General features: G+C 44.5%; 1 protein-coding gene across 4 annotated transcripts; it reads left to right on the top strand.

Moving 5' to 3' along the window:
- The first annotated feature begins 63908 nt into the window (after positions 1–63908).
- Positions 63909–251462, top strand: PLPP4 (phospholipid phosphatase 4). 4 transcript variants are annotated; one of them, XM_060033530.1, is made up of 7 exons: positions 63909–63945; positions 178749–178857; positions 187768–187858; positions 192664–192727; positions 195057–195181; positions 240281–240451; positions 250924–251462. In XM_060033530.1, exons 2-7 carry the CDS (start codon positions 178852–178854, stop codon positions 251121–251123), a joined length of 657 nt encoding a protein of 218 aa, XP_059889513.1. In that variant the 5' UTR covers positions 63909–63945; positions 178749–178851; the 3' UTR covers positions 251124–251462. The 4 variants fall into 4 exon arrangements, with proteins under 4 accessions (XP_059889513.1, XP_059889512.1, XP_059889516.1 ...); XM_060033529.1 differs by lacking the exon at positions 63909–63945 and adding an exon at positions 133643–133718; XM_060033531.1 differs by lacking the exons at positions 63909–63945; positions 178749–178857 and having other exon boundaries at positions 187799–187858; positions 195092–195181.
- Positions 251463–288358: the final 36896 nt, after the last annotated feature.

Genomic DNA, 288358 nt, shown 5'->3' with positions numbered 1-288358 from the left:
ATGTTTCCTGGCATTGCCACATATCCCTTGGGGGTGGTAATGGGGTAAAATTACCCCTGGTTGAGACCCACCACCCTAGATAATGAATGAGACTTATATTCATTGTATCAGCCCTACCGTCTTCTCTGTGTTGGTCAAGGTATTAGTATTACTTATAACTTGTTCATGCCACAGCACAAAGAACACTAGATTGAGTTAAGAGACCTGTGTTCAAGACTGAGAGCTTGGGCAAATTACATACCTGTTGCTGAGTGCTTTGGTTGCAAGTGGCAGAAACTAACTGTGATTAAGTTAAGGACGGAAAGGATTTGTTAGGAGGAGATGGGGAGGGTAAAGGAAGAAAGGGAGATTTGAGCAACTGGGTCGGTCACTCCAGGGATCTTGGCAGCGGACATTGTGGGCTGTCCCTTGATTCCAACACCCTTCTGCCTGGAAGTTCTCTGCTTGATTCAGATTTCCAGAAGACAGGGCGTCTCATTGACTTTTCTTAGTCATGACTCTTGTAGCTTAGGGAGGTAGTAGTGATACAGGCAGCTGTTAGCAGTGTGCTTTGATCAAAGCTTCATCAAAACCAAATGTGATGTGGGAAGAGATGTTTCCTAAGGGGAAGGGAGATGGCAATATCAGAAGAGGAGGAGGAGGGGGGACTGGGCAAGCAGAAGGAGCAGATGTCTGTTGCAGGGCCCTACTTTCTGTATCTCTAAGATGGGGATGATAAAACCTGCCCTGCTTACTTCACAGAATGTTAAGGGTCCAATGAGATGACTGTGAAAGCAGTAAATATCAGAGAGGAACCTTGAGATGTCAGGAATGAACATGACTCAGGGACTAGAGTTAACAGGATGCAACAGGATGCCCCCTGATGCATACATGATAAGGCAGGACTCTGGGACATGCTAGAACTTTCTCATTTCAGCGGTTGGTTATAGCCAGAAGCTTTGGTTTTGGGGTGGAGTTTTATGGGATTTGGGGCTCCTTAGGACATCTCTGGGAGAAATGAGGAACATGAGAAAATTTCGTCTGCTCTTTCTCTTCTCTGTGCCCCAACTTCAGACCAGAGAACCAGGCTGTGGGGAGGTCAGAACATGCAGAGCAATGCTTTGCCTCTTCTGTTTGGGAAACCTTTATCCTACCCTGTTCTGCTTCTCGCTCCTGTGGAGCAATGCATACAAATGGTGTTAGAGCAAAATGAGAGATTGCTAGAAACTCACAATCTAATCCCTTGGGCTAAAGAAAGGAAAAAATAAACACAAATGCCAACAGGAGGAAGTTAATTTAAACCCAACCCCAAATCCTGAAAGCTATCGGAATGAGATGAACTCATGAGAACCAGGAGAAGGGGCTTGGGAGGTTGGAGGATTGGAAGACCATGGCCTCTGCAGAGTCTGATTTTGGGTCAGTGCAGAACAGAGAATGTTTACCTGAAATCTATTTGGCCTAAGACTTACCGTCTTATTATTTCTTGACAATGATAAAGTTAGATGAATGAGAGACCCATTGTTGTCTTCAAGGGAAGGGAGGCATAAATGAAGCCAGTATCAGCTTTTCCCAAATGCTAAATGCATTTACACTCATTTGGAATGACCACTTTTTTTTTTTTTTTTTTTTTTTGCGGTACGCGGGCCTCTCACCGCTGTGGCCTCTCCCGTTGCCGAGCATAGGCTCCGGACGCACAGGCTCAGCGGCCATGGCTCACGGGCCCAGCCACTCCGCGTCATCTGGGAACCTCCCGGACCGGGGCACGAACCCATGTCCCCTTCATCGGCAGGCGGACTCTCAACCACTCTGCCACCAGGGAAGCCTCCTGGAATGACCACTTTGATTCAGTTGTGCACTGTCACTCATCAGTAATCCCATCAGCCCAATTTCATGTACATAAATCTGGAGCTCCAGGGAGGATGTGCTCTGTAAATCTGTTTAGCCGCAGAGGCAAACAGGAGACCGTCGCAGTAAGGCTACATCAGTGGAACAGTGCCAGACATCAAAACTACGGGTATTTGATCAATTTAATGTGGAGTCAAAGAATAATTGTTAAAAGAAATCATGACCAAAATACATTAGGGACTGTGTCTCTCTGAGAACTAGGACTGGCAGATGCCCCCTCAGCCCTTTGATCCCTCAGACCCACGCAGGATGCTTCCTGGGAAAGAGAGAGAAAAATGTCCGGTGAAGGATGAGAAAGCTAATATTGTTATTTTCTAGTCCGTATCATCCACGTTGCACTTGGATTAGCAGGCTTATTCAGTCACTTACTGAGTGAATGCCTACTGAGGGCCAACTATAAGCAACAAGCCAGGGATGCAAAAGTGAGCAGAGTAACTGCCCTCAAGGGATTTACAGTCTAGTGTAGTAGATCAACACTAATAAAAAACCATACAGTGAGTACAATGCTGTAATTGTGACCAGGGTTACGGAAGGGTAGGCATGTAACACTCTTGGAAATTATAATGGAGGAATGGCTCATTGGGCAGGTCAGGGGTTACTTTCTTGAGGAAGAAAAGATTTAACTGAAATCCAAAGGAAGAGTAGGAATTAACAAGGAGAAGAGATTTGGAGGTGGGGACGGAGAGAGAGGTCTGTATGTCTGGGTTCCATAGGGTCAATGAGTATGCTGTGAGATGTACCCCAAGTACAGGGTTTTAGTCTTTATCCTATTGAAAAGTATTAAACAGGAAATGACACAGTGAGATTTGCATTTTGAAAAGGTCACTCTGTGACATGGTGAGTGCCACATATAGGCTAGTACTGGGGGTATTTGGGGGTCAGGGTCAGACTGTGCAGAACGTCAGGACTCCCAGGTAGGTAAGAGAGAATCCAGGAACAACAAGGCAGTCTCAGCCTAGGTGGCAGGTGAGCAGTAGAGAAAAGGTTGGAGGTGACCTCCTTCTGAAACAGTGGCTAGTCCAGCCATGGACTTCTTAGGTACACCTGCCCAGGAAGTAACTGGAGGTGAGACTAGGGAAGTAGCCTCACCTGGTGGGAAAGGGGATTAAAAAAGGAGTGCTGGGTTTGCCAGTCTCCATATTTTAATTCTTGACTCAGAGAAGCCATGGCCTGCCCCTCCTCTGTTCTTCTTCTGATGGACCCTGGGTTCCTATTATAGATCCAGCTCTCTTGTTTTACCATAGAAAATGCAGAAAAATCTTGGCTATTATTACTGAATACTTCAGGAGTTCAGAAAATAAATTGTGTTGTACCTATGGGGAGCAGAGAACTCTTGTTGGATGAAATTGAGATGGCTTTTGAGCTGGGAATTGAGAGATGCCCAGATGGAGAGGGCAGGAAGAGCCAGTGTCTGCCCACCAGGAAAAGACAGGAAGAGCACATGTTTAAGAGGGCACAGTCTAAGCAGGGACACTAAGGGAGAGGAGCAGGAGCTCTGAAATGGCCAGTGGCCAGAAGAAATGGGGTTGAGAGGCAGGAGAGTAGTACCTAAGAGCACAGACTGTGGACCCAGACTGCCTCAGCGCAAAGTTCCGCTCTAACATGTCTTAGCTTTGTGACCTCAAGTAGATTCCGTTACTGCGCTTTGGTTTAGTTTCTTCACCTATGAAATAGGAATAAAAGCACCTACATTATAGGGTCATTATGGACACTAAATCTGGCACATGGTAAGCACTATATAAGTTTCAGTTATGATTACAGCAGTAGGAGGCACTATTATAAACACAAGTTGAGTCTGTATAATGAAGGGGTCCAAAACCAGGCTGCAGAGTTTGCAGAAGGGAGGGTTTTCCACATATTCTGCTATAGATTTCTAATTTAATTCCAGTATGGTTAGAGAATATACTCTGAATGACTTGAATCCTTTTAAATTATTGAGGCTTTTTTCATGGCTAAGGATATTAGGAAGTGTTCTATGTGCATTTGAGAAGAATATGTATTCTATGATGGTTGGATGGAATGTTCTATAAATGTGGATCAGATCAAGTTGGTTGATAGTGTTGTTCAGATCTCCTATATCCTTACCAATTTTCTCTCTACTTGTTCAATCAACTGTTGAGAGAGGGGTATTGAAATCTCCAACTATAATTGTGAGTGTTTCTATTTCTTCTTGCAGTTCTATCAGTTTTAGCTTCACGTATTTTAAATCTCTGTTATTAGGGGCATATATATTTAAGACTGTTACATCCTCTTGATAAATTGATCCCTTTATCATTATAAAATGACTTTCTTTGTTCCTGGGAATATTCTTTGCTCTAAAATTTGATGTTAAATATGCCACTCCAGCTTTCTTTTGATTGGTGTTAGCATGATATATGTTTTTCATCTTTTTACTTTTAACCTTTTGGTGTCTGAATATTTAAAATGTGTTTCTTGTACACAGTATACAGTTGGGCCTTGCTTTTTTTTTAATCCAATGTGATAATCTGTACCTTTTGATAAAGTACTGAGACCACTTACATTTAATGTGATTGTTCATATGATTGGGTTTAAATCTATCATTTTGCTGTCTTTTTCTATTCCCAGTATTCACTGTTCTCTTTTTCCTTTTTTCCTGCCTTCCTTTCGATTCATTGAATTTTTAAAATTACTATTTTATCTTCTCTGTTGGCTTATTAACTATAATTCTTTGTTTTGTTTTCTTAGTGGTAACTTTAAGGTTTATGGTATACATTTTAACTTATCATAGTCTATCTATATTAAAGTGATATTATGCCATGTAAGAACTTGACAATAGTTTGCTTTCATTTCTCCTACCTCGATCCTTTTGCTATTTTGTCATACGTTTTAGTTTTACATATGTTATAAGCCCCGCACTGCACTATTATTTTTCTTTAAACAGTCAGTTATCTTTTAAATAAATTTAAACAATAAGAAGAAATTGTACAATTTACCCAGGAAGTTCCATTTCTGGTGCTCTTCATTCTTATGCATAGATTCATATTTCCAACTGATGTAATTTTACTTCTGCCTGAAGGACTTCCTGTAACATTTCCTGTAGTGTGATTTTGCTGTTTGTATATTCTTTCTACTTTTGTATGTCTTAAAAAGTAATTTTTTCATTTGCTTTTGAAAGATATTTTTCGCCGGCCAACATTGTTTACTTTCGGTTCTTTACAGATGTGCTGTGCTGTCTACTTGCTTGCACTGTTTCCTATAAGAAATCTGCTGTAATTTTAAAGGATCTTTGATCCTGTATATTTAACATGTCTTTTTTCTTCTGGATGCTCTTAAGATTTTATCTTTATCATTGGCTTTGAGCAATTTGATTATGATGTACCTTGGTGAAGTTTTCTCCTCCTCCTCCTCCTTTTCCTCCTCTTCCTCTAACTTCTCCTTTGTCCGTGTGTGTGTGTGTACACGCTTGACGTTTATTGAGATTCTTGGATCTGTGAGTTATAGTTTTCATTAAATTTGGAAAAATATAGCCATTATTTCTTCCAATACTTTTTCTGTCTCCCCTTTTCTCTCCTCTCTTTGGGGTCTCCAATTACACATATATTAGGCCACTTGAACTTTTCTCACAGTTCACTGAATCTCTTAATTTTTTAAGTTCTCTGCTTTTGCTGTGTCTTATTTTGGATAGTTTTTACTGTGATATTTTTGGGTTCACTAATATTTGTGTCTGCAATGTCTCATCTGCTATTAATCCCATCTGGTGTATTTTTTATCTCAGCTATTGTAGTCTTCATCTCTAGAAGTTTAATTTTGGTATTTTTTGTTTCTTCTATATCTCTGCATAACATTTGAACATATGAATTCCTGTTGTAACAACTGTTTTAATGTCTGTCTGCTAATTTTAACATTTGTGTCAGTTGTGGGACAATTTTGATTAACTGATTTTTATCCTCTTTAGTAGTTACATTTTTTGGCTTCTTTGCGTGCCTGATAATTTTTGAATATATGCTAGTCATGCAATTTATTTTGTTGGGTGTATGATTTTGTTTTTGTATTTCTATAAGTTTTATTGAGTTTTGTTCTGTGACAAATTTAGGTTACTAGGAAACAGTTCAATCCTTTTGGGTATTGCTTTTAAGGATTTTTTTAGGTAGGTCCGGAGCCATACTCAGTCTGTGTTTAATTACTTCTCATTAATAAGGTAAACTCTTCTGTGTTCTCTACCCAAGATCTCATGAATCATGGGGTTTTTGCAGTCTGACTAGGAGAGGCAGACATATTTTCAGTTCTGTTGAGCACTAGGCACTGTTACCACTAATCCTGTCAGGTGGTTCTTTTCCTAGTCCCAGGAAGGTTCTGCACACACGTGTGCTGATCGGGACTCAGCTGACTACGTGAAGGGAAGGAACACTCTACACATCTCCAGACTTCTCCCTCTGTGAAGCTCTTTCCTCTCTGGTACTCCATCCTATGAATGATAGCCACCTTGGTCTCTCTCGGCTCTCAGCTCTGTCTCCTGAGTTCAGAGAGCCTGCCAGATGCTGTTTAGTATCCCCAACCTGTGCAGTGGTAAGGAAACTCTCTCAGAGTAAACTGGAGCACTTGTAGGGCTCATCCTGTTTCTTTCCTGTCTCTCAGAGATCACTGTCCCTCATTGCCTAATATCCAGTGTTTTGGAAACTATTATTTCCTATATTCTATCCATTTTTTGGTTGGTTTGGGTGGGAGGGTAAATCTACCTGTCATTCTGTCTAGTCCATAAGTATAAGTTCTAGGCTGCAAAGTTTGAATGTCATTCTCTAGGCAATGCAGAAGCATCAGAACTGGAGAATGATCATTCCTGGGTGTCCAGAAGGTAACTCTAGTAGTGTTTGTAGGAGGGACTGGAGAAGAAAGTCAGAGACAGGGAGGCTTTGCAAAGCCGTAACAACTGGCAGTGAGGACCCAGAGAAGACATGAATTTAAGAAATTCTAAAATCCTAGTATGGAAAGTATCCTAAAATAAAATGCAGAAGTCCAAGCTTGCATAATGGAAACATCATCTGAAGTAATGTGTTAAGAATTTGCAGCATTTTGTGTGCTCCTGACAACTCAAAGTGAAGCCTGGATTAAGTTAGAAATAGTGTTTTCTGTAATGCCCCCCAAACACTAGGTACCTAACACCCTCAGAACTGGAGATTGTGGGACTCATCAGAAGCATCCCCAAAGGCCCTGCGGAGTCTGATGGCTGGAGATTCTGTAGAATCACATAACCTCCCAGGGCTTCTGGAAGGTTGTTCTTGTTTGGACAACATTTGAGGATATTTCCCATGAGAAATCACCATATTTTATTGACATACATTTGGGAACTTTGTGAATAGCAGAGAATATTTTAGGCTTTTAGGAAGCAGATCTCCAAATGTGCTTATCACAAAGCCTTTGAGTTTTCAAGTCACTTTGGAATGAGAATATTTTTCTTCCAAACCACCAAAGTCTAAATCCAGCGGGGGTTTTTAATAGGAACATTGTCTTACCCCAAGTTACTGGTGTGCTTAATGCTAAAATAATATATTTAGGATAATAAAGTAAAGTGGGGAATAAAAAAGCACAAGGCATAGTCGAATAAAATTAGTCTTGAGAAAATGTGCCCTTCCCACGTTGAGGGAATGAAGTCTCTTTAAACTTGGTATGGGGAACGATTGAGGAGCAAAGATCAGGGAATATTAACAAGTTAGTGTTGGAGAAACGCTGTTAGAAACCTCTGAGCATCCCTGCTCTGGGGGAGCAGTTCTGGTTGTAAAAATGCTCTCTCTGACCAGGAACGAGGACAGCCGAGAAGGCGGGTGTTAGCAGCCTGTGGCCGTGTGCCAGCTTCCTCTCACGGTAGGAGCCTGGGGCCACAGCCGTGCCTTGACCTTGAATTCCTTTAGGTTTCAGAATGACTCACAGACCATCCCCCAAGATTCTTGCTGATAGCCCCATAAGGAGACCTTCAGGAGCTATAAACACCCTTATACACAAACCCTTTACAAAGTGAATGTCAACCAACAACAAAAAGTTACCCTTCCAGAAGGTTAAATTCAGGAAAGATGACCTGTGATTTCTCAAACATTTGAATACAGTATAGCTACTGGAGAATTATTTTTATTATGAAGAGGGAAATGGGTGATCAAGGTGGCAGGAGAAAGAAGAATAATACAGAACCTAGAGAAACCAGTGAACGTAGTAAAAAAGAAAATCCCAATCTGCGTTTAGTGTGGTTGCTGATAACGTTAAGTCTGACTACCCCAAACAGTGAACGTTTTGTCAGCTACTTTACAACATTGCTACAGACTGTTATCCTCTGTGTGGTGCTTTTGAGGCTGGTACGGTGAGCTCCCCTTCCCATCCTTCTGATGCCTTTGGAAACGTGTTTGGAGGCTGGCATGATCGGTCATGGTGGGTAGAGCTTTGGCTGCTTAGAGGGCCTTTCTCATTCCTTGCAGACCCAACCCTACTCCTATAGTCAGGATCCCTTATCCCTGCCATAGGAATGGGTATTTGACCCAGGCCAGCCAATTAGGAATCCTTTATGGAAAGGCTGTTAGGTGAAGGATAGGCACATGACCCAAGTAGGACCATTCAGAGTCTTCTCTGGATGGGTACATAGATGTTGGGAGAGAGAGTAAGTTCCACTTTCCGCAGAAGGTTACTAAGCTTGCAGGTATAAGTTAAGTTGCTGGCTGAATGCAATTGAGCAGAAGGAGGATGCCACCAGGGAAACGTGAACGGTGGAATCAGAACCTGTTCTTGTAATTTTGTTAAGTACCTAAATGAGGCCCGTTTCATGACAGATGGAGGATTTGGGGGATTAATGATTTTTTTTTAACATCTTCATAATTGCAGACACTTATTTTTGATACAAATATGCTTTCTATCAGGTGGATTAAAACTATCATTCAATTCCTTCCCAGTCCTCCTGTCAAGATGACAAATGACCCATATCAGAAAAGTAGCAGCTGGCAGAGACTGTCAGTTCATAATTTCACCAGCACCAGAAAGAGTGGTGGCAGCGGCGGCTGCTGCAGTGTCTTTCTTCCTCCAGGAATTGGATTTCTCTGTGGAAAATCATCCCTTAACTTCCAGTGCACATGGATAATTTGAACAAGAAGCAGTCCTCTTACATAATTGGGGAAGGTTAATGAAAACTGGCTGCCCATCCAGTGGTTGGCTGTTCTTCGTGAATAGTGTTAGCTGGGAAGAAAATAGAAATCTGCAATTCCTGCGCAGCTGGAATTTAAAGCATCCTATAAATGCAGGATTGGCCAAACCTCTTCCTGAGCAAAGCCAGGAGAAAGATGGTTTCCAGTTTGGTTTCATCTTTGAGTTTGTGTAGGGATGCAGTGACTATGGGCTGGGTTTTTGATACTTGAGGAAAAGAGAATCCTGTTAGGTATTATTGGAAAGGCCGTGTGTTATTGGAGGAAAGGCACAGATTCATTCTCTCCTTGGGCCCATCAGAAGCCACTAACTTTGCTCTGTCCTGCAGGAATCTTCCTTTTCTTGGTTGGCTAAGCACGCCCATGGGAAATCTCTCAGAGTACACCCCACCCCATTATCTATAATTGTCACAAGTGCGAAAGGTCTCTTTCTCTCTCATGTAATCACACATGCGTGCACACACACACACACACACACACACATCAGAAGCACTTTCCTGGTGTGTGGCAACCTGGGGAAGAGTCAGAGAATTTGGAAGATGTCATGAAAACCATTTAGTACAGGGGTTGGCTAACTTTTTCCATGAGGAGCCAGACAGTATTTCTTTTAGGGTTTGTAGGGCATACTGTGTTACAGCTACTCAGCTTTGCCATTGCAGCACAAAAACAGCTCCAGACATTATGTAAATAATTGGTGTGACTGTGTTCCAATAAAACTTTATTTACAAAAACAAGTGGCAGCTGGATTTGGCCCTTGGGCCCTGGTTTTCTTACTCCTGGCTAGTCCTACGCCTTAGAGGCTTCTGAAAGTCAAAATGATCTGCTGGCCACATTGCTAGTAAGGAGTCCAGATTTCAGACCCCTGGAGCCCAATCACTTCCACTCACACTGCCTTACACTGCAGCCTTTGCAGGCTTGAATCCAGGCAGGGGAGTTGCCTAAGCCCTCCTTTCTCTGGAGGGCTACACACAGGCACAAGGGATGAATTCTTTGAAACAGGGCTTCTCGATTTAGGTTTGGTGCTGCCACCAGGGTACTCATGGGTCCGTTCCCACATGTGTTGGAGGCTGGGCCGCGTCAGGTCACCGCACAGTCTTCAAGGGAAACCCAAGTGCCAGAAGGGCAACACTCACGTTGCCCCTTCCCGGTGACTGAGAACAAATGCTCTAAAACATGTATCTTGGGGACTTCCCTGGTGGTCCAGTGGTTAAAATTCTGAGCTTCCAATGCAGGGGGGTACGGGTTTGATCCCTGGTCATGGAATTAAGATCCCACATGCCGCAGGGCGCGGCCAAAAAAAAAAGGTTAAAAATCAAATAAAACACGTATCTTGTAGGCTTGCTGGTGCCAGTGTCCTTGTGGTGGGATGAGCTCCCGAGGGTGGCTGAGACCATATCTCTGTCCATGGCTGCCTCTCAAAATCCAGGTGAGAGAGTGTTACACACCACGGGGGGTGATGATGGGCTCACACATCTCCATCAGCCTTGTCTTCGGAGAGAGGCTGAGCACCATGGACAAGATCGGCCTGATGACCATGAAGATTCTCTGTGGTTGGCCTTCCAGGAGGGTGTGTCATCCTGCAAGCCCCATCCCGGGATATTTGGAGTCAAGGGGAGCAGAGGGAAGGAAGACGTAGACCAACAAGCTTCATGGGACTAAGAGGGTTCCAGAACCTCCTCACCCCGAGGAGGGTCACCATTCTTTGACCTGACAAACCAAGGGCTGCCTGTGACTCACTGGCTTGGAGCAGGATCTGCAGGAAAACATCTTCTGACGGTGCTCACCTGGGCTCGGGATGGAGCGCAAAGGACGTAGTATTGAAATAGGATCTGTGAAAAGTCTGCATTAGAGGACGTTTGAAAGGAATTTTATTTTGTTCAATTAGATGCATTAATAAAGATTGATAGCCATAAAGATGGAAAAAAACCCACATCTTATCCCTGCTTATCTAGATCAGCCTCAGAAACCACACAGTTAATTCTGAAGATAATTCTGCAAATTCCTGCAGAGGGATAATTCTACCTTCTAATGGAATAGCAATATTCAGGACATTTTTTTACTGAGCCTTCCTGCCCTCTTCTTACCAAACACACCTCACCACCATCCCCTAAACCTCATCACTCAGTTGCTTGCACCTTTCAGGTAGTCAGACATGCTTAGCTCCGCACCTTTACTCTTTATTTAGCTTGGCTGTAGCATTAATTATTTTAACCTTGTCTCATGAATCACACTCCCCTGATTTTGTATCACTAGGTTAACTTTGCACTGAATATTTTCTGATTCACTTCTATTCTAGAAGGGAATTTGAACTGTAAACAGCTGTAGGAAAATACATAAAAACCCACATCATCTTCTTTCCACATATTGGAGTTTTGTCTTACGGGAGACTTAAAGATGTTTTATTAATTTAAGAATTTGCAGATGAAATTATATCCCAGAACTCAAGTGGCCCATTTGATGTCTCCTTCAGTATAAGCTGGACAGAATTGGAATGTCATTGAATCTAATTCTGCTGCTAATTTGTTTAGTGATTGTTTGGTTGTAAAGAACAGATACACAGCCAGGGTAACTTAAGCAAAATTCAGAATGAAATTTATTGGAAGAAAACTGGGCCCAGACCACAGAAGGCCAGCTGGGTGTCTTCAGGGGCCCAAACCAGGACCTGGCATGTCGGGGCTGAGATCACCTTCTGTGTCTCTGGGGCTCTGCCTCTCATATCTCTGCAGTTTCCGAAGAAACTGGATAGAGCCTGGTCTAGAGCTCAGGCCCTGAGCCCCATCCTCTGAGCTCTTTACCAGCGCTTGTCACACTCAGCAGGGGTGCCACAGGACATCTCCAAATACTCAAGAATTTATCCAAACCAGAAAAGATGTAGACCACGTGGAGAAGCCCCCTCATCCGTTCTCTTGGCTTTATATATCAGGTTCTATGTAAGAGAAACATGTGAAAAAGGGGTTCTGCTCCTGTAGCATCAAGTACTTGGAGTAATTGATCAAAGCAAACAACAAAACAGCAAGAACTATAACTAGTGGGGCAACTTTCTTTGACAATTGTACTTTATTTGGTGGCAAATGAGCTAGTAGCCTTGTTTACCTTCAGAACAGGTTTCCTTTTGGTTTCTCAGAACAAAGAAGCCCGTTAGTTTTCTGGCTATCTAAACGTGGGGCAAAACAGAAAGCAGGGGCTGGAAAACTCAGGCTACGTGCAATAGCGGCCTGTTTTGTCAGTAAAGTTTATTGGAGCACAGCCATACCTTTTCATTTGGCAACAATGGCAAAGTTGAGTTGTGACCAACGCCATCTGGCACACAAAGCCTAAAACATTTACTACCTGGTGCTTTACAGAGAGTTTGCTGATCCCTAGGCTAAAGAGATAAGACAAAAACTATTTTTACTTCAGTATGTCACAGAGAGATGTCTCAGATGGTTCTGCAGCTAAAAGACAAATGGTGCAGGAGTCTACGACGAGGAAACGCCTCGGAGATCCCGCATCTCAAGTTCGTGGTGGAATCTGATCGTGGGATTGTTCCAAAGAGTGTTAGTAAACCAGGGGCCACTCAGGTAATGTGCTCGATCAAATGTTTTCAAGTACAAGCCGCAGTTCAAATAGTTTGACAAGAGATGGACAAGCTACAGTCATGTGTCAGTTATGACTAGGATCTTGGTGTATGTTGTTGTGACACCACAGCTATGGATTAGACAATAGCCTCTCAAGGCTTGCTGGAACTGTTGAGTGGTTCTAAGGCAAACCCTGATGGAAAGTAAAGAGAAAATACACACTTGACAAGAACTGAGAATATAACTTTTAGAGGGCAAACTGATGATTCAGAAGAGAATTTTGACATTTCAAGTTAAGGAGCAAACCTTGCTTGAGGCTGGCAGGGAGAGGCTGTGTTGGTTTCCGTGACAAAGTGTAGCTACTGCTGTCCTCTTCCGGTGCCTGGAGGTGCTGAGGGGAGGGAGCGGAGCATCCAAGGGACACAGTGTTGCCTTGGTCACTCTTCCTTCGGACCCCTGGTTAGCACCCCAGCCTCTTCTTCCTTGACGGGAAGTCCCCCCACCTTATCCAGTTTACGTCTCTGTGCCTTCATTTTAATCTGACAGGCCTCCTGTCTTATGAAACATTTCTCCAAAAGTCTCTTTATCATGTGGTTTACCTTTAAAATTGTGCTCTAGCTTTTCCTTTTCTTTAATATTTGAATAAATTAGCTCTTGTGTCAATAATGTCAATGGTAACGATATAAGTTATAACCTGGTATTCATCATCTATTGCACACCTTTTTATAAGTCAAGCATTTGAAATACTTTTACTCATTTGACTGTCATATCAGTTCTTGGGAAGTGAATATAATTCCTATTTTACAAATGATGAAGCTGAGGCTTAGGGAGATTAAGTACTTAAACAGAATAATTCATTTATTCATTCATTCAACTAATATGTTGGCTGCCACATGTGCTTACTAGAGCGCTGGGTGTACTGCAGTGAGCACATTGTCATGAAGCGTGAAGCTTGTACTGCGTAGAGCAGCCAGAGAACAAACAACAAACACGTGATTCCGAAGTGGGACGTGTGATCAGTGTGAAAGGACAGGACAAAGAACAGTAAGCGGACACCACAGGCACATGGCTGTCTGGCCCCCAAGTTGGTTCAAACTAAAGTCTATCTCTGAGATCTATATTCTTTGATGTTTAAAAAATTTTTTTTAACATCTTTATTGGAGTATAATTGCTTTACAATGCTGTGTTAGTTTCTGCTTTCTAACAAAGTGAATCAGCTATACATATACATATATCCCCATATCTCTTCCCTCTTGCGTCTCCCTCCCACCCTCCCTATCCCACCCCTCTAGGTGGTCACAAAGCACTGAGCGGATCTCCTTGTGCTACGCGGCTGCTTCCCACTAGCTATCGATTTTACATTTGGTAGTGTATATATGTCCATGCCACTCTCTCACTTTGTCCCAGCTTACCCTTCCCCCTCCCCGTGTCCTCAAGTCCATTCTCTAGTAGGTCTGCGTCTTTATTTCCGTCCTGCCCCTAGGTTCTTCATGACCTTTTTTTTTAGATTCCATATATATGTGTTAGCATACGGTATTTGTTTTTCTCTTTCTGACTTACTTCACTCTGTAGGACAGACTCTAGGTCCATCCACCTCACTACAAATAACTCAATTTCGTTTCTTTTTATGGCTGAGTAATATTCCACTGTATATATGTGCCACATCTTCTTTATCCATTCATCTGTTGATGGACCGTAGGTTGCTTCCACGTCCGGGCCATTGTAAATAGAGCTGCAATGAACATTGTGGTACATGACTGTTTTTGAATTATGGTTTTCTCAGGGTATATGCCCAGTACTGGGATTGCTGGGTCATATGGTAGTTCTATTTTTGGTTTTTTAAGGAAGCTCCATACTGTTCTCCACAATGGCTGTATCAATTTACATTCCCATCAACAGCGAAGAGGGTTCCCCTTTCTCCACACCCTCTCCAGCATTTATTGTTTGTAGATTTTTTGATGATGGCCATTTTGATTGGTGTGAGATGATATCTCATTGTAGTTTTGATTTGCATTTCTCTAATGATTAATGGTGTTGAGCATTCTTTCATGTATTTGTTGGCAATCTGTATATCTTTTTTGGAGAAATGCCTATTTAGGTCTTCTGCCCATTTTTGGATTGGGTTGTTTGTTTTTTTGATACTGAGCTACAAGAGCTGCTTATAAATTTTGGAGATTAATCCTTTGTCAGTTGCTTCATTTGCAGATATTTTCTCCCATTCTGAGGGTTGTCTTTTCATCTTGTTTATGGCTTCTTTTGCTGTGCAAAAGCTTATAAGTTTCATTAGATCCCATTTGTTTATTTTTGTTTTTATTTCCATTTCTTTAGGAGATGGGTCAAAAAGGATCTTGCTGTGATTTATGTCATGGAGTGTTCTGCCTATGTTTTCCTCCAAGAGTTTTATAGTGTCTGGCCTTACATTTAGGTCTTTAATCCACTTTGAGTTTAGTTTTGTGTATAATGTTAGGGAGTGTTCTAATTTCATTCTTTTACATGTAGCTGTCCAGTTTTCCCAGCACCACTTATTGAAGAGGCTGTCTTTTCTCCATTTGTATATTCTTGCCTCCTTTATCAAAGATAAGGTGACCATATGTGCATGGGTTTATCTCTGGGCATTCTATCCTGTTCCATTGATCTGTGTTTCTGTTTTTGTTCCAGTCCCATACTGTCTTGATTACTGTAGCTTTGTAGTATAGTCTGAAGTCAGGGAGCCTGATTCTTCCAGATCCGTTTTTCTTTCTCAAGATTGCTTTGGCTATTCAGGATCTTTTGTGTTTCCATACAAATTGTGAAATTTTTTGTTCTAGTTCTGTGAAAAATGCGTTTGGTAGTTTGATACGGATTGCATTGAATCTGTAGATTGCTTTGGGTAGTATAGTTATTTTCACAGTGTTGATTCTTCCAATCCAAGAACATGGTATATCTCTCCATCTGTTTGTATCATCTTTGATTTCTTTCATCAGTGTCTTATAGTTTTCTGCATACAGGTCTTTCATCTCCTTAGGTAGGTTTATTCCTAGGTATTTTATTCTTTTTGTTGCAGTAGTAAATGGGAGTGTGTCCTTAATTTCTCTTTGATTTTTCATCATTAGTGTATAGGAATGCAAGAGTTTTCTGTGCATTAATTTTGTATTCTGCTACTTTACCAAATTCATTGGTGAGCTCTGGTAGTTTTCTGGTAGCATCTTTAGGATTCTCTATGTATAGTAAATATCATGTCATCTGCAAACAATGACAGTTTTACTTCTTCTTTTTCAATTTGGATTCCTTTTATTTCTTTTTCTTCTCTGACTGCTGTGGCTAAAACTTCCAAAACTATGTTGAATAATAGTGGTGAGAGTGGGCAACCTCGTCTTGTTCCTGATCTTAATGGAAATGGTTTCATTTTTTCACCATTGACAGTGATGTTGGCTGTGGGTTTGTCATATATGGCCTTTATTATGTTGAGATAAATTCCCTATATGCCTACTTTCTGGAGGGTTTTTTTTAAATCATAAATGGGTGTTGAATTTTGTCGAAAGCTATTTCTGCATCTATTGAGATGATCATATGGTTTTTCTCCTTCAGTTTGTTAATATCGTTTATCACATTGATTGATTTGCGTATACTGAAGGATCCTTGCATTCCTGGAATACACCCCACTTGATCATGATGTATGATCCTTTTAATGTGCTGTTGGATTCTGTTTGCTAGTATTTTGTTGAGGATTTTTGCATCTGTGTTCATCAGTGATATTGGCCTGTAGTTTTCTTTTTTGTGGCATCTTTGTCTGGTTTTGGTATCAGGGTGATGGTGGCCTCGTAGAATGAGTTTGGGAGTGTTCCTCCCTCTGCTATATTTTGGAAGAGTTTGAGAGTTAGAGGTGTTAGCTCTTCTCTAAATGTTTGATAGAATTTGCCTGTGAAGCCATCTGGTCCTGGGCTTTTGTTTGTTGGAAGATCTTTAATCACAGTCTCAATTTCAGTGCTTGTGATTGGTCTGTTTATATGTTCTATTTCTTCCTGGTTCAGTCTCAGAAGTTGTGCTTTTCTAAGGATTTGTCAATTTCTTCCAACTTGTCCATTTTATTGGCATATAGTTGCTTGTAGTAACCTCTCATGATCCTTTGTATTTCTGCAGGGTCAGTTGTTACTTCTTTTTCATTTCGAATTCTATTGATTTGAGTCTTCTCCCTTTTTTTCTTGATGAGTCTGGCTAATGGTTTATCAATTTTGTTTATCTTCTCAAAGAACCAGCTTTTAGTTTTATTGATATTTGCTATTGTTTCCTTCATTTCTTTTTCATTTATTTCTGATCTGAACTTTATGATTTCTTTGCTTCTGCTAACTTTGGGAGTTTTTTGTTCTTCTTTCTCTAAATGCTTTAGGTGTAAGGTTAGGTTGTTTGTTTAAGATGTTTCTTGTTTCTTGAGGTAGGATTGTGTTACTATAAACTTCCCTCTTAGAACTGCTTTTGCTGTATCCCATAGGTTTTGGGTTGTCGTGTTTTCATTGTCATTGTTTCTAGGTATTTTTTTGATTTCCTCTTTGATTTCTTCAGTGATCTCTTGGTTATTTAGTAGTGTGTTGTTTAGCCTCCATGTGTTTGTATTTTTTATAGTTTTTTCCTGTAACTTATATCTAGTCTCATAGCATTGTGGTCAGAAAAGATACTTGATATGATTTCAATTTTCTTAGATTTACCAAGGCTTGATTTGTGACCCAAGATATGATCTATCCTGGAGAATATTCCATGAGCACTTGAGAAGAAAGTGTCATCTGCTGTTTTTGGATGGAATGTCCTATAAATATCAATTAGTCCATCTTGTTTAATGTATCATTTAAAGCTGTGTTTCCTTATTTATTTTCATTTTGGATGATCTGTCCATTGGTGAAAGTGGGGTGTTAAAGTCCCCTACTATGATTGTGTTAGTGTCGATTTCCCCTTTTATGGCTGTTAGCATTTGCCTTGTGTATTGAGGTGCTCCTATGTTGGATGCATAAGTATTTACAATTGTTATATCTTCTTCTTGGATTGATCTCTTGATCATTAAGTAGTGTCCTTCTTTGTCTCTTGTAATAGTCTTTATTTTAAAAGTCTATTTTGTCTGATATGAGAATTGCTACTCCAGCTTTCTTTTGATTTCCATTTGCATGGAATATCTTTTTCCATCCCCTCACTTTCAGTCTGTATGTGTCCCTAGATCTGAAGTGGGTCTCTTGTAGATAGCATATAGACGGGTCTTGTTTTTGTGTCCATTCAACCAGTCTATGTCTTTTGGTTGGAGCATTTAATCCATTTACATTTAAGGTAATTATCAATATGTATGTTCCTATTACCATTTTCTTAATTGTTTTGGGTTTGTTATTGTAGGTCTTCTCCTTCCATTGTGTTTTCTGCCTAGAGAAGTTCCTTTAGCATTTGTTGCAGAGCTGGTTTGGTGGTGCTGAATTCTCTTAGCTTTTGCTTGTCTGTAAAGGTTTTTTTTGTTTGTTTGTTTTTGCTGTACGTGGGCCTCTCACTGTTGTGGCCTCTCCCGTTGCAGAGCACAGGCTCCAGACGCGCAGGCTCAGCGGCCATGGCTCACGGGCCCAGCCGCTCTGCGGCATGTGAGATCTTCCCGGACCGGGACACGAACCCGTGTCCCCTGCATCGGCAGGTGGACTCTCAACCACTGCACCACCAGGGAAGCCCGTCTGTAAAGGTTTTAATTTCTCGAATCTGAACGAGATCCTTGCTGGGTAGAGTAATCTTGGTTGCAGGTTTTTCCCTTTCATCACTTTAAATATGTCCTGCCACTCCCTTCTGGCTTGCAGAGTTTCTGCTGAAAGATCAGCTGTTAAACTTATGGGGATTCCCTTGTATGTTAATTGTTGCTTTTCCCTTGCTGCTTTTAATATTTTTTCTTTGTATTTATTTTTTGATAATTTGATTAATATGTGTCTTGGCATGTTTCTCCTTGGATTTATACTGTATGGGAATCTCTGTGCTTCCTGGACTTGATTGACTATTCCTTGCCCATATTAGGGAAGTTTTCAACTATAATCTCTCAAATATTTTCTCAGTCCCTTTTTGTTTCTCTTCTTCTTCTGGGACCCCTATAATTCGAATGTTGGTGCATTTAATCTTGTCCCAGAGGTCTCTAATACTCTCCTCAATTCTTTTCATTCTTTTTTCTTTATTCTGCTCTGTGGTAGTTATTTCCACTGTTTTACCTTCCAGGTCAGTTATCCGTTCTGCTTCAGTTATTCTGCTATTGATTCCTTCTAGAGAATTTTTAATTTCATTTAGTGTGTTGTTCATCATTGTTTGTCTGCTCTTTAGTTCTTCTAGGTCCTTGTTAAATTTTTCTTCTGTTTTCTCCATTCTATTTCCAAGATTTTGGATTGTCTTTACTATCATTACTCTGAATTCTTTTTCAGGTAGACTGCGTATTTCCTTTTCATTTGTTTGGTCTGGTGAGCTTTTACCTTGCTCCTTCATCTGCTGTGTATTTCTCTGTCTTCTCATTTTGCTTAACTTACTGTGTTTGGGGTCTCTGTTTCTCAGGCTGCAGGTTCGTAGTTCCCATTGTTTTTGGTGTCTGCTCCCAGTGGGTAAGGTTGGTTCAGTGAGTTGTGTAGGCTTCCTGGTGGAGGGGACTGGTGCCTGTGTTCTGGTGGATGAGGCTGGATCTTGTCTTTCTGGTGGATGGCACCACATCCGGTGGTGTGTTTTGGGGTGTCTATAAACTTACTATGATTTTAGGCAGCCTCTCTGCTAATGGCTGGGGTTGTGTTCCTATCATGCTAGTCGTTTGGCTTAGGGTATCCAGCACTGTAGCTTGCTGGTTGTTGAGTGGAGCTGAGTCTTAGCATTGAGATGGAGATCTCTGGGAGAGCTTTCGCCATTTGATATTACGTGGGGCTGGGACGTCTCTGGTGGACCAATGTTGTGAACTTGGCTGTCCCACCTCAGATGCTCAGGCCTGACACCTGGCCGGAGCACCAAGACCCTGTCAGCCACATGGCTCAGAAGAAAAGGGAGAAAAAGAGAGAAAGAAAGAAAAGGAAGGAAGGAAGGAAGAAAGAAAATAAAGTTATTAAAATAGAAAAAATTATTAAAAATAAAAAAGTAATAAAAAAGAGAAAGAAAGAAGAGAGCAATCAAACGAAAAAAGAAATCCACCAATGATATCAAGCGCTAAAAACTACACTAAAAACAAAACGAAACCCAAAATGGACAGTCAAAACCCTAGGACAAATGGCAAAAACAAAGCTTTTTGGAAATCTGAGGTCTTCTGCCAGTGTCCAGTAGGTGTTCTCTAGGAGCTTTTCCACATGTAGATGTAGTTTTGATGTATTTGTGGGGAGGAAGGTGATCTTCACGTCTTACTCCTCTGCCATCTTGAAGGCGCCCCTTGAGATCTATATTCTTGAACACCTTTTCTTTCTGTCCTTCTTCCCTCAGTGAAACACAGTAGCCTAGCATTGGATGGGGCTTTGAGATCCCCTGGTCCTGCCTAATGTGTCTTACAAGGTGAATTTCTCCACTCTCTGTTTTTGTCTCAGTCTTCTTCAGGTACAGAGTCCCTACAACCTTCCCTAGAAGACTTTTCTATTTTTTGTTTCTCACTACAAACAAAGAGCAAGTCCCTTTCTCTCACCTTCTTCCTTCCCTCCCTCCCTCTCTCTCTCTCTCCCTCCATCTGTTTACATCATTTCATTTCTACCAGGGAGTGTTGTGTATTTAATTCAATTCATAAACTATTTATTAAGGATGCCTGGGGCTTAGCAGAGTGCTCTCCATAAATATTTATTGAATAAAGGTATGTGCTAGGCTAAAAAGAAGACTAATTTAAACCAGACAGGATCCCTGGCCTCAAGGAGTTGCCCACCAGCTAAGGAAACTGACACAAAAACAGTTCCTCACAGTACAAGGCAGGGAGAATCAGGCACTGACGAGGCCGTTCACTTGGGGAGGCTCTCCAAGGATTCTGCCCTGCAGGGTTCCAACAGGTTGGGTTTGTTTCACGATTCCATTAGGAGCTCACTTCAATGGTCAGCTTATCTTAAAGCGCTGATTCGTAGTTTGCCCCAAACTGTGTCTAATGATCTTTTGCCTCAAAAGAAGGAAATTTTTTAAAAACTCATATAAAGCTCTTCAGGCCATTGTTCAGGATGGATTTAATAGCACTGTTTCCAGTGGCATGAAGTTGTTAGGCTGGCTTTGCTGGCAGTAGTGAGCAGAGAGGTGACAAAGCAGGAAAGAGAGTGTGGACGTGTGAGACTCGCTCAGCTGTGTGCGTTTGACTTCGTTACACAGTCAGCGTCCCCTAAGTCAGTGATTTCCACTTGCATCGTTAGCACGTCCAAGAATTGGATGGACATTTGCAGGTGAGTGTGTAATTTCTGACCTCCTCCGTAGAACGCTCATTCCACCAGTCAAATATGTGTGCCCTTTCCTACAGCTCTGCAAGACTCCCTGCCGTCCCGTAACATGCTCTTCTCTCTTACCACCTGGTGTTAGCTTCCCAGGGTTGCCAGAACCAATGACCACAAACCGGGTGGCTTAAAACCACAGAAATTTATTCCCACACTGTTATGGAGGCCAGGGTCTGAAATTAAAGTGTCGACAGGCCTGTGCCCCTCTGCAGGCTCTAGGGGAGAATTCTTCCTGACCTCTTAGCTTCTGGTGGCTCCAGCCATCCTCGGTGTCCCTGTCTTGCAGCTGCATCACCCCAGCTTCCTCTCTTGTGTTCTCTGTATCTTCACATCTTTCTCTTCTTAGGAAGACACCAGGCATTGAATTTAGGGCCCATCCTAATCCAGTATGACCTCATCTTAACTTGAATACATCTGCAATGACGCCATTTCCAAATAAGATCATGTTCACAGGTATTGTGGGTTAACACTTGAGCATATGTTTCTGGAGGGACACAGTACAACCCACGCAAACCTCACCCTCCGAGATGTAGCCGGACTCTGAATACTTCTCAGCATCTCCAGTGTTACCACCGCAGTCCCGACCACCTGGGCGAGGGTAAGCCTCCTGAGGAGCTTCCTGCTTCCTCTCCAGTCTCCACCGTCCATTCCCTAACCTGCAGCCACAGCTGTCTATCGAAAGTACAGGTCACTGTGTTTCTTTCAGGAACTGAAAACCAAACCAGAGCCACCACAAGTAACCCTGCAGTGGCTTCCCACTGGCCTTGGAGTAACACCAAGTCCTTATGAGGCCTCTCCCTTGGTTCACTGCCGCCTGCCACTCCCTCCCACTCCTCAAATGCCCTGAACTTCCTCCTGTCTCTGCTGTTGGCACTTGCGGTGGCCTCTGCCTGGGAATCTCTGCATGCCCTTTGCAAGCCAGGCTCCATCTTTCTTCCACGTCTCATTTCCCGTGTTGTCTTTCCGAGAGAGGCCATCGCTCATCTGATCCACAGTATCCCTCCCGTCCTTCACTGTTTGCCTTTCTGCCCAGCAGGTACAGTCGCCTGCATCATCTTATTCATTTACTTTAGTTAGGTGTTGTCTACCTCTGCTTCCCTTTAAAAGGTAAATCCCGTTAGAGCAGGAGCCTGGTCTCTCTTGGTGCCCTTGTGTCCCCAGTGCCTGGACAGCATCTAGCACAGGTAGGTGCTCAAAATTGTCTGTTGAGAGAATGAATGGAGGAATGGAATGACTACATTTTTTTTGATCACAGCAGAGCTTTTCAAGTAAGTTGATGGCACTGGGTTTTCTGATCTCCCAGACATGGAAGATGAAGAGGAGGCAATTAGAAGAGGAAGGGGGTGCTGTAGGCAGTGAGGAGGGAATCCAGTCAAAAAGCACCACCAGTGTTCAAACACGTAGTGTGATTGGGGGACATTTCACATGGGGGCGGATGGAGCTAGCCCCCCAGCAGCCCAGGAAGGCATGCATGCACACATGAGGCTGTGTGAGCAGCAGGGACTCTGACCCCTGCCCCTGTCCCCTCCCAGCTCCTGCTGTGTCCCTCCTCCCTCGGCCGCCTGGCCCCAAGCCTTTGCGGTTTCCCCCCGAGTCTCTCCCATGAAGTGCAGGGCAGGCAGTACCGCCTGCGGGCCTGACGGTGGTCTCTTGATGCTGCCCAAACCACTGGTCGCAGGGGAGCCACTCTGTGCTGGGTCCCAAGCAGGGCTGGAGGGAAAGGCCCTTGCTCTGGCTCTGGTGAGAACAGCAGACATTCCTTGGTTCATTCTCTGTACCAGACACTTTATATACATAAACTCACCACATTTGACCAAAGATGGTTTCCTCCCATCCCCCACAGTGTAACATTTCTAAAATGGGGATGTGTCTTACAATCCGTGACATGATCGACCCAGTGAAATCCAGCCTTCAGTCCTGCCAGCAGCCCTGTGAGGAGGGCAGTATCATTCTTCCACTTAAGGAAGGGGCACAGGGGCTTACGTCACTGGTGGTATGGGGTCGAGCTGGGATTCGGCTGGAGCCCAGAGCCCAAGCTTTTCACGGCTACACTTCATGCCACACCTTGTTACCTGGACACCAGACCACACCATTATCTGCCCCTTCCTCCTGTCCGTCACTTTTGTGACCAGGAGGTCTATGAGCACACACCTGTGTTAAAAATTAATAAACAGAAACCTCAGTTAAATAGAGTAGGGAGACCAGAATGCAGAGCTCTCATGCCCTGTGAGGAGAGCGGAGCCCAACAGGAAGAGGAAAGGCTCTTCTTCTTTCCTGACAAGAACTCAGCCAATGACAAGCCATAGACTCTTTGTGCACTATATCCTCCGCCTTCATTGTCCTCTCTGTAAAAGCGTTCTCCTTCCCTCCTTCCCTTGCTGTGTGGGGACTTGCAGGTGGCTTACCGTGGTTTTAGACCCCAAGCTGCAATTTTCTGCTGATGCTGAATGAACTCATCTTTGCTGGGGAGAGAGCTGGCAGTCTTTCTGTTCTAGATCACCATCCTCAAACAAACTCTCTCATACTTCTCAGTCCAACAAAAGACCACCCTGAATGGTCTTTTACACACTCAGAAGGGCCACTGGGTCAGCTGCTCCACAAAAAGGTTGTCTCTGGACTCCAATCTGGGCTTTCCTGGAGACCTTGCCTATAAGCTAAGTGCTCTTAGATGCAAGGAAAGGATCCCTGGCCTGCATCGACTTCACAAGAGGACACTCATTTTCTCACTTACCCAGAGATCCAGGGTAGGGGGGAGGTGGGGTCCTGTCCAGGCTTAATTCAGTGGCTTACTAATGCTTCCAAGGACTCAGGTATCTGCCATCCTCAGGGTGTTGTCATGGCTCCCCTCATGGGGGACATAATTGTGTCCCAAAGAGAAGAGAGTCCTTATCTCCTTCTCATCTCTGTTAATTTGGACACAAACCAAACCAAACCAAAATAAAACACGCAAAAGAACAAATGATCAACCGTCCCCACCCCTTCCCTGAAGTCCCCCACGATGTCCCATTGGCCGAGTTTGGGTTACGTGTTCAGGCTGTAGCTGTAAGGCAGTCTGCGAGAGCTAGTACCTGGCCATATCGGGCTGGACAGTATGATGTGATAAATAGCACAGTTTTGTGCAGTCATGGATATTCAGTGATGCCGAACTTGAATCCCCAACAAGGTTTAACTGAGCTCATTATCCTCAGTATAAGCAGCTGGGGAAGTAGGCTGTATATTTTAGAAAGCGTTCTATCCTTCAAGCTTAAAAATAAAGGGTTTTGGGCTTCCCTGGTGGCGCAGTGGTTGAGAGTCCCCCTGCCGATGCAGGGGACACGGGTTCGTGCCCCGATCTGGGAGAATCCCACATGCCGCGGAGCGGCTGGGCCCGTGAGCCATGGCCGCTGAGCCTGCGTGTCCGGAGCCTGTGCTCCGCAACGGGAGAGGCCACGACAGTGAGAGGCCCGCGTACCGCAAAAAAAAAAAAAAAAAAAAGGGTTTCATCTTTATGTGTCACTTGTCTGGGAAATTCATTAAGTAGAACCCCTCATCTTCTGAAAATTCCATATCAATTAGGTATTATTTTAAGTGAATAACTTGATCTTCCAGTTGGCCATTCATGGCAAAGAAATCCTGGTGCATGATTGCAGATTTTTGAGCTCTGACAAATTTGTACAGTCTAGCTGATTCTTTAACAGACTTCACGGATTGCTTTTAAGATGCCTCCATTGTTTTCCTTTTCTCTTGATTTTTTTAGCAGAGTAGAGAAAAATGGACAAAAACTGAAATTTAAGTAATGCCCAGGCGTTTTTGCTCTGGGCAGAGTATTGGTGGAATGAGACGCACGGTTTCAGAAAGTTTTGGGCTTATTCTTGAGCAGTTGAATAAAATATGTCCATTTTCTCTTGTGATTCTTAGATGTCCCTCATCAAATTGATAGAACTGTTATGTTTTACAGTGGAAAGGTACATCAAAAATCCAGAGATAGTTTCATTTCTTAAATGAATAACAGTGTATCAACGTGCTTAATATTCATATAATCATATATATATTTTACTACTGAAGAAACTGAGGCCCAGATGACTTATTTAAAGTCACAGGTAGTTACTGGCAGAAGAGCATAAACCTAACCAAAGCACATTGCCACACCGCCGCCTGGATGGAACATTTAACAAGCATTATAGTTATGATGACTTCTTTGCCTTTTCTCTCATTTTCTTCTCGTGTTGTATCAGGAAATGCATCTGGGAAGTGCAAACACTATAACCCAAATTATATCTAATGATGAATAAGAGTCACAGTAGCCTCCTTGCCAGTGAAACTTGTTTGCTTCTAACCTTTACAAATGCACTGACCAGAATAAATGAAGCTCTGGAAGGGTCTGTACAATCATATTTAGTTACCTTTGTGACCTTATCCCGGAAAACATTATAAAGGCAGGTTTTTCTGTGTACAGGGAATGTGTAGAATATGAGATTTCTGTCAAAAAGCACTTGAATGGTCTTTAAACAATTGATGCTCAAATATGACTGTCTGCTTAGGATCATAAATATTTACAAGGCTGACATTTGATATTTTTTATGAAAGTAGAGGAAACGCTTGAGCTGCCATTTAAGCTTTGGAGAGGAATTTGCTTTTGCTTTTTGGAGATGAATGTGTTTGTGGTAGTCCTTGGTATTGATTGTCTCATTGCTAGCTTTTAGGAGACTTCCACCTTGAGGCAGACACAAATGTCATTAACATCTTGGAAAAATGTGCTGGTATAAGCTCCCCGAAGGTCAGCGGAATATCATACTCATACTCAGAGACCCTGCAGCACTTAGTGCTCTATCTAGTTAGCAAAAATGTTTATTGATTCTCTTTTATGGGCCAGGCCCACACCGTGCTGTGGAGTAAGGGATGAGTGAGACATACCCAAACTTTCAGACTTCACGGGCCCAGTGTGCAGCGTGACGTTGACCATGCCCCATTCAATTCCTTATCAGAGTCAATAAGAGAATGAAAGACATTTTTCCTTTGGTTTGTAACTTCATTAGCAGCATACAGTGTGGATAAGTGAGATGGAGTTTTTATTATCATTACCATCAGATGCATTAGCAGGTGATTATTGTGCACCAAGCGCTTTCTCATTTTACTTATCCACTCAATAACCCGAGGAAGAAGGTACTGTTGGTTACATTCCCATTTTGCAGATCATGTTCAGAGGCATAGAGTGGTTATGTAACAGGGCCAACGTCACAGAGCTAGTAGGGAGGAACTGAGTTTAAACCCAGGTGGTCTGACTTCTGAGTTTATCGTTATTAGCCGCTGAGTAAATCGCCTCTCATTTCATCTGCTGTACTCTCTATTCACCCACTGACTAGCTGCTGTTGTCAATATCTGGCCAAACATATGCATGCCTACTGTGTTCTCTTCTCTCCTTTGTGTTGTGCTTGGATGCTCAGTTGCTGAGGAGGCCAGGAGAAGGTTGGACAGGAGAAGTATGTGAGCAGCAGATCCCCTCAAAGTACAGCTAAGAAGCCTTGATCTAGAGATCTGCCTCTCCATTGAATGGGACCAACAATTTTAAAGGAGCATCATGTTGAAGAGTGAAAAGCCAGGGGTGTGTGGACCACTGCTACTGACTGGTTTTCCAGCTCCGCATCTAGCGACTTCACGTCGTTAGTTTGATATCGGCCTTGGTAGGAGTACTTACGTTGTGGAAATCAGTAAACTCTACAGATCGGGCCCTCCCCCAACCAGAACCAGTAGTTAAATATTTACTAGCACACCTTTGGAAAAGACTGAAAGTCACCGAAAATCACTTTAGCTTTAATTCCTTCCTGAACAGCAGGATGTCCCTGCTCTGGAGTCAGGCTCCCAGATCCCAGCCACAATCACCGCCTGGCACCACTGGTTTATTTTCCTCCTCTTAATCACCTCTCCTCTCTTTCTGAAATTCCATTGTAAAGGTTCCTCCATACTTTCCCATCTCCATCCCAATGCTTCGACCAACTTCTGGGCTCTCCTCTGGACTGTGGTAACAGCTTCCTAGCTTGTGCCTCTGGACCAAGTCTTGCCCTGTCCAGCAACTGTCAACACCCTGGTTAACCAATGGAGTGTGATCTTTCTAAAACACAAGTTCGATCTATTGCTTATCACCTATTTTAAAGGAAGCACCCTCACTCGTTGTTGGCTTTTCAGATCTGTTTCTACCCTTCGTATCCAGCTTCCTCTTGGGCTGCTCCCCGTGCACCACCATATATTTTAGCCTCACTGAGCTCTGCTGCTGGAAGGGGTCACTCTGAGTCCCCACAGGATTTTGTACAGGCTGTGATGATCATACTCACCCCTTATGTTGAAATCTGTGAATTCCTGTGTCTTTCTCTGATCTCTGTGGTCCTTGCGTGCCAGGAAGATGAGTTACTTAATCACTGTTTTAGGTATCCGTTGGTTTGTTTACTCCTTACCAGTCCATCGTTTCTGGGGGGAACCGATCATCTGACCCCAACTCCTACTCTGTTTCTGTGGTTCTATGTGGCAGCACTTTTGAACCCCTGGCCAAGATGATACAGGACCTTGGTTCAAGATGGACCACGCACTATCTTTCCTGATATCTTGGAACTGAAAGACAGCAAGAGCAAGAGAGAGAGAGAGAGAGAGAGAGAGAGAGAGAGAGAGAGCAGGGAAAGGAGAGCAAGCTCTTAATGCCTGGATGGTGGGATGTGAAATTCAGAATATGGCAGCCATATTCTGAAGAGTGGCCCCAGGTTAAAAGGAACCTAGTCTCCAGTGGAAGACACGACCTGCTGATGTATACAGCAAAGCATAGATGAGAGACTTGAAAAGAGGGATTCCTAGCTGTGTTCTGTCCTCGAGGCTGGGCTGCCATTAAAATACTGTGATATCACAGCATCTTTCCAATAAAGAGAACTGCTTGGTTAATCTAGTTTGGGTTGGTATTCTCTAGCAATCTCTATCAGGTAGGCAGAGTAATACCTGCTCTGAGATAACCACATCCTAATCCCTGGAATCTGTGAACATTTTACATTGTATAGCAAAGGGGAATTAAGGGAGCAGATCAAATCAGAGTTGTTAATTAACTGACTTTAAGATAGGGAGATTATCCTGAATTATGTGCATGGACCCAGCATTATCACAAGGGTCCTTAAGTGTGGAAGACGGAGGCAGCAAAGGAGGTCAGGGTCCCCAGGTGTGGGGAGGATTCAGTTTGCTGTTGCTGACTGTGAAGATGCAGGAAGGGGACACAAGGAAAGCAGGTGGCCTCTAGAAGCTGGAAAAGGCAAGGAAATAGATTTTCCCCTGGAGCCTCCAGAAGGAACCCAGCCCTGCATTCCTTGATTTTAGCCCCGTAAGACACATGTTGGACTTGTGATCCACAGAACTGTAAGACAGCACATCTCTGTTGTTTTAAGCCGCAAGGTTTGTCACAGCAAAAATAGAAAGTTAACACTCTAGCAGCCTTACAACCTCAGAGAACATTTCTACTCTCAATATTTCAAGCTTTAAAATTCTTTCTCTGAACACTTCTCTCCATTTTTGCTCTGTGGTCTTAGCAAGTTCCTTAACTATTGTTTATGTTCTTCAGTCTCTGCCTCCATACGCACATATTTCACTTTCCTCCTAACTATGCCAATCTTCTAACAGCATTGCTGGCACATGGAGAGATATCCAGTAGAGTAGCGATAGTAGCGGTGCTTTTTGCTATTATCATAACAGAGGGATTTCTCGTCTCTATAGAACCTAGAGTAATGCTCCTCTTATAAGTAGTTCCTTAAAAAATATTTGTGAAATTGAACTAAGAGTATGTTGATAAAACACACAAAAACAATTTCTTACAATTTCTGGCTAGCTTTAATTAAGGAAAACTTTAAAATGTTAAAACTGGTCAAACTCCCACTCACCACATTTTTAGGGAAAATTATAAAGCGGCATCAGCATATATGTCTTACATCTCCTGTGTATTTCTTTTTGAGAACTCAAATGTTTGATATTTATCCTTCTTTTCTGGCTTTTCATCTTTAAATACAAAATATATTGGTTTCTGTCTTATGATGTTTCAATGACAAACTGAAGCCATCTGTGTTTCTTAAAGATGAAATGAACCTATCAGCACATACAATTTGTTTAATTAAGAACTCCTCCTGGGGCTTCCCTGGTGGCGCAGTGGTTGAGAGTCCGCCTGCCGATGCAGGGGACACGGGTTTGTGCCCCGGTCCGGGAAGATCCCACATGCCGCAGAGCGGCTGGGCCCGTGAGCCATGGCCACTGAGCCTGCGCGTCCGGAGCCTGTGCTCCACAACAGAAGAGGCCGCAACAGTGAGAGGCCCGCGAAAAAAAGAACTCCTAATTTATATTCAGCCGACCAACTTATATGTCTTAAGACCTTCATATTGATTTTACTTTTATTTTTCTTCAATATTTTAAATGAGCAAGATACCCCATAGCTCAAGAGATTTAGTAGCTGTTCCTTCTCTCTAGTTTTATTGCCTCCTGAAGTCTGTCTATACGTGTTTGTCATTAGTGTGGGACTTTAGTTGCTATTTACAACATTTAATTACATTCTGAGTTGTCACAAGTTTGTAAATAGCAGCTAAATTTTTATAGTAAAATAAGCATTTTGTTTAAATTTAATTCAGAGCTCTGCGTGAGCTACTATAGATGGGATTAAGTTAAGTTGCTTGGGTTTTAATTAACACACTACTGAAAGGAAAGGACACATAGTGAAGTTTGTAGCCAGGCTCGGGAGCTGGAGTTCAGATCTCAGTTTGAACTCAGTTTCAGTTTGATGTAAGAAATAAAACATTGCAGATCTATGTAAAATCCCTGTTTCTGCCCCCTCTCCCATCCTACTTCTCTCCTCCTTAAAGAATAACTTGTCATAAAGTTGGTGAGTGTCATTCTTATGCTTTAAATACTAATCTTACATGTTTTTAAACTTTGCATAAACGGTATCCTACCATGCATATATTTTTTTCAGCTTCCTTCTGTTATATAACATTTTGTTTTTGAGGCTTATCCATTTCAATGTAGCTCTTATTCATTCATTTGAAATGCTTTGCCATGATCGTTTATTCTTCCGTTCTCCTATCAGTGGATTTTGAAATTGTGTCCAGTTTTTCGCTTTTAGAAACAATGCTGCAGTGAACATTTTTGTATATGACCTTGAGAGAGAGGTTGTCTAGATTGGAAACACAGGTATGAAAATGCTAGACTTCAGCACGAGTACATCTTAAACCTTCCCTATCTGGTCAGGTTGCCCTCCGAAATGATTGGCACACCAGCTGTGTGTATAAGTCCTGTTTCTCCACATTCTCACTCTTTCAGGGATCCCAAGACCACTTCTTAGTTCATGGATTTCCTAGAAGGACTCACAAAGTTCAGAAGTAGTTTTTACTCATGGCTATGATTTATTACAGTGAATGAATACAAAGCAGGATCAAAAAAGGAAAAGGGCACTTGGGGCCAAGTCTGGGGAGACCAGGTGTGAGCTTCCAGAAGTTCTATCCCATTGGAGTTGTACAGGACATGCTTATTCCTTTGACAGCTAACTGCAGCAACATGTATGAGGTGTTGTGTGTCCAGGGAAGGTTTACTGGAGCCTAAGGGTCTGGAAATTTTAATGAAGGCTGGTCATACGGCACATATTGCCTTTGTGATTAGCCATAGTTACTGAAACTCCAGACCTGCAGAAGGAAAGAAGCTGTTCACATAAATCGCATTGTTTTTGCATAAATTATCTAAACAAGCTGTGCAACAAAGTTAAAGTGTATAAAAAGCCCTTATCAGTTAGTAGCGTAGGGAATAATCCAATATCCAATAGCTCAGTTCACAGGAGCTAGCCAAGGGCTAGTCATACAAGCGGGCCCCCCTGAGAATGTACAAGATTTGAGCCATCAGGCCTGCTGAGTTAAGTTTTCTACACACTTGCCAACACTGATATTTTCATTTTAAACTTTTAGCCAATTTGATGAGTGTGAAATAATCTCATTAGTATTTCAATTTGTATTTTCTTGATTACAGGTGAGACTGAATGAGTTTCCTCTTCCGTGAATTGTCTGTTCATATTTATACCTTTTTTTCCATTAGGATTTTGGTCTTTTCCTTATTGACTTGCAATTCTTTCTGCATTTTGAATATTAATCTTATGTTGGATATGTGTTTCAAATAGTTTTGTTCCATCTGTAAGTTACTTTTTCCTTACATTCCTAGTTTTTAAACGTTATTCTATGAACTAGTGTTGAATGTTAGAAAAAGATTTTTCTTCATTCCTTAATGTATTAGTTTCTTGTGGCAGCTGTGACAAACTGCCACAAAGTGGATCACTCAAAACAATACAAATGTATTCCCTCACGATTCTGGAGGCCAGAAGTCTGAAATTAAGGTGTCAGCAGGGTTGGTTCTTCTGGAGCCTCTAAGGGAGAATCCATTCCACGCCTCTCTCCCAGCTCCTGGTATCTACCGGCAATCCTTGACATTCCTTGGATAGTAGCTGAATTACTCCAGTCCAGTCGCTCTTCACCTCATCTTCTCTGCTCTGTCTTTCCAGTGTGTTTCTTATAAGAACACTTATCATTGATTTTAGGGTCCACCTGGATAATCCAGGATGATTTCCTCGTCTCAGAATCTTTAACTATATATGCAAACACATTTTTTTCTAAGTAAAGTAACATTCAGAGGCTCAGGGGTTAGGACAAGGACATACCTTTTGGGGGGCCACCATGCAGCCTACTAAAATTGAGGTAATCCTGTCATTTTCTCCCTTAATCTGTTAATGTTGTAGACTATATTTATAGATATTCTGACTTCAAAGCATTCTTGCAATCATAGGATAAATCCTAGTTGGCCCTAAGTTTTAATAGAATGTGTGTGTATGTATGTGTGTGAGTCAAATGCAATTTCCTTCTATTTTATTCAGCACTTTTTTTTAGAGGTTTTTATTTTTTGCGGTACGCGGGCCTCTCACTGTTGTGGCCTCTCCCGTTGCGGAGCACAGGCTCCGGATGCTCAGGCTCAGCGACCGTGGCTCACGGGCCCAGCTGCTCCATGGCATGTGGGATCTTCCAGGACCGGGGCACGAACCCGTGTCCCCTGCATCTGCAGGCAGACTCTCAACCACTGTGCCACCAGGGAAGCCCTTATTCAGCATTTTAAATTTGTGTTCATAACTAAGATTAGGCTGTAATTTATTTTCTTTTCCAGTTTTCTTTTCAAGTTCCTATAAAATGATTCAACAGCCTTCCCTCTTCTTCTGTTCCCTGGAATTGTTTGCCTAAGGCAAGGACACTTGCCTTTCAAGCCAGTTTGACCTTACTGGGGCTCAGTTTCCTCATAGGTCAGATGAGGATAATGCTGGTACCAACTTTGAGGATGGTTCACATTTGATGAGATAAGACTTCTGGTGAAGAGCTTGGCACACAGTGAGTGCCCGGCAAGGTTGGCCACTGGTACTGAAGGTGACACCTCTTTTGCAGAACACCTGACTTTGCAGGTGTTGATTCCTCCTGAAACTGTCCTCGCTTGAGAATTCTGTGACGTTAGCCCAAGCTTCAAGTGAGAAGCAGCTGGTTTAGAGGAAAGAATTTTGGACTAGTGGTCAGAAAATCTGGCACAGTGGTTTATTGCTTGGGTAATTTTGATCAAAACATTTATCCCTTTCTTTCCTGTTTTTGAACAGTTTTGTCTCTACTGCTTCCTGTACAGGGTCAGCAAGGGTATGAAAAAAGGTTCCAGGGACTTCCCTGGTGGTGCAGTGGGTAAGACTCCATGCTCCCAATGCAGGGGGCCTGGGTTTGATCCCTGCTCAGGGAACTAGATCCCACATGTATGCCACAATTTAAAGTTCTCATGCCATAACTAAGCAGCCCTCCTGCCGCAACTAAGGCCTGGCGCAACCAAATAAATATTTTTTTAAAAAGTTCCAGAGAGATTTTCTTTTACAAAAACAGCTCTAAGTCCCACAAAATATTCCTAAGAGGTGTTGCTACTCTCTGAACCTTAGCCCATCCTCTTCCTGCCTGAAGAAAGAGCCTCATAGATTGCTTTGTCCCCATCCACTCAAGGAAAGGGATTTACCTTATCCCAAGGTGACAAGGAACTTTGTCCATTAATGGATCAAGCAGATTTAGTTTGTCTTCCGAAAGGATTCAAGTTGATTAAGAACAATATTTAATGAATAAGAAGAGCTAACTGTTGATTAAAATACTGTTCAACCCAAGGAACCCTGCTGAGGTCACTACATGCATCCCACCAGCCCTCTGAGTCAGGTACTTTCTTATCCTCATATTATTGATGGGAACGTCAACACTTGGAAAGATGAAATAATTTGCCAAAGGTCACAGAAATGCAGACATTTATCTAATTCTTAAGTGTATTCCCAAATTTGACCACGACACAGGCTTGCCAAAGAATAGGTGATGGAAATCCCAGAAAGTCTCACTCAAAGAGGAAGAGACTGGGAACCCCAGGCATCCCTGAACAGCCAGTGTGGTGAGCTGGGGTCTGACCAGATGGTGGATGGAACATTAAAGGGCCTGCTGGGTGAGTGACCACTGTTTACTACATGCCATTCCCCACGCAGAGTGCTTATGTACATCTATTCCCTTGATCTGAGCATCGATGCTAAAGAAATACAGATAACTAAGCTCATCCAGGAGGATCCAAAGCACAAGTTCAGACTGTTTGTTCCCAGTAGTCATTGCCCTACTCAGAAAATGGGAGGAGGGACAACAAACCGTGAGCATACCATTAGTAAAACATGAGTGAAGACCCTAACCACACCTCACTTCGTTAGAAATTTGACACATAAAATATGACGATGACTGTGCAGCCTGCTCCAAAGATGAACAGACCCTTCACTGGTGTTCCCCAAAGCTCTGGGGACTGATTAATGGGCTCATTAGCCACTGTAATCGGGTGTTATGAGAGCTGCTGCTTCTGCCGCCATGGGAATAACAGTTGCCGGCGCAAATGTGTGGTTCAGCCCTGCTATTAATGAGGCTCACAAAATTGTAAGGCACTTTTAAAAATTACAACTTATCTCCTATTTGGGTTGGTTAAAAGAGAAATGAAAACAAATTGCACTGTCAGATTGGGTAGCCCCTTACGGCTGGTGTAAAGGATTCAGAGAAAGTCATTATCTCAGTTGCAGAAGGCTTTCCTGTTCAATTTCTTAACAATGGTAATGATGAAAATAAATGTGAAAGGAATGGCTTAGTGATGATATATGTCATCCTGAAGCCGTTTTATCACAGGGTGCCAGGATGTCCCAAAGCCTGACAGTATTGCTTCTGGAAGGCAGTTCTTCAAGGAGCAAGGACATTTTAGTTGCTATTTGTTAAAAATAGCATCTTGCACTTAACTAACCTAATTTCTGGGGCTACCTCTTTGGCCTTTCAGACTGACCCTTGCAGAATTTCTTTGGAATCAGTGCTATAATATATGCTGTCATCAGAGTTGGTCTCATAAGTGTTTGTTGAATGACTCTTAAGATTCTGGACGTGGAAGACCAAGTCTGATTTGGTTCTGTATTCCCACATTGTTGGGGAAGGTTTGATGAATGTATATTAAAGTTCTGGAGTGGAAAATTGGTCTAAGTCGCTTTCTGTATCTGAGACAGGGGTAGGTACTATATGGGATACAAAGATGCAGAAGACATGGTTCCTGCCCTTCAGAAAGCTGACCGTCAGAATTAGGATGAAAGACAGGCTTCATGGCACATGCCACTGCCATTTGGTTGGTCAGTTGGTAGTGGCTGCCTGGAGTGTGTGTTGAGAAAATGTTGAGATCTAGTCTGGGCTCAGTGGTAAAAACACTGTGATCAAATATAACATCTATCATGGGTGAGTGGGGAGGAAGGTGGCAGAGTGCTACATCCATCCCTGCTTCAAAGAGCATAAATAGCATAACGTAAAATAGCATAAATAGCATAATGCAGTATAGCAGGTGTCAAGGAGCGCAAGAACTATATAAATAATACTTGGTGGTAGTTCCACTGAGGGCAGGAATACCTTCCCTCTTGAGGGCCAGTGGTTGTCCTGGCCCACTGTGGACAGACTGCATGCACATCTTGGGGAAGGTGGCAAGTATCACTGTGCAGTTCAGACACATGTGATAGCGGCTGGACTCCAGAGATGGTCCTGAGAGCCAGGTAGAATAGCTTTGTGGTCATCTTGTAACTGACCCTATACCCTCTTCCCAATGCTGACAAGCCCCAGATGTTCCTTGGTCTTTGGAAGCTTCATAGAATTTGTCACACAGAAGAGCTTGCCCTTTAGAATCAGATGAAGGGGTTTTATTTCTTATGCCTAAAATGCAGCTTTGAGAAGCCCTCCAGGTTTGTTGATGGGAACAGATTAGAAACTCTATAGACTGAAAAGCTTACCATGCCATCGGCATATGGAATTCAGAGTAAGACTGACATTAAACCACAAACCATTATTTTTCAAAATGACATGACACTTACATACATGTTGACGTTCGGCTTCTTGCTGGATTTTAAAATTTCTCCTCACTCTCCCTTCTTTGCTGCTGCCTTTGCTCACTGGATAATCCAGTCCTGACTGCAGACCTCCCTCACAGACAGGCAAGGGGGTGGGGTGGGACCAAGAAGAGCACCTTCTGTCACTCTTGGACCATGCCCATATTTACTCCATGCTTCACCTGTTCCAACTCCGGTCTCTGAAATATATACCTTCTATAAACTCTTTTTGATGCTGTTCCCAGTGGCTTTTTCACTCTGCCCTCAGAGATAGTGAAGGGACAAAACAGAACAGGGTCAGAGGACGTGCTTGGCACCCAGAAGGAACTGTAATTCATCCTGACACCTTTGCTTTCAGGAGAGCTGAGGCTGCCAGAGAGGGGCATCTCCTGGCAGTCCGGTGGGCATCTTGGCGCTACTCCCACTCGGCATTAAAGCCTTCTCGAGTCCTCATAAGCCTGCTTGACTGAAACTAGACTTTGGGGAAATTCCTTGGCTCTAAATAATTCCAGTTGTAACACTCTGAAAAGACAGATGCCTCCCCCTAGGTATCAGGAGATATAAAAAGTTAATTCCATCTGCCGCCGCATTCGTGAGCAAAGAGGCCATTAGTATCCAGCACTTCTCACATCCACCCCTGGAAGAAGAGTGTTAGTGGTGCCTGGTGACTTACCTATCCAGAGAGGAGAAGCTGAGGGCTGGATGGAGATTCTCTCCCCACTTCTGCCTAGTTTTCCCAAGTGATGCCAAAAAGCCCATCTCGGTCCATTAATAAAACTCATGGCTGAGACACACTCATTCCAACCATCAGACTCAACACACATTTCTTGCTGTGTGTCCTGCCCTAGGCTGGACATTGGGAATCCAAAGACAGCTTCTGTCCTAACCAAGTCACAGTCCAGTAAGAGAGAAAGACACATAAATGAACATGTATGACCCAGTACGATAAGGGCTGTCATGGGGGAACGTACCCCAGGACCATCCTTTATCATATTTCATAATCTATCCAATAGGAAGTCCTGATAAGATATTCAGAATTCCGATCACATCTGCTCAAAATCCTCTAATGTCTCCCCATTTCTCTTGTCACAAAACCCCAACTCCTCAGAATGGCCAACCAGGCTGCCACAGCCCGGTCCCCATGGCCTCTGTGAGCACTGTCTTGCTCATCACTTTGCCCCGGGCAAACGGGTCTCTTGCCCTAAGCCCTTGTTACTATCTGGCCCTCAGCCTGTAATGTTCCTCCCCAACATGGGTAACTCCCTATCCCCCCTCAGCTTTGTGCTCAGATGTCATCTACTCAGTGAGGTCTACCCTGACCCCCTCTTTTACATTGGAAGGCCCTTCCTCACCCCTCTGCTCTGGACCCATCTTCCCCTGCTCTAAATTTCCCCGTGGCATTCAGCATTGTCCAGTGTACTGTATTTCATTTACAGGTTATGTTTGTTGTTTGTGGTCCCCAGCTGAAGTGTAATCTCCACACGGCAACATTTTTGTCTGTTGGTTCCTGGATGTATCCCAGGGCCGAGGGTGGTGCCTGGCGCATGTGTGGTAGATCCTCAGCGAATATTTGCTGGGTGAGTGAGTGATGGCACATGCACTCGCTGCTGTGGGAACAGGAAGAAACAATCACGAGGGACTGGTGTGGATATCCGAAAGGTTTCCGGCACGAGGATGTGGCTTCTGAACTGGGAGTTTTACAGGCAGCTAGAGCCATGGTGAGGAGAGAGGGGTTGGGCTGCTTCTCAGACAGTGGGAATAGCGATCATAAAGGCACAGGGGCCAGGAAAAGAAAATTAAGAGAGTGCACTTGTTCCAATGACAATTTTATGACATCTAACTCTGCCTATCCGCAGACTCCTTATCTTAAATGATTCATCATGTTCTTTTAAAGTTCTGATATCTTGTAGGTTTAGCTGAATCTGAGTCAAAATTCCTTGGGTTTGCCATACTGCTCTGAAAACCAAATTTCCTAGCAGAAGATTGAAACTTGAAACCTGAAAATATGGGGTATTCTCACCCACTCCAGACAGAATCCTAAGATATTCAAAAGCATGAATCTATACATCTAAAGCTGTGTAGCCAGAAATCCGGAGATTCAGATTTATTGGAATTGACTCTCACAGGGAAAGGGAATGAAAATGTCCATTAAGGCAACTGATTGGTGGTGGAAATCTCTCCACCCTGCCTTTCAGAGAGCAGAAGCTGGTTGAGTTTGACAACGTCCAAGCCACATCTTTGAGGAATGTGACAAGATGCAGCCATATGGAATGCTGGCTTGGATCTCACTCTGGGGGACTCAAACAGCGCAGGTGAAGTGATATTGCCCAAATTTCTTCAGGATTATAAAGAAAATTATATTAAAATTCAGAAATTGCATATGTGAAACTTAAAAACCAACAGCAGAACTCTACAAGGTTGGGGTGTGGCATAGTAGAAAAAGCACTAGATTTTGAGGTCTAAACCCAGTATTAAAGTCCTGGCTCCACCTCCAGGACCTTGACCAAATGACTTCACTTTTCCGAGCCCAGGTTGTCTCAGTAACAAACAGTAGGGTTGTTGTGTGAAAAGGCCCCACCAGGTGCTCAAAAATTATTAGTGAAATTGGAAACTGGAAGTTATAATTCAGGCAGGCATGCATGGATGTTTTGTAAATAAAAAGGAAGCTAAATCTAGAAATTACTTGTCAAAATGATGGAATGCAAAGATTACAGAAAGAGATGACAGTGACTTAGAGAACACCATTTTATATTCCCTAATGTTATTGATGAAGTTGGTATTCATTACTATAACACCGATTCACTTGGGATTGAAATGGGATGCCGGATGCCTTGCTGAGGGAGCAGAGTCATAATTCATTACTGTTAAAATAAAATCATTAGGATGACATATTGCCAACGTAAGGAACACAGTCACAAAGCTCTAGAAAAATAAATAGCTCATGAGCGAGCTTCCATTGGTAGGAATGCTTGAGTGATTATGATACTATAGCTCATTCTTTATCCCAAACTCATCACCAGACATTGGGTGAAGAAAACAAGAAGAGAAAGATTATGTTTAGGGAGAAAAGGCTGGAGCACTGTGTGCTTAACTGACCTGTTTATAATCTGTTTGCTGTGCAACTTGTCCTCTTTGGCTGAACAGTATCCAGACATCTTCTCATGTTTGAGCAACCTCCCACCTTCTGTGGCTTGGGAGGAGGCAGGGTCCACTGGGAGAGGGTGACAAAGTCACATCCTCCCTTTTGATGACCCCAGTGACAGAGAATGATCTCTGGTTTCATATGCTTCCCCCGGGTATGGGATAAAGAAAAGCTCATGACTGAACAGCATTTGGGAAATATTTTGGGGGGTACTTGGGGTGGGCAAGACACCTGTATTTATGTGAACGTGTGAAGCAGCACATGGGATTTAGAGGATGAAAATACATTGCTCTTTGCGTATGACTTGCAAGGGAGTGAGTGACAGGATTTGAGCATTAAAACAGGGTAGATAATGCAAATGAAATTTGCTTTGCAAATTGTAAAGTATTGGAAAAATAATTTTCTACCTTCCAGGACTATTTACAAACTATATGAGACAGTATGTACCTAAAGTTGCTTTGTGGGTAATACCAAGTGCTGGCAAACGTGCAGGAGAATGAATGGGAAACCTCATCCCCTTGCAGGAGCATGGTCAATTGGTGCTGCTGTTGGGAGAGCAACTGAATATGCACATATTCTAAGACCCAGCCATTACACTTCAAGGGAAATTTCTTACCTCACAAAGAGACTTGTACAAGGATGTTTATCACAAGGTTGTTTATAATAACAAAGGGTTGGCAATAAATTAAATAGGCAGCAGTAAGAGGAATTGATAAATGTAGTATGTAAAAAGGAATATCATACAGCTGTTAAAATTACCATCTATGTACCAATCAAGCCCAACAGAAAAAATGACAAAAGCCTCGACCAGTCACTTCACCAAACACTGAATAAACATATAAAAAGATTGTCAAGTTCATTGGTTAGCAATTGAAATTAAAGCCGTATTTTACAACATTGGCACAAGTTTAACTCTGACACTGTTGAGACTTTGAGAAGCTTGGTGCCATTGGAATACTGATTCTCTGCTGGTGGGAATGCCAACTGCTGCAACCACTTTGGACAATAATTTGGTATCTAGTGAAGTGGACGATGTGTGTACTCCTAACCCAGCAACTCCACTTTGTGGCATAGAGACCCTCCTGTACATATGCTTAAGAGTATTCCTACCAGCTTTGTGATAGTAAAAATCTGCAAACAACCCAAACGTCTGAGGATGGGAAATGGATAAATAATGATGTACAGCTATGAAAATGTTATTACAACAGTTACAACCATCTGCAGGAATGAATCTCACATACATAATGTTGATTTTAAAAAGTTGCATAAGAATACATATAATTCTCAATACTCTGTAATAACCTATATGGGAAAAGAATATGAAAAAGAATAGTTATATGTATATGTATAACTAAATCACTTTGCAGTACACCTGAAACTAACACAACATTGTAAATCAACTATACTTCAATATAAAATAAAAATTAAAAAAAGAATACATATAATTCCATTTATGTAAAGTTGAAAATCATGCAAAAGAAGATAACACATTATTTTGGAGTACATAATATATATGGCAAAAACCAGTAAAGAAAGGTAAGGAAATAATAAGCAAAAATTTGGGATTCAGTTACCTATTGTGTGAGGAAGTTTGGTCGGATTGGGGGCACCTTATTTCTATGGTACTGACAATCTAACAGCAGGTGATAGATCACCAGGTATTCATTTTATTGTTAATCTCAATACTCTTTATATATATTAACATCAGTAAATCTCAAACATGTAATACTGAATGAAAAAAGTAAAAAGCCAAATGATATACCCAGCACAATACTGATTGTGGAACAAGAATCATCCACACTAGTCATGTATTGTTAAGAATGCCTCTGGGTGTAGATGAAGCCATATGGGGCAGCTATATGTTACATAAACAAGAGTGTAATAGAGCGGAATGGGAAGAGAATTGGGAGCTGGGTGAAGGAGCCAAAATAAATACGTTTGAAATATTAATGATAAAATGGGGCTCTTTGTGAGCTCTTGATGCTAATATGGCACAAACTGACTTGAGGTGGGCATATTAACCACCACTCTAATTCTGTGATGCATTTGAAATCCCAAAGGAAAAGAAAGATTTCTTTTCAAACTGGAATAATCAAAATAAAGTGGTAATTCTTATAACATATTTTGCTTGTTGGTAGGTTAAGAGTTATACCATGGAGATGGACCTAGAAACTGTCATACAGAGTGAAGTAAGTCAGAAAGAGAAAAACAAATATTGTATATTAACACATATATGTGGAATCTGAAAAAACTGGCATAGACGATCTCACTTGCAAAGCAGAAATAGAGACACAGATGTAGAGAACAAACATATGGATACCAAGGGGAAAAGGGGGAGCGGGTTTAGGATGAACTGGGAGATTGGGATTGACATATATACACTATTGATACTATGTATAAAATAGATAACTCATGAGAACCTACTGTATAGCACAGGGAACTCTACTCAGTGCTCTGTGGTGACCTAAATGGGAGGGAAATCCAAAAAAGAGGGGATATATGCATACGTATACTGCTTCTCTTTGCCATACGGTATAAACTAACACAATATTGCAAAGCAGCTATACTCCAATAAATAAAAAAAAGAGTTAAACCAAGGATACACAGTAGAAAAAAAGCTATTTGCTAGTTGTCTCAAATTCTTAGTTGTAAGTCTGCCGTGAACTGAAATGCATACTTAATTTCCTTCTCACCTCTTTTAAGATAAGTTATAAGGGATACCAGGGTTGATTCAAAATAGAGCTCTTTCATGGTTATTGTCAACGGAACCACCAGCATTAGGAGCCGTGGTCTACATTGATTTTGCCTTCTCTTATCACAATCCAACATTCTTTCATCTAAAATTTCTTTCAGATATGTCCCTTCTCTCTGTTTTCTCACTCCCCAGCAGTCATTACCATGTCACACCTTGAAAGGCTGATGTGGCCTGTATTCTGTTTATTCTGATTATAGCTGCTCTATTCCCAAATCTGTCATTTCCGGGTGGTCAAAAATTCACCACCGGTATCTTCATTGTAAAGAGTATTTGAATAATTTAATAAGAGCCAAAGTGATAAGGCAGGGGGAGAAAAACCATTATAGCAGTTAGAAAGGAAAAAATAAAAGTGTCCTTACTTTCAGAAGATATTATGCATCTAGAAAACCCTGATGAATTTGTGGAAAGCTACTAGAACTAATAAGACACTTCATTCAGTGAGGTGGTCAGATATGAAATAAATATGCAAATATCAGAGGCTTCCCCAGATGTCAGCAATACATTATTTAGGACGCATGATAAGAAAAAATGCCATTCCTGTAGCCACTCTTGCCGGGGATGCTGGGTTCTCTTGTTTGAGCCCAGAGTGCCACAAGGTCTCTCATGAAAATGATCCCATCCACCTTTTGCCCTCAGCCCTTACCACCCCCTTCCAGAGGGCTTGGGGAGGGCAGATGTCACAGGAACTCCTCCACTGTCTTTGGCACATTTTTCCCACAGCACTTAAGAGCTGCAGCCCTGCCTCCAACACAGAGTCCTTCAACATTGTCCCTCCCAGTACGTTTAGCCCCTCAGAGTCACGTTTCCAACCACACTGCCAATTCAGAAGGCTCTCTATTCGCATCACTAAAAGGTCCACTTGGCTGGTTTTCCTAGGAAAATGGAACAGTCTCCTGAGATGGACTGTTGAAATCTCTTTCTCCTGCCAGACAGAAGTGGCTCATTTAGAGCTCTTAAATGACAGATTTCTTTCATTTTTTTAAGGCTCACCATTTCAGAAGCGATAGTCCTGGAAAAAAATTCTCTGTGATGGTAGAAACTCTGGCGTCATGTGTGCTGGGGGAGGGGGTTAAGTGGAAAGGGGCAAGAGAGGGTTTTCTGGGGTGATGGAAGTGTCCTACACCATGTTTTGGGTGGTGGTTTCACAGGGGTACACAACTGTCAAAAATCACTGAAGAGAATACTTGGGATCCATACATTTTATTGTCTGTAAATCATATAAAAATAGCCACAGCTCTCAAAAGTTAGGGTGCCTCACTATTGCCCAAAGGCTTCTTAATGCAGACATTTGGGGGGCTTGGGCCTCTCCCAGTGGAGTTTGGCGCTGTTCTGTGTGGTCTCAGACACGTGGACCTCCCGGGATGCCTTCACTGCATGATAGAGTGCTGAGAGCATGAGATAAACAATTAAACCCTAAATGGCTGTAACGCACAGGCCAGAGATGAACTCTGAAAGACATGTACCAGTAGATGGTCGATCTGAAATTTAAGTGAGGCAGAGAACTAGTTTCTCTTCCAAGCTCCTGAGAAATATTAATGTTATGTTAATGTTAAAATATTAATGTTATGTGAAAATCACAGTGATCAAAAATCTCATTGTTCATCGGCCAGGTACATAACTACCTTTTTTTCCCTGTTGAAAATCTCTCTTATTAAGGAAATACTCTGAATAATGCATGGTCCAGGGTTCTTAATATGAAGTGGTCAAGACAGAATGAGCCCCCTAATTTTAAATATATTAAATATACATCATGGAACTTTTAAAAAAAAAATAATGCAGACATTTAACCCCAGAGATTCAGTCTGTGGACCATGGATGGGGTCGGGGAAGCTGCGCTTTTAACAAGCACTCCCAGGTAGTTCTTCCACCCTTTGGGAAACACAGACTTAGGCTCTGGGTTTTAGTCTAAGCGCCCCAGACACGGGTCTTGTTGTTTACAGGCTCCTGTGCAGTGTGTAAGCATCACGTGGGCCTGCATCCTTTCCCCACGATACCCCTGACCCTGCTGGGCCTGGAAGCTTCTCTGGGCACATTTTAGAAACACAGACCTGGAGTCATTGGCCACCTCTACTCTGGGAAGAACAGAAGCACAGCCTTAGCTAAGTCAGAAGAACTGTCACCTACAGGAAGGGTCAGGTCAGTTTGCTTTAACTGTCCAGAAAATGCTGTTGTCTCAGCAGGTACCCCACCCTTCTTCTGAGGTGGGATTTGAAGTTTGCCCACAAGCTTGCCCTCAATCACAGGCCTTTCTAACTTCTCCTTCACCCTTGAGACATGACTAGAAATTTCTACCACTAGTCACTGGCGTAGGGTGAGATGCAGTTTCTTTCCAGTAGGTCTATGCTAGAATGTAGAAAAGTGGCAAAGGGCAAGAAGAGGCTAAAGAAATTAGATTCAGGAAGAGATGCCAGGGTATCTAAAAGAGAAATAATCAGCACAAGAAAGGAAGAGGTTTGCCACATGATGGACCAGAACCAGTGACGGGGCCTCAGCGCAGAAAGAAAACAGGGGTTAAGTTACCCCCAACCCACCCCTGTCGGGGAATCACACACATCTTGGGGAGAAGAAAAGTTTGCAAAGTAAAACTGAAGTCAGTGGGACCCCGGAAGTCCAAGTCATTCTCCTAGGGGTTTCTGTTAGTTATGTACTGCTATACAACAAATCACCCCAAAACTTGTTGTCCTGAAAACACCCAAACCTTGTTTCGTAGTTTCTGTGGGTTGAGAGTTGTTGAGCAGCTTAGCTCGATGGTATGGCTCAGGGTGTCTCACGAGTGATGTGCTGCAGTCAAGGTGTCAGCCAGGGCCACACTCATCTGAAGGCTTGGCTGGGCCTGGAGGATTCACCTCCAAGGCGGTGCCAGGCTGTGAGCAGAGGGCCCGAGTTCCTTCTACATGAACCTCTCCCCCAGATGCTTTGGTAGTCACAGCCTGGTGGTTGGCTTCCCCCACAGCAAGAGATCCAAGGAGAGCAGCAAGGAGAAAGCCATAGTGTCGTTTATGACCTAGTATTGAAAGTCACACACCATCATTTCCACCACATTCTATCTGTTAGAGGTGAGTCATTAAGTACAGCCCACACTCAATAAGGGCGGAATTCAGCTTCGCTTTTTGAATGGAGGAATATCAGAAAATTTGTTGATATATTTAAAAACCAGCACAGGATCTCACTCCTTCCTCCATCCCCCACAAAGAGAAAGAGGAATAAAAGAGGAAGAAGCTTACCTACAGTTTAGAGAGGTAAACATCTGAATTATCCCTTACGTGTAACACCTGTTATGATACGAGTCAATAAACCTCCTCATTGTTAAAGACATTTGGGGTTAGGTTTTCTGTCCTCACAGCCGAAAACATCCTAATGCTACAGAATGTAGCATGTCAGGGCTCATCATGCAAGTGGGCAGGTCGGATGGAGGTCAGTGAGGCAAGATCCTGTGCTCAGGAGAGCCCATCCTATCCCCAGGCCAAGGGAACGGATCATGATTAGTCTAAAGCCAAGCATGGTAATTCCATTCCCCTTGTCAAATTGGTTGGCTTAGGCCAGTGGTTCGCAAACTGGAGCAAGAGAATCAGCCTCACCCCAGGATTTCGGATTCAGTAGGTCCAGGGTGGGCTGAGAAATGGCATTGCTAAGACGTTCCCAGGTACTGCTGCTGCTGGTCAAAGGACCACACTTTTGAGAACCACTGAATTAGGCCAGTGGAATGGTAAAGGGGGTCGTCTTCTGGGGGCTCCTGGAGAAGACTTCATACATGTTAAAGAGACCAAAAGAGAGGCAGGGTTTTGTTTGTCTGTTGCTCTTGGATGTTGGTGTGTGCAAGTGGGCTGCCAGGAGCCCTTCTGTGACTGTGAGGACCATAAGCCAGCAGACTCATGCTGGCAGAGTGGAAAGACGGTGAGAACGTGGGTCTGTGCTGACGTCCTGGAGTTTCCGAATTGACCAGGCCTGAAGCGCTTTACGACTACGCTTGATTTGTGAGATTATAAATTTCCTCATTGGTCAAGTCATTAGGAATTAGGTTTTCTGTTTTGTCAGCTATAAAAAACCCTCAAACTCATACATATACAAAATTTTAAGTTTATAATGCGTGTTGGCACATTGTCTTCCAAAAAACTGCACCAATTTACACTCCCTTTAACAGAATGTCCGAGTGCTTCCTTCCCTACACCCTTGTCAGCACTGGGTAATAGCATTTTTAAAATCTGTACTAGTTTGACAGGTGAAAAATGACACCTCTTGGTGTTAATTTGCATTTCCGTGATTACTAGTGAGACTGAGAATTTTTTTAATATTCATTCTTCTTGAAGCAGATGCAGTGTAGACAAGAGACTGAGCTAGAAGCATAATGTCTCTGTGATAATCACCATTGATTACTTTTGGTTACTCAGTTGGGACTGAAAATATGTAGCTTAGGCCATGAACTCTGTTGCAAGCTTGGGTCCACTGTCACACTTGGCAGTAGCTCTGTTTGGGCAGAGGCTTCAGATCTGTCCTGATCACCTGCAAAAGGAAGAGTCTCATCTCCGAGTTTTATATTCCCCCCTTTGGATCTTTTTAGCTTGAGTTACGTGCTTCTGTGGCTGCCATTTCTCTCCTCTCCAAAGCGGTCAAGAGTATAAACAGTGCTGACAAAGGCTTCCTTTCTGAAGATGTGTTAAAAATTCATTCTAAAAGCAAGAGGGAAATCCTTAGACACTTTGCTGCTTCATAAAGCAAAATGCAGCAGATGACTAAGGCCAGATACGTGTCAGGTTGAAGATCATTGCTCACAGCAGGCTATTTGTATACAGCTGTACCTCCAGCATCATGTATTGGAGTGATGGAGCTTTAGAAATGATGTTTCTGACAAGGAGGCGTGGAGGCTTGGAAGCTGGTACAGTTTCTGCCAGTTCCTAGAAACAAAGACTTGTCAGGATTCTTGCTCAAAGTCTGCTCCTGATGTATTTTTTCCCCTGTTTGTGTTTGAAGTTGGAGGCAGCTTGGTAAACAAAAGATTGCCTTAAGGAATATGATTCTTCACTGGAGAGGTCAAAAAGTTAGACTGAATAAGCCACAGTGAGGGCATAAATTGTGTTTTCTTTATTAAACACACACACACACACACACACACACACACACACACACACACACACACACACACACACACACACAAACACTGCCTGGCACACACTCAGTGCTCAAGCCTATATGCTGAGTGAAGGAATGAAAGTACACAGACATCTCTGGGCATTGCCGTTCTCTCATTGATCTGTAGTATGATGAAATCTCTGTTACTGGTTTTGAATTGAAGCTCCCTGGCTCATCAAATAACTAAGTTGTTGAGATTATCCATGACGTTCGTGGGAAACTGGGGCTCCAACCTGGCCAAAAGAATGATCTTGGGGTGGCTTGTTGCCCAGGGATGAAGGTTACTGGGTTGGCTGTTTCAACAAGGCTCCCAGGATATCTGCTGCTTTTACCAGGACGGGGCACCTGGGCATCAGCTGTGCGAACTGAAATCCCTGGTGTGGGGAAGCTCCTGGAGTGACTCTGCCTGTCAGGAGTGACTCACACTGACCAAGCACACAGAGCAGAGTCTTTATGAACTGACACCGAGGACTGTTATTGTGAAGAGGTGTCAGGCAACTGAATTGTGTGGCCAGAATGTTCTCTCTCGATGTGAAGGCACAATGGTAAGCCAGTTAGCATCAGGAGAGGTTGTTTGTCAAGTTAGAAAGTTAAAGGACATGTCAGGCAGGGACAGAAGCACCTGGAAAGCACAGAGGTATGAGAGAATGTCTCCTGTTTGTAAAGCCACAGTTATACCAGTATTATCCGTGGGTGAAGGACCAGGGTGGGCAAGCAGGAAAGGAAACTGAGGGAGGTAGGCAGGGGATAGATCACGAGTGATGTGGATCAGGTGCAAAAAGTTGGAGTTTTTTCCCTCTTCCCACTCCCCACAGAGAGAAATCCCTTTATTTATGTCTATTATAAAAGCAATACATGTCTATTACAAAAATATATATATATATAGTTAAGCAAAAAGAACAAAAAAAATCACCAACCATCCCTTCCACCCACAGATGACCAATCTTATGTCTTGTTACTTGTTCTTCTATGTATGAACAATAAAATGCTATTTTCTAATTAGACTTTTCATTTAACAGTATATCCTGAACGTATTTTGTATGTCGGTTTACATATTTCTGCCGTATCTTGTAAAATGATACAAAGTATCTCCTTGCATGTACAGATAAAAGTGAGTGGTGGCCATTTAAGTTATTCCAACTTTTTCCTATTATAAATAATGCTGTGATGAATCACCCTTTGCCTGTATCTTTGGCAAATGACTGCTGATTTCCATAGGATAAATTTCCATAAGTGAGATTGGTGTGTCAAAGGGCATAAATAGAGTTCAGACTTTTTGTCATATCCAAACCCTTTCCAACATTTTCTCAGAAGCAGCCTCACAGCACAGAATAGTAAACACATTCTGCAGGCTGAGTCCATACAGCCAGCCAGGAACAGCGTTATTTTAAAGTCTTCGGTTTTATCCCAAAGTCTTATACAACCTTTTCAAAGTAACTCCATGTTATATATACGTTAAAAGAGAGTTTTCCCTCCCAAGTTTTTAAGTAAAATCATAGCTTCAGGAAGGTGTGCTGTATTTGTTCTTTAGCTTCCTGTAGACCTAAGAGTTGGCACAATGCTTAGTATGCACTGGGGAGGTGTACCCCAGTATTAGAAGCTTGGTGTAGATGCTGAGGATGTCCACTGGACAATGATGTGATCAGATGGTTAGATTGGCAGGTGGAGAGAGGCACCTGGAAGGCGCTGGGGCGGGAAGCTTGAGAAGTGGTTACTGGAAGATTGAAGGGGAGCTGTGCTGAGGCTGAGTTGGAGCGATTGTGGTGGAAGTGGAGAGGAGGGATGGAAAGAGCGAGATAGGGTGGTTACCCTTTGCCTAACTGGTTATGAAGAACGAAGGATACTGAGGAATCTAGGATGATATGTATGTTTCTGTTTTAATCTGACAGATGATCAAGTGAAAATTTTGTTCCTTCCCATCATGTTTTACCTTGACCAACAGAAAAGCTCCTTGGTCACTTAATGGTCAGTAACAGTATTTGTATTACTTGTGGTGGTTGACTTAGCTGGTTTTGATATTCTGTTTCTGGAAAATGTCTCTGATACGTATATGGAACGAGGCAGTGCATAATATGTAGGTAAGTAACAAATAAATACAACCTGGCTCTTAATCTAGGCAAGTCCTTTCCATGGGTGACATGAACCCAGGGGGAAAGAACAGCCAAGCATTTGGATTAAAGCCAGGCATAATGGGGCAGGAGAGGGCGGGAATTGGTTGTGAATTGAATGCAGATTAGACCTCTAATTGGTTGTGAATTGAATGCAGATTAGACCTCTAATCTCAGATACACTGGTCTGATACACTAATACTTTTAAAGTATTTAAATTTTTAAAACTTAATTCAACCAAACAACTCTTTCCTCAGTTCTCCCTGTTTACCATTACCAAATAGCCAGTTTTACTAATTTTTGACACTTCTTTAAAATGTATGAGATAAGCTCATTGGAAATCTGCTTTTAGTCCTAATCTTATTTTATTTTAAATAGAGCTTTGAGTTGGAGTTCTGGAAGCTTTCATTTGATTGGATTTGATTCTTGTGGGGTAGCCCCTCATTTACTTGTGCCTTTTTAATCTTCATTTTTATTTTCTCTCCTCTTCTGTTAACTTCTGGAGACAGAAAACAAGGCTCTAGCTTGATGCTGGGGTACTTGAAGCCTGACACTTGGAGAAGGAGCTTCTTGTCCTGAGGCAGTCATAGGATCTTCATTCTTTATTTCCCTTTATTAAGAAATGTTTTCCCCTTTCTTCTTTTTTTTAATTGTATTTATTTATTTACTTTTGGCTGCACTGGGTCTTCGTTGCTGCGCACGGGCTTTCTCTAGTTGCGGCAAGCGGGAGCTACTCTTCGTCGCGATGCGCGGGCTTCTCATTTCAGTGGCTTCTCTTGTTGCGGATCACAGGCTCTAGGTGCACGGGCTCAGTAGTTGCGGCACGTGGGCTCAGTAGTTGTGGCTCGTGTGCTCTAGAGCACGAGCTCAGTAGTTGTGATGCTCGGGCTTAGTTGCTCCGCAGCCTGTGGGATCTTCCCGGACTAGGGCTTGAACCTGTGTCCCCTGCGTTGGCAGGCGGATTCTTAACCACTGTGCCACCAGCGAAGTCCCTCCCCTTTCTCAGTGTTATCCCGAATTTTATTTTCAAAATGGCAAAAAGTAAATTGGATTTCCTCCAGTGATCATGCAAAAGATGATCCTGTGCCTCTCTGCTCTCTCCCCACCTCCCTTCCTTCTCTCCTTTTTCTCTTTCATGTTTTTGCTCTTTTGTTTTTTCTTAGGGGGAAACTGACTACCCACTTTTTACCAACACTATATGTACCCCCAAAGAAAGGTCAATCCCAGCTACTCAACCTTGTATGAGCTTCCCCATCACCAGCTATGTTTTTTTTTTTGCTGAGATCCTTCAGGAGAAATTGTTGTCATACACAATATTTGTGTTTAGTTGTGCTTATCAGTTCAGCTGTTGAAAATCAGCAGCTAATTCTTTGTAAACAGAATCTCTGTGTCTTGTCCCCAAGAATTACAGAGGAGACTATTCTAGAAAATGTAGATTATTGCTCAGATGGTTCACATACTGATATATTGATAGCTACAAAAGAAGAATTTTTATGCCCCTCTAATGTTTCCAAGAGTGTGGACAACTCATCAGTTACTACAGTGAAATTAAAAAATATATATAGATTTTAAATGTGCGCTCTGACCAACTTGAAAAGGTGTCAGAATTTTGTGAAAAAATATTTGGAAGTTACATTGTCCTTTGAGTGTCTCATCAAACTTAGTTATCTGATATTTTGCTATTATTCATTCAGTGATGCGTCTCTCTGGTATGGAGGGACTAAACATGTAATAAATGTAACATATTTTAATAAATAAGGGAAGCAGTTTGCCCTGGTTAGGATGGTATATACTTATAAAGGTCTCTGGAGCCATTCTGTTTTCAGATTCATCCTCCAGTTATTTAATTCCTTAAAACCATAGACAAACATTGTATAAACTAGTAAATCTTTCTAAATATTGCCTTGTCGCAAAAACTTTCATTAGTTATTTTCCAGATCAAGTGGAAATAATTAAATAAAATAACCCCAAATTATTAAAACAAAACAAAACTTCTAATTATCTGGACCATTCCCTGATGAAGCAAAAAGAGTTCCAAGCTCATCCTTGAGATCTGAGGCAGGCAAACTATTTGGTTTCCTTCAAGGCAACTCACAGGCAAACAGAGTTAGATGGTGTCTGTACTAGCACAGCTTTTATACTGATGAAAAGGACCTAAGTAAATACCAATTCAAAGGAGAGAAACATGTTTTGGGAAAAAACAAGGAAGTATGTTTCTGAGACAATATCAGTGTGTTTGAGTATCAGCTGGACCCAAAGAGGGTGTCGTTCATCACCTGGTGGGAGGTCTAGGGAGAATAATGCATTGGAAACTGAAGATGGAAGAGGCTGGTGATATTTCTTTGATTTTTATGAGGTTCCAGAGGTGAGAGTTATAACCAGGCATTCCGTATTGTAGACATTTGCCAGTTTATGCCCTGATGTTGCAATGAATCTCCAGAGGGACTAATCATGGGCAGGTGTTATTATTAAAGCTAATTAAATCACCCTGAGTTATGGCTTATCCTGGGCATTATCTAGCAGAATGATCATAATAAAGTCTGGAGAAAACAAATAGATGACGCTTGGTTAAGGAAGCAGTTCCACTGGTTTTTCTTTCACTTCAAAAACAAGTCCTCCCCAAATACCAGAAATTATTAAGTCTCACTCACTGTGCTTTGAATTTTAGTAGTAATGCGTAATTGCAGTCTGACCTGTGTTTATCGTGGAGAAGCAGGAACTGATTTTCTTGTCCAGTTTTTTTTTTTTAAATCACATTTGCCAAGGTAATTAAATAAGAGGTTAAATCACAATAAATGTCCTGGGGCACTATAGTCACATCTTAGATGTGAAATAGCAGTGTCCCTCTTTCTACATCTCAATATAGCAAAGTCATTGATGACTGAGGGACAGGCAGGGAGCAGATTAGTTTTCTAGGCTCTAAACAATAACTACATAATGGTTTGAAATGAAAATGCAAGTTAAATATCATCATTATAACAAAAAAAGTGGAGATGTAATGAACTCAAAAGCCTCATCCATAGGAAAGCAATTTAAAATGTTCACTTAAAATACAGCCAGTTTGGGGAGGCCATGAGCAGGGGAAGAGTTTTGGAGCAAATACATTTTTTACTGAGGAATAATTGACACACAACATTATATTAGTTTCAGATGTACAACATAATGATTCGATATTTGTATATAATGTGAAATGATCATCACAAGTCTAGTTAACATCCATCACCATTCATAGTTACAAAAATTGTTTTTCTTGTGATGAGAAATTTTAAGATCTGTTCTCTTAGCAACTTTCAAATATGCAATACAGTGTTATTAACTACATTTGCCATGCTGTATGGAGCAAACACATTTGAAAGTTATGTAGTATCAGATTTTGTGTGTGTGTGTGTGTGTGTAAATGGATGCCTGGGTCATATATATGTATGCGTGTGTGTGTGTATATATATATATATATATATATATATATATATATACACACACACACACGCATATATGTAAAGTTATAAGTATATTGGCAAAAATGAATGAAATAGAGGACATCGTTAATTAAATTAATTTTTATGATCCATATACACGTACCTTGCCAAATAATTCACTTGGCTGGATATGGCATGGGGAAAATGTTTGAAATGAATGCTGGGTTCTGCTAAGCCTGTGGTGATTGTTAATTTTACATGTCAACTTGGCTAGGATATACTACTTAGTCTAAGTGTTGCTGTGGAGGTATTTTTGTAGAAATGGTTTTAACATCCACAGTCAGTTGACTTTAAGTAAAGGAGAGAGTGGGGTGGGCCTTATCCAATCAGATGAAGGTCCTAAGAGCAAAAACGGAGATTTCCTGGAGAAGAAATTCTGCCTCAAGACTGTAGCATCCTGCCTGAGTTTCCAGCCTGCTGGTCCTATGAGTTTCAAACTTGCCAAGCATCACAATCACAAAAACCAATTAAAAAAATAGATCCCTGTATATATTCTGTATACATACATGCATGTATATTTGTACATATCCTACTCTCTGGTTCGGTCTCTCTGGGGAATTCTGGTTTGATACCGTCTCAGCCTTCCATATATCAGACAATTTCAATCCTCCTTATACGTTTCTTGATTTGAATCTGAATTTTCAGTGACCTCATTTGATCATATTTAAATTATTTTACATTGATTTAAACCCAAATATTAAAATATGGATGGAATTCTGAAGAAGGCTTTTATCAGGGAGGAAGGTAACTGCGGTGATACAGTGAAATTCCATACTGTACTTTTTCGTCAGAGATCCAAATTTGGGATTTTTTTTCCTTTGAGGTCTGCGTTCTGATCTAGAAATCCAAAGCATGCATTTCTATGATAGTATGATTTAGAAAGCTTTTAGATTTTCTGTGCATATATTTAAGAGAAATATGGCGTGGTCAGTTTTCTTTCAAATGGAAATAGATAGAAAGCCAGGAGTTTTGACTTCTCCCAGGGGTTTTGAGTTCTGTGGTGTGAAGCATTAAATGAAAACTGTTTCTCTGCTCACAACGCTTCTGACATCAAACGTGTGGGTTTTCTACACCAAGCAGTTTTCCAATTCTCTGAGGACACCAACTGGGTATCCTACAGTTAATTCAACATTAACTGCCTGGCGTTAGAGCAGACCCCATAGGTTGGGAGCTCAGATCCACAAGACTCAGATGCCAATTGCAAATAGTGGGTCGCCAGGTTACCCACACCTTGTGTGACTTGGCTACACATCCGGAGTTCCCAAGACCCCCTCCTCAGGTCCACTGATTTGCTGTAACAGCTCACAGAACTCAGAGAAATCTTTTATTTACTATTACCAGTTTGTTATAAAGGATATTACAAAGGATACAGATGCACAGCCAGATGAAGAGGTGCAGAGGGTAAGGTCCAGAGGAGTACCAATGCAAGAGCTCCTGTCCACACAGTTTGGGGAGGGACATGATTGCATTCTCCACCCTGGAAGCTCCCTGAACCCCTTTATTTCGGGTTTTTATGGAGACTCCATTACGTAGGCACGATTGACTAAGTCACTGACCACTGGTGATTTTTTTTTTTTTTTTTTTTGCGGTACGTGGACCTCTCCCTGTTGTGGCCTCTCCCGTTGAGGAGCACAGGCTCCAGACGTGCAGACTCAGCGGCCATGGCGCACGGGCCCAGCCGCTCCGCGGCATGTGGGATCTTCCCGGACCGGGGCACAAACCCGTGTCCCCTGCATCGGCAGGCGGACTCTCAACCGCTGCGCCACCAGGGAAGCCCGACCACTGGTGATTATTAACTCAACCTCCAGCCCCTCTCCCCTTTCTGGAGGTCAGGGGGTGAAGCTGAAAATTCCGTCCCCCTAATCACATGGCTGGTACCTCTGGCAAATAGACCCCTTCCTGAAGTTATCAAAAGACATTCCTATTACCCCTGTCACTAAGAAAATTCCAAGGGTTTTAGGAACTCTGTGCCAAGAACCAGGGAAGAAGACCAAATATATGTTTATTATGTCACAATATCACAGTGATAGTGTTAAATTTGCTACCCTACAATAAAAAGAAAAAGCTTGCCAGAAGTGATATGACTAAAAACCAGATGATATTTTAGATAAATGCGCTAACCAGTCAGCAAGGGTCTGCCATTTACCCGTTTCCCTTGCTGCAGCCTTCTGGGTGAAGAAGCCAGCCTGCCTGGAGCAATGGTCAGGAGGTCGTGGACCAACCCACCCTCGTGGGCTGCGAGTTGGAGGATGACCACACGCCTCTTGGGATGAGCCTGCTTGCAGGCAGCGTGTGTTCTGTCCACCCTCTGCTTTCTCCTAGGTGGTGAGGGCCCCCATGGTGCTGAGCCCTGTGTGTGCCTGAGCTGTTAGTTTATTTCTAGAGTGAAGGATTCAGAGCCTCGTTGTGGTCGCACTGGAAAGCCATGCCATCCAGCCCAGCCTTTGCAGTAAGAGAATGGAGTAGACGTGACATTTTGATCTCTGTCTGTCGGTTATCTGGGTCTCATTTGTCAATTAGTTCCTAACTCCAGAGGAGAAGAAAAGAAATGTCATTTGTGAACTCCCTAAAGTCCCAACAGTATTAGCTCAACAGTTCTTGAGCGCTGTACCAGATGGGGTCTCCACTAAACGGAAACCTACCCTGCTTAATTTCAGCAGAAAAGGAATGTATGGGAAGGAGATCAGGAAGCAAAATGGGAAGACAGGGCACCTTCATTTGGGTTATGGCCTGGAGCAAGGGCAGTTGGGCACCCAGAACAAATGGTCACCCACAGTTCTAGTCTGGTTAGAGTCCCCGGATGCCCACTGGCCCTGAGACCTAGGACATGGCCTGTTGCCCCTGGACCTGAGATGCAGCCATGGTCACCAACAGAATAGAGTCTACGCTGCCCTCTCTTTTTCTACTTCCCTCACTCCGGAGTCACAGGTTTAGGATGGGGCATCTGAATGGCTGAGCTGAAGTCACGCTTCCACTGCCTCAAGGACAGTGGGAGCAAGTGATTAGCCTTTGATGCTTGACTTCTGTAGCAGGAGGTCCTTATCTGAAAGGAGGGCATTAAAATAAACCAGCGAAGAAAAATCAACGAATATCACTAACCAGGGCTGGGTTCGCACATTAAACTTCATAGTTACTATCATTATGCCCATTTGGCAGATGAAGACATTGAGCTTTAGAAAGGTTATGTGCCTTGCCTGTGGCCACACAGCTAACAAGTGGATTATAAAAAGGTGGAAGGTGGTTTCAAACTCAGATCTGTCCAAGTTCAAAGAGCAAGTACTGAGCTGCACCAACAATTGCCCCTGTGATCTTAATTTTCATTCGGTGTATTTAGAGAAACCCTCTACTATATGATTAACGCCTCCTGGTCTTGGTGGTCTGCAAAACAATCTCAAACCAAAGTGGCTCATCTCCTAAAGGCTTTCCAACTTTTTTTTTTTTTTAAAACTTGGCAAGAACATCTTCTCACCAGATAGTTTGGAAAAATCTCTTAACTTTAACCTGAGGATGTGCGTATATTTTTTGGTTTTGGATTAAAAGTGTTCTCTCTGTTGCTGAGTCATCTCTTCAATGTTTACTTGATGCTAGACCTTGCCATTCAGTGCAGGGAGGTGAAAAGATTCGAAATTGTAAATCAAAGCCTAACCATATCCACCCCAGAAAAATCTCATCATCACGAAAAGCCTCCTCCCAAGCCCTGAAACTGCCTCCTTCTTGCCTTCTCTCCCTGTGCTTTTACTGCATGTCTGATAAATTGCAAGAGTTACTCTTCTGAGCATGTCTGGAAACTTAGCAGATGGAAATAGTTATGTTTAGTTAATTCCCCTGATGTATAAGATAGTGTTAACTAAAAAAAAAACCATTCTGCATTTGCCTCCCATGGGATTTGGCCTCCTCTTTGCTCATCACTGTGTTTTTGGAATTGAGTGCAATGCAGGTGAAGCCCGTATAGGAGGCATCCCACACACAGATCATGGGCTTTACTGTCTGAGGAGGCCATCTCGTTCTGCTTAGCTGGACCCCCACCCAGAAACCTGAGACATCACCCCTCCCGGAAAGGGGTCCCTTCTGTGACTGCACTGACCACAGCATCCAAAGGAGGAAAATCAGTGCAACAGATGCTCTGTCCACAGATGTCAGAGGAATAGGTAGGTAGAAGAGCACAAGTGGCAGGAGTGGGCATAAAAGCTGGTCACGATGGCTCAACATGCTTCTAGCTGTAATCTGGGGACAGAGTCAAGCTTGAAAGCAAAAAGAGAAGTTATAAGATAGTTTAGCTATGAATAATGTAGACTCAAAAAAATGGTGTCATAAGAAAAATGGGGGGTTATTTTTCTCATCTAAAGAGAAATCTATAAGGTGGGAAGTACAAGTATGGAAGGAAGTTATCAGGGACCCAGGATTCCTATACCTTTCTGTTCTGTCAGTGTATGACTTTGAATCTTAAGGTGGCCTCTTGGGCACAAACTGGCTGCTGGATCTTCAGCTGTCACATCTAAGTTCCAGGCAGGAAGGATAAGAAGGGTAAAAGGTGCATATCAGTTGGATTAGCTTCTTCCTGCTTCTCCTTCCACCTTCTAGTAAACTTCCCCAGAATCTCCAACTCCCGTCATCTACTCAATACTCTCTTTCTGCTGTATGTATAGACCAGAACTTGGTTGTTCATAGGCCAAAAATATGGCTACTCCTCTCTGCAGGGGATGCTGAGGGATATAGGTTTTTTTAGCTGGGCATATTGCCTTTTTTAGCTGGACATTTCCCCTGATGTTACGCATCAGGGGAAATCAATATGCTCTGTGGGGTAGCTTGAGGAATTTGCCAAGTTGTCTTCTCTCCTGGTGCTGTCATTTATAAAATTATCAAAACAAACTTTGGCATACAAGTTTGCTATAAGCTGACCTCTCTACTTGTCTCAAATTTTACGCTGTTTTTTCTGTCCCCTGCCCCCCAATAGCTCTCTTTCCAGGTCTCTATGTGGCTGGCTTCGTAAGTGTCACCTTTTCATGGAAGCTGTTCCTGGAATTTAATGTCTCTGCCTGCCCAGTCACTCTCTGATCACACCACTCTGTTTTATTTTCTTCTTGCCACTCTCAGCCTGGGACAGGTTTATTTGTCTGTGGTCCATGTCTCCTCACCAGATTATGATCCGCTGGAGAGCAGGCACTTTGCTTCTCTCGTTCGGCCATTTCAGAATTCCTGTGGAAACATAGTTTGAGATTACGTGACTTTGAGAAGAAATGACATTTCACAAATCACTGCAGTGGCACCTACTTCCTGTGTGGCGATGGATGAAGAACAATAGCTTGAAGAATGCTGGGTCTCTGGGGTCTCTCTTGAGCACATGATCTGCCTCACTGCTCTACATTTGCCCCTAGCTCCTGGTTCAGATTTGGACCTCAGCCAAATTGCAAGTTGGCACCTGACTTTGACCCCCAGGGTCACTCTAGAAGAGAAGGAAACTGGACTACAAAATCCCAGTAAGGTACAGGTGTGCCAGGCACCCGTGCTCTGTGATGGTGGGAATGATGGCTGAGTCTGTGGTCAAGAAGAGATGCGTACATCCCTCTGATGGATGGTGGCTGCCCCCGGAGTGCTGATGGTTCAGGAAACGATTCCAGGCCTGGGCCTGGGGAGGCAGCTGTGGGGAGGTTCAGGCTGGCATCTGGCCTGGTAGGGCTGAGAAGCAGCTGAGATTCAGCTGTGGAAGTCAGCAGGAGTGCTCCATGCAGGCAAGAAGTGGAGCGAGGTCCTCGCCTCCCCAACTTCCCGCAGCCCTTGGATGTGGGAAAGGCCTCCTGAGCCTGCACTTTTCTTAGGCGGTCCCTTCTAGGGACATATTTACATGTTCATTTTCTGCTTTCTGAAGCCTGGAGCCTTCATCATTATACGTTTGGTGTGGGAAAAGGTAAAATGCCTCTATCAGTCAGGGTTCTGCAGAGAAAGAGAAACAGAACCAGTAGGTTCTCCATAAAAAACAGAACCAGTACGGTATATAATAAATATCTATACTTATATCTGTATCTATCTCTATACACATATATGAAATATATAATATACACACATATATGCACGTGTATAAATGCATATATGCAAATAGATGCATGTCCACGTATGTATGTAAATATTAACATACATGTATGTATATATTTACATACCTGTATATGCAGAGAGAGAGAGAGTTATTTCAAGGAATTGACTTATGTGACTGTGGAGGCTGGCAAGTCCAAAATTTGCACGGCAGGTTGGAAATTCTCAGGCAGGAGCTGATGCTGCAGTCTTGAGAAGAGTTTCTTCTTTCTCAGGAAACCTCAGTTTTTGCTAAGTCCCTTCCACTGATTGGATGAAGCCCACCTACATTATCAAGGATCATCTCCTTTATTTAAAGTTAACAGGTTGGAGATGTTTACCCCATCTACAAAATACCCCACAGCAACATCTAGACTAGTGTGTGATTGAATAACGGGGAACTGTCACCTAACCAAGTTGACACGTAGAAGTAACCCTCACAGTGCCCCTGGGAAGAGTCCTGATTCAGCCCTATGCTTCGCTCTCTGCACCGCTGAATGAGGAGGACAGCATCACGGTCACATTTCTGCCTGACCGAATATTCACACACTTCAACCAGGAGGTGAGTGACACCCCTCCCCGCGTCTCCTGCTTAGTTTGAAGCCCTGGGTGCAGCAAGAGCCATGCCACAGAGCTGTGGGTGTTCCAGGGAGTGTTGCCCTGCAGCTGTGCTTCTCAAAGCTGATTTCCCTAGCCACCTGCATCAGAATCACCAAGTGTTGTTAAAGTGCAGATTTCCGGGCCTGTCGGTACAGCTGAATCGGAACTCTTGCACTTTGCACAAGCTTCCAAGGTGTTTCAGAATCATTTCCATTCATGAGCCAGTGAAGATCTTGTGGTTTCACCATCCAGCAAATTTCTCTCAGGCTGGGCTGAAATGTATTATTTTAGGGTAATTTTCCTGGCATATTAATGCTTAATGATTTCCTTTAAACTTCTTCCCCCTTTGAATCCAATTTCGCAGAACCAATTGAATAATTCAAGTTCACGTAATTATCTAGAGATCAGCCTCCCGTTCTTTCCTTGGAGATGGATGTAGGCGAGAAATAGTTAAGTGGAAAACTCACTTCTCTCCTTCTCCAAGCAGCTCTTTGCAGGCATGAGCGTTCTGCAGAAAACTCAGTGCCTTTGAGATGGAGAGTGTGCACTTATTTTATTCCCACTGTGTACCGGGCATGGGTCTGATTTCTGTGTGGGAGCTTCTTCCTCTGCTTGCCTGGGGCTGCCTAGTTTGAGCCTCCTCAGCACCCCAAAGCCCAGAGCCTGCAGTTTGTGCATAATTCCAGTATTCATTTGAGATTCAGTTTATTTCCATGTAATATGCATGTACCTACTATGTGTAAGCACCATGCTAGGCTCTGGGGGAAGAGGAGGAAACAGATACAAACGTAAGGAAAAGGAGGTCCCTGCTGTCTGGGAGCTGTGGACCAATTGAGAGAGACATTATTAGAGTGCAAGAAAATATCAAGTCAGTCTAAGACGAGGAGCAGACTGCTTCCTTCACAGAGTGGGGGGCAGGCTGTATGGAGGCAGTGTCGTCGCTGCAGGGTGAGAGGGAGCAAGTCGTCCAGAAGTCAAATGGGACCGCAGGGACGAGAGCAGGAGGGTTGACAACCATGGCAAGCCCTCTGTGCATAAAAGATGTCAGGCTGTATTTTTGTAACCGGTTTTAGCTTGTACGTCTGGACTGTGGAGATGAATGGGCTTTGAGAAGCTCAGTACCTGGAACAGAGGCTGTTAAATGAGCACTGTTCAGTATGCGGCCAGCTGTGCTGACCAAACCCTGGGCAGGCTGCTCTCAGGTCTTCTCTCTCATCGTCACTGCAGCCGGCATGCTGCCCTCAAGCTCCCGGGACTGACAAATGGAGCAGGAAAAGCAACCTCCCAAATCCAGTTTTCTCAGAAAAGAAAGGTTCTCCCAAAGAAGGAGTATTGGATAGACATCCTGTGACCTCTGAAATGTCTGGGTTCTGTCTTCCCAAGTAACAGGCACTCCCGACATTTGAGGTGGTGGGCATGTGAGCACTTTGCCTGAGGTGGGGGATGGGAATTCTTTCAGTTCCACTGCCCTCCTTTTCAGAGTGACTTCAGACCTCAAGAGCTGCACACCTGCCTTAGAGAGAAGAGAGGTTTCTATCCCAGGTCCCTGCACTGGCTTTGAAATCCGGTGTGGCTCTAAACAGGGCAGGACAGATGCTCTCCTGATGGTCCAGTTGATTTTTCAGCTTCAATCCTGTTAACCTAATGCTACCCCTTGGGTTGCTGAGTAATCCCCACCAGGGTCTTCGGTACCTACCTAACTTCTGTTTGAGAGATTTACATGTGAATTTGGGCACGTTGTTACCATGTGCAGGCACTCAGCAGTGTTTGCGAATTAAGACTGATGACATGGTTAGCCACCTACACAGATTGCTTAAAAGTCATTAATTCATGACATTAACGTGTTTGACGGATTTCTTCAGATACGAATCAGCTCATTTCTGGGAGGGTGGGGACATGTTGCCTCTAGCGTTTCCACATGACAGATCACCAAGTGACGGGTTTTCCCGAGAGTGGTCCCTCTACCACCTGCTCCTCAGGAACCCAAGGAACTGGTTCAAACTGCAGATTCCAGAGACGCACCCAGATAAACGGAATCAGGCTCTCTGGGAATGGGACCAGGAACCTGTATATTTATCAAGCTCCCCAGGTGACGTTTGAGGGCCCTGCCCTGGAGGTTCCCTATGCTGAACTTTGGCTCTTTCAAGGATGGCAACATACAAGAGGAGGCTTTCTGGTCACTTGAGAGATGTGTGGCTTGCTAAGAAGTTGCTTTGCTGGGTGCACAGTCAGGCAATTCAGAATCAAGGAATGAGGACGGACAGAGAAGAAAGAACAGAAAGACACAGGAGGACCCAGCCCACGCTGCTCACTAATTTTGTAGACGTGATGGGCCCAAAAGTTTGAACTTTGCTGTATCTTGGGATCCTCCAATCAGGTCAAGGGGGAGGAGCCAGCAAGCCTGGAATTCCTTAAAATAGTGCCCCTCAGACTTGAGACTGCAGAGTAAATCAGAATCACTTGGAGGGCTTGTTGAACCGCAGTTTCTTGGGCTCCACTCCCAAAGATTCAGGTTCAGTAAGTCTGGGGAGGGACCAGGACAAACAGCGGGGCCCAGGTGTAGGGTGCGGATGCAACTTCTTATGAAGGGAACAGAGCTCTTGATCCTGAATAGGATGCCTGTTTTGGGGGGTGTAGAGGAGAAAAAAAAAATCCTTTTCTCTCCAACTTCCTAGATTCTCTGGCTAGGGCCCTGGAAATTAACCTGACTGATTAACAAGAGAGAAAACCAGAGCTTATAGCACGTGCAGTATGCATACACACAGAAGAAACTCAGTGCTGAGTAACTCAGAGGGTTGGTTAGAACTTAGGCTTATATAGTTAACATTTGAGCAAAGAACAATAAACGTGTAGAGAAGTGACAAGGAACAGGAAAAGGGCTTTAGGCTTCCAAGGGTAGCAAAGAGCGGGAAGGCAAATATGTGGGGAGAACTAAGAGAAAATAGGGGTTGTTCCGGTAAGGTTTGTTATGTAGATTCCTCTGGGTGCCATCTCTGGGCTGGTAAGTTCTCTCCAGTGATTTAAAGTCTGAGGCTGCTTTTAGGCAAATGTGGGGCAGGCAGAGAGCGATTTTTCGGCATATTAGCTTTTTCTCAGTAGTCTCCAACTCAAAAACTCCTTACACCAAAGTGGTGTATTTTGGGGTTGCATAGTCTGATCCCCTAGAAGGGCTGTGCTCACTCTTGGCCCCATCTCTGGATTTCCTCTTTCAGAACTCCTTGTGGCCAGAGTCAACCTGGTGTCTTCTAAGACGAGTGTCCCTCCCCTCATTCTGTGCTCCGTAAGGCAGGAGTCCCCAACCCCCTGGCCGCGGACGTGCAGTGGGCCACGGCCTGTTAGGAACCGAGCCGCACGGCAGGAGGTGAGCGACGGGGCGAGCGAGTGAAGCTTCATCGGCCGCTCCCTGTCGCTGCCCATCGCTCGCATTACCGCCTGAGCCACATCCCCCCCTTCCCCAGCACCCAGGTCCGTGGAAAGATTGTCTTCCACGAAACCTGTCCCTGGTGCCAAAAAGGTTAGGGACCACTGCCATAAATTATATGGAATATAATATTTTTTCATATAGCCTGGAAATTTCCTAAATGTTATAAAAAATTATAAAGGACTGAGTACTAAATAAACATTGTTAAGTCAAAACATTGGCAACCTGTTAAATTCTAAAAATAATGAGTAGATTCTGCACTATCTGTAATTTAGGGTTGTAACTAGTGATTCATTTATTTCACTAAAAAGAGGGGAACAAGATAGCTTAATTTGCAAATACTCAAGTACCTGGCATTTGCAAATATAGAGCATGTATCACCTTGTTGAACCCTCATCTCCCACATCATTTTGATGTGCTGTCAGCCCCCAACGTGTACACTTGCTACTATTCCTGCTGAATTTACAGTTCTCACATGGGGAAGCTGCATTCCTTATGACCATTAACCAAAAGCTTTGCAGGGTCATGTCCAAAGTGGAGAACTGGCTAAGTCCAGCATAGAAAGCAGAGGTCGGTAGAGAGACCTCTCACTCCTAATGCCGGCCGAGGAATTAGGAATTCCTTCCAGCTCTCACACTGAATGCAGCTTTGTCTACTTTCCATCATTCTTAGACATCAGGAAGAAGAATTGAGAAACCCAGTGGAGGTGATTCCCACTGGAGGTGGCAGGAGGTTGTACTTGAGAATCCTGCCACATACCTCACATCAGCTCCTCACCTAACCTCACCGTTCTTCATTCTCATTTCATCCTTAACCCCACTCTTCTCTCTCTCTGTGGTTGTTACTTCTTTGCCAAGCCCTCAAGGTGGATAAATTTGTAACTTTAATAATGTGGTAAAGAACCTGCAGTTATTTTGCTCGGAAAAGGTGTATAAAGAAGGCTGCATAATTTTTGTTTCGTGTTTCCCCATAAGCAGCCCATCTGCTTACTCATCATGGCTTTTGGAATTTTAGCCTTTGCATTGGAAAAGTGTTCGGATTACTTTAAGCTTCAGGTATAATTAAGTCTATAAAATGCATGTTTGTTGCTTTTTTGGTTGAAAGTAGTAAAAAGGGAGAAAACTGGAAAATGGGATGAAAATGTTCTAGAAAATTAACTCATAGTAGATCTGTTAAAAATTCTGTAGCGGTATTAAGATACAGTTTCCCAAGGCTGCTTCTGAATAAGAAAAAATAGAATGCATTATAGTAATTTGAAAAAAGAATCTTCTTGTTGAAGAAAACATAATTTCTGACCTTTCATTTATTCTTAGCTTTCCAATATAATACCCTACGTATAATACATACACGTGTGCACACACACACACACACACACACACACAGACATACTCACATACTCTGAGAGACCAACTGGGAAAAATTTTGCTGGCTAAGGAAGTCAAGATCTTACAGATAGTCTATTAAGATTTCAAATTCACATACAGGAGCTTTGTATTAATAAGTGGAAGTGGATTCTTTACTTGAGCTTGAATAAATTGGAAACAATTTAGAATTAAGATTCGAAAACCATGCTTTTTCTTCTCTTTTGATCGGATTCAGACTTGCTTTGAATTGAGCACTGAATAGTCCCATAATGTTTGTATTAGTTTATGCCTTACAAACTGCTTTCCCATTCATTATAGCTTTGGATCTTCCTGCAATTCTAAGTCACATAGTGTGGTGATCATGATTATTTTTTTCTCTCCATGTTACAGATGAGGAAACAGTGCTCCAGAGAAATTGATGACTGTTCAGCATGAAGCAGCAAGTAGTGGTAAGGCTGGACATTGAATCCAAGTTATCGTCACATTTTGTCTGTTATTGTCTAGTATCCAGTGTTTGCTCTGGGTTGGGTGCCAGACTGGGCACAGGGGCCAAAGGCAATAGAACTAGTCTGACCACAAGGACTCTGAACAGTAGAAGTGCAGAGTATACAAACTATGTGAAACTGTTGGATTGGGGAGGATTTACTGATTGATTCTGTCCAAGGGGAGCTGAAGGCCCTATAATGCTCCCCAGAGTGATAGGCCCCCTGGGGGTTGAGGATGAGTGGGGTCGTTGGGTGGGGAGTTGGAGGACAGAGGGCAAAGAAAGGGAGACACAAATGTCCAGCGGCTGGGAAGACACCAATAGTCCAGTGGGACTCAACCCACAGTTTTGTGCCTTTTGAGCACTTCTATTCACTAAAAGATGAAATTACTATTGGAATCTGTTCTTATTTTCTTGCCACTCCAAACTATACAATGGAACTGGGAATCCCTGAGAACTGGAATTTCTTATTGACTTCAGAAACACTAATTCTCATGAGGCCAAGCTGTATGGTTAGACTCCTGGCTCTTACTGATGCTGTCAAAGAAGAAAACTTGTCTCTTTGCGAAGTTTCAGTTCAGTTTTTCCATTATTTTCTTTGACATAAAAAGGTAAAGTCAATCCAAGAAGAATATTGGCAAACTCAAACCTGTCCGATTCATTAGTACATCGGTTTGAATAATACATATTTACTGATTGTTTTGTGACAGGACCACAAAAAAAGTTATATATGATATTCTTAAATTGTATTGAAATCGCTGTCAGGTCTTTAGGGTTCAATATTCCTTGAGCAGCAGGTGATAAAGTTCAAAATATCAGTGCATGCAATTTTCTGGGCTCTGCTGGAATGATTAATGGTTTGGCCTCGATTTGAATTGGGAAAGAGGTATAAGGCAAGATCAGTTATAGGTGAACTTGGACTTCATTACCATGGAGCAATTGGTAATTCAGCGCTGTTCTCTGAACGTATCTGGAGCTAGCGGGAAGGGGACAGTGAGTGAGGAATGCATGGTCTGGGCCATTGGGCTCCAACTGGGCTCAGATGGGGCTTGCTGGCACGTAGTCTTCTAATTGAACTGATACTACAGCATAAACTCCTGGCCTTATTAGCTGCTTCATCTGTTATTTTCTGCTTACAGAAGTATATATCCTCACTGCTAAACATTTGCATATTATGAAATATCTTGTTGCTAAGTGAGAATTCACCACCCCTCTCGCTATCTCAGAGAAAACCACCATTATGAATTGGGTATTCTTGCAATTATTTTTTTTTAATTTTATTGAAGTATAGTTGATTTACAATGTTGTGTGAGTTTCTGTGGTACAGCAAAATGACTCAGTTGTATATATATATATTCTTTTTCATATTCTTTTCCATTATGGTTTATCACAGGATATTGAGTATATTTCCCTGTGCTTTAGAGTAGAGAACCTTGTTGTTTATGCATCCTATATATACTAGTTTGCATCAGCTAATCCCAAGCTCCCAATCCCCGACCCCCCTCACCCTTGGCAACCACAAGTCTGTTCTCTGTGTCTGTGAGTCTGTTTCTGTTTTGTAGATATGTTCATTTGTGTCATATTTTACATTCCACATATAAGTTGTATCATACGGTCTTGCAATTATTTTTGTGCTCATACTGCCACTCATTTATTTATTAACATAGGAAAGATCAAGTAATATATTTTGAGCTTGATTTGTAACTTAATATCTCTCTGCATTAAAAATAAATAAATAAACAGTCTCCATGGGTCTGGGCCTGGTTCGCCTCAGGCTGTCTCTGGTCAGCAGCTGCCTGGCCCCCCGTCCTCACTGTCCTCCGGTCAGGCCTCTTTCAGCTGCCAAAATAGCATTGTTCCAGGATTAATGTTTTCCTCAACTGGAGTCACTTAAGCGCACTGGGCGTGGGACAAGAGGTTGGCTCAGGCACTGGCTTATTCTTGCTGTGTGTGCCTGGTGCCCTGGGACCTTGCCTGGGTTTTTGTTTCTTTCTTGGCGGGTCTTCCTGCTCAAGGAGACTAAATAGTGGAATGGATCAGAATTTGCATTCTGGAGTTGGTGGCATCCAGGTTTCTTAATCTCAGTAAGCCTCAGTTTCCTTGTCTGTAAGTGGCAGTAGTAATGGTACCTACATTACAAATTTGTGCCTGTGAGGATTAATTGAAATCCTTTATGTAAAGCACTTAGCCCAGTGCCTGTGACATTGTAAGCTCCCAGTAAATGACAGTTTATATCCTCTGACTAGGTGTGCAGGCTCAGGAGGACAAGGACTGGCTGTCTTTTCCCTGCTGCATCCCCAGTGCTCGGCTCATGGAAGATTCTAGATAAATATTTGTTGAAGGGATGAATTCCCACTGGTTGCCTGCACTGATCAGGGGTCCTTTAAGACCCCTTTAAGATCAGGCCAGTCCTTCAAGCTGGAAGGAGAATCTAGAAAGGAGAGTTGGAAGGTCAGAGAAAAGTCATTAACCAGCCCTCCAGAAGTACTAACCTGGGTGGAAAAGTCGGAGCTTGCGGGTGAAACTGAGAAACTGCCGCTTAGGTCCCGCTGCTGGCGCGGGGCTACCCAGAGTCGAGGCCAGGGCAGAAGTCTCTTGTCTCTGTCTGAGGTGGGCCTGGACGTGCTGTTGGTCAGCAGGGTGGCATTTGGGAAGAAGAGCTGGATGCACTTTGAGGGGAGAGCAAGGGGAACTGAAACCCAGCTGCACTTCAGCCTCTCTTTTCCCCTTGCGTAGCCATGATGACCTTCCCGAAGCAATGGTGCTGCTTCCCTTCCCCATTGCAGATTGTAGCCAAATTTCTACCCTTGCCAGCTCTCCTCCAGATCCATAAATATGCCCCCAGCTCAGCCAAGTTGATTCAACCAATGAACCACTCTTTGAACCTGATGCCTGTGCTGGAGTAAAACACAACACTTCGGTCATCAAGCTGCTGATGAATCCCATGGCTTTTTGCCAGGGTGATCGGAATGGCTTCCAACAGCCGGCTCTACCACGCTAGATCTCCTTACTCATGTGAATGGAAGGTCCAGGGCCCAGGATGGGTACGCACAGATGTCCACTGTGTGGGTCTGTCTCCGAGTATAATGATGCTGAAGCTTATGAGCTGTGGTAGCAGCGAGGTCTTCTGGGATTTCGCTCGTCTGTAATTGGCTTTTACTGTTGTGGGTTTTGTGAGTGTCAGAAATAATGAGATGACATTAGGTTCTGACATGGCATCATTAGAGGACTGGTAATGTAGATTATGAACATGCATTCATATAAAGGAGGGTAATAAATCAAGTGGACAAATGCTCCAGAAGTAATGAAGGTCGTGTCCAAATATATACTCTTCTGAGGTACATTAACACCAGCAATGAATAATTCATGGCCCTATCCTCCGGAGGTTTGTAGGTGCCCAGCTAAAATAACAGTTCTCTGGCCATCAGAAAAACCCATGGTGAGCGTCTTTGTTAAGAAGTCTGAAGATCGTTTGTGCCACGGATAGGGTTGGGTGGGATGCTGATTAGTTCATCAGGAGTGGGAGGCAGGGCTCGTGACGACACAGCTTTCCAAAATGGAATTCTCCCGAGCACAGTCTTACGTGCCTCTACACGATTCCAGCAGTATTATGGTTCTTGAAAAAAAATTGTTTAGCAATTTATGACAGTCATTAAATTGCTCAGACTCATGAATGAGCATCATTTTCCCTTCCAAGAAACACTGCAAGCTATGTATTTTACCGCACTCGAGAATGAACCAGTGCAAATGTTTGTCTCTGGATATAGAAGCCCTTTTCTCATGTGCTGGGTATTTATGAGAATTTGCACTGCTCTGCTCGTTATAAAATTCAGAACTTTTAGCACCATTGTTCAGAGGAAAGGGAAGGCTGGGAGCTACATTTGTGGGTTGCCAGTTATGTGGCAACCTTTTCCTACAAGTAGACTGTCAATCCAGATAAAGTGTTTTCAAAGGTCATGTCTTTTGCCCCCAAGCCAATATATCTAGTACTATCCCAATGATAGCCAAGTAGCACAAGCTTTTGGGGAGGGTGGAATGTCCATCAGTGCTGGTCCCTGCCTGTCCCTGTCTACCTCCATCTGTCCCAGTGTATCTCTTTCTGTCTCCATCCTTGTCTCTGTTCACTCTGTCGGAAACCCTCTCCTTACCTTATATTTTTTTTTATGCTGAAGGATGATACACATACAGAAGAGCGCCCAAATCACGAGAACTCAGCTCAGGGCATTCTCATAAACTCTAATCAGCATCCTAGAAGTCCCCTTCTAGGCCCTGCCTCTCTGCAAGGGCAGCCACACCCTTGCCTTCTAACAGCATAGACACATTTGCCTGTTTCTACACTTTACATGAGTGGAATCACGTGGCTTTTTTTCAACGGACATTTTGCTCATGCGGCTCGTCCACATTGTGCGTAGCTGCAAGCTGCTGGTTCCCATTGCGGGCACTGTGGCCCTGAGTGCGCACACCACAGTTTATTGATCCATTCTGCCATCAGTAGGCCTTGGGAAGTTTCTGATTCGGGGCTGTTAAGGAGAGTGTCCCTAGGAACATTCTAGAACGTGTCCTCTGTTCAGCGTATGCCCACGTTCCTGCCATGTACGTATTCAGAAGAAGAAACGTTGGCTTCCTGTTCTTTTTATTGCAGTGTTTACCTATCCTTCAGCCACCTCAGTCCTCATCGAAATGAAGAGGGAGACAGTGCTGCTTAGGCCATAAACTCAGGTGTGCAAGAAATATCACTTTATGTTTTTGCTCAAATCTAAACTCTTAAGTTCTCACACTACCAGGCTGTGGGAATCCCATCCTAGTCATTTAGGGATTCCCTTTATTCCCAGGATTGTGACTGGAGCCAGGAAGGGGAAGGGGTCTCTAGCCGCCGTCAGTCCCTCTGCCGACCAGGTCACCGTTCAGGCCAAAGACTTGTTCTGCGCTGTGCTGGGGGTGTGCAGCTGCGGGGAGGCTGGGACCCTCGCCACCTCTGACCATCTCCTTCAGGGCCCCCCACCCTGGGTCTGACTGCCTCCCTGGGGGGCGCCAGATCCCTGCCGCTCTCCTCCTCACCTCAGGAAACCTCTTCTTCAGCGGGAAGACCCTCACTGCATCATCCTGCTTCTCTGGAACCCCTCTGCCACTTCCTCACGTTTTGCCCAACTTGATGGGCCCAGGATTTGGGAAAACAAAAGCCAAGATGTTTCAGGCTCGTTGCGTTCTGCTCTGGCCCATTCCTGCCACCTGCTTCAATAGGGAAAGGTGACAATTCAGGAGAAAAATAGAAATCATCTCCAGGTGTCAGTCTTTGCTTGGCTAACAGGTCGGGAGGGTGGTGGCTGGAGGCACATGTGACGTGGGTGGTGCCACTTGATAAGAGCTGCTGTCTGTGGCCTCAGGCCCTGCCCAGGTATGGCGGTCTCTCTTTTATGGGACTCTTGTGATCCCTGTTTGTCCTGTCCCAGGAAGTGGGGAAAGGGTCTCAGGTGGAGAGAAGGAAGGCATGAGAGACTGCGAGTGAAGAAAGAGAAAGATGGAAGCTGTTGGGGGAACATAGGCACGGAGAGATTGTCAGCGAGAAGACACAAGTGTCAAAATACAGCAGTTACCAACCTGGGACATGTGCTAAAGTGGCTGAAATGTTGACAGTCTGACAGCCTCATGTCCTGAGAGATGCCTGCAAGCTCCCGTGGTGAGAGAATGCTCACCCCTGTTTTCATTTTCTAGGACTTCCAGGACAAAGTACCACAAACCAGGTGGCTCAAAACAACAGACATTTATTCTCTCACGTTCTGATGTCTAGAAGTTCAGATTCAAGGTGTTGACAGGGCCATGCTTCCTCAGCAGGCTCTGGGGAAGAATCCTTCGTTGTCTCATCCTAGCTTCTGGTGGTTGCCAGCAATCTTGGCCTTCCTTGGCTGGCAGCTGTGACACTCCAGTTTCTGCCTGCATCTTCACATGGCCATCTCTGCATGTGTTTTCTTCTAAGAATGCCAGTCATTAGCTTAGGGCCCACCCTAATCCAGTGTGACCTCGCCTTAACTCATTATATCTGCAAAGACCCAATCTCCAAATAAGGTCTCATTATTATAAGGTATTGTCTCATGTGATTATGGAGGCTAAGTTCCACAATCTGCCCTTCAAACTGGAGACCCAGGAAGGCTAGTGATGTAGTTTCAAGGCCTGAGAGCTCTAGGGCCAGGGGCGTAGATTCCAGTCCAGGTCTGAAGGCCTGAGAATGAGGAGCAGGGAGGACAGGAGAAGATTGATGTCCCAGCTCAGGAGTCAGGCAGAGGGAGGGCAAAGCCAGCCTTTCTCTGTCTTTTTGTTCTCCTCAAGCCCTCAGTGGATTGAATTGATGCCCATCTACATTGGGGAGGTCAATCTGCTTTACTCAGTCCACCAATTCAAATGCTAATCTCTTCTGGAAACACTGTCACAGACATGCAGAGATAATGTTTAATCAGATATCTGGGCATCCGATGGCCCAGTCAAGCTGACACATAAAATTAAGCAACACAGAGGCTGTTATAAAGCTGCGAGCAGGGTTAAGAGAGAAAACTGATGCATAGTGCAGGACCCTGGTGTGTTTCTATCACCCCTTGGCTAGAGAGGGCAGTCGCTAGAGCCCAGAGGAGGAGCTGAAGCTGGAGGAGAGGGCCTCCCAACAGGAGCCGTGGCCTTTGGTCGAGGGACCTGGCGAAACTGCAGAGACCAAGAATGGGCCGGGGGCATGGATGCCCCAGCCTCACTTTCCTCCCTCCCTCCATTTCCTGGCAGTGCCTCTCATGGTGGAACCGAGTGCCAGTCCCGTGGGCACTGTCCCTGAGGAGCTTCCAGGACACAGTGCGGAGTAGAGGAAGGTGGAGGGTGGAATTAGTGGGGGTTAGTGTAAACCATCCAGACTTGAAGCTGAGGTTCTTCTGCTGGTGTGAGCATGGGGTGAAGAGGAACAAGCCCAGAGAGTGGACGGAAATCCATGCCACTGAAAACACCCATTTGCAACTAATGAGCTGCAATTCATTACAGGCAATATCTGCAGGACAATTTCTAGTTTTCAACCGGCAGAATCAGTTCCTTTCTTTCCATGAAAGAAAAAGCAATCTAGACCTTTTTGGATAGAGAGTTAAGAAAACACCAAAATCTTACGGCCACAAATGGTTTTGCCAAGAGTCGGAGCACTCCTAGAACAGAGAATGACAAAGATACTCAAAGGACAGCTGATGCGATTATATTATATAAGTAATTCAAACCATTGCACCTTAGATTGAGTCTAATAATCTAAACATTTCAAATGGATACTAATTTATCTGGATAATTAACTCAGATTTTCTCCTTGGAGCATGGTCTCCCTTTTTTGTATAGAATATCTGATTTATGAGAAGTAAAATTAAATCAATAGATTTTTCAGTAATATGGCACGTCTTTCTTTTTTTCCTTTTCTCCTTTTGACAAATGAACTCAAAGGTGACATACATAGATTTTGTTTCCACCTGAAGGCATTTAAAACACATTTTTCATGTGTAAGTCAAATGAAACATTACATGTTAATCTGTACGGTGAGATTTATTGAGGTTTCTGGAGCTGTTAGGAGTTTTCAAATATGTGCTTAAAAACTTCTGGGTCATTTCTGTGATTTATTGTGAGGTAATACATAAATACACGTTTAGGTGCCCATTAAGAATAGATTTGAGTCCCATAATCTGGAAATTACTCAGTTCTTTGTACTCCGTAATACATCACATTAGCTGGTGGTATAGAACCATTATGATATTAATGGTAATAGAAATATACTTACAGGAAGGTTAAAAGACAAGATCCACTTCTAACAGCTCTTTGAGCCACTTGGAGCAAGGTAATGCTTTGTTGGCATATTTGTAAAAATTTGAATAATGAGATTGTAAGATTTAAAAAATATTGCTGAGTGCTATTTTAAAATACCATATCTTGTAAAGTATTTTAAAATACAAGCTTTCGAAATAGCCAGATGGGGCTATTTTTTTCCTTTTCCGTTGTGAAGATGTCCAGGAGCCTGTGAAATGTATGTGTGAAGGGAATCCCGAATGAAGCATGCCAAGGGAGCTGTCTTCTGCCCTTCTGGGGATGGATGGATGCTATGTGGAAACTGGCAACTGCATCTACAGAAGCTGTGGGAACAATGGCGTGGGGTGTAGTATGAAGACCAATGGGTCACTTGCTAAAATATGAACAGTGGGGGGTGGGGGGGGGTGGGGAAGGATTTTGCCCTGAGGGTACATTAAAGCTCTAATAGTCCGCAGGTTCTCAATTTAGTTTGGTCTTGATCATGTTGGTTCTGTTAGTGCTTCCCCCCCCCTCCCCCCGCTGAACTCTGTTGAGATGAGTAAGCTTTTTCAGTTTTTTCATTGTGGATGAAGCAATGCGGAAGCAATGCAGAAGCAATGCAGAAACTGAGACAAACACCCTAGGAGAATTGCAGATTCTTCACTCTAGGTACCTGGTTCAAAAACATCTGAATATTGGAGGTACTGGGACCCAAATTCTTCTGGGTCTTGAGCTCACATTTAATAGTTTAATATGATGGCTAGCTGGTTTGAAAACAATCCTTGGTATTCGTGATCTTCTTTTCTTTTCTAGAAGGCTTAAGGTGATAAAATATGCTGACTTCCTCCTGGCGGTAGGGAGCACGGAGGCATTGCTTCTTGGCTGTAGATGCGTATTCACATCATTTAAGGACGTTCTGATGAATAAGTATCAGTGCTTAGCCACCTCCCCAAACCTATCGAATGAGATTCGAACGGCAAAGGCGAGGTGGGGTGTAGACCACTCCTTTCCCTCGAGTTTAGGCCCTGGAGGTGTTTTGTTGAGTGGGGGGGTTTTGTACAGAGAATAAAAGATTAGGCTGGGATGAGTCTCTGACATTGATGGGACTGATCTGACCCATGGACTGTCTGAGTCATAGAGAGAAAGGCTATGGGGAAAGAATGAAGTGATGAGACATCATGGCATAGCTTTGGGTGGGAGCCATGACAACATATGAGGAAGAGAGGATGTCCCCCCTCCCAACACCTATGCATGGGGCACTGCATGGCTTCAGAGCAGGAAAAGCAGCTTGTTCTGGCCCACGAAGGCTGGTGGCATTGGGAAGATGGAGTGACTTCCCCCTTTACTGCAGAATTAGCATCAACACTGTGGACACTGGCCTGCGGTGGAAGGACAGAAGAGAGGGCATGGACTGTTGTGAGCCTATCTGAAGACTCCCTGGTGACTCTTCAAAGTAGGGACGTGTGTGTGTGTGTGTGTGTGTGTGTGTGTGTGTGTGTGTGTATAGACATACACGTGCATTTCTTAAGGAGTTTGAGGGCCTGCATTATGCACACGGGGAAAGAGCTAGGGACACCTGATCTGATGCCCCTACTGTGACCCTCACTTGCAGCCACAGGCTGGGAATGCCAGGGTCGTATGTTGATCTAGTCTTGGTCTTGGTTCCTACGTCAACTCGTGGGTGGACATGACCCACAGCGACTAAGGGGAAAAGCAGAGGAACCATTGACATTTGTACCTGTCTTTAGTCTCCAACAAGTCCATGCTCCGTGAGGTGCATACAGATCCCAGGGTCAATGCTACATTCTGCCTAAGCTCCGACTCCTGCCTCCGCCAGTAGCGATATGAAATTCTCTTCGTTAAAGACCGGATCAGAGGTTGCTTTCTCCAGGCAGTCTTCTTCAAGCTCCAGCAGCTACAAACCGCTCTCCATCTTCTGGTTTACTGGGACATAGCATTTGTGCTTCTCTTACTGGGGTCTACCATTTTCTTATTTCGGTAACTGTCAGTCACATACACATGTGGGACACATAGTGGGGCTCATCATTTGTACTCTTGCACTTTGCTACCAGATGGACACTCCTTGAAAAGGCAGAGCCCAATTGTCTACTCTATGGTACTTGTACTTTCAGTATCTGTGAACTGAGAATGGATATAATGACAAAATACTAGGGATAACTTGAGGGATACTTTCAAAGTAGGTTTTTAAAAAGAATTTCTATTTAGTCTTAACAGTGTCTATAGGCTTATACAAATCTGGTGTCATTTTATTTTTTGTGGGCGTTAAAGAAGGATAAAAATGGTGATGTCTGTTGCCACATGTGTTCACGAACTCTTTAAAACTACTCCTCCCCCCGCCCCTCCCCCACCCCCTCAGACCTGTGGCTAAGGATTACCAGTCATTGGGCTAAACTATCCTTTTGATTAAATCACATGGTCAAGATATAGCACTTTGGGGAGTTCCCTGGTGGTCTAGTGGTTAGGACTCGGAGCTTTCGCTGCCGAGGCCCGGGTTCAGACCCTGGTCGGGGAACTGAGATCCTGCACGCCCCACAGCGTGGCCAAAAACAGACAAACAAAAAATACAGCACTGTTGAGGATTTGACCAATAGCAGAACCCACCAACCTCCTGGCTTTGTGCAATTGCTTTGCTTTCCCACTGCATGTATTTTACTTTCCGTATGTATGCACGGGTTAGAACCAGCTTGTCTGCAAAAAGGAAAAGGTGATGTGACTGTATCTGTTTGAAGATAAATCCCGCCAACTGTGTAATGCTACCTGAGACCAAACTAGAAACAGTGCCTTGCTGCCACCTCTATTGTAGCTGGGAGTTTCTTATCTGCTCTGGTCCTCACTCCTTAGCTCTCCCACCTGGGCAATCTCTTGACTGGCCAACAAGCCACTGAACTTGTAAGAATAGAAACCTGATATTTATTCCTCAAAATTAGAATGAGGGGAAGAATATAGATAGTCTTCTATGACTATAGCATTGGAAAGGAATCCTCCCAAATCCCATTTGTTTACTAAGTTTGATGGTGGTTGTACAGGTCAATGTTAGATAAACCAGTGCATATGCTGAGGAGCTCATGGGGTACCACATGGGCATCAATCTTTATTTCCAGGTGGACTTGACAAGTTGGAAAAGGGAAAGTGTGTCATAAACATAACAAGATTGAAGCATCCAAGTGTTTTGTGGCCATTTGTTTCTAAAAGGGAAATATTGCTTCCTTATCAACTCACTTTATGGACTGACCACGCATAGCAGTTTCTGTGGGATAAATGATTAACATGAGTCAAAGCATAAAAAACCTTCTGTCTTCAGCTATTAGCACTTTTGTGGGATTTCTCCATTCTTGTCTGGTATTAATTTGCCTCTGTGTGTTCAGGCAGGACAATGCCATTGCATAGTTTCAGCTTTCTTTTTTAATAAATTCACACAAATTTGCTTCAGTAGTTCAAACATATGCAATCTTTTTCCTTTATCCTCAGCTGTTTTTGAATTTAGAATCTTGAGAGTGATGGGTGTTTCCTAATATAAATTTTCCTAAATTATTTTATAAAATTGAGGACCAAATGTAATTTCTGAACTTCACACAATCAATACATTCTTGCTGTTGCTGTAGCAAGATTGAAGAAGGTTTCAATTACTTGAAGAAAATGTTCTAATTTTAATGAAATACATTGTCTCATGCAAAGTTCTAGCCTCCACAGTTTTCTCTTATCACATTTCTGACAGGTTTTATAATGCTTATTTCAACTCTGACAGTGTTCTAAGGATATATTCAATTATTCATTAATAATATATAAATTACCTTTTTTTCAAGGGAGTAACTGGGGTCGGAACCCAGGTTCCAGGCTGCTGGACAGTTGATTTGGTGCTGTTCATCAGGGTCTAGTAGACACCTGTAAGGAGAGGTGGGGGAGGGGAGGAGGCTGTCCCTTCCTCTCAGAAATCTCCCTTGTAGCAGTTTACCCTAGCAGCTTGGTTTCTGCCCCTTGGTTCTCTAGTTTATTAAACTAAGAGTGAATTCTAGACCCAAGCTGGCCCAATTAGATTTGTTCTCTTGAGAAAACAAATGCAGAACCAGAAGCAGGTCATGGAGAGATGTTGTGTGATAGAGAATTTGGCCTCTGTCCCTAGTTACTGGGAGGGAGCTTCTAAGCTCCTAGAGTATCCTGAGTGGCAGGAATGTCTTTGTTATTCATGGTGGCCAACTGGACCACACCTCAGTTTATGCTAAAATGACTCCAGATGGGGCTGGTCACACCTGAAAGCTCAACCGTGTAATTAGAGGGTTGGGCATTGGGCCAGGTGATATCATCCCAGCCTCTGGAGAGGTGGGCTGGAGATCAGGTTCTGTCATGTGGCTGATGATTCAACCAATCACGTCTGCCAACTGTAACCCCAACACAAAGTCTGGTCACCCAGGCTTGGATGGGCTTTCTGGTTGGTGAGCATGGATGTGCTTGGAGGATGATGTGCCCTGATCTCATGGGGGAGGACCTAAGAGCTCTGCATTTGAGACCCTCCCTGATCTTGCCCTGTATGTCTGCTCATTTGGTTAGTCCTTTAAAATGAAACTGCAGTTGTGAGCATAGTGCTTTCCAGGGTTCTGTGAATTATTCTAGTGAATTATTCAACCTGAATGGTTCGTAAGAAACTTCTGAATTTGTAGCCAGTTGTTCAGCAGTGCAGGTGGCCTGGGGACCCCAGAGCTCATGGCCGGTGTCTGAAGTGAGAGCAGTCTTGCTGGGGACTGAGCCCTTGCCCTGTGGAGGCTGTGCTAGGTCCTGAGGGTTGACATCAGTACCGAGTTGGCAGTACAGCAGTAACCAAGCTGTATTAATGTAGAAATTTAGAGAGAAGACTTCAGGCTCCTTAGCTATACCACAGCTCATGAGACACTGCAGTATCCTTCCAAGAACGCCATTTTATCCTTCCCCCACACTTCCTTCTAGCTGGAGTGGGACTACCATTTGCAAATCAAAGAAACTTTGGTAGTTCAGGCAGGAAAGGAGGCCATCAGAAGCCTGTGGTGCCCTCTCCCAGCTGGGATCTTGTTAAGTCCTACCTGTTCTGGTGCCTTAGGATCTGGCCAGGTGTAAGACCACAGTTCCTGCATGACGCCATCCCATCTTGCATCCTCTGCCCCAAGTCTGGTTTAGGGCTGCAACCTGACTCTGCTTTTCCTTCCTGGACAACTCTGCTGTTAGCCTGTACTGTAGTAGATGCTTGTGGGGAATATGGACAGGAGGACCTTGGGATACTTCCTCCAACTGTGACCTCTAGAGGCTGCCCTGGGCTGCGTTTATGTTAAGTTCTTCCATGTGCCATCAACACCATTTTCTGTTTGGCTACTGTTTGGCCTGTGTGCTCACATTTTTGGTGTTTTAGTTTTATTTAATGACAGAAAATAAGAATTTTATTGTCTCCCTTTTTTCTGTAATTTCTAAATATTAAAGGCCGATTTATGGGTTACTAAGGGATATCCAATGATCTGTATTTCCAATATGCACTAATGGACAGTACAATTAATATTTAAAATATTTTCTAAAATATTTAAACTAAATTTTAGGCATAAAATGGTACGTACCGTTTTTTTTTTTTCCTTTGTGGCCTCCCCTTATTTCCTGCTCTTTTCAGATTTCTTATGTTATTACTGGCATGCAGTTAATTGGACTGTCAGTACTCTTTTAGCTTTCTACTGAATTTAGAAAATCTTCCAGTGATTTCACTAATCTAAATTACATGTGAAAAAATTTTAAATGTACATGAAAAATTTTATGTGACCATATATCAGTGTTAGGAGTCTTTAGGAATGGAGACATCTGCAAGTTTCTAGAGCATTTCCGATAAGTACCAAAGTTGGAAAGACTGCTTAATGGTTTTGTAATTCTTCTAAGTGTATATTTTTATAATGCCCCTATGTGTTCCTCATAGTTAGCAATAGACTTCTTCAAATAAACAAAAAGGGGGATTGTAGTGCTTATTTAAATAGTCAGGAAGTAACCAGCTTGTATTTTATACCAGGGCCAATCTTGGAACAGGTAGAAGAACCCAGAAGACTGATTTGGAGGAGGTCACTGAAGAGGAAAGAGCAGAGCAGTGTGAACCCTGGGGGCAGGGGGAAGGAAGCCCTTAGGAGGATTTAGAGGAGTTATGACAGAGAAAAGAAGGGAAAGGAGGTGTAAGCTACCCTACAGTCACCTGTTACTGCCCTTGGTGTCCTTCCTAACCCTGGCTACAGTTTGCTGCCCAGGGCCTCCCAAGTGAATAAGCATTTATTACGGGAAACCCCTCCCTGGTGGATAGATTGTGTTCACAATGGAACTGTTGGTTAGGGTCACTCATCCCAGAGCTTCATCTCAAAATTCCAGTGACAGGTAACCTACGTGATTTTTTCCAGTTACTTCAGGTGGATAAATTGATTTCTGATGCTTCACGCAAAGTGATTGGCCAGGGCTCAGCCTTGAGTTTATTAAACCTCCATCCCTGCCCATGCATCACCCTTGTCCTGTGGCCAACAGTCAAGCCTGGCTGACATTCAAACCTGGAACCCCAGGAGAACCAGAGAGAAAGACCAGTGTCAAGGAATGCTGCAGTTTCAGAGAACTGGAAACTTGGAAACTTGCACAGCTGAGATCTCACTTGATAAGTCAACAGGCAACAGATTTCATTTTTTGTATTGTTGATATGCTTTTTAATTACAAACTTAATACACATTGATTGCTAAAAATTCACACCCAACAGAAGAGTATAAATAGTGGAAAACTTTTATTCGGTCAACCCTCTTTTCTGTCCAATTCCCCAGGCATAGCATTGTTAGCAGTTTGGTGTGTACTCTTCTGGGCCCTTAGCCGTGCCCATGAACAGAAGCACACAGATACACACACTTCCAGGGCTTTTGTCCTTTTCATTTTGGCACGTGTTTTAGAGTCGACCTTTGTACCACCGTCTTGCTCTGCCTTAATGTATTTCGTCATTCCCTATTGGTGGATATTTGGGTTGTCGCCACTTATTTGGTCATTCAGTAAATATTTATTGAGCATTTATTAAATGCCAGCCTCCAGTGGAGGCCAAGATTCCTGCCCTCATGGAGTTTCCTGCAATGGACACATGCACCGCCTTCTTGATCACAAGGCACATTTTGGGGTACAGTGTGTCAGACAGTATGAGGATTTCACATGTTGAGGGTCCTGCCCAAATACCACATACCTAACTCTGGATTGTGTCTTTTAAAACTCTGTAGCTTTTATTTCTATGCAGAAGAGTAGTTTCTTTTCCAGAATCCTGTCTCCTGTGGACCTATGTGAAAATGATTATATTTTAATCAGAAATGCTGAAAGAATAATTGAAGTCATAATGGAAGAGATGGCAGAGTGAATCAGGAAAAAAAGGGGTCGTTTTCTAAGTCGTGGACATCATTTCTCTGTCGTCAACCAGGTGCCTGGAGAGGCGGCCAAGTCTATTCGGCAGTTTCCTCAGAAGAGACACTCCCTGTGCTGAAACGGAAATCATGATTCTTGGAAGACATTCCCCCAGTGTTCCAATGAATGAATCAGTGCAAATAACCTCACTAAACAGTTTCATCTAAGTTGCTTGGGAAGCATTTTCAACCAGTGCCAACTGGGACGGCAGGCCCATGTGGTTTGTTCACTCACGTCCTTGTAGCTGCAGTGGTTGCCCTACTGAGATTACTTTATGACAGTTTGGGTGATCAGTAACACGTTCCTTTATACATTGACTAAGACAAATGGTCTCCCCTGCTCTTTGGTGCAGGATGTTGGAATTTCAATCAAGTAGGCACCAGGGCAAGTACAATGGCATGAGTTCAGTCATTCATTTATAATAGTCATTCATCCATTCAACAAACATTTACTGTGCCCCTGTGGCACTGATCTAAGTCATGAGGAAGAAACTCATTGCCTGCCCTATGGAGCCTACAGTGTAGTGAGAACCATGTATCAGATAATCAAACAATGAAACCCTAAAACAGAAACTGTTTATCATATGTGCTAAAAATAAGAGGCACATGGTGATGGAGAGGCTGTAGAGGGAAATCTGACCTATTCATGAGGGATAAGGATGTCCTGAGAAAGTGATCCTTGAATGGAGATCTGATAAAGATGGGCTTTGAAGCAGGTTCAAGGTGAGAGAAAAGCATTCCAGAAGGATGAAGCAGCAAGTACAAAGAGTCTGAGGTATGAGGGAGCATGCGCGTTCCAGGAATTGCGACGAGGCCAGTGTGGCATTGACCGAAGGTGAACAAGTCAGGATGGGTCTGAAGAGGAGGCGCTTAAATCGGTTATGCAGAGCCTGGTAGACACTGCTGGGAATTCCTGCTTTTTTATCCTAATACCAACGGGAAGCTGTTAAAAGGTTTCCAGAACAGTGTCCGTGTGTGTGCAATACACATGATTTAATTTCCATCTGGAAGGCTCTCAGCTGTGGTGTGGGGAGGGGGCGGGGACAGAGGTGGAGGAGCAGTTCAGCAACCAGTGAGAGATGATGGGAAGTTGGACTGAGAGAGTAGCAGCAATACCGGCCTTTGAATGCAGTTCAGGAGATAGACGTGACAAGATGCAGTTTTGGATTTAGAAGTGGAGGTGATGCAGAGGTTCAGGGTGAAGGGTGGCATTTAAGTTCCTGACTTGTATACCAGATGGACAGTAGAGTCATTCACTGAGATGGAAAACACTGGAACAGAACCAGGTAGACAAGGGAGTTGTCATAACTCTTGTAAAACAATGAGTTCTTCCTTTCGGTGCTCTCTGGGGCTTGCTTGTACGTGCCCTGCAGCTCCTCTCCACACAAGGAAGAAGCTACCCCTGAATTTTATGCCACCAGCACCTCTGGGAATAAGCTCTCAGATTTCTCTTCCATTAACATCACCAAATTGCTATATTTTTCATACTCCTCAGGGAACTCAATTTAACCTCTGGGACTTGAGGGATGATCAAGAGTTCCTGAGGTAGAGAGGATGAGGGAAGGACATTTTGGGCACAGAAATAAGTCAAAGTGCAGGGTATGTTTGGGGAAGGGCAGATGGCTGGGAGCTCCTGGAATGCAAGAGCACATGGACAGGGAAGTGGTGAGAGAAGAGGCAGAAATTTGAAAGGACCAGACAGTAGAGGCCCTCCTGTGCTAAGGAGGTTGGATTTGAACCTGCAGATGGCCGGAGCTGCGACAGATTTCTGAGAAAGGGAGTGGAAGGGGACCGTCTTATCGTTTAGAAAAAAATGACTCAAGGGACAAATTGAAGAATGCATTGGAAAGGTGAGATTTTAGAGACAAGTTTCTAGATTTAGGCAGTTGTTATGGGTTGGATCATGTCTCCCCAAAAACATATGTTGAAGCCCTAACCCCCTGTACCTATGAATGGGCTCTTATTTGGAAATGGGGTCTTTGCAGATGTTATCAAGTTAAGATGAGGGCCTTAGAGAGGATATTAATCCAATATGACTGGTATCCTTATAAGAAGAGGGAAATTTTCACAGAGACACACACAGGTAGACACACACAGGGAGGATGCCATGTGACAGTGATGGAGATGGAGATTGGAGTGATGCAGCTGCAAGGAATACTGAGATTGTCAGTGACATGAGAAACTAAGGGAAAGGCATGGAACAGATTATCCCCTAAAGCCTTTGAGAGAGCATGTTCCTGCCAACACCTTGATTTCAGGCTTCTGACCTTCAGAACTGTGAGAGAATACATTTCCGTGGTTTTAAGCCACCCAGGTTGTGGTAATTTTTTAGAGCAGCTACAGGAAACTAATATAGCAGCCTTCAATATTTCCCAAAAACCAGCTAGCCTGGGACTCATACTGAGAATCTTCACAGAGATGGATGTCCAACCACAGGGAGAATTCAAAACTCAAACTTTATTGGTCAAAGGAGGTCCTTACAACATTCAGTCGTGCAGGCAAGTCCTCATGAGCCATGCTGCTACCGGCAGTGGAACCATGATCACCTTCTGCCTCAGTGGACTCGATGAAGCCACCCTCAGGGGAGAGGGAGCAGTCACACTGAGACAGCCACGTGCTCCACTGAAACCCCAGCTCACGCCTGGAGTGCTAAGAGCTATAATGGAAATGCAAGAGTTATGACATACTCCGGATGCTTCTGAGGCTTCATAGCCTGAGGGTTGGTCTCTCTGACAACTAAAGTTGAGTCAGACTTGCCACTTGCCTCGCCTGGTGAGGTTGCTGGTGGGGTGAGAAGGAAGCTTCTCGTCCTACCTTCGGGTTTAAGCTGCTGCCTCCCCCATCACTGACTGTAGTGACGGGGTAAAAATGAAAGTGAGAACCTCACTCCATAATTAAAGAATGCAAACCAGAGCAACTAAGGGAAGCCATTGTTCACCCATCAAATTGGAAAATAGTGAAAGGAAGTGCCTTTGGGGACAGGGGAAAGAGGCTGTGTGGCTGTCAGTCTCAGAATGCTGGCGGGAGTGGAAATGTTTGCAGCCTCTTAGGAGGATAATCTGGTAATGTCTGCCAAAATGTTTAATGCAGGTACACTTCCCTGTACATTGCAGGTAAGTTCCTACATGAGTATGAATTCACCCTATGGTTATGCTTGCAAAAATTTGCTAATTCATATGTGCAAGGATGCTCATTGTAGCACTGCTTATAATGGACAAAAATAACTAGAAACAACTTGTGGTAGTTAGTTTTACGTATCAACTTGACTAGACTAAGGGATGCCCAGATAGCTGGTAAAATCATTATTTCTGGGTGTGTCTTTGGGAGGGTTTCTGGAAAAATATTAGCATTTGAATTGGTAGACTAAGTAAAGAAGATCTCCCTCACCAATGCACCTGGGCATCGTCTATAACTAAAACAACCCAATTCAAAAATGGGCCAAGGATTTGAATAGACATTTCTCCAAAGAAGAGATACAAATGTCCAATACACACATGAACAGATACTCAATGTCACAATCATTAGAGAAATGCAAATCAAAACCACAGTGAGATACCACTTCACACCCACAGATATTATCAAAAAATGGAGGGGCTTCCCTGGTGGTGCAGTGGTTGAGAGTCCGCCTGCCGATGCAGGGGACGCGGGTTCGTGCCCCCGGTCCGGGAAGATCCCACATGCCGCGGAGCAGCTGGGCCCATGAGCCATGGCCGCTGAGCCTGCGCGTCCGGAGCCTGTGCTCCACAACGGGAGAGGCCACAACAGTGAGAGGCCCGCGTACTGCAAAGAAAAAAAAAAAAAGAAAAAGAAAAAAAAAAGGAAAATAGCAATTGTTGGTGAGGATGTGGAGAAAATGGAACTCTTGTACATTTCTTTTTTTTACTTTATTTTATTGAAGTCTAGTTGACTTACAATGTAATCTCTGCTGTACCGCAGAGTGCTTCAGTTATACGTATGTATATTCTTCTTCATATTCTTTTCCGTTATAGTTTATCGCAGGGATATTGAATAAAGTTCCCTGTGCTATACACTAGGACCTGTTGTTTATCCATTCTATATATAATAGTTTGCATCTACTAATCCCAAACTCCAAATCCCTCCCTCCCCCACACCCCGTCCCCCTTGGCAACCACAAGTCTGTTCTCTATGTCTGTGAGTCTGTTTCTGTTTTGTAGATAAGTTCATTTGTGTGGTATTTTAGATTCACACATAAGTGATATCATATAGTATGTGTCTTTCTCTTTCTGACTTAGTTCACTTGGTATGATAACCTCTAGGTCCATTCATGTTGCTGCAAATGGCATTATTTCACTCTTTTTTATGGCTGAGTAGTATTCCATTGTATATATATACCACATTTTCTTTATCCATTCATCTGTTGATGGACATTTAGGTTGTTTCCATGTCTTGCCTACTGTTAATAGTGCTGCTATGAATATAGGGGTGCGTGTATCTTTTTGAATTATAGTTTTCTCCAGATATATGCCCAGGAGTGGGATTGCTGGATCATATGGTAACTCTGTTTTTAGTTTTTTGAGGAACCTCTATTTTTAGTTTATTTTTGTTTTCCATAGTGGCTGCACCAATTTACATTCCCACCAACAATGTAGGATGGTGGAACCCTTGTACATTTCTGATGGAAATGTAAAATTGTGCAGCTGCTGTAGAAAATGGTTTGGTAGTTCCTCAGAAAGTTAGACGTAGACTTAACCGTGTGATCCAGCACTTCCTCTTCTAGCTATATGCCCCAAAGAATTAAAAGCAGGGATTCAACAGCACAGAGCCAAAAGGTGGAAGCAATCCCAGTGCCCGTCACAGGTGAGTGGATAAACAAAATATCGTCTATCCATACAATGGAGTGTTACTCAGCCATTAAGATGAATGACATTCTGACACATGCTACAGCGTGGGTGAACCTCAGGCATATTATGCTAAGGGACATAAGCCAGACACAAAAGGACAAAAATTGTATGGTTCCGTTTGCATAAGGTATCTAAAATAGACAAATTCACAAAGACGGGTTACCAGGGCCTTAGGGGAGGGAAGAAGGAGAAGTTACTGTTTGTGGGTATGGAGTTTCAGTTTGGGATGATGAAAAGTTTTGGAAATGGATAATGGTGATGGTTGCAAATGGTTACACATTCAACGTTGTGACTGAATTGTACTCTTAAAATGCTAATTTTTATGTTATGCGTATTTTACCACAGTAAAAAAGTAAAATAAAACATAAATTAAAAAAAATAGAGATGTATGTGATATGAAATCATTTCCACACATATATTAAGGGAAAAGTCAAGAACAGCATATATATATTTCTATATAAATATTTATATATATATTTCTATATAAAATAACCTTAATTGAATATTTTTAAAGCATATGCAAATATACACAGTTACATGCTTTAATATTTTACTGGAAGAATGTGCAAGAAATGTTGATAGTGGTTGTCTTTGCAGAGGACTGGAAGTAGGAGGGGAGAGCAAATGGTCCTTTTTTATTTTAAACATTTCTCTGTATAGTTTGAGGTCTTCTTTCCCCTTTTTGTGCATGATTATCTTATTAAAATAATGATAATGTAAGGTAGGAGCAGGGAAGCTGGTGGAAGTTCCCTTGGACTCACTTTCTCACAGTCACAGGCCAGTCCTCTGTGGAACAGTCCTGAGCCTGGGGGCGGTAACGAGCCCAGCAGAGCCACTGGCCTCCCTGGGCCTGGGGTCCTTAGTCCTCTCCAGGACCACATGACATGGGGCAGGCTGACTACTGAAGTTACATCCTGGAATGAAGTAAACCCATTAGCCTGGGGCTCCAGTTTATGGAAGACCAGTCCATTTCACTTGATAGGCCAAATTACAGAAGTATAGTCGTTTCAGTAATAGATAAAAGGGCACCATACATTTACTGAGGTACCTTGCCTCAGTAAGAGAGTGAGAGAGAACTAGTTATGTCTTTGAACAATCATCTGTTGTATGTTTAATGCCTGCAAATCAGTGATGTTAGCAGAGTCAAGTTTCCTGGAAGAAACATCCCATGCTCCTAGATGTGTATGGACTTCGCAGAGATTCAGTGGAACTGTTTACGTTAGCATCAGTGTGAGGTGTAGTCATCATTCCATCTAACCTGTGACAATTGTGACAATGGAGTGGGGCCCTGATGTCTCCTAACTGCCTTCTTGCGGGAAAACAAATTCCTTGGGCCTGAGCTATTTGGTTCAAGGAGTTGTTTGCTAAAGTATATCACAGCCTAACAGGAAAGCAGTCCCACGTTTTCCTAGAAATTCAGAGAACCTGGTTGTCACTTGTGTAGGCCAGCTGTTACACTGAGCTTTTTGAGCTGGAGCTTTTCACACTGTCAAATGGCCCCAAGAGACACAAACAGACACCACTCCAAAACCACAAGGATGGGATTTTATTGAAATACCTGATTAATAAGAAGTTTCTAATTGATTCAAAAGTTTAATTTCCCTTTGGAGGAGGATTGATAATTTTAGAAATTAAAGTGCTACTGAGTGGGAAAAGAATCAAGTTTTTCAACAGTAGGTTTCGAAGCTGGAAGAAAAATATTTTATTTTGCTTAAACAGAAACTCTTCATTGTACTCAGTCAGGGGTGTTTCAAAGCACACAGTGTATCTCTGGGGTACATGTTGTAGCTTCCTTGAGCAATCTCACCATAAAGTTAGTTCTAGTCAGGTCCTCCTGGAGGCTCCAGCCTTAGTTCCATGAGATATTTCAGTTAGGATGGTTAATAACAGAGCTGGCATCGCCAAAAATCCACATTGCAGCTAATGCTTAGATGTGGGAGCCTTTTCTGTTAGGAAGGAGGTGCTCATGCATTTCATTTGAAGAGGCATAAACTCCAAGTAATGATCACTTCTCCAGTTCCACTTGACAAGGAGGGTGTCTAATCATCACTAATTCTTTTGGTGTCTGCACTGTGGCACCAGCTGTGTGATGAGCATGTTTGGAATTAATCTGGATGTAATGTGGCATCCTTGTCATTAGCACTGGTTAATCTCCTCAGAACTAGAAGCTCCTGGGTACACTTTCTATGCAAATGCCTAAGACAGAGGGAACAGACTTGGCATCGGCATTTGTGGGGAGACAGGAAGGTGACACAAACCTCATTTCTGTGATGCTTGGTGACTCAGATGAAGTCCTCAGTGCAGCCTCAGAACGGCATCATCCCATCCCTAGGAATGCAGTCAGGATGAGATGGGAAGAAGGCACTGGATAACAGGGACTGAGGAGAGGGCCGGCAGATGATCCTGTGAATCAGGTCTCGCTGCTTTCTGTGTCAGAGCTGTGCTCGAGGAAGTTGGTCTCATCTGAGACGAGAAGAACACAGTGGGCCTATTAGCTAGTATAAATTAGACTAATGTAATAATGACTGCCTGCCAGTCCTTTTAGGAGTTATACCAAGAGAGACATAGTATAGCCTTTTTTTAGTAGAATATTCTGGAGACAAATCATGATTCACTGTCATGTGCACTTTCATCAACTGTGAGGTTCCCCCCCTCGTGCATCTGAAGCCATAATTTGCATCATTTCCTTGTTTTTATTAACTTTGTTTTATTTTAGGCTCAGCGGTTATTTAGTTTTTGTTGTTGTTGTTGTTTGTTTTGTGGTACGCGGGCCTCTCACTGTTGTGGCCTCTCCCGTTGCGGAGCACAGGCTCTGGACGCGCAGGCTCAGCGGCCATGGCTCACGGGCCCAGCCGCTCCATGGCATGTGGGATCCTCCCAGACCGGGGCACGAACCTGTGTCCCCTGCATCAGCAGGCGGACTGTCAACCACTGCGCCACCAGGGAAGCCCAGACTCAGCAGTTTTGTTTGCTCACTGACTCAACCTTTTCCTAAAGAAGATAAAAGGAGGAGCAGGTCCTTCCAAGGTTTAGATCCACAGGTGTTAAGAGGGGGGCCAGGTCCCTCATTCCCCATCAGGCAGTTTCCTGGGATCATCGTTCTTGATGTTACCCTGTGTCTTTGCATGTGCTGATGTCCTGAACAGCCCCGTCCTCACCGTGCACACCTGGGAACCTGCTCTTCTTTCCAGTGTCTCCCCTGTGGAGCCTTCGCTGCCTCCCCCCAGATACCTGTTCATTCAGAAAACATTTGAAATGATGTAACAGGCCCTTGCTGGAGCACTGGAATAGCGCAGTGGTTACAGCAGACCCAGCATCTGCCCTCCTAGAACTGAGAGGTTGGTGAGGGTTTTAGACAAAAAAATAAGTAAATAAATAATCATAAATGGTTTAAACAGTGGCAGTTCATAAAAAGATAACTGGACGCTAGGACGGAGAATGATAAAGGAACTCAGAGGTAAGGAGGTGAGAGGAGGCCTCTTCGAGGAGGAGACTTGTAATCTGTCCCTCGGAGAATAAGGAGACTGCTGCCCCTAGAGCAGGGGAAGGGAAGCAGAAGGAAGGAGCTCGAGGAGTCTGAGGGACTGGAGGAAGCCAGCGGGACGGGCGAGAGCGTGGATTAGGGGCTCCTTGTCTGGGTCTGCAAACCTTTTGCGCATGTTCCCATACAGAGCGTGTTACAGTTCCCTGGGTTTGGTGTCTGCAAATCTGTCACCTGTCTCTGTGATCCAGTCATCTGGCGTCATCAGCTCTTGGTCGCCTACTGGGCGCGTGGTAGGTACACAGCAGGTTTTTGAACGGAGGAGTCAACTCAGTGTCCTGTCTGTGCTGGGGACTGATTGTGTGTCTCCTTCAAAGCTGCTGCCTGTAAAGGCAGGTAGCAGGTCCTCTGGGCATCAACGGGCTGTGGTGCCACAGGTTCCATGGCTGGGATCATCTCTGGTATCCTCAGTAGACACAGAACTGCCCAGACTGTGTTTCGTGGTTGGTGCATTGATATTTCTACCTGCAGTCCTTTCTCTGGCTGACTCTGGTTGCTTGGATAACTTTGCAGCAACTTTGGCTTAATGCTGTAAATGAATTCCAGCGATGTAGTAATATAGATATTCCAGGATTTGGGGCTGGAACAGCCGCGGGAGATCATCAGCTCAGCTTTCTCATTTAATGAAAACCAGAGGGTGAAGTGACTCATCCAAGGTCACATGATGAGGTATTGGCAGGAAGGAGACTTGCGCCTGGAGCCCTTGACCCCCAGGCATTGCTATTTCCACTATATACCTGGTCTCCAATTAGGCCTCAACTCTCCGTGTAGGAGAGTGGCGTGAAAGCATGGGCTTTGGAATCAGGCTTCCTAGCTGCCTCTGCTTCACTGCCTATGCTTGGCTATGACATTGAGCAATGCCTCAGTTTCCCTATCTGAAAAATGGGGTAACAGCTAAATTTATCCTTTAGTGCAGTGACAATTAAATAAAATAATGCATACAAAGAACCTGGTCCTTAGTAAGAGCTTCTTAAATGCCAGCTATTATTATCTTTTCTCCAGGCACTATGCTGGAGTCAGTCAGCACATATTTTCAACAATCCTTTCCTCTATTTATGCATTTTTTTTCTAGCTACTGAACTGGATTTTATTTATCCATCTCTCCCTGGGGAAATGTCTGTACTGTTGGAATACTTATAAATCCCAAGCTATTGTTTCCTTATTAAATTTTAGGAAACGACACAGTGCTTATGATGTATTCTTGCCTAATGCTGACAGTGTTGGAAGGAGGCTTATTATGATTAGGGAAGTTAGTCATGCACGAGCAATGCAAATCGCGTGGAGGAGAAGGAGGTCTCTGTGGGGAGAAAAATGGCTTGAACTGTGTTCTTGAAAATGAAATTATAAATGAGACAAGGGATTTACATGCATAAAATCCATCATGATAAAGAGAAATGGAGAAAATGCAATTGGAAATGAAAAAGTATGAAAAGGCTTCGGTTGTCTAAATGAAACACTAAGCCTCACGTCTTCCATTTATCAGGTGCTTGATAAGGGTGTAAAGGGATGGGTAGATAGGTTGGGAGTCGGCAGATGGGTGGACAGCTGGATGCATAGGTGGGTGGATGGATTTGCGGATGAGTAGATGGATGAGTGGACAGATGGGTGGGGGACGGATGGATGGGGAGGTGGATTAAAACCGAAGGGTCACCTGATTTTTGACAGTAAGACACCTGGGGCTCCACACCTCTGGCTGTAACACTGTCCAATATACATTGTAAATTTCCAGAATGACCTGCAGAGGAGGCTGTGATGACTGCGGGGTCCCACCTGCCCCCAGGAGAGCCTCAGGCCTCTTCACTCCTTCATGCCTTATGCTCTGATAGGCCTCAGTCACCACCGGAGCTTCCCAGGGGAGCATAGCCGCTGTGACGGTTCTCCGCGCAGCACTTTGTCCTTTGACCCAGCTCTCCACCTCACCTGCCTCCCCAGCTTTTCCCCAGGACCATCTGGGACACTGGCATTACCGTCAGCAAAATTCCATACAACATCAGCCTCTTCTCTGAATGTTTCTTCCACCTTCTATCAGCAGAAGTTAAGCTGTTCCTTGAGTATCTGGCTTCTCCTACAACCCTCTCAAGAGTGGGCTATTGTTTTCGTACCGCATTTTCTCAGAGCCCAGAGAAGGGTTAGGTGCCTTGCTCGCTCCCGTTGCGGGCTCTGCCCGCCTCCCTTCAAAATCCCAGCTTCTCTCCAGCACGCCCCTCAGGCTGGCTCCCTGCTGTTACTCAGTGCTGCAGCCGTCATCTGCTCGTGGTCCCCCGCCTTTTCCACCCCCTCCTTCACTGCAGGTTTTGGCACATAGTAATCACAGCTAACATTTGAATAGTGTTTCCTATGTGCCAGGCACTGTTCTAAGTGCTTGCTATATTAACTTATCTTCACAACAACCCTCTAAGGTAAGTATTATGATTATCGCCATTTTAACGGTGAGGAAACTGAGGCACAGACAGGCTAAGTAATGTGTCCACGGTGATGCACTGCTAGTCCTTGATGGAGCCAGGATTTGAACGCAGGCAGCCTGGTTCATTTTTCTATACCCCAACGCTTTGGTCATAATTCTTACTGATTTCAGCATCTTCTAGAGTAGCGCTATCCAATAGAATGTTCTATCACGGGAATGTTCTACATCTGCACCTTCCAATGTAGTAGTGTGGACCCTTAAAATGAATTTTTAATTTGAGTTATTTTAAATGTGAGTAGCCAGATGTGGCTAGTGGCTGCCACACGGGACAGTGCGGCTCTGGAATCCATGCAGTGTCCAGCTTTTTAGTTCCTTGTCTTGTTAGTGCCCAGCAATCGTTGCTTCCATCCTGTGTAAGCCCCAGGATTCCCATGGTCATACTCTAGTTCTTGTTTCTGTTGAAATGTCACTAAATCCAAGACCTTGGATTCAGGCCTCTCACCCTGAGACCTACCTCACCTGTATTTCCAGCACATTGTCTCCAGTGCCATCACATCAACAGTTTTCAACATGATCCACACCTTCTAACATTTACCCTGCCGTGTTTTTACTGCCCAATACCCCTAACATCCAGACTTCTCATCTAGCTTAGAGATAAGACGACCCATTATTACAGTTACGCCTTAAAGACATGTTTGACTGCGTAGCTAGTGACATCCAGGTCCTGGGGTCCTCATTTGCAGGGGATCCTTCCAGGACCCTGGGAGAGGCCCTAGAAAGGTCAAAAGGTCACACGTTATTGCAAAATTTGCAAAGTGAGATATTAAACCACAATCAGTTAAAAATCACTGTCTTTTTCTATTCACACTTCCCCTCTGTTGCAAATGCCTTTTTGTTGGGTAGGGTTGAATTGGCCACAGGCAGTTTTCAGATGTGGCTAAGGGGAAGTTGAGTTGGCGATGCATTTATTTTGGGTAAGTGGGATAACATCTGTGTATAGTTATGATATTACTAGCTGTCCTCATGTAGACGTGGCTTCTGGAATATTCCTACTGCCTTCTATGCTGACCCATCCATCATCACAACACAAGGGGTCAGAGCCTGAGGTCATATGGTGATATGAGCGTGCCTTACAGTGCCCAGTACAGGAAATGTCTGGGTAGTGGGGGAGAACCAAGCTTCAAAATGTGTGGACCCAGAAAGCAGTCTGTGGAAATTTCTCATAGATGCCTTGGAGGAAAGAATATCCTCAATGACACAACATTTATAAAAAATAGTGGATTTATAAGGGTGAATTCATGGGGAAAGATGCTGTGTGTGGGCAAAGGAGAAACTCCTGGGAGTTGTGAATGCTTAATTTGGGGGAAAGATTCTGTCAAGTTCTAGAGAAGACTATATAATTCTTCCCCCAAATTTGGCCTCTTCCCAAAGCAAATTCATGCAAGAAGCTAAAAGCCTCAGTTAGTTAGTTTGTTCCATGGAATCAGCTTTGTTTCGATGCTCGAGACATCGAGGAAACCTGCAGAGGACTTTCTCCGATAAGTGAAAGCGCATTTTAAATTTAGACTTTTTTTTAAAACAGAGGCAGGAGCTAATGTTTTTATTATGTCTTTATGAGTATAGGTTGGTGTAACTTCTTAGCATTGCCGCATGTTTTAAAATAAATTTATTTTCCATGTGTATCTACATATATACACACAGGCACACATCTGAGGGATTTGTTCATAGTCATAATTGAAGAGGATTTCTTAAAAATAAATAAAACTTTAAAGCAAAAAAAACCAAAAACACTTATAAATCCACTATTTTTTTGATGGGCATGATATATATAATAGAATCTATCACTTTTTCTGTGTTTGTAGCATAAAACCTATAGCAGTATTACACACAGTAAGTATATCTGTGTGAAGTCACATGTTTTATTTCTGCAACCCTCGTAAGAAAACAGATATCAATCAACCTTGTTAGAGGAAAGACTGACTTATCTTTCTGTTCTCTAAGATTATTGTCACATGAATAGGCAAAAGAGGGCAGGAAAGAAAGTAATACAAAGTTGTAATACAAAGTAATACAAGCTTTTATTAGACAGCTAATAAAAAATCATGTTATTTTTCTGGATTTTTGTGATGTCTGTAGTAAGTATTGAGTTTTAAACTTTTTTCTCATTCTAAAAAATTTCACTTTTGTATTTAATTTTATATTTGTGATTTCGTAAACTTTCTCTTAAAGAGGGCACCCAAAACGTCTACATTTCAGGCCCCCCAAACCTGGATTCCTCCTAATGCCAAAGCCTAACCCTTAACTCTCTGGTCCCGCCCCCCCAACCCCGCTTCACACACATCTGACAGTGTTCCAGCCCTGATTAAACCAGACTTCTTGTTTACTGCCACCTGAGTGTCGCTGGAAGAAGACACATGACTGGGATGGCAGTTTCTGACCTCAAAATGGCTCTCGGCACCATCCTGACCCACGTTGTTTCTTGGTAGATGCACCTCCCTACTCTGTTTGATGACCATTTCACACCTGTGCTTTGTCAAGCCTCCAACACCTTTCCCTGTCCACTCCCTTAGCTGTTCTCATGTCACTGAGAATACAGACGAGAACCTCCCGTCTTCCCCTGTCTGCCAGCCTGACTCCTCTGTGTTGTCCCTCCCGTCGTCGGTGACAGTGGAAGAGCTCCTGTTACCGTCTAAGGCAGCTACTCCACCAGGGCGGTAGCCCAGCTCTTCTGGCAAGTGCAAGACCTGTGAGCGTAACAGGGGCTGTGGGTGTCCCGCCCGTTCCCCTCAGCCCACCCTGGGCTGGAAGCCACAGGGAACAGCGCTGTAACCTACCAACAGTCCCCAAGGCTGTTCTTTGGCCATGAGTGTGGGGACGATGTGGAAGGGCCGAGTAGCCCTTGGTCAGTAGGGGGCAGGAGTGAGAGGATAAATGCTCCAGCCCCTCACCCTCCGTGAAGCGGTTCTGATTCGAGGAGTCCCTGGCTGGACTGAGCCCCACGTCCACAGCCGTCAACACAGCCTCTGTTGACCTCCATCCCTTCCATGTCTTACTTTCCCAGGCTCTCACTGTGCTTCCTAAGACCAGCCTCCCGAGTTAACTACTTACACCTGAATCTTTGCTCAGGGCCTTCTGTCTTCAAACGGTGTCCCAAACCCACTTGGTTCTTACCACCTTCACGGTCACCGCCCCAGCCTAAGCCACCTTCATCTCGAGCCTGTAACACTGTGATGGGCTCTCAACTCCTCTCTGCTGTTTGTGCCCCATGTGGTCTATTCTGCGCAGAGCAGCCAGATGGTCTTGATCTTTAAAATGCATAAATCAAATCATGTGACTTTCTTGCTGAATATCCTTGGATAGTTGCCTGTCAAATCCAAGCATCTCACCACGGTCCCCTCTGCCTCTCTGACCCTGTCCCATGCCCTCTCCCTGTCACCCAAGCTCCAGTAACACGTGTCTTTGCTCTTGAACATGCCAGTCTGCTTCTGCCTCAGACCCTCTGCTTCAAATCCTCCACCTCCGTGCCTTCCTGTGGCTGAGTCCTTTGCATAAATTAAATCTCTGCCTGAGTGTTACCTCCTCAGAAAGGTGACCACTCTGTGATAGAAGGAATAATGGTGCATTAAAGACGGCATATCCTAATCCGCAGAACCTGTGAATATTTATCTTACCTGGCAGAAAGAGACTTTTGTAATTCAATTAATGATCTTGACATGGAGATATTATCCTGAAATGGATGGCCAGTGTAATCACTATGTAACCCTTTTAAGGCAGGAGGATCAGAGCGAGAAAAGGCAATATAACAAGAGAGAGATAGAGCGTGGTGGGGAGAGAGAGGGGGAGAGAGAGAGAGAGAGAGGTGCTCTGCTGCTGGCTTTGGAGGTGGAGAATGGGGTCAGGAGCCAAGGAGTGCAGTCAGCCTGTAGAAGCTGGAAATGCAAAGAAATGGGTTCTTCCCTAGAGCCTCTGGAAGGAATACAGCTTTGCCAACATCTTGAATTTAGGGCTTTTGCCCCTCAGAAATGTAAGAGAATAAATCTGTGTTCATCTAAGGCACTAAGTGTGTAGCAGTTTGTTACAACAGCACTAGGAAAGAAATACACCCGCCATGAACCTTTATCCTGTGTTATCTTCTCCACAGCACTGATCACAATCTGATCAGTAACATTTATGATTTATTTGTTTGTTTACTTGTTTGTTCCCTGTGACCCCCATTAGAATGTAAGCTCCACGAGGGCAGGGACTCTGCACTGTCACTGCTCTGCTCCCAGCCGCATGTGGACGTGGGGCTGTGTCTCTGCACGGTGTGTGTGGTCATACATGTGGCCCTGGCAATCCCATGCCTGACGCTGCTTGTTGAACGCGTGATGAAGACCGTTCTCCAGGATGACCATTGAAATATGCTCTCCTTTACCTACAGAGACAGGCTACCCTCCCTCCCTTAGCTGAACCTTCCTTTGAGTGTTTTTCTTCCCAGTATTGGTAGGTGTGCCCTGAGCCAGCTGTGCCTACCACCTGATCTCCTCATGGGACCATGACATGGGCTTGGATCTTTCACTTTCCAGGACCATTCAGGTTACGCCCAATAATGTGCATGATTATAAGTATACTTCCCAATTAGAAAGATAAATCAGAGGTAGAGCTGGGCCTCCTAGGGGGACCAGGAAGCCATTTGGATTCCAGTGTCATTCTCAAGGTCACATTCTTAATCCCCCCACTCAAGGTGGCCATTCACTGTTCCCTTTTCTGGAGTTCAACCCTCATGGTAATGATACTTTCTGCCTATTTTTACTACTACTGTGAATGTCTTTCTATCCTCATAGCTTCTGTGCACATGGACTTTCTACTATCTCACATCACCCATGATGGCTACACTCTGCCTTTCAGAGTGGAGTAAATGCCTGATTTACATGCACCAAGGGGGTTCTTTGTTGTCACCAACAGTGAAGGAAATCCAGGTTTTGTAGGTTTGCCATGTAAACTGCTCTTGATCAAATTAGCACATAGATTAGCAAGGCTGCGAACTGAGCCCTGAACAGTTTGCATTGGGAGTCAGAAATTTACCAACTCATCTCCTCATTAAAGGAGAAATCACCTTGAACAGCCACCACAGGCTTGGTGAAATTAGCATTTTAAAACAATTGAATGCATTTTTTCATCTTTTAGGTCGTTATAGGCTTTAATGGAGTAAATAGAGAAGGAAAAGTTAGTAAAATTCGAAAGGGAGAAATTAGGCTGGCTGCTAATCCTTAGCAGAATTAAACACAGACGCCTCAAAGGTATTTCTAGGCTGCTTTACAGAAAATAGCTAAATAATTCACTTGATGAATCCTCTTGTGGCAGCAAATGCCATGTCTTTAAAATGTTGTAACATTTCTTTCCGAGTTTCTCTGGAAAGTTACACAAGGAAGGGTTTTTAGGTGGCAATGTTCAGAATCTCTAAGACGTTTTAGCCCCGTCATTTAGGGGAAGTGGAAATTGTCCTGGTGGACGGTGCAGCTACCCTTGGCCCTGGGGGGTGTGCTAGGTGGAGGAAGAGGAAGCAGATCGCTACCACTCTGATTTTCTGGGAGAAACATCTTCCAGTGACAGAATGGTAAAGATATGTTGCGTCTGTGAAACTGTATACTTGGTTCTGGGATTGTGGGTCTTTAAACGGCGGAATCATCAAAGGCAACCCTGGGGAGTGGATGGGGCTTGTTACCCTGAATCTTTTCCTCAGGGCAATGCATTCGTTCATCAACAAATGTTTCTGAGCACCTGCCTGGCACGGTGCTGGGTGCTGGCGCGATTTGGTGGTCAGCATGCCAGGCCTGGTTCCTGCCCTTTGGAAGCCTGCATTCTAATGGGACCATCACTGAGCACAAAAACACATTTTGAGAAGTGCTGAGGAAACAAACTGTGTCGTGATGGAGATCAGCAGAGGAGGCTTACTTACTACGTTTAAGCTGAAACCTGGAGATGAACTGGGTGGAGATGAGGAGTCATTTCTAGCGGAGGGATGGATTTGTGCAGAAGCCGAGAAGAGCTCCGTGCATTCCAGGAGCTGGGGAAGGCAGGCCTGCCTGAGTTAGAGCAGGCAACCAGGAGGGTGTCAGGGAAGAAAGCCTTTCTTCTACCTTCTTAGGTTCAGTGCCTGGGGCCTGTGAATTTAACTGAAAAGATAGATTAACAGGTTAATATTTTACCTGCACAGAAGTATGCAGAAGTGAAACTCAAAAAAACACCAAGACTCAGGGACTTATATACCATTTTAACAAAGGAAAAGGGGGTTTGCATTTCAAGGGATGATAAACTGTGAAGAAGTGACTAGGAAATGTATGGGAGGAGCTAACAGAAGGTAAGGGTTATTTTAGTAAGGCGCGGTTATGGAGGTTCGTCTTCGTGCTGACTCTCCATCTCCGGTAATAAAGTATAGGAGGGGAGGGCACCTTCACAAAAGGAAATTTATGATCCGCTTTTATGAAGAAAAGTGAGGTAAGAGAACTCTTCCTGCATCTGTTGATTCTCAAATCCTTCAGTTCAAAGTCATCTTTGTGCCAAAGTGCATATTTTGGCCTGGTTTAACCCAATCCCCTTCAAGAGGCACAGATGATGGGGGGCAGAGGACAGAGGCTATACAGTGGAGGGCTTGTGGGCCGTGGTAAGGCTTTTGGATTTTATTCAATATGTGACAGGAGGTACAATTGAAGCAGTTTAAGCAAGGGAGTGACATAATCTGATTTACATGTTAAAAATGTGCTCTGGGGGCTTCCCTGGTGGCGCAGTGGTTGAGAGTCCACCTGCCAATGCAGGGGACACGGGTTCGTGCCCCGGTCTGGGAAGATCTCACATGCTGCGGAGCGGCTGGGCCTGTGAGCCATGGCCGCTGAGGCCACAGCAGTGAGAGGCCCGCATACCGCAAAAGAAAAAAAAAAATTTGCTCTGGTGTCTTTGGGGAGAATAATCATCTCACTCCACTTGTCTCCATTGGGGAAGTAAGCTCAGGAGACAGGGTGTGGAAGCTAATGTGAGGTCAGCCAGTCAGCAGAGAGCAATGGGTGTACTTGGGGGGACTGCTGGCCCTGGCTAGAGGCAGAAGCTGGGCAGGCTGCCGAGCGCAGTGACTGCTGCTGAAGCCAGGTCCAGAGGACACTCAGAATGAGGGGGCAGAGGCCTGGGGTCACCACGGGGCAGACTCTGCTGTGGTGCTTCAGGCCCCCACTGGGAAGACAGCCATGGTTGGGCGACCTCCATGGGGTCCTGGGGAGCACCCGGGGCTCTAGAAGAGGTGAAGGGAAAACCACTTCCCTCACTTCTCAGCGTTGGGAACCTGGGGAGAAACCCTTGGGGTCAGAATGGTGGAGGCCCATAGAAAGAGGGCAGATGCTGTCTTTCCTACCTGGTGGACGGCGGACCAATGCCATGGCCAAACTCACCATTTTTGCCTAGTTCCCTCCTACACACCCACCCACCCACACCCCCCACCCCCCCCGCCACACACACACACACTCACCCCCAGTCCTGGGAGTGAAGTGGACATGGCTGCTGAGGTAAGGCAGGAGTAGTGTGGAAAGTGGACCCTGACCTAATTATCTCTGTCGGAAGCTGAAGGCTCCATTTGGAATCAGAGAATGTGCCTGAAGTCTGAGGTTCTCCCCCCAGCAATGGGGTTAGTAACTACTTTCGAAAGTGAGCCCAAGGGCAGGACTTTGAATACATGTGCAAAGGAAGAGCAGAGCACTGTAACCTACCACAACTCCCCCTGCCCCAGGGGGAGCTCTCCTTAATTCTTTTCCTTCTCAGTAAATCAAAAATAAGGAAAAGACATAAAGTTTTCAGTCTTCAAACTGAATCTCTAAGGGGAAAACAAGCAGGTCTTGAGAAAGATTCACTTGTACCGTGTTGAAATATAAGATCTTAATCATAATGAGTGAACAACAACAAAAACAACCAACATGAAAACTATGTAATAACGCTAGAGAGAAGAAGGGAATGGAGGGAAGGACAAAACATGCAACAGAAGGAAGAGAAAGAAATGAAAGATACTTCTAACAAATGCTTTGCTATATAGAGGAACTTAAATTCAGAAAAATAAGAGCTTAAAGAAGAGATAAAATATAGTAGTAGATATTGGGTTATATATAGGGGAGATATTGAACTTAAAATAATAATGAACCCGCAAGAAAGAATACAAAATAAAACAAAATAAGAGCTAGAATAAAAAGCTGACTTATCATAATGAATGCAGAGAATAAAAACAAAGATATTGAAACAGAATGATCCAATTCAGAATAATTGGCATCCTTGACAAAGAATCCAATAAATGGAACAGAAATATTATTCAAATATATATTGGGGAAAAAAACCCATTTTCTTCCTAAAGTGAAACCTCTCCTGATAAAAAGGCAGTAATGATCATTGTGTCTTTTTTACTGCCCAAAATAAAAAAATACAGAATGATCAATCCTAAGACATCCCAATAAAGATAATAAAATGCAAAAGGAAAGAAAGAATTCTTCAGGTATCTAAGGGGCAAAGCAGGTCACATCTAAGGTGGAGCTTGGGCAAAAATAGATAAATGGGGACAATGTGGCAAAAGAGCTGGGTGAGCATTGAACTCGTGGCTGCATATAAAAAGAGCAAGTTGCATACCATAATTGTAGAGGGCAAATGTCGTAAACCTTTAAAATGTGCTCAATACTGTGACAGCAACAACGAGAGTAACAAAGAAACAGGTGAAGGAGATTAAGAGGTACTAACTTCCAGTTGCAAAATAAATGAGTCACAGGCATGAAATGCACAGTGTGTGGAATACAGTCAGTAACAGTGAACACCTTTGTACGGTGACAGACCATAACTAGAATTATCATGGTGGTCATTTTGAAATGCATAAAAATATCAAATCACATGTTGTGTTAACAGGAACTAACACAGTATTGTAGGTCAATTATACTTCAAAAACAAACAAACAAACAGAAAAAGAGATCAGATTTGTGGTTACCAGAGGCAGGGCATGAGGGGAGTCAAAAGGTACAAATTTCCGGTTTAAGGTAAATAAGTACTTGGGATATAATGTACAACATGACAAATATAATTAACACTGCTGTATGTTATATATGAAAATTCTTAAGAAGAGTTCTCATCTCAAGGAAAAAACTTTTTTCTATTTATTTAATTTTGTATCTATATGAGCTGATGGGTGTTCACTAAACTTACTGTGATCATCATTTCATGATGTACGTAAGCTGAATCATTATGCTGTACATACATAATACATACAGTATTGTGTTGTCAACTGTATCTCAATAAAACTGGAAGAGAAAAGAACAGTAATATTGTAAATGAAAATTAGGGTTGTATTTGTGTACGAGATGAGAAAAAGGAGAGATAAATGTTTTTATTCATGGGGAGGATTAAATAGATGTATCAGATATTGGTAGGTCAACTAATAGAGACGTTCAAGCTTACTTATAAATGTATAAATATAACCACTTGAAGAACTAAAAGCAGATGAATAAGACTTTAAAAATATCGAAAGAAAAAGCAAATGCTCTAAATAAGACTGAGAAAAGATAACCCATATAGCAAAAAGAAGCCCTGACAACTTAAAAAGAAGCACACACACAAAAGAAGATGATGGAATGAGGCAAAACAGCACCAGTAACTATAAAAGAGCCAAACTCATTCACTAAAGAAGAAAACCTCAGGCTCAGGTTTTTAAGAATTCAATTTTTGAATGAAAGACATTCAAAGTAAGTGATTTAATAATGTTAAAAGCAAAGGGCCCTGCCAACACCTTGATTTTAGCCCAGTGAGTCTTCAGATCTCCAGAACTATAAGATAATACATTTGTGTTGTTTAAGCCACTAAATTAGTAAACTAATACATGTACCAAATAACAAAGCATCAAATTATATAAAGAATAAAGGGCAGAGACTACAGTGAGAAATACACAGAAACGTAAAAGAGATTTTAACTCACTCCTGTTAGGGTACAAAATTGAGTCAGAGATTGCTAACTGCTAGTCAGAATCTGTGTGCTCTTTTTCCCAAGGTCACAACTGGACTACATTTCCCAGATTCCTTTGCAGCTAGATATGGCCATGTGACTAAATTCTAGCCAACGTGATGTAAGACATTTCTGGGTCAAGAGTTTCAAGAAACGCACTGTGCTCTGTCTTGCCTCAAGGCAACGATGAGGCCTTGGGTGATGGAGGAGTCTCAAGGTGGAAGGAGCTGGGGTTTTGAACCACTGACTGGAGGAGTACCACCTTGTGACCAGGACATTTTATGAAAGTGAGAAATAAACTTCTAGTGCATTTGAGTCATTGTATATTTGGGGGTCTTTTTGATACAGTAGTCTAGTTTAAGAATTAGGTAAAATAGAGGAAAATATATTTAAGAATTTTAAAAACCTGGGAATTAAAATTAATCAGATCAGTTTAATACACATTGGCATATCAGCTAATGGAGACTACCCTTATTTTCAAGTGGTCTTTTCATATTTATAAAAAATGACCATATAATAATCATGGAGAAAATCTCAATAAATTCTATTAAGTCAAAAGTGTAAGATTATATTTTCTAACCACTATGCAGTAAAGCAAAAGTAACTGACAAAAACAATAGGTTTCCACTTTTCCTTCCAACCCCAGTACTTTCACAAAAAAGAAGAAAGTATTTCTTAAATTACCCTTTATCTCTCCTTTCATACTTTTCTATAATATTTGAAGTTTCTTACTTGATTCTTATATTATTTCTTAAGAATCGGGGCAAAAATGTAGGGGCAGAAATTGGGTTAGTGATTTCTAGGGACCAGAAATGGGGAAAGGAGATGACCTACATCTCCTTTAGGTAATGAAAATGTTTAGGGGTAATGAAAATGTTCTGTATCTCAGTTGTGGTGATGGTTACATGGCCTTATCCAAACTCACTGAACTGTATACCCAGAAGGGTACATTTTGCTGTATGTAAATTATACCTCAATAAACCTGAATTTAAAAAAATAAAAGTAAATTGAGATAATAAATTTATGGGCAATAAAACAGTGAGGTTTTTTTCTTATTCTTTTTTATATCAAAAAACACACTAGTAATGTAATGTAATGTAATTTAGAATGCCTGTTTGAACCCAGTGCAGTCGCCCCTCCATATCTGCAGGTTCCACATCCTTGATTCAACCAACCATAGATTGAAAATATTTGAAAAAAAAATTCCAAAAAAGCAAAACTTGAATTTGTTGCATGCAGGCAACTATTTACATAGCGTTTACATTGTATTTACAACTATTTACATAGCATTTTACATTGTATTATGTATTATAAGTAATCTAGAGATGATTTAAAGTATATGGGAGGAGGTAGGTTATATGCAAATATTGCTTCTACACCATTTTATATAAGGAACTTGAGCATCCGTGCATTTTGGTGTCTGCTGTGGGTCAGGGAACCAATCCCCTGCAGATACCGAGGGACAGCTGTAGTGCACCGAATCATCTGGGTTTCACATCTGGCTGTGTTGCATTTGGAATTAACCATGGCGAGTTGGTACTGCATCCGTATCCTCTAGCATGGTACAGTGCCAACATCCAGGCTGTATTTCAGAATCCTAATATCAGGGAACATGTGGTTATTCTCTCACTTGAAGAGAGAGACAAATCACCTCTGCATAAACACATTCCAAACCCAAGATTCAGCAGGATGGAGAGAAATCCTTTAGGGCACATCCTGAGACTGGCACCATCGCCAAGCTCTGCATTTACCTCCTTATGACTGTAAGCCATATCAATGCGTGGGAGGCTGACCCTGAAAGTCAGTCATCCTGGTGCTCATTATCTAGAACTTTCTAGAAGTGGACCACTTTATTTTATTTTAGAAAAGAATGTCAACAAGAATTTCAAATATAGTTTTAACCAATATTTTAACACTATGACATCTCCCTCCCCCAACCCATTTGAATACAATATGGACTCAGTGTAAAAGTGCTAAAATCAGAGGATTTTGGAGGGTCACTACTGAAATGCCAGGGCGTGTGTTCTGGTGCAGTGGAAATGGTCTCAGCTGGATTCTAGGCCCTCTGTTGCCTGGGCCCTGCCTTCCTCTCCCGTGCCATCTCCGCCACAGTCACATCAGTCATTGCCAATGTTTGAGCAATGTCAGTCTGTTCGTTTCAAATCTCCAGGTGTCCACTCATGATTTTCCCTCTGCTTCCTCATCTTTCTCTGCCAAGATACTCTTCCTCACCCATCTGTCTACTCCAGGAAGCCTTCCCAGAATTTTCTGTCTAAGCTAAGGACCCCTAATGTTTGTATTCACAGCTCCTTGTGCATACAACTATTTTCATCACCCACCAAATAGTATGTGTTCCTGTGTCAGTCTTCGAAACTGGACTAGAAACTCCAAGAAGGCAAGGTCTCTGAGAAGTAGTCACTACTTTGCCCAAGCAGTCCAGTTCACGAAGACGTTACTTTATTAATGCAACTAAAAATTCAACCAACCAGAAGTGATTTTGCTTCCTTGTATGTTGAGCTAATCTGGAAAGAAAATGGAAACCACATGGACAATTTAGCATTACAGTAGGGAAAGGGGAAATTCCAGTGGAAAACTTAGTCTTAACCTTATCACCAGGTTATGCTATGAATGTGTCCTTATCTCATCTATAGATGTGCTGAGTTTCTTTTCTCTTCAGCTCTGAGACTTTACCTTACTTCCTGGTGAGGGTACAGGAACCTGTGGACAAGGAAAGTGAAACTACATTGACTGGTGCAAATCAGGGCCAGAGTTGTATGGTGGATGCACAGGCAGGCGTTCTAAACTCTGGATGAAGCTCAAATGCTGAGTCAGGAATAAGCCAGCGGTTAGAATGCAAGAACCACTGACCCAAGTGAATGAGGAAGCAAATCAGGACAAGCTGGAAACCCTAGTAAGGTGCTTCAGATCAAGCTGTGTGGCTGGGAGGGTTTTGGCTGGGTGGGACCTCTATCGAACCCCCTGGGGATACTCTCAGGGGAATTTCTATTTATAGTAATAGCTTTTATCTTTTTATTTCAACATGAGATTTTAAAAAAATCACAGCAATATATGCCTACATTTTCATTATAAAAATTCAAACATTTCAGATTGTTTACATTTTTTAAAGCCAGAATCTTTTTTCTCCTTCTGTTTCCTCCCAGGAAATCGCAGATAAGAATTTGCTGAACGTTCTTTCAAACATCCCTAACGTTTGAGACGTTCATTTATATCTGTGTGTGTATGTGTGTGCGGTGTGTGCACACATGCGTAGCTTCGATTTCTTTTTTTTTGTACCATTTTAAATATACGTTCAAATCGTTTGTCCACTTTTTAATTGGATGCTTGTTTTCTTAAGAGTGAAATTGGCAAAAGAAAGAGATCAATAGAGCATAAGAACTTAGAAATACACTTACACGTACATAATCAATAAATTTTTAGCAAAGGTGCAAAGGCAATTAAGTGGAGAAAGGATAGTGTTTTCAGCAAATGGTGTGGAGCAATCAGATATCTAATTTTGATCATACCTCACACCATATATAAAGATTAACTCACAATGGATCGTAGAGCTAAATGTAAAGCCCAAAACTCTAAAATCTCCAAAAGCAAACAAAGGAGAAAGTCTTCTTGGGTGAGGTAACAGTTTCTTGAATGCCACACCAAAAGCACGATACACGAAAGAACAAGTTGATAAATTGAACTTCATCAAAAATTTAAAAACTCCGGCCCATCCAAAGACACTGTTAAAGAGAACGAAAATGCAAACTATCCACTGAGATAATATTTGCAAGTCATATATCTGGATAAAGAACCTGCATCTATCATATGGAAAGAACTCTGAGCAGAGTTTTAAAGGACAAATAAAAATTACCCGGGCAAAGGAAGACATGGTATTCCAAGGCAGATGGACAGGGCTAGTAAAGGCAATAGATCAAGAACACCACAGTACACAGAGGGAAAGGCAGGATGTAAGACTGGGGAAGAAGCTAGGATTCAGATCATTTTTGTAAAATATTACGTTAAAGAGGTTGAACTTTATTCTGGGGGTAGTGGAGTAATTTAGAATATTTTTAGTAGAGTTATGACATGGACTGATTAGAATTCTTAGGTAGCTCACTGTGAAGCCTATGTGTAAGATGTATTTGAAGGAGAAAAGTATGAGCCAGAGCTGTTGCAGCAGCCCAGGTCAGAACTAAAACAGTAATAGTAAGAATGAAGAGGAAGGGGAAAACACAAGATGTTTAGAAGATAAATTCTACAAAATATTTTATTGCTTGGATATGCGAGATAAATTTAGGAGGCAGAAAAATAAATACTGGCTCTCAAATTTCTTTGCTAGTGATACACAGAATACAAAAGGAATAGTTTGACAAGTTACATTCAGTTCAGTTTGGGATACATTGAGTATGAGTCTGAAACTCTAAGAAGAGTCCTAGATATAGAATTAAGTTGATTTTTTTCATACAAAATTATCTAGCACAATATACTGATTAATCAGTATAATGCCAGTTTATAAAAACACCAAGTTCTTATTATATGTGGGTCATTACTTGAGCACTCTGAACTGTTACATTGACATACAGTACTTGCCCACTCCCATGCCAACATTACACTAGTTTTATTTTAAAAATCTTGTTATTGCATAAATAAATCTCCACACCTTATCACTACATCTTCTTCTTCCTCTTCAAAATTGTCTTGGCTGTTTTGGTTCTTTTTTTATATATATATACAGCAGGTTCTTATTAGTCATCCATTTAATACACATCACTGTATATATGTCAATCCCAATCGCCCAATTCAGCCCACCCCCACCCCACAACGGCTTTCCCCCTTTGGTGTCCATACGTTTGTTCTCTACATCTGTGTCTCAATTTCTGCCCTGCAAACCGGTTCCTGTACCATTTTTCTAGGTTCCACATATATGCATTAATATACAATATTTGTTTTTCTCTTTCTGACTTACTTCACTCTGTATGACAGTCTCTAGATCCATCCACGTCTCAACAAATGACCCAATTTCGTTCCGTTTTATGGCTAATATTCCATTGTATGTATGTACCACATCTTTTTTTTTTTTTTTTTTTTTTTTTTTTTGCGGTATGCGGGCCTCTCACTGCTGTGGCGTCTCCCGTTGCGGAGCACAGGCTCCGAACGCACAGGCTCAACGGCCATGGCTCACGGGCCCAGCCGCTCTGCGGCATGTGGGATCCTCCCGGACTGGGGCACGAACCCGCATCCCCTGTATCGGCAGGCAGACTCTCAACCACTGCGCCACCAGGGAAGCCCCCACATCTTCTTGATCCATTCATCTGTCGATGGGCATTTAGGTTGCTTCCATGTCCCGGCTATTGTAAATAATGCTGCAGTGAACATTGGGGTGCATGTGTCTTTTTGAATTATGGTTTTCTCTGGGTATATGCCCAGTAGTGGGATTGCTGGATCATATGGTAATTCTATTTTTAGTTTTCTGAGGAACCTCCCTACTGTTCTCCATAGTGGCTGTATCAATTTACATTCCCACCAACAGTGCAAGAGGGTTCCCTTTTCTCCACACCCTCTCCAGCATTTATTGTTTGTAGATTTTCTGGTGATGCCCATTCTAACTGGTGTGAGGTGATACCTCACTGTAGTTTTGATTTGCATTTCTCTAATGATTAGTGATGTTGAGCATCTTTTCATGTGCTTCTTGGCCATCTGCATGTCTTCTTTGGAGAAATGTCTATTTAGGTCTTCTGCCCATTTTTGGATTGGGTTGTTTGTTCTTTTAATATTGAGCTGTGTGAGTTGTTTGTATATTTTGGAGATTAATCCTTTGTCAGTTGATTCCTTTGCAAATATTTTCTCCCATTTTGAGTGTTGTCTTTTCGTCTTGTTGATGGTTTCCTTTGCTGTGCAAAAGCTTTGAAGTTTCATTAGGTCCCATTTGTTTATTTTTGTTTTTATTTCCGTTACTCTAGGAGGTGGATCAAAAAAGATCTTGCTGTGATTTATGTCAAAGTGTTCTTCCTATGTTTTCCTCTGAGAGTTTTATAGTGTCCGGTCTTACATTTAGGTCTCTAATCCATTTTGAGTTTATTTTTGTGTATGGTGTTGGGGAGTGTTCTAATTTCATTCTTTTACATGTAGCTGTCCAGTTTTCCCAGCACCACTTATTGAAGAGGCTGTCTTTTCTCCATTGTATATCCTTACCTCCTTTGTCATAGATTAGTTGACCATAGGTGCATGGGTTTATCTCTGGGCTTTCTACCTTGTTCCATTGATCTGTGTTTCTGTTTTTGTGCCAGTACCATATTGTCTTGATTACTGTAGCTTTGTAGTATAGTCTGAAGTCAGGGAGTCTGATTCCTCCAGCTCCATTTTTTTCCCTCAAGACTGCCCTGGCTATTTGGGGTCTTTTGTGTCTCCATACAAATTTTAAGATTTTTTTGTTCTAGTTCCGTAAAAAATGCCATTAGTAATTTGATAGGGATTGCATTGAATCTGTAGATTGCTTTGGATAGTATAGTCATTTTCACAATATTGATTCTTCCAATCCAAGAACATGGTATATCACTCCATCTGTTGGTATCATCTTTAATTTCTTTCTTCAGTGTCTTATAGTTTTCTGCATACAGGTCTTTCATCTCCTTAGGTAGGTTTATTCCTAGGTATTTAAAAATATCTATAAATAGGATCCTTCTGTACATAGTGAAGTGTTACTTGACTTTTTCCACTTGGCACTATGTCTTGTAGATGTTAAAGTGCCATTGCATCTTGACAAAAATCATTTAAAAAATTGTTCCGGAATATTCCACACGATATGGTAGTACCAAAAAATATTTACTCTATTTTTCTCTTGATAAATATTTGTTTTTCATTATTCAATTTTGGGCCATTTAAATGGCTACCTTCCTTATACATACACCTCTCTACAGATGGGCAAGTATATTGGTAGCATAGCTAGTTAAAAGTGAAATTGCTGGGTTGAAAAGTGGGTATCATTTAGTCTGCAAACTGTTTATAGATAGCATGGATTCTGCAAATTGCCTTCCAGAAAATTTAACCAATTTTTGCTCCTACTTTGATATACTCCTTGCCTGTTTCTCCACATCATTACAGAGAGATATTATTCTGAACCTGAGGTCTGACACTTGTGTTCAGCTGCCTTCTGTTTCCAGTGTCACCAGCAGATCACCTGATGAATGACCCTCTTCTTCCTCTACCTCCCACTGGTACTTCACACTAAGTGTCACTTCCCTTGTCTGGTCTCCCCTGATGCACTAAACTAGGTTTGATCTCTCTATCAGAAACTCACATTATAGTGTACACTTTTTGTACTTAAGTATATGTCAAATAATTATTTGTTTAATGTTTGTCTTAGATTCATTCATTCATTCTTATATTTATTCATTCAAAACACTGGGTGACAGGGCTTCCCTGGTGGCGCAGTGGTTGAGAGTCCGCCTGCCGATGCAGGGGACACGGATTCGTGCCCCGGTCCGGGAAGATCCCACATGCCGCGGAGCGGCTGGGCCTGTGAGCCATGGCTGCTGAGCCTGCGCGTCCGGAGCCTGTGCTCCGCAACGGGAGAGGCCACAACAGTGAGAGGCCCACGTACCGCAAAAAAAAAACAAAAACAAAAACAAAAACAAAAAAAACACTGGGTGACAGATTCAGTACCTGTCAGGTGTAGGGGTTAGGAGCCCAGCCATTGGACTCAGACTTCCTGGGTTCAAAAACCAACCTCGTTTCTTACTAACTGTATGACCAAGGTACATAACTTCCCTGTGCCTCTATTAGTACCCACTGCATAGGCTTGTAGGGATGATTAATTGGGAGAGTGTATAAAATACTCTAAAGGGCAACTGGTATATAGTGAGTGCTAAATAAATTTTATCTATTACATCTTATTATATGCCAGGCAGTGTGTCAGGTGCTGGGGATCTAGCAGGGAAGAAAACAAAACTGTCAGAAAAAATCAGACTAATTTCACATTGATTATAAAGAAAATAAATGCAGGGTGGTGGGGAAAGGAAATTTCTCTTACATAGTGTGATCAGGGGAGGTGTCTCTGGAAAGGTGACTTGTGAGCTGAGGCTAAATGGTTAGGGGTTAGCATGAGCTCTACAAATAGTTGGGGGAAGAATATTTTAGGCAGAGGAAATAGCAAGTACAAATGTCCTGGAGCAGGAACATGCTATGTAAGAACATAGCCCATGTGATGGGAGAATGGAGAGCAAAGGTGAGAGTTCAGGTCTGGGTCTTGTTCACTATAGGATCCCAGTGCCTACTCTGGGGCATATCACTGTGTAGGTATCTGGCAACTTCATAGAATAAGTGTATTAGTGACAAATGGATTAATGAGTGAAGAAAGGATGATGTGAATGGGTTAGAGGCCTTCTTTTGCTCATAGGTACCATCTACCCATTTTCATTTACTCCAGCCTCTGGAGAGGAAACAGGTGAGCATGGCCAGTTGGAGAGTGGGAGCTGGGGGTAAACATTTCAGTCTGGATAGGATTTGAAGGTCCCTCAGATCATGCAGAGCACCTAGGTATGGTCACCTGTCAAGAAGCTGATATGCATCTGGAGGAAGGAATTTTTGTGGATCATGTGCACAGAAAAGGTGACAATGGACATTTCAACCGGACGAGCCTGGAAGGGTTTTCACAGAAACCTCCTATTTCCAGTTTTGAGTTTGCCCGAAAGCAAACTCAGTGAATGCTCAGCGTTCAATCCCCAGGCATTTGCTTCCTGTGCCAGGATGGCCTGGGGTTTCTGCCCAGTGACTGGTGTCCCGATTCTGTGTCCACTCATGCACAGACGTGCAGCCAAGTGCCCACAAAAGTACCCCCTCTGCAGACTGCACGCTGGTCTAACCCTCTGGTTGGAGGTGATTGCCTAAGGCAGCAGAATAGCAATATTTAATAACCATGTAAAAGAGAAGTAGGGTCCAAATTAGCAGAAACGCAAGAACCCAAGTCTGGTGAGATGGGATTAAACAAAAACTATTAGCATTGGTTTAGCACTGTAGATTTTCCAAGCTGGTTTTAAGCATATGCTATCTTATTTATTATCATGACCACCTCAAATGAGAAAAATACCTCACTGCTAGACTATGATCCTAGGCCAAAATCCCAAGCTTTTCCCATCAGTCAATGTTCATGTTCTAATCATAAATTACAGTGCATCAGAAAATCCAACCTTCAGAGCTACTTTATTTTTCTAGGCAGTTTTAGCATATCTATATTATACCTATATCTATTAATAAGAGAATTCAATTTTAAATTGTCAGTATTAAAAACACTTCTATTTTTATGAATTGAAATATTTTAAGTCAATATTTAATAATATTGCTTTCTTCATTCATACATTCAACATGTAGTTTTTGAACCATCTGCATGCCAGAGCAAAGGTTTTCGATTTTCACAAATCCTTAATAAGTGGGATGAAAAATAAAGCAGTTAGCATTGTTTTCCTGTTCATATTTACCAGCCTTCAGAGTCCTTTTATCTTGCGGCTTGCTTTAGGGGAGAAGTCCTCCAAAGAAAGTGTACCCCTCTGCCCCAAACCTGGGGTTGAGTCAGACTGGTTTTGTTTTGTTTTGTTTTTCATGAAATCTTTTAACACTGGGGTGATCTTGTTCATGAAACTTTCTGAATTTAAAGGGCAGGGTTGCCACGGCAACTAGTGTAAATGGACAACTCCTGTAACCGGATGAGCAGCTGCCTGGAACATTTCTCCCACTGGGGTCTGCCTCTGCCTCCCTGCAGTCATTGCTTTACTGGGGCTTTGCAAGAGCTCAGCTATATATTCCAACCCCGAAACAGGCCATGCCTAAAGTCCCTGCTATCCTGCAGCCTCGGGGCCAACTCTGTGAATACTTAGGTTTTCTAGTATCTTCACCACAGTTTTTATTCATGTCATCATAGGACTTGCCAATAGGATGAGAGACTTGTGTGATGGTAGAATTCATGTTCTATCTGGAGAGATGAAAAAAATCTGTTCTAGGCCTATAGGAGCCACAAGAACCAGAGAAGAATAGGAGAAAAGCTCATATTTTCTTATGCTTTGTTTTTTACAAGACAGATGGCTCTAGAAACACTACAAACTATGCTCTCTAAAAGGGGAAAGAGAATGGACAGTCGTTCACTTAACAAGTATTTACTGAGCACTACTGTGTGCTACACGCTGTTCTAGATGCTGGAGAGTCAAGGTGTAGGAGTCGGGTGGTTTCCAGTTAGCACCTTGCTAGCCATGTGTGAACAAGGGTGCTTTATGACTTCCTCAGTGGAGACAGTGCCCTGGAGTCTATCTTGCGTGGTGTCCTGTATACAGTAGGTGCTTGACAAACGCTGTCAATGACAGTAATGAGGATGGGGAACAGGAAGGTACAATACAACGGATATCAAAGAGGCCTGGTGACCCCGGGCCAGTCACTTCGGCCTCTCTGAGCTGCTTCATTTTAAATGTGGGACTAGTAATATCTCCCTTGCAGAAGTATTGTGAGAATTTACCAAGGTAACGTCCCTGAAAGGGTACAGTGTAGTGGCGGGCAGTAAGGAGCCGCTGGAGGAATGTCTGTGAGGCTGGAGCAGGCTGTTGGGGAGGAGGTTGGGGAAGCAGCAGGAGCTAGATCAAGCAGGCTGCCAAAGGGGGCGTATTTGCCATTTTGGACCATAGGGAGCCCCGGAGGGTTCTAAGTTACAGGACCAGCTTGGTTCTGCCTTGTGGGAAGCATCCTCTGGCTGCAGCCTGGACAGCAGCCTGAAGCTGGGAAGGACAGCCGGCAGGCTTCTGCCCTAATGCGAATGATTCCTGTTGATGACCTGTGCAAGGGAACATGGCCTGTGTTGGAGAGCAGTGGTTGCATCCAGGTGGGCATGCTGGGAGGTAGAATTAGCAGGACTTGGCGTTGGTGAGATGTGGGTGGGAGATGAAGGAGCTGTTCAAACGCAGAGGAGACAAGATGACATCCTGATGTTTTGCTTGTACAGCTGGGTGGAGAGCGGTGCCTCCAACCTGAGACGTGGGGTAAAGGAGGAGGACTGAGTTTGCGCGACAAAGGGCAGAGTTTAACCTTGTACACATGGAACCTGAGGGGTCTGCAGGCTGACCCCCAGTGGGGTGTCCAGGAGCTGGCACCGAGCCAACAAGCTCTGAGGGAGAGTGTGTTTCTCCACTGAGTCTGGAGTCCGCTGGTCTGTGCTTGTCTTTCAGCACATGCCTTACTAATCACATCACTCATGTTTCCTCGGGTACCCCCTGGCACACAGGTGAATGAGACAGATCTGGACCCACCGGGGTTTCCACTCTAGTGTGGGCGGCATATAGCCAACGGGTGACCAGGATGTGGATGGGACAATTTACCCCCATTTGGAAAAATGGAGGCAAAGAGCTTGGAGTGTTTGACAGTAGCTGGTGTGGGTGGTGCTAGGGTGACTTTATTCAGGGCAGTTAGGGAAGACATTTAGTCAGGTGACTATTTAAAATCAGGTCAGGGGACTTCCCTGGTGGCACAGTGGTTAAGAATCTGCCTGCCAGTGCAGGGGACACGGGTTCGAGCCCTGGTCCGGGAAGATCCCACGTGCCACGGAGCAACAAAGCCTGTGCGCCACAACTGCTGAGCCTGCGCTCTAGAGCCTGTGAGCCACAACTACTGAGCCCGCACACCTGGAGCCCGTGCTCTGCAACAAGAGAAGCCACTGCAATGAGAAGCCCGTGTACTGCAACGAAGAGTAGCCCCCGCTCGCTGCAACTGGAGAAAGCCTATGCGCAACAATGAAGACCCAACACAGCCAAAAATAAATGAATTAATAAATTAATTTTAAAAAAATGAGGTCGGAAGAATAAAAGACCTCGGGCAAGTCACATCGTCTTCTGGAGCCTCAGTTTCAGCACCTGCGGGAATGATGGTGCTTTCTTTACAGATCAAATGATACTGTCTATCAATGCAACTCTAGGTTCCATGATCATAAGGTGCTGTTACCAGGTAACAGTGGAGATGTGGGGAGGTTTGGGCCCTCTCCTAATGTCCTTGATGGTACCAGAAAGAAGGAAGGGCATTTGCTTACTGCCCAGCAGTCTCCTTAGAATCAGAGGTCCTGGCCTGGTGAAGGAGTCAGGCCTTAAACTCAACACTCTGGCCCCCAGCTCTCCTCTAGGACCAAGGGCTTGGGGTGGGGATGCAGGCCTTGGCTGCATTGTGCTTTGTGGCCACAAGGGGGCTCACAGCTCCCAAAGTTTTCCTCTAATCTTCCTCGCTCTCTTTGTTTCACTGACTGTTTGAAACGAGCATCAGTCAATTATAAGCACTTCCATAATAGCTAAACATTAATTTTAGCATCTTAATTTTATAAATGTTTAAATGCATTACTCATGCATAGCTGTTCAAATGCAGATGGTTAAATCAAATGATTGCGTTTGTAATCTTCCGGAAGTTTTTCCTTTGAAATTAATGTCCCTATTAAGAGTTTTCTTTTGCTGTCATCCTCAGTCAGCTGTTTGGTTCCATTCTTGGTGGTGATTGTTCTCTCCCCACCATATGCATGTTTGTGCCTTGATTTCCGTTGCCATATCTGTTAGGCATGTGGCGTGTGCATCAGTCCTGCTTAATGATTCGCTGTCTGACCCTGCAGTGTCAAGCTGGAAATCAGCAAAAAGAGGAATCTCCAACAACGGGAGCTCTGGGAGTTTGGAAAGCTCATCACTGTGCAATAGAGTTCATGGTTTTCAGGTTGGCACACGCAGAGGCAGGGGAATTTGGATGCAGTGCCAGCCTTTGCACAGATGGAAAAAAAATTCCACGGTCATGGTGACTCCTTCTGTTGATAGGAGCTCAGCAGATGGCCATGAACTTCCCCCTCTAGAGGTCACTTTCCCGCTGCAGTTCCTCTGAGCATTGGTCACAGAGAAGAGCGGTGGGCCCAAGGCAGTCATCAGGGGGAGACGTTTCCAGCCCACTGCCTCCAGAAGCATTTGATCATCGTCCTTGGCCACTGCACGGCCATCACTTGTGATAAGGACCTTGTCACCTGGAGGGCATTGGAACCTCAAGTCTCAAGCCCTCCTGCGTAGAGGGGGCCTTTTCACAAGGCTGTTGACACTGGCACCAAGGAAGAAGGCTTCAAGGGCAGTCTGAATCATTAAAGCTGAACCATCCCCTGAGGAGGCACATGCTGGTTTGCTTCTGTCTTGGACCCCTCGCCAGCTGTTTTCATTCTGGGCTCGCTGATCTTCACGATCTCTGTCGACCTGGCACGGGGCGGGTCTGTGCAAGTCGACCTCGGCAGCCGTTGTGGACGGCGTGGATTTGGGAGGAAAAGGAAGGGCATCCTGTGTTGTGTGCGTCTTGGTGGCAGAGAAGATTCTGCCAGAGATTCTAGAAGCTGAACGAGGGTTTGTCCCTGGTCCAGACTCAGCCACTCTGATGCCCTACCTGAGAGTATGATACACCGATGGAGGGACACTGGGAAGTGACTCAGAGCCAACAGTGTGCAGCTGAGGGTCCAGGGATAGAGTCCTAATCGATTGTTCTTTGGTGTGTGGGCACCGTGTATTCCTTGCTGCTTGGATCTCATTTGTTCATGCTTATTTTTGTTTTTTGAGTCTGGTTGTCTTTTCTGTCGATGTTATAAAATCCATTCAAAGAATTGCTGCTAAGAACTTTGGTTTCCTCTTCTTTACCGAAACCCTTGATTGATGTAGCTACTGAGAGAGCAGCTCATCTTCTTCACTCTCAATTCTTTTGTTTTCATCTGAGACTGTTTTCTTTTTTCTGCACGTGCTGTGGGCCCAGGTTCCACAGACTTTCTTCATCTCACGCAAATCATTTCGTGAAGCTAAAACCACTTTCCCAGCACTTAGTGAACCTGCCAGCCAGCACCACTCCCGGCTCTCCCTGGATGGCTGCTGCTCCCTCTTCCTGGAAACTCAGTGCTTGGGACGGTGGATTTTCTGGTCAGTCCCTGGGTTCAGCTCCAGCTTCTGCTATTTACTGCTGTGTGACTTCGGCTCCAGTTCTTAATTTCTTGCTGTCTCAAATTCCTCATCTGCAAAATGGGCATAGTAATGGTCTATAGCTTATACAGTTGTAATAAGAATTAAACTCAGGGCTGCCCGGCACAGTGGTTGAGAGTCCGCCTGCCGAGGCAGGGGACACGGGTTCGTGCCCCGGTCCGGGAAGATCCCACATGCCGCGGAGCGGCTGGGCCCGTGAGCCATGGCCGCTGAGCCTGCGCGTCCGGAGCCTGTGCTCCGCGACGGGAGAGGCCACAGCAGTGAGGGCCCGCGTACTGAAAAAAAAAAAAAAAAGAATTAAATTCATGAAGATATGTCAAGTGCCTGGGCCAGTGCTTGGTACATGGTGAGTGCTCAGTCGATCACAATAGCTCTTGTTATTGTTGCCTTTGTCTATTTGTTAGGAGGCTTCACTGACGGGGTGGATGTAACGTGTTCAGCGTAGTTCCTGGCACATCGTAGGTGCTCAGCTGTCGTTATTATTACTGTCCTTCATCTGATGGATTATTTCTCATCCTTCAGCTGTGGGTCAACTCACCTCTGACCTAACTTGCTGACCTTATCTGCTGTTGGTCAGCAAATGTCCTGACCTTCCTTGCTGTTGGTTGAACTTAGCCCAAAAGGAGCAAGTGGGAAGAACGAAGAGATGTAAGTTAGGGTTAGCAATTCAGACACGACAGCAGAAGCCTGCAGACCAACGTGGGCTCCCCTTGGATGGTGGCACTTCCCTTGGGATGGGCCCGTGATTCCAGTTTAATGGGAAGAATCAATCCACAGGTACTTGTGGAGGTGTTGTTGTAGGATCAGACCCCCGTCCTTGGTGAGCACCACTGGTTTTCTGGGGTTTGTATTTGTTTCTCTGATATCTTCATGTTTCTTTTCCTTCCCCACCTCCTTCTCTCTCCTTGGGATTTAGTACAGTTTTGGTTGGAAAATTGCTGCCTGTGTGGGAGGGTCTGAGGGAAAGGTTTGTGTCCAGGGACAGGAGAGTAGCACATTTTAAAGGCAGGCCACGGTGGCTGCAGGAAGACAGAGGTGAGGGGCCTCGGAGGAGTGGGGGAGGGGAAGAACTGGGCTCTGCCCAGGATGGTCCCACCTTCCTCTTCATCCCCATCCCTGTCCACCCTGTTCCTCTCGCAGCCCATGGCCCTCCCCATCCACTGTTTTCAAATACTTCCTTGGTAGAGAAGAGTCTGGCTAGAACTGTCTGTTGACAGGACCATCTCTGCATTCTACGGATCTTCAGAGTCAGGGATGCTGATGCTTTAGGCTGATATCAGGCCAGTGGGAAGAAGAGTTCGGCCAGGCAGGCACATATTTTGAACAAGATGGAATCTGTCTACAGCCTTTGCCTGGATGCTCTCTGAGAATTCTCACCCATAGCACGATCCTTCTCCTTTGAAAATATTCCTTAACAAATGCCATTGCACCCATAAGGATGCTAACAGTAATAATACCAACACAAACATATCTTGAGCATTTGTCATATTCTGTGTGCTGTCAGCATTCTGGTTGCATTTTTTCCCAGGTAACATCCTATATATCGTCTCATTATTCGGATTTGCAGAAAAGGAAACTGAGATTTACAGAGGTTACATGACTTGCCTAAAACCACATAGGCAGTAAAATGTAGAGCCAGTATTTAATATCAGATAAGCTCTTAGAAACCTAACTCGTGGTAAGAAATTGACATGAATTTTTTATTAAAGTATGCATGATATTTGGTAATTATTTTTCTAGACCAGTTTTCTCAAATTGGGAGGACTAGTTAAAACACAGAACATGGGGCTCTATTCCACAGTTTTTGATTCAGTAGGTCTGGGGTGGGCCAGAGAATCTGTACTTCTAACAAGTGCTCAGGTGATGCTGTTCCTGCTGGCTCAGAGACCACATGTTGAGAACCACTGTCCTAGACCAACTGATGGCTGTGCATTGATTGGAAATGTTCAACTATAAAAGCATTGTCAATTTAGACTCAACTTGCAGAGATTCTGATCACGTGACTAGGGCGAAGATGTCAGTTTGCACGAAAAAGATAAGGTCTTGTCAGTGAATCCACAGCATGCATAGTTATGAAGAAGAGGTTTAAACTATAAGAAAAGAAACTGCTCTCTGGCGTTCATAGGTGGGCTAAGTACAAACCAATGATTTATCAGCAGGTTGTTTCCCTAAAAGGTGCCATAAACTGTGCCCTTGGTGGCATTAAATAGCACTGTGACCCACACAATGAGAAAGTTACTTGTTTTACAGTTCTCTCTCTGTTCCAGTGATGTCAGTGAGAGAGCTTTAGTTTTGTGCTTCTTCCTTTAACACCTCTCAAAAATGCTCTTTAATTTCCTCTTTCAACAAAGCCTCAAGACAGGGAACAGTAACCAGAACTTAACACACTGTTTGTTTTTATTGAAGTGCTTTATTTTATTTTTAACTCATGTATACCTTATTTAAACAGCTTGGCACAGATTGTGAAGACAGACTGCCTTGGCTTTAACCGTTTCCACCAGTTACCAACTGTGGGCAAATTTCTGAACCTCTCTGTGCTTCAGTTGCCCCAGTTTTTAACAAGGGTAAATAGTCTCTGCTTCAGTGTTTTTATAAGAATTGAATGAGTTAATATTTATAAAGCACTTAGAAGATTGTCTGGAACATCGAAAATGCTATATAAGTACTTGTAAATAAATACGTGAGTAGATAATTCACAGAGGTATGGAAAATATTGTCTTAAAGCAATTAGAGGGCAGAGAGGGTGTGCTAGGAACCGGATGCTGCCTTGCCCCTCTCAGCCCATGCCAGGCATCGCAAATGCAAGGTAGCCACAGCAATAGTTGAGACTTAATACTTCAGACAAAGATCCTTTTGCTCACCCTGGTCCAGCCACTCCAGCAGGCCCAGAAGGGGGCTCAGGTTGAATGAAGTGTGGCCTGGCAGCAACTCTGGTCAGGGAAATGCCCACAGTGGTGAGACCAGTCAGGGAGGCTGAAGGAGGGCAGTTGAGGCTCCTGCCCAGACTGGCCATTACTTTTTTGTCCTCATTAACTAAGGGTCCTGAGGGAGCAGTGGTCCACTGTCCACTCAAAACCAACCAATGGGAGTGTCTCAGGATACTGAAAGTGGAGGTGTTGGGGCTATGAGACACATGGGATGGGCGCCAAGGTCAGGGGGGTACTATGGAGCCAGACAGGCCCTGGGTCCACATGTCTGCTCCTCATTAGCCAGCCTTTGGACATGCAGCCCTCCTGGCCAAAGCCCAACTGTGTCTTGTCCACCATCTTGCTTTAGGCCAGGCTTCCCTTAGTTACCAGGGACCTTGTTTAATAAAAAGTGGATCCAGAGCCAGTGTTCCCAGAGATTCTCATTCAGTAGGGCATCTGCGTCTTTAATCAGCACATTTGTGATTCTGATACTTCCGGAAATCCTGCTTCTGTCTCTTTTTGTTTTTTTGGCCGCACCCTGTGGCTTTTGGGATCTTAGTTCCCCGACCAGGGATCGAACCCAGGCCCTCGGCAGTGAAAGAACGGAGTCCTAACCACTGGACTGCTAGGGAATTCCCTTCTGTCTCCCCTTAAAGGGGGATGTTCCTTTGTCTTTATTGTTTTAGAATTTTCTGTGTAATTTTTTTGCTGGCACCACGTCCCCTTTGAAAGGAAGAAATTGAAAAAATGCTGCCAGATAGATACGAGTGATGGCATTAAAATGAAGGATGAATTTATAAAGTGCAGAGAGCTTTGAAAACATTAAGTTACTTTCTCCATTTGACCTTTTCATTCCTTGCATATTATGAAAAATTAGATAAATTGCTCTTAGGTTATTAAGCAGAAAGTTCTGGGTGCCTAAAATCTTTAGCCAAAAGAAAAAATCAGAGCTTTTATGCTTTTATTATCCTATATTAAAAAGTTTAACCCAATATGAGTTTCTGTGCCATAGTATTGAAGTAGGAAGCCTGGCGTGTTAGGATATTACAACCCAGGTTTTTGTTTGTTTGTTTACATCCAGTAGAAAGTGTACTCCATGGCGCTTGCAATTTAGAAAAAGTCAGTTGCCAAAAAGGAACACATTGTCAGGCACAGAAAAGAGGAATTGAAAACACAGATGAGAATGGAAATGAGAACAAAATGGTAAACAGTATTAGGTTTCAGAGATGCTGTGAATCATTGCTGTGCATGGTTCTTTCGTTGACGGAAAAACACCAAGATGGGAAATTCTTCCAGCGGGGGATTTTTTTTTTTCACTGTGGTAAAATAGGTATAACATAAAATTTACCATTTAAACCATTTTTAAGTGTACAGTTTTGTGACAGTCAGTGCATTCTCATTGTTATATAACCATCACCAACATCCATCTCCAGAATGTTTTCATCCTCCCAAACCAAAACTCCATACCCATTAAACCCTCATGTTTGATTTCTCTCCCCACCCCGAGACGATGCTACTCTCCTCCCGTGAATTTGACTAGTCCTGGTACCTCGTATTGTAAGTGGAATCATATACTTGTCTTCTTGTTTTGGCTTATTCCGCTTAGCATAATGTCCTCAAGATTCGTCCATGTTGTAGCAAGTGTCAGCCTTTCTTTCTTTCTTAAGGCTGAATAATATTCCATTTTATGTATAATCACACTTGGTTTATCCATTCGTCTGTCTGTGGACACTTGAGGTGTTTCCATCTTTTGGCTGTTGTCAATAATGCTGATATAAACATTGGTGTACAAGTCCTCCAGCAGGGGATTTTAATAATAAAAAGCAGTGACCCTTTTCCACCTCCCCCTGGCAAGTCTGGTCTGATATTCCAGAACTGGCAAGGCTGCAGCTGCTTGAGTGACACTCAGCTTGAGGTACACGGAGTGAATGGCTGAAATCCCGGAATCACTGGCCAAGCTCTTCCTAATTTCTCAGGAGGCTGAGTTTGCTCATGCAGTCTGTCAATTTAGAAGTTCTCACATTTTTCCCCACAAGGAGAATGTGGGGAATGGTCGTCAGACTATTCCTTTTGAAGGCAGTTTTCAAAGTCCTTGACCTCTTGGGAGCAGTGATGGGTGGTCACACGAGAGCACCTGCTTTAAAGATGCCGCTTTCTTGGTTCTGGCCCCTTCAGGGTGCCTCTGCCTCACTCCTCCCTTTAAAACTGGCTGGCAGAAGTGCTCCCCTGCGGCACTTCCCGGGAGGTCAGACTGTTTTCAAATGCAGTTTTTGAAAAGGGCTTTGAGGATAAAAGGGGGTGCCTCCTCTTCATGCTACTCCCCCCTTAATTTAATCTGGTCTTGCAGGCTCTCCCTAAAACAAGCCTTCCGTCCCCACCCCGCCACGATGGTGGGAGCTGTCAGCTAAGATGCTGCTGCACCTGTCCTGGCAGCCCTCCTGGTCCTGGAGTGTGGCCTCGATTACACCCCAGAGGCTGCACAACCTTCCTCTCAAAATGATCCCCGTGGCCCTTCAGCCATTTCTCTCCGTCTTTTCCAAACTCATCTCACTGGCTTAGAACTTTTGCAATGGGGAACCCAGCTCTGCCAGGGCACGGATAATCCAGATCATTGAAATAGCCTCTTTGAAGCACAAACCTGGACAACGCTCATGATTCTTATTGGAAGTCTTTCAGAAACCACATAACATCCTTAGGTCCTGTTTTTTTCTTTTTAACATCTTTATTGGAGTATAATTGCTTTACAATGTTGTGTTAGTTTCTGCTGTATAACAAAGTGAATCAGCTATATGCATGTGTGTATCCCCATAACCCCTTCCTCTTGCGTCTCCCTCCCACTCTCCCTATCCCACCCCTCTAGGTGGTCTCAAAGGAGCTGATTTCCCTGTGCTATGCAGCTGCTTCCCACTAGCTATTTTACATTTGGTAGTGTATATATGTCAGTGCTACTCTCTCACTTCGTCCCAGCTTACCCTCCCTCCCCCATCCTCAAGTCCATGCTCTACATCTGCGTCTTTATTCCTGTCCTGCCCCTAGGTTCATCAGAACCTTTTTCTTTTTTTAGATTCCATATATGTGTGTTAGCATACGGTATTTGTTTTTCTCTTTCTGACTTACTTCACTCTGTAGGACAGACTCTAAGTCCATCCACCTCACTACAAATAACTCAATTTCATTTCTTTTTATGGCTGGGTAATATTCCATTGTATATATGTGCCACATCTTCTTTATCCATTCATCTGTCGATGGACGCTTAGGTTGCTTCCATGTCCTGGCTATTGTAAATAGAGCTGCAATGAACATTGTGGTACATGACTCTTTTTGAATTATGGTTTCCTCAGGGTATAGTCCCAGTAGTGGGATTACTGGGTCCTATGGTAGTTCTATTTTTAGTTTTTTAAGGAACCTCCATACTGTTCTCCATAGTGGCTGTATCAATTTACATTCCCACCAACAGTGCAAGAGGGTTCCCTTTTCTCCACACCCTTTCCAGCATTCATTGTTTGTAGATTTTTTGATGATGGCCATTATGACCGGTGTGAGGTGATATACCTCACTGTAGTTTTGATTTGCATTTCTCTAATGATTAGTGATGTTGAGCATCTTTTCATGTGTTTGCTGGCAATCTGTATATCTTCTTTGGAGAAATGTCTGTTTAGATCTTCTGCCCATTTTTGGATTGGGTTGTTTGTTTTTTTGATATTGCGTTGCATGAGCTGCTTGTGTATTTTGGAGATTAATCCTTTGTCAGTTGCTTTGCTTGCAAATATTTTCTCCCATTCTGAGTGTTGTCTTTTTTCTTATTTATGGTTTCCTTTGCTGTGCAAAATCTTTGAAGTTTCATTAGGTCCCATTTGTTTATTTTTGTTTTTATTTCCATTTCTCTAGGAGGTAGGTCAAAAAGGATCTTGCTGTGATTTGTGTCATGGAGTGTTCTGCCTGTGTTTTCCTCTAAGAGTTTTATAGTGTCTGGCCTTACGTTTAGGTCTTTAATCCATTTTGAGTTTATTTTGTGTATGGTGTTAGGGAGTGTTCTAATTTCATTCTTTTACATGTAGCTGTCCAGTTTTCCCAGCACCACTTATTGAAGAGTCTGTCTTTTCTCCATTGTATATTCTTGCCTCCTTTATCAAAGATAAGGTGACCATATGTGTGTGGGTTTATCTGTAGGCTTTCTATCCTGTTCCATTGATCTATATTTCTGTTTTTGTGCCAGTCCCATACTGTCTTGATTACTGTAGCTTTGTAGTATAGTCTGAAGTCAGGGAGCCTGATTCTTCCAGATCCATTTTTCTTTCTCAAGATTGCTTTGGCTATTCAGGGTCTTTTGTGTTTCCATACAAATTGTGAAATTTTTTGTTCTAGTTCTGTATAAAATGACATCGGTAATTTGATAGGGATTGCATTGAATCTGTAGATTGCTTTGGGTAGTATAGTCATTTTCACAATGTTGATTCTTCCAACCGAAGAACATGGTATATCTCTCCATCTGTTTGTATCATCCTTAATTTCTTTCATCAGTGTCTTATAGTTTTCTGCATACAGGTCGTTCATCTCCTTAGGTAGGTTTATTCCTAGGTATTTTATTCTTTTTGTTGCAGTGGTAAATGGGAGTGTTTCCTTAATTTCTCTTTCAGATTTTTCATCATTAGTGTATAGGAATGCAAGAGATTTCTGTGCATTAATTTTGTGTCCTGCTACTCTACCAAATTCTTTGATTAGCTCTAGTAGTTTTCTGGTAGCATCTTTAGGATTCTCTATGTATTGTATCATGTCATCTGCATACAGTGACAGTTTTACTCCTTCTTTTCTGATTTGGATTCCTTTTATTTCTTTCTCTTCTCTGATTGCTGTGGCTAAAACTTCCAAAACTATGTTGAATAATAGTGGTAAGAGTGGGCAACCTTTTCTTTTTCCTGATTTTAGAGGAAACGCTTTCAGTTTTTCACCATTGAGAATGATGTTGGCTGTGGGTTTGTCATATAAGGCCTTCGTTATGTTGAGGTAGGTTCCCTCTATGTCTAGTTTCTGGAGAGTTTTTATCATAAATGGGTGTTGAATTTTGTTGAAAGCTTTTTCTGCATCTATTGAGATGATCATATGGTTTTTATCCTTCAATTTGTTAATATTGTTAACAGTGATTAAAGGGATATCTGGCTGCCCTGCCTTGTGGGACCACTGAGACGTTGTCGTATTATTAACCTTGTGCTTCAACTCACCAGGACAAAACCAAAGAAACTCTTCTGGGTTGTTGGCATCTCTATTTTGCTTTCTCTCTGTGTAGATTAAGGATGTTGTTGTCGTCTAGATCTACTGATGATGAACTTAAAAGGGAGGGAGGGCTGTTACCTTACTACTTGGACAAAGGTTGGGAAGAGGGGAGATACGGCACCCATTCTCATTAGCACCCTTGGCGTGGAGAAGGGGAAAACATCTTGTGAATATCACTTATTACTCAAGTGTCAGAACATCTTGTGTCCTGGAAAGTTATAAAACAGACCTGTGAACTGAATAAGGAGGTGAGCTTCAGGTAAAGTGGGAAGGGGCCAGCTTTGTCCTGGTGATATCACTCTCCCCTACTGTCCCTTGCTGACAATTCCTGGTCATGCACGTGGATCGCTAGAGGCTAAGGAGAGAGGGAGAATCATTCTGGAATGGAATTTTATTCTACGGCTGATGGATGGACAGAATGGCCACTCTCAACTATCCTTGCTAGTGCTGGTGCCATTGACTGTAACCCTTAGTCATTGGCTTTTTGCTTCATGGGAGTTGATGTTGCTCACTAAACTTCTGCAGCCCCTGTACCTCTTTGTCCCCCACATATCCCTCAACAGTGCTTGGCACATGGTAGATATTTGGCAAACACTCTGTGATTGATATAAGAGATTTTAATGATTCAGTTAGGTCTCGATGACAGAAAAAATCCTAATCACTGTCTTAACCAAAACCAGGAATGCTGTGGCTTAGAGAACTGGAAAGTCCAAGTATTAGTAGCTTTAGGCCTGACTTCCCCCAGGGCCTCCTACATTGTCAATGGGGCCTGATCTCTCTAAATCTTATCCCTTTTCTCCTCCATACTAGCGTAATTCTCAGGATCTTTGTGGTGAAAGGGGCCAGCTCTAGTCCCACCTCCTCCAAGGTCTAAGTTGAAGCAAGAAGAGAAGTGCCTTTCTCAGCAGTGGGAGGAGATGTTGCATTGTATCTCATTGGTTCTAACCAGGTCACGTGTCCATCCCTGACCAATCACTGTGGCCGAAAGAATGTATACTCTGATTGGCCAGGCCTGAGTCAAATGCACATCTTTGAGGCCAGGGTGAGGTCAGCTTTACCGGAAGCACAAGATGTGAGGGTGGAGATGCTGATTGTCTTAATCACCTCCTATTCCCCTCTTTGGTGAGGGAGGGGTTCCTGACCTGGGGTTATAGGGATGGCCAACATAGGACATATGACCCCTGGCACTGGATAGGTGAGGTAGACAGTGGTTTAGTAGTGACATGCACTCATAGTCCCAGGAAGGAGGACACTGCATGGCACACAGGACTACATGAGGGTTGCACCCAGGAATAGCATGAACAATTGGAGTGACCCCCAGTTTCCATGGGAAGATGTGATTGGCCTCTCTGAATAACTTTGCAGGTTGGTAGGGAACTGAAACCTGGCACTTGGGATAAGCAGAAACTGTGCCTGGTTCCTGAGTGACAGGGTGGTCATTGTCTAGGGGCCTTATCCACAAGAGCAGAGCAGAGAGGGAAATTAGCAATTAGGCCTTTTGAAGCCCTCCTGGTTTCACCAGATGTCCAGACAGCACATAATATTGGATCTTAATTTTAGGCTCTTACACCACAGTTGTCCCTAGAAAAAAATGAAGGACTATTAGCGTAAGAAGGACAGATTGATGCTGAGTAGAAAGACGAGAGACATCCACTATCCCTGAGGCAAGAGACTTCCAGAAAGTGGTCATTGGCAGCCGGTCATCAAATGCCAGTTCTTTTGGACTGGTTTTCCTTATCCTGACCCAGTCTTGGGAATCTTGTATAAATGCCTCTAAGGTCTTAATGGAGAAGGTTAGGCAAGAAAGTGTGGATGGCATAGGACAAGGCCCTGAGGACACCTGTCCTGCGAAGGTGGGTCATGCCTTCTGGGAAGAGAGCCCTAGTTATAGAAGTTTCGAAATGTCAGCCTTCAGGGACACCCTGGATGGAATACACAGCTCCACCCCAGGCCACTTCACTCCTCTTTCCTCATGTTCAGGGGCCCTCAACCCATCCAAGTGTAGGTTGGGTACATCAGATGCCCAGGTGGACCTGATTCCAAGTCTGACCATGAGAGAAAATCTTTGTTATCCAATTGGAATCATTAATAAAGAAGCTGTTTAATGCCTCTGGGGCACAGGGCTGGAGTTGCTGCTGATCACAGCTTACCAGGGTCCTAGGTGATTTGATCTGATAATTACTAAAGCAGAGGTTCTTGAATTTTTTTTCCTATGAAGCTTTCCGAGAATCAGATAAAAATTACGGACGCTCTTCTCAGAAAAATAAACACATATTCCAAACTTTACAAACAATATGAGGTCTTCATGTTATCCTTGAAATCCCATACATTATGATTAGAGAACTCCATGGCCTTGGGAGCTGTATTTGGAGAAGTTGGTGAGTAGCAAGTCAGGTAACGCAACCTTTATTCCCAGTTCCATCTCTGCAAAGGCTGTACATCTACAGGGTAATAGCTTTTGGAAATCCAGAAGCCTGTGCTGTTGGTCACTGGAAGTGCTGTTTGGGGCCCCTGTGCCAAGATGTGTGCATATCTGTCCACTGCTGCTCTATACACATTATCCCCTTGCAGTAGGGTCTCCTTAAGCTCTTTGAGGAAGAACGAAGGACACAAAGGGTGGAAAGATTTCTTTAGAAATTGGGCTCCAAGATGCAGTCTTAATACGTATATTAACTTGTGAAACTCATCAATGTCACTTGCACCATGATAGAAAAGACACGTGTTGTCTGCTTTAAGCTCAAGTGGCAAATGGACTTTCAGGCAGATGGACGTCACACAAACAGGCATAGCTGCTGGAGGTGGCTCTGCACCCAGCTCTCTCCTGAAATCCTAGTTTGGGCCAAGGAAGTGATGAGCAAAACCAAACCGTGTGATACCATACTTAGCAGCTTCTCTGAAAGCTTGAGTTTCGCTCATTTATTCATTTGTATGATAAATATCACTATTTACTGAGTACCTACTATGTGCCAAGTATTTTTCTAGGGGACATAGCAGTGAACATGGAAAATATCCTGTCCTATTGGAGATTACCTTCTAGTGAGATCTATGTGGTGGGCATCTTATTGCATGGTGGGTATTTGAAATTTGCCTTCTCCATATCCATTCACCCTTCTTTGGCCATAGTAACTGACTTTAGCTCAAGGTTCTACCCGTTTTCCACTCTTGTTCCTCTTGGTTTAAGGGATGGGTTTATGACCCAGAGTTATCGCAAGCATAGTCCCCAAGCATAGTCCCCCACCATCATGGACCCATGACGCAAGCTGGTCTAATCAGAGCAAATCTCAGGACTTTGGCAAGAACTATTGGAAAACAAATACACACACCCATATTTTTTTTCTTTGCTGAACTTGAACCTAGGAGGCTGTAAGATGGAGCTGCCCAGCAAGGAGAGAACAGATCTGAGTATGAAGACAACAGGGAAGTAATATTGAGTGATGTGCAAAAGACAGCCTGAACCCAGCATTCCCCTCTGGTCATCGTCCAGGTCAATTTGAGTTGGGTTTTCTATCAGTTGCTACTAGAGGAATCATAATTGATTCACCCTGCTGGCCTGGAAGATTTGGTGAAGTAGTTTCAGTTACAGGCATGTTCTGAGTTCCTGGTGTGTTTAAGGTTCTCTGAGGACATACATGCCAAACTACAGAGCAGGTGAAGGTGGGCCTTGTCACCCCTTCCTGCCGATCGTCAACCCCTCTGCTCACTCTCCAGTATCCTGCCCCAGGCAGCCTTCCTGCCTTTGCCAGGCACCGGTCCTGTGTTCCATTTCTGCTCTCCCAGCATCCCATCAATCCCCACTTGGATGGTGAGGGCCAGGGGCCTTGGCATGCTGGAAAGGACACGGAGCCTGTTACTGGAAGACTTGTCCTTTAGTTCGGCTCTACAACTGACCATCTAGGTGGTCTGGGTGAGCCACATAACCACAAGCTTTATCTTCTAAAAAAAGTGGTGGAGATAATAATAATAATAATAAAAACTTTTCTTCCACGTGTGATCTTGTGGTGAGGATCAAAGGAGGTAATGCATGGGAGTGTGTGTTGTAAACAGCAAATTGACATATGAAAAAGCAGACCTTTCCGTTTGGGTCTCTGAAAGACAACCATGGCAGTTGTGCTGAGCGCGTCTGACCCCACTGCAGTCAGAATACTTGGACGAACTGAGGAGTTGGCATTGTTTGCTTGGGGGATCCCACAGAGAATTTTCTCCGCATCCCATGACCTAATTTTTTCCTTTGTTTTCCCTCTTTTTAAAAAAAGTTAGGATATAACTTACACACAATTAAATACATAGATTTACAGTTGGATGAATGCTAACAAATGTATGTACCCATGGAACCAGCATCCTAATTAAGCTAGAATACTTCTAATACCTCAGGAAGCTCCCCTGTGCCACTTGCTTGTCGCCACCCAGAGGAAACCACCGTTTCCCTCTCTATCACCATAGCCCAGTTTGCCTGTTCTAGAGGCTCATATAAATAGAATCATATGGTATGTTCTCTTTTATGTCTGGTTTTTTTTGTGTGTGTGTGGTACGCGGGCCTCCCACCGTTGTGGCTTCTCCCGTTGCGGAGCACAGGCTCCGGACGCGCAGGCTCAGTGGCCATGGCTCACGGGCCTAGCCGCTCCGCAGCACGTGGGATCTTCCCGGACCGGGGCACGAACCTGTGTCCGTTGCATCGGCAGGCGGACTCTCAACCACTGCGCCACCAGGGAAGCCCCTATGTCTGGTTTCTTTTGCTCAGAATATGTTTTTCAGATTTATTCATGTGTTTGCATGTATCAGTAGCTCATTCCTTTTTATCACTTAGTGGTATTTCATTGTATGAATATGCCACCATTTATCCATTTCCTGTTAATAAACATTTGGCCGGTTCCAATATTTGGTTCTCATGCATAAAGCTGTAATGAACATTGGTACAAGTCCCCTGGTGTGGGCTAGCACAGAGCAGGACCCCGAAGAGATGGGTGGATAAAATGAAAAGATTCGAGGGGACCAATACAAATTGTCAGTTTTTGACAAAGATGTCAAGGTAATTCAACCTGAAAAGATAGTATTCTTAACAAGCAATGCTGAGTAACCGGATATCCTTATGAAAAAAAGAACCTCAGCCCCTACTTTATACCACATGCAAAAATTAATTTGAGACATAACATAGACCTAAATGTGAAAGCTAACATTATAGAGCTTCTAGAAGAAAACATAGGGGAAAATCTTCACAGATGTGGAGCAGGCAAATGAACAACCATGAAAGAGGAAATTGATAAGTTGGACTTCATCAAAATTAAAAATGAGTGCCCTTCGAAAGGTACTGTAAAGAAAATGAAAAGTTAAGGCACAGGTAAGAGATATTTGTAATATGTATGTCTAAGAAAGGATTAGGGTTCAGAATATATTAAAAACTCCTTCTGGGCTTCCCTGGTGGCGCACTGGTTGAGAGTCCGCCTGCCGATGCAGGGGACGCAGGTTCGTGCCCCGGTCTGGGAGGATCCCACATGCCGCGGAGCGGCTGGGCCCGTGAGCCATGGCTGCTGAGCCTGCGCGTCCGGAGCCTGTGCTCCGCAACGGGAGAGGCCACAACAGTGAGAGGCCCGCGTACCGCAAAAAAAAAAAAAAAAAACTCCTTCAAATCAATAATAAAAACCAAAATCCAATTAAAAAATAGGCAACAAACACACAGAGATACTTCACAAAAGAAGATGAAAGAATGGCCAAAACTCACATGAAAAGATGCTCAACATCATTAGCCATCAGGGAAACACAAATCAACATAACAATCAGATTTCACCCAAGATGCAGCTAGGTGCCATTAAAGAGCACAGGACTGCAAATGAGGGAACTTGGGTCCTGCCCCTGACTCCCTGAGGCGGGTCTTGGCAAGGCCCTGGACCACCCACAAGCGAAGGAGCAGAACTGGCTGTGCACTAAGAACAAAGACTTCTTAATCTTTAATTTTTTTCCCTTGCACTAATATTCCAAGATTCTAATTTGTGACAGAGCATCTATGGCAATGAGAATCCTATTGATGGCTCCCTTACAAAGATTTCTTTTTGGACAAAGTAAAGGTAGTGTTACTCTGACTTTTCACATGATGAATTTGAAAATAAGAGACAAAATCCTGCTAAAAAAGAAAGTTTCTAACTTAAAGCTTTCTAAGAACTGAAGTAACGTTTTTCCCTGAAGACTTCATTAATGCGTACATTTTCTCCTTTGATGGCCTAACAACTACTCTGAAGATGTTAAAGGGTTAAATCACTTTCAGTGTGCTTTATCCCTTTCCCGGGAGTAGGAACATTGCCTTTTATTATGTGGAATTTGGCTTAATGCACTTCAGTGTTGGGTCTGCAGTGCTATATCCTCAGAGGTCTTATAAATATTACTACCAGAAGGTGAAAGAACTGAGAATATTTAACTTGGAAAAGAGAAGACCTACTCTCTCTCTTCCTCTCCGTCTCTCCCTCCGTTCTTATCTCTATCTCTCTTCCTTTCCAGTTGTAGAATAATTAAAGAGCCATAACATAGAAGAATAGGCATCGAATATATTCTGTGTGGTCCCCAAAGCACAATTTGGAGCCACGGATGTAGGCTACAGTCAAGTCTGTTTCTACTCAAACGTCAATGGCAATAGGTCTCTCCAGAGATGGAATGAGCAGTGAGTGAGTTCCTCATCCCTTGAGGTGTTCAAGCAGACAGATATTTATTGAAACCCTTGTGGAAGATATTTGTGAACCAAGTTGAACTTGATGACCTCTTCTGAAATTCCTCTTTTGATCCCTGGTGTTTTAGGCACATCAACAGGTTCATACCAGGCAACCACAGTGGAAAGCCTGGATGTGTGGGTCTCCATAGGGAAGGATCACCATGCTGGCTGCCTGTTTCCAGGCCACACTCTTAGAGCAGCTAGGTGGGTATCATGGAGATACAAAGTATAACTTTTGGAAATGACATTATAAGAAATGGTTGCAAATTTGTGTTTTCTGAAAGTGGCTTTGGTTTTTAGAAATAGCCAAAAATCTGATCAATATGGGATCATCATACTGGACAATACCATTTGGGAATTTAAAGAAAAAATCCAGCAGCAGAGGCATGACTACGAAGGGATGAGGGTGATTTTCTTGGCATGCCCATCGGCTCAATATGAAATACGAGAGATTTTCCCCAAGTGGCACTTTGAAAATGTGTGCAGCCACAGAGGCACTGAGGGAAGCTGCGCCCATTCGAGTGTCTACGTTCTGAAGTGATTTTGCAAAGATCAATCTCACATTTTACAGTTGTGGTGCTCACTTTATCTCGGTAAGGGATTGGCGTGTTTATTTCTAATGATAGAATGTTTCTGAAACTGCTAGAGCCTCTGACCCATGCTTCCTTCTCTAGAGAACTCATCACGTTCCATGGGAGTCTTCTGAAGACCCAGCAGGGGCTGCCAAGCTGGGCACCTGGCTGGATTGCTTTTTGTAACCTGCTTTTACTTCACTCGCTTGTCCACTCATGCATGTGCTGCTGTAGCACCATGGCACTTTGAGGGTCTCTACTCTCTGGCACATGTTCACAGCTAGACAGCTGCTGGAGCTGGCCACATCACACCCATGGGAGTGGCCTCCCGCTTTGTGGGATTTGGGACACCGAGGATGGCATCTTTAGTCCCTTTCATGGGGACTGCCCTTCAAGAGGGACCTGGCTTAAATAATAAATTCTCTGTGAGAGAGAGAGAGAGATGGACAGACACACCATGGAATATCCTGATGCAGGTTTATGTAATGAACAAGGCTAGAGCTTTCCCTTGACAGCTGGCTTTGGTAAACAAGAAAGGGGATTATTTGAGCAGGTGACAGAGTTGCCAAAAGGCGTGGAGATGGAAGGGACCGGGCAGCTGAAGAGGAGCCTCTGGGTGACATTGAAGCTTTGTTTAAAGGCAGTTCTGTGAGTCTGCATGACAAAGCAGAGGCAGGGCAGCCTTATGGTGGATAACTCCTCTACTGGTTAAAGACTGAGGGGCAGGACAAGAACTCAGGGAAGCACGCTAGTTTTCTGCAGTCTGCACGGTTGTGGCATGGAAGGGGGGTATCCTGGCCTATGTTAGTTTGCTCTACCTCCAACATTTTCCCTTCTCCAAAGCATCAGCCCTGTATTTGTGGGTCCACTTTCTCCCATTCTCAGCTCAGGGGCACTGGGTGAAGGTTCCACTCCCAGCTTAGGGATGAAGCATGTGACCCAGGCCTGAGACAATCAAGCCATCATGATACCCAGACCATGGTGATTGCTTCAGGGCTGGGCAGTGCCAGTGACATTCAGTGACACTTTTGTTGGGACTGCTGGCATCAAGATAGAGGTCTTTCCCGTTAAATTTGATCCTGAGAGCATGGAAAGCTGGATTTCTGGCAATCATCTTGTAACTACCAGGAACCCGAGACTGAAGCCAATACAGTGCAGACAGAGCAGAGGTGGAAAGAATCAAGTCCTGGTGACATTGCTTAGATCCTGAATCCAGCTGTGCCTGAAGCCTGATCTTCCCCTGAACTTTCAAATTCTTCTTCTTCTTTTTTTTTTTTTTTTTTAATGAATTTGGGTTGAGCCAGCTGTTCCTTGGCGCCCCAGAAGTTCTGACGGTGTCAGTTCTGTGCAGCTAGCAGGCAGGGGGCGGGAGCAGGCGGAGCAGGACTAATGCATTGATACAAGTTACAGGACGGCGTTTTGTTGCGATTCCCTTTAAGGAAGAGATTTCAACAGAGCTGTCTGAAGAGGGTACAAGCTCCCTCAAGGGTGAATTCTTTATCAGTGGCAGGATTTCCAGTAAGTACAGGATGACCACGCTGTGGGGAGAGCACAGAATCGGTTCAAGCATCAGATGGGGAGTTGAACTGGGCAGCTCTTTAGATCTGTGTTTCAAAGTCACTTCTTCATGACGGCAGCAGTGAGGTCACATGCCCTTTCAAACTCCTTCTCTAGGCATCTCTAATACAAGCAAGAAATGATCAAGAAAATGTTACACAAAGATTCTAATTCCGTGATCTTTTTTTTTTTAAAGAATCAATTTTATTTATTTACTTTTGGTTGCATTGGGTCTTCGTTGCTGCACACGGGCCTTCTCTAGTTGCGTCGAGCAGGGGCTACTCTTCGCTGCAGTGTGCGGACCTCTCATCGTGGTGGCTTCTCTTGTTGCAGAGCACAGGCTCTAGGTGCACGGGCTTCAGTAGTTGTGGCATGCGGGCTCAGTAGTTGTGGCTCGTGGGCTCTAGAGTGCAGGCTTAGCAGCCGTGGCACACGGGCTTAGTTGCTCCACAGCATGTGGGATCCTCCCAGACCAGGGCTCGAACCCGTGTCCCCTGCATTGGCAGGTGGATTCCCAACCACTGTGCCACCAGGGAAGTCCTTAATTCTGTGATCTTGATAACAGTTCCTGGTGGGCAGGACCAACACAATTAGGTCTCCACCATGAATTTAACCTTCAGCTCTGCCACGAGGTCAATCCACTCTGCCCTCCATACCCCTTCCACCTTCTGCCCGCTTCACCTACTTGTGCTTTTGCCCTCACTTGGAATTTCCTTTGCCTTTTAAGAACCAACTCTCCTTGACAAGGCTTTGTGCTCTGGCCCCCCCAGACCAAAGGAATGACTCCAACCCTGATCTCTGAGTGATCCAGTTTTCTGAAGCACTCCTTTGGGACTGTGATTGGTACTGCTTTGCATAGCTCCTTAATGTTTCTTCATGGTTCCTTGTCTGCCTATCTGCTCAGTTGATGCTTATAGGTAAGTGATGTGTTAATATCGTGGGCTCTTGTTAGTAATCTGGAATCTGGCCACCTGACAGTCTCGGATCTGGGTCATTAGAGTTCACTGAGTTACTATGGGCTCTCCTACACCACAACCCAGCCCAGTTGTGTCCAGGGTAGTTGTAGGGCCCAAGGTACAGAGGAGACAGACCCACACCTCCTTCCTCCAAGTCCTTCCTACTCTATCCACATCTGACACCCCACGTGACTGATTTATATAGTCCATTCATTCATTCATTCACCGAATACTTACCAAGCACAGTGTGCCAGGCATTGTGTATACAGTGACAAGCTAACTAGATACAGTTCCTGCCTCTGGGGCTCCCAGGATGGAGTCCCTTCCACACAGAGCCAGGATTGTTCCTCATCTGTCTGCCTCTCTTTCCTAGATCCTGAGATGTCTTGGATCCATCATATGTCCCTTTGGAGGTAGGGTCTCTTTGCCCTTTGCTGATGCCTAAGGCCTCCTCCTCAGGTCTTCTTTCTTCCTACTCTCCCTCTTGTCCGAGGCCGAGCTATGGGTCCTCGTTCCCAGGAACTACATTCGAATCCATTTTCCCAGCTCACAAAACCCAGAAGAGATCTGGGCTACCCAGAGACAACCTAATGGTTATGGTTAATATGAGTTTTGCATCTTGAATGTCCATTTGGTTTAAATTAATAAAGACAAGTGCAAATTCTGAGAAATATACACAGTCCTGACAGGTGATGGGAAAGCAAAGCCTAACCCTCGCTGGGCTCTGGCTTGAGGTCCCGACCCTCAGGTCACCAGTGAGGATCTGGCCTTTGACTCAGAACCCTGAGGATGAGGCTTCTGGTCCTCCCTGCAGCCCCTGCTGCCTCGGGTGCTGATGACAGTGCTGTGTCAGCGATGAGCGACACTGACGGCTGGGGTAGGACACATTTCACAGCGCGGTCCAAAGCTGCTGGGGGCTGCGCGGGAGGGGTCCCCTGGCCTGGCGCTGGTGGCATGGCGAGGAGTCAGGCTCGCCTTTGCTCAGTCTGTGCCAGGACCCTGGAGTGTGGCTGGCTCTTCCGGAGGGCAAAGCAATGCCTGCGAGTAATCTCGGGGGAACTTCCTAGAAAAAAAGAAATGATTCCAGGTTAGAAAGATGTAGGAAGGGCAGAAAACGGATGGGAGGCAGCGCTGGGGGGCACGAACAGTGAGTACCAGGGCTGTCTGGAGCCGGAGGGAATTCCCAAAGCGCTCTCCTACTACCTGCCCACGTGCGAGCGTGTGCCAGGGAGCGAGAGACCCGAGAGCGAGAGTCAGAGGCCGAGCGAGGAGACGGGCCGCAGGCAGAGCCCAGGGAGCGCGCTGCCCGGGCGCCGAGCCCAGGGGCCGCCCACTGGCGGGGAGCGCGCAGGGGAGGCGGCGGCGGCGGCCGGGCTTCCCCGGGCTTCCCCTCGCCTGGCCGCGAGCGCACGGCGAGGGCTCAGGACGCGGAGGCGGTGCCCGGCGCAGGGAGCGGGAAGTCCCCGAGGCGTCCTCCGCTCGGGCCCGGGAGCGTCGGGAGCGGCCAGCGCGGTGTCCCTGAGCCCCGGAGCCTCAGGCAGGAGGTTTGGGCTTAGCCCTCCCCGCCGCCCGCCCCCCTCCCCCCGCCCCCGCCCGCGGCCTGGAGCGCGCCTCCCTCGCCGCCCGGGGTCTGGAGAGCCGGCGCCGGCCGAGCTGCGGGGGAGCCGCGGATAGCACCAGCCGCAGCCGCCGCGGGAGCTGCTCCGGCCGCACCATGCGAGAACTGGCCATCGAGATCGGGGTCCGAGCCCTGCTTTTCGGGGTCTTCGTGTAAGTAGTGGCGCGCCGCGGGCGGGGGCGCCCGGACTCGGGGATCCACGGACCGAGCGTCTCGGTGCCCCAAGTTTGTTTGCGTCCTGCCGGGGCCAGGATTCGAGAGTCCCTCTCCGCGCTAGGGATGTGTCCTAGGGGACCAAGAGAGACCCTCCCGGTCTCCCTCCTGGGACTCTGGGCGTGAAGGGACCCGCGTGCGCGAGGCTGAGACCTGTTCCCGTCACCCGCGTCGCGCCGGGGAGCGGCTCCGGCTGCCGCTCGGGTCCCCTCGCCTGCGCCTTTCACCGGCTCCGCACCACCTGCCGGGGGATTCTGGCTGCTTCCCAGGACGCAGACGCGACCCTCGTTGGCGTCCTCGGGAAGTTTCTCCTTGTGTGTGATCTTCCGAGCCCGACGTTTGCAGCCTTCGCTCCTAGCCGCATCGCTCATTGCCCGCCGCGTGCGCGTCCCTGGCTTTGGCGCCGCGGGTCCGGGTGAGCGTTTTCCCTGGAGGCGTTTGCGGTAGTTCTCCCGCTGGAAAACTGTTGCTGCGGAGGCTCGGAAGTCCGGGGCCGCAGCCCCGGGGTGCGGGCTTCATACGCCCGGAGGTCTGTGCCGAGTCCGTATCCGCTTAGGGCAGCAGCGGAACGCCCGGTGGGGCCCCGAGCAGTGGGTGCCCGGAAAGAGCGGTCTCGGAGGGGGCGCCGGCGCAGGTTCTCTCAGAGACGTCTGAGCCCCAGTGCGCCACGGGGACCCGCCGCCCGCCTCCCGGCCCCTGTCGCGTCGCTGCCTTTCAGATCCAAGCCCAGAACACCAGCTCAGACCCACTTCACAGCCTCCTGTCATCTCCTGTCACCTAGGCACCCACATCTACACTTGTCCCTCCATTAGGAGGTCAGGTTCTCTGTCCTCCCGTGCCCATGGCTGTTTTCAGACACATTTTGCATATTTAAGTTGCATGAACTTTCTGGATTTGACTTCTTTTTAAAGCCCACTGAGCTATTCCAAACAGGAGGCCCCTCTCTGGATTTCTGCCCCGGATACGGAGTCATTGGTGGCAGGTGGGAGGCTGTGAGATGACTTCTGTTCCGTGCAGCCCAGGGTATACACATACAAAGAAATGCCCTTTCTTGCATGTTCTTTACGAGGGGCGAAATTCATCTAGAGTGTTTATTCACACCGCCAGAACAAGCCGTGAGCTCCCCCAGGTGCAGAAAAGACCCCTCTCCTAGCTTCTGACTAAACACTAGTGTTACTCAGTGGGAAGAAGGAAGGAGAACTTCGGGTGTGTCCTGATGCACTTGGGAAAACAGAAAACACTTTTCCCTCCTCTTAATCTATTTTTCTACCTTTGGAATATACATTAAAACTAGTACTTGCCTTGTGGTCAGTTGGGGACAATTTCCAACTGGCAGATAGGCTAAGCCCCGTTAAATTACTATGTGATAGAAATGATAAAATAGTGTTCAGTGCGCGGTAGAATTTACCATTTGTTGGGGGAATGTTTGTGTGAGTAACACTGAAATAAAGTGCGCAGGCTCTTTTGATTGCCGCTGGGAATTGTCAGATAAAAAAAGGGTCCAATAATACGTAAATATTTGTATTATTTTCAGATATCCCTTCAAACGTCCCCCCAGACATTCTCGAGATGTTTACAAATATACAATGAATGGTCTATGCAGTGGATTTGGGAATTTTTGATAATTGTTATTTTATGTGCTTCTTGCTTCCTCTAAGGATGTTCTGTAAAAACCAGGCAGTTTATATTCTTTTCTCCAAACTTCCCCTTTGTATGAATTACTTACTGGGGGATCTGCTATCACCCAAAGGGATACTCTTGGGCGCTGATGGCATTTTTGGATGATCCCCTGGTTTCATATCAAATTGGAAATATTAACAGTGAGTCCAACTGTGGCTCTTTTACCTGCAAAGACCAGCTTTGGTATCTGTGCAAGACTCCCTGGGAACCTGGGAAGCTCAGATGCTGTTATCATCAGGCAGATAATGACTTCCGGAAGAACCGGTTTGGAGCACACAGATACAGATGACCCTTTGTTTTCTCAGATAAGCTTCTGGCGAGATGACAGAGGCTGACTTTCGGGGGGAGTTTTATTCTTCCTTTTGCCGGCGCTGGTCTGATGGCAAGCTTCAGTGGCTTGAACTCCCCCCTGCTTATGAAGGTGGTGGTCTCAGTAGCAGGGCTTCACTCCAGTAGGCTTAGAAAGTCCCTCTGGGCAAGCCGAATCCAGTTGCTCTGCTGTGGGGTCCAACTTAGTTGATACTATCTGGTTCTGCTTGGTATAGCTACTTTATTTCTCAGGATAAGAGAGTAATCTTTGGGGGGGGATACCTTACGTCTTTGCAAACTTGTGCCTCTGGGGGAACATCATCTGTGGATGCACTTGTTCTCTGATCGGATTTGCTCTGCATAAGAGTAGACTCCCTCCACCCAGTGCCCACGTGCTCCCAGAGATTTGAGGTTAGTGCTAATGCAGTGCGTTTTTGGATCCATAGGTAGTAGGGATATCTGCTTTCCCTTGTTCTCTTAAGGAACTGGTTCTCTGTCTGTAGATGAGGCTTAGTGCTGAGGTTTGATGATTCAGGATTCCAAGAGGAGGCTTTCCATGGGACACTCTCCATAGAGCACCCGAGAAGTACTTGGTCCTGGCTGAGAAGCTCAAACCACTGAGAAGAAAATTAGTAACGAGTAACGAAAATTAGGGCCGGCACATAAAGTTTAACCTAAAAGGAAATAAATTGGTTTGAGGAATCAATGTTTAGGATAAATCAAATTATGAGGTGTAGCTTTGAGGCTGACTTTAGTGCTGGGAGGCTTGTGGGCCTAGAGGTCCAGTGCTGGCTTTAGCAGGTGCAGAAACACTCAGAGAACCCCTGCTGGCGTCCTGGGTGGCAGCAGGACGGAAGGAGCCCGTGGGAGCGCCTTCTCTCTGCCTTGCCCGCAGTCCCTAAGTAAGAGCAAAGGGGCCTCTAGGCAGGACCTGGGGTCTTCAATCTCTCCCTCTGTGCCTCCGTCCCTCCCTCCTTCTCTCTCCCTCCCTGTGGTTCCTGGAGGCTCCCTGTCTGGCATGTCCTTCCAGGGGCTGGGGGTCTGCTTAGGATGCCAGGCTGCTCAGGAAACAGTGTTTGCCTCACCTCAGATCCACCCAGCATCCTTCTTTGAGCTCTTCCTATGCAGGAGGTGTGTGCAGGTGCCAGGGATGGTTGGAGGCTGAAGGTCGAGCGCCTCCAAGGAGCTCGAAGTCTGGCAGAGCAAGCACACCAGGCACCACTGTTTGTTATCCCCCTGCCTCCCCATCCAGTCGGCAGATGCATGTTTGGCCTCTTCTAGGTGCCTGCAGTTGTAGTCATTTTCTTTCTCTATCATTAGTAAACTTCAGTATGTGTAATTCCAAACAGGCACAAGGAAACTTGGCACTTTAGCCGGTTCAGGTGACTTGCTCCAGGGCCTTGGCTGTCAGGAGGATTTTTGGAATATCGGCAGTAGCTAGCAGATCTTTCTTCATTACCCCTAAGAGTCCAGTCTAAGACTCTAGGTGGGGGATGGTTATGGTAGGTGGAGCAGAGTGCTCAGTTTTACTTGGAGGAATTAATTAGTCCTAGGAGGAATGACAAGGAGAGACAGTTGCCAGGGAAGGTTGCTTAGGGCTGACCTCTCTCACCTGAGTCTTGAGCAGTGCATCGTAGGTGCAGAGCGCCTGGGCCCAAAGACATTCCTGCAGATAGAGTGTCCTGGAGCAGAAGCCTGGAGGCACATTTTGGGTGGGATCAGGTCACCACGTGTGGCCTCAGCACAACATGTGGGTGGTAAGAGGGGCAGGAAGTGATCCTGGGACAAGAACGTGGCTGGTCTCAGTGCCCTGTCAGGAAGCGTGGACGTTCCCTTATAGGCACTCACTGGGGAGCCCTGGGAAGTTTGAAACAAAAAAGCACCGTGATCAGATACATGCCCAGTGGGGGGAAACGGCAGTTCCCTTGGGCACCTAGGCCCTGTTTCCTTCTGGGAGTGACCGTGCACAGCTGTGCCGCCGCCGCTGGGCCCCTCTGTGCTCTCCGGGAGCCCACGGTTTATTCCGCCTTCTGTGCAGGTTACACGTCTGGAGTCTGCATGTCTGTCTTCTTTGCTTTCCGTATTCTCCCACCTGGGCCTTGGGTGGTCGGCACCTCGGGAGAGCTCCGCAGAGGGCACTCAGCTTCCGATGATTGTGTTTATAGACCTCTGAGTGTTTTGCATCTATCCAGAGCAAGGCTTCCTGAAGTGCAGTCTGCTGACCACCTGCACCTGGATTACCTGGGGCTCAGTTCAGACTTACCTGGATCAACCTATGGAGTGGAGCCCCGGGAATCTGCATTTTCAACAGGTGAGCCTTCTCTCCACCACGTTGGGGAACTGCTGTGCAGTCTACAGTAGCTTGAGACCCTCTTGTGGTCAAGTGTTGCCTCTATTTCTTTTCTCCTTTCTGGCTACACGGAAGACTAACGTTCCCAAACCCCTGCCTTTAGGTGGGACCGTAGGGAACATGGGAAGAGTGACAGGTGTCACCTCCCGGTTGAGGCAGCATCATTCCCGTTTAGTGGCCTGTCATTGTCCTTCTGTGTTGACGGCGAGCATGGAGCTCTGGGTTGAGATGGCAGAGCTGCCGGATGCCAACAGCAGGACAGCTGCTATTGGAGGTGAGCTCTGTGGAACGGAAGGAAACTTTTTGCATTTGGGGACTGATTAGCTCCAGTAGCAAACGTCTATTCTGTTGTATCTAACTAATACACCTGTAATAATTTTGCTCCCTCTCTAGAGAGAGTTGTTTGAGGCAAAGTGTAAACGTTAGACCTTGGGCTTTGGAGCTGGAAGGTCTGGGTTTGGATTTTGGTTCTGCCACTAACTAGCAAGTTTCCTAAAATCTCTGAACCTCAGTTTTTTTCATGGGGGAAGTGGGAATATTTCCTACTTCATTGGGTTTTATTAAATAAGGTGCTGTGAGTGCCTGCAGTACATATACCAACAATTAGGTGTCTTCTTCCCACTCTTGTGAATTCCTGTTACTTATATGTAGTGTCTAAGGATGGCAGTGTAGTGTAGTGGTCACAGTCATGGCCTCTGGCACTGGGTTACTGGGGCTTTACTCCTGGTTTTGCCACTTAGCTGTGTGAGCCTTTTAGCAAAGTAGTTATCCTGCTTCAGTCTGTGCTTCTCCGTCTGTTCGACGGGAGTATTAACTGCATCCATGGGTGTAAGCCTTGCGAGTATTAAACGAGAGAGTCTCAACAATGGTAATGTGATTATTATTATCCTTTTACTAAGATGAAACCATAATATACACTAAAGAGAAATGCCATAGGTAGCTAATGATACTCTTATTACAAATGATTTACTACGGGATTTCTATAAAATAATAGACTCTTTTAAATACATTTCAGATGATTCCTTTTAGCCCCCCAAAGTAAGGTATGTAACTTCCCATGAGTTCATTCAGTGAGCTGTACCCCCATTTCTCAGCGTGGGCTGCTGTCTGTCTGATGGAAGGTGGCAGCGGGTATCTCAGCCCTGTAGCTTCTCAATGGTGACAAATTGCTGGCCTTTTACAGCAGTGATTCTAGGACATTGAAATCAGAAGTGTTATCAGCCTAACAGCATTTGATAATGTGTAAGGAAAATGCTGTGTTCCCATCATTTACTTCTGAGTCTGTGTTCATGTCATTTACTTCTCAGTCTGTGTTCACCATACAGAGTTCTGCTAGAAGCCTGGTGCAGACAGTTCTTCCATCAGACACCCCCTCTACCCCCAGCTGGTGCATGCTGGACCAAGTATGCCCAGCACTTCTCCCCCGCCCGGGAAGGCGTCTGCTTTGTTATCTGATACATGGAACATCCTTCTGTTTGAAATATTATTTGCCACTGTAAAATGAGTCGGCTGTACCCGGAATTCTGAGAATTGTTGATGTTTTTCCACAGGGAGATAAATGCTTATAACACCATAAAGGGAGATCATTAGTTTCATAGCTTTTGGATAAAGTTATCTCAATTAGTTATAAAGATTATGCCTTTTATGACCCACACAAGGCTTGGAAAAGCTCTGTACCTCTATTTTTCTGTGATTGTGTTTTTAAATATGAAAATCATCTTACTAATATTGCTTCTTTAAAACGTATAATCTTAGTGTTCTGTGAATGAATTAGAAACACTGGTTCACAGTGAGGAAGTGAATTCGTACAGGACTTGGAGATGCCCGGGATGGGTGAGCAGGAAGCCGGGAGGGGCTGGGTCTGTGGAGCCCGGGGACGGCTTCATCACAGTCTTTTAATGTGTGACTGTGAAAAATTGTCCCGCCAAGGTGAGGCACAAATTGTTACTATGTCTTCAGCAAAAACAAAGGAGCAAGAAACAGGGTCAGAAGCTGCAGTAGCATCTAGGTTGGTTTTCAGAGAGGGTGCAGTCTGCTAATCAATGCTAGATATTTCTTTCTCCTTTTCCAGAGGGTTTTTAAAATGTGTTTTTATTGAAATATTAGTTTGAAACATATAAAATTGCTGATATTTGACTGTTTTGACCTACAGAAATGGGAATTTCATTTTAGTCCAACCTAAAAATAATATACACAAAGAAAAGTGTATGATTCATAATTGTACAGCTGCCCAGAATACCTTCCACCCTCTGAGCCCCCTTCTGCCACCCTGAGGGTCTCCATCACTCTGACTTCTAACAGCATTTTTGAACTCCGTGTAGGTGGCATCATGCAGTGTGTACTTTCTTCTGTGGCTTTTTTGGGTTTTGTTCCCGGCTTCTTTGAGACTCATCCATGTCGTGCATAGCTGCAGTTTGTTACTTTTCTTTGCCGTAGAGCATGTCATTGCATGACGGTACCTCTTCGTTTACTCAGTTTATGGATATCATTTATGGATATTTGGCTTATTTGTGGGTTTGGCTATTAAGCATAATGCTGCTTTTGTTTTTAATGAACATATTTGTAATTCCTGTGGCGTATGTCCTGAGGAGTGGAAATGCTAGGTTACTCATCTGAGGCTTTTAAAGAGGATTTGGTCCTTTTTGTCTGTCTCAGATTCTGAAAGAGAGCTGCAGTCTGTATGCTGCTTTAGTCTCCATTCGTTGGTCAGTTACTTTGTGTAAAGTATGTGGTAGCCCTGGTGAATGACATGAGGATGCCTAGAACCGGGTCCCTACTCTGCAGCAGGGTGGGCAGCATGGCACCAAAGTCAGCTCATGGGCTTTGGAGTTAAATCCTGACTGCTGATGATAAAGATGTGCCTCGGCTTCCTCATCCGTAAAGCGGGGACAAGATATCTGCCCAGGAGGCTTAAAGATGAAGGTATGTAACATGTGACACATGGTAGTTGTTTAAGCCAATCTCCTTTGCTTCCTCCGTCTCTCTTCCTTCCTTTGGGGAGGCCAAGATACAGGTCAATAAAAGATATCTAATGTCACAATGTAATAATAATAATGAGTGTAGATTTCAGTGCCACAGCAGCGATGAACCTGGAACTGGGATTTAGGAAGTTTGGGGAAAGTGTTCTGAATAATTGTCCAAGAAGCCATTGAGAAAGAGAAGTGGTTGATATGCGTAGGTATCCTTTAATAGACCTGTTTCTCCATCTTGGTTAAAGGAAACAAGTTTCAACACTAACAGTGTGCCAGCCAGCTTTGTACTAGGCACTTGTCACACCCTAGATGACTTAATCTTTGCAGACCCCACCCCAAGAAGTGATACTGTTGTCCTAATTTCCAGAGTTCAGAGTTAATGCTTCTCAAATACAGAGAACTCTTACCAATCAGTATGAGAAGAAAAGAGCTTTTCCAAAAAAAAATAAATAAGGACAGCGGACAGAACATGGAACTAACAAAAATACAAATAACCAATCTTGTTTAAATCTTCGATTTCCATAGAAGTGCAAAATATGCGTCTAAAAACAATAAAATATATTGCATATAGATTAGCACAAGCTTTTTATGGACTACAATGAACGAATGCAGCCACCGAAAGTAGGTTTGTAGATAATGTAGATAACTATTTGTTAGCTTGGAGGATATCCATAAACTGTTAAGTGATAAAAAGCAGGTTACATAAGTATGCATAAGGCTACTGTAATGTGGTAATTAATAAAATCAATTTGTATTTATGTCTGTAAGAAAATAGCTATAAACAACAGTCTTAATGGTGATTATTTCAGGCTGATGGGATTATATAATATTTGCTTTTTCTTTATGCCATTTGTTGTGTAATTATTTTACAGTAAACATTTATTACTTTCACACAAAATTAGAAAAATTGATTTAGATTCTTCCTGTTATGGGGAAAAAAAAGAAGCTAATGAAATATCCTAGATAGGATACTGGATGATTGTTTTGTGATTGTTTTAGAAATATCTGAAGTGGGAATGTGTCAAAAATTAACCCTCCTATATTTCATATCAACTAAAATATTTAAAGGAAAATCAGAAGGTAAGAATTAACACGCAGGATGTGCAAGGTGAAACGGATATGATCAGATGCTGCAGGTGGAATTGCAAATTTGCAAATTGCAAATTTTGAAGAGCAATATTGCAATGCATAGACAGTCATAAAGTTATTCCTGTCCTTTGACTTAGAACTCTTAAAAAATATGTTGAAACACTGATGTAAAAAGTGCAAAATCCTAAATCCTCATGTATAAAGATGTTCATTACTGTGTTTCATACAAAACAAAGTAAATATATTTGTCAAATAAAAATAAATTAAAACTCAAGTAGTCAGCATTTGAAGAATGGTTTCATAAATTATGGATACAAAGAAATACTATATAGCTATTAAAATCATCATTTTGAAAATCAGGGTAAAATTTTATGAAGTTACAGTTAAAGAAAGCACTATAAAGAATATATCGTATTTCCAGACTATTGGAAATATATCTGATCTGGGCAAATGTTAGAAAGGATTACACAAAAGTAAATGTGATGGGAATGAATGTGTTTCTCCTCACTTGAACATTATTTTAAGATGATGAAATAGTTTTAAAAATTAAAACAGTACAAAAAGTGTAAGTTTTCCTGAACTCCGTCACTTATCTCTGCCAATTCCATTCCCTTCACTTTTAAAAGTTAAACTTTTAAACACATATTTATATATTTTAAAAACTGAGAACACATTTCATCTATAGTAATTTTTTTTTTTTTTTACTTAATGTATCGATATCTTGGAGATATTTTCCATCTCTATAGATCTACTTGTTCTTCTTGCTGGCTGCGTGGTGTTCAACTGATTAACCTATGCAAGGAGTTATTGGGTGTTTTCATCTTTTGTTATGACAAACAGCATGGCAGTTGTGCATATATTGTAATGTACCTGTTCAAGTACTATTGTCATAAACTTGTGCAAATGAAATTTCTGAGTCAAAGGCCACATGTATTTTGAGTTTTGATGGGTACTGCCAAATTGCCACCCAAACTGTTGGTTTACATTCTACCAATAGTTCAAAGGTGTCTACTTTTTGACATTCTTGCCAATGTTGGATATTATTAATGTTTTATATTTATACCATGGGAGAGAATATGACATTTATATCTTTTCACTCATGTATAGGAAATTTGTATTTTTTTTAGGTGAAATATCTTGTATTTCCCTTTATCCATGCTTTTATTGGATCTTCAAATTTATCTTACTGATGTGTAGCAGCGCTTTATTCCTTATAGTTATTGACCTTTTATTTCATAAGTTGCAAACACTTTTCCTCTGTGGTTGACTTTTAAGTTTCTTTGCAATTTCTGTTATTGTGCACATTTTAATGATGTAGTTAAATATATCAGTCTTTTCCTTTATGGTTTCAGAGTTTCTCTTCTATTTAGAAAGTCCGTTCTCATCTAAAACAGAAATATTCTTCTGTTTTGCTTAGTATACTTTTATTCTTTAATTTTAATTCTTTAATGTATGAGAATTTTTTAAAATTTATGGAGTGAGGTAGAGAATTTAACTTTTTTCTTGCATGTGGTTTGTCAATTATGAAATAGACATTGTTTTCTCAGTGACATCTTAATCACGTACAAGCTTCCATATATCCATGGATTGCAAGTGAATTCTATTCTGATTATCTGTTTGCCTGGTTGCTCAATCTAACATTTTAATTATTGTAGTTTTATAGTTTATTGAGATATCTGAGGGGAAATGGCCCCTTCTCCCTGAGAAGGGACATAGGATGGTGGTTTAGACTACAGGATCCAAAGCCAGGATGCCTGAGTTCAAAGCACTGATCTGCTATTTACTAGTTATGTGAACCTGGGCAGGTTGCTTTATCTCTCTGTGCTTCAGTTCCCTAGTCTTAAATATGGGGGTAATTATAGTGCTAAAATGGTTTCATTGAACTGAGATCAGAGGCTGTGGCTTGCGTGATTTCTATGTTTTATAATTTGTTATAACTTTCTGTGTGGCCACATACATAGTCAATTTTTAAACTTACATACAGTGTAAATTTTTGTAAATTTATATAGTTTGAACATAATGAATAGTTTCTGTATGGTGGGTACAAACCTCTAAATATATTAAAGCAAGTTAGCTGTGATATTCAAATCCTTAATCTTTTACATTTGTTCTTTTTAATTTGTTCTTTTTAATGTGAAGATATGTTCCCTCTGTCAAACTGGGGTAATTAAAGCTTTCACATTTTTTGAGATAACTAATATTTCATCGTATTGCTGCCAACTTATTCTCTGTTTTCTTTAAGTGGTGCTTCATTTCTGTGTTTTTTCCCTTTTTGTTTCTTGCTTTAGCTGAATAGCGTAAGTTTTCCTTGTTACCTCCCATTTTTTCCTTTAGTGATTTGGAAGTCAAATTGCTACGTCTACACTTCTATTTAGTGTTCTTAAATTTTCTTTCCTTCTGATGAATTGAACATTTTATTATTATGAAGTTTCTGTCTTTGTGTTAATATTCCTTATCTTAAAGTCTACTTTATCTAATATTAATATATAGCTACATTATCTTTCTTGAGATTAACGTCCGCACAGAATGTATTTTTCAGTCCTTTTACTTTCAACCTATCGGTATTTTTATGTTTAATGTATGACTCTTGTAAACAGCTTTTAGTTGTACCTTTTAGTTTTATCCAGTCTGGCCAGTCTCTGCCATTTAATTGGAGTGGTTAAGTTATTTACAGTTAATGCAGTTGATATGGTGGGGTTTAAGCCTACCACCTTGCTATTTGATTTTTATTTGTTCCATCTGTTCTTGTTCTTCTTTTTCTTTTAGGCTAATCAAACACTTGCTGCTACAGTAAATCCCCCACATACGAACGAGTTTCTTCCAATAGCACGTTCCTACATCCAATTTGTTCGTAAGTCCAACGAAGTTAGCCTAGGTACCCAACTAACACAATTGGCTATATAATACTGTACTGTAATAGGTTTATAATACTTTTCACACAAATAATACATAAAAACAAACACAAAGAATTAAGAAAACATTTTTAATTTTACAGTAGAATACTTTGAAAAGTACAGTAGTACAGTACAACAGCTGGCATATAGGGGCTGGCATCGAGTGAAGAGGCAAGAAGAGTTACTGACTGGAGGAGCGAGGGGAGATGAGAGATGGTAGAGCTGAAGGATGGTCAGCAATAGGAGACAGAGGGCAAGATCGAATGTCACTCACGCCTGATGTTGGTGGAACGCACATTCGCATCTTTGAAAGTTCACAACTTGAAGGTTCATATGTAGAGGACTTACTGTATTCCACTTTATCTCCTTTATTGTATTTTAGTTTTACCTCTCTTAAAAGTTTTTAGTAGGTTCTCTACACATTACAATATGCATTTTTTTTACTTGTCACCATGAAGTCAATATTACACCATTTCACGTACAATGTAAAAATCTTTCAAAAGCATTTTTTCCCCATGTCTTTGGTACATTGTCATAGATTTCACTTTTATGTATAAGTCCCATAAAACATTTAAATTTTGTCTTTAGTAATCAATGTGCTTTAACAGAAATTAAATTTTTAAAATAGATTTACCTACATATCTACCATTTCCAGTACTCTTTATTTCTTCTTTTCATATTTGGTTTTCCCTTTAGGATTATATCCCTTCAGCCTGGATAACTTCCTTTAGCATTTCTTGTAGGTTAGGTTTGCCAGGAATGAATTCTCTTGGCTTTGGTTTTGTCTTTATTTTGCCTTTACTTTTGAAATATTTTTGTTGGTTATAGAATTCTAGATAGACAGTTTTCTTTCAGTACTTCAGAGTTGGCTTTGAATTGTCTTGTAGATTTTATTATTTCTGATGAGAAGTCAGCTGCCCCTGTTTTTGTCACTTTCCTAAATGCCACATGTTTTTCCTGTTAGCTGATTTTAAGACTTTATTTTTGGTTTCCAGTAGTTTGGCTATGATGTGTCTAGGTTGGTCTCATTTGTATTTTTCCTGCTTGGGTTCATGGAGATTCTTGGAGCTATGGTTTGATGTCCTTCATCAATTAATTATTCTCAAAACATAGTTTTTCAAATATTTCTTTTGCCCCACTCTCTCTCTCCTCTCCTTCTGGTTCTTCTATTACACATGTATCAGACAATTTGATATTGTTCCACAGGTCTTGGATAATCTGTTCCATTTTTTAAAAAAAATTTTTCTTCCCTGTGACTTAGTTTAAGATAATATCTATTGACTTTTCTTCAAATTCACGAATTCTTTATTCTGTTGTATCTATTTTTTCTCTCGTAAGCCCATGTCATAAATGTTTTATTTCAAATGTTCATTTTTTTCAGTTATATAGTTTCCCTTAGATTCTTTCTTTAGAGTTTTAGTTTCTTTGTGATGTTATCCGCCTGTCCACCTATTCTTTTCATCTTTCCCTAGAATTAAACATATTTATAGTAGAAAGTCCTTTTCTGCTATTCCCAGCATTAGGATGATCCATGGTTATTTTATTATTTTTTTTGTTGATTATGGGTCACAGTCTCCTGCTTCCTTGCTTGTGTACTAATTTTTAGTTGTATATTGGACACTGAATCACACGTTGTGGAGATGCTTGATTGTTATTGTCCTCTAAAGAGTGTTGAGTTTTATTCTTGCATGCAGTTAATTTACTGTTGGGTCACCTTCATCCTTGGAGCCTTGGTTCTAGGCTGTGTTTGCATAAGTCTGTCTTGGTTTTGCCTTAGATCCTAGGGTGCATCCTTTAGTCCTAGGATGTGTTTCTTACTCCTATGGTTTGGCCCTTCTGGGGAAACTTCATCTCCAAACTCTATCTCCTAGTACTGTCTAGCTGCTGAAGTCTCTCCTTCACTCTTTAGACTGTGACTGTTGCTTTCCATTGGGGTCCTTGTAGTCTCCTGCATGTTGCAATTTCTGAGTTTGCCAATGATTTGAAGGAAATTTGTACATTCAATTTTGTGTACCCCTCTCTGTCTAAACTCCTTAGAGGGTTGTATCTCATTTCTTGTATCATCCATTACTTTCTTCCCATATGCTTTACGCTTTATCTTTTCCTTAATTTTTTTCATATTCTGCTTTGGTAATTGGCACCCCTTGAGGCTCTTCAGCTTAGCTCTGTATTTTATGTTTTTCATTCTTTTTAGGGAGGTTTTGAGAGGGAAGGAAGACAAAATGTATGGGTTCAATTAGCCATCTTGAACTAGATGTCTCTTTAACAGGGCTTCCCTCGTGGCACAGCGGTTGAGAACCTGCCTGCTAATGCAGGGGACATGGGTTCGAGCCCTGGTCTGGGAAGATCCCACATGCTGCGGAGCAACTGGGCCCGTGAGCCACAGCTACTGAGCCTGCGCGTCTGGAGCCTGTGCTCCGCAAATGGAGAGGCCGCGATAGTGAGAGGCCCGCGCATCGCGATGAAGAGTGGCCCCCGCTTGCCACAGCTAGAGAAAGCCCTGGCACAGAAACGAAGACCCAACACAGCCAAAAAATAAATAAATAAATACATTAATTAATTAAAAAAACAAAAACATTTTTCAAAATTTTCTTTGATACGTTTACATTTTTCTATTTAAAATTATATTAAAATCCATTGATTCCTTCACACATGAATATTTTTATGGTTTTCTGAGTCATCATGTAAGTGGCCTCTTCTTTGCCCATCTAAAATCCTATTTTCCAAGACTTGGTTCAGAATTTGCTTTTTTGTGATATCTTGTCTAAATATATTAGCTCTGACTAAATGTATATAATACTGATGATAGAGTTATATAGAAGTCCCACATATATCTTTTTTTTCTTTGATGATGGAAATAGTTGGTTTTCTGGATGTATTGTGTTTTAATTCAGTCTTGTGGACCAGTGAAAATATCTTCAGTCATGTAATGAGAACATATTAAATTAGAGTTAAAAAATATTAATACCTTATTTATGAAAAACCACAAGAAACAAAGATACTTTGGTTTTTTTCCTGATGCAAAATATCCTTTTATTGTTTCCTAAAAATAGCAAACTTGGGGTTGTTTGGCTCCAGGGATGATGATGATGATGATGATGATAATGATGATAGCAGCAACTAATATTTATTGACCACTTAACTGTATGCCAGGCAGTGTGCTAAGGCAGTTTACTCTTTAAATCTTCAAATGATACTATGAGGTAGGAATTGTATAATTCTTCGTATTTTTGGTTGAGAAATCTAAGGCTTAGCGAGGTTAAAGAACTCACCCAGTGTCACGCTGTTAATAAGTGGGATGAGAGTGCTTTCAGTGAAACATTTAAATTGAGTGTTTAATGCAATGGAACAATTTACATCAGATTTGGGTAGAGAGGGGAAGAAAAGGCACTGGTGGTGAGGCTTTCTGGTAATTAAATGACCCCGACAACCTCAGTGAAGTTATGGACATGAAGGGGATTGACGTACACTGAGCAAATGGAACTCTGACATTTTACCAGAAGGCACCACAGAGTGAATTATATTCTACCCGGTGTCTGACCTGGCAGAGTCTGTAGACCTTGTCTCATCTGTCCTTCCCTCCTTTGTTTTTTTTTAAACAGAGGGCGTTAATCAGACCCTCCCTGTTCAGCAGCAGAGGTGAACCTGGAACCACAGTCTCTTGACTCCTGGCCCCAGGGACTGCTCAGCGTGTCACTTCCTCTGTTCCTAAGAAGGCACAGGTCCTGTGCATTTAGGATCGTCTTTTCCCCATCCTGTCGGGATCATTTGAATGCAGCTGTTTCTCGACAGCCTCTGAGGGGCAGCTAGCGGGGGAGCTGCTTTTTTTTTTTTAAATCAAAACACACTGTTGCTCAAAAGGAGCAACATCTTTGTCTGACATCTCCCCTCCCCATCCCCGCTTCCGGTTATGCGATAAATAAATTCTGGGGATCTACTGTACAGCATGGTGGTTACAGTTAATGATACTGTACGATATACTTGAAAGTTGCTCAGAGAGTAGCTCTTTTTTTTTTTTTTAACATCTTTATTGGAGTATAATTGCTTTACAATGGTATGTTAGTTTCAGCTTCACAACAAAATGAATCAGTTATATATATACATATGTTCCCATATCTCTTCCCTCTTGCATCTCCCTCCCTCCCACCCTCCCTATCCCACCCCTCCAGGCGGTCACACAGCACCGAGCTGATCTCCCTGTGCTATGCGGCTGCTTCACACTAGCTATCTACCTTACGTTTGGTAGTGTGTATATGTCCATGCCTCTTTCTCACTTTGTCACCGTTTACCCTTCCCCCTCCCCCAGAGAGTAGCTCTTAAATGTTCTCTTCACAGAGAGGAAGTGGTGGTTATGTGACACGATGGCGGTGTTAACTGGCATTACTGCAGCAAGCATTTTGCAGTATATGCATTATCAAACCAGCACATTGCACACCTTAAACATACACGATGTCAACTATATCTCGATCAAGCTCGGAAAAAAAGTCCTGACAGCTCCCTCCCACGTATTTGTCACGCTTCCACAGGACACGAGAGAGAGAGAGAGAGGTGTCCCCAGGCCGCAAGAACATGAGGTGACGAGCCAGCCATGCCTGAGGGTGGTGTCCGCTCCTCGTGGCCAGCCTGTCCTGAGGCTTCCTGTGGACTTTGTTCTAAGTGTCAGGACAAGGGACGGAACCTAAAGTTCAGGGTTGGGTGTTTCTGGAGGTGTTTTCTCTACAAAGTCCAGCTTTAAAAACTGTGGCGGGGGGGCACCACATGTTACACTCAGAATATCTGTACCTTGGGCAAAGTATCTGTAGATGGTGACACGTAGCTTTCTTTGGTCCAGTTCCCTTGTCCTGGGAGCAGAAGTGGATGACATATAAGGGAGCCGTTGCCCTCATTTAAGGTAGCGTTGAAATCCCCTCCATTCCTTCGCTCCTGTAGCCTCAGAGGTACATGGACTGTGTCCCATTGTGCCAGGCCCTGGACACAGAGATGAAGAAGGCCACATGCCTCACTAGCCCAGGTCATGTCCCAGTGGACAGCAGAGCCCGTGGATATTGGGATACAGCTGGACCAGTCTTTCTGGCCTGGGGACCTGCCAGTGCAAGAGGACTTGCCAGGAGTTCGGGGGTGCAGTTGGGGTTGAGGACTTGGGTGGAAGAATGGCAGTGCTCAGAGGGGGGTGACAAAGTAGAGTGGAAGACATCAGGGAACAGCTCTGCCGGCAGCCAGCCATGCCCTCCTCTCAGCAGACCTTGCCGCTGGCTCTTCAGCCCCAGGGCCTGCCCTTGGAACTGCTTTGCCATGAGAAATAACAGCTTCTTTCTTTTCGAGTGCTTACCCTGTGCCAGGGGACGTTCTTACGCTCTGTGGGCAGTTAGCTCATCGCATCCGTACAGCATGATGTGGCTGCTGCCATTTCTTCACTTTGCAGGGCTTGGGGGGTGAAATGCAGGGAGAGGAGTGATGTGTCCGCGGTCATTTGCGCGTATGTAGTGGAGGTGGAATTGGAGGCCAAGCCCGCCGGGCTCTGCTCTCTGTTCCCATTGCTCTGCTGCTACAGCTGGGTGGGGGGGTTACTTTGTCCCGAGTCTCCCACACAGTGGCCTTCTGCCCACCGTGCCTGGCATGGATCTTGGTCACAACAAACCTGCAGTGCACCCGAGTCCAGGGTTGAGGATCCCAGGCTGCCGGACGTCCAGTGCTGCCTCCATCTTGGCTTGGGTCCCTTTAACCTCTCCTTCAGTTTACTGATCTGCAAAGTGGGGATAGAAATAGTACCTGCCAGAACCTGACAGGGTGTAAATACTCGCAGAGCGGCGCCTGGCACGCAGGAGCACACACAGATGTAAGCCGCTATCGTCATATTCGCAGGTGCTCGTCTAGAAATTTCCCTTCCCTTCTTCTCGCCTCGTCTTCAGAGCAAAATATCTTTTTCTGTGCTCTTCTGCAATGGCCCTCTTATCACCCTGACCTTATCTTGCCTGTGAGAGCCATTTGTTTATAAGAATTACGTGTCTCAGTTCACCGTAATCACTGTTTCTTTCTTGACCAAGTGGAACCTCTCCCTCGATGTCAGCAGGCATTGTTGGAAAATAGTGCCTGCCTTGGAATAGGCAACATAAAAAGCATCGGGAGCCTCGGAAGAAGCTTGATTAATTATCTGTGTACTTTATGCCTGAAGTGTGAATTGTGGTTTTCATTTTCTCAAGAATGTGCGCCGCCTGCTTTGAATTAATCCGGGAGAACAGTGTTTTTTAAAAAAAAAAAAAAAAAATCTCCCCACTGCTGTGTCAGCACTTAGAATTACTGCCTGAGGCTTTTCTTTTTCCTCCTTAGAGAATCTAAAGGTATGTTGAATAATTTTTGGATTAAGTTTAATGTTTTTTTTTCTTCTTTTTTTTTGTGCCGTACGCGGGCCTCTCACTGCCGTGGCCTCTCCCGTTGCAGAGCACAGGCTCCGGACGCGCAGGCTCAGCGGCCATGGCTCACGGGCCCAGCCGCTCCGCGGCATGTGGGATCCTCCCAGACCGGGGCACGAACCCGTGTCCCCTGCATTGGCAGACAGACTCTCAACCACTGCGCCACCAGGGAAGCCCTAAGTTTAATTATTTCAAGTTTGAAAAAAAGAAGGGAAAAGAACTTTGTGAAGACTGTGCTCAGAAAAGAAGTGTTCCCGTTGTCAATTTTTGTTTGTTTGTTTCTAAGGTGTTTTGAAAATCGCTGTGGGTTTTTCTGCTGGTTATGCTGGAAATCACAAGTCCTTGCTTACATCAGGAAATCAGAAAGCAGGGCTCACTCTGGATTGAGCCGGGTTCGATTTAACACTGAACGGAGTCAAGTCCTAAGTACAAATCAATGTCAGATATAAATAAGTCCAGGCACAATTTCTCTGTGTGGCCTTGAGTTATGAAAGCATTTTCCCACTTGACTACAAGATTCTCAAGAGGAGAACCCTTGATTTTTGTGTCCACCAGTCTGTCTCCCACCCCTGATATGTACCTGGCACATAGTAGCTGCTCAGGAAATATTGAGTGAATGACGTAACTGTGGTGAGGTGACTTCAGGTCACACTTTCACCTCCTGGAGGAAAGAGCTCTTCCAGCTGGGACCCCCTGGGTCTGCATACAGGAAGACAGAAGCCAAGGCTTGTCCTTTAGATGCACAGAGAAGCTCGGAAGAAAAGTTGCGGGAGAACATGTGTCACTAAATGGAAGACAACTTTTCATCCCCAGGAAGAAACACAATGAAGAAAAGGCCAGGGGCTGCATTGAGACACCCTGTGGGTTTGCAGCTGTGTCAGCTCCCTGGGAAGCATGGCAGACCCCTCATTGGGCTCTGTCATTGTTCCTTTTGTAGGAGCAAGCAGGGAGGTGGCAAAGGTGGCAGTGGGGTAGTGTGGCCTTGTGTGCGTTTGACTAAATGTCCAGACGCACACCAGGCTTTGCCAGGTCTCCACTGCGGCAACCCCCCACCCCCCGTCCAGGGCCCACGCCCACAGCTGTCTGCACAGCCTTCTCGTAAGGGGTCCTTAGTGGAGTCATGCCTGTTTCCCCATGTGCAGACCCCACGCTCAGTTACGTCCCATCTCTTCTTGGGGGTTAGCTGCTTTGTATGGTTGCATCACCTCCGAGCTGAGGTCTTCCAGGACCTCAGCTTTTAAACAAGTTATCCTTGCTAGTCTTCTTTCTTTTTACTTTAAATAAATGATTATTTAAAATTATGAGACAAGTGTAGGCTCAGTGCAGGAAACTTAATAGAGAGAAAAAAACTGAAAGAAAATGGAATTATTTATGATCCTACAACCCAGAGAAAACCAGAGTTAACATTTTGGTTTGTATTCTTTTAGTCTTCTCCTGCTCCGCCAACCCCCCACTCATGCCATAAGACATAATACTTTTTACGCACAAAAGGTATGCCTCGTCCGAAATAAAATTTTATAGGCTGCCTTTTTCACTGGACATTACACCCTCAACATCTTTCTATACCAATAAATATTCTTCCCCAACTTGCTTTTTTAACAGCTGTGAATGGTGACAGAATATGCTGCCCCCAAATTGGCATAAAGATTATTTTGGGAAGAGGGCAACTGAGAGGAGGCAGGTGCAGGAAAGGCTCCCTGCCCTCCCCCAGTTTTCCTAAAAGCAGGGCATTAACTTTCAGGGATGTCCTTCCTCCCCTCTCTACCAGGAAAGACAGAGATTGGTCACTGGAGACAGCACCAGAGGAGCCTCCATAACAAACTGCACAGTTAGCCTTTATCTACCATTAGTTTCTGTCCATGTATTGACTTTCCCACAGTTTGCTGCGCTTAGAAGCCTAAAACTTCTTTCATTTGTCCTGTCATTTCTTCACTGATTCATTGCTCTTTATTGGGAATAAAGCTATATAAGCTGGAGTTCTAAGCCACTGCTTTGAGTTACTCATTTTCCCCTGGGTATCCCCTGTGTATATATGAGGTATCCATGTTAATAAACTTCTGATTCTTTTCCTCTTAATTTTTTTGTCTTTTGTTATAGGGGTCCCAGCCAAGAACTCAGAATGGTAGAGGGAAAATTGTTTTTTCTTCCCCTACATCTGCAACACAGTCCATTAAATTAGGCAAATAATCTAATACAATAAGTAGACTAGAGTTGGACATTAGTGGTCTGTCTCTGGTTTTTGGTTGATGTAGACAACCCTGTGTTGAACATCCTGGCTCATGCCTTGCCACGCACATCTCTGATTAGATTCTTAGGCTTCATTCCTGGATGAGGAATTTCCCTCTGCTTTCATCAGCTTGCCCTCCAGAAAGTTTGTGCTAATTAACATCGCTGCTTGCCTGCTCTGCTGCGGCTCCTCTCCGTTCCTGCTCAGGCGGCTCTCGATGGAGAAAGCTCCACTGAACATTCTGTTCAATGTCTCATGCCCCATCCTATCACATTATCATATTACCCCATTTTATTTTTTAATAGCACTTATTTTAATGTGAGATGATGCTGTCCATTATTTATTGGCATCCCCGTTTATTGGCAGCTCACTCTGTGAGTGCAGGGACCTTGCCTGTTGGGGGTCAGTGCTATTTGCCAGTGCCTCTCAACCATTCACCCATTTCCACCACACTTGTGTATCTCGGTGTGCAGGACAAGTCTGCTGAATGAACTTATGTTTACCCACAAGGTCAATGACACTTGTATTATCATGCATTAAAAAAGTTGTCATTTTTATTCTAAAACAAAGGATGCCAAACATAACTTAACCCATTGCAGGTGACCAGTGGCCCTCAGGTGGTCCCGGGATCCTTTGGTGTACTAAGGTATAAGGCCCCTTTCCCAAGCAGTAACTGGGTTTTGTAATTACTGTGGTTTGTTTCTTTTGGCTTATTTTTTTTCTCTGTTCTTGAAAGGCTGTAGACAGTATGCTTACTGGAAGCAAGTTATGTTTCCACTTCTGATTCGCTGCTACTAATCTGCTAAGGCTTTGAAAGGAGAGACTCACCTTACTTAAACAGTGTATAAGACAAGAGTGAATAGGTTTAGCTTGAAGGACTGAATAGCTCTGCTGTGTTTAAGTGCTTGGGTGTTCTGTGTGCCCAGAGGCTTTTTTGACTGTTTTCTGTTTCTTATAGAGGGATGGTGTTGATAGCTGAGTTCTATGAGCGAAGTATTGCAATTCTTGTTACTGAGTCTGTCCTTCCCTTGAGTACAATGAGAGAATGGCTAATATAGTAGTTAGATGTTGAACAAGTAGTGTATCCAGAGAATACTGGCAGTGGCTGTGCATCTGGGACATGGCTGGGCGATGCTGTCAAGGGCCATGCCTCTGGACTCTGAATCTGGCCTCCTCCGTCCAAGGTTTTTATCAGCAACTTGGATAAAGACATAGAAAGCAGGCTTATCAAATTTGCGAATGAAACAAAACCAGGATGGAAGGCTAATACGTAGGGTAATAGAATCAAGATTCATAAAAACCTTGGCAGGAATGATGGGTCTGAAACTAACAAGGTAAGCCCTAACAGGATTACATGTGAAGTCCTGCGTCTCACTTCAGCAGAGCCAGCCACAGCTGCCAGCGATGGGAGGGGCCTGGCTTGAAGGCAGTTTGTGTGCAGAGGACTTCATAAGGCCTGTGGGTTTCCTAGATGCTAATTAAAAAAACTAATTATGCCTTACATACTATTAACAGCAGTAGGACCTCCAGATCTAAGGATGGCAAACTGCCTCATAGCAGTTCCTTCCTGGAGCACTTCTCCCAGCCGTCCCTCTCCCCACAGCCTTACCCAACTCACATGGTGTTCAGGCGCTAGCTGGGCTCCTACTTTCTCTGAGGAACGTTCCCTGAGTCTGCAGGATGAAGTGAGTTATGCTCTCCTGGGTGCTCAGATAGCACCGTTTCTTCCCCATTACAGTCTCCCCAGACCTCATGGCCATTGTCTGTCTTATTGTCCATCTTCCTCTTTGGACCCAGGGCTCCTGGAAGGCAGGGACTGTATCTGCCTTCTTGGAAGCTCCATCCCGAGCAGTGACACTGTGACCGGCACACAGTGGATGCCCAGTGGATGCCCTGGTTGGGGGTGTGTCCATTTTTGGGATATGGGTTAGGGTTTTGGACTCCACACAGTTGGATCTCGTACCCCCATTACCACCAGGTAGTGACAGGTTTGCAGACCTTGTTCTGTGGGGAACAGGTGATGGAATTGTGGCAGCTTAGCCAAACCACGCTCAGGTGTGGACCGCCAAGAAAGGAGGGTGTGGACCATCACAGGGGTTCCAGGGCAGTGCAGGGAATGGTTCCTGGAATGGAAGAGCGTGAAAACGATTGGAGCTGCCCAAGTGCATGCGACCCCTTGCTTGGTAGGAGTCTCCCATCGACTGTGAATGCTGAACTGGGGAGAGGATTTTTAAATTGACAGTGGAGGAGTTGAAAGCTAATGATAATAACAACAGCTAACCTCTCCAGGGCCCTCCCCAGGCATCGGGCGGTTTGCTTAGCTGAGTCCTCATGGCCTCCCTGTGGGGTTTGGTGCTCCTCTTTTCTCTGTTGGGCAGATGAGGACTCCAGGACCTTGTGTCAGGCCACCCAGCTAGTAAGTAGCAGATAACTAAAGTCTGTTCCCATGCTAAGGGCGTCTGATGCTGGGATTCTGCTGTCTGGGGGTTAAGCAGTGTCTCCTCCAGGCTCTGGTAAGTGTAGAACTCAGTGGCTGTGGAGTTGTGCCCGCCTCGCAGAGTCCCTCCCCACCTCCCCCGTCCATGTCTTTGGGTCGGCAGCTGATCCTTCGCTGGCTCAGCGTATGACCCACTCTGGTAGGACCCCCCCCCCCCGCCCCGGGAATGGCAAGTAGCCAAGTTCGGCTGCATTGTTAACACGCAGATGTTGGTCTTCTGTGGGCCTCGAGGCATTGTGGGGTGACGGAAGACCTCACAGACCCGGAAGCCAGACAGCCCTGTGTTCGAGTCCCGGCTGCCACTTGCTGGCTGTGGGACCCCGGCCCAATCGCTTAATCTCTCTGAACCTCAGCTGTGAAATGTAGAATTCGTCTCCAGTTCTGTAAAGCACTTGACCCAGGAGGCCCCCTGACAAAAGATGGCTCATCTGCTGTCGGGCTCTCAGCTGTGCTGCTCATGGCTGAGGTGGTTAGAAATCTGTTGTCCGTGTAAGCTGAGCCTGTCCAGGAAAAAAAATTGACTTAAAATTTCCACACCGTGTATGTGGCACATGGAGCTTTCCCTGCCTAGTAGGTGTCAGGGCAGAGGAAAGGGGGAGAATCAGATTGTTGAACTCTGCTGGCCTCGCGCTGCCCGGAAGGGTTCCGTGTCCAGGCCTTGCTGCCTTTTGTCATCCTGACTGCCCTTGGCCTTCGCAGTTGTCTGGGTGTGTGTGTGTGTGTGTGTGTGTTTCCTCAAGGTGTTTTCTATATCTCTCTTCTGTAGCCAGAAACATGATTACAGACCATTTATTAGAGGAAATATCAGTAAATATGTGAGTGGTTTTTTTCTCTGAAATGATAGAGGAGGATCATTCACTCCTCAGCAAATTCTTCTGAACACCTCTTAGACATCAGGCAGAGCTACAGACCCTGATGATATAGCAGTGAACAAAACAGAGTCCTTGCCTTCATGTAGTTTATATCCTAATCTGGTGAGAAGGTACCAGATTAATAAGGATACAAGTAAAAATACGGTCTGTTGGATGGTGATGAAAAGTAGAAAAAATATATGGGTGAGGAGGAGAGAAAGGACTGATTTCTGGGGATGGGGTGTTGCTGTTTTACGGAGAAATGTTTGAGAAAACCTGGTGGACAAGATGTTCCCTGAGCAGACGCTGAAGGAAGTGAGGAGTGAGCCGCGCAGGTGTCGGGGAAGAGCATTCCTGGCAGAGGGAACAGCATGGACACAATTCCTGACGTCGGGCCTGCCTGGAAGGTTCAAGGAACCTCAGGGGGACCAGTGTGATCAGAATGGAGTGAGGGAATAATGAGGACGATGGCAACACAGACCGACTGGGCAGTGGATCCTGGGCCCGGGGTCCAGCTGCCTTGTGCATCTCTGCTAATCCCCACTGCCCAGAGGCCCTGGTTCTCCACCAAGAGGCAGGGTGGGGAGGTCACATACCCGGGTCACAGCTCCGAGTGGAAAGCCCAGATTCTAACGCAGATCCACATGGTTCCAGTATCCTTGCACCTCCCCGTGCTGGGCTGGTGGCAACTCCACTCTTCTTCTGCTCTGCAGAGCCATCCTACTGGTTCCCTGTGCACCATCCCCAGCCTGGGGCTCGAGTCCTGCAGAGGCGTCCACTGCGCTGACCATTAACAGAGACCCGCTCCCTCCTCCTCCCCGTGAGGCGCTTCCTGCCCAGGTTTCAATCTCATCCCTGTGGAAGTTCTGTGGGAAGAGTATTTATCCAGGTCAGAATTGGAATAAATTAGAAATTATTGTTTGAGGACAGGACATGGAGTCAGTATTGGCCTCTGTTAGCAGGGGCGGGTGAGAGTGCCAAGTGACCCTTTCCAGGGCCCCGAGGGTGCCTTCGAGAGCAGCAGGCTAGGGTGGTTTGCTCTTGTGCAAACAGTGGCAGGTGACAGGGCCGTGCTCTGAGGGGTCTCATGAGCACCGAGACAGTTCATGCACGTAAGGCGCTCAGGACGTGCTGGGCAGGGCGCGAATCCTTGGTCAGCGTCCACCGTGGCCACCACCATGGGCCTGGCACTGCTCCGGCCCCCGGGATGGTGGGGGAGAGACAGACGAGGGCTGCGTTCTCATGGTGCTCCCGGCCTGGCGGGGCCCCCGGCAGTAAGCAAACATTTGCGTGGTAGTAAGTGCTGCGGTGGCAGTTTACAGCGTGATGTCATAGCGGCTGAGAAGACAGTGTGATGTCATAGCGACTGAGAAGACAGTGTGATGTCATAGCGACTGAGAAGACAGTGTGATGTCATAGCGACTGAGAAGACAGTGTGATGTCATAGCGACTGAGAAGACAGTGTGATGTCATAGCGACTGAGAAGACAGTGTGATGTCATAGCGACTGAGAAGACAGTGTGATGTCATAGCGACTGAGAAGACAGTGTGATGTCATAGCGACTGAGAAGACAGTGTGATGTCATAGCGACTGAGAAGACAGTGTGATGTCATAGCGACTGAGAAGACAGTGTGATGTCATAGCGACTGAGAAGACAGTGTGATGTCATAGCGACTGAGAAGACAGTGTGATGTCATAGCGACTGAGAAGACAGTGTGATGTCATAGCGACTGAGAAGACAGTGTGATGTCATAGCGACTGAGAAGACAGTGTGATGTCATAGCGACTGAGAAGACAGTGTGATGTCATAGCGGCTGAGAAGACAGTGTGATGTCATAGCGGCTGAGAAGACAGTGTGATGTCATAGCGACTGAGAAGACAGTGTGATGTCATAGCGACTGAGAAGACAGTGTGATGTCATAGCGGCTGAGAAGACAGTGTGATGTCATAGCGGCTGAGAAGACAGTGTGATGTCATAGCGGCTGAGAAGACAGTGTGATGTCATAGCGACTGAGAAGACAGTGTGATGTCATAGCGGCTGAGAAGACAGTGTGATGTCATAGCGACTGAGAAGACAGTGTGATGTCATAGCGACTGAGAAGACAGTGTGATGTCATAGCGACTGAGAAGATACAGCTGTGTTAACATTGGGGGGATTTTCTTCTTGTCCCTCGTTTCATCCTTTGAGTGTTTGCATGTCATATAAATACCAACAGCAACACAAAATGGGAGAACACAGGATTCTCCTTTCACCTAGGCAGGCAGCATCTGGAAAAGGCAAGGAAGCGCATTTCCCGTCAGAGCTTCCCAAAGGGAATGCAGCCCTGCTAGCGCTTTGATCTTCGCCCAGTGAGGTCTGCATCAGACTTTTGACCTACAGAACGTGTGTTGTTTAAAACTGCTAAGTTTGTGGTGATTTGTTACATTGGTGATAGGAAGCTGATACAGTCAGTTTGTACGCCCATGCCTCCCCCTAGACTGTGAGCTCCCCGAGGGCAGGGGCTGGGCCTCATGCACGCTGGACCCCAGCGCCTGGCACAGCTTCCGGGCTCAGCAAACAGCGACTAACTTCTTCGCACCTGCTCAGGAGCTGCCCCTCGGAATTAGGGCTGGCGTGGCCCCTTTGATTCTCTTCCCCAAACCCAAACTCTAGTCTTGGTGCTGCCCATTGGGAAAGGCCTCCAAGGCTTAGGGACCTGCTGCCAGGCCAGACCAGTCTCAGCCCATAACAGGTGACGTGGATGGAGAGAGCACTGCCTGCTTGCTTAGCTCCCATCTAACGGGGCCACCTCGAGAAGGGGAGTCCTCATAAAGTAGAAGGATTCATGGGCAGAACTCAAAACATGCACGTGCTTTTTGATGTTGGTCACTGTGGATTCCTTGTAACATTTTGTAAAGGACCATTATTGATTCATTCAGCAGGGAAATAAATGAGGTAAAGACAAGCCAAAGAGAGAATCCAAACAAAAGAAAAAAGAACAGGAAAAGTGAAAAGAATGAAGAGATATGTCCCGTTGACCTTCCGAGCTGCCTCCTGCCTGCCTCACTTTGTCAGGAGGCTCCAGAGCAGGGGTGCCTCACCCTGGATGCCCAGAGAGTCGGATGTAATTGGTCTGGGGCAGGGCAAGGGCAGTGATATTTTTTAAAAGTTCCTCCAGTGAGTGTACTATGCAGCAGGGGTTGAGAACCACTGCCCCAGGGCATTCTTAACTTGGCTCTGTTCTCCTGTTAGAAGGTCTCCAAACCCTAAAAGTCATTAAATGATATTTCTTAGAGGCCATTCAAGCATTTTACAAATGGAAAAACCAAGGTCACAAGGCACTTGGTGGCCCAGTTAAGACCAGGGCCTCCGTCTGTGGACTTCTCATGCCCTCCATAGATCCAACTGGTGCTGCCAACAGCCTCAAATCAGGATGATCACACCAACTTCCATCTGTCAGTGGCTTTCTTTCAGTTTTTCAAACTTTTTTTTGCTTCTTCCCAAATGTTCCTTTTAAAGATCTGCTAATGCTTTGATATGCACATGGCCTCTCTGTCTCCACCCTTCCCTTGATCAGGCAGGACCACTTGTTGAGTATATGAGCACAGGCTCTGAGATCTTGCTGCACTAATACTGTGTGGCCTCTGAGAACCTCAGTTTGACCATCTGTATAATGGTCAGATAGTACTAGAAATACTCCATAGTGGTTGTGAGGTTGAAAAGACATATGGTACATTCAGAATGACCAGAACAGTGTGTGGTAGATGAATGCCAGATGTTATAAATAATATTATTGTTTTACATTACTGTTAATATAGGGAAGAGAATGGGAGTTCAGGCGTCAGAGCCAGTAACAAGTATCGACGGGCACATTATTTTTCACTGTTGCTCTTTGGCTTGCTTTGGACTGTGTCTGGTGGTGGTCACTCCTTGACTGGACATGGTGAGTCCTCCCTTGGAGGAAGTAGTTGTGAGTTTCTAAGCGAGTGTAGGTGGAGAGGAGCCCTCACTTTGGAGCGAGGGCTCATTGGGCATTTATCCCGATTTAACCTACCTGTCTTGAGGTCAGCCTGCCCAGGGCCGTCTCCTGTAGGGACCCAGTCTCCTTGGGCAGAGCTGAGCCCCTCCCTCACTGTAGGATTCAGAAGGGACCTGCTGCCTTCTCCTGTGTGTCTCCATTACATAAAAATTTTCCACGCAAGTAATTGCAGAATGGGGGAACAAGGAGGATAATAGGGAGGAGATGATTGTGGATAAATCAGCTTGATTACACACTTTCCCAAACTTGATTATACAGATTTGCAGGGCTGTGCAAAATCTTGAAAGCCAGTTAAGACCTTCCAGTAATGACTGCAGATTCCAGGGAAGTCTCTGTCATATGTCTAGCAGGTTGACCATTGAGAATGGTGAGTAAAGCTCTTCTGCTTTTGATTTTTTATATTTCAGAGACAGCCATGGAGTTTTACTGTAATGTTTTTAAACAAAGCAGTTACACTTACAGGTGGGAAGGTACCCACTCTTCTGCTGACTGGGCATGGAGTGATATAGACGCACCTTTGGTATTTCGCAAGGGGATCATTCTGGTTGGTAATATTACCAGTTGCACTGGGTGCTGATCCGTTTGATCCATTTGATCCATCACCCCCCGATGATACCATTGGTAAAATAAATAAAGGACTTTGGGAGGTCATTTAAGGCAAGAAGCAATAGTTGATTTATTTAGTAGCATACTATTAGCGTCCTTTTACCAATGTTACTTAGCCTTTAAATTCAGGTTTTTGTCCTTTTTTCAGCTTTACTGAGATACAGTTGCCGTATAACATTGTGTAAGTTTAAGGTGTACAGCATGTTGATTTGGTACACTTATGTATTGTGAAATGATTAGCGTTAGCTAATACCTGCGTCACATCCCATAATTAATATTTCTTTTTTGTGGTGAGAACAATTAAGATCTACTCTCTTAGCAAATTTCAAGTATTATTAACTATAATCACTATGCTCTACATTAGAGCCCCAGAACTTATTCATCTTAATAGTTGGAAGTTTGTACCTTTTGACTAACATCTCTCCATTTCACCCACCTCCCTGGCCCCTGGTAACCACCATTCTAGTCTCTGTTTCTATGTGTTTGGCTTTTTTAGGTTCCACATGTAGGTGAAATCATATAGCATTTGTCTGTCTCTGTCTGACTTATTTCACTTAGCTTAATGTCCTCAACGTCCAGCCATGTTGTTGTGAATGGCAGAATGTCCTTCTTTCTCAAGGTTGAATAATATTCCATTGTGTATATAGATCACATCTTCTTTATCCATTCATTGACAGACAAGGGTTGTTTCCATATCTTGGCTTTATAATCCTGTATGAAACATGGGAGTACAGATATCTTTTTGATATCCTGTTTTCATTTCCTTTGGGTATATACCCAGAGTGAGATTGCAGGTTAACACGGTGGTCCTTTTTAAAAAATCTTTTGAGGAACTTCCATACTGTTTGTTTGTTTGCTTACCAGTTTTATTTTTAAAAACTTTTTATTGGAGTATAGTTGATTTACAAATGTTATGTTAGTTTCAGGTGTACAGCAAAGTGCATCAGTTAATACATATATCCACTCCTTTTATTTTAGATTCTTTTCCCATATAGGCCATTACAGAGTATTGAGTAGAGTTCCCTGTGCTATAGAACAGGTTTTTATTAGTTATCTATTTTATATATAGTAGTGTGTATATGTCAGTCCCAATCTCCCAATTTATCCCTCCCCCCTTAGAGTCACGGATGTAGAGGAACTTCCATACTGTTGTCCATAGTAGTTGCACCAATTTACATTCCCACCAGCAGTGCCCAGGGATTCCCTTTTGTCCATATCCTTGCCAACACTTATCTCCTTTTTTTTTTTTGCGGTACGCGGGCCTCTCACTGTTGTGGCCTCTCCCGTGGCGAAGCACAGGCTCCGGACGCGCCGGCTCAGCGGCCATGGCTCACGGGCCCAGCCGCTCCACGGCATGTGGGCTCTTCCCGGACCGGGGCACGAACCCGCGTCCCCTGCATCGGCAGGCGGACTCTCAACCACTGCACCACCAGGGAAGCCCTCCTGTCTTTTTGATGATAGCCATTCTCATAGGTGTGAGGTGATATTTAATTGTGGTTTTAATTTGCATGCCCTAAACTCAGTTTCTTAATAGGCAAAAATTACCTTGTAGGGTGTGGTAACATCTGAATGAAATGATATATGTTAAGTGCGTAATTCCACAGCTGGAATGTAGGTGGTCCATAATCGTTAAATTCTGCATTGTTTGGGAGGGGAGATTTGCAGCATTTGGACAGAAACTCTGAAGTTATCCAGTCCAGTTCCTTAATGAGAAAAATGAGGAAAAGACTTACTCGAGTTGATTTACCAGCCAAGCCACAAATAGGTGTTCTGGCTCCCAGTGTTGGTGGCCACTGCCTGCCTGGGACTGGTTCCCAAAGCCAAAAGGAAACCCGTGGCTGTCAGCTCATAAGCAACCAGAGATTCAATCCAGGATGGGGAGTGAGAGCTCAGGGTTGGAGATGTCAATTTGGGAAGACCAGAAGTCAGGGGCAAGCGTGGCCGTGGAGCAGATGTGGTCCCCACTGCCTGATGGCCTTTGCCTTGCGGGGCCAACATTACTCATGAAGGGCCTGGAGGGAAGGAAGGGAGCTTGAGAAAGAGAATGTGAGCAGGGAGAGGGATGGAAGAACAAGAGAATGTGTCCCAGGAGCCCAGGTTCACAAAACCCACTCAGTGGGTGGGGTGTCAGTGCTTGCCGAATGGATGAGAGGAGTGGGTGATGAGTGTTGGGCCTGCTTTCTGTGTGCTAGTCATCTTGTTTATAATAATCCTTCTGCAGATGAGGCACAGAGAAGTAAAGTGATTTGGCCAAGCTCAGGCCCAAGGAAGTTCTTTCAGAATCTGCTCTTTTCATTTAACTACCTTGCTGTAACTGCAAATGAATGGATGAATAAGTGATTGAATTTCCATTTTACCTATAAAGAAGTAACAACATTGAAGGGCAAGTGACTTTCCTATAATTACAGAGTAATCAGTGGTAGAGTCAGAGCTAGTTAGCTCTTTTGATTCCTAGTTCAACGAGCTGCTAACTCGGGCTGTGTCTCTGTACCACCTGGGCAGGCCCTGGGCCCTCCCACTGCCCCCTCCACTGAGCCAAGTTATCATCTGCAACGCAGCCGTGGCCACATGTCCCCCTCAGAGCGCTCTTGCCCACGTTTCCAAAAGTGGGGGCAGTGGAAAGAGCCCAGGATTATGGTTAGAAGATCTGAGTTTGGGTTCCAGTTTGGCTGAATGACCTTGGGCAGGTGAAGAAGACTCTCTGGGTCTCAGTTTCTCTCTCTGGAAAATGGGGATAACAGTGCCTCCTTTTCGGTTGTGAGGCATGATTGAGAGAAGGTGTAAGACATGCCTGGCAGGCTGCTGGCAGGTAGGAAGCACTGGGAAAGTGATCAGTTTCGCTCCTTCAGTTCCCTCTCTCCCTTCTTCTCTTTCTCCTTTCCTCTGACTTAAGATTCCATGTGGCAGAGGATTGGCTCTTTATTGAAACAGCTGGATTTCTTTGTTTAGTCTTGATTCAACAAATATTTATTTATTTTTAATTGAGGTATAATTGATTTATGATATTATATTAGCTTCAGGTGTACAACAGAGTGATTCAATATTTTTATAGATTATACTCCATTTAAAGTTATTACAAAATAATGGCTGTATTCCCTGTGCTGTACAATATATCCTTGTAGCTTATTTATTTTATATGTAGTAGTTTGTACCTCTTAATCCCCTACCACATCTTGCTACTCTCTGCTTCCCTCTTCCCATTGGTAACCACTAGTTTGTTCTCTATACCTGTGCGTCTGTTTCTGTTTTGCTATGTACATTAGTTTGTTTTATTTTTTTAGATTCCACATGTAAGTGATATTTGTCTTTCTCTGTCTTACTTTACTAAGCATAATACTCTCTAGGTCCATCCACATTGTTGCAAACGGCAGAATTACATTCTTTTTGATGGTCAAGTAATATTCCATTGTATGTATACCGCATCTTCTTTATCCATTCATCTGTTGGTGAACACTTAGGTTGCTTCCACATCTTGGCTATTGTAAGTAATGCTGCTGTGAACATTGGGGTGCATGGATCATTATGAATTAGTGCTTTCATTGTCTCTGGATATATATCCAGGAGTGAAATTGCTGGGTCATATGGTAGTTCTGCTTTTTTGAGGAGGCTCCATACTGTTTTCCTTAGTGGCTGCACCAATTTACAATCCTACCAACAGTGTACTAAGGCTTCCTTTTCCCCGGATCCTTGCCAACATTTGTTATTTGTAGACTTTTTGATGATGGCCATTCTGACAGGTGTGAGGTGATACCTCTTTGTGGTTTTGATTTGCATTTCTCTATGATTAGTGATTGTGAGCGTCTTTACATGTGTCTGTTGGCTGTCTTCTGTTGGTATATCTTTTTTGGAAAAACTACCTATTCAGGTCTTCCGGTTATTTTTTAATTGGTTTTTTTTTTGTTTGTTTGTTTGTTTTTGATATTGAGTTATGTGAGCTATTTATATATTTTGGATATTAACTCCTTATTGTTCATACTGTTTACAAATATTTTGTCCCATTCGGTAGGTTCTCTTTTTGTTTTGTTGATGGTTTCCTTTGTTCAACAAATATTTATTGAGCACCTACTACATACCAGGTGCTGTTCTAAGCCCTGAGAATACAGCTCTGATAAAATGTAGACAAGAATCCAGGGTGCCTCTTGGAACTGATGTTCCACTGTGGCTCTTACTCTGCCTCGTGCTGCTGTATCTTTTCAGCTGTGATGAGGACCTGGTTATCTTCATCCCTTTCTTAGGAAGATTTTGAGTGAGCAGCTTCATCCCAGCCATAGAGCCCGGTTATACCAAGGGGAAGCCGTGGCTTGGTCCTTGACTCAGGAGCTGGCCATTGTTGGGGCCACAGACGCCAGCATGGGGGTGTCTCCAGCTGTCCAAGGTCAGGCCCATGTCCACAGGCCCCTGGCTCAATGTGACTCTGTACTGAGGAGCTCAGGGTTTGCAGGGCAAGTGGCTACGAAAACACTTAGTGATGCTCACCATCAGCAACAAACTTTGAGGGCAAAAACGAGGCTTTATCTGCTTAAAAACCACAGGCCTGGCCATTCCTGTTCTCAGTGCTGACCTGGGCCCTGCCATCAGCCTCTCGTCTGAGCACTACTGTCCCTGGCCCTCAGCTCTTTGATTCATGGCTGTTCCGTCTCACGCATCAGCCTCCTCTCGCCTGCCAGCCTCACTGAAGACCGTTTTAGGAGAACATGACCTTATCCCTCCACCGGGGAAAATTGGTCGTGTAGAGAAGGTCAGGGGCTTAGTCCAGGTCAGGACTTGGCTGCTTTCTGCAAAGGACTCAGGTAAGAAAGGCCCGATGCTGCCCTTCGCTGTTGGTAATGGACACCAGGGGAAATCAGATGAGGTTATAAGGGAGGGGAAATCTCAAAGACATATCACAGTCTCCTGTTTAGAAACAAGTGCTCTCTGGCTGGTGTATTTTTTTTTTTTTTGTGGTACTCGGGCCTCTCACTGTTGTGGCCTCTCCCGTTGTGGAGCACAGGCGCCGGACGCGCAGGCTCAGCGGCCATGGCTCACAGACCCAACTGCTCCGCGGCATGTGGGATCCTCCCGGACCGGGGCACGAACCCGTGTCCCCTGCATTGGCAGGCGGACTCTCAACCACTGCGCCACCAGGGAAGCCCTGGCTGGTGTATTTTAATTAAAATTACAGCTCTGACGCCTCTTAAAATTTAAGTTCTGTCTTCACTGTGTTTTGCACTGAGTGTTGAGGGGCATTTCTTCTGCCCCAGTTCTCTGCTCAGTGGTGTGTCCTGGGATATCTTGCTGTGACCTGGTCTGGGGATGGGTATGTAGAACGTTCCAGAGTGCTTTACGCTCTGGCTAAATTCCTAAAGACTCCTAATTAATCCAGGAATGAACGGTTCACTGGCCATTGTAGAGTCGAAGATTAATTGGAGACTGAGGTCTCTTAGCAAAGAAATTACACACTTTTCTCCCACTTGCATCTTCTACTAGTTTTTTCTTTGGAGTGGCTTTTGTTTGCCTGTGGCTCAGATACAGCACAGTGGTTTCTGCACCAAACATCATTTTCCAATGGGAAGGGTGTCTGGCCCAGAGAGTATTCAGTCCTGGATGGCTTTGTGTCGCTGGCCCTGCTGGGAGATGAGGAGCTTGTGCTGGGCTGGGGATCTGGGCTCCAAGAAGTCCTGGCAGCCAGGTTTCCCTGAATCCCAGACTCAGTGGCCTGGCTCTGCCCCTAGTCACCGGCCGCTGCAGGGCTCATTTCCACAGGCCCTTCATTATCCTACTTACTAGGCACCTGCTTTCCAAGGCAGCATCTGAGCCAGGGAGAGGGCTTCTCATCACCCCAGGTTCTGCGGCACCTTTAACCTGAGGGTTTCCAGGTATGTCCAGGTATGTGGCTTTTTGAAGACTGCTCCATTTCTCTCCTTTCTTCTTTCTGTTTTTTTGCATTAATCTTCCCATTGTCACCCTTTACTGAAATCCATTCAAAGCTAATAGTACTTTTCAAGAGTATCGGTTGCTTTGGCTGGTAAGACACAATTTCGTAGGTGTCTTTATAGCCAATGAGTGAAGTCATTAGAAAAAAAAAATCCTTGTTGTTGTGGAATTTTACAACACTGTCCACCAGTTATCAGCACTTTTGTTTCATTTGTTTTCCTCCACTGTCCCTGTCTTTTGGTCTTTTTGTGGAGTATTTTAAAGCAAATTCCAAATATGGCATCATTTCACATCTAAATGCTTCAAAAAGTAACTTCAGCCAGTGAGAACTAAAAAATAAAATAAGATAAGCAAAACCTTCAATTGCCTGCCCCCCTCCCAAACCACAATACCATTTGTAACACCCAATAAAATTAACGCTGATTTCTTCGAATCAGGATCCAAATAAGGTCCATACACGGTTACTCGGTGTGCAAGTATTTTAGGAATGATTTCTTTTAATTTGGAGTTTTTCAGCGATGACCGTGTCAGTGCCAGTTGTTGAGTGCTCCTTGTGGGCCCTGATGACGATACCGAATTCTCACTACATCCCGGCAGGGTGTTCTGCCCATTTTATAGATGTGGAAGGGGATTCAGCAGCTTGCCCCAGGTCATGAAGCCCCAACTGGCCCCGACGTGTTAGCTTTTGCAGCTTGAGTTTATGTAGAACAGGATTTTCTGTGTGAGTGCAGGCAGTTAAAACATTTCCAGTCTTCTGCTGCTTCCTTCCGAAGGGAAGGCACCCTCGGTAGAAGTGTTTGGACTTCTGGGGTGAAGCATATGGCTTCTGAACATTGTGCTTCTGCAAACTAAGCTTCCATCTGTGCCTGTGCTCCATCGCAGGCATGTCCGAATGTGTTCTGCTTCTTCTGTGAAGCAGTAGTTTTGAATATGCCACTGCTGTTGGCGATGACTCCTGGGGAGGTGACAGCTGAGCAGAGAGCAGCCCGGTCTCATGCTGAGTCCATGCTAAGTCCTCACGTTCATTCCTCATCACGGCCCTCCAGGCAGGTGGTATGGTTATCTCCATTCCCCGAGGAGGCAGCGAGGGCTCAGAGCGGAGATGGCACTAGCCCAAGGTCAGAGCTAGTAAGTGGCAAGGGTAGAAGATAGGCTTTTCACTCCACAGCTCTGGATGCTACCATTGCACTTTCACGGCAACATTACCTTCTGTGCTGTTTCCCCCACTCACGGTCCTGCTCCAGGACCTCACTATGCCAATGTTTTATCCTGGAAAATTTTAAACATACAGAAAAATTGAGAGAGCAAAACAATTCCCCGTATACGCCACCTAGATTAAGCACTTAACGTTTTATCCTGTTTGCTTTATCTCTGTATTTATGTTTCTATATATAATTTTCTGAACTATTTGAATTAAGTTGCTGACGATCATGACCCTAAATACCCTGGATGTTTCAGCTCCTTCTCCAAAAATATTCTGCCACATTTTTGACCACATTGAAGGAAACTGTAACATTCCCTTACTGTCACCTAATATGCAGCTCATTCTTCAGTTCCAAAATTGCCCGAGTCATCCTCAAAGTTTCTTTTAAATAGTTGAAGAAACATTTTTTTTGACCTAAGATCCAGTCAGAGCACAGCGGTTACACTTGGTTGTCTTATCTCTTCCAGTTCTTGTCACCTGGAACAGTACAACTTTATTTCTGGGCTTGTCTGTTCCTTTGCCCCTGTATTTCCGACAAGCTGGCAGCTGAGCCCAAAGTTCTGATTAGGTTCAGAGTATACATGTCTGGAAGAATGCTTCATGGGGATACCGTGCGCTCCATATAGCGTGTGTCAGTGGTCCACAGGGGTCTGTGGTCCCAGCACTGCTGACCACAGGTAGAGTATGCAGGTTAGTGGCATTTTTCTAAAAGCTGAAGAAGAGTTGGTGTGAGCAGAGCATCTCCGAGTCAGTAGCTTTGCGTTATCCATGCAGCCTGTTCCTGGTCCTCTCTCTTCTTTCCTGGGCACTGGATAGATGGGGGACATCTCCAGGCTTGGCCCACACGTTTCCACTGTCTCACCACTTACCCCATCCCACCCCATCATATTTAGGAGGGCATAGCTGAGGAGTACCTGTTTTAATCACCTCTTATTTGCCCCCTTGGCAAGGGAGGGATTCCTGCCCTGGAGTTGAGTTATGGGGATCCTGACCGTTCATGACAGCCAACACTGGACAGATGAGGCTGAAAGCAGTTTATTAGTAACAGATTCACAGCCCACTGCATGTCACACAGGGTCACACAGGAGCACACTAAACAGCCGGGGGCAATGGGAGGCAGGCTTTGTAGTATCAAGGGGGTGGGGTGCCCACTGCTTCCTGTAGGAGGATGTGATTGGCTTGTTAGAATAAGTCCACGGGCTGGCAGCGGACTGAAACCTGCTGCTTGGGGATAAGCAGGTACTGTAACTGGCCCCCTTGATAAGCAGGGTTGTTTGGCTGAGGGAGCTGAGTGGGAAGGAACTTGTGGTTAGGACATTCGAAGCCTTTGTGGTTTCAGATGTCAAGGGAGGACATCATATCAGGCCTTAATTTTTGGCTTTTTGCTGTAGTACAACAACGCACCTACAGTATACTCTCTCCATGCAGGCCCCCCCCTCAGCATTTCATCTTGGTCATTCATCTACTGGTCATACCAACCCTCTGAGGCAGGTGCTGTTATCAGCACCACTTCATAGATGAGGAAACTTAGGTCCAGGAGGCGAAGTGCCTTGACCAAGGTCCCACAGCTGGAAGGGATGATTGGAAAGCTCCTCCAGGCTGCCCTCGGGAGTCTGCGCCCACACAATTGAAAATGACGTGAGATCTAGAGTGAGGGGAGGAGGATGAATCCAGGCTCCGCCTCGGTGGGCAGTTACACTTGCTAAGCCCCAGTCTTTTCATTTATTGTGCAAGAGCGAGAGGGACCATCCCAAGAGGGTGCTGGTGACTCTGGGAGATGCTCCTTGTCTGGTCCACGGCTGGTCTCCTGGATGCAATTCTCCTCCATCCAGGTGAAGGGCAGGTTGCTTTGATTAAGTCTACTGCTGCGGGGAACCTGCTTTTCCGAATGACAGGGAGGAGGGAGGTGGTGGGAGCGGTTTCTTGGGGGTCTTCATTTCTCTTTCCACCTCCTTCCCAGTGTGTTATTCTTTCCTTTTCTCTTTCACAACAAACAGCGAACTGCTCTCTGCAAGAATCTGATCTCAGTCGTTCACACTGCATGAGAATTGAGATCGACATGTTGCATTTTCCCAAGAGTGAGGCTGTATTTCTAATTGTGGAAAATTATATCTCTTAATAAAATAATTGCAGATGCCATTACATTGGTAGTGGTGTGTGTGTGTGTGTGCGCATGCGTGCATGTGCTTGCATGTTCCTTGACCTCCTTAGAATTCCAGACTCTGCGCTGAGGAGGACGTGGAACAGTGGACATTCTATAGCCCATAGAGCTGTGCAAACTAAGGTAAGACACCCTATGTCTTGTAGCCTCAGTGCCCTCATCTCTAAAATGGGAATACTGTAACAGTAATTTCTACCTCATGGGGTTCTTATGAAGATTAAACAAAGTAATGTTGGAAAGCACCAAGTAAAGCACTTGGCACAAGACGGCTCCAAATGTGGTAAGTATCTATTATTATAATATAACTGTGATAAATTGTTATTATTATAATCGTTACCCTTGTCTTTGGGGGTGGCCAAGCTCCCCGACCCAGGGTAAGTCCTGTCCGGTGACTGGTCTCCAGTTTACTGGCTCACAGAGATAATCCATCAGTATATTCTTTCAGTGGCCTGTCCCCAGGACTAATGGAAAATCCCAATGCCTCCTCCCTGCCGGTGGAGCTGCCTGCCTGTTCTGCTGACCGTTTGTAAGTGTTTTCCCTCTTGCATAAGAGAGGCCCACTAGAGAGGAAAAGTCAATAGTGCAATTAAGAAACATGCTTTGCTTTTTGCTGTCGCCTGGAAAGCATATCATGTTTTTTCCTCAGTCGGATCTCTCAAGGTTCAAAAGTGACCTTCTGGGCCATTGTTTCCTCATAGAATGGCTAAAGGATGTGGTAGTTGTTGACATTCACCTGTGCTGTTCAGTCTCCTTCCTGCAGCATGCAACCTCACTGCCCTGGGTGGGGCAGAATGGGGGAGGGGAGAGCTTCTTAGAGCCGGTCATCATGTCGTCAGCATCCTTCTTGTTCATGTTTGCAAGAACAGCGGCCACCTTTGGCTGAGCCCTTTGGTGCCCCAGGCGCTGTGCCAAATCCTAACATTTATTACTGCTGACGATAGCAGTATTATTACTGCCCTGGGAGGTACGGCCATCCTGGGATACGAGGAGGGAGATCTTAAATCTCAGAGAGGTTAAGTGACTTTTTTCAAGTCACCCAGCTGGCAAATGCCGAATCAGAGATTTGAACCAAGTTAAAGGTCTGATTAAGTTCATATTCCCATACGATCTTGTGTTTTTTATGGTTGGGGGAAAGGATGTTGAAATCTGAGTCTAGTATGTGACAGAAATGTTAACCTATCTTGAAAGAAGCATATTATCAAGGTACATGCGTTAAAGGTCATTGACAGATCTATGGAATCCATTATCCTTTAGTTAATGGGGAGACCCTGGGGCTTTGAGAACTTGACTTTGAGTCAGAAGAGGCACAGGGGGCAGTAGCATCGTGGTCGCTTGTTCAGGGTCTTGCTGTTCCTGATACTGTGATGTCAAGAGTGGCCATTCCTCTGGGTTCCCAGATTTGGGCTGAATCCCTTGCTACATTCAGCAGGTGGACAGTAACAGATTCACACCCTGGAACATCCCTAGGGGCCCAGGGTCCTCACATGCAGTTCCAGGTTGGAGGCCATCTCATGGGTCTAACTAGTGAGGCCCCCCAAAGTAGAGTGGGGTGGCGAGCTTCTGTGTAGTCAGAGTTCTGATACCTGTAACTAAAGACCTTGACATCTCATTCCTCAATCAGGTGGCACTTAGCAACTCTTGACTGTAATCTCCATGAGAGTGGGACTGTATGTGTTCTACACACCAGGGTTCACAGGACGGTGCCTGGTACATCACAGGCACTCAGTAAATGTTTGTTGAGTGAATAAGCAATAGGCAAAGATGGAAGTCCGCTGTCTGTCCCTACTGCGCCCCTTCCTCTATAAGCAGACATGTATCCTAGGCTGCTTAAGGGCAGGGTGAGCTATGCAAACAGGACCAGCCACCAGGAGAGAGTGTGTGTGTGCACATGTGTATGTGTGTTTGCGAGCGTGTGTGAGCGTGGTGTGTATCTGTCACCACTCTAAATCTAGCTGGCCCTGGTCTGGGAGTCCTCCAAGGGGCAAAGTGATGTTTTTATTTGATGCCCGGCTGGGCCTGGAGAGCCTCCCATGGTGCAGTGTGTGACAGTGGAATTGCATCCACTTCTCCTTGGTGAGGTTTAGGGGACCACAGAAGGGCGACAGGCCGTGTGTTTGTGATTTGGGGAGCAGGAGTAACTGGCTGCCTACTTGAGAACACCAGGATGTTTTTATCTGCTTGGCGGTGGCTTTACTTCTCCTTTAGCCTTCTGCCTGGGGGAAGAAGTCAGTTATTTTGAGGCTGGACTGGCCCTGGCTGCTGAATCAGAGTTTATCAGTAACAGTGGAGAAAACACTGCTTTCACACCTGTGTGGTCTCATTAACTAGCATCTGTTCTTTGGAACAATTAATAAATGATACTTTCTGACCTGTTAGATTTCCTTCTCACATAGAGCTCTTCCTTTCTGTTTACTTTTGGTTGTCAAGTCTGACCAAGTCTTAGGAGTCTTCTCTGCTCTTCAGCCTGTCAGGAGTGAAGATGGATAACTGGGCCTGTTAGCCACGTCATTGGAGTACTGATCGTCACACCAAATCTCCTTTTTTCCATGAGTCTCTGCAGTGACGCAGAAATGCCATTCACAGTGAGGACACTTTTGATTCTCAGCCTCAGACTATGAGGAACTCTGCATCTGTGGATCTGTCAGACTCCTTCTGGGCATTGAGATGTTTTTCTCTGCATTGAATTTATTGGAAATGAAAGTAAGCAAAGTGGTTTTACACACCTCACAGTGGTCAAAGAGTTGCTACACTTTCTTCATCCTTTTCTTGAAAACTCAAGGACATTGGTCATTATACTGGCCTGGGGTATGCTGATGCTTGCAGGCATTACTAAGACCAGTGGGGCTATTTTCTTCTCTACCGAATGGCCCCAGATTGCTGTGCTTTTGAGTTGTCACCTTTGTTTTTCATCTTTTTTCTGCCTTTCCTGTGACACAAGTGGTGCTGGAGAGGATTGTAGGGGCTTTGCAAGGTGGATTTAGATTACACATGGATGTGATCCACCTGACTCGACACCACGGAGGGGGCGCATGCGCCCCGCCTCCTCTCCTTCCATCACGGAAGGTCTTGTTGACCCTCACGGGGAAGGCAGTCCTCCACCCAGAGGCAAAAGCATCAAGGTAAAATTTAAGAGCATGCTTTTGTTTTCATTGTATTTATTCTGACGTTTACCAGCTGTTTATAGAGGGAATCCTGATTTCATAATTCAACAGTGTCATGAAGTTTCTTCTAGAATAACCTCATTTTAGTTTACAAAGTCTGAAGAAAAATCACAGTACAGGTGGAGGGCGGATCAGGCCACACCGGCCAATTTGGTTCTTAAATGGCCGAAGTTGGGAAGCGCTGGCTTTCCCCGAGAGCTCTGTGTCTCCAGCTGTAGCACTCACACCAATCTTGTTAAAAATGAAGCTTCTGAGTCAGTAGATCCCGGCTGGGGCACAAGATTCTGCATTTTTAACAAGCTCCCTCCTAGGTTATGCTGCTGCCCTGGCCTCTGGCGACTCCAGGTTTGATCCACGGACCAGCAGCGTCAGCATCAGCGGGAAGCTTGTTGGGGTGCCAGCCCTCAGTCCCATCCCTGGACCTGCCGTATCTTCAGTCACCGGACCCCCAAGTGGTTCCCGGGCACATTAACATTCGGGAAGCCCTGATCGTACATGCTGCTGCTGGGGGGTCCCCAGTGTGTAGTGAGGCCTGCCGAGCAGGCAGTTAGAGCCCGTGCCTGAACTACTCATGTGGAAGCGGGGTTTCCATTTCCTTGTTTCCAAATCACTTTACAAAGAGCTCATGGAAGGATGTTTCCAGGCCTGGCATGCCCTCTCTTAGGAACACACCTTCCAGAGCTTTCCATTCCACCACATGTCCACCTCTGCTCCTGTTTGCACTTTGAGACCCATGTCCTCTGCGTAGCTGCCTCACTCTCTGGATTCTCAGAAGCTGACGCCTGTGGCTGGTGCATGGCTGGACAGGGGACATCTATCTTTCTTGGCACTGCTGCTCCCAAAGGTTATAATTGGCTTGACAGATGTGTTCTGGCTGCAGCCACTCAGGGTGGGGGTGAGGAATCGTGCAAAAGGCTGGGTGCGCGAGGCTTGAAAAAATGGCCACGAGGATAGTGTCCCTGGGGAGACAAAGGAGGTGAGGAAGGACAGTGCTCAGCGGTGTGCCAGCTCCCTGTTCCTGCGGCCAGCTGTGTGGGGAGGACACAGGAATCAAGGCTCTGGGGTCTCTGAGAGTGGGAGCTGCAGGACCATTACAGCGATGACAGCCTGTGGGTGGCAGATTGTATATGGAAGGTGGCTGCAGCCATATCTCTTATCTTACCTGCTTTTCTTTTTTTTATTATTATTATTATTTTTTTTGTGGTACATGGGCCTCTCACTGTTGTGGCCTCTCCCGTTGTGGAGCACAGGCTCCGGACGCACAGGCTCAGCAGCCATGGCTCACGGGCCCAGCCGCTCCGCGGCATTTGGGATCCTCCCGGACCGGGAACCCGTGTCCCCTGCATCGGCAGGCGGACTCTCAACCACTGCGCCACCAGGGAAGCCCTTACCTGCTTTTCTGTAATGCGGACTTTGCCACACCCCAGCCAAGAGGTAGAGTAGGGTCCCCTCTCTTGAATCTGGGCTGACCTTATGTAACCCAGTGATGCCACAAGACTTCGGAGGCTGGGTCAGAAAAACCATTCAGCTTCTGCCTGGTCCTCTTGGAACCCGCAATCTGGATGAAGCCAGCAGAATGAAGAATTCTGACTATGCTGAGACTGCGGTGCTGGAGAAGTAGGTGAGGTGCTCCAGGCGGCAGCCCCAGCTGAGCTCCTGGCCAACAGCCGGCACCCATGGTGGCCCCGTGACAGGCCATTCTGATGTCCAGCCCGCTCAAGCCTGCAGGTGATGCAGCCCCAGCTGACATCTAACTGCTGTGACCACATGAGAGATTCTCAGTGAACTCTTCCTAGCTGACCCTTCTCAGTTTTCTGATCCACAAAATCATGAGCAAAACAAAATGGTTGGTTTCAGACATTAAGTTTTGGGGTAATTTGCTATACAGCCAGAGTAACTGGAGTGTTCTGGAAGCTTTGGTTTTTACAAGTATATTCTCAAAAACAACTCTAAAACAAAATTCTTTTTCCTTAGTTATATTTAAAATGTTTTAAAAACACTGGGGCGCAGTGAGTAGGTTGTTACAAAATGAATCCCCCCACCCCCCACAAAGAAAGCCTGAAAACTGTCTAGTAAAAACTTGCAGATGGAGGCAAGAGTAAAATGATGAGGGTGATAAAATGCTGCTTTCTGTTCATGCTCTGTTAGGTACTTTATATTCTTTCATTTTATTTTTACTCCCACACTTTAAGGAGTGCCCATTTTATAGATGGGACGACTGAGGCTCAGAGATGTTAAGGAACTCACTACGAGCCACACAGCCGGAGCTGGAGTTTGAACGTGGATGGACCTGACTCCATAGCCTGTCCTGCAGCACATGGAAGAATTGTTAACATGGAGAGCTAAATCTCTAAGTCTCCTTTCCTTAAGGACAAGGGCTCAGGACCCTTAGGGATCATTCCGTTCAGTGCTGGGCCCTTCAGGGTCACCTGGGGAGTGTTTTAAAATCCACATATCAGGCCCAGTCCATACCAAGACTGTAGGTCTGGGGTAGGATGTCTCCAGTGGTTCTGACCCATCTCCATTTGTCACCTCTGGCTTAGCCCAACCTCCCGTGTTGCAGGTGAGGGCACTGAGGCCCAGTGAGGAGAAGTGGCTTGTTCTGAAGCCCAGAGCAGCTTAATGGCAGAGCTGGGGCAGAGAGCAGGTTTCCCAGCGCCCAGATGGCATGCTCCCCCGTGTCTCACTTTGGAGGAGGCTTGGAGGGCCGTTAGCAGAAGTTACCTTATACATCAATGACGGGATCTCAGGGCACTTGCAGTAAGATCCTGCAGTAGAAATGTTCTGGACACAGTGCTGAACAAAACAGTCAGGGGCCGGCACTGCTTTCTTCTTGAAATTACATAAATACACGGACGGAGGGACAGAGTTTTAGGACTTAAAACCTCCACTGGGGGGAGAGGGAGGGGAGGAGAGGAAGAGAGAGAGACAGAGAAAGAGGGAGGGATATGTATAGAGAGACACAAAAGGCAGGTTGAATTTTAGGTCTCTTGTAGGTACGTGATAGGATTCAGTGTGAGGCTGATCAGACTGAGGGTGTTTTCTGTGGCAGCTGTTCAAAGTCCTGAACAGACATCAGATTCTGCAGTCACTGAGAGTCCCATCCTGCTGGGCTCTGAGGACACAGCCCTGGAGTGACCCCCAGCCTCTACACCCTCCCAGTGCAGCTGGACATACAAACAAATCATGATCATACAAAGGCCCAAGTCTAGGGTAGAAACCAAGGCTGTGAGACCCCTGATTCTGTCCCAGGGCTGGGATGGCTTTAAGATGACCCACCATCTAGGTTTTTCCTAAGACGGGCTTTTCCGGGGACACAAGGCTTTCAGTGCTAAAGCCAGGAGAGTCCTGGGCAAACCCAGACTGTTGGTCACCTGGGTGTGGTTCCCTAGACGAGAGGACAGCTGACCTCCGCGTCCTCCCCATCCTGGTGATGGTACCGCTTTTCCTGGAAGCCCAAGCCAGAGCCCTTGGAATCTGCTTTGACCACCCACCTCCCATGTGCACGTTCTTCCATTCTGTCCTGCCCTTTCCTTCACTCTGCAGCAGTCTCTTGCTGGGACAGCTGCCGTAACCTCCTAACTCTCTCTGCCTTCCCTTCTCTGTTCTGCTGCAGTTCCCCATCTTCGCCGCTATCTGGAATGGGGAGTTTCATTCTACACTTCTCAGTAGAACCAGTTCTCAGTAGAACCAATTCTCATTCTACACTTCTCAGTAGAAGCAATTCATCATTGGTTCAAAAGCCAAATTCCTTAGCCTGGCACTCAAGCCCTGAGTCACCTGGCCCCTGTTCTCCTTCCGGCCACATCTCAAGCCATTCTGAACTGAATTCACCAGGTGAAGAGCTGAGCTGGAGAGCTGGGAGGTGGCCTGATGGTCAAGAGCTGACAAAGCAAACCTGCAGTCTCTGTTCTTCCCCCCAGGTTTTCTCTTGGTGGTAGTTCTTTTCATCCGCCTGGATGTTGTGGGCTCCCAGGGTGGTTGAGGGGTCGGGAGGTGCCGAGATGAGGAGGTGGCTGTTTAGAGCCACCAGTTTCCTGGTAGCAGCCCCAGAACGTACCGCATCCCCCTCTCCCTTCCTTCTTTCCTCTTCTCTGTGTTTCTCTCCTGTCTCTACCTTCTGTCTTCTCTTGAAGCTCAGTCTGCCTCCTGGTGGTGCTGATGGTGGCAGGGTGCCGTCTGGGGGAACGTGGAGGGAAGAACACCGCTGGTTCTTCCTCTGGTCCTGCCTGCTGCTCCCTCACCTTTGTTCCAACTCAAGTCCATTTCGTTCCCAGAGACTGTGCTGCTGGCCTGGCCTTGCCCCAGTCTGAGCCACCATTCTGGACTTCGACTCCCAGTTCACTTTGGATCCCCAAGTTTCTAGAGTCTTTGTATGTCAGCCTCATAGCCGTTCTCTCATGCCCACAATTAGTCTTAGCTGGCCGGTGGTGACAGAAGATTCTACGATCTTGGTAACTACCTCCATCTTTCCCCGGTTGAAACTGGCCGAGAGCCGTCAGCCGGGCAGCCTGTCCTCCCCCCGGCCCCCCGCTGCCCCAGAGGCCAGATCGTCCGCCTGAGCGTGTGCAGGAGCCACCTTCTCCAGTGCTCAGCCCTCACGCCTCTTTCTCTGTTTCGTTTCAGTTTTACGGAGTTCTTGGATCCATTCCAGAGAGTCATCCAGCCGGAGGAGATCTGGCTCTATAAAAACCCTTTGGTGCAGTCAGACAACATACCTACCCGCCTCATGTTCGTAAGTACCATGATTTCATGGCTGATTTGACCGCTCTCCCACGTATGAACCAAATGGCTTTTCATTTCTGCATTTCCAACCCCGGCTGGTGATGGCAAGCAGCCTGAAAAAAAAAGAGGCGAGCTGCCCATCAAATTAAAATTCAGTTCCAGATCAGGATGGTCGCCGCTTGGTCATGTGAGAAGCAATTGCCCGACGCTTTGGAAAAGAAGGGCCCTGCTTACCTGAGCTAAACCCGACTCTTTCCGAATACTTAGAGTAAAATAAGATGAGCAACTAGTGAACAGAGTTTCCTGCTCCATCTGTTTTTAAAAAAACCTCAGTTTAGCTGTACTCAGGTAACCACTTTTCTGGGTTTTGCTGGTCAGTTGACCAGTGATGAGACCACTATGTGTAATTCACCCCTGACAGCATCTCTGGTCCTAGGATAAATGGGCAAGCATCCACATAGCTGGTGGATACACTGGGACATTTTTACCTCCTCGCTCTGCCCCTTGTCGATTACAGTCGCCTACACTTCCTCTACTATGTGCCGGGCCCTCGGCTGAGAGCTTAAGAAAGGATTATCTCATTTAGTCCCACCCAGTATCCCAGTGAGGAAGACGTCATTATTGCCCGAATTTTGCAGGTGCAGACCTGCATCCCAGAGAGATGAGGGAACTTGCCCAAAGCCACACAAGCTAGAGAGCAGCAGAGCCACGACTCACCTCCGAGCAGCCAGCTCTGAGCCCTGCTCGCAGCCGGGACGCTGCTCTGCAGTCAGGAGCCGAGTGTCCAGGACTCCTTGCTGGAGCTCACTGGCTCCTGGAGAATTGCCGTCAGGCCTTTCTGCAGCAGAGGAAGCATTGAAGCTGCCTCTTGTTACAGAGAATAACGCAGCTTCTGGACGGGCAGCCGTGTAGCTCGAAGCTTATTCCTATTGAGCAGCCATTGTGTGTCTTGCCTCTGGGAACTTAAATGACTGTTCCAGAGCTTTTATAGAGGACATGAGGAATATTGTTGCATTTTGAAACAAATCCCTCTGATTTTGTGGAGGAAATCTTGTTCATCGGTGATGATTGGAAAGATCTTTGTGTCTGCAAACATCCCAAAGTGCCCGGAACACTGCATGAGTATCACAGTATTATTTTAATTGCTTTCTCATAATTACTTTTCTGCTGGAAAATAAACTGGATTTTTGTAAATATCGGGGAAATTGAAAAAAGTAGGGTGCTTGTGAGTAGGGTATTACCTTACACTTGAGTATTAAAATCAGATTTTTTTCCATTTCTGCTCTAACTCAAATCTTCCATAAATCCTAGAAATAAAGTAACTAGTGTGTGTCTAACTAGCTTACTCCGTGGTTTTAATAGGGGAAGCTTCTGTTGATCACTGGTTTCCGTTTTCAAAGATTTCACGTTTCATGTACTGTAAAACCCAATTTGGAGCGAATGTTCATTTGGGATATTGTGAGAAATTTGTGGCTGTGTCCTAGATTTGTGAACAATGGATTGTTTTGAAGTCTAGATAAAAACCCCGCAAATATTCTGGCTGCAGACACAAATAGGATGGAGCACATTTGCATGCTGGCAGTGAAGAGAAGGAGGCAGTAAAGGAGTTCTTCAGTGCTGTGACTCTCGGAGAATAGAGGGGTATTCAGCCACAAACACTGATTCATACCCTCTAGTCTCCTAATGAAATAAGTTCAGCCTTTTGTTTTGTTAATAGTAGTTGACGAATTTCATTCATTTGGTCACAAGATTTAGTACGATTCCATAATAACACAAGGAAAGCAGTAGATACATTTAGAATATGTGTAACACAAGATGAAAAATGCTTTGTCACCACATAAATTAGGTTTGTTCTCCTGGGTTTTATTAAGAGTTTAATACAAGACATCATTTGTCTGCTTTTGATCCTTTTAAACATTCTGGTGTTTATAGAAGAATTTGTAATAGAACATATTTTCACTGTTTTTAAAAAATAGCTTTGTTTCCTTAGAAAGCTCAAATTTCATTATTTAATGCATAAACAGAATCCTGGGATCTCCTCTACTTCTGTTTAGAATGTTTTACTATAAAGGCAAACTTGCTAACTGTCTAATAACCAAAGTGTTTTTTAAAGGCAGCTGCTATAACCCAGATGTTTCTTTATTTGGGAAATCAGTGTCTCTGGAGTTGTGCCTATTTGCACACGTGCGCGTGCATGTGCGTATGCGCGCGCGCGTGTGTGTGTGTGTGTGTGTTTTAAAGGAGCTACTTGTTCAAATGTCACAAAAATAATATCAGAATGTTAGGGAATTAAGTGAGCAGTAATGACATCACCAAGAAGCCCCTGGCTGGCATCTCCTCTGTCCTTGGCACCATCAGCTGAGGTGACTATATCTGTCAACATGAAACTTGGGTGTGGTTGGACCGTTTGATTCCAGGAGCTTGTCTCCCTTGATGACTCTGAGCTCCTGTGGACCAGAGAGGCAGGCTGAGCACTCTTTTCTCGCACGCTGCGTCCCGACTTAACGTTCCCTGGATGTTCCCAACCGTCAGCTGCTCCCTTATGCACAGAGGTCATGCTTCCTTTCTGAGTGTGTGGAGGTTATCAGATCATCTTTGAAAGCCTACTTTTTGGTGTAGGAAGACTCCCTTGGTGTCGGGTGTTGCTTTTCAGTACTCTCTTTGTGGTCTGTAGTAGTTGTGTCTTTGTGTGTCCAGAGAACACTCCCAGGAGCTGGATGTGGGTGAGGAAAGCCATAGGAGCTGCAGGTGATGGGAAGTCAAATCAGATTGAACCCCTGCAGGCTCCTGGGGGACACGGTACTCTACAGCAAAGTGGAATCTGGAAGGAGGCGGCGGAGAGGCTCAGGTAAACTTTTAGGGATGTTCATTATCGCCCTCCTCCTTCTCGTCATGGTAGTAACAACCGCAGGCAGCATCTCTTGAGTGCAGGCACTGCGCTCATCGTTTTACAAACAGCATCTTAGTGAATTCTCTCAGAATCCTCTGAGGTTGGCACTTCCGTTATCCCATCATTTCAGTGGAGAAAATGCAACTGTCATGAGGTTAAACAGCTTATCCAAGGTTTACAAGCATCAGTGTCTGGACCAGGATCTGAATGCCAGCAGTCAGAGTGCAGACGGCCTTGGAACCACTCGCCTGTGCTGCCTCCTTGGGGGCTCAGGTGAGGTGGCCAGGTGGTGAATGCAGTGTGTCACACACAGAAGAGCAGGTGTAAAGGCACAGACACAGCAGAGCCAGGGCCGCGTGGGCCCCACGAATAGGCATTTGCTTGGAGTGCTGTGTGCTGCAGGGGGCCAAGGGCGGCAGGGATCCAGGAAGATTGTGGACAACTTCACGTAAGTTAATTAGTAGTTCATTCAGCAGAAAGTTACGAAGCACCTTCCTTGAGCCAAGCCCAGCGGCGGGTAGTGGAGGCGCGAAGCTGAATAAGGTGTGGTTTCTCGTCTAGTGGGGGCACAGACATGAACATGAGTCAGACGGTTGAGCATCACAGGAAAGCCCTTGAAGGACAGGCAGGACTCAGGTAGGGAACTGAAGGAACGGTAAGTGTTTCCCAGTTTCTTTCTCTGGCTTAAAAAAAAATGTACCCAAGACCTGTCCTTTGCCCCTCGTTTTGCTCTGGCCATGATACTGATATGTCCAGAAGATTTACTTCTGTAGAATATCGTTGAGATTGTGTTGATTTGCTAACCGGGGTTTCTATTCTGGAATAGGATGCTTCTAAGGAAGATGGAAATAAAGTCAATTTGGGGGGAGGAGGGAAGGAAAGGAGACAAAGCTGGCTTGTGATAGTTTAATTTTTAGACACCTTTGAAAAGCCTTCACTCTTGGCTTTGTGACGGGCTATAATTGTTTGCCCACAGCAGGGCCTTTCCCAGGCGTTTGCTTGTCCTGAGTTGTTAAAAGCACCGCGCAGCACACCTTTCTGTCAGATGCTGGGAATTAGGGCACTTTGGGCCCACTGTTTTGTCTGATGTGGTTGAACCCCAGGGACAAGCTCTTCTCTGGCTAGCGCCCTAACATCAGGTGTCCTGGCTTCAGCCCCTCGGTGGTTAGAAGTGCTTGGCACACTCATGCCCTTCCCTGCACACACACTGCTCCATGCCTGGCAGATTCCCAGAAGCATGCTGGCCACACAGTGCCTTGTATCAGTGCCCAGGCTTACCCACTGTCTGCGTGTAGCAATGGCCGGGATGGACGGCACTTCCTGTGTTGGTTTCATTGGTGCATGCACAAGGCAGGGCCCTTGCTGGTCCTGTAGGGCACGGGCAAGGCGCCTGGAGTAATGGGGCTCTTCCCTGCACCTGACCTCCCTGCACAGATGGGCTGGAGCTTAAAGTGCTCTATTCCCATACGTCTGGTTACAGGATCCTGGCATTGGTCATCTGTTCACAGGTTTCCCTGGGAACAACAATCAGAATTTCCTGGATACTAACTAACTCTCTGCTGGGCCTCGTGGGTGAGCAGTTGGCAGGGGCTCTAGAGTGGACTGCCTCGGTCCACTCCCAGCTTTGCTAATTACTAGCTTCGTGAATTGGGAAAATCACCTCCCCTCTCAGTGCCTCAGTTTCCTTATCTGTAAAAGGGGGCTTTAACAACACTTTCCTCCCTCCCCAGGGTGTTGAGAGCTTCAAATAGGGTGATAGACTTACAACACTTCACTTAGGGTGTGATCTATAAGAAGCATTCAACAACTACTCAGTGAATTTTAAATCCTTGCAACCATGCTTTGCTATGTATATCATCACTACACCCATTTGATAGATGAGAACACTGAGACTGAGACTCAAAGGTGAATAGGTTAAGTGACATACTCAAGGTCACAGAGCTGAAAATATCAGAGCTGGGGCATGAGACTGGTTCTACTAGATCTGAGTCTGTTGCCCACATTCATTTTGCTCCACAGGAGCTCTGGCTTCCTTGCCTGTGGAAGAGCATCACGCAAAACCAGCCACATCCCAGGCTCTGCTTAATGACTTTCATATGTTATCTTGATATGTGGGTGCTGTGTAGCGCATTTGCTTAGCAGTTTACGAGACGTTCTTTGATACAAGGTGATCTCACGCTCAGTTTCCCCATCTGTAAGATGAGGCTGTGGGGCTAAGCTGATCACTCTGATTCAGGACTCCAACCCAGGCAGCACGGCAGCCCAGATCGGAGCGTCACGGTCCCAGTAGCTGCAAGCAATTGTGTGTTCCCTTATCTCCCTGAGTTCCAGTTTTGTTTTCTGTACAAGGAGGATGTTTCCCCTAACGGAGTAGCTAGAGGATTAGACAATGTGAGGAAAGGCCCTAATACGTAGTAGGTGCTTAATCCATGACAGCTGCCACTACCACTTCTGTGACTTATCCATGTTCCTGGAAACACGCCCCATTCTTTCCTTCTCCAGCTCCAGAGTAAAGGTGTTTACCATGCTTTATTAATGCTTCTTGCTTCTGAGGTGAGAACTGCTACAGCACGGGTTAGAAGCACAGAGCTTGATTTAAACAGACTGAGTGCAAATTCCCACTTTACCACTTATTAGCTGTGTGACTTTTAGCAGGTTGTTTAACCTCTCTGTGCCTTAGTTTTCTATCCATTAAGTAAGGAGCCTGCTTCCTAGGGTTGCTGTGAGGATTGAATGAGTTAATTTACCGAAGTGCCTGTAGCAGACCATGTCATTAGTGAGTTTTCGGAACATGTCATTAGTGAGTTTTCAGAAGCACAGCCCTTTTCTCATAACTAGTGGGGAAAACTCAAGCACAGAGAAGGGGTCAGTATGTTCCCTGCATCCTGAAGCAGTGAGTGGCTGGAGTTCATTGTCCTGGTCTCTCTCAGGTCCCATTTAATAAGCACAGACGATTAACTGTCTTCCCACTGGGCCATTCCCAGATTTTCCAATTTTTTTAAGCCATGGAAACATTAATCTAAGGGAAACAATCCCAGGGGAAATTTTGTCTGTCCCTTTCTGTGCTCCATCTCCACACCTGTTTGGAGGTAGAAGTAACCACTCCCACCCCTGTGTCTCTGTGTCCATCTTCATCTCCTCCATGGGCTTGGGCAGCAGAACAGTGCCTTCGAAAGGCGTTTGTCAGAACGTGGAAGGGGCAGGCATCGGTTTAACTCAGTCCGGTTTGCTGAGTGAAAGTGGGGTGCTTCTTTTTTCTTCATTCTTTCACTCGGTTCAGAGGTGCTTTTGCCCCAGAGGAAGTTGTTTTCCTAACGTGTTGGCTTCTGGGGCTCATCTCTTAATTCCAACTTCTGGTTGAAAGGGAGTTATAAAAAGTTGGGGGCAGCAGGTGGTAAATGTAAGTAAGTCTCTGTCCTGATCTGAGGACTGCGCTGCCCAAGGATACGGCAGATATGTTTCCGGGAAGAAGGAGCGAGACCAGAACCCAGATGTCGTTAGCATGAGAGGAGCAGAGAAAGACCCCTGACAGCCACGTGCAGACATTTCTGTTGCGGCCGCCTGGGCGGGGGCTGGGACCCTAGCCTGGTGGCTGCAATTCCTCACCTGCGAAGCTCGTGAGATGGGAAGCCCTGGGCCCTCCTGGTGCTTAGCCTTGGCCCAGGAAGCAGTTTGTCCTTGGTTCTAGAAGACAGACCAACGTGCATCTGCCTAGGAGAGTTAAAGTGCTGTCTGGTTGGGCAAGTCTGGATGGGGATGTAATTAAGAGCGGGAGAGCTGAGGCAGCGAGCAGTGCTAAGAGGGACCCCCTTGGCCTTGAAGCTGTGAGCTTGGAGCCACCGGGCAGCTCTGATGCCTTCCCCGGCTCCGACTCCCGGGCTTGGAGCCGCGGTCTCCCACGCGGCGCCCCATCTCCTGTTTGGTCACCACAGTCCTGCTCGGGATCATCTCCTGTAGGCAGCCTCTGGAGCCTTGGAGGGAAAGTCTTCCGATTCATATTTTCTCTGCGGTTCCATTTCTGTGTAACCTCAGACTGTGCCAGCTGGGATTGTCCTACAGTGTTTCCTTCGGTTCTCCATTCTCATATTTAAGGTGTGACTGTGGGTGGGGTCATTGCAGCTCTGTTCACTGTTCAGTGAGCTGCTTTCTCCTGTTTGGGGTGGTAGCTGGTCTCTGGTGCCCAAAGTGAGAGGAAACAGAAAGCTCAGGACTTCTTTGACCTCGACCGTAACTTCGGACTTACGTAAGCAGGGACTTCAGCCATCGCTCTCTAAACACTGAATGTGTGAGTCAAAACTGATGCAGTGTTTCTCAGTCCCCAGCATCATTTGAGATGCTTGTTACACAGTATGCTTGTTCTTAACTCACAAGCGAGTGTGGCCTTTTTGAGTCGCCCCTGGGGAAATCCCCTGCTTCAGTTCTGAATCTTCTCTTAGAGCTGTGTCACAGTCTCTTCTGAACACCCTCCGTGGTGATAGGACTTGCTGATGTGGCGTTTTAATAGCCAAGTCATTCGGGGCCACTGCCGATAAGGAGGCTCATCAAGCCGGTTACTACCATTTGTGCTCAGAAAGAAACCAGCCAGTAAGGAGAAGCGTTTTCACGTCTCAGGAACTGGCTCTGAAGACAGCTCCCAAAGAGGAGCTCCCAAGATGCTTTGAGCTCTGGCAGTCTGGCTGTAGCAAGTGTGCAGGGCCTCCGAAATTATTTTGAAAGACTGTGCATTTGGATGAATTCTGTTTTTTAAAGAAGGAGAGTATCTTCTAGCCATGCCTTAGTCTTGGAAAGCCCCTCTCCAGAGTGACACCGATCAGAGCCCAGGTGGAGATTTCCCAAAGCGGGAACGCTGTTTGGTTAATAGTGACACACCTCACCGCTCCCACCACCATCTGTGAGCCAACTGTAGATTTGTGAGATATTTAATCCCTTTTGATTGTTATCCTGAGACGTTATAGTCATAAGGAAATAACATAAATACCTTTTTTTTGATTGTTGGAATGTTGAAAACAATGTACTAATTATAGAATGCTGACTAAAGATTAGACATGAGAGGCAGAAAACCTGACCTCCAAAGCTTGGCCTTGCTGCTCACCAGCTGTGTGTCCTTGGGCACATCATGTAGTCCCCAAGCCTGGCAAGGAACTGTCACAAAGCCAGCGTGAGGATTTAAGAGACTCCAGTACCTGACGGTACCCAAACATAGTTCCTGCCTCATAGAAGGTTCAGTAGTGAGTGTCGCTTGCATCTGAATCCCACCAGCTTGGTTCATTAAGCGCTTACTGCACTCCCAAGTGCTTTGGTCCAGGGGAAGAAAAGGGGTGGAGGAAGGGAAGAGGAGAGACTTCATGGAAAAGGACTAACCTCTGCTTTGCAGTGGAAATGAATATTCGACAAAAGAACACCAAAGGGGAATGAATCAGGCGACTCTAAGCAAGTCCCATGTGCTCCCATGTTGCCAGGGAGCTGAGGATGGAGGCCAAGGGTTCTTCCGCGCCTCTGCAGGGGAGGACGGGAGGAGGGTTACTGGCAAAGATGAGTCAGTATACTTATGGACTGGTCTTTTCTGTTTAAAAAGCCACCACTTGGGGCTTCCCGGGTGGCGCAGTGGTTGAGAGTCCGCCTGCCGATGCAGGGGACACGAGTTCGTGCCCCGGTCCGGGAGGATCCCGCATGCTGCGGAGCGGCTGGGCCCGTGAGCCACAACTACTGAGCCTGCGCGTCCGGAGCCTGTGCTCCGCAACGGGAGAGGCCACAACAGTGAGAGGCCCACGTACCGAAAAAAAAAAAGCCACCACTTAAAACGTGGCTCCCAGCAATTACAAATCAGTTATAACCCATAATCAGACCTCTGATTTTTCAGGTCTGTGGAGTCTCTAAGTATAGATATAAATCCTTCTTCGTTTGAGGTCAGGAGTTCAGTAAGATCATTCAACTAGTGAGTCTAAACGAAGCTAACTGGAACTAGTTATCAATCAGCCCTCTGATAGCAAACTGCTGTCCTCATAAGGGATTCTTTGTTATTTCTTCCAGGCAATTTCTTTCCTCACACCCCTGGCTGTTATTTGTGTGGTGAAAATTATCCGGCGAACAGACAAGACTGAAATTAAGGAAGCCTTCCTAGGTAGAGTATTCACAGTTCCTGCTTTAAGGGATGGGGCTGAACTTAATTATTTAGGTTGCTAGATTTTGAAAGTCTCAGTTGCACCCAGCTGATTTTTCTCTTCATCAAATTAAGTTTGGAAACACAAGACAAGGTAAACTTTTACCCCTAAGAAGAACCCGTGCACGGGTGGTTTAAGTACCCTGTCTTCAGGGTCAGCCCATTGCCGCTGTCCCTTGTGCTGAAAGTGAGTGTCAGACTCCCCATCAGAGCTCTGTGCTTCCCCGGCACACCAGAAGGGCAGCTCTTGGCTGTAAGGGAAAGTGAATCTGAAACTTTGTCACCACTGACTGTCCAACCCCACATTTGTGGCTAATAGGCCCATATTTAAGGGCAATTCAAAAGTCAACCACAGACTCCTTGACCAATCACCATTGGCTAGAGGCAAAAATGTGCAAAAGCAGATGTAAAATATAATATAAACTGGAAACAAACTCCATAACTCTTCTTCAGTTTGGGGACATTTGGGCAGTTAATCAACTGTTATTATGTGAAGAATGCTCCAGTCTTTGCCATTGATTATAACACCATTGTTTTCAGTTCTCCCCAGGCTGAGCCATATCTGCACGTGACATGAGGCTGACATTTTTAGGGTTAAACCCATGTTTTTTCTGATCTGCATCTTAATCAAAAGACTGAGTAAATGACAGCATTGAGAGAAAGCAAAACTAGTTGGCTTGTTTAGCAACCAAAATAAACCACCTGGAGGCCAGGTTTTTAGCTTTTTGATGGTTGGGAAAACTGAATTAGGTTTATTTTTTGACATGACACGTTAAATTTACCCAACCCGTCCGTCACACACATTGTGTTTGTTGGTGTGTTGTATAGGCTCACCATTCAGTTAGGTAGTAAATCTGGAAATATGAGATTCTTAAGTAAAGGTTATGTTTGTTAATTACTGAGCTTTGAGGAAATGAAAATGTAGCGAAACATGGTCTCCCTTGTTCTTTGTAAGGGAAGGAGGGTGAGGGTGAGATCTAGGGAATGCAGAGCAGTAAAGGGACAGGGAACATTCTTACATAATCAGGCTTTGGTTAGGCTCTGTCTAGTTGAAAAGAACAGAATTCCTCTGAAATTACATCAAATAAGTTAGAGGTTTGCTTACAGGGCTATAACAAGCAATCTCACAGACATCCAGGAATAGGGAGCAGAAGGACAGAGGAGCCTCGTGGGGACGGAATTGGTATCCAGGCCACGAGGGGTGGAGGCGCCCCTGCCACCTCACGGCCCCTCCTCTCTGCGATGTGCCCTTCCTCTCCTCTCACTCCCTGCCTCAGTCCCCTGTCTGGACGTCGTTTCTGCTGCCTGCACCTTTGGTCTGTGTGAGGTTTGGGCTCGCAGTGGTGGGTGCCCCTGGCCCACCCCTGTATGACCGTTCAGCTCCAGTGCCACCTCGAAGTTTCACTGCATCTCGTGGTCTAGACTTCCCAGGTGGAGACTCTGGCTCGACTCATTTCTCAAAAAGCCTGGACACAAAAGTCCCGAGTCTCTGGCCAGCCTGTGGATGCCTTCCCTGAAGTCAGGTGTGGACCCCTGGCTGCTTAAGTGCGGGTTGATGCTTTGGTCATCACATGGTCTCTGTCTCCACAGCTGAGGTGGTGGAAAGGTCAGGTTTTCCAGGAAGGGCGTAGGTGCCCTCCCACATGGAGCTCGAGCATCTGGACAGATATCACTGTGGTCCCCCGAATGTCCCTTCAGGAGCCCTCTCAGTTGACCTGGAAATCCCTCTGCTTCACTTGTCATTCTAGTCGCTCCCTTGACGCGGAGTCCCGAGATATGTGACTGTGGGTAGGAACTGTCTTTCATGGTTATGGTTATAATTTACTGCCCGCTCTTGGAGCTGGGCTGTTGTTATGGCAGTGAATAGCTTACAGTTACTTTCCCTAGACCTTTCATTCTCTGCTAAATCTCCCTTAGGATGACATCTCAAAATTGCACCCCATACCCGGCCTCCTATATGTTAACAGAGAAGGCGGAGTTATTGGATGTTCTGTTTGCCTAGATAAATGAGAGCCTGCCTTGTAAAAATGATGAAGAACCTCCCATTGTACACAGTTTGTTTTAAATTGCTGCTTTTAGGAAGCCGTGGAAGTAGTGGGTGGGGAGAGTGATCTTTAAAAACCAAGGACAGAAAACTAGGTGTAGCTTTTCCACCGTTACCTGGGATGCAGGACTTTCTCAGTGAGGGTGGTTTAGTGCTGAGGTCCCTTCTTTAGCCAGGCATCTTCAGCAGACCCGAACCCCCAGAGCTCCCCTGATCCGCCTGTCCACAGCAGCCCCCCTTGTGCATCTGCTCTTGGACAAGTGAGGCCTGCCCCGCCCAGCATCGGGCTCTAAGGGATCTGGCTGCAGAACAGCCAGGTCTGTAAATTGGAGAACCCTGTTTTGGAAGGACTGTGGTGCTGAATTCCCAACACCAAAAATAACAACAACAAAAGCCCCTCTTAATCCTCTGGGGTGCCTGTAAGCAGGAGTGCCCTCCATATAGGCCACTTGCAGGCCAACTCACATGACACACTGCTTTGAATTTCTTTATCAGACACAGTCTGGCTTGTCTTTCTGACTCTTCTCTCAAGCCCGCAGTGCTGTGGGATGCTGTAAACACAGCCCTTAGGAACCAGGCCCACTGGGTTATTGTTAATCAACAAGCCACCCCCTGCCCCCATGATTGGCGCCATTCATTTCCCGCTTGGCCAGCCTGTCACACATCTAATCTCAGCCCAGCCTTCCCTCTGGTATCAGTGAGAGGTCCCCTATCTTGGTCCCCCTGGGGGTTGTGCTATTCAGATGAACATAATAATCAGTTCATTTCACTTCCGGAAGGCTGCAATGACTCCCACCCTAAGTACTGTCGTTGCAGATCCCCACTCTCTTCTGTCTCCTTCAGGCTTTTGGATCAGAGAGTGAAGCTGCCAGCTGTTGGTGCTTATATCACATCCACACATTTTCTAGCTCAGCTACTTGAAGCTTTGCAGAGAACTGCTCTGTGCTCCAGTAAATCCGGCCGGTGCAGAGGTTGAGGACGCGTATGGTGTTTCTGGACTGGTGTAGCAGTCTCTGAAGTTCCCCAAGGGCATTGGGAGATCAGCTAGTGATGCTTGTTCCCAGAGACCTCCTCTGTGCAGAGGCCATGCTAGGACCAGGATACGAGGGAGTCTGGCCCCTCTGGGAAAACACAACAGTGAGCCCGCTGGACTAGCCCTGAGAAGAAAAGCCCCTGTCATCTCAGGGCTATTTCACAGCCTGTTAATTGTCGTAGCTGTGGGAGAATTCTGCAGTGAAGATGGCCCAGGGAATTTTCCCTCCTCTCTGCAAAGGAGACCTCTCAGCAGTGCTGTGAGCTTGTGAGAAAGAAGGGAAGCCAGCGTTTTAGGAAGGAAGGGTCTGTGCGTGCAGAATGTAATCATATCTCTCCAAGTCCCCCCACTCTTGCTTCCAGTTTATATACCCCAGTTGCGTGCTCGGTATTTTAAAGGTGGTGCCGCGCTGCTGACGCATGCTCTGCTCTCCACCCCGGTGGCCCATCCCTCCTTTGCTGCCACAGTCAGATATGGCACTGCTGCCCATCCCGCACTTAGGGGATTAGTTTCCCTTTGACAAAGGTGTTCATTTGAACTGGTCCCTCCCGTTCTCTTTGCTTCCCATGACTTGTTAAAAGCAGGTGGGTTCTGTCTCCACCTCAGTGGCCTGTGCCCTTGGTGACTGTTGACGGTTCACAGTACTTTCCGTTTGTAGAATAACACATTTGTCTCCCTTGATGACCATGAATTGCTCCAGGCAGCTCCCTTCCGAAAATGGCCCTCCGCTGCTATTTTCTTACGTAAATCTCAGCTAGTATTGAACAGTTAATACTTGCCAAAGGGAAATCGTAACTCATATGCTTTATTATTCAACAAAGCAATGGAACGGGGCATCAATAGGTTTTTATTGCTTATGCAAAGCATTTGGCCTTCCATCGCATTGACTTGCCTTTTGTGCAGTCTTGATAAACACAGGAGAGAGGTGCAGGGTCCTTGCAGGGAAAGCTCCATGACTCATTTCATCTGCACGCTTTGGACGATCTGTGCTTCATCCAGCAAAGTCCTTCCAAGCTGCTGGGAGAAAGTCCCTGTGCTGCCTATTTTTAAAGGATGTAATCCAGAAATGCCTACTGTTTTAGGTGGCAGGAAGCACCACCTGGGCAAATCTTTTCAAAAGCGAACGAGGTTTTGGGGACACTTCACCTTCTCGGAAACGGTGATTTGTTTGATAACAAGTGGAGAGCCGTCAGCAGGAGACGCGGGTCAACAAGGAGGTGACAGCTGAGTGGGCACGTCCTACTTGCAGTAGGATTCCAGCAGCTGCTCTGATTAGAATTGTGTCTGAGAAGATTGCCAGAAGGAAATAAAAAAGTTATGTTTCTTGCTACCAGTAGAAGGGATTCTACATGCTGTCCTATTAAATCTGTTCCTATCAGGCCAGAAGATGATAGATGGGCTTCTCAGTGATATTGAAAATTTCATTCAAGGAGGAGAGATCAATTTCATGTCACAGGGGCTTGGAATTTTATGAGTCACTCTCCAAAGTCCTGTTCTAATTACATTTTCCTTTAGCTGCTCAAACTTGCCTCCCTTTTTTAGAGTATTCGCTCATATTTCTGTGGTCATAAATTAAACAGTAGTATGATGGAACAGAGGTGATGGTGACGATGATGATAACGATGATGACGATGGTTTTGATTTGCGAGCCCGTTGGTTATTTTTCTGTCTGTTGGTTTTGTTTTGTAGCCGTGTCCTTGGCTCTTGCTTTGAATGGAGTCTGCACAAACACTATTAAATTAATAGTGGGAAGGTAAGTTCCAAAAAAGAAACAAATAGTGACTGATTCTCAGGGTTTTCTACGTAGGAGCCTTGGCCGCAGGACACTGGATGGGACAAATTTGAGCTCTTCTGGTTTTCCCTTAAGTTATCGTCCTTCTGAGATTTCTGTCCTCAGCACAGATCTTTCCTCTCCTTTGAATTACGAACTCAGTATTTCAGAAAGCAGGGCATCAATAGTAAAGCGGTATCCACCGACTATACTTTCTTGTGGACCAAAGCCCACTGCTGGCATCTCTGGTCCATCCACTGATGTTCCAGGGCCTCACCAGACACCCACTCACTTGCCAGTTTGGGCCTCCAAAAAATAAATAAGCTTTCTTCCTTATCGTTCTCTTTGGAATAAGAAACCTGGATTGGCGTTTGAGCTTTGGCTCATGGCCCATTTCTCTTACTCCCCTGGGAAGTGATTTCTCTTGTCCATTTATCTTGCCTCCTCCCTCAGCCGCTCTGGCAGTGAGCTAATCTCTGTAGAGATGAACCGTCAAAAGACCCGAATTCAGGACCTGACCTTGGCCCTGCCTGGCTGTTGGCCCTGGACAGGTTGGTTCCCCTCTTGGAAGCTCAGTATCAGTGATCATGTAAATACTTGGTGCGTGGTGCTGGCCAGGCATCGCGGGGGCAGAAGAGGGATACAGATTGCGCAGTGCGTGGCTTGGGGCTGCAGTGTCCTTGCAACTTTCCAGGCTTAGAGTTGCTGTGGGGCCTGATAAAATGCCGATTCCCAGGCCATGTCCGCTCTGAGGTTCTGGTTCAGTAGGTGAATAGCCACACTTGGAGGAACACTAGCCACATAGGGGAGAGACAGTAAGCCAGCAGTTCTGGTAGATTACTGATAATTGGTATGTTACAGATATCGATAGATTGTTATTGGGCCCAGATCCCAGAGCTGGAGGACCAGTGAGTCAGTCTGTGTGAACTGTAACCCAGTACGTACAGAAAAGGGGGATTGTGTTTACAGTGCTAGCAAGACCTTGTCCACGGCAGGCATTCGGCAAAGGTTAGTTGAATTAATGTGAAGTAATTCACCATCACACATCTGTGTGAGAGTCCACACTTGAGTGAGGTGGACAAGCGTGGGGTGAGCTGTGTAGGCACAAGAATCCAATTGCTGGGGTTCAGAGCTTGTCTTTGCCACTTACTGGTTGTGTGTGACCTTGGGCAGTAGTGTAATCTTTCTGAGCCTTCATTTTCGCACCTGTGAAATGAAGGAGGTCCGAGGGCCTGCCCCAGGGTTGTCATAAGAATCGTATGACACATAGAGTCACAGATGTAGAGAGCAAACTTTCGGTTACCAAGGGGGAAAGAGGGGTGGGACGAATTGGGAGGTGGGGGTTGACTTATATACACCACTATGTATAAAATAGATAACTAATGAGAACCTACCGTTTAGCACAGGGGGCTCTACTCAGTGCTCTGTGCTGACCTCACTGGGAAGGACATGTAAAAGAGGGGAATCTATGTATACATGTAACTGATTCACTTTACTGTACAACAGACACTAACACAACATTGCAAAGCAACTATACTCCAATAAAAATTTTAAAAGGAAATAAAATTTAAAAAAACATGCACCCATGGGCGGTGCTTAGTGCTGGGTCTGGTATGCAGTACGTACTCAGTACACGTTATCCGTGATTGTGGCAGGAGGCTCGGCCTCGGGGCCGGCTTGTAACCGCCTCCCTGTAGAGCCTCCCCCGCAACCTGGACCAGGTGCCGACCTGGACCAGGTGCCGACCTGGCGACCGTGTGCTCTGCATCTTGGAGCTGGGCTTCCAGGTCCTCTTCAGTGAGCTTAAGTGAGACTGCTATTTAAGAAAGGGCAGGCAGTTGGCCATCCAAATTCAAGCTACAGGGCCACGAGGAGCCTGGAGGCTTGGGTCCTGGAAGCAGCCTCCGAGTAGCGGACCCATAGGTGGAGGCAGGAACTACCCTCTACTCCGCCGGCCCTGGGCTTAGGTGGCTCCTGGAAGTCACCTCACTTGACCTGCAGGACCTCACCTTTGGGTAGGTATTGATCTCCCTTTTCTACAGATGTGGAAACTGAGGCTGGGGTGGGGGATGGCTACATGACCTTCCCAAGGTCATAAAACTAGTAAGTGGCAGAGTGGGAGTTCCAGCCCAGATCTCTCTGACCCCAAAGCCTGAGCTTTGCCTAAGCCCATAGTGTCTTCGGGGCGGGGCGGGCTGCGCTGTTGATGGCAGCAGGAGGAGCTAGGACAGCAGGGGACAGCGGGGTTAGCTTGGGGTTTGTTTGTGATGGCAGCGTTTTATATTGAAAATGTCCATGGTGTCTTTTGTAGACCTCGCCCCGATTTCTTTTACCGCTGCTTTCCAGATGGAGTGATGAACTCGGAAATGCACTGCACAGGTGACCCCGATCTGGTGTCCGAGGGCCGCAAAAGCTTCCCCAGCATCCATTCCTCCTGTAAGTTCAGTGGCTGGGCCACTAATTCCTGGGTCATGTCTCCTCATCACTTTCTTCGGGAGTTGAGAGAAAAGAGTTGATACACGAAGGTCGAGCACCGTTCACTTTTCTTCACTGGTTGGCTTAGAAACAAGATATTTAATAGGAAATAATGAGCCTGAGGACAAGGCTCTGGAGTTTACAAAACATTGTATATGTTGCTTTTGTGAACTTGGCGGAGTGTGACATGTGACACTTTACCCTTTGGCAGTACCAATCAGAACTTAACAGTGCAAGGGAATTAACCAGGTTCCCTGGGACCGTATGCCTTTCAGCTCAGTATTCTCTCTAGTTTACTCCTTCAATGAAGGTAGTGTATGTGTGTGTGTGTACCAACATATAGTATGTATGTGTGTATATATATATAAATGAACGTACACCCTCCCTAATATATAGTCTGATTATGGGTATGTGAGCTGGGACCAGCCTTAAGCAAAGAATAACATGAATCAGGTGCAGGGTGGTGTAGTGCAAAGCATACAGCTCTTTAAAGTGTGACACATCCTGACTCTGCCAGGTCCTAGCTCTGTGACTTAACCTCTCTGTGCCTCAGTTCCTGCTGTGTAAAGTGGGAATAAGGCCTCCGCTATTGGTTGGAGTGAGGGTTAAGAGATGGGCATCACTGACATTGCTGGGGCGTCTGCCGGGCCCAGATGTTAAAAAGGTGCATTATCTTGTTTAGTCCATTCAGTGTCTGTCAAGTACTTGGTATCATGCTTCAAATAAACCCCAGTCATCCATGCATTGTTTAGTCTCAGGGCTGAGGTTCTCAGAGTGTTCTGGTGTGTGTCTTCATTCGTTCCATCAGTGTTTACTGAGTGACTTAGGTGCCGGGCACTGACTGTGATAGGTGCTGGGGACACAAAGATAAGTGAGACACAGCGCGTGTCCTGGGGAGTCCCCGGGCAGTGCAGGCTTTATATTTAGGTTGGTGATTCTGGGCTCATTGGAGAGGAACCAGGCCCACAGGTGACCACCTGGGAGAGGACAGCCTGCTCTCCTGACCCAGAGTCCTTGATTCCCCACAGGTCTGATCGTTGTTTAGCTTTGGCGAGCCTGTTACCTTAATCTTTTCTCTTTTTTCTAAGTACCCGATACACACCTGATAGTGGCTGGATCAGGGAGTAACTGGACGGCCTTTCCTGCAGAGTGGTTGTTGAGCATTTTGCTCAGAGTCATTAGAGATTAGGGCCTGTCAACAATATAGAGGTGCCCGGCCGTCTAAGTGGATCTCCATCAGCCTGTGCCACAGCCCTGCCAGGTCCGGTTGTCCCCACTTTATGTACAGGGACAGTGAAGCTTAGACGGACTCAGCAACTTGTTCAAGGACACTTAGCCGACCTTCATGCCAGCCTCTAACACGATAGTGTCTTGGGCTTTAGGTGATTAAATACAACAGGGTGTTCACAGCCCACGTGCATTTAAATAAATAACTCATTTTCTCCTCTGGTTTACTGGAGACTTTAGTGGGTTGAATAATGGCCCCCAAAAAGATATGTCCAAGTCCTAGCCCACAGGACCTGTGAATGTGACCTTATTTGGGAAAAAGTCTTTGCAGATGTAATTAAGTTAAGGATCTCGAGATGAGATCATCCTGGCTTTAGGGTGGGCCCTAAGTCCAATGACAGATGTCCCTACAAGAGAAAGGCAGAAGAACATTGAGACTTAGAGATGCAAGGAAGAAGGCCACGTGAAGGCAGAGGCAGTGATTGCAGTGATGCAGCCACAAGCCAGGGAGCACCTGGAGCCACCAGAAGCTGGAAGAGGCAGGGAAGGAGCCTCCCCCGGAGCCTTCACAGGGACCGTGGCCCAGCCAACACCTTGATTTTAGACTTCCGGCTTCCAGAACTGTGAGGGAAGAAATTTCTTTCATTTTCAGCCACCAGGTTTGTGGTAATTTGTCACAGCAGCGCTGAGAAAAGAAAAAGGAGCCTTAGATTGAACACATTGGCTTTGGAGTCATGGGGGAGACTGAGAGAAAGCACACTCCTGGGCATGCTTCCTAAAATGCCCTCTGAGGTTAGTGTTGCCAGGGGCACAGCCTGCATGACGGTGTAGGGTGCTCCAGTCACTCCCGCTGTTTAAGGTCACGCATCCATTTGGATTCACTTCCTGTCCGAGTTTGTTCTTCGCCTCTGAAGTCATGTTTTGTTTTAAGTGAGTCTGTTTCGGAGGCAGTGTAGGTGCCAGCTGGAGGAATGTCTGCAGTATTGATTTCCTATCTCCTTACTGTCAGGGATTCCTGTGCTGGCATTGTTTAGAGGTACCTGGGGTGGTATTCACCTGGGGTCCGCTTCTGTCTGGTCTCCATCTGTATCCTGTGGGGTCACTCAAGTTCTCCATGGTTTTAAGACATGTTCTGTTCTCCCAAAGACTCGGTGCTGAGCTTCAAGGGGCTTCAAAAATTATAAGCAGTAAGAAGTGAAACCCTGTGGGAAAACCTTAATCCTGGCTTTCAAACTGTTAACTGAGGACTGCAGCACAATTTCGTAGCTACTGTTGCATTTGAACTTGGGAGGGAAATAGGTCTTATGTGACTAACTCAAGCTAGAAGACTGCTGGACCACAAAGAGTAGAGGGCAGGCCCCACAGAAGTGTTTCTTTCAGAGGCACACCCTCCCTGTCAGATGCGTTTCCTGACAAGTCTGCCCACCAGCTGCCTTGTCGAATGCGGGGCTGATGTCCCATCTGTGCTGGACAAGTGTTTTGACAGAGGCTATTACTATCTCTTGCTTAAGATGTACTTATAATGTTACAGATTTTTACTACTTGCCAGACACAGAATCCTCCCCAGTCTCTAGGCTTTGGTGAGTATTTTCATCTGCTCTCTTGCTCTTTTATGACAGGTCAGAGGTTGCCTTGCAGGGAGCTGCCGTGTCCACTTAGAAAAACCACCAGCGCTGTTTCCTGGATCTCTTATTGTAGCTGAAAGGAAGCCTAGTGGTTGGTGTGACTCTTTGCTCCTCGGAGAGGTGGCAGGCCTCAGAGGGGGCGACCTCAGTGGACTCGCATTTTGTATGCACACTCTTTCTCCCTTCAGTAAAATCAACTTCGTGGGTTGCATTTGGGGGAGTGGACACAGGGGCTCTAGACCAAGGGATCTCCGGAGACGAACTCCCCATTCTAGGTAAACGTGGGTTTGCTTCTGTTCTCTTCACGGGTAATTGGTGACTGGAGGGTCGTTGAGGTCCACATGTTGTTCTGCAGAACAGCTGGTTTTCTTTGAACGCAAGAACAAACGTTGATTACTTTTGGAAACAAAAGATCTTGTTCTCAGTTTACCGTAAGCAGTCCAACGGCACTGCCCTGAAGGGCTCACGTGCCAGACTTTCAGCAAATGGCACGTCCCTGTGGTAGCCACGCCCTGGGACTTGCTCTGTGAGGCAACCTAAGCCGCTTGCTGGAAACGCGGAGATCAGTTTCAAAGAGCGAGTGATTTCCTTCCGAGTTTTGAGAAGCTTGGGGTTTAAAGTGGAGAAGGGCAATGTGGCTTCAGAGCAGGGATGTTCTGAAAAGGGGATTGTCTGTCAGCATACCATCTCAGCTTTTGATTGGGTGTTGTTTCAACTTCCAGAAAGAGGATAGATTTCAGAGAGAAAAATTGAAAACAAAAACAAAACCAAAAAACCTTATTATTGCCAAGTCAAGCTATTAAGAAACTTCTTTTCTATAAAATGGTGGGAATGAATAAAGTGATACTGTGTCCAGGTGTCGGCAGATGACAGCATGTGGGCTGCCTGTTTGGTGAATAAAAGTGTTACTGGTGCACAGAGATGCCCATCATTTACGTGTTGTTTATGGAGGCATTTACTTTACAGTGGCAGAGTTGAGTGGCTGCAGAGAGACCTGGCCCACAGAACTGCAAACATGTTGCCCATACTCCAAACAAATAGTATTAAAAAGCATTACCACAGGGGTCCCAGTGGGGGAGGGACGAATAGGCAGAACACAGAGGATTTTTAGGGCAGTGAAACTACTCTGTATGACACTGTAATGGTGGATGCCTGCCAGGATACATTTGTTGAAACGCATAGAATGTACAACACCGAGACCGAAGCCTAATATAAACCGTGGGCGTTAGGTGATTATGACGTGTCAGTGTAGGCTCATCAATTGCAAGAGCTGCTGGAGGACGTTGCTAATGAGGGAGGCGTTGTATGTATAGGGGCTGGGAGTCTATGGGAGGTCTCTGTACCTTTTAAAATTTGCTGTGAACCTAAAACTGCTCTAATAAACTAACGTCTGAAAAAAAGGCTTTACTAAAGCAAGACCAGTGCTCCTGAATTGTGCACATAGATGTTTCATTTTAAAACAAGTCCATTATCGTATAAAAGGTGGGCATTTATGGGCTAATCAGTGCTTGTGGGATGCATTCTTTAAATGACAGACAAAATTTCAAGGCGTATCTGGCCCATGGTGATTTAACAGGTTCTTCTTGAGTACTTAGTGTTTTACAGGTACAGGCTTGCACTTGGGGAGGGTACAGGATGCTCAGACGTGGCCATGTGCTGTTTGGGGCCAGGGCAAATACAAGGTGCTTTAACACAGTGCTCTGGGATCGGGGAGCTGGGAATTCCAGTTGGGGAACAGGGAAAGCCTCTGCAGGACAAGCTCTTTCTCCTGTCATTTCCCAGGAGAGTACGCATGAGCTAGGTGTTTTGGGTCATTTATGTTTGAAGTGTCTTTATTCTATTTTCTAGCTGAGTGTAGAATTCTAGGTTGAAAATCAGTTCTGTGCAGGATTCTAGTTTACCGTGTGCTTCAGAGAGACCCAATGACATTCCCTGCTTTCATTTTGCTTTTCTCTTTCTCTCTCTGGAACGTCTCAGGAGCCTTTAGCTCTGGTCATCTGAAGTTTCACAATGATGTGCCTTCCTGGGACTTTTTTCTTTGTATTTACTGTTCTGGTCTCTCAATGGGTCCTTTTATTTTGTAACTTTGTGTACCTCCCTCTATATTCCCTATTTCTTTTCTCTGGATCCTGTATTAGGCAGATACTGAATCTCCTGAGTTGATTTCATCTTTTAATTTTATTTCCTATTGTCTTTGTCTTTTTGTTCATCTCTCTAGGAGATTTAAAAAATTTTATTTACCAGCCCTGCTATTGAATTTATTATGATTTTTATATTCTTAATTCCCAAAAGCTCTTTCCTGAACTCTGATTTAAAAAAATATAACGTCGGGTTCTTTTGTCATAAGTACAGTGTCTTTCTTCTTTGTCTGCAGGTACCATCTGCTCTCACCTTCTCTTCATCTGCATGTTCTTTGGTATCTCGCTTTCCTTAAATATCTGCTTTGGCTGGATGTTCTTATTTAACGTGGGAGCACTGAAGCTAACTGGACAGAGCCCATTAAGTGGACTTCACTGAAGGGTGGGTGGGGAGTGAACTGGTTGACCCTGAGTGTTAGCATCTGGCCTTTACTTAAAGGCCGTTCTATTCCCTGGAGGAGGCATGCCCCTTCCCTGTCTCTGGCCAGGTGTACATGAACCTGGCATTCTGGAAGCCAAGCCCAGGGACTTGGTTTCTCACAGGTCACCTTGCAGACCTTCCCTCAGGCCCCTGTTTTCGGTCTGATTGTTCAGCCCTGTTTTCTACTTGCCTGCTTTTTCCGAGCCCAGAGCCTTGAATGGTTAAATCTTCTGCCTCCTTCAAAGGTTGGGGAGGTGACAGTTTCCTGGTTTGAGGATAGGGTGGGGACCTGGAGAGTTTAACCGCTCTCTGGGGACTTGCCAGCTACTTCGCTGTCCAGCCCACGTCTCACCCCTGCCTCCTGCGGTACCGGTTCAAAGCTTTGCAGGGCCCTGCCTGGTGAGTTAGCGCTTCTCATCAGCGCCACTGTCCGCAGGCGTGGAGGTGCGCCTTTCCCCCACTCTGCCAGCTGCTTCCCATCCTCATGTATTGTGGGGTGCAGTTGAGGTGCTTCTAGCTCCATTTAAGATAGAATTTGTTTCCCTATTTGCATTAGTCACGGTTCTCCAGAGAAACAGAACCAATAGGGTATATGTATAGAGAGAGAGGAAGAGGAAGAATCATTTTAAGGAACTGGCTCACAAGATTGTGAGGGCTGGCGCGTCTGAAATTTGTAAGGCAGGCCGGCAGACTGGAAATTTGGGTAGGATTTCTCTGTTGTAGCCTTGAGGTAGAATTTCTCACTTGGGAAACCTCAGTCTTTGTTCCTAAGGCCTTTAAATGATTGGATGAGACCCACCTACATCATGGAGGGTGAGCTCCTTTACTAAGTCAACGGATCGTAAACGCTCATCATAGCTAAAAAATATCTTCAGAGCAACTTCCAGACCGGTGTTTGACCAAACATCTGGGCACTGTGACCTAGCCAAGGTGACACATAAAATTAGTCATCACGCTATTGTTCCTTCCTTCCCCTATCATTTTAAATTCAGAAATACCATCATGATGCCCTAATACCTAATAGTTGCAGGGGCACCATATGTTAGAAGATTCTCATGCAACCTCAGCGTTACTTTGATGACGGAGTCCTTGAGAGTGGAGTGCGTACACCAAAGGGTCTTTGTAGGCTGAGTGTCCGGGAGTTTGCTTTTGTGGAACAAATCTAAACGGGTTGTAACTCTGGATTGAGAAATTATCATAAGATATCATCTGCACTAAGCAGCCAGGTTTAATTCCATCAAGCATGAATATTTACTATTATAAACCAGCTGGTTTTTGGAGAGGTTAGGCAGGCTTTTGCGTAAAGAAACAGGAAATAGGAGAGCAGAAGACATTGCAGGATTTGTTTGTTTTGCATCTTTTAATGAAATGAAATTGCTATACAGGGTTTTTGCTGGTAGATGGGAAGCTGCTTCTTCTTTAAAAAAATGGTATAAAATGGCATGGGCTGCTTTGAGTCATTGGTTCAACCAGCACAAATTGCTGGTCATTTGTCTGAGGTCAGTTCCATTGGTGTGGTTTGTCTTCTAACTGAGAAGTGAAAGCTTCCAGATTCACCATCATGTCAAGGGATGCATCAGACTTGGCAAGAGCCTCTCCTGGCTTTCTTCCTAATTTTGTATTGTCCTTTATCTCAAACTTCCAAGACGGTTTCCGAGGTTCTGGGAAGCAACTGCACTTATTTTGCAGCTCTTTCATCGTTCAAATGAAGACTCCCCTGAATGCTGGAAAGACCTGCTTTGGGCATGCCCAGCCCTTGGAGGCAATGACTGCTTTAAGAAGAATCAGACCTCTTTGTAGGACGATGTTCCTCAATCTTTTATTCATTATCACCCTTCCTCATTTTATAGGCAGGCTTCCCCCCGCCCCCCGCCCAGTTTCTCTTCTCTACCATGAAATAGTAATTCCACAGGTAGATTGTATATTTGTTTATGTACGGTAGCCCTCTGGAGGACTACAAACAATTGTACTAGCTAAGATTTTCTCATCTCCCCAAGAACCAATTTTTGTCCCCTTGGGGGCAACATTGTCTTGGTGGGGAATGGTGTTCTTGGTTTCTCTTACAAGCAGTAAGCTTTCTCCTCCTGAGTACAAGTAAGACTTTCTGTTTCTTTGCATGTCTCATAATTTTGTTCTTGTTGTTTTTGGAAATTGGGTAGTTTGGGTAATATATTGGAGCAGTTGTGGGTACTGATCATTCCTCATTCTGGGGCTTGTTTTTGCTGTTTGCTTATTTGTTTGTTTAGTGACTGGTTGGGTTATTTTAGTGAAGCCTGTTTACCCTACTGTGTGAAGCCTCAGTGTGACGTGGCTCCTCAGAGGCACGTGGAGCATGCCTTTGGGCATGTGCACACTCACCTGGGATGACAGTGGTTTTCGTAGGGTTCTTTTTGACTGTGTTTTTCCCTGACCACACCCCAGTGCTGGGTTCCACTGATTGACGGCTCTATTGTTTTCAACAATGCTCTGGGACATAAATTCCTCCACAGACTCATCCAATTAAATTCAAGCTCCTTTTCAGGGATAATTTTTGAGGTCATGTTTGAGATTTGTCCATCCCCCAAGATGAACATCCCCTTCTTCTTTCCCTGGTTCTTGCTGGTAAACTAGCTGGCCTACCATTTAGTTCATATCTCCAGTGAAGTTACTGTTCTTTTAATTGCTTTTCGTCACAACCTTACATACAACGTTTGTGAGAGTACCCTTAGGCTTGAACTTTACCAAGTTCCAATAAAGTCAGTCCCTTTGGGAAGAGCTCCAGAACTCTCTATTTGAAGGTCTGCCTCTCCCCGAACCTTGTCTCTGAGGCTGAAGACAGGGACAGTGGCAGGTTCTTTCTAAGTGATGCTCATGCCTAGGACTTGGGCACTGGGTGGAGGGGAGCACAGTGGCTTCTGGTCTTCTTGGGAGGTGCTAACAGCCAGTCTCTCCCAGCAAGATAACATTGCCCTTGACTAGAAGCTGTGGGAAGAGGGAGAGGGAGCCCTGTGTTCTGGGCTGTACCCATCTGGAATGGACTTTCCATCACCCTAGGCTGGGAAGGAAGGAGGAAGAATGGATCAGGGTTCAAATGCCACAGATTCTCACTGTCCTTACTGAGTTTTAGTATATCTTCTTAAATTAATGTTTCTTCATTTGCTGGATGCTCTTAGGACCACTTGCAGAGACTTAATTATTTTTTCAGTAATTTTCTCCAGTTTAGCTTGGGAGTGGGGTCCACAGAGCCATTCTGGAAGTGGAACTCCCTTATGTCAGTTTTGATAAATTATGTTTTTAAACTAGTTTGTACATGCATCTAGATTGTTGAATTTGTTAGTATAAAAGTGTTCATAATATTCCTTTATTGAATTTTTTTTTTTTTTTTTTTTTTTGCGGTACGCGGGCCTCTCACTGTTGTGGCCTCTCCTGTTGCGGAGCACAGGCTCTGGACGCGCAGGCTCAGTGACCATGGCTCACGGGCCCAGCCGCTCCGCGGCATATGGGATCTTCCCGGACCGGGGCACGAACCCGTGTCCCCTGCATCGGCAGGCGGACTCTCAACCACTGCGCCACCAGGGAAGCCCACCTTTATTGAATTTTTGATGTCTGTTAAGAAAGAACAGTAGTGATAGGCCCTCTTCCATTTCTGATATAGTAACTTGTATTTTTTCTCCTTTTTTTTATTGATTAACTTTATACGTGGTTTATCAATTTTATTAAACTTTTCAAACAATCAACTTTTGTCTTTATTTTCTCTATTTTTGTGTCTTTACTGCTTTGTTGACTTTGGGTCTTATCTTCACTGCTTCCTTGTTTTTAGTTTGTGTTCAATTTGCTCATAGTCTTAAGTTGGAAATTGAAATAATAGTTTTTAAAGTCTTATTTCCCTTCTAATGTAAGCATTGAAAGCTATAAATTTCCCTTACGTCCTGTTTTAGCTGTATCCCACAAAATTTGTTACATTGTATTTTTATTGTTATTATGTTCAAAATATTTTCTAACATCCCTTGTGGTTTCTTCTTTGATCTATGGGTTATTTAGAAGTGAATTTTTTTACTTTCCAAATATTGAAGGCTTTTCCAGCTATTTCAGTGTTATGAATTTTTAATTTAGTTTTATTGTGACTAGAAAACATACTGTACAAAATTTCAGTCTTTAGGAATTTGTGGAGATTTGTTTTAGAGCCTAGTATATACTTCATCTTGGCGGATCTTTCATTCACACCTGAAAACATCCTCTGAATTTGTCGGGTGTGGCATTCTATATGTGTCAATTAAGTTAAGATGTTGTGATTCAGAGATTTTTGATTCTTTCTTCTTTTTGTCTCGTTCTGTCAGTTGAGAGTAGAGTTTGATAATGTTCAACTATGATTACAAATTTTGTCTGTTTCTCTTTTTTGTTTTGCTGGTTTTGCTTCTTATGTTTTGGAGCTCTTTTTATAGGCACTTACACATTTATGATTGTTATATATGCTTGTTATCTTGACCCTTTTATCATTATGAGATGTCCTATGCTCTTCATTCTCTCTCCTCCTATTTCATGTAATGACTTCTTGTGGATGTGAGGCCCCTAGGCCCATCAGAGATCTTGTTCTTGGCCTGTGGTGATAGAATGGACTTGAACTGTAAAGGAATTGTTGGATAGGCAGCTGTTTTGTGTGGGTTCCTTTTATCACTGTTTCAAACCATTGGCTTTTAACTCAGTCTTCCAAATTTAAGCTGAGAAGTCGTTTAGGATGTTAGACGTGTTCTAAAGCTAGAAATTCAAATGACCACATGTCTTCTGTAATGGACATCTTTTGGGGTATAGATAGATGGGAGGAAGGAAGGAAGGGAAGTAGGTAGATAGATATCATGAGACAACAGTGTTCCACAATCCACTTCTCTGGAAATTGTTCCGGTCCTGATGTGGGACTCAGGCTCAGCTGGGGCACCTGCCATAGAAATATTATCTTTTGGGTTCGAACCACCCCAGGTCCTTTCTTTGTGTTTTCGCAGATTCATATCTAGTGTGCATATCTTTAGAACCAGTGTGTTTTCTTTTCCCTTTCGGGTAGAACTCATAAACATACATACGTTATTCCCATGAGGGTCTCTACAGCACATATTTCATTCCAGACTTGCCTCCTTATGCCTCCCACTGGGCCTGGGGGCCGTCTCTCTTGCCTCTGTTGGCATCTACTTGGAAAATGCAAAGTCATTTGAGTGTTAGCTGGAGCCAACTTAATTAAGAGGTTAAGTCCGCTGAAGGAAAATGAAACATCGTTCTGCAGCCAAGCGTGTGCAGTTGTTGGACGATTCAAGCGGATGCTTGAACACACTCAAGCTGTCAGAACCCACTCATGTTCCTTTAGCACTTCTATGTAATACACATCAATTTCTAACTACCAGCACCTGCTTCTCTCGGGGCTTCTGTGGTTGCCAGAACCCTCTCTGCCTGTGCTTATGACAGACTGGGCACATAGGGAATGAATGCTTACCCAGTCCCCTAGAGCAGTGGTCCCCAACCTCTTTGGCACCAGGGACCGGTTTCGTGGAAGACAATTTTTCCAAGGACCCGGGGCTGGGGGGATGGTTTCAGGATGATTCAAGCACATTACATTTACCGTGCACTTTATTTCTATTCTAATTACATTGTAATGTATAATGAAATAATTATACAGCTCACCATAACGCTGACAGGAGGCGGAGCTCAGGCGGTAACGTGAGCGATGGGGAGCGGCTGTAAATACAGATGAAGCTTGGCTCGCTCGCCCGCTGCTCACCTCCTTCTGTGCGGCCTGGTTCCTAACGGGCTGTGGACCGGTACTGGTCCATGGCCCAGGGGTTGGGGACCCCTGCCCTAGTAGCCTACAGCCAATGATTACTGGGGGATGATGTATAAATACCCCAGCTACCTTACCCCTTAGGTGGAACAGGTCTGAGGTGTGTGTTTTACACTGTCTCCCAGAGTTCCCCAGTGGAACTGAGCCCTTGCTGCCCACAGTGGTAACTTGCTTGATGTCACACGCTTTGCTGGCTTCCTTCCCATCCCTCTCACTTCCCCACTGATGTTTCCTGGGACCATCTTCCTATTAAACTACTTGCACTTGAATCCATCTCAGGGTCTCATACTGAGGGAACTCAGACTAAGACATTACCGTGGCTATCTCCTGCTTATTCTTGAGTTTCAGCCTAAAGGTGGCTTTGTTTAAGAAAACCACCCGAATACCCCGAAACTCCTATCATCATTCTTTGTCATAGCACACAGTTGAGTCCGTCATCATCCTGGTTGTTTACCTGTGTTTTGTCTGCCTCTGCTTCATGAGAGCAGGAACCTTGATTATCCCCACCACTGATGTGTTCCCAGGGCCTAGCACAGAGAGTGGCTCATTATAGGTGCCTCCAAATATTTATTGAACTAATTGATTTGTTGGCTTAATTGAAAAAAGACTCAAGTGAAGCTACACTTATGCTATAAAAAATGGGTCCCAAATTCACCATGGACGCTGAGTTCTCGGAACACCCGTGCCTTCCTTTGTCTAGAGTAAGAAAGAGACCTGAGCTGTTAGGGTAGTGTGGTCAGCTCTCCTGCTAATCAGCAGTGTAATCTCACGGCAAACCCTTGACTGCTCAGCCTTCTCTTTTACTCTTAGAAGATGAAGAGATATAGTTGGGATAGGGTTTCGTAACTCATTTTTAGTGATGGAATTCTGGGTCTTTTGCAACCTCTCTGTGATCAGCTTTAGAAGAGGGTTTAAAAATACCTCCCAGAGGTGTTGTGAGTATTGAAAAGGGTAAAGGCTGTGAAGCCCCTTGTACTCTGCCGGCACACAGTAGGTGCTTTGTGACTGGATCCCCTCTCTGCCCCCTCCAGCAGAGCTGGGGACCCCGCTAATGCCTGCAAAGACCAAGATGACATCGTGGGACAGGGTCCTTCCTGCTTGGAAGCCTGGGGTGGGACCTTGGGACTGGGGACTCCTGGGAGGAGAGAGCAACAAGCTTCTTTACTCCAGAGCTTAGATATTCCAGAGTCTTTGTTTCTTTTGTAAGCAGACATTTTCAGAAGTTAAAACTTCTTTGGGAGCCTTTTTGTACTTGTTTCCACCAATAAATGATTCAGTTTCAGTTGGTTGTCTCTCATAGGATTTTCTCCCTCAGTTTTCTAGGCCATGAGGATCTCTACAATTTTTCCTCAAAAAGAAAGGAAGGAAGGAGAGAAGGAAGGAAGGGGAGGAAGGGAGGAAGAACCCTTGCTTTCGTTGTGGTTCATTTACTAACTAGAAGCTAGGTGAAACTTGACAGACTCCAGATCCCGCGGTGATTAGCAACTTTGTAAAAAAATATGGCTCATATTTTTGTCCTTCACTAATATGGCCTTTTGGTCAAATGTTTGAGTATTTTGGCCTGGGTGTTATTTACCACACCTTACAAATAACACAAGATTCCATTTATTTTCTTTCAAAACTATTCCCTTCTGGAAAAGAAGAAAAGTGACTGGCATTTGCTGACTGGCTCGAGCCAGGGAGCCCAGTGAAGAACTGCCCGTGTCTCCCCATTTCGTGATCTTATGGTCAGAGGATTCGTTTCCTCTGACTGTTTATTAGGGTTTAGCTCTAAAACCAAGTGAGGTGCTGCCATGTATTTCGCGATCCGGCCTTTGTCATGATGTCTTAGGTAAAACTCCCAATACTCTCTAAGTGCTTCAGAAAGTATTCATTCACTCATTTCTTTAGTGATTCAGTCATTTATTCAACACTAGTTTAGTGGACCTACTATGTGCCGGGTCTGCTGTGGTATAAGAGGAGACAGATGCCATCCCTGTCCTAGCAGCGTTACAGGACACAGCCACTGTGAGCCATATGGTGCCTTATGCCAATTCAGAAAAGGTATCTCTTGCTCCCAGCAGCTGCAGTCCCAGGTACAGGGTATCATCAGGGTGCCTTATCAGCTGGGCACCCTTGGGCAGTGAGTATTCTGAACAGCCATTCTTGGCAGCCCTGATGGACAGCAATGGACATTAAACAAATCATTACTCAAATAGCTAATTACAAGCCTGCATATACAAGTAGGAAAAGTACATAATAACTAAATGGTGTCTCTTACATAATCAGAGGCATCTGGGACAATTAATTCTGAAGGAAGAGTGAGGCAAGACCAGAGGAGAGGGTCTGAGAACATTTCTCACTGAGAGAACCCCAAGCATCCCTGCCTGGTGCCTATGGAGAAGAGAGCCAGGACACTTAGATAATTTTAAGACTTTTGGATTTCTAGTTTAATCACCGTGAGCATTCATTTATTTTCTCTTTCTCTATATGTTCATAACTACATATTGCTGAATGTCAAAAGAATGCTATTTTAAGGCCTATCCTGGGGCAAAAAATGATAAATTTGCTTTTATAGTCATTAGATTTTTCTACATAAATACTTTGATATTTAAGAACATTTCTATATTGGTTATGATAGAGAATAATTATTTTCAGATTCAGACAGACCTGAGTTTGGCCTGGCTCCATTACTTAGTAATGATGTGATCTTGGGCAAGTTGCTTCATGACTTTCTGCCTCAATTTACTCATCTGTAAAATGGGAGTTCTAATCTCTACCTTTTAAGGTGTGGGGAAGATTAAATGAGATGATTTAGTGCCCATTCCCCCTTGAACTCTGATGCTGGGAAAGATCGGAAGAGGCTGGTCTCTGTTCTCTTTGGCGGAGATAGGAGGGCAAGAGTGAAACAAAGTCTGCCCACATGTATCTATGCAAATGCGTTTGTTTCTAATACAGTAGGACAGCAGGCTACAGATGCATCCAGTTGAGTTCTCTACCGAAAGGTGTGTGTTTGATTATTAGATTCTTAATAATGTCCTTCATGGTATGTGTTTTACTGTGAGAGTCGTGCAGTATATTCAGTCAACATATTTTTTTGTGGTAGTTCTCGTGTCTACACCTATGATATTAATTTGATTCTACATACAGATCTGTCCACTTCAGAAACTCACTGTCTTATAATTTTTCAAAACAAAAGTAAAAAGTTGAAAAAAACTTTTCTCTTATCATGGCCTGCTGTGTATTTAAGAATTGTGGCGTGCCACTTAGATTATTCCTGAAAACCGGTGTGTGTTTCAGAGAGCCTCCCTTGAGCTGGGCTTATGGACAAGGCCAAATCGATGACCGCAGCATGGCGCCCTTGCCTGCCAGCCACAGGTTTAGAAGTGGGAGGCCTGCTGGAGATTCATTTCCAGGAAGGTTGGTTAGCAGTTGTAACCACACTTAGAAAGGTCCCAGAGGTGGGGATACCCAGAGTGAGGTCAGCCAGAAGGTCAGCCAGCATGGACCCAGGTAGAAACTGCCAGAGACGTAGCCTGACCTTCGACCGTGGGATTGGAGTCATCACCTGCTGCTTCATCCATTGCTTTCCTGACCTTCGACCATGGGATTGGAGTCATCACCTGCTGCTTCATCCATTGCTTTCCTGACCTTTGACCACGGGATTGGAGTCATCACCTGCTGCTTCATCCATTGCTTTCCTGACCTTCGACCACGGGATTGGAGTCATCACCTGCTGCTTCATCCATTGCTTTCCTGACCTTCGACCACGGGATTGGAGTCATCACCTGCTGCTTCATCCGTTGCTTTCCTCGTTGGGTGGTGGCTAAAGCTGAAGAACAGAAGTACCAGTCAGTCCTTTAAGCAAATAACAGTTTACAGAGGCACAGGAGGCCTCTGGGTACAGCTAGGATGGTTCTAAAAAGTTGGAGGCAACCTGGGAACCACTGGTTACTAGGCCTCCTTCAGTCTGTTTATGAGAGTTGGGATTGGGGATAGCACAGGCATCGCAGTGCAAGTTCTTGCAGAGGAGCTGGCCACCTCCCCCAGGAAAAAAGAGGTGCTTTTGGAGGCCTTTGGCCCAACACAGGAACTGTATAAGCCTCGTGACTTTGTAAAAGTAAATTCAGTTCCTTTCATGCATCCAGCCCATCTGTGCTCTCATTCTTCAATTGCCACTGAGAAATTAACTGGTAAAAGCTTTTCATGTGGTAACAAGGACCACAAAACCCACTGCAAAGTGACTCTCCACGATGCTTCGTTCTCATCCCCGACATTTGGAACAGTTAGACCCCTGGTTGTTGGTAAATGATGTCTTCATTTCTCAAAGTCCTCAAAAATTCTTCCACGCATGTGCAACACTCACTTGGATGGAGTCTGTATGTCCTTCCTGATCAGGCAGCACTGTCCTTGCCTGTAGATGCCCGAGGCAGAGGAGGGGTGGAGGCCAGGTGACCCTGGCACCCTCACAGCTGCCTGTCACAGAGGGCCCTGCCTGTGTGGTTGGCCGGTGGCCCCCTGCCAGTTCCGGTGTTGGAAAGAGCTGGAGCCTGTGTGGCCTGTGAGACCCAGAGGTGGGTCCTTGGCATGCTGTCTCTTTCCTTCACTCTGCCCTGGAAGTGGCAGTGCAGCTTAAAGGTGGGTGGGATGAAGGCTTGGCTCTCCTACAGTTTTTCATTTAAATCCTTCCTGAGAAGACCTGGATTCTGTACCTCTTCAGTCCCCAAACTCACTCTACACCCTTCTTCAGTCTCTCATCCATCATGGCACCAGCAGCCCTAAATGTTCCTCTGTGACACCAACTTTGAGAACATAGGGGTCTGCATCACTGCAGTCACTCACCGATTTCTGTAACAATTCATTGGGGAATTCTAATCTGGGTATTTTCCCAAGCCGTGCTTGAACCAATGTGAGTTCTTCAGAGAAACAGAACCAACAGTGTGTATATAATGAGATTTATTAAAAGGAATTGCTTCACATGAGTGTGGTGGCTGAGAAGTCCCACAGTCTGCCATCTGCACGCTGGACCCAGGAGAGCTGGTGGTGGAAATTCCAGTTCAAGTCCGAAGGCCTGAGAACCAGCAACGATGATGTGAGTCCCGTTCTAAAGGCAAAAGGCTGACTGACGTCTCAGCTCCAGCAGAGGGAGAGGGCAGACTCTCCCTTCCTCCACCTCTCTGTTCTGTTCAGGCCCTCGGCAGAGTGGATGATGCCCGCCCTGCTGGGGAGGCCATCTGCGTTACTCAGTCCACCAGTGCAGATGCTAATGCAGAAGGACCCTCACAGACACACCCAGAAGCAACGTTTAGCAAAGTATCTGGGCGCTCTGTAATCCAGTCAGCTTGACACACAAAAGTAACCATCACACGCTCCTACCCTCTTTGGGGAGAGCATGTTCCTGTCCCTTCCAGCATGTACCCTTCAAACCAATCAGCCTCAAGACCCCATAGTCGCTGCCTTAGCCAGCGGTTCATTTTCTTCCCCTCTGGGAAATGTCCCCTTGGCCCTTCTCTGACAGTCCACCCTGCCTGGCACAGAATAGTGTTCAGAACGTGAACGTACATCCTACCTACTCATCTTTCAAGGTTGGACTCATTTTCCCAACTCCTCCTGGTAGCCGTCTCTGCTTATCAAGGTCCACATCATTCACTTCTCCATATCATCTACTTCGTTTCTCTTGCAGAGTGGATGATGCTAGAGAATACACGAGAAAGCTCTGCCCATTGTAAATTTAAACGTAAAGAAGAATAAGTACAGTTCTGACATTGTTTTTAGCATTAAATAATTCGTTATTTGCATTGAATAACAGGTGAAATGAATAACAGAAATTCACAAGGAAGAAATAGGTCTAACGTGTATGTCCAGTATTTTACTGGAGCTCAGGAAGACTGGACAGCATATAATGGATCCTATAATGGATGTCCCTGAAACTGTTGCCTTTTTTTAAATCTTTAAAAGTTATGAGCAAAGATAATGGATAGGAAAATTATTTTTCTCCATTTTCTAAAATAAGGCAGTCAATAAGTACTGAAATTAGTGTTTAGTTAAACTCTAGTATTTCTTTTTTTTTTTAGGTCTCACTTTTAAAAAAAATTTATTGAAGTCTAATTGATTTACCATGTTGTGTTTAATTTCAGCTGTACTACAAAGTGACTCGGTTACACATATATATATATTCTTTTTCATATTTTCCATTATGGTTTATCACATGATATTGAATACAGTTCCCTGTGCTATACAGCAGGACCTTGTTGTTTATCCATCCTCTATATAACAGTTTACATCTGCTAATCCCAAATTCCCAATCCTTCTCTCCCCCACCTCCTCTCCCCCTTGGCAACCACAGGTCTGGTCTCTATATCTGTGTAAACTCTAGTATTTCTTGACTAAGAGGAAATAAATGCCTTTCAAAGAAATGTCTAGAAATTAAAGGAGAAAGCATAACTCTATGAGGACCTATTATTAGATAAACAGAAATGGCATGATTTTGATCAAATATAGCATGACATAAGCTTGCCAGTGACATTTCCCATCCCCATCAATCATAATTTTTGAAGTGAAGGTTGAAAATTGTATTTAAAAAAAATAAACAATTGGCAATTTGGAGAAGAAACCCAGAAAGAGAATGATCGATCATCAATAAGTCAAAAAAAAAACTACATTCATTTCAACTTGGCCAAAATGTTGCTTTCTGTAATTTCCATCAACAATAGCATTTTATTCAGTACAATGTAACCCTTCTTGGCCATGTGAAAAAAGAACTGAGGGACATTTTTTTCTTGTTATGTTCCTTTTTCCAGCTGCATTTAGCCCTGTTTCATGAGGTACGATACCTTTCCAAAGGCAGGCTGCTCAGGTGCTGGTAATATCCTGAATCACTTGCTCATGGAAGCTTCATGGTTGAGTTGAAAGTTCATGGGTGTTAGAATCAGAAGGACAAGACTGTGAATCCAAAATAGCTTTTGTGACTTTGGTAATTACTTAATTTCTCTAACGTTCGGGTCTTTGAAGTGGATGCAATAATATTTCATAATATTATTGTGAGGATTGTATCATTGAACTTTCAAAATATGCTAATTTTAAAATTTGAGTCACATTCTATTAAATTTAAGGATAATGAGTACATACGGTCCAAGATTTTTGGTGTTAGATTTGGGGGATTGATTTAGATGTCAGCAGTTGTTTGGAATGCCAGCAGTTGTTTGTAGGTAAAGGATTTCCAGTTCTAGCCATGGGGGAGAAACCAGTATTGGACTTGCCCTTATTGTTATTTTTATGGTTAATAAAATTGATAAACTCCTAGCATGACTGATCAAGGGAAAAATAGAGAGAACACACAAATTCCCAATATCAGGCAAGAAAGATGAGCTACTCCTATAGATTCTAAATCCATTGAAAGAGCAATAAGGGGGGCTTCCCTGGTGGCGCAGTGGTTGAGAGTCCGCCTGCCGATGCAGGGGACACGGGTTTGTGCCCTGGTCCGGGAAGATCCCACATGCCGCAGAGCGGCTGGGCCCGTGAGCCATGACTGCTGAACCTGCGCGTCCGGAGCTTGTGCTCCTCAACGGGAGAGGCCACAATAGTGAGAGGCCCGCGTACCGCAAACAAACAAACAAACAAAACAAAAAACAAACAAAAAGAGCAATAAGGGGATATTGCGAACAGTTTTATGCCAATAAATTCAGCCCTGTATTTATATAGAATGGTCAAATCCCTGGCAGACCACGGCTCACCAAAACTGATAGAAAGATGAAATAGGAATCGAATTTGTAATTAAATACCTTTGTAGAAAGAAATCTCCAAGCTCAAATGGTTTCACTGGTATCTTTCATCAGACATTTAAGGAAGAAGAAATATCAATCTTACACAAAACTTTAAAAAGAATAGAAGAGGAGAGAACACTTCCCAACTGGTTCTGTAAGACTATATAGATAAGGTTATAGAATAATTCTAACAGCATCTGACAAAGACATTGCAGAGAAGAAAAATTATAGGCCAATATCTCTCATGAACATAGACACAAACTTCTTTAGTAAATTATCAATGTAAGTCCAGTAATATATAAAAAGGAATTGGAATTTATCCTAGGAATGCAAAGTTGATTTAAAAAATTGAAAATCAATCATTGCAATTGATCAAATTAACAAAATGTAGGAAAAAATCATGTTGTCAATAGATGTAGAAAAGGCAACACCCATTCATGATGAAATCTTTCATTAAACTGGGAATAAAATGGAACTTCCTCAGTTTGATAAAAGGCATCTGTGAAAAACCTACTGCTAGCTTCATACTTGATGGTCAAAAGCTTTCCCCTTTTGATTGGGAACAACATAAGGTGCCAAGGTAATTCAGTGGCAAAAGGAAAGATTAAGGGCTTCCCTGGTGGCACAGCAGTTGGGAGTCTGCCTGCTGATGCAGGGGACACAGGTTCATTTCCCGGTCCGGGAGGATCCCACATGCCGCGGAGCGGCTGGGCCTGTGAGCCATGGCTGTTGAGCCTGCGCGTCCAGAGCCTGTGCTCCGCAACAGGAGAGGCCACGACAGTGAGAGGCCCGTGTACCGCAAAAAAAAAAAAAAAAAGGAAAGATTAAAATGAATGGACCAGAAAACCTGAATAAAAGTATGAAAAAAATTAACTTTGACCCTTACCTCACTATATGTAAAAATTAATTCAAAATGAATTATATACTAAAAGTTAAATCTATAAATCATCTAGAAGATGATGTAGAAGAATGTCTTTGGTACTTTGAGATGGAGAATTCTTAGAAGGAACACAAAAGCACCAACAATAAAAAAAGTGATAAATTGAACTTCACCAAAATTTAAAAGTTTTTGTTCTTCGGAAGATATCATTAGGGGGCTTCCCTGGTGGCACAGTGGTTGAGAATCCACCTGCCAATGCAGGGGACACGGGTTTGAGCCCTGGTCTGGGAAGATCCCACATGCCATGGAGCAACTAAGCCCATGCACCACGACAACTGAGCCTGTGCTCTAGAGCCCGCGAGCCACAACTACTGAAGCCCATGCGCCTCGAGCCCGTGCGCCACAACAAGAGAAGCCACCGCTGTGAGAGGCCCGTGCACCACAACGAAGAGTAGCCCCCGTTTGCCGCAACTAGAGAAAGCCCGTGCGCAGCAATGAAGACCCAACGCAGCCAAAAATAAATAAATAAATAAATTTATTTTTAAAAAACCAAAAACATATCATTAGGAAAGTAAAAAGGCAAGTCAGACTGAAAGAAAATATTTGCAGTTCAGATATCTCACAAAGGACTTGTGTACTCATATTCAGAATATATAAAGAACTCCTACAGATAAGCAATAAAAAGACAACCCAATAAAAATGTAGGCAAAAGACCTGAACAGAGACTGCATAAAGGGAGATATATGAATGGCTGGTAAGCACTGTGAAAAGGTGCTTGATTATTGTTCATTAGGGAAATACAAATTAAAGCCGTAACAAGATACCACTTCACAGCCATTAACTAATGGCTAAATTGAAAAAGACTGACAACATCGAATGTTGATGGATGTAGATTGAAGTGCTGCTGATGGAAGTAGGAATTGGTATAACCACTTTGTAAGTTGGTAGTCAGTTTCTTATAAAAGTAACCATATATTTACCATATGACTCAGCAAGTCCACTCCTAGGTGTTTGCCCAAGAGAAAAAAAGCACATGTTCATAAAAGGACTTGTGTAAAATGTTAATAGCAGTTTTATTACTAAGAGGCCCAAGTCAGAATCAATTCAAATGTTTATCAGTAGAAGAATGGGTAACAAAACGGAACAAACTACTAATATATATAGCAGTATAGATGAATCTCAAAAACATATTGAGAAGAGGAAGCCAGACACCAAAGAATACATACTGTACTGTTTTGTTTATATGAAGTTTAAGAACAAAGCTAGTCCATGGAGTAGAAATCAGAGTGGTTGATCCCGGTAGGGGGAGAGGTTGTAGGCTGGGGGAGGACTGAGTGGGAAAGGCTATAACTATCTTTTGGGGGGTTTTGCTTACAAGAGTGTCTGTGTTTTTCAGGACTTAAGATCTGTGCATTTCACTGTGTATAAATTTAATCTCAGTTTTAAAAAAATTAGACCAAGACACTTTAACATACAGTATTTTCAGACACTTTAACATACTGTCTACATTTTTATTAGTGACTCTCAAGGATGTTTAAGAACAGCTTGGTAATTGATGACGGCTTTCCCATAGCATTTATTTTAACTTGAAAAATAAGCAGGTTGTAAATTGTGATTATATTTAAGCGCTATTTGAAATGACAGTATGAGATAGCAGGGTGACCTGAGGTCAGTTGCTGTCTGCAGACACGGTTGTCCAGACCAGTGCGCTGTTATTCTGTCTTCCGTCTTCCATTTCACTTCCCAGTCATTCACACAGCAACCAATTGATTTTCTGCTACTCTTCTCTTTAAAAGTCTTAGCGTAAAAATCCAACTCTTGGAATAAAATTCAGGTGACTTTTCATGTTCCACAAAGCCCTGTAAAAGCCTAGGCCCTGCCTCATCCTCTAGCTTCATGTCAGCCATGCTCCACTCCAACCTACTGACTTGACAGTTCCTTGCCTGTACTGAGCTCTCCCTCTCCTGTTGCTGTTTCCTACCTTGGACACACACTAATGCCCTGTATAGCTCCTTCTCATCTTTCAGATGTATATAAATGGTGCCCCGCTCCCTGGCCTTATCAGCCATTCTCTCCTCCAAAAGCCTGTTTGTTCCTTTCCTAACACTTTACACAGTTTGTCATTATTTCTATTTCTAGATTCCATAAGGCCAAGAACCAAATTTGTCTCATTATCCTCCAGACCTGAGCGTAATACTTGGCCAGGCACGTAGAAGGAACTGAATAAATATTTGTTGACATAATGGCTTCATTATAAAACTCTCAACCTTATCGCCCTAGGTGGTGGTGTTTTGAGTAAATGTATGTGTATGTGTGTGTCTCTCATGAAGTCCACACATTTTTTTCAAAATCCTGGCGGTCCAAATTCTTATTCGTTGACAAAAACTTGCATTATCATAGGGAATAAAGTCATCTTTCTCTAAACTCGGATATCTGGCTACCTACAGTTAAGTGACCTTTCACTTCTTTATCTAATGGATGAAACACTGAAGCCAAAATCGGGGCAATACAGCATCATCCCTCTTCTGAGTAGAAAGTTGGAATCTGGTTTGATTGTAGGTTTTTGATATTTTCTATCTTCATTCTATCACCATTTGCCATCAAAGAGTATCTTGGGAAGGCTGAGGAACTTCATCATTTCCTGCATTTCAAATGCACATACTTTAGTGCTCATTCCCAGGAAAGCAGTCTGGCTGGTGGACCAGATGGACCATTTTTTTGTTGTTTTGTTTTGTTTTTTTGCGGTACGCGGGCCTCTCACTGACGTGGCCTCTCCCGTTGCGGAGCACAGGCTCCGGACGCGCAGGCTCAGCGGCCATGGCTCACGGGCCCAGCCGCTCTGCGGCATGTGGGATCTTCCCGGACCGGGACACCAACCCGTGTCCCCTGCATCGGCAGGTGGACTCTCAACCGCTGCGCCACCAGGGAAGCCCACTACTAATATTTTTGTTAAAAAGATCTTCCTGGTGACTTTGAGGGAAAAACGTTGTATTCTGTGGTTGCACACTTTTATTTTTTAAATTATGTCAAACCCCCCAAAACTTGACTTATTCTGTTCTAAAAATTAGCTTAGTTGCAACTATGACCCACATTTTATTAAATATAAGACAAAATTAGTTTTATAAGTTTTAGTTTAATATTTTTAGTTGAATCTCAGCAAAAGCTTTTTTACACTGTTTAATACAAAAGGTTGCTCTTGGTTTTGAGTGAACTCACATTAAGTAACTTTTTGCTGTCAAGGAGATTGCCCGTCCCTGACAGCAACCTGGATTCCATGTACCTGGGGCCTCCTGATGCCTGTGGGTGTCTGAGATTCCTGGAGAATCACAGAGGTAGAGAGAGAGGTCTGAGAGGACCAGTGCAGTGGCCTGAGCTGTGACCCAGACTTGGCCATTCCCCTCGGTGTCCCCAGCACCTACCCACCCCTAGATCCATAGCAGACAACGCTGCCTGCCCACTCTGGGCAGCATATGACTTCCTTGCCTGTCCTCAGACCTACCTTCAGGAAGTTCTGGGGATGCTGATAAACTGCCAGAGGCTGGGAGTTAAACTGAGTGTGAAATTTGAGGGTTGGGAGTGGAAGGGAATGGAGAATAGTTCTAGTAAGGCAGAAACAAACCTGAGACACCAAAACCAAGCAGAACCCAAATAGCAAAGCACTTATTTTTGCCTCTCAAGAAGAAAAGGGAAAACCCAGCTCCACGGAAGAACTTATACTCCCATAGTTAGATTGGAAAAAACTGACTTTGTACTATGGTTGACCTGAAAAATGTAGAAGCTTACAAATGGTGAGCTGGCCCCAGTTGGCTTTTTCCCTTAGTGTCTGAGTCAGATTTTCTATTGTCCTTGCATTGTACCCAGGGCTTGTGAAACTGCTTAGGTAAAAAGAACTTTGACTTCTCGTCAGCATCACAGGGGCTTTATTTGGCACCTCCCTTTTCAACCTCTTTTATCCAAATCATCCAGGAAGACTTTGGACAGAAATAAGACCAAGGGCTCCTGGTCAGGTTGGCATAAGTACTCTTCCAGTTTTGTTTTTAGGTCAGCTACTGAAACTCCAGAACAGCCCTCTGTTGCTCAGCCTAGTAAAGTTCTCTCTCAGCTGTGGCTTTGGCAAATGCCTCACTAAGATTAAGACCCACCGAGTGTCATTGTGCCAGGCGGAAAGAGCATGGGACTGGGGAGGTCTGACTAGCCTAGGACCTGTTTGCCTGAATGAATGGACGGATGGATGGATGTACTTTTGAGTCTTACATCATTTCCAGCGGTGACCTCGAGCAGGTTACTGACTCTCATTTATTCACGCAGCAGATATTAACTGATTGCCTTCTGGGTTCCAGGCACTGAATTAAGTGTTGAGGCTACAAAGGTGAATAAGACATCATTTGTCCTCAAGGTCTTGTAAGGTGATAAAGACAATAAAGGAGGGATTCTTCCAGGACAGTAACCGACTCTGTGTACTGGGAGACCAAGTTATAGATGTAGTTACCCCCGGATCTGTTGTTTCTGCAGGCTAGTGGCTTGCAAGTCTCACTCATCTTTGCCTTAGGAAAGTGGTGAGCACTGTTAGGAAATAACACTCCCTTCTGTGAATATTTCCAGAGACTGATATCAGATATTTCAGTCTTTAACTTCCAGAATCTAATTTCTTCTTTAAGCATTTTTTAAAAGACAGATCAGGATATTTCCCTGTCATCAGGCTTCTGGCACCTTTCCTGTTATCCATGCTTTTGCAAAGATTCCTGGAAATAATTTTTCATCAAATAGGGAAGGGCTCTTTTGTCCTGGGGAGAAACTGTTCTCTTTCTCATGTTGGAAATCACAGCGGGAGGGGAAGAGTTAAACTATTTCTCGTCCAAGCATCTGTGGATGCAGGTATGTTCAGATTTCATGGGCAGAATGTCAAATGGTGTGGACATGATAAAATTTAAGCTTGCTATTTGCAATAGTGGGGACACAGAAAATTCAGTCTCCTTTAGAGCATATTAAACTAAGCATAGAGTCTTTCTACTGACTTTATACAGCTGTTTATTGATTCTTTGCAGTTACAGAGCTTTTACTCTATTCTGGGCATGCATCAAATGTTCTACATGCCTTAACCTATTCAGTCCTCAGGAAAAACCCATGAGGTAGATATTCTTATTAATCCCATTAGACCCAGAGGGTTAAGTGCCCCAGGTCACAGCTAGTAAGTAGTGAAGCTAAGATTCAAACCCAGGCACTTAGATGCTACTTTGCCTATCTACCTGTCTGATGTTTAATTCAAGACATTAGTGAAGAAATCTCCAACTGATGATTCATGCAGGAAGGAACTGTTTCCTTCCTCAAAAACTTTGTAACAAAAGTATTTTATGTTATGTTCATGTTTGTGGGGCATGTTTCCTTGATAATAATTTTCAAAGAAAATAAATAATCCAAGTCCTGGCTTAGCATATTTCTGAGCCCATGCAAATCACGCAAAGCATCATAGCAGATGGCACAGAGCTGCAGGCCTGTGTTGCACTGAACAGGACTGCAAGGGTTGAGGTCTGCCTTTTCACCTTTAAGAAGTAGCTACTTTGGAAAAATAAAATAGCAACAAAGTTTGAAATACGTCATGGTGTAATATCTGTAACAGGCAGCCTGGCCAGTTTCATTTATTCTGTATTTATTCCCATTACAAGCCTTGAGTGCTCCCTGGGCTCACTCTTGCTAAATCAATTTTTCAGAATTCTCAGTGGCTTGAATTTTGTAATCTGAGAAATCAATCAAGTGCCTCGGGAGAGTGCCATGTCTTATTCTGCTCAGAGCCTCCACACGTCTCTTATAATTAAGTATTAGGTGGAGTTCATTGCACTTGAATAATGAGGTGACGTTTGGGTAGGCTTCCTTTGTTGTTTTTTCTTGAAGAACATTGCTTCTGTTTCTGGTTAAACAATCACTGTCATCATAAAAGTGCAATTTACAGCCTGCATAATCATGACACTTAGCATCTCCTAAAACCAAATCCAGTAGTTCATGTTCACTGGTGAGCCGCTTGAGCCAGCGCACGTAGCCTTGGCATGCAGAGCGCCTGCCTGGGATCGCGGAGCTTTTGCAAGGAAAGGAGACCAGGGTTGGGGGACTTGAACTTGTTCCTTTTTTAATGGCCTGACTTGCTTAATGACCAAATGAATGGCTGAATAGTCTCTGTTACAGAGACTATTACAGTTTGGTGACTGGTTCTAATTCTGCATTTGCTCCTGGACCATATAAATTTCTTGGTATCCTGCTGTTGTTTTACAGGGATAATTAGTTAACAGTGAGAGATATATACAAAATCATACATAAACCATAATCTGTAATAATATTATGCAATAATATTATTATTACTGTTAAAGAATATTAATAAATGTTAAATAATAATAGAAAACAGACCCTCATGTACCCACCACTTGGATTAAAATATAGAATTTAACTATACCCTTAGAAATCCTGTGTACCCACACCCCCTCCCCCCCCACATGGCTTATTGTTCTTACTCCCAGTATAGCCATTGTCTTGAAATTTTAAAAATATTTTATTTGCTTTTCTAGATAGTTTTACACACACACACACACACACACACACACACACACACACACACACATTCCCAAGTAATATATTGCTTAGTTTTGCCTGGTTTTGAACTTAAATGGAGTCATATGGGATATATTTTTGTGATTTGCTACTTTTGCTCACTGTTGTTTTTGAGGTTCTTCTATTTATTGATGTACGTAACAGGAGTTTATTCATGTTCATTGCTGTATGGTGGCATTTTAAGACATAACTATACCACAGTTTTTAAAAACTCATTCTCTGTTAATGAAAATTTGGGTCATCTCCAGTTTGGAAAAGTTATGAACAGTGTTGCTATGAACTCCTTTTTGCAAAAGTAATTCTCAGATGTATTCCTGGCAGTGAGATTTCTGGGGCATGTTATCATCTTCAGCTTTAAGAAATAACGCCATATTTTTTTATATTCTCGCCCGCAAGTTATGAGAGTGTTCGTCACCCACAGCCTTGTCAGCACTTGGCATGGTCAGAATTTAATTTTTGCCCATCGGGAGGGTCTGATAGTAGCTCCAGGGGGTTGTGATATGTATCTTCCTGATGACTAATGAGCTGGACCATCTTCTCATAAGTTTAATGCAATTTAGTTTCCCTGTTTATATGACATTACTATTCACGTTTTTGCTGATTTTTCAGTTAGGTTGCCTGCCTTTATATCATTGACTTACAGGGTTAAAAAAATTGTGGATATTAGTTATTAGTTGGTTATGTGAGCGGCAAACATCTTCTCCCTCCCTGTGCTTGTCTTTTTCATTATCTTTATTTGTTGGTTTTTGCCTTCCACAGTTTGTATGTTCATTCTTTCTTTAGTTTATTTATTCATTCATTTATTTTAATACTTTTTATTATTACAGATGCAGTACATGCATACTATAGAAAGTTAGGATATACAAAGAAGCAAACATTTTTTTTTAAAGAGAACTTATATTCCTACTGCCCAAAGGTCACCAACCTTAACATCTTAGTTCATGTTCTCCTGAGTTGCATTTGTGTGTGTGTGTGTGTGTCTGCGTGTGTGTGATCAAAATGAAAGTGCAGTTAACAATTTCCATCTTTGCATTTGAGTAAATTTTCATCTCATGGCATATGCAAACCATCAGATTTCCCCCATTGACCACCAATATCCTTTACAGCTGTGGTCAAACCAATATCCAGTCCAGGATTTATTGTGTATTTGGAAGAAACAAGTTTTCCGTATTAAGTGTAGTCAATTTCATCAGTTCTTTCCTTTATGGTTAGTACTTTTTGTGGCTTTTGAGACATGTGTCCCAAGCCTAAGACTGTGTTATCTTCTAATTGCTTTTCAGTTTTGTTGTCTCTTTTAGGTCTGTAATCCATCTGGAAATGTTGATGGTGAATAGTGCCCAGTACTGGTCCAATTTTATTTTCCCTGTGGATACCCATCTTTCGCAGCACTATTTATTGATCTATAACACAACATCTACCGCACCTTGTGTCCACACAGGATGGGTCTTTTACTTGGCTCTCTCTCTTCTGATCCATGGGTCAGTTTGCTTATTTCTGTACCAATGCTGCAGTGTTTTTATCCTTATAGCTTTATAAAGACTTGAAATTTAGTAGGGAAAATCTCCTTGTTAGCGAGGATAGGTGGGCTATCTTTGAATATAAATCTCAGTGGCTTAAACCAAAAAGGGTTGTTTCTTGCTTATGTTACGTGTATAATTGTAGTCACTCGGGGCCCAGACAGACAGAAGCTCCATTGCCGTATCACCCTGTGCTTCCAAAGGGGAGAAGAGAGAGTGAAGAGTCAGCCCTTGACGCTTCCTCCCAGAAGGTCTGTTCTCCTCATGTTTCATTGGCAGAGCTAGTCACATGACCACACCTAATTTCAAGGGTGTAAGGGAATATAGTTTTTCTATAACTAGAACTAGAAGATTGTCTGCCCTCTCCAACTTTGTTCTTTTTCAGTAGTATTTTGACTCTTCTCAGCCCTTTGCTCTTCTGTAGGTATTTTAGAATCAGCTGATCAAGTTCCATGAAAATCCTTATTGAGATTTTGATTGTTGCTTTATTGAGTCTAAGGTTTACTTTGGGGAGAAATGATATCTTCCTATCTAAGTGCATGATATATTTGTCTATTTAGGTCATAATATCTTTTAGTCATTTTATACTTCTCCCTTTAAAGAACTTGCCCATTATTTATTACATTAATTCTTAGGTACTTTATATTCCTATTGGTATTGTTAATTTTATTTATTTAATTATTTTTTAAATTACTTTTTCTATCCGATTTTTTATAGTGTCCAGAAATACAGTTGACTTTGGTATATTGATTTTTTTGGTGCAGAATTTTACTAAACTTTCCTAGTAATTCTCATTACTTTTTCATAGATGATTTTGGGTTTTCTACAAAGAAAATCATATTACCTATAAATATTTATTTTTTTCCTTTCCAATTCTTAAGCTTTTTATTTAGTTTTCTTATCACGTCATTACCTAGGACCTCCCTGTAAAAGGTTCTGGAAGTGGGGATAGCAAGCATCCATGTCTTATTACTGATACAAAGGGAATGCTTTAAACATTTTACCATTAAGTATGACTTTTTTTTGGTAGACATTCTTTATCAAGGTCCTTTTATTCCTAGTTTGCTAAGAATGAATTTTGAGTTTTGTGCATCTGACAAGTTGGTATTTTTCCCTTTAATGTGTTAATGTGGTGATTAACTTTAAAAATATTAAACCAGTGTTAATTTCTACAATTAACCCACTTTGACAAAGATGTATTCCCCTTTTTACCTAGTGCTAGTCACTGTTATCAAACCAGACAGAAGTACAAAAAAGAAGTACAAGACTTACAGAATTCCCCAAAATGGTTGGAAGCTTGAAATATTCACTTCAGCGACTAACAAATCAAACATAAATGGGAAAATATATAAGACTTGAACAGCACCGTTAACAGACTTCATTAAAATGAGCGTTCCCTCATTTTTAATTCTCTGTAAAGAGTCTGTGTAAGATGATTTATTTTCTTTTGGGGTGTCTGGCAGATATGCCCATAAAATATTTGGTCGTAGAATTTAAAATACTGAATCAGTTTACTTAAGGTTATAAAATTCTTGTGTTTTAAAATTTTTTTCTTGAGAAATTTTTGGTAATTTCTATTTATTTTTAGAACTTAGTTCTTTCACATAAACTTCCAAATGTATTGACAAAGTATTTCTTAATATCATTTGTTTTCAATTTATATCTGCATTATTCATCTCTGTATTACTTATATGTACTGTCTCTCTCTCTCCCCTAAGTTTTTTTCGTGCTAATCTTGCCAGAGGTTAACCTATTAGTCTTTTCAATGAGCCAACTTTTGCTATGAGCCTCTTTACCACGTGTTTGTTTTATTTTTCGTTATTTCTTCTGTTACCTTTATTATTTCCCTCCATCAACTTTAAATGTATTCTGTTCTTTTGTAAATTTATTAAGTTAACTTAAATGCATTGCTTAATAATGCTAGTCTGTCTTCTTTTTCTAACTTAAACAATTTGTGCTATAAATTTTCCTATAAATGTTTCTTTAGCTACATTCTATAAGTTTTAATGAATATTTTCATTAAATTTACTTTTGAAAATTTTCTAGTTTTGATTTTTCTTCTGTGACTCATAAGTTGTTTAGAAGAGCTTTTAAAAAAAAAAAAAACCCTAAACATGATTTTTTTCTTGTTATATTTTAAAAATGATTTATAGTTTAATTACTTTGTGGTCAGATAATGTGATCTGCAAAAATTATCAATCTTTTGATCTTGAGGCTAGCTTTGTGGCTTGGCATATGGTCAGTTTTCATAAGTATTCCATAATGGTTAGAAAGAATGTAAATTTTTAAACTGCTGGAAATAAAGTTTTATATATGTCCATTGGACTAAGCTTGTAAATTGTGCTGTTCAAATTTTACATATCCTCTCTAAATTTTCTGTTTATGATTAATTAATGCTTAGTTTATACCATTAAAGTAGTCATATTAATTTATGCTTAATTTATTTAAATGCACATTAAAATTTTCCACTGTTAGAGTAGATGTTGTAGTTCTGTGGTCTTTGTAATTTTGCCCATTTTTGATTCCTATATTTTGAAGTGATGTGTAAACATAGTTTAGAATTGTCATACTTCCTATTATACTTTCTACTACTTTTATAATTAAGTCCATGACCATCTTTATTTCTAGTGCTGTTTTTTACAATAAAGAACGTTTGACTTTAATATTGAGGCCAGAGACTTCCCTGATGGCACAGTGGTTAAGAATCTGCCTGCCAATGCAGGGGACAAGGGTTCAATCCCTGGTCCAGGAAGATCCCACATGCCACAGAGCAACTAAGCCCGTACACCACAACTACTGAGCCTGTGCTCTAGAGCCTGCGAGCCACAACCACTGAGCCTGCACTCCACAGTTACTGAAGCCCGCGTGCCCTTGAGCCTGCATGCCACAACTGCTGAGCCCACACACTGCAACTACTGAAGTCTGCACACTCTAGGGCCCACGTGCCACAACTACTGAGCCCATGTGCTACAACTACTGAAGCCTGCACGCCTAGAGCCCGTACTCCACAACAAGAGGAGCCACCGCAATGAGAAGCCCATGCACCGCAATGAAGAGTAGCCCCTGCTCGCCACAACTAGAGAAAAGCCCGTGTGCAGCAATGAAGACCCAATGCAGGCAAAAAAAATATATATATATATATTGAGGCCAACTTTCTATTGGTTAAAGTTTGCTTCTTGTATCTTTTTCTGTCCTGTAACTGTTTGTACTCTATTTTTTTATCTATATATTTTTTTAACTTTTACCTGGGGAGTTGTTTTCAATTATACTTACTGTTATTACTCATATATTAGGATTTATTTATATCATTCATTATGTACTGTCTCCTCTTCCTTCTTGCACCATTTTCATCTTCTCATTCCATTATTTTCCTCCTTTTGTTTGCAAGTTCTACCAAGCCTCTTGGTTAACACATGTAGTTAACAAAGTCTCAAATTAATTAATATTTTTGTTTTTCTTCTTCTGAGCAGCATAAAGACTTTAAATGCTTTAGCTCTGATAAATGCATTCTAATATATCTGGTAATTTTCTTTGGTGTTTAATTCTAGCCTGATTCTTCCTCTCTCTCCCCCAACAAAACCACCAACCTGTGCATAGTTTAAACATATACATAACATTCTCTTTTCCATCTCAGCCTTTCCGCTTTCTGCCAAAAATATATCCTTTAAATTTCCTTCTTTTGATATATCTTTTGTGGTAAATGCTCTGTTTTTGATTTTTCTGAATTTTCTTTGTTTGACCTCATTCTTGAAAGATAACTTTATTAGATATGGAATTCTTATTTGACAGTTTATGTCTCTCTCAACTTTTTCACCATATTATCCTTGTCACTCAGCCTCTCTTCATATTCTTCACCTCTCTCTCTCTCAGTCCTCCTCTCCCTCCCCCTCCCCTCCCGCTCCTTCCCCTCCTTCTCCTTCTCCTCCTTCTTCTTGTTTTTCCTCTTCAAGTGCATTCTGGAAGAATTTTGAACCTACCTTCCAATTTACTAATTCTCTATTCAGCTTTGTCTCACCTACTATTTAATCTATTTATTATTTAATCCTATTTTAAATTCAATACTCATTTTTTATTTACAGAAATTCTATTTGGTCTTTTTAAAAATCTGCTTCATTATTTTTTAGAATGCTTCTTCTTCATCCTTATTTTCATGCTTCCGTATAATTTCCTTAAACATATTGCAAATAATTACTTTATATTCTGTGCCTTATAAAGGTTGTTGTGAATATGTTTTTCCTTTATATGCCCTGGAATCTTTTGTGTTTTGAGTTTTCTTATGCTGGGCTTTTAATTTTTCCTAGAACTTTATTTTGGGGAGTATTTTGATATCTGGGTTGAAGATGCATTCCTCCAGAGAGCACTACCTACTCCAGGGCCATCCAAAATTAATTCTCCACTTTAGGTTTTTTGGGGACCATATGAGAAGCATGGATGGGACAGCAAAAACCTACAAGAGTTGTATTTATGAAATCTCTCCACACAGCAGAAAAATGGAGACAGCCAAATTTCCTTGCTGTTTCTTTCTGAAAATCAAGCTTCCTTTCTTACTTAATCTAAGGCCTTTAGGACCTAAGGTTTATTCAGGGGTCTTCTGTTATATTTTCCCACTTGGATAGGCCTGAGACTTTGTTTCTTTACTCCTGTGCCTCAGGGAGACATCAAAGTGAAGCTCAAGGTCTGCAGGTTTCCACAGACACACTCAGGGCACCGTCTGGCTTTGCTGTTTCCTGTGTCTAAGACCCTTGTTTGCCTTTCATTTTGGGAAACCTTGCTTTCAGTAATTCTTCTCTTAATGTCAACTCAGTGATAGGTTTAAAAGCTTGTTTCTTTGTTTTATATTTCATCCAACATTTAATTATTTCCATCAGGATATATAGCCTGCCACATCACTGGGAATAAAGTCTTGAGTTTGGAAATTTCTGGATAATTCTGTATGGGAAAAGAGGATTAAACTTGGGCTTAGAGGCGGTCAGATCTGGGCTCGAGACCAGCTTCAATATTTCTGGTTACCTGTTTCCTCGGCTTTACTAACACCTTCCATTTGTTTCTTGAATTTCTGTTTACAAAGTACTTTCACCAATACCATGTGTTTTGAGAGTTCGGTGATGTTGTTGTCCCCATTTGGTGAACAGATGAGACCACTTGGGGGGACACCACCCTGACCTGGAACCCAGATCTTCTAACACCTAGAAGAGTTCTCTTTTTGTTCTAATTTGTGCTGTCCTGGATGAAATGATTTAAAAGCCACCAGGGTGGATTCCACCTTGTTGTGTGGGGCAAGTCACTGCTTGGACACTGCCTTGACGGAGTTTCTGAGTCCACAACTGGCTTCTGGACGAAGTCCCTTGCTACCAACATCACAGGAGATGAAATGCCTTATATTTGCTTTCCAAAATTTAAATGGCCTTTCTAACTTAAAAAAAAATCCACAATTCTTGTATGAACATAAAACAAATCTTTTTTGAAGTAATAACAGGGGGAGAGACAGCCTTTGTGTACATTCGCTAAACGAAGCTCTTGTCCTGTTTATGATCAGTTTCCTTAGGGGTGTAAGTGAGAGATGAGCCTGGTTGGTCTTTGGTGATGGGAGTTTGGTGTCAGAGAAACAAGGATGTGGGGGAAGGTTGGGAAGCCACCTGATCGGCCACCATGTCACCTGGGGCTTCAGTCCTGGGACTGGTGGTGCAGTTTTCTTCAGTAACCAAAACACTGACCTAGCCTAACGTAGGGCAGAAATGTGAAGTCCATTTGTCTTCCCCTTTTCCATTTACGCAATATTGGGAAGGTTTGATTGGGCTGTGTGGTCAGCACCCATCACAGGCTGCCCTGGTAGTCAGCGTTTGAGCCAACTACCTTGGAGGTGGTATAGATCTTTTTTTTTTTTTTTTTCAAGTAGATGATGTACTTTTTGGTAGATCTTCTTAATGCTTAGCCCATTTACAGTCTGTGTCAAAAACCCAGTCTTCCTCCTGTGTTTCTTCTCTCTTCCATCACACTACTGTCACACTCACAGTGCTTCTGACGCCAGATGTGCAGGGCTTTCCCCACCAAGCAATTCTCTGCTGGGCGTCCTACAATTTAACTCATTTCCAACACTCTCTATCTGGAGAGAGCCTCAGATCCCACAGGTGAAGGGCGCAATCCCACCAGGCTGCCCGCATTTCAGGCTCCAGTCACAACTCCAGGTTTTCACTTGTGTTTCTGATCAAGCAGCTGCAAATCTGAGGTTCCCATGACCCCCTCCTCCGGTTTGATTAATTTGCTAGAGCAGCTCACAGAACTCAGGGAAACACTTCCTGACATTTACCATTTTATTAAAGGATTTGATAAAGGATGCAGATGAGCAGCCAGAAAAAAAGATACATACGGTGAGGTCTGGGAGAGTCCTGAGCATAGGACATTGTGTCCCCATGGAGTTGGGGTCACCCTCCCGGTACATGGATATGTTCACTAACCTGAAAGCTCTCTGAATCCCCTACTTTTGGGATTTTTGTGGTGGCTTCATCATGTCGGTCTGATCATTCATGAACTGTTTCTAGTCCCCCTCCCCTCTCTGGAGAATGGGAGATGAAAATTCCAAGCTTCTAATCATGGCTTGGTCTTTCTGGTGACCAGCAAGCACCTCTCCAGGAGCCCCCAGACTCTGCTCAGTAGACCAAAAGGTACTCCTCGTGCTCTTACCACTTAGGAGTTTACACAGATTTTAGGAGCTCTGTGCCAGGAACCAGGGGCAGAGAGCAAAATATATATTATATATATTTTTTCTATTGTTTTGCACATTCCCTTCCTGTTCAGGCTGAGATCCCCAATCAAGGCTGCTAGGGGCAAGTTAGAAGGGTTGTTTTCCCTGAGAAATCATACTGCAGGTGATACAACATTTCACAAAAGGCAGATGTCGTTGAGACCGCTTCCTTAGAAGACAGCTAGGCAGTAGCAGTCATTAAGACTTCCAGAGTTTCTCCTGGAGACCGTAAACCCCGTGGAGAGGCTAATCAGATGAGCATACTGGGCAAATTAATGGCTACTGCCTTTTTAGTTGTTTCTCAAATGTGTACCTTACTATTCAAATCTCGCCATCAAATTTATGCTCTGCTAAGGCCGTTGGTCAGAGGTAAGATAAAGTTATTTCCCATTAAAGTGTATCTTCATCTGAATCCTGCCCATGCTTTTATCAGCTCCCCTAACAGTGTTATGGAAAAAGGTGATTTCTCCTTTTTGAAGGCTTACTCTTATATTTATGTTTCAGGTCATTGTGGCATATAATCAAGACTGAAAAAAAGCAAAAGCTGTCCTGGGGATTTAGACCTTCAGTAGATTAGGATGTTGTGATATGCAGAATCACATCCCATCGTGGTGACTGTTCTTAGCTCTCTCTAGCGTGAGGAGTAATATTTATGATTCCTAATAAGAATTTTTCATCAGTCAGCATAGGGTGGATGCGGGGAGCCAAAGTGGCTTCTGTCATTTAAAAACCCTTAATCCTCCTCAGCGGATGCTTTGCTGCTTCCCAGGATTGGTGCTTCCGGGGCTTGACAAAAGGACCACCATCTTCTTCTCCTCAAGTCAGTTTCTTTCCCTACCACTCGTGCTTCCTCTGCACTTCTCGCACATTGTGCCTGGGTTGGTTCTTTTTTTTTCTTTTTCAGAACAAAATCCTCTTTGGAGATGCAGACTGGGGTTATGCAAGGAATTTGTAGTCTGCTTTACTCTGTTTGTATTTCCTGCCTCTGACATTTGCTTTCAGACTAATTATGAGCTTTTTGCTACCTTCTCCTTTTCCCCATTGCTCCTTCCTTAAACAAGGCTGAGCGGTCCTTTCCATCATGAGATGGAAATCTCGTCTGGCTCAGGTGGCTGAAGAATCACCCTGCCTAGAAGCAGGGAATGGAGGACGTGACCTTTCATGGCCATATAATGTCTTTCTGTCCCCAAGGACCTTGGCCTTTTGCCAGAGTACTTAATTGAGTGAAGTTATGTTTGTGAAAGAATAAATAGTCTCTACCATTTATATATTCATTCAGTCACCGTGTTTTGCTGACTTCGCCTCGCAGGCAGTGTGCTGGGTCCTAAGGCGTCAACAGTGACCCCGATAGTCACACGCCTACAGGGGCTATAAAACAAACAGGCAGTTAACGTTGCTATAACTACAACTATGCTAGGAAAATCTGTGATTTTTTTCTCTATTTAGAAATAATTCGCAATTTCTTAAGGACTGCATTAACCTTCGGTAGGTAATTTGACCTGAGCCTCCATTTCTCACCCATGTAACAGGCCCAACTTCTACATCATTGTGTTGTTCTAGGGATGCAGTGAAGCCAGGTAATGAAAGCTTCCTAGCACAGTCTGGCAGATGGAGGCTCTCAGTGACTGATGGTTTTGTTGTCCTTCTGATGGAACACTCCTGGTACCTGGTAAACAGTTTCCACTTTTCTTCTTTTCTTGTTCATTGAAACAGCACTCCACCTGCCCTTCCTTCAGACCCTTAGAATCTCGTGTTGCTTCCCTTTCTGTAGCTTCTTAATTTTTCCCCAGTATTTAGCCCAGATATCTGGGAGGTGGCTGTTAGTCTCTGGAGAACAGAGGGACTCCTGCTCTGAAGGCTCTAGGAGGATTCTGGGGTCATCCTCGTAGGATGAGCCCAGGGAAGTGTGTGTGTGTGTGTGTGTGTGTGTGTGTGTGTTACACACACCATATGTCTGGAGGGTGGGCTGTGATAAGGAAGAATTCAATGAGGGCCCAGCTCACCTCCCTCTCTCACGTTATCCTGAGCCAGTGAAGTTCCGAGCCTGACTCTAACCCTTCTCCTCCGTTGGATGCAGCCCTGTCTTCTTCCGTTGTGAAACCTCCCCTGATTATCAGGTCTGTAGCCATTCATTCAGTGTGTACATTTATTGAGCACCTAGTGAGTGCAGGCACAGGGTACACAGCCTCTGCCCTCGCAGAGCTGAGAATCTAGTGGAAGGGAGATAGATGCTAGACAATCACATAAATGAAAAGAGTGGTGCTAAGTGTTACGAAGGACAGGTGCAGAGGGCAGTCAGAGCCTGTTACACCTGCTGGTGGGGCCAGGGAAGGCCTCTGAGGAAGTGACATTTAAAGAGACTTGCAGGGTGAGTAGGAGTTTGTTAGGCAGAAAAGGGATGCTCATCACTGTGTTTCCTTAGAGCCCTGAAGAGTACACATCATCTGGTCCAGTTTTCATATTACCCTTCATGTCATTAATTTGTTCATTCACTTGTCTTTATTGAGCACCAGTGATGTGCCTGGCACTGTTCTTGATGTGAAGGATATAATGGCAACAGACACAGACACCATCTTGGTGTCTTGGTCATGGAGCCATTCTGGTCCGTGGAACTCACATGCTTGTTATCTTTGTATGTGCATTTGTTTTGTTTCCTCTTCCATGTTCTCAGATGCACTGTGGGGAGGTAGCATGGTTTTGAGAAAGAGCATAAGTAGAAAAAACAGATGAAAGGGAAAAGAGATCAGATTTTAACTTAGGGCCTAAGGCGTGCCAGGCGCTTTGTCCAGCATGCCATGGACACTCTATCGTTGGTTCTCTCAATTGCTCTGTGGACAGCTGTTGACTTATAGATGGCAAGGCTGAACTTCAGGAGTTAAGCTCCTCTCCTTAGGTCACACAGGTAGGAGGTGATGGGGTCAGGTCGCCTACCTGGGTCCATCCAGCTGGGCTACAAGAGCACTTCTTACCTGTGCTCAGTCCCTACTTCACCTCTGCCTCATTGTAGGTTCTCAGTTCATTTTACATCTCTGTGGTTGTATCCACTAGGTCTTCTTGGCTACCTTCAGTGGGCCAGGATGGTTCTTTCCATCCCTCTGGATCGGGCGGTCAAGTGGTGTTGACTTCAACAGCCTCAAACTCTGCCTGCCTCCCCCAAGGAGCTTAGGACCCCCCCATTCTCCTTTGTCCCAGCTCCTTACCAGCTGAAAGATTTAACTCTTGTTAAATCTTAAGGCTGATGGTACCAGAGTAAGTCATTCTACCTGAGGCTGTTGGCCACTCTGACCTGCCTGGAATCACAGACAGCTCTACTGCAGGGATGAATAAACTTAACCCCCCACCCTTGGATTATATCAATTGCAATGGACTCTTGTTTTTAAAAGAAATTTTAGAGGAATCATTGGCGTGAAATTCAGAAGATTTCTGGGATTTTGAGAATTCTCTTCATTCCAGCCAAGATAGACTTTTTGTCTCCTACATCAGAGCAAAACAATCGCATTACTGCTGGATTAGAGAGAAGGAGAGACTTAAAAAAAAATCACTGTGGGTACTGAGTCTATTCTGTAATATTATCAGAATTTCCCCTCGAAATTATAACTCTGGTTCGGTAGCTACATCAGATGCTAATGATCTTCTGTCAGTCATTTCATGAGGAATAATAACTGGCTTTCCTGTTCGGTTGAATGAGTTAGGCTACAGATGCACTGTGGACCCACGTTCTAAGATTTGTAGCGATCTTCTTTCATCCTTTTTTGAAAGTGACATCTCTTAATCAGTAACTTAGAATGTTAATGAATATAGCTTGTCATAAAAAAGAAAACAGAACGGGCATCTTAGCTAGAATGAGCTATGCATTGAGAAACTATGAAACTGAAACTATGAATGAGAAACTAATCCTCTTAAGGGATTTGGGGCCACAGGGACATAAAAATAGGTTTCAACACAGTGAAACTTGGAATCGTAGAAGCAAGCTATGCGATGATGGGTCATGTAGCATAAGAATGGCCTGCTGGTTGTCTGACGCTCTCATCTGAGAGCTTCAGGCGTCTGCAGAGTGGGGTGGGAACAGTATCTCCGCTGGCTCCTTTAAGTTTGTTCATTTGACCAGCTAAGATCATTTTACATCTGCTGAGGGCCACGGGGGCTGCAGAATTGTGAGAGGCTGAGAACCCGGTTCCAGAATTCTCTGTGAGCAAGCATGCAGTTATGTAACTGAAGAGCTGCAGATTGCAAGAGTGGAGCTTGTGAAGGCTTTTCTTTGAGGATGGAACTTTACAGAACCAGGCCGGGTACAGCAGGAGCATGGCAGCTGCGGCAGCCAGCAGTGTGAGGAGAGCGATCACCCGGCACCCAGTAAGGACGCTAAGCATGTCACAGGTCCTCCTGAACGCATCCTCAACATGGCTTTGTGGGTTGAGTGCTACTAACCCCACTGCGCAAATGAGGAAACTGAGGCCCCCAGAGATGAGCTCACATGGGAGAAGGTGGCAGAGTTGAGTCCACATATGCTCGGTTTGCCCGAAAAGCCCGCTTTCTTCAACAGCGCACAATACTCCCTCCGTCTGAATGGATTATTCAATCCTCAAATCTCCTGTGTAACTTAATTTGTTGTTGTTATTGGTTTAAACAGAACCACCCCAAACTTATCGAGTGCTTCTTTGCTCTAGTGTGAAGAGAAGGGATGAATTGGTGTGCGTCATGCTCAGCGCAAGCTTAGGAGGTCATTTAAACAGTGGACCGTTAGCACCGGAAGGCAGGTGAGCTCTCGAGTTGGCAGCCTGCAGACCCAGCCCCCAGCCCTGCTGGCCCGTGGATGAGTTCATTTGGTCTGTACTGTATTCATTTCTGATGAGTTGTTAATATTTAAAATGGAGACATTTCCCATAAATATCAGGGTTTCCTTCTTCTGTTACAAGATCAAAACTTCTGAGAACACTGAGCCCGTGTGGCGGACACCAGCTTGAGCAGAGGTGGGGCTGCACCTTTAAACAGGCAGGTGTTCCCCAGTTTGCCCCAGTCCTCACTACTCTCAGATGTCTCCCAACAGCGAAGCCAGGTATTAGTTGCCATTTATAATCACAAATGAAGCATTAATTTTTTCTGGAAGTGAAGTACTTCCTGGATCTGAGCGTCTAGAAATAGAACCCGGGAGGGTTTTCTGTTGCAAAAAAAATTGACTCAACATCCAACTACTTTACTCATGTTCCCCATCTGCCTGGCTCCCCCGGGCGTGATGTGGTGGCCACTTGTGGTTCAGCCTCTTATTTTGCAGAGCAACCTGAAGCCCAGAGAGGGAAAGCAACTTGTCCAAGATCGTGCATTCAGTTAATGGCAGAGCCAAGGTGGGAACCTGGATCCCTGACTCCCAACAGCCCTCTCCTGCTTGTCAGGGTCTGCAAAGTGCTGACTAGGCATGCTTGTTCCCACATCCTTGGTTTTGGGTGGTCTTGTGGAGATGCACTGGCAAACTCAAAACACCCTTCAACATGAAAAGTTACTCAACCACCTGGTATTGCCCTTCTCCCTCTTGGAAAAGAAAATACTAACTCTTTGAGGATCATATAATGAAAAATTTGTACAACCGCATTAGAACACAATTCCATTTGTGGTGCCAGGAATTATCAGTTTGTCTGGGGAAATTCATTATAATTAGCAGAAGTGAAAAATACAACACGAAAAGCTGGGTCTGTCCCGATTCTTATCTCGTTTGCTTTTAAAGCTTTTTTCTTTGGTGCTGGTTTTCTTATTTCTTGCAATCCTTGGGGTCCAAACCTCTTCCACTTGGTTGAAAAGTCAACTGAGGAGGAAAAAGCAAAACAACATTCTTTCACCTAAGCTGTCTCAGTAAATAGACCTTTCTTTGCAAAGGGAATGTTGTAAACCTGTGACAATTCATCTATGCAGCTGGAGAGAAGAATCAGTGATTTCCTTTCAGAATCACTGGGCAGGCAGATAGACCTGTTAATGTGACATGCCTGGCATCACCACCTGGGCCAGCAACTGGTACTGTGATGCTTTGCTTATTGACTCTTCATTGATGACAGCCAAGTGAGCACTGAAAATGCCAGAAACGGGGCGGGGGGGGGGGGGGGGAAGCCACACTCTTTCATCTGCTTCCTAGTTTAGAAGCTCCAAGAGCATCTTTACTTTTCACAGCCAGATCAACATAGAAATATTTACGATCAGCTGCTTCCAGCCAAGAAAACCTGCTACAAGCTCTGAAAGGAAGGGGCATATGCTCTTCCCACCATCACCATGAGTGCTTGTGTGTGTGTGTGTGTGTGTGTGTGTGTGTGTGTTCTAAACTCTGTTCTACCCCTGAAGAGGTAGACTCAGTTTTCTCTCACACCACTGGCTTGGGACTGTTCTAATCATATTTCTGTTAATAATGTTAGCAAAATATGAATGCATTTATCCTGTTTTATAATCCCGATCTTCCAAAATGTCCAGTGCTCTGCCTGCATCTTTGCCCAATTCTCAGTTTTATTTCCTAATCACGCTGGAAGCAAGGACCGTGTTTCAGGGGGAAGACGGTCACTTGGAACGAATGTCATCTCACCTGCCCCTCACTAGCATAAAAACTTCTACAGCCCCTCAGGGTCTCAAATGCATGTTTCTTTGAGAAGAGAAGAGGGTGGTGTTTGGCTAGAATTGGAAAGAAGTTCTTTAAAAACCTTCTGTTTTCTTTTTCTCCCAGTTGAACTTGAATCTGAGCCTTGGTAAGTCCCAGGATCTCAGAGCTGGAAGGCTCATGGGAGATTACATGCTGGTCCCAAACCCCCAGCCTCACAGGAGGAAGTGGCAGAAAAACTGGGGGATCCTGTGAATTCAGGATGGTTTGATAGAGCCTAATTCTTATTCAGTTGGTATTTGGGAAAGCAGGAATTTTGACAAAGCGCCTGAGCTGCCCACAGCTGGGACGTGCCTCCTGGGCCAGAAGGAAATGCCTCAGAAGCCCTTTGCCAAAGGACATCATGCTGGTTCAGTAACTGTAGGAGTATCAGTGAGAAAGTGACAAGCGTAAGGTTTAGCATGGAATCCGAGTCTCTCATGTCAGCTAGACAAGGGTGCACAGTGCTGCTTTAAAGGTGCTGCCCGGAGGCCCAATAGGATGTGAGACTGGCTGCTGCTGCTTGCCCACGTGATCCAGGCTGTTGAACTCAGCCTTTAAAATGCCTTTGAATTCCTCCTCCTTTTCAAAGAAGTGAATGCTTCTCCAGTTTGGAGGACCTGCAGCGTGGGCCCCACCGAGCAGGAGAGAACATGCTTTACCTGCTCTCCAAAGAATGAGCCACAGCCTCCACTGTCAAAACTGGCCAAATTTGAGTTCCTGGGGGCAAGGAGGTGACCGGGTGGAAGCTGAGGGTCTGGCCTCAAACCACCTGCCCCAGGACTTGACCTTGGAGGGTTTTCAGCGGCCCCTTCTCTTGTCCATCTTGTGAATATGCCCAGAGGCTCAGGGCTGTTGGCTGCTGAGCCGGGACTCATATGTCTTAAAGTCTCCAAACCATTTTTTATGGGGACACATACAAATTCCTGCTCAACATCCCCTCTATGCTCATTGACCTTCTTTTTAATGAGACTTCTTTTCCCAAGAGATGACAACTTGGCAACACCCAGGGCTGCCTCTTGTCTGATTCAAATCTTGGAAACTTTCATCCATAACCCTACAAAGCCCCAGGGCAGATCTTTTAGGCTCACCACATTCAATGTACAGTCATCCCTCAGCATCCTTCGGGGAATGGTACCAGGAGCCCCACAGATACCAAAATCCGTGGATGCTCAAGACGCTTATATAAATGGAGTAGCAGTAATAGGTGGGTAGACTGCTAAACTGTCAGATTTGAACGAAGTCCGTTACTCCTCCTGTAAGAGCTCAGAATGAGGCCGGTACCCACCAGAACCAAGTGTCCAGCCCTCCCCCACTCTGTTACCTCAGGGCAGAGTGTGAACGAAAAGCAGAGACAGAGCAAAGTGGGTGAGGATGGGCAATTAAGAACCCGTTGCACTTGCTAGGAGGGTGATGGCCAAATGGGGCCGCTTTGGACACCCTGTAAATCACTTAATGCCCTTCATCATAGCAGACGATCCAGAACAGGCCTGGGCAATGCAGTTGGCGCCTAGTTTTACTTTAAACAGAACATTCAGTATATGTTGGCACTGCTTCCTGTTTGAGCACAAATCATTATTCAGAAATGTTTAAGGGCTTCATTTTTATTCCTGAGATAAACCTGGCTTAATATCCTGTTTAAAAACAAAAATACTCTGTTACTTGTTTAATTTGATTGCTGAGAAAGTTCTGCTTTGGTACAAGCTTGTGTTCATACTTGGGGAACCCCGTTTAAGAAGACACATTATTATCAGAGATAATTTGTTAAAGTTGCAGGTTATTCATTTTTATGTACTATAACCATGATTATCTTGAACCTACAATTTAGGCTCTTGCTTTTTTCTCTAAACATCGTGTCCTAAGTATTGTCTGTAGTGCTACATAATCACAGTAATTTCCATGGTTGCATCATAATCCGTTGAATGGACATATCCCAGTTCTTTATCTTTACATTTTCCCATAATTATAAATAACTTTGAGCAGAATATCTTCTACATTTCTCTATAGTTTTGTATTATTTCCTGAAGATGGACTCTTAGAGATGTTGTATAACGAGGATGAATGTGCTGTAGGCCAGACCTTCTCAGACTTTGGGGCACACACAGCTCGCTTGTGGATCTGGTGAAATACGGATTCTAACTCAGTAGGTCTGGGGTGGGTCTGACATTCTGTATTTGTGACAAACTCACTGATGCCGAGGCCGCTGCTCAGGTTTCAGACAGTCTCTTAAATCCTTGGTGTTATGACATTAGACCCATTCTACCAAATCTACCAAATCACTGTGCGTCTGGTTACCTAGGAGCTCTGCCCCTCAGGCCTCAGGAGTATTTTCTCATCAAGAGAAAAGTTTTGAATAGGCTGGTGTCTAGAGAAGGTGGGAGCTGTAGCCCCTGCCTTCAACAAAAGCATCTAAACTCACTCCTGGCTGCCATTAGACTCACCTGGGGAGGACTTCCCTGGTGGCGCAGTGGTTAAGAATCTGCCTGCTAATGCAGGGGACACGGATTCGAGCCCTGGTGCGGGAAGATCCCACGTGCCGCGGAGCAACTAAGCCCGTGCGCCACAACTACTGAGCCTGCGCTCTAGAGCCCGCGAGCCACAACTACTGAGCCCACATGCCACAACTACTGAAGCCCACACGCCCTAGAGCCCGTGCTCCACAACAAGAGAAGCCACTGCAATGAGAAGCCTGCGCACTGCAGTGAAGAGTAGCCCCCACTCGCCGCAACTAGAGAAAGCTGCGTGCAGCAACAAAGACCTAACGCAGCCAAAACTAAATAAATAATTAATTGTTTTTAAAAAATAGAATCACCTGGGGAGTCCCCCCCACCACCCGCACACACACACACAGGCACGCACGCACGCACACCACTAAGGTCCACTCCAGACCAGTGCAAACAGACTGTCTGACAATGATACCTGGCTACCAGTAGTTTTGAAAGCTTCCCAGGTTTTAAAGGCGACTCCGTGTGTAGCCGGGGTTGAGGACCGTTGTTCTAAGCCCACAGAAGACCCACCTTACTCACTGAGTTCAACTGTGGTTTAAACCTGACTGGATGGAAAGCTTGGGGTTCACATACTAACCCCGACTCCACACTTTTGACAATGGATTCAGCACAGCTATGAGTTGTCTTTGCAATTCTAAAAATTAATAACCATAATCTGTAAGAGAAAATAAGGAATTTGTCATCATTGGTTTCCCTGTCAAACTCACTTCTCCACAGCACTTGCTGTTCCAGCTTTACTGAGTGCCACCAAGCCAGAAATCCCTTACTTTCCCTCCCCCTCCAAAGCTATGCTGTCACCACAGTCATTTGTTTTGCATGCACTCTTTTTTCTTGTAGAAATCAACACGTTGTATTAAAACTCTCTATTAGCGTGGCCATCACCTTCATTCAGACCGTGAGCCCCTTGAGACCAGATATAGACTCTGAGGCTTCTTTTTATTCCCCCCCACCTTGGTCAGTGCCTGTCTAGCACACAGTAGACACCCATTAAGTCATTGTTGAATGAATGAATGAATGAAATAGAATAGATTTTGATCACATGCGAGCCTGGAAGGTCATCCTCATTGTTGACCTATTCTCATTCTCATACCAGCGTGGTTCTAGCAAGAGCACAGATTGCCTAGATGGTGCCTGGTGCCAACATGGCCTTGGCCCTGGTAGTGTGCAAGATGGCAGACAGAACGCTCAGGGTGCCCTGTTCCCTGCTGCTTCCCGCCTGCTAGAGTAACACCTGCTGTTTCTCTTCGGCAGTTGCCTTTTCGGGACTCGGCTTCACGACGTTTTACTTGGCTGGCAAGCTGCACTGCTTCACCGAGAGTGGGCGGGGGAAGAGCTGGCGGCTCTGTGCTGCCATCCTGCCCCTGTACTGCGCCATGATGATCGCCCTGTCCCGCATGTGCGATTACAAGCATCACTGGCAAGGTGAGTTCCTGCCTGGGGCCCGCCCAGTCCTTGGGCCGTCTGCCTCTCTCCTGCAGGGAAGCGGGGAGACATACACCTACTGGGGAGAGGTAAGTGCCCACTGTGAGAAACCAGAGTAGGCTGAAATGACAGAGCAGACACAGTTTTAAAGAAAATGCGCCTGTTCAGATGAGTTCTGGCCTTCATACTGTCCTTGCTGGGGACAGAATCGGAGTTCCTCCCCCTCCTTCATGCTCCAGTAGACCCTTCAGGTCTTGCTAGGATGGCAGGCGCTCAGTCACAGACTCAGATGGACTCCCTGCTGGACCCCTGGCCTCCATCTCAGACGTGATGCCTGTTGGCTCCTTTCACATCTCAGATCCATCCCACAAGGACATATCTGTCACCATGTCCAGGCCAGGGATGGATGCCAGCAGCCACTGCAAGGCTGAGTGAGGCTTACCTGTGTGTATCAGTCCTGGGGAATCTGTGCAAAGTCAAAATAACACAGAACAAGTGAGGGGCTTGTTCCTGGAATAAAACTAAACCATGCCACGCGCCTCTGCAGATCGGCTGCAGCTCTCAGCTTGACTGGACCACAGTAGCATCTGCCACTGCAAGAAAGGGAGCAGAGGCAGAGGCGATGTCCACAGGATGTGTGGCCTCTGGGAGCGCAGGGTCTAGGGCTGTGTTTCCCAAAGGCTGATCCTCAGATCACCTGGACCAGGCTGCTCTGAGCTAGGAGCTGGATTCTTGGGGGTGGGTCTGGAGTGGCGGCCAGGAATCTGCATTGTTAACAAGCCAGTTTGTTAATTCTGATGACATCTGAGAATTACCGTGGAGAGCTCCACTGTGTCCGCTTTCAGCAAACGCACTGAATTAAATGCGCCTAATCCAGCTTCCCTGGACGAGTGGCCTCTTCTGCGATTGGTCTGTGGCCTCCACCTCCTCTTCCCTTCCTGTCTTCCTACTGTCAGCAGGCGCCATTCCCCTCCTCCCCCTTTTCTGACCGCCCTCTTCTCACCTCTTCCCAGGTGTTCCAGGAGTAGTGAGGCGGTAGTTGAGGCTAGAGGTGAGGGGAACTCCTAGTTGGAGGTGCCTTTGCCCCACCTTCTCCGGAAGCCTTCTGCTCCGTCTCTGGCCTCAGCTCCACCCTCCACCCTCCTGGAACTCACGTTCTGGGTGTCATGAGCCTCCAGCTTCAGCCTGGCGGGTGAAGGGGGAAAGGGAGACTGATGCGCGGTCTGGACAGGTGGAGGCATCAAGCACTGATGGGGGTCTTGAGGCCATGCTGATGGGGGCAGTCAGTCGAGGCCCATCAGGCTGGACCCGGAGCCCTCCCTTGTTCTCTGCTTTTATCAGTGACTTGGATGAAGTTCTGGATACATGAGACCATGTAATGAGAGAGGGGCAGGGAGAGGATCGCTGAGCCAGCAGCACAAGGGCATAACCATTGCACCCTTGGAACTAGGAATATTTTCCAGCAGAATCATTGTGGCGCGTATGATTAGGGCATTTCCCCATGAGAACTGTTATGGGCTAGATGGCATTTCACGGACCGCTTCTCATTTATTCTTGTAAACTGTAGTTTCTTCTTCTGAACATGGGAACAATAATCCCCCGATATTTCCCAGAGCCGTTTCACAGGCTGAATGAAATAATGGATCTGAGTGTACTTTGTAAATGAAAATGTATTGCACCAATGTGAACCGGTATGTCGTTGCTTAGAGCATCATTTCGAAAGAAGGATGTGTGTGTTTCCCAAACCACTGATTTCGAGGTGGACATGCTTTTGGAACGTGGTCTGTTTGTAAGCCGTGAATCCCTGGTTTCCCCTTTTATTCAGCCACTTAGGACCTGAGAAATGATTAAGGGTTTTAGACTTGAAGAGATTTTGGCTTCATCTTGGAAGGTAGTAAGAGCTTTTGGGTAGTGATCTTGTCTTGAAAACCTAAGACGTGAGGTTGGCCTCTATTAAATGCTCTTTTGTTACTCATTACCGAGCTGCGGCTGGCGTGTCATGAAAGGATGAAGGATCACAGCTCTTGGCTTTGGGGAAATGCTGGACTCCTGATGCAGCTGGTGCACTCGAGGCCTGCTGGCAACAGGGCTTCACACCCATTCTATCCAACTGGCACAGAAAGGAACTTGGAGCAGTAGAGGGAGAATATTAATGCTCTGTGGGCTGATGGGAAAGCAAAGCAAGAGAATCTATGATCAGTGATGTTTAGGGCCATACTTGGGATGGGGGGGGCAAGCCAAAATTGCATCATGGTAGACTCCTGCAGCCAAAACTGAATGTACCTCAGTTGGTACAGGTCATGGGTGTGGCCCAGCTATCCATTCGGCTGTGCCATTGTCTGTTCAGTTTGTACCCAGGAGTCAGCCAGGAGTGGAGCGTGCCTTTCCTGGGATCCTCTAATGGGCTCCGAGTCAGGCTTATTTCACCTGAATTCCCCTTTATGAGGCCATCCGTCACTGTCTATACCAGTGGTCTCAGTGGGGGCAACTGAATCTCCCAGGGGACATTTAGCAATGACTGGAGACATCTTCGCAAGTAGAGGTGGTGTCTGTGGTGGGTGCTACTGGCATCTCGTAGGTAGAGGCCAGGGATGCTACTAAACATCCTACAGTGCACAAGATAGCACCTTCCCCACAGCCCCGAATGTCTGTTGCTGAGGTTGAGAAAGCCTGACCTGTAGCCACATCTCAGCTCCATCTTTCTTTCCCTTATTACGTCTTAAGAAGACGCAATGTTCAGTGAGTGGGAAATTGTATTCATTCAACACTCACTTATTAAGGGAGAAATCAAAGAGGCTGCCAGGGTTTCCAGAAGGGATGGATAGTGAGGCCTTCGACTGCTGTGCAGGTGGGTGTTTGAGGCAGGATGCCCGACCGCGATTAATAAGTTGTTGCTCTTTGGTGGACTGAGGTGTCCAGTGCCCGTGGGCGGGGGTCATCTGTCATGATGAGAATTCACGGGGAGACCCACAGGCAGCAGCACAACCTGAGAACCTCTCATTATAGACTTTAGTTAACAACAGTAATATTACGAGACTTTTATGACTCCATTCCAATTTTGATTTAAGCAACTGCGCCTGATGTGGCAGGATATCCAATTACTCAATTACATATTCATATACAGTAAATAGCCCGTAATCTCAAACGCTTTGCTCTGTTCATTATCATAGGGGTTTTCTGTTATCGACGCCCTTCTGGTCTTTTCTGCCTTTCCAGCTCCACTCCAGACACACAAGTCTGTTGTTTCATTAAGTGAGGAAAATGGAGGGCACAGGCCATGGTCTGGAGGGGCAGTGAAACAGTTAGCAGGACCTCTTCAGAAATAAAAGCACTGGCTGGATAATAAATCTTTATCTGGCTAAGGTTCTCCACGTCTTTGTGACATGCTGGCTTTCGGGTCAGCCAGAAGCTAGAGAGTCCATGGGTGAGGCCGACCACAGGGCCAGTGCTTCACAAAGAAGCTTACCTTTGTGATTAACTGTGTGTTTTCAGAGTTAAAACTTGTGGAATTTCCATGCTGGGAAGAACATCTGTAGAGAAAAACGCACAGAAAGAACAGAGCACCTCATTGAAGCCTCTTCTGCCCCAACTCACAGTCTTGTGTGAGTGTGGTGTCCAGTCAGTGGACAGTTATAGCTAGAAGTGGCAGGAGTGTGTTGTTTTTCTCCATTAATGGACATAATGAGGAGCTGCCTCTGCCCTCAAATCCCTGGATCTGGGTCCAGGCTTTCCTTGTGTGACTCCAGCTTTCGGGTAGCCTTCTAACCAACGCTGATTCTCTAATCATAGGTCATTTTAAGCAGCGCTGAGTGCCTGTGTAGTGTTTCGTCCTAAGAAAGAGCACCTCCCTCTGAATATAATCCAGAAAACCATGTCTCAAGGGAGGAAGCAGTCATTTGTTTCCACCCAGCCTGAGGCTGGAACGCATCCATGTCAGTCACAGATGCCATGCTTGACTGGGCTGAAAATTTCAAGATGGTGCCATTGCCTTTGCCAGGTTTCTCTGACTGGGCTGTGAAGGGTCTGTGATGTGAAATGAATTTATGTGTAGTTTCCAGTCTCTGCAGATGCGGTGTTTGGGGACAGAGACACAGCGCCCGACTGTACGTGAGCCACACTAAAAAGCCAGGTAGAGGCTGCTCCCTCCTGTCCCCCCACATTCACCCTACACACACACGCACGCACGCGCACGCACGCACACACACGCACACACGCGCGCACGCACACGCACATGCACGCACACACGCACACACACATGCACGCACGCGCACATACGCACACACACGCGCACGCACGCACACACACACACACACACACAGTTGAGGCACACACACTGTTCACCAGGCCTCCCTCCCTTGGGCTGTCAGAACCAATCTCTAAACTTTCTAAATGAAGTGACTTGAAAAGGAGACTTTGAAATGAAACCATTGTTCCCACCAAAACCCACCAGCCTTACATAGAACAAGAACACTGAGATTCTCCCTCCAAGATCCTCCGTCCTGAGTGAACTGATCTCCCCTCATCTTCCCTCTGCAGTCAGCTGTCCCGGGTGGTGGGGTCTGCGTTCACATTTGTCTTCAGCTGCCAATGCTGCTTGAGGTCTGGGGACCTCTGAGCCTTGACTGCCCATGAGTCTGCCCATCTCTGCCTTCATACCCAGGGCATCCCCGAGAGAGGGCTCGAGCACTCTGCAGCCCCAGGCCGCCCCCTCCCTTTTAATCAGAACCCACTGGACAGGGAGCTTTGGGCCTCAAGAGAGGCTTTCTCAGCCAGGCCCTCTGCCCTCTGCCCTGGCGTCCCTCATTCCTTAGTTCCCAGGGAAGATAGGTTTGGGCTGCTCCCAAGTCTCGTTGACCACCTGGCTTCACTTATTCGAGGGAATGCTCTCCTCTGTTTTCTGTGATTTTCTCTGGTTTCTTCTGTTGGCTCTATGTTCAGAATAGTTCCAGAATCCAACTTCCTTTTCCCACTGTAGTCCACCCTCACCTGCGCCTGGCTTATTGCTGAAGCCCGGCTACCATTCTCCCTCCTTCCTCCTTTGCCCCTCACACTGCAGCCAGAACGAGCCTTTAAAGCCCTGTCACATGTGGTGCCTCACCTCCGTGAAAAGCCCCTGGTCACTCCCCATTGCTGTCAGCGTCAAAGCCCAGGTCCTGCAGTGGCATTAAGATCTGGTCCCTCGGTTCCTGCCTCCCTGTTAGTATTCTGCAGTGCCCCTCCTTGTTCATGCCAGTGCTTTCCCACCTCAGGACCTTTGCACTGGCTTTCTCCCGTGCCTGGAATGCTCTTCTCTCAGATGTGTGTGTGGCTCCTTCCCTTCCCCCTCCTAATCTTAGGTTGAGTGAGGCCGTCTTAAGTGACCATTCTGCTGAAATCGCAGCTGGTCCACCACATTCCCTGTGGCTCTCACCTTTGCTCATTTATTACCACCGTCTGACAATCGCCTTTGCTCGTCTATTACCACCGTCTGACAAACTAAGTCATTTCTTAGTATTGATTATTGTCCGGTCTTATCTACTTGAGTAGGAGTCTGCAAACTTTTTCTGTAAAGGGTCAGATACTAAATATCTTAGGCTTTATGTGGGTCATACAGTCTCTGTTGTAGCTACTCAAGTTGGCAATGGTGGCGTGAAAGCAGCTATAGACAGCATGTAAATGAATGGTGCACATAGTTTGCTGAGCTCTGTACTAGAATATACTCTCTCTGTGTGCAGGGATTTGTGTCTCTTTTGTTGGCATGACACTTAGTAGGTACTTGTGTTAGTTTCCTAGGGCTGCTGTAACAAAGTTCCACAAACTGAGTGGCTTGGAAGAATAGAAATCATCTCATGGTCCTGGAGGCTAGAAGCGGAAAATCAAGGTGTTGGGCGGCCACACTCCCTCTGACGCCTGTACGGGAAAGAGCCTTCCTTGCCTCTTCCAGCTTATTAGTCACAGATATTTCTTGGCTTATGGAAGCATAATTCCAGTCTCTGCCTCCATCTTTACATGGTATTTTCCTTGTGTTTCTTCACATCATCTTCCCTCCGTGTGTGTCTGTCCCTGTGTCCAAATTTCTCCTTTTTATAAGGACACCAGTCATAGTAGATTAGAGCCCATTTTACTGATCTGATTTTAATTTTCTCATCTTTATACAGACTCTATATCCAAATAAGGCTATATTCTGAGGTACTGGGGGTTAGGACTTCAGCATATCTTTTGGAGGAACAATTCTTGATGCATAACAGTGCTCAAAAAATATGTGTGGAATGAATGAATGAATGATTTTGACTAAATCCTATTCCTTTCTTACTAGTATCTTTTTTTCTATACACTGGTTTTTTCACCCATTCTCTCATGCACTATGTTGCCTGTGTCCAGGCATTCTCTGGTGGAGGCCATCAGTATTGAGGGAGACAGACTTGGCTCTGCCCTGCCAGCTCACAGTGTACCAGGTGGATTGTGCATTCTCTGTGCTATGTAAGTTCTTTTATAGAAACTCAAAGTCACAAAAACAGGATGCTTCATTAGTAGTAGAATAAAAAGAACAGAAACAATCATGTGAGGTTGTTGAGTTATCCAGAGCTGGTATTTACCCTAGGGTCTTGGGTCATAGAGCCCAAGGCACACAAGGTCCCAAGTCACACCAGCTGAGTGATGTTGGATGTTGCCATGGCAACAGAGAGGGCTGTGTTCCTCCCAAGGACTTGACAGCACATCTTCAGAAGCCTTTCTGCTTGTTTGTGTCGGAGCAGGTGAGCAGGACTGTCACCTCAGTAGACCAGACTCCATGAGACCCTTTCCTGTCCTTTGACCTCATAAGAAGGGGTTGGGGTCATGCCCATTTTATGGGTAAGGCTTCAAATCCAAGTTGCCTGATTCAAAGCCTAGCCCTCTTTCTACTACCATTGGAGCATACTAGGTGTTGATTCTAACCTCCCCTTTTAAATAGCTTTGTTGAGGTATAATTCATTACTCATAATTCATAAATTCTCCCAATTCAAAGGTTTTTAGTATCTTCAGAGTTGTGCAACCATCTGTGCAACCATCTGTGCAACCACCATCTAATTCCAGAAAATGTTCATGTCTTCCATCCACTGCAGCCCCTGGCAGCCACGAATCTACTTTCTTTCTCTGGATCTCCCTCTTCTGGACATTGCATATTCCGGGCATCACACAATATGTGGCCTTTTGTGGCTGGTGGTGTCTGTTCTTTAGTGCATCTTGTAAATGTTGTTCAGTGTATCTCAGTTCACCAAACATTTACTGAACGTTTGCTGGGCTCCGGGGAAATGAAGGTGAGGCAGTCAAGGGGGGAGTCGACACCGAGAGGTAGATGTGGGCTGAGAGGTGCACAGGCAGCAGCCCAGAGAGCCAGTGGGGACCCTGGTCCAGGCTGAGGGGACGTGGAACACTCTTCTTTTCCAGCCCACACCAGAAGCCTAGTCAACTTACGTCCTATAGACTTACAATGACACCACCCCCTGAGAGAAGATGGACCTTCCTTCAGTTTCTCAGACTTGCCACGCCCCTTCCTTCCTCTGCCTAGAAGACTGCGCTGTCCTCCCTGCCTCCACTTCCCCCTCCCCCGGGTTCACACCTGGTTGTCCTGCAGGGCTGGCTGGTGGGTCTTGTCCTCAGTGAAACTCCCCAAGTCCAGACAAGCCAGGCCACTCTCTGGCTGATCTCACAGACCCACCTGCTCCCTCATGGCGTGCACTAAGTGACACTGATAAGACTGTCACTTCCCCTAGGACTGGGAACGTGTCTGTTTTGTTCAGCCTCGTGTCCTAGGACCGGGCATCACGCCTGACACCTGATCCCTGTGCAACATACGTGATGGATGAATGACATGAAGGCCGAGTGAGGAGACTGCAGCGTGTGTACTCCGGGGACACGGAGCTCCACATATGCCCGCATTGAATCACAGCCCCACCTTGTCCCATGCTACCATATTTGGGGTGAAGTCAAACCCAAGTAGTTTCTTTCCCTAATAAAGGCCCACTTGTCCCCTGCCTGCTTTTCTGTCAGCACATGCTCTATAGAATGTGAATGTGATTTCATCAAGTGGCACTTGGTGGCATTCTCTCTCATAAAGTAAGTCATTTTGTAAATCTTGTTCACCACCTTTGTGATGAAAAAAGCCCCGGATGAGTTTGTTGAGAAGGCGCCTTCGCTAGACCTTTCATTGCCCTGGTTACTTCTGATGACTGTGGTGGCACCTATGATACCACTTTTTACTCATTCCATTAAATGGGAAAACAACATTGACAGCAATCACCATTCTCTGGCTTGCTGCCGCACCAGTCAGCCTGGGGAACATATACTCAGAATGATTTGATGTCTTTTGGTCAGTGATGCACCTAATAAAATGCCTTGTCACAGAAAATAGAAAGTCAAATGGCATTATTTGTAGGTTTTGCTGTGTGGTCTGTTCAGTAGTCAGTGGCTTAAATGCAGGTGTCCTGGATCATTTCAGATACTAATAAAAATAACACTCTGCGGGGCTGTTCTCTGGGGCTATTGGAAAAACAAAACAATAGTGTGACTCTAAGACCTTGAACTGGAAAAGGCCCTGGCACATTTCACAGGCTGCTGGCCACAGGCTGTGTGAAGAGTTTCTCAGTTTAAGGAATGTGATTTAATCGTGTTAATTATGCCTCGTGACTCCAGTGAGGAATTCATAGTACATATCATTTTCCAGTTTCTTGGGTGACAGGTGTTTTTTAAGTTCACGTGTTTATTTAAAATGCTGTGAAAGTTTGGCCATGCTGAAGAGATGACAACTGTAGACGGCTGAGTTGGTGTGTGAGAAGAAGGATGGGAAAGGACTAGAAAGGCCCCAGTAGTGCCGGAGAGGAACAGAGGAACAGTGATAGACACTGTTTTTTTAGACAATGTATTTTAAGGTCTTGTTTTGTGTTGTGCTCTGGGATATACTGCTCAGAAGCAGTTCTCATTAAATCATTGTCACGACTCACGTCTTCAAAAGATAATAAAATACCAAAATATTGTCCTTTTCCTCAAAGATGATCCCAGTTATTCTAGATGGAGCCAGAATACCTATCACAAAAGGGCTGATACGTGGGGTGCAGATATCTAAGCGGTGAACAGTTTGTTTTCTTGGAAGATATATTTCTTTGACAGCCACCCCAAATTCCCCTGCAGGAGACACAGGAGAGTCAGCTTGTGACTTAAACTGAGGTCAGTACACAGTGTGTTGCTTACTGGGAAGGGTCTGGAGACTTAACATCCCCGACACTGGTAAAGGAAAGCTGCTGTCCCCCGTCTGAACCCAGGTGCACCGCCCTTCAGTCATGGCCTGCTGTCTTCTGAAAGCTGGGACAACAGAAAGCCTGGGATGAACCCGTCAGGGTTCGAGCACAGCCCCGAGAAGCAGTGCAGGCCAGAGTCGGGACGTCAGAGTTCAAGGCCAGTTCCGTCATCAACAAGGGGTGGGGCCGTGGAAAGTTCTGTTGGCCTCTCTGAGCCTGAATTTCTTCTGTAAAATGGGGCTGATGCTCCCTGCCCATAGCAGGTGTGGGCGATTCAACAAGGTAATGGAGGTGAAAGTGGAAACCCCCAAATGGAGGCTGACAGTTCAGCCTGGCAGCAACCCTCATGAGAGTACAGAGTTTCTCTTGTCAGGGGAGGTCTTCCATTATTTTAGGATCTTTTTGGCAAGAATAACCCGTAGTCAGTTTAAGGGGCATGCGTGCACACGACACACACATGCACACACACACACAAACACACACAGTGAAGATTGTTGGGATGGGCTGCTTTCGTGGGGTCTCTACTGGGAACCAGCTGAATGCCCTTTTTGGCAAGGGGCCACCATAGAGGTGGTGAGGAGGCCTGTTTCACCTGCAGATACCCTCTCCTGCCTTGTCTGCCCCCCCAGCGCCCTCCAACTTGATAGAATCTGCAGCTTTTTGGAGGCATTGGGCCCCTCCCACCGGGACTGTCGAGTTTGCCAATGCTGGTGTATAATAAAATGTTTCATTCTCTTTGTGACTCAGAAGTTTCATTTCATCCCTGGGAAATCACTGACTGAGGCCCTACTGGGTCTCTGTGGTACACTGGCAGCATTGCAGGAGTCCAGTGGGAACTTGCTAAAGGAAAAGAAATGACAGCCCCCGAGGGTATCCAGATCCCATGGAGATGGCCGGAATTCTTCCAGAACTTGGAATTGATTTTCAAAATCAAGAATGCAAATCTGAGTTCATGCTGTGTTCAGCTGCATATTATATAAGGAGAAGACTCAAGTACACACTTAAAAGGGATGTTTAAGCTCTAAAAAATGATAAGAGTTTGCGGAGGCCACAAGATCTATAGATCCAGTGAGGTTTCTCTTTCCTTTAGTCTTTCAGGGGGTCCAATCAGCAAACCAGTCATTGCAGCCGGTAGGAAAAGCGCTTTCTGGAAAACATAACTGGCCACATTTGAATGAATCATAACGCGTTTCTCCTGGTTTTGCTCTTCTGTCCTAGATTCTTTTGTTGGTGGAGTCATTGGCCTCATTTTTGCCTACATTTGCTACAGACAGCACTACCCGCCTCTGGCCAACACAGCTTGTCACAAACCCTACGTCAGTCTACGAGTCCCGCCGTCGCTGAAGAAAGATGAGAGGCCCACGGCCGACAGCGCACCCAGCCTGCCCCCTGAGGGGATCACCGAGGGCCCCGTATGACTGGGACCTCGGAGGATGGTCGCTGAGCCCAGGCCACGCTCTACCACCTATCATAACACAGTAGAAGAGGTTTTCTGTAGTGTGCTCCTCATCAGTTGTTTATCCAAGTTACCCTCCTGCTTCCATTTTGCCGACGGTGTTCCTGCTACTTTAAATGTCTACTTTCAGCCCTCCTGAATTTGCAAGGGAAGGACCCAGGAACGTTCTCGGAGAGACCTGTGGGTTTGGAAGGAGGCTGCAAGGGTGGGCGGGCACAGCTTGGTCGATTCCTCCATCTGAAATGTTTTCTATTGCAGCCAGCGTCCTATGATTTCACGGTTGTAAAGCATAATAAAATGTCGCACCTGGAAGACGTGGCATTGGCCGTTCGGCGCACAAGTCATTCGGGGCCGCAGTGAGTCTCACATCCGCCGCCGCGTGAGCATCTGGCCCAGCACTAGCTCTGGCTGTGGTCATTCTGGGTGCTGAGCTGGGGGCAAAGGCTGAGAACCTTCACAACAGTCAGCCACAGCTCATGTCTCTGAAATGGACTTGCAACTTGGAGATACAGCCTTAGTATCTCCAGGGCTTTTTGAATCACTGAATCTAGAAGGAAGTGAGATGAAGAAGCTCACGCATAGGCTTCCACCAAACACGATGAAAATAGAGATTCCAAGTATGGGGAGGGGGTCACTGCAGTTTTCTGAGGGCCCTGGCTACCACATCCTTTCAAGGGAACGGCTGGGTGACGCTGAAGTAAGAAGCAGCCTCCAGGTAGGAGCTTTTCCCCTGTAGGATCCCAGTGCTTGAAAGCTTCTCCAGGTGGTGGCGGCAAGTCCCCATTCCTATCTGGCAGGTGGCGTTACAGCATGAGAGGGCGCGGGCAGAAAGTGCCGGAGCACGATCGGCAATATGCTGTCTCTTGCTCGGCTCTTCGAACTGTTTAAAAGCGGCCAGTCGAGAACCGTTTTTAGTCTGAGTACAGAGCCTGCCGCTCATCGGCCAGCTGGTTCTCTTCAAAGCAGCGGGCGTCCCTCCATTCAGTTCTGATCACGCGCACCAAGTCGTTCTCCAGATTCCTGGGCCTGCTGCGATGGGAAGCGTTTCTGGTGTCTGAAGACTGTCACTTTCCAGCAGTCCATGGAACAGACTGCATTTGGAAAGACTCGAGGGGCTGTACCAGTGGTCACCTGCATAGCTCTGCCCTGGGTGTGCCAGTTGGAACCATCAGGATGTCTTTGATCAGCCACGTCCACTGCGGGCTCAGCCTGGGAGTGTGTGAAGATCTTATCAAATGAGCCCCAGTGCAGCCCTGCAGCTGTGGTCCTTCCAAACCTGTGTCTGCACTGAGCCAGGGAGCCGCCGTCCTGTTGCGGGGTCAGGGGAGGGGAAGTCTTGAAGTGACATCCTTCCAAAGTCAGATGTTTTTAAATTGCAGCAGTTACACTCACAAGCAACTTTGAAAACACATGTGAGATGCTTTAAAAGCTAAGCCATAGCAATTCATGAGATCATTTTAAACCCAGAGCCAAAATTCACGTAAAATTTTAAACAATATTCTGATCTAACTAAAAATTTCGTAATTTTCAAAATAAAGTCAAAAATAAAAATGCAGGAAAAGGAGCCTTTGCTACCTACTGTTTAGAAAAAGAACACCCAATGCAGCCCGTATACTTCTTTGATTCCAGTTTTCCCCATACTCTGCATAGCAAGCAGAATGAAAGCGAGAGAGTTACACTTCAGTTAATGATGACAAAATTCTGGACCATGAAATGTAAATTTAATATAAACACATTTAAAGATAAATGGAAGGACTCTGAAAAGTAACAAAGAACAGAGCATTGTTAATGCTGATGATTATTCAGTTGAAAGTCCTAAGACAGGCCATGTAAATGCTTTCATTAAATTGTAATTAAAATCACAAAGGACGTAATAACCTGAAGTGTATGGCAGGATCCTTCGGAGACATAATTAACAGTATGAGCCAGTTCACAAAAGGCAGGTGTTTTTGTGGATCCATATATTTTAATTTCACGCTCCATTAAGGTGAAGGAAATGCAACATCGCAAGGCACTAATAAAACGGCCAAGAATGGAGACATTTGCTCCCCGGCCCCCGGTCTGTTTTGGATGTGAGGGGTTACTAATTCAGTCTCTGGCAAAGCAAGCTGCAGACGGTGCAAACGGAGCCCAGCTTGAAAGCTGTGCTCCGCGAGACTCTTCTTCCCGCCCGGAGTGAACGTGCTGAGAGTCCCTCTACACTGGCCAGCGCTGTGTCCTCTGTCCTGTGGCCAGCCCAGAAGTAAGGGGGCTTGGAAGGGAGAGTCCCCAGCATTTTCCCTTGTCGCCTTTCTCCAGGTCCTCAGGTTACCTGTACACGGGGGCGGGGTGGTTTCCTTGTTCATTTTATTTTATTTTATTTTAGTATTTCAGTTTTGGCTGTGTTGTGTCTTTGTTGCTACGCGCGGGCTCTTCTCTAGTTGCGGTGCACAGGCTTCTCATTGCGGTGGCTTCTCTTGTTGCAGAGCATGGGCTCTAGGTGCGCGGGCTTCAGTAGTTGTGGCACGTGGGCTCAGTAGTTGTGGCTCGCGGGCTCTAGAGCGCAGGCTCACTAGCTGTGGCGCTCGGGCTTAGTTGCTCCGCGGCATGTGGGATCTTCCTGGATCAGGGCTCGAACCCGCGTCCCCTGCATTGGCAGGCGGATTCCCAACCACTGAGCCACCAGGGAAGGCCCCCTTGTTCTCTTAATTACTGATTCCCTGGTGCCACCCTGTAGCTCCTGAGTTAGAGGGGAAGGAGGGACCCGGAATCCGTAGTGAAGACTCACAAGCAATTCTCAGGCGCTGTGGCTGGGAGCCCTGCTCCTGCCTCCCTTTTTCCCTGAGGACAGGATAGGGGAGAAGGGGACTGTGCCATGGGGCTGTTCTTAGGGTGTCCTCTACTCTGGGAGGAAAAGATCTCGGAAGCGATCACGTTTTATTTTTGGTTGGTATTTCAGTCAGTGCTGCGTACTGTGTCCTGTAGGGCCGCTATCAACTCATCTGCTGAAGCCCCAGAGTCCCAAGCATCTCCCTTGATGGTGTCTTTTCCCCGATTCCCTTCGTCCGACGCATAAGCAACTCCTCTTGGTTTTACCTTCAAAATACACCTCACACCTGCCACTCCTCACTTGCCGGCTCCTCCCCTCCTTTGCTGTTGCCGCCCCAGTCCAAGGGGTCACCCTCTCTCACCCGAACTGCTGTGATGCCTCCTGCCTGCATCACCACGTCCGCCTCTGCCCCCCAATCCATGATCCACTCGGGAGCCAGAGTGTCCACGTGTGTGCACATGCATGTGTGTGTGTGTTGGAGGGCCCAGCATTGAGGCCAGGTAAGAATCATGACCCTGGAGATGTACAAAATATAGTCAGTATTTAATTCACAACTACACGGTTTATCGCACCCAGTCAGCACACAACACAGGTCAGACGGAGTAGGGTAAATAGAAAAAGGGGGTAAGGAGCCCTCCTAGGAGAAGTCCGGGAAGGAGGCGTCTCAGCACAAGCGAAGGTCCCGGGTCAGGCACAGGTCACAGGGCCTTGGGCAGCTCCATCTGGAACAGCTCCCAGCAGCCTGGAGTCAGGTCCTTCCAGCAGAAGGGCCTTCCAGCCGCTTGGCGTGGGGTCTCTTTTTAAGGAGCAACAGGGGAGGGGTTTGGCTGTACCAGTTGTTGCTTGTGTTCCAGTGATGTCCATGGTGCATCAGACTTCTTATCTCAGTACCGCTCTTAGTTTATCCCTCTAAGACACTCGCAGTCCTACAGCAGACGTTTCAAAACAACTACATGGACGTTTAGGTTGGCCGCTGTGACTCCATTTTGAGCTACTTAACATGTCTTAGCATGGCTTAAATCCTGTAAGTATCACACAGAAGAAATCACATCATCACCATGTGTTCTTTTTTTATTTGGGTATTATTTATGTAGAATACACCTCACCTATTTTGAACATCCAGCTTTTTGAGTTTTGATCATTGTACACGGTTGTGTAACCACCACCGCAAGATACAGAACTGCTCCCTCCTCCTGGAAGTTTCCTTTTCTCCTCTGCTCGCCACGCCCTCCTCTGTCCCTAGCCCCGGGCAACCGTGGATCTGTTTTCTGTTGTTAAGGTTGTACCTTTTCTAGAATGTCATATAAATACAACCACACAATAGGAAGGTTTTTGTTTCTGACTTCTGTCTGTTTTTGAGATCCACCCACCTCATTGCGTGTCTGCTCCAGGCTCCCTCCCCTCTGTTCATACACCAGCTGAGCAGTTTATTCCCTCTGCATCCCTGTGCCTTCTGCACCCAGCAGCTCTGCCTGGGCTCCTCCTTGCCTGGCTCTTTCTCTTTCTTCTGATCTCAGATGCCTCCTCCTTTGAGCATCCCTCACCACGCCAGTCCTCTACTCCTCTTGACACATGCACAAACACACACACAATTATTTTTCTCTCAGATTCTCCTATTAAGTTCCTTCATGTCACAGTTATATTATTCATATACTCTTGCAGGTTGAATTGCATCCCTCAAAATTCATCTGTTGAAATCCTAACCCCCAGTACCTTATGATGTGACCTTATAAAGAGAGGGGCTCTTTACAGAGGTAATCAAGTTAAAATGAAGTCATTAACTTGGGTACGAATCCAGTATGACCTGTGTCCTTTTAAAAAGGGGAAGTTTAGAGATAGACCTACACAGAGGGCAGACTGTGTGAGATGGCCATCCACAAGCCAGGGAGAGAAGCCTGGGACAGACCCTTTCCCTCACAGCCCTCAGAGGAGCCCACCCTGCTGACACCTTGATCTTGGACTTCTAGCTCCAGAACTGTGAGACAACACATTTCTGTTGTTTAAGGCACCCAGTTTGTGGTACTCTGTTACTGCAGCCCTGGCAAACAAATACATTTTTTTTCCTTTCTGCCTTCACCAGAGTGTAGGTCTGGTGGGAGCAGGGACCCCTCTGTCTCATGCACAGTTCTGTCCCCAGGGCCCAGCACAGAGGAGACCCTTGGTATGTTGCTGAATTAAAGAATGGGCACATCCTCTTATTTTTCCTCACCATTTTCCCTCCAGGGTTGGCTTATCAAATTTAGGTTACCTATTTGAGGTGGAGGTGACACAACTAAAAGCGAGAGAATTCTTGATTCCTAGTCCCGTGTCATTCCAATTACTCCACAGTTCCCTAAGAGCCAGCTTGAATAAAAGAAAATCTACCAGCCTTCCCTTCTTATAGAATACAGGGTGCTTGTTCTCCTGAAAGTGTTTCAGAAGGTTCAAAGCTATCACATTTGAGCTGTGGAGAGAGAAGTAAAAATAGCAACAAAACAGCAACCAAACCCAGATACCTTGAAGGAGGCTATTTAATTAAACAAAGCAAACCAATCAACTTAACAAAAGCCTCTTTTCTTAACCTAAGTATCGATCATCACACTAATACCCCAACCCATCCTCATATAATATAATTTATTAAAATTTGATTCTTTAAAATTTTTATTGAAATATAGTTGATTTACAATGTTGTGTTAGTTTCAGGTGTACAGTAAAGTGATTCACTTATACATATATATAAATATATACTTTTTTTACATTCTCTTCCATTATAGGTTATTAAAAGATATTGAGTATAGTTCCATGTGCTATACAGTAGGTCCTTGTTGGTTATCTATTTTATGTTTAGTATTGTGTATATTTTAATCCCAAACTCCTAATTTATCCCTCTTCCCCCTCCCCACCCCTTTGGTAACCATGAGTTTGTTTTCTATGTCTGTGAGTCTATTTCTGTTTTTTAAATAAGTTCATCTGTGTCCTTTCTTTTAAGATTCCACATGTAAACAATATCATATGATGTTTGTCTTTGTCTGGCTTACTTCGCTTAGTATGATAATCTTTACGTCTATCTATGTTGCTGCAAATGGAATTATTTCATTCTTTTTTTATGGCTGAGTAATATTCTATTGTATGTATATATACCACATCTTCTTTATCCATTCATCTGTCGATGGACACTTAGGTTGCTTCCATGTCTTGGCTATTGTAAATAGTGCTGCTATATTACAATTTGATTGACAAAGATCTTTCGAGAAGCTGTCCATCGTACACTTAGAGCTGCAGGCCTATTGATTAAAACATACCTGTAAACTGTTGACCTGAAACAAATAGACCACCAGGTATTTCTCCAGCAAAGATGGGTTTATTTAGGATCAGCAGAGAATTGCAATTCAGGGTCTGCAACCACAGCAAGCCACGGGCAAGTCCCCCCATGGCAAAGGAAGGAGAACACTTCTATAGAGGGGGAAAGGAAATTGGGAGGGCCACAGTAAACAAAAGGTCATGGCTTTCCACTGGCTGAGTCCTTGCCAGGAAAGAAGAGTCTTTCTTCTTCTTGTTGGGCTCTGCTCTCCTCACAGGGTGTGATAGCTCCCCCTTCTGGTCTCCCAACTCTATTTAATTGAGGCTTCTGTTTATTAATTTTTTACAAAACCAAGGGGCATTTGCCAGAAAGACAAGAAAAGGAGAGGACAGAGTAGTTTTTAATTTGATACCCGAAGGGCTGTGAGAGAGCAAATTCAAAACACCAAGTACAGGCATGCCTTGTTTTATTGAGCTCTGCTTTTTTTTCCCACCATGGAAGGTTTGTGGCAACCCTGCATCAAGCAAGTCTATCGGCACCATTGTTCCAACAGCACTTGCTCGCTTCGTATCTCTGTCACATTTAGTAATTCTTGCAATATTTCAAATTATTATTTTATTATATTTTTATGGTGATCTGTGATTGATGGTCAGCAGTTTTTTAGCAATAAAGCATTTTTAAATTAAGATAGGTACATTTGTTTAGACATAATGCTACTGCACACTTAGACTACAGAACAGTGTAAACATAACTTTTATACCTACTGGGAAACCAAAAAAATCCAAGTGACTCGCTGTATTCAATATTTGCTTCATTGTGGTGGTCAGGAACCAAACCCACAATATCTCCGAAGTCTGCCTGTCCACGTGGAGAAGTGCCTGGGAGATGAGGGCAGGCAAAGGACAGCAAATATATTATTTCTTTAAGTGGCTGAACCTTGAAGCAGGTTTGCAGTGAGACAGCTCATTCAATGAAATCATTTTTTCTCAAGGTGCCTAAGTGGTATAGCTACTACTTTAATGTGAAATTAGTTAAGTCTGGGGAATGATAGAGCATTTAATTTGAAGTTCAGCACTGGTGTGTTCTAACTCTTGCTATTTTCTTTTTAGTGGTTCCTTCTCCTCTGTCTCTATGTACTTCAGAGTGTCTTTTCTGCATTTCTGTACACTGGTGTACGTCTGTGACTTCGACACTTATCTTTCCTTCTGCCAGGTACCTCTGCCTCCCTCCCTCCCTCTCTCTCTCTCCCTCTCTCTCTCTCTCTCTCCACGTACACTGATGGTGCTGAGCCTGGCAGTTTGTAGAGAACTTCAGCAGTCTCCCCCACATTGAAAGCTGATCTCTTTTGTTCCACCGAAGAGAGAAATCCCTCTAAGTGTACCAGTGCTGTCTCATTCTCCTGGGGCTGGAGAGAGGAACTTCTCAAACTTTGTCATTTCAGTAAGAAAGACCTTTGAAATCTTTATAATTGTCTTCACACTCATGTCTTTCCTCTTTTTCCCAACAGCTAAAACATAGGTAAACAGTGCTGAAATCTCATTGGCGGGTCCACGAAGGGTAGGGTGATTTATTCAGAGATTAGTTTGGGTCCTGTCTTTGCTGCAGGGGAAATCAAAAAGAATGAGAGCCTTTATCATTCTGTACTCTGGGTTTCTTTCTCCCCCAGGTCCCGAGAACCTGTTTCTCTTGATGGCCTTAGGTTACTGTGGGGACAGTGTTGGGTCTTCCGGGGGGACAGGGAGGCAGGAAGGGCTTTCTGGGGGCGGGGGAGCAGAAGCAGCAAAGTCTGCGTGTTGAGCTCTGGCTTAGGCGTTGAGGAGACATCAGTACACGAAACAAACGTTCCTGTACGTGTGGAGCTCACATTCGGTGGAGACTGAGAATGATGGTCTCAGCGATGAGAAGAGAGCCTCCTGGGTAACGTGGGAGAGAAGTGGAGGCTTGGCTGTGTGATCTGCCTGGAGAGGGGGGACCCGCACGTCTTGGAGCCCTCGACCTCAACCAAGATTGACAGGTACCGGGGCTGTAAGAAGGCAGCAGAATCTCTATACCTGAGGAGCCACGTGGGTTTGAGCAGTGAGTGGGTTGGCAAGGACTGGAAGCCAGGGGCCCCCCTAAGCATTCTCCTCTGTGTAAGACCCCCAGCTCCGGGTGGGGACAGGCCCCAATTCACTGGGCCTGGATTCCTTGCCACGCCAGAAGGATTGGGTTGGGGACTCAGAATCAAAATTAATTTGAGTTAAAGAAAATAAAGTAACTTGACATGTATTGCCCACTTAAGTTCATAATTTCCAAGTCTTACCCAGACTTCAATGGAAGGTGTGTGCTCAATGGCATTGTACAGGTATGTGACTTTTTGTCTTTCAGAATATTGTCCGTTACTCCTTATATATTTGTTAACTCAGGCCTACTCAGTTTGGGTTGAAAAACTATAGCTGAGTGTGTAAGAGTGACACCTCTAGAATTATTCAGATCTTAGCTCAAACACAGATTCATACCCATAGATTTATATCTCACCTGTACCATGTGGCCTTGGGCAAGTTACCTAGATTCTCTTACCTTCAGTTTCTTCATCCATAACGTGGTGATAGTGATAGTATTCATCTAAGAGATTACATGAGAATTAAATCAATGCACGTAAAGCCTGTAGGTAAATGTGCTTGGCAGCTGGCAAGGACCTGAGAAATGCTGACTCTAATTTTTACTTTTTCTTACTGACTAATCTTGGAGAAAGGGACCATTAGCGATCACCCACCATGAAGTTTTGAACTAGACGACTTCTAAAGTTCTGTCCTTCTCTAAATCCCAAGGGCGATGGGTCTCTCATAGGGCTTAGTCTCTTCTCTTCCTTCAACTTACACTGGGTTAAAGCCATGATTGCAAATTAGACTAAGAATACAGTGGCTTCATCCTTTAATGAGGAGGATCTGGGGTTTGCAGGAGACCAGCCAACAACCTGCGTCATGTCAGGGAGAAGATAAGGCAAGGTCTGGGGTGTGTACACTGCAGCGTTCTCAGCGCGGTTCATAAACACACCTTCCCTTCTTTGGAGCATTGTGCCTTCCAGTAGGTAATGAAAATTGCCCCAAAGAGTGAGTAACTAATTTGACAAATAAATGAAAAAGAAAAAGAAGAGCAGAGAAGACCTCGAAACAAGGAAGTTGGCTCATCTTAGTCCCAGAAAATAATTTGCTAGAGGGCAGCTGCTTGAGGGATGGACATGTGGCCCAAAGTAGACCAATCAGAGCTGCCAGGACTCAGTTTCAGGATTTCTGTGAGAACCACTGAAAGAGAGAAGTTCTCTTTTGCTTGAGACTGCCGTGAGGATGCGATGGGAGCCTCAAACAGCTACAGCCATCTTAGCAGCAGAAGAGGGCTTCTGCTTGTAGGTGGAGCCCACACAGAGGAAATCAGAGCCCAGACAGAGAAAGTGAAACCGATGACATTATCTGCGCCTCTCGACCCATCTGTTCCAGAAACCAGTCCTGCCCCTGGCTTTTTTTTTTTTTTTTTTTTTGCGGTACGCGGGCCTCTCACTGCTGCGGCCTCTCCCATTGCGGAGCACAGGCTCCGGACGCGCAGGCTCAGCGGCCATGGCTCACGGGCCCAGCCGCTCCGCGGCATGTGGGATCTTCCCGGACCGGGGCACGAACCCGTGTCCCCTGCATCGGCAGGCGGACTCTCAACCACTGCGCCACCAGGGAAGCCCCTGCCCCTGGCTTTTTAGTCCCTTGAACCAGTGAGTTCCCTTTTCTTATTTAGCCAGGTTTCGTTTCATTCTGCATCCCAGGTGACCAACAAAATGGACACTGCTTTCAGCAAGGGCCAGTAACCACAAAGCCCCGAAACACAAACAGTGCCCGCTTCCTCCCTGCGCACTGGTCTCCTTTCTCTCGAGTGTGAGTCTGTCTGAGCCTTGCATTTCTTTTATGAGTTTCATTTGCTCCTAGTCCTATTTCTGGCTCAGCTTCGGCCCTCAAGCCAGCCGTGGCACTCCGTTCTCCTGGCTGATGCCTGGAGCCTGTCCAGTGGAACTTTGTGTCATTCAACCTTCTCCCTCATCAACACGCTGTTTTCTGTCTTGGGTGATGCAGGCTGAATGCAGAGCACCTCAGCATGCTGGTTAGAATTCCACAGACTTCCTTCATCAGCCTGAGTGTGTCCATGCAGCTGGGCTACGACTTCCATTTCCGGCTGGTGGCTCAGAGCCACAGTTTTACCCTGTTATTGATACCTGCTATGTCCTTTTAGAAAATGTTGGGATACGGCTGTCCAATTTCTCCAAATATGTGTATATAAATCCATAACTACACACTTAAATCCACCCTTACTTTGACGTGATATGAAGAGAAAAGGCAGTCCTCGTAGTTTGTTTTCCAAAGAAACAAGAAGAAAGTTAATACACCATCAGTATCACGAGCAATGATGAAACACATTAAATACTATTTGAGAATTATTTTTACAAGTATGATGTTAGTTTTCCACGAAGAGTTGTGACACTTGCCTTGATTTGTGAATGACATATCCCCCTGCAGGCAGGTGGGGAGTTTCTAGGGTCCCAGTTCATGCTTATGAAAAGAGAAGCGCCACATTTAGTGGGTGAAGGAGTCACCGAGCCTGGTGTGCACTCGGAGGCCGCGCCGTCCCCTTGTGCTGTGGTGTGCAGGCTTAGCACACTCATCAGAAGACCTCATGTTTATAAAACTCCTTTTCTTCTCTCAGCTGCTATAAGTGACCAGAAATTTGTCATCTGAATTGAACCAAGTGATTTCTTGACTCTCAGCTCTATTTCGTGCTCAGGAGATGTGTAGTGAAATGAAAAGTGGGGACTGGAGGCTGACATTCTGGAAAAAATATGATCCCAAAGCAACATTCCCACCATGCTTCTCTGAGTAAGTAGGATCCAAGAGTCTATTTTTATGGAGCAAGAGAGCTACCACATTAGCAGGTCTGAGTCTAGTACTTCCAGAGAGACTCGGGGAATACTAGAGGCACGCGATTGGCGTTTATGAACAATGTTTCAACTTTATATGTGTGTGTGTATGTTTATTTAAGTTTAGTTGTACAATATTATAGAAGTTACAGGTGTACAGTATAGTGAATCATAATTTTGAAAAGTTATACTCTGCTTGTGGTTATTATAAAATATTGGCTGTATTCCCTGTGTTGTACAATATATCCTTGTAACTTATTTTATACCTAATAGTTTGCACCTCTTAATCTCCTGCCCCTGTGTTGCCCCTCCACCCTTCCCTCTCTTCACTGGTAACCCTTAGTTTGTTCTCTATATCTGTGAGTCTGCTCCTTTTTTGTTATATTCACTAGTTTGTTGTATTTTTCAGTAATATCACACAGTAATTGTCTTTCTCTGTCTGACGTTTTTTAGTAAGAAAGGAAGGAAAGAGGGAGGGAGGGAAGGAAGGAAAAAGGACGAAAGGAAGGAAGAATAGAGGAAAAACAGAAAAAGAGGGGAAAAGAAAAAGAAACTGAGAGGGTCAGAATTCTATTGCAGTGTCACTGTCTCGAGGGGAGGACACTTGGGCTGTGACCGGGTTTGGGGCATGGTTGAAGGGGCTGGAGCAGAGTATAACACAAGAGCTGTCATTTGGAAGCCTGAGTAGACTGTTTCTTGCATGAGAAGAAAGAATTAGAACCAGTAAGCAGGAGAGATACTTCAGTTCCATTTTAAGAACTTTCTTAGTAGAGAAATGGGCTTCCAAGTGAGGTAGTGCGTTCCTTATCTGGAGATGTGCAAGCCGAGACCAGACACGTGCAGGGTGTGTCTATGGGAATTCATTCACTGGGGAAAATGTAAGACTAGCTTACTGCTTAGAGTGTGTGTTTCAAGTTCGACACTTGGAAATTGAGGTGATCTTAATGGGATACCTAAGAGACGCTCAAGCCTTTGGGGAACAAATACAGGCAGACCTCAGATATGCTGTGGGTTCAGTTTCAGACCCCGCAATAAAGTGAATATTGCAATACACAAAATTTTTGGTTTCCCAGTACATATAAATATTATGTTTACACTATACTGTGTACTGTAAAAAACAAGGTACATACCTTAATTGAAAAATACGGGGCTTCCCTGGTGGCGCAGTGGTTGAGAATCTGCCTGCTAATGTAGGGGACACGGGTTCGAGCCCTGGTCTGGGAGGATCCCACATGCCGCGGAGCAACTAGGCCCATGAGCCACAACTACTGAGCCTGCGCGTCTGGAGCCTGTGCTCCGCAACGGGAGAGGGCGCGACAGTGAGAGGCCCTTGCACCGCGATTAAGAGTGGCCTCCGCTTGCCACAACTAGAGAAAGCCCTCGCACAGAAACCAAGACCCAACACAGCAAAAATAAATTAATTAATTAATAAAAATACGTCATTGCTAAAAACTGCTAACCATCATCTGAGCCTTCAGTGAGTTGTAATCTCTTGCAATAATATCAAAGATCACAGATCAAAGATCATCATAGCAAAAATAATCATGAAAAAGTTTGAAATAGTATGAGAATTACTGACGTGACACAGAGACATGAAGTGAGCAAATGCTGTTGGAAAAATGGTGCTGAGAGACTTGCTGGATGCAGGGCTGCCACAAACCTTCAGTCTGTGAAAAACGCAATAGCTGTGAGGTGCAATAAAAGGAGGTACGCCTGTAACTCCGGCTCCTGGAGAGTTCAGAGGAAGAAACGAATATGGCAGCAACCACAAAACACACATCAAGTAACACTTTGCAATAATGAGGAGGTGATTACTTCCCTTCAAAAACCCCACAGGGAACAATAGTAGGTAAAAGTTAAGTCACAGGCCTTTCCCCTCATTACCTAGTCAATTACTTGAGTTGCCTTTCTAATTAGCCCTGTGCTGTCAGCTCTGGAGAGCTCTCAGGACCCAGTGAGATGGCTGTAAAGTCACTCAGGCCCAAACTGTGTGTGGTCATTGTTGGCCAGAACCCCGCTACCCACACAGTGACGTGACTAAGAGGCACAGCAGAAGCCACTTCAACTCCAGCATGTATAGTATAATAACATTTGGAACTATTGAATGGCCCTGCAATTCAGTGTGCCCAGCATATCAAAGAGGGGACAAACATCCTTCTTAGGGTTAGAGATTTGCTTTCACACTCAAAATCTACACATCAAGAGCCTTGTGTGTGTGCCAGTGGTGGTGGTCAGGGAGGATGACATTTAAAATAAATGCTTAAATTTGAACTGATTACTTGGTTAAATGAAGCTAAGCAAAAGCTAAGTTCCTAAACTACCGCATAGAAGCTGAGATGGAAAAAATGTCCTTCTCCCACCTGTTGTTCGCACTCTATATCCTGTGTACTTGGTGACTGCCACTTTCTGCAGGCTGTGCTAGGTAGCTATTTGTAAGATCATAGTGATTGAAAGTTGGGTAGCTTTTCAATGTACTTGTTAAAGTAAAGAAATAATTTGGCACAGTTCCCCAAGAATAATAGAGAAAACTGAGGTACAGTCCAAATAGTCTCATTTTGCTTTTCCCTCCTTTCATCTTTTGGGCTCTTGCCAATATTTGCTATGTGTGTTCTCATTCATTGGCTTTGAAATCACTGTAGGCATGGAGATGGGGGAGTAGGAGTGGGAGACAATTTTACAAAGCCCAGAGAAGCTGAAAAGGAAGTTGGCGCATCACCTCCCTGGAAAGAATTTATCTAGTACTTATTATTGTCACATCTGGGGACGAGCAACTTTTCTTTATCTCACCCGTGCAAGCCCAGCCTTTGTTTCTTCCAAGGCAGAAGCTATCAGGTGGCCTCTGAGGACTTGTTGTAAATTTTTAGTTAATTACCTGTCAAGCACATCAGATGGTAGGTAAACAGGAGTGGCTTTGCATTTAAAGAGTCTGACAGGAGTAAAGTAAGTTGCTAATTATGAAAAGGAGAATTTGGATAAGAGACAAAAATACACCTAAAGGATTTAGGCTCTTACTCTCTATTTCTGTGAACTAATATTTTTCTCCTGGTTATAGGCCACCATCCTTGCCTCCTGACTTGTTTAGTAATTTTTAATTCTATGCTGGACACTGTAAATTTTACCTTGTTGAGCATATACATTTTGTCGCCTTCCTTTAAAGAGAGTTGGTCTTTGCTCTGGCAGGCAGTCAACTTATCTGAAGAGCAAACTGTTCCTTTGGAAGATCCTTTGTGTTTTAAGTTTTATTAGAATGATCCTAAAGTAGCCTTTGTTCGAAGGCTAGTTAGACCTACTAAATGTTGTGGCCCTTGTAAAACCTCTATTAAATACCCTGGGTATTCACTGTGGTCTTTCCACTCTGGCTGGTGGAACTAAAGTGTCTCCCAGCCCTATGTAAGCTCTGGGAATTGTTCATCTCACAGTTCACAGGTTGCTGTTCCTTACCCAGTCCCCTGGAGTTTCACTCTAAAAACACACAGCTTAATATCCAGTCAGATTCAAAGGGATACCTAGACAGGCTTCTGGAGCTCTTGCTTTCCATAGTTCCTTCCTCTCCAGTGCTCTGCCCTGAAAAGCTGCCTCAGTCTCTCCGAACTATGATTTCTGTCTCTTCAATTCAGCAGGGTTGCTGTGTCCTGCTTGGGATCTGTCTCCCTGCACTGAGATCTGGGAAGTGCCTCCAGGCAGAAAACCAAGGTGATTGTAGAGCTTTACCTTGTTCACCTTGTTTATCTCCCTTCTCTAGGGGTCACATTCTTATGCTGCCTGTTATCCAGTGTCTGAAAACCGTTGTTTCACATATTCTGTTTGGTTTTCTAGTAGTTCATGGTGGGAAGATAAGTCTGCTACCAGTTACTTTGTCATGACCTGAAATAGACGTTCTCCGTTTCCTAGTCTCTGGGTGCATTTTTGCACTGTTTCTGCCCCAACAGTTCAACAGAAAATAAGCAGTTGAATGGAAAATAGGACCCTGTAGTGGGAGGAGATTATAACTCAGCGGGAAGACAGTCATAAATAACTCCACCGTGGGGGAGAACAGTAGAGACGCACAGGCTCACCCTGCCCTGAGCTCTGTCCAGGACTCCCACACTGATATCCATCTAAGCCTGGCTTAAAGAATTCTTCCTCTTTCCCATTGTTGATATTGGCCCACCCTTTTCCTAGTCATTCTTTTCTAAGGAGTGATAACAGGTGCTAATTTGGAATAAAGAGAAGTTAGCTCAAAGGATGAAAACACGTCTGAGGAAATTCCACAAAGCAGTAAAAATAATAAATATTAATTACCATCAAATGGACTTGCATGATGACTGTTAGTTCTTTGCAGTTTCAGCTACAAGTGTTGGGATTCCATCTTTTTAAAGAAGGTAAATTCCAGTTCCATCTCTGGGCTGCATTTGCAATTCCCAGGGCTGGCTGAAGAGTGTTACAGCATCTTCACATTAAGAAAGCTTTCCAAAGCCTTTCCCTGGGGAAGATCACCCTGGGGGGTGATGCCTGTATTGACACAAAGTCTCATACCCAGTTAATGTGGTCTATAGATATGTCTGCCCTGAGTTTCAATCCACGGAAAAAACAGAAAAGATCCGTATTTTTTTCTTTATATGCTGTATTCCACTCAGAAAAAAAGAAGCCTTATTAAGACAGAATTTGTAGCAGTTAACCTGGTTTAAGCAGCTATGACTTTCAGAATCTTGATTTAATAAGACTAATAGGGTCCACCCAGATGCTGTGTCTACATACTTGGGTGCTTGTTAAAGACATTATGGAGGTACCAGGAGAACGTCTGAACCTGCAACTCCGGAAGGAGAACTAGGCGCAGTTCCTGTTGAGACTACTTATGTGCCAGGCTATGTGTCTGAGCTCTAATTTCTTTTTTTTTTTAATTTTAAAATTTTATTTATTTTTTTATACAGCAGGTCCTTATTAGTCATCAGTTTTATACACGTCAGTGTATACATGTCAATCCCAATCACCCAATTCATCACACCACCACCCCCACCACCGCGCCGCTTTCCCCCCCTTGATTGGGATTGACGTTTGTTCTCTACATCTGTGACTCAATTTCTGCCCTGCAAACTGGTTCATCTGTACCATTTTTCTAGGTTTCACATATATGCGCTAACATACGATATTTGTTTTTCTCTTTCTGACTTACTTCACTCTGTATGACAGTCTCTAGATGCATCCACGTCTCTACAGATGACCTAATTTCGTTCCTTTTTATGGCCGAGTAATATTCCATTGTATGTATGTACCACATCTTTATCCATTCGTCTGTCGATGGGCCTTTAGGTTGCTTCCATGACCTGGCTATTGTAAATAGTGCTGCTATGAACATTGGGGTGCGTGTGTCTTTTTGAATTATGGTTTTCTCTGGATATATGCCCAGTAGTGGGATTGCTGGATCATATGGTAATTCTATTTTTAGTTTTTTAAGGAACCTCCCTACTGTTCTCCATAGTGGCTGTATCAATTTACATTCCCACCAACAGTGCAAGAGGGTTCCCTTTTCTCCACACCCTCTCCAGCATTTGTTGTTTGTAGATTTTCTGATGATGCCCATTCTAACTGGTGTGAGGTGATACCTCATTGTAGTTTTGATTTGCATTTCTCTAACAATTAGTGATGTTGAGCAGCTTTTCATGTGCTTCTTGGCCATCTGCATGTCTTCTTTGGAGAAATGTCTATTTAGGTCTTCTGCCCATTTTTGGATTGGGTTGTTTGTTTTTTTAATATTGAGCTGCATGAGATGTTTATGTATTTTGGAGATTAATCCTGTCGATTCATTTGCAAATATTTTCTCCCATTCTGAGGGTTGTTTTTTCGTCTTGTTGATGGTTTCCTTTGCTGTGCAAAAGCTTTGAAGTTTCATTAGGTCCCATTTGTTTATTTTTGTTTTTATTTCCATTACTCTAGGAGGTGGATCAAAAAAGATCTTTCTGTGATTTATGTCAAAGAGTGTTCTTCCTATGTTTTCCTCTAAGAGTTTTATAGTGTCCGGTCTTACATTTAGGTCTCTAATCCATTTTGAGTTTATTTTTGTGTATGGTGTTAGGGAGTGTTCTAATTTCATTCTTTTACATGTAGCTGTCCAGTTTTCCCAGCACCACTTATTGAAGAGGCTGTCTTTTCTCCATTGTATATCCTTACCTCCTTTGTCATAGATTAATTGACCATAGGTGCGTGGGTTTATCTCTGGGCTTTCTATCTTGTTCCATTGATCTATGTTTCTGTTTTTGTGCCAGTACCGTATTGTCTTGATTACTGTAGTTTTGTAGTATAGTCTGAAGTCAGGGAGTCTGATTCCTCCAGCTCTGTTTTTTTCCCCTCAAGACTGCTTTGGCTACTCGGGGTCTTTTGTATCTCTGAGCTCTAATTTCTGACTGCAGTTTTTTCTTCCTAAGAAGTTGGTTAACACACACACACACACACACACACACACACACACACGACCACCACCACCAACAATAACAATTAGTTTGGATCTCCTGGACTCTTCTTTTCCCCAGAAATGGAGCCTCCCGTATGCCCCAGACCATCACGACCCATCCACACTCCCCCTGTAGAAATATCCGCTTCTTTCCTTAGGGCCACAGGATGTTGCCTGTGCAGTTGCTTGAAGCACATCCTCTAAATGACCATGCCTTTATCACATCATTTCTTTGGAAGTTGTTGCCTGTTGTAACATGCCCTGCAGGATGCTAGTGACTTGCTGGAAGGGGATGGATAAGTCCACCCTGGTCCGTGGAAAAATTGTCCCTGGTGCCCAAAATGTTGGGGACTGCTGATTTAAAGGGTGACCATGGAGAACTCTGAATGCCAAGGTTCAAAAGAGTAGGCAGTGGAGAGTGGCTGATGACTGTTGATTAGGTTAGAGAAGTGGCAGATGAATGAAGAATTTGGGGGATACCGATCTGGAGGAAAATTGTCCCATGGATGAGGAAAGCAATGAGACCAGTTAGGAGGCAGTTGTAAGAGGGTAAATCTAAGGGAATGAGGTTCTGAGTTAGACCATGCGACTGGGATTGATAAGAAAGGGAAGGCAGCTGGAGACCTTGCCGTGAACAAGTAAGCAGGCTTTAGGACAAGCTGGGGTCCGCAGAAGGAGAGGGGAGCAGCCCCACACTGAAGTTTGGTACGGGAGTTGGGTGAATGATGGTGTTGCTGGCAGAAAGAGGAAGGTCATTTGGGGATGCTGGCTTGGAGAGAAAGAAAAAGATCTCTGTTGCAAGCATGTTGCCTATGAGCAGGCAGCAGAAAGAAATGCAGACAAACAGCTGGCAATGCGGGATTTTGTTTAGGAGAAAGTTTGAGGCTGGAGTCGTCCCCACAGAGGTGAGAGCTGAAGTTGAAAAGTGAAGAGTCACTCATTCATTCAACAACGATTTGGTCTGTATCTATAAGTGCCAGGCACTTCCAGACATGCTGGGGATACAGCAGAGGGCAAAGGAGACACGTCCCTTTTGGAACTCGTATCTTATTGCAGGAAGCTGACCTTAAACCAGCAATTTTACAAAGATCTGGAGGAAGGAAGCTGAGAGAGAGAGGAGGAAGAGGTAATTCCATTTTTAGGAGGCGGGAAAACAAAGCAGGACTATTGTGGAAACCAGGAGTATTCTGAACTTTCCCACAGAGGACTCAGAGAAAGTGGAAACTCACTGCCCTCTGCCCAGGGCCTCTCTGGGGCCCTGCCTGCTTGTCTCACACGCATGTGTTTTCAGGCAGAGGCCCTGCAGTCACAGAGGCAGCTCCAGCCCACTTCTCTCCAGAATCTGTTCCCACCTTAGATTGTGATGTAAGTGAGGAAGCTGTGTGACTGATGTCTCCAAGTGGGCTACCAAAAAGCGGCCAGGAGAAAAATCCCCGAATGGCAAGCAATCTTTATTAGCCTCATGCATTTAAAAGGAACCGATGAAGCAGTTGGAAAATGAATCCATCAGTGGTGTTCCGCACATGAACTCTTCACAAGGTCCAGTGATTCCTTCAGAGCAGCCGGGGGTGCTTCCTGATGAGAGCTGGGCTCATGTTCCCATCAGCTAAATGAGTCCTTGCATCCCGTGGTTCCCCTCAGAGGGAGTGATGTTCCTGTGACTGATACACAGGCATCAACTGATTAATCGTAACGGCAGAGAGCTGAGATCCTCGTCTGCATTGTGCATGAATCCGTAACAGTGACAGGAATCAGTGATGGATGGCAGCTCTCCCCTTAGCACAGCTGGCCCTGAGCAGGTGCGTGGGGTACACTACGGCAGAAGAGGAAGAATTCTCCAGAATTCCAGGAGACCCCTCTACCTCTCTGCAGCCTGTGTGTCAGAACCCCCGAACACCTCTCTCACATGACACGTGGTCCACAGTCATGCAGTGAAGCCTTATTTCCCTCTCTTGCCTCCTGGTCTCGGAGTTCTTGAGGTCAGGGACTGTGTTTTGCCAACCCCGGCATCCTCGGTACTTACTTCAGTACCTGGCGCTCAGCACAGGTCCTCAGGATATGTCTGGAACCCGTGTGAGCCCCGCTGGATGCCTCTCCTGGTGGAGGGGAGGAGTGTGGAGCAGCTGCAGGTGCTATTGCGTAGTCAACCCCGCCAAAGGAATCTTGGAGCAAAAGATTCATCTTTTCAGATTCAGGAGTTACCTTTCAGCCCACCTAGAGGAATAGGTGAGAGAGTGTGCACACGTGCAGGGAAAATCTCAAACACCACGCAGCCCTGGGATAACTCAGCTTCTAAATTCCTGCTGGGAAAGGGGTGTAAAATCTGGGAAGCGAATACGCTCAGCCGTGCGTGAAGGCTGCTGGGTAAATCAGCACCACGCATCACGCACAGGCTGGTCGGTGACACCAGGGGCTGTGAAGAGACTCCAGGACCCTCTGTAGCTTTCCTCTTATTTGTTAGTCCAACTCCCTACTGGCTTCCAGAGCACTCAGACAGCCTTGTAGAAGCTGCGTGCTTCACCCCCACGCCAGGCCAGGATCAATGAGGCCAAAGACCCTGGTGAGAAGCAACAGCTACGGAGGCCGTGTGAATGGAAGGAAGCGGGCCATTCCTGGCAGTAGCTGGAGAACACACAGGGCACCAGGGGACAGGGCTGGGGCTGGGGGAAGGTCTGCCCAGGGCTTTGTAGCAGGGGCTCCAGGGCTACCCAGGAGACCCAGGGGACTGGGGCAAAGCACTAAGATTCATGTTAGGGATTTAGCAGAAAAGAAAAACAGAAGCAAATGTCCCCTCCCCAAGAATATCTTCCACTCTGTGTCTTGGGCTAAGCGAAGAATCAGCCCAACTTACTGTGCCTTTTATGTTCATTTTTAGGAGACCCCAATTTTTCCATTAAGTAATATACTACGTTGACATATTCACTATTGTATGTAATATGGCAGAGATGCGGGTGCTATAGATTTTAGAAGGTTATTACAAAGATTGATATTTTAAAGCAAAACAAAGGATTCCTGTGTAACAGTGATAGATACCTTGGATTCTTTGCTTACAAGTAAAAGAAACCAATTTAAAAAATTTAAGACGAAAGTAGGGATGGGGGTAGGAGTTCATATTATTGGAAAGAAGGAATTGAAGGTACAGTGGGACAAACAGTCCTGAGAAGGACAAAGCCCATGGCCCAGCCCCAGGGCCTAGAGGTAGGAACTCAGGGACTGTTTTTGAGGGTCCAACCCTGAGAATGACTTACTCCTGCTTGTGTAATTTTGCCCCAGAGTTGGGGCAGAGAGCTAGTAGTTTAGCTCAGATTAGGTGGCCCTCCCTTGGTCATTGATACCATCCAGGGAAGAGGTCAGTGGCAGTGCCCCAGCCCAAGGCAGGGGCTGTCCTCCCAGTGGAGAACTACCATCTTAGAGGCCTAGGTACGAAAACCAGATCTACGTCGAATTTTGGAATGAACATCCCTGTACGATGGGGATGCTAACTGTCAGAGGGTTTGTGTGAAGATTATTGAAGATAGTGCCTGTGAAATGTCTATTACCGCTCCTGGCGTGAAAGAAGTACTCCAAAAGCGTAGCTTTTAGTTGTAAAATAAAAAATGCCATAAACTTCAGTTAGACTAAACTCCTCATTCCATAGGATTTCTGGCAAATCAAGGCTTTACTTTTCTAACTTGTTTTAATTCCTAGAATTTAATTGCACCTCCCCCAAAACACACGGAATCACAAAGAAAGCATTTAAGATTCTTTGAAGTCAAAATGTTTAAGCTGATGAAAAGATAAAATGTCCCCAATATCGTTATGTGGTTTACACAGAGAAGGAGCTTGGTCTCGGGGTCTGGCCTCTCCCTGGAGCCCCAGCTTCCAGGCATGGCTCTGCCATCTTCCTGCTGCTGACTTGAGGATGACAGTCCCCTCTCTGGGCTTCATTTTCTTCATCTGTAAGAAGGGGTTTGAACTGAATGGCCCCAAATAATGACTAATGTCTCAGTGCCACTTTTCAGGGTGAAAAGTTCTTTGACATCTATCAGGATATTTGATTCTTCAAGTATAGCACTCAGTCACTGCATGAATTTGGTTTAAACCTCTACAACTCATCACTTATCAATGAGAAGAGCCGGTGTCTTGCTGTTCTAATGGTCCGTAAGCATGTGGGTTACTGCCATCCTTCCCCATAAACCTGCAGACAGGACAGCCTCATCTCAGTCTCACAGAAAAGTAACCAAGGCAGGAAGAAGTTGAGCATGACAGGGTCCTGGGGAAATTCATCTGAACTAATCAGCCTTCCACACACACCCTCATCAGGAAATGAGGCGCTCTTGTAGTATCTCAGAAGCAAGACTCTTCACATTCCCTCTCATAAAAAGTAACAAGAGGTTCATTCACAACAGGATCTGTTTCTTTTTCCAGGTGGGCGGGGAGAACTTCCTGTTCTCTATCAAAATTAAGTTTACCCTTGGACCTTTGCATATTCCTAATTTGACTTAATTGTCCTGGTGGTGAACGGTAGTGTGAACTTGCCCTTGGAGACTCTCAGAATATAATTCACGCAGCTCAAGGAATGCCTCGGCAGGCAAATACTTCCTCCTTACTGGTCCTGGAAACCCAAACCCTTCGTTTAATTCTTCCACAATAATGGACTTTTGGTTTTCCCTACCATTATTCTTTGCAAACATTTCCTGTTCCCCTACATAGGGTTATAGATTTGGGGGCTACAAGGGATCTTAGAGATAATCCACTCCCTTATTAAAGTTAATTGAATTCCCAAGAGGTTAAGGGACTTGCTGAAGGTCACAGGGCCCAGCGTTCAGGTTTCCTGACACCCATCCAGAGCCCGTTACACTTCACCGGTCTGCCCGGAAGATTGCAGGAATCCTCTTTTATCATCTCAGGTGTCATTTCATGAACAAATAGTGAGAAAGAGCCAGAGACGGGAAAGAGTGGAACAGCGGAGGGAAGGCGTGGGACGGAGGACAGTGTTATAAAATTAGACGTGGGTTATAAATTACAGTAGGGCAGCCGACAACCCTAAATTATAAAGTCTCACATTGTAAATCCCTCCCCCAAACAGCAGTGTGGGATGAAGGTGATTTCAGCCCCAGCTTTCTTAACTTTTCCACACTGCGTTTTCTACCTGCTTTTGAATCCCAGCAAGATGTTTTCAGGCACCTGTGTTTAAAACTATCTAGCAAGGCACTGGGCTGAGAGTTACTTGGTGTATGCTGTGTTCCTGGCCATCCTAGCAGGGATGTATTCTTTCTCTCCTGGGCTGGTATGTGGGTTCATCAGGCAGCATGGAAGAATGGCCCCAGCCAATCTCTGTTCTGGTCCTTTAAGGAAGGGGGCAAGAGGAGATCGGGCTGGCCCCTCTCCACCCAGCCCTGCTTGAAGGCACCAGCTCTATGGCGGCTCCTTTTGGGAGGGAGAAGAGAGGAAGAAAACGAAGCCAAGTCCTTTTCCCTGTGCCCAAGAACCGTGGGGTTTTGCACTTTGCAAGGGTCCTGATGGGGCTCGATACTTGCACTACTGGAGGAATTTACCTCCCAAGCAAAGTTTCATTCCCATCCTTGCCCTATTGGCCGAAGTCCCTGGGAATAATTTAAGGATCCTGGGCACCTGAAATCAAACTTGGACCCTTGGTTACTATGCATTCTTTTACAGGACTACCTCTGTTTTACTCTCTACCTCTGCTTTGTTACACAGCATAGAAAAGTAACACATGATGAAACTCCAAATGTTTTGAGTCTGTAAACAACACACCACTGACCACCAGACCAGCTGGGTTCATTTTCACGACAGGGATGTTTTCCAGTTGGAGCCCACCCCCAGATGGTGACCCAAACATCCACCCCCCCAAGCCCATAAATATGAAACCTCCCCTTACCGTACCCCAGAGAAGGCCCCTCCGGGTGGTTGCCTTTGAGCCCCTGAGGCAGACAGAGGGTTTGGGGTGGGCTCCAGAACCATTCTATAGCAAGAGGATTTGGAGCCTGTCTACCTGCCCTCAGACAATGGTTTACCTTTCCCCAAAGTGACTCCCCATAAAAATAGATGTGATTGCAGCAAAGGAATGCCTGGTGGTGGGGATGCTGCCCAGCCCCACAGTTCACTTCAGTCATCCTGGGTCTCTAAACTAAACATGGAAGGTAGGAGACAGAGGAAGGAAGGGAAACAAGGTCCCTCCTTGGGTGGTGGGCTTCTTTAGGCTGTGAAGGTGTTGGGGGTATGAGAACTCCGATTGCTCCCTGCTGGTTGGGGGCAGCAGAGAAGTTCTCTCTGGGGACAGGCACTGGAAGTCATCCTTCAAGAGATGCTTACGGTGACTGGCCATCTGGTCACTGCAATGTGGCTCCTTTGTAGGGGGGCTTTTTTCCCCTTGGGGGCCGTAGAGGAACCCAGGCTTACAGAAGAAGCCAGTTACTTTTCCTTTTTACAAAAATATAAATTTTTACAACCAATACAAATGCTTAAGTACTTAAATCATTCAAGAAGCACTTGTAATCAAACCCCTTATACTTGAATATGCAGTTCCTACCAGAACACAGTTTGAAACCTCACTTTAAATAAATAATTTGTTTACGATGATCAAGTCTGCTAATGGTGAGGCTTCTTGCTCTGTCGCTGTGCTCCTAAAGTGTGCCAGCCACCACCCCGCCCCAAACCCCACCCTGGGCTAAGCAGCTAAGTGCTGTGGCCGGGACAACATTAAAAAAGCGCCCCTCCCCCCAAACACCACCCAGGATGAAGTAACTCCTGGGAGGCAAATGCCCAGCCCTGGACTGCTTTGACCAGCCTTCCTTCTGTGCAGCTGTGGTCATGAGACTATTCCCACACATACAGCGAGTTTGTAAAACAAGCTGATTTCAGAGCCAGGTTTTAAGTGGGTATCCCTTTTCCACTATTTTTTTTTTCTCCTTGTATAGTTTCAGCAGGAAGAAAAAAAGAAAGAAAAAAGTGGTTTCAACCACCACCTATTGAATCGAAAGTTTGCCTGCAGCTCAAAGGGTAGAGGAAGCCCACCTCAGTCCAAATGAACTTGGAGTCCTCTTCTTGCAGATGTAGGTCACACAGCTTTGACTGAAAAGCTCTAATTTAGGCTCCTGGACCCTAACTTGCTTCTGTGGAAGTTTTCTGGAATGTGGCTCACATAGAAGGGAGTCAAATTTTAAAATACAGAAGAAAAATAAATTGAGGGTGGAGATGTGTGTGTGTGTGTGTGTGTGTGTGTGTGTCCCTCCTGTGTCCTTATGGCCCAGCTCTGTATGAGTCTAGCATGCAATTATTTTTAACTAATTAATTAGTTTTCTAAAAAATAAATTTATTTAAACTAAAATATCAAAACCAAAACCAGTTCACCCGTTTCTCCCACCCCCCAACCCCCATCTCTGATCAACCACCAATCCGTTCTCTGTACCTGTGAGCTTGGTTTGTTTGTTTGTTTGTTTTAGATTCCGCATTTTTATTTTTTAAAAAGTAAAGCTAAACCACTTACAATTAATTACTTAAGTAATTTCTGTATGTTTGGTCTTAATTCTTCATCTTTTTCTCTATTCTTTGGGGATTTTTTGGATGGGGAGAGGTTCTGTTTGGTACCCTTGCTATTACCTTGGTCCTGTCCTCTGTGTCATATTCTTTGTGATTTGTTTGACTTTATTTTCTAGTATGAATGAAAGTCCTACATCCTGTTTTCAAGTCTTTTAAGGAATAGTTAAACTATAATTTCTCATTATCAAAGTCAGGAGTGAAGCTGTACCTTCTGACTTGATCTGGTATAAAAAGGAAAATTAGGTATGTTTTACTCACTCCATTCAGGTTTTGGTAATGTAATTTTGAGATAAGAACCATTATCTTTTTTAAAAATTGTACTCAAATTCCTCATATTCATCCTTTGAGAATGGTTGTCTTCATAATTAGTTGAGCCACTTGTCAGAATTTTCCAGAGTTCATCATTTTTTTTTTAACGTCTTTATTGGAGTATAATTGCTTTACAGTGGTGTGTTAGTTTCTGCTTTATAACAAAGTGAATCAGTTATACATATACATATGTTCCCATATCTCTTCCCTCTTGTGTCTCCCTCCCTCCCACCCTCCCTATCCCACCCCTCTAGGTGGTCACAAAGCACCGAGCTGATCTCCCTGTGCTATGTGGCTGCTTCCCACTAGCTATCTACCTTACGTTTGGTAGTGTATATATGTCCATGCCTCTCTCTCGCTTTGTTGCAGCTTACCCTTCCCCCTCCCGGTGTCCTCAAGTCCATTCTCCAGGTTCTTCATGACCTTTTTTTTTTTTTTAGATTCCATATATATGTGTTAGCATATGGTATTTGTTTTTCTCTTTCTGAGTTACTTCACTCTGTATGACAGACTCTAGGTCCATCCACCTCACTACAAATAACTCAATTTCGTTTCTTTTTATGGCTGAGTAATATTCCATTGTATACATGTGCCACATCTTCTTTATCCATTCATCTGTCGGTGGACGCTTAGGTTGCTTCCATGTCCTGGCTATTGTAAATAGAGCTGCAGTGAACATTTTGGTACATTACTCTTTTTGAATTATGGTTTTCTCACGGTATATGCCTAGAATGGCCATCATCAAAAAATCTACAAACAGTAAATGCTGGAGAGGGTGTGGACAAAAGGGGACCCTCTTACACTGTTGGTGGGAATGTAAATTGATATAGCCACTATGGAGAACAGTATGGAGGTTCCTTAAAAAACTAAAAACAGAACTACCATATGACCCAGCAGTCCCACTACTGGGCATATACCCTGAGAAAAGGAAGCTTCTTAAAATGTTTCAGTTCTTCTAAAATGTGAAGCACAAACAAGTTTCTTCTGGAAAAATAATGGGCATGTATTGACTAATTCAGGTTTGTCCCCATCTACTTGTATTATGGGGTATGTGGGGATGTGTTATCACTTAATGTTTTTGTAAATATTGTCCATGAGTTTTTGGTTTGGTGTCTAGTTTCTTTTATGTATTTCTTGGTGGGCATTCAGGTAAATTCAATGACTATCCCACAATGTAGCTGTCATCCTATAGTGTAACCATCTTCCTAATCATATTTTAAAATATTTTCCAAGGGAAGGATAGATTATAGAATTCGCACTGTCATGATGAATTTTCTTGAGTGCAACAGCAGAGGAAAGAAAAGTATTCCTACGTTCTAAGAAGGTTCTGTCTAAGAGAACTTTCTGTGATGATTGAAGGAAGTGAAAGGAGGCAATGGGGCATCTGAAGGTCTTGAACGAGGAGAACCCCAAATACCTGGCGGGTATTTGCTGGAAAATGAAATTCTTTCAATTTGTGAACAGTAGATAAAACTGTTAGTGAGTAAATGGAGGAGTTCCTTGGCAGATTCTGAAAGGAGATGAGGCAGTTTGAATGAACTTGAAATTGATTTATCAGGACCACCTTCCAGGACAGAAACCTACAAGGAAGAGAAACACCTGGGAGTGGAATCAAAATTGGGCAGAATATGGACAATAGAGAAAAAGGGAAAAGAAAGTCCAGATAGAAGTAGAAGAGGGGAAAACACCAAGAAAATTCAGGAAACCAGCCATCAGATGTTTGCACACTTTTTAAAAACAAACAAACAGAAGTGGGAACTCTGAGAAAAGCTGTTCTGAACCTTGCCGCCTGCTAAAGGTTCAGGAGAAAATAAATTCATATAAAAATGAGCAACAAGTACAATCCAAGGTCAAGTCTATTCAGAGTTAATAGAAGAAACACTGAGAGTAAGGAGCAAAATAAGATCCCTAAAGACGATGAACGCGTGCCAGAAATGCAAGCCCGGAAAACTGTAACCCACTATTTCAAAATGAGCAAAACGACATTTGGAAAATGATACATGACATGAAATAACACTATACATTAAAATTGGAGAAACTCAAAAGGAAACACCAAACTCAGAAAAGATTTAGGAATAAAATAAAGCTAGCAATGTCCTATCAACATGCAAGAGCTCAGTGAATATTGTTTACATGCTCCTTCCTGAAAAATATACCAGAGAATGAGCTTCAGATCATCAAAGGAACTAGAGATGCATTTACATAAAGCCCGATGGTGAGCATTGAGTATACAGTTATTTGTAGAAAGAATACTAAATGAGGGTTAAAAAGGAGAGAGTATTTACAGGCACATATTTGCTGTGACAATGTAGATATGGTACAACTATTCTAAAAAGGGAGAGAGTGAGAAGAGCATATGTAAGAAATTCATTATTTTTCATAATCATACTGGGAGTTGTAGTACTGGTATTGGTATTCTGAAGTTGGTGGGTGTATATTGTGAAATGAGGCAAATCAATAAGCCTCTGGTTCTGAGGATTTCATCAGGATTCTTAGGGTGGAAAAAAAGAGATCTAGATCTACATGTAAAAGGACCCTATAGTCCTTCATTTAAATTAGACATATCTATATCATCTCCTGAAGTATTTTATCTTTTAAATATAGATAGGGTCAGCCAAGAAGTTCATTCAGGTTTTCCATAACATCTTATGAAAAAACCTGCGAACTTTTTGGCCAACCCTATATTATATATATATTTATTTATTTATATAAATTTATATATATATATATATATATATTTAAGCTCTTTCCACTTAAAGCCTAGAAACATGACCTACCCACAAGTAGTCTTGAGATTTCATTCCCTATTAAAAGAGATCTTGACTGATCCCAAGTCTGGGGCAGAAAAAAAGGCCAATAAGCCTAGAATATATTGTCACGCCAGTTGGCAAGAAACTTATCAAAGACCACTAATGTCGCGTCAAAAACATTCATCAGCCAACCTGATTAGCCTCCCAATTGACATATATGGTACTATTTTTGCTCTAAGAAGGATAACAATTAAAATAAATTAAGACCCATCAAATATGTTTTAGGTCCACGAGTTAACAATAATAGTTTTAACAAAAACTAACTGGCTAACTTCATGGGCTTTCATTATCTTAAAAACTGGTCAATAAAGAGAAAGAAGGATGCATTCATTCTTCTTTTCCTGCATGAACTGTCTTAATGGCTAACCAAATAGTTGATGAGGGAAAGCATCTCTGTTGTAAAAACATTCCAATTAAAAGCAAAAAAGAAATGATAGAATTAGAATACCTCCATTTTGAAATCCCCAGGGAATGAACAGACCTAGGCATTATGGATTAATAACTGCTAACATCACAAAAAGAGAGACACTAGATGTGGCCTCCTAATGAAAGAACATAGCCCGCCTATAGTCTTACTGATGCGATCAACCTGGAGTCCATTCAAGCCTTTGGACCCGGCTGCAATTTTCAAGAAACATATAGGAAAGAGGGACATACTAACAGCAAGATAAGCACACAACCAACAAAATCCAGACTGTTGGAAACCACAGATTAAATGGTCTGGGTTTTTCAACACATAAACATAGGGAAAAGAAAGGGATGGAGGTAATTCTGAAGATTAAAAGAGATTTAAAAGCTGTATCAAATAATTTTTGAAATGGCAAGACGCAACTAGTGTCTAGGGATACATAAGTATAAAACAAAACAAAACAAAAAGAAACCAAAGAAGTGATTACTGTAGAAGTCAGGATGGAGGGGGCTGTGACTGGGAAGGGGTCGGCTCTGGGTGGCTGACCAAGTTCAATTTCTTGACCTGTCTGGTGGTTACGAGGATCCTCACCATTTAATAATTCACTGAGCTACACTTTTGTGTGCTTCTCTGTACCTATTTTTTATTTTTTAAAGGTGGTGCGAGCATCTATTTCAGCGAGGTCAGTTTAGGTACTGTGTCAGGACAGGTTACTGTGTCTCCTTTAGCCCTAATTAAATCAGACACAGGGGGAGGAGCTCCGGGTTGCCAGCTCTTAAAGATTCCGCAGGGGATTCTAACGCACAGTCAGTGTTGAGCAGTACCAGGCATACCGTGGTTCTCCAAGTATTGGACCAGCAGCTTCAGGATCACCTGGGAAGATTGCAAGAAACACATTGTCCTCACCTGAGAACTTACTAGAACTGCCAATGCTCAGGCCTTACTTTACCCACAAAATCAGAAACCCTGGTGATGGTCACAACAATGTTGTTTTAACCAGTCTTCGGTGATTCTGAGGCGAGCTCTAGCTTGAAAACCACTGGGCTATTCCAATCAGAGCTTCCTGCGACACGTCAAAAAGACCCACACCTATGCTGGGATGAAAAGGCCAAAGGCTCTAGCAAATGCTTGGAGTGGCCACGACAGAGCTAATTCATCCGTGGAGAGGCACTCTGGCTTGCCTTCCCAGGACAACAAATACTAGAGGGAATGCAAATGCACGTTTCGGCCATTTTTCAAATTACGGCAGTCTGGTAGGTCCTCTCTGCTCTGATAATGTGATATATGGAGATGGTGATTGTTGCTTTAGAGCAGGCATGTGTTCAACTCTAAGCTGGTTCCATTACTGAACCTAAATAAATCTTAATGGTAACATCGCCCAAATCTATATGCAGATTTAACATGGAGAAATTATCTTTTTAGAACAACTAAACGGCAACAACAATCCGTGAATCTGTGCTCTCTTGAGTTCTTAGAACGTGGCCCCCTCTGAAACCAACGGGAGGCAGGCACAGCGGAGGCTTAGGCCTCACAGGCTCAGGTCTCGGCCAAGAAAGCCGTTTCTCACTTACTTGTAAATGCTGGGGCAGGCTTTATACAGTCTTCATCTGAGCAGTGTGTAAGTGAAAAAAGTCTGAAAATTGCTATTTTTCTCTCAAAGTACTTTTTAGAAGATCTGGCTTTAAAATGGGGCAGCTTCATTCCATTTGATTATTTGCAAAGGGAGATATATTTAAAAGTGATGTCAGGGAAAAAATATAATTATCCCCCCTCGGCTTGCCTTGTTTGTCTGGAGTGATTCACCCGTGAGGGATGGATGTTCTCCACTGACCACACTCTAGGAAGGCACGGGCTTTGCGCTATTTCTCCAGGACAAGCAGAGATTTGCATCGATCTTTCCAGAGTCTGCTGAGTCACAGATCCCCAACTCCAACCCAAGCCTGAGCCACAGCACACCTGTGCTGCCTGGCTCCTACCCTCCGGTTGGTGCCAGTCACTTCTTCGTAGCACATACAGACCCTGAGATGCCCCTTCCAGAAAGGATCGTAAAAGATGTCAGGGAGAAAAATGACTTCCTCCAGAACCATCTGCCTCACTGTTTTCTGGTTCCTGAGATCAGGGGCAATAATTACATCAACACATATTTATCAAGAGCCTAGAGTGTAAGCTTGCACAAGGATCTGTGGGTACCATGGTAGACAGAGGTGATCCCTAGTCTCAGGGATCTTGCAATCCAGTGAGTAGCCAGTCACTAAAACGAGAACAACACAGCGTGATCACTGCTTGGTGGTGGCATGTGCCTTAGTTCAGAAAGAATGTAGGAGAAATGTCCCTCCTGGGGGGAGGGGTGGATCCAGCGAGGTTTCACAAAGAAACTAGACTTTGAGCTGAGTGTGAAGAATGAGGGATGTTCAGTGGGAGGGTGCTCTGGACAGAACGATTAGCGCTGACCAAGGTTTGGAAGTGTGGAGCAGCATCTAACCCTTGGGTTCAATATATTCATATGTAAACTACAAGGTGAGGGACAGCAAAGATCTCGTAGGAAAAGGTTCTGTAGCTGAGTCAGAGGTAAGTTTCAATGTAGCATTCAAGGGAAGCGCCTTTGAAGAATCCTGAGCAAGGGAGGAACGTGAAAATGATAGTTATTCTCAGCATTATTATTACTGTCTATGCTACACCTGTCATGTGCTAAGCACTGTACTGAGTAGTTCAGTTAAATAAATGACTCTATGAAATGAATATTAATTTCCTTCTACATTTGAGGAAATAAATTCAGAGAAGGTAAGTTGCTGGCCTATAATCACTAATTACTAATAAGTAGCTTAGTCCTGACTAATACCCACGTGGGTCTGACTCCAAAGGCTGAATTCTTTGGAGTAAACCTTTTGGCAGTTTGAAGAACAGTCGGCACTCCATATCTGCTGGTTCTGCATCCACAGATTCAACCAACCATGGATCTAAAATACTGGGGAAAAATTTTCCAGAAAGTTCCATTGAATTTGCCTCACACCAGCCAATTATTTACATAGCATTTACACTGTATAAGGTATTATAAGTAACCTAAGGATGATTTAAAGTATACAGGAGGGTATGCATAGGTTATATGAAAATACTTTGCCATTTAATATAAGAGACTTGAGCATTTGAAGAGTTTGGTATTGACGGGTGTCCCGGAACCAATCCCCCATGAAGACTGAAGGGTGACTGTACATGGGGTGTTGAGACGACAGAGCTGGGGGAATTGCCACGTGAGTTAGAACTAAAGACATGTAAATGTAGAATTTTTCAATAAAAATGATGTCATGCTAAACTGTGCAGAAGTTACATAACAGGACTCATTCCTTCATTCATCTGATCTACCATATGCCAGGCACTGTACAAGGTGCTGGAGGCTGAGGGTAAACAAAACATGCATAGCTGCTCCTGCCCCTCCTGGGAGCTTATATTTTAATACGAGATTCAATCATTGATCCAATACTTACACACATAAGGTAAGTATTTATATTAATAACCACGACTTGTTCTCTGAGGTCAAGTCTTTCTGAGCTTTGAGGCCATGTAACAGGTGGGAAGAGAGTAGTCCAGTCTAGAGTGGGGGGCATAGAAAGACCTCCCTAAGGTCAGCTCTGAAGAGTGGGCTGTAGCTGAAATGCGGCCTGGTCAAATGGGGAGGGAAGGATGATCTCCACAGACAGAACCCAGCATACCAGTGTCCTGTAATGGGAGGGGTGTTGGTAATTGAGAAACAGAAAGAAAGCTAGTGTTGCTGGAAAGCCAGTGGAGAGAGAGTCGGGGAGTGGGATAGGAGAGGAAGCTGGAAGGCAAATGGGGGCTATTCCATGAGGGTCTTGTAACCATGTAAGGATCTGGGCATCTGGATTAAACCACTGGGTCTCAACTTTGGTGCACATTGGCGTCACCTGGCAAGCTTTAAAAATGCTGAGTCCAAGACCCTGCTTCCAGAGCTTCTGATTTTAATTGGTCTGGGGTACTGCCCGCAAATCAGAATTTTTAAAGGTGGTCACGTGATTCTAATGTGAAGATAATCTTGTGCACCACTGGATTAAAATGTTTTAAGTGCGTATAACCATCTGATTTCCATGTTGAAAGATCAGTCTGGCTGTCGTGTAGAGGATGATGGGCTGGGCAGGGTAGATGAGGAGGGGACCCCGGTGGGGAGGCCAGAGCAGTATCCTTGGCACCTGTTTGAGCGGATTCTTTGAGGGCATCTCACTGTCTAGCAGGGCAGTTAGGAATTTGTCTGTAATTGTTAGAAACTTGGCGGGTGGGGTGGGGGTGGTTCTTGTCCTTCTCTTTCTTCTTTTTCTCCTTTTTTTGAAAGAAATGTTAAGTCCAATCTGTCTCCTTAAAACTTAAAAAAAGTGTTCTAATTTCTGCTTCTTGAGATAAGGCAGAACAAACCTTCTTCCCCTTCCAAGGAACAGTTTGTCAATAATGGAAGATGATTATGGTGCCCTAAAGCCACCTCTTTGTACACTAGATGCTTGAACTTAGAAACTATTTCTCATACCATGGGTTCTAGATCCCTCCACTGAGTATGTTCTAATTTGTCTCTAACAAGTTCTCTTAAAATTTGCTACTTTTTTGTTACACAGTTGTTTCTTTCTCTATTTTATTTTAATAAGCCGTTTCAGTGGCTAAGGAAAAATGCTAAGAAGAATGATCATATCAAGAACAAAGCTTTGATTTTAAAAAGTTACCCATTTATTTTCTATAACAAATGATATTTAAATGATATACGTAAAAAGTTACTTAAAATGTACTCTTGGCTTCGGAAAGAGTTGAAATCAGCATTTGAAATGCTAACTTTTATATCTGGTCTCTATGCTTAATTAACATAATTCCTTTTCAGCAAGAAAGTGGAACCTACAGGGAATTTTCCCCTTCATTTTTCTCAAAAATTAAACATTCTTGGCTTCCCTGGTGGCGCAGTGGTTGAGAGTCCACCTGCCGATGCAGGGGACACGGGTTCGTGCCCTGGTCCTGGAAGATCCCACATGCCGCAGAGCGGCTAGGCCCGTGAGCCACGGCCACTGAGCCTGTGCGTCCGGAGCCTGTGCTCCGCAACGGGAGAGGCCACAACAGTGAGAGGCCCGCGTACCGCAAAAAAAAAAAAAAAAAAAAATTAAACATTCTTAATTGAAGAATTTGAGAGTACATAACAGTCTTCCTTTCTTCTGTCTCTAAGTGTGGAGCAGTAGCATTAATCAGCATCACTGCTGTTTAGTGAGTGGTCAGTGTGGCTGGCATTGCGCTCCTGAGTTGCCATGTGTTTGTATCTCATTTAACTTCTATCGAAATTCAAGAGAGAGGCACGATTCTTATCTCCCTTCCAAAGATGAAGAAGGAGTTGGAGGGTTTGCCCAAGATCACACCAATCATTAGCATCCCGACGTCTGTTCCTCCAGCCTAGCACCCCTTTCTTATCCTACAGGTGTCTTTGACTTCCACCTTCAAAAGAAAGTTTACACCTTGATTAAAGAACAAGGGGCAGGTTGGGTCCATATTTCTTCTGGAAACTTCCCCAGATGACCCAGCATCTGGGTCCCTCCACCTAGACTGTAAGTTTCCTGGGGAAGGACTGTGTCTTATGAGTCTTTGTTTTCCCATAGTGCCAAGCCCGTTTCTCTCTCTATCTATGAGACAAGCTATGTTATTTGAATAAATAACATGAAGAACCACTAGTTCTTCTGGAAAACATGATATATATGCTTTGGTAAAGTGCCCTGAAAGGCTAACTGTATAGGCATAGGAGTTATACACTTTGGGGTTTGTGCTGTTTTCAAACCAGGGAAGTGGTGTTCATTTTAAGTACACTCGTGTGTGGATGTTAACGTAGCTATAGCCATTAGCTTTGATCTGTCTGATGCTAAATAAGCCTGAACAAACATGAGGCAGAATAAAATTAAGCCCTGTTTGATTCCTCACTGTGTTTACCATTAATGAGGAACTGCGAATACTAACTCAAAAGAACTGCAAATCTTTTTTTTTTTTGTACACATCACACATTCTTTATCCATTCATTTGATGATGGACATTGGGTTATTTCCATATCTTATTAAGAGGCCCCTTTGAGGCTTTGTTCCTCTTCAGTATGGCCTGAGGTAAGGAAAAATGGCCTTTGTGGTCCAGGGAGATAAGAGAGATGGGGAAAACACATAGAAACAGGGAAATTTATACAGTGAGCTATAACTCTGCCCCACTAGCCGTCACCCATAATACTACTTCCCAGAGATTACTATTTTGTTAACATTTTGATACATTTCCTTCCAGTATTACATAGTATATATTTTCTGTACTTGGTAATCATTCTTCCTGTATAACTAAAAATCATTACCCTTATTGCTGAAAGTTAGAAAGACAGAATATCAATGGTTGGTAAAGATGCAGGAAATTGGCAACATAGTCTGTAGGCGTGTGACTTAATACAACCACATTGGCAAACAATTTGGAAATCATGAGTAAAGTTGAATTTTCACAAACTCTTTAGAAAAACACTGATGTCCCTAAAAAGGAGGTTAAGTACAAGAATGTTTCTTAGATCATTGTTCAACAAATTTAGTGAGTACCTAGTATGTTCTAGGCATTAGATACATGGCAATGTATAAAAAACAGAAAAAGCCCTGTACTTACAAGGTCATGCAGGCAGGTAGAGGAACGACAAATGAACAAAGAAATGTATGTGATGGGAGGTGCTGGTAAGTGACATTTAGAAAAATAAAGCCAGGTAAGAGGAATGGGGAGAGATGCCTATTTTATCTAGTCAGAAGAGGCCTCACTGAGAAGATGACAAGTTGACATTTAAGCAGAGACTCAAACAAAGTGAGAGATTCAACCGTGCGGGTACCTGGGGGAAAGGCTTTCTTGTCGAGAGGCCAGCCCCAGCCCCATCCATTTTCTTACTGTAGCCTGGGTGGTCTTCCTAATGTGCAAACCTCCTCATGTTTCTACTTTTATGCATCTCTGTATCTTTGATTATGTGGCATTTAGGAATAAGAGGGGTCCCAGATGGCTCTTGTGTTCCAAATACAAGTAATTAAAAGAATGGTGGTCGTGTTCAATGGGGAGTGGAGTCCCGGATTGGAATGGGGAGTGGAGCTGGTTTGGAGGAGAAGTGGCAAGGTACACATATACAATGCATTCGATTGAGTCTGGTGATGTCAGATGATCTGAGCTGTGTAACCATGCCTGCCAGTCTCCCAGACAAGGAGGACAAGAGGTGGGTAATAGGTGGGGGAAAGAATAGAACAATCAAAGTCATACTTGCAAAAGAGCTACAGAATCCAATACCTTAGCTTCCCCTTTCTAGGGGTTTTCTCACCTATACAATGACTGGGTTGTAGCAGATGGAGCGTGAGGACCACTTCAGGGCGAGAACTGTACGTTGTGTGGGATTCAGTGATGCTCAGGATGGTACTTAGGGAGCAGACAGTGGGTGTTCGGAGAGGTAGATGTAACAGTGACCAACAGTGAGCGCACACCCAGTTGTGGTGGGACCGTGGACAGCCCTCCTTTCTGGCTGTCACTCCTAGGCAGGGCATCATAGTGCTCTAGAGGTGGGGTGTTCATGGGTGTTTTACACACACACACACACGTGTCTATGTTCAAATAAGCTTGAAAAACACTGTACTAAATAAAGTTAGAAGACTTCTTTATAACTTTTTTAGCCTTTAATATGCTTATTTTCTCTCTAGGATGTTAATGTATGGGCTACAGTTCCTTAAAAAAGAAAGGAAGGGCTTCCCTGGTGGCGCAGTGGTTGAAAGTCCGCCTGCCGATGCAGGGGACACGGGTCCGTGCCCCAGTCTGGGAAGATCCCACATGCCGTGAAGCGGCTGGGCCCATGAGCCATGGCCGCTGAGCCCGTGCGTCCGGAGCCTATGCTCCGCAATGGGAGACGCCACGACAGTGAGAGGCCCGCGTACCGCAAAAAAAAAAAAAAAAAAAGAAAGGAAGGGGGCTTCCCTGGTGGCGCAGTGGTTGGGAGTCCGCCTGCCGATGCAGGGGACGCGGGTTTGTGCCCCGGTCTGGGAAGATCCCATATGCCGCAGAGCGGCTGGGCTCGTGAGCCATGGCCGCTGAGCCTGCGCGTCCGGAGCCTGTGCTCCGCAGTGGGAGAGGCCACAGCAGTGAGAGGCCCGCGTACCGCAAAAAAAAAAAAAAAAAAAAAAAAAGAAAGGAAGGAAATTGTAATCGGGCAAATCTCAGCATGCAGAATAGGGAGGGGGCAGCTGGCTGCCTGCAGGCTTGTTGAAAGCCCTCGATGACCCCTTCAGTGACATGGCTCTTGGTGGCTTCATTGAGGATGCGGATCTGGAGGGAAAGCTCTCTCGCCTTCTGGACGCACATGCCTCTCAAAGGCTCAGGGATGCTTCTGTGGATTCAGCACGTCCATCTGCCCCCTGCGTCCTGAAGAGAGATCAGGACACGTGAATGCTCCATCTTCCAAATGCATTTGGCTCCCAAGAGTTCCATGATGTCAACCATTCAGCCACATTCACCTCCAAGCACACATCTTCCTCACTCCCATCCTGCCTCCTTTGCTCATTTCTTATTCTGTGGACACTTATACTTTTGCAGCATAGAATAATGAGGACCCTGAAGACCTTTAGCTCTGAAAGCTGGGATGGATTCAGAAGGTCCGTCACCAGGCAGCA

Source organism: Delphinus delphis, chromosome 16 (genome assembly GCF_949987515.2).
Source record: "Delphinus delphis chromosome 16, mDelDel1.2, whole genome shotgun sequence".
Lineage (NCBI taxonomy): Eukaryota > Metazoa > Chordata > Mammalia > Artiodactyla > Delphinidae > Delphinus > Delphinus delphis.
This window is presented reverse-complemented; position numbering and strand designations above follow the sequence as displayed.

Bases quoted from the DNA above. Each gene is read 5' to 3' on its own strand.
- PLPP4 (XM_060033529.1), top strand. From the start codon at position 133,663: ATGCGAGAACTGGCCATCGAGATCGGGGTCCGAGCCCTGCTTTTCGGG. The intron at 187,859-192,663 runs GTAGAGTATTCA...TTTGTTTTGTAG, and splicing joins AATTAAGGAAGCCTTCCTAG to CCGTGTCCTTGGCTCTTGCT. The intron at 240,452-250,923 runs GTGAGTTCCTGC...CTTCTGTCCTAG, and splicing joins TTACAAGCATCACTGGCAAG to ATTCTTTTGTTGGTGGAGTC.